At 40.4% G+C, this 287842-nt stretch overlaps 6 protein-coding genes, 1 non-coding gene and 1 pseudogene across 16 annotated transcripts; 3 read left to right on the forward strand and 5 right to left on the reverse strand.

Annotated features, from left to right (window-relative positions):
- Window positions 1-1547: 1547 nt before the first annotated feature.
- DHRS7C (dehydrogenase/reductase 7C) lies at window positions 1548-11465 on the forward strand. The gene is made up of 7 exons (XM_062591849.1): window positions 1548-1685; window positions 2152-2307; window positions 4015-4127; window positions 5728-5938; window positions 7475-7567; window positions 9466-9621; window positions 11201-11465. The coding sequence occupies exons 2-7, from the start codon at window positions 2154-2156 to the stop codon at window positions 11407-11409; spliced, it is 936 nt and encodes a 311-aa protein (XP_062447833.1). The 5' UTR covers window positions 1548-1685; window positions 2152-2153; the 3' UTR covers window positions 11410-11465.
- Window positions 11466-18104: 6639 nt separating this feature from the next.
- On the reverse strand, window positions 18105-31779 carry GSG1L2 (GSG1 like 2). The gene is made up of 5 exons (XM_062591674.1): window positions 31440-31779; window positions 29025-29072; window positions 27367-27519; window positions 22616-22727; window positions 18105-18447 (listed from the first exon to the last, which is right to left on the reverse strand). Exons 1-5 carry the CDS (start codon window positions 31762-31764, stop codon window positions 18192-18194), a joined length of 894 nt encoding a protein of 297 aa, XP_062447658.1. The 5' UTR covers window positions 31765-31779; the 3' UTR covers window positions 18105-18191.
- A 5126-nt stretch (window positions 31780-36905) lies between these two features.
- On the forward strand, window positions 36906-73492 carry GLP2R (glucagon like peptide 2 receptor). Its single transcript, XM_062591761.1, has 13 exons — window positions 36906-37193; window positions 44275-44368; window positions 45478-45582; window positions 47889-48010; window positions 50580-50686; window positions 50929-51085; window positions 52303-52462; window positions 57066-57126; window positions 58643-58712; window positions 60279-60367; window positions 61733-61871; window positions 70175-70216; window positions 72923-73492. Exons 1-13 carry the CDS (start codon window positions 37089-37091, stop codon window positions 73256-73258), a joined length of 1587 nt encoding a protein of 528 aa, XP_062447745.1. The 5' UTR covers window positions 36906-37088; the 3' UTR covers window positions 73259-73492.
- Window positions 73493-88310: 14818 nt separating this feature from the next.
- On the reverse strand, window positions 88311-193017 carry GAS7 (growth arrest specific 7). Of its 5 annotated transcripts, none has more exons than XM_062591469.1 (14): window positions 192802-193017; window positions 154046-154166; window positions 134034-134105; window positions 132620-132705; window positions 129076-129129; window positions 119254-119343; window positions 116993-117108; window positions 109915-109989; window positions 106775-106853; window positions 103111-103239; window positions 100951-101074; window positions 98038-98117; window positions 96046-96144; window positions 88311-95547 (listed from the first exon to the last, which is right to left on the reverse strand). In XM_062591469.1, exons 1-14 carry the CDS (start codon window positions 192982-192984, stop codon window positions 95434-95436), a joined length of 1422 nt encoding a protein of 473 aa, XP_062447453.1. In that variant the 5' UTR covers window positions 192985-193017; the 3' UTR covers window positions 88311-95433. The 5 variants fall into 5 exon arrangements, with proteins under 5 accessions (XP_062447453.1, XP_062447452.1, XP_062447454.1 ...); XM_062591468.1 differs by having other exon boundaries at window positions 154046-154169; XM_062591470.1 differs by lacking the exon at window positions 129076-129129 and having other exon boundaries at window positions 154046-154169.
- On the forward strand, window positions 179841-179912 carry TRNAP-AGG (transfer RNA proline (anticodon AGG)). Its single transcript has one exon. It is a non-coding gene; the product is annotated as a tRNA-Pro (tRNA).
- A 12497-nt stretch (window positions 193018-205514) lies between the features above and the next one.
- On the reverse strand, window positions 205515-208584 carry LOC134149204 (myosin heavy chain, skeletal muscle-like; annotated as a pseudogene).
- Window positions 208585-229882: 21298 nt separating this feature from the next.
- Window positions 229883-250050, reverse strand: LOC134149159 (myosin-1B). Of its 4 annotated transcripts, none has more exons than XM_062592047.1 (38): window positions 249847-250050; window positions 249614-249757; window positions 249368-249524; window positions 248810-248837; window positions 248606-248711; window positions 248417-248509; window positions 248158-248221; window positions 247970-248068; window positions 247762-247865; window positions 247502-247640; window positions 246062-246180; window positions 245815-245964; window positions 245019-245189; window positions 243974-244283; window positions 243181-243254; window positions 242791-242878; window positions 242579-242696; window positions 241540-241663; window positions 241315-241451; window positions 239963-240218; window positions 238508-238750; window positions 238225-238401; window positions 237992-238137; window positions 237815-237905; window positions 237338-237727; window positions 236592-236718; window positions 235393-235511; window positions 234868-235064; window positions 234269-234452; window positions 234017-234182; window positions 233721-233845; window positions 233164-233472; window positions 232859-233062; window positions 231743-231868; window positions 231480-231650; window positions 231291-231395; window positions 230853-230948; window positions 229883-230035 (listed from the first exon to the last, which is right to left on the reverse strand). In XM_062592047.1, exons 1-38 carry the CDS (start codon window positions 250048-250050, stop codon window positions 229883-229885), a joined length of 5814 nt encoding a protein of 1937 aa, XP_062448031.1. The 4 variants fall into 4 exon arrangements, with proteins under 4 accessions (XP_062448031.1, XP_062448030.1, XP_062448029.1 ...); XM_062592046.1 differs by having other exon boundaries at window positions 243989-244283; window positions 248591-248711; XM_062592045.1 differs by having other exon boundaries at window positions 248591-248711.
- Window positions 250051-258494: 8444 nt separating this feature from the next.
- Window positions 258495-274993, reverse strand: LOC134149161 (myosin heavy chain, skeletal muscle, adult-like). 3 transcript variants are annotated; one of them, XM_062592050.1, is made up of 38 exons: window positions 274790-274993; window positions 274551-274694; window positions 274302-274458; window positions 273605-273632; window positions 273413-273518; window positions 273226-273318; window positions 273038-273101; window positions 272857-272955; window positions 272648-272751; window positions 272428-272566; window positions 270826-270944; window positions 270577-270726; window positions 269817-269987; window positions 269232-269538; window positions 268758-268831; window positions 267633-267720; window positions 267420-267537; window positions 266550-266673; window positions 266328-266464; window positions 265970-266225; window positions 264726-264968; window positions 264443-264619; window positions 264210-264355; window positions 264033-264123; window positions 263555-263944; window positions 263316-263442; window positions 262990-263108; window positions 262461-262657; window positions 261915-262098; window positions 261663-261828; window positions 261369-261493; window positions 260789-261097; window positions 260482-260685; window positions 259942-260067; window positions 259678-259848; window positions 259487-259591; window positions 259137-259232; window positions 258495-258644 (listed from the first exon to the last, which is right to left on the reverse strand). In XM_062592050.1, the coding sequence occupies exons 1-38, from the start codon at window positions 274991-274993 to the stop codon at window positions 258495-258497; spliced, it is 5808 nt and encodes a 1935-aa protein (XP_062448034.1). The 3 variants fall into 3 exon arrangements, with proteins under 3 accessions (XP_062448034.1, XP_062448032.1, XP_062448033.1); XM_062592048.1 differs by having other exon boundaries at window positions 273398-273518; XM_062592049.1 differs by having other exon boundaries at window positions 268758-268827; window positions 269228-269538; window positions 273398-273518.
- Window positions 274994-287842: the final 12849 nt, after the last annotated feature.

A 287842-nucleotide genomic window follows, 5' to 3' on the forward strand; every position in this document is an offset into this window, starting at 1 on the left:
AGACATGCTAACATGATATCATTGCAATCTTACACATTCATTAGCTCTATAGTTCTTTCAATTTTCTTCTTCCTATTCTTGCTCTTATACTAGTTATACCTAGTCTCTTGCAATGTTCATTTGGGAAGAAAACAAACAAATAACTTGGTGCTTTTTTCCTTTTGATCATTTGCTTTCAGCATTTCACCTTCACTGAAAAATGTTGCATAGACTGAATAAATTCAGTGAATAACACATCTTGTTCCATAAAAAGAATAAACCAGCTTGCTTACTTAGACGGAAACATATATCTCCTTTTTTAAAGTTGACACTTTGGAAGGAAGTTCGAGATAGACTAGGTTTTGGGTGATGAAAGGCTGAATTGTCTCCATCCATCTGCAGGTAGTTGGAATAACTTCTCAGATTGTATAATTTAATGTCTTTACATTCTTCTGTGGAAACTGATATAACTTTAAGAACACAGTGACCAGTTTGCATTGGAAAACACACTTTATCTGTCACTCACTGTGAAGTCTCTTTAGCTAGAATAGCAGATATGAATGTTTCAGACACAGACATATTAGAAAATTCTCTGGTTTGGAAATATTAAAGTAATGTGTTCTTTGCCAAGCCACTTTAACTTTGGCAGACAGGCCAATGCACCTTGATTCCCAGTGTCTTTAGCTTCTAGAGCAAGGTGAAATTACAAACCAGGTCTAGAAGCCTCCCCTCTTGAATAATTGCCCTTCCTTTCCCACTCTTTGTTCTCTGTTACTACATTTCAATATCAACTACAAGCTATGATTTATAAATATATCTTTCTCTCACTGGAGGTTAAAAAGCAGAAGCAGAGGCTACAATTTAGGTCTGTAGTCATTTACCCCAAATTCAAAACTTACAATTAGGAGACAGCGATACAATTTTCTTAAAAGGCAAAACGAGAATGGTTCATGGTAAATCATTCTTCTCCCTGGGATCCCAAACAGCAAACCATAAATGTGAGTGACAGCTTAGCAGATATTGTCTCTCTGCAGGACTGTAAAGGTCGATCACATAGGTAAAGTTGATAAGATTCTGAAAAGGCTGAGTGGAGGCACGTCTGGTTTCCAAATACTGACAGTGGAAAGCAGCCTGTGGCACCTGGAAGTGCATGCAGCAGCCTGCTCAGCATTCCAGCAAGCTACTGCTCAGCAGCAGTTTTTATCTCCATGGGATACAGCAGGTCCCAAGCCACCTTGCTCGTAGACCTTATCCCAGCACGTACATACATCATTTCATTTGCAGAACGGTGATTGTTTCAAATGCCCAATCCTTGCCATTATTTTTGTGCTTGCTTGTTTTTAAGATTGATTGTTGTTATAGAACTAATACAATGGCAGCAAACTGGGACAGTTCAATGAACCACTGTTACTAAAGGCAAAAAACAAAAATAGATGCTTCTTTGTATAGTTGAACTGGTACTGTACTAAGAGCTTTTACATGACTGTCCAGCCTGCCAGACTAGATAGGTCAGGCATGTGGATCACACTGTAGATACTATATTTACTTCTAAAATATCTTTATCACAGCTGCAGGCTATACATAGCCGTTCTCTTTCAGGGCAAGCAGCCTCAGCAAATGCAATACTCTGAAAATTCTAAAGGACTTCTAATACAAAAATCAGATCAAAAGGATAGTTATCCCTACTTGGAGTCTTCACAGTGATAGTAAGTCGTTCTATTTTTTTTTTGTCTTTTTAAACAGAAAACAATTCTATTAGATGTTTCATCTGAAATTATGAATAAAAAACTTTTTATGTTTTACAATAATAACAATATAATTAAAAGATTAGTGCTATGTTTTAGTCTATGTTTTGCCTCAAGTCAATATTTCTGCAAAAAATCTATTATGTTTTTGCCAACACAGAGTTATTTTGAATAAAGTGAATCAAGATTTGCTTAGAACATACAATAATAAGGAAAACAGTCAAATAAAAATCTTTATAAAAATACAGTAGTATTAAACCATTGATTGGAAGGCAAAATCCACATGCTTTAAGCTATTGAGTGTGCAGTGAAAACTGGCTTTTCTGTATATGGAAACACTGATCTTTCAGAAAAGAAAAATTTCGAAAATGAAGAATGTGTATTATGATTACCATTATTCTGAGATAGTCTTTTTTTCCCCCCACAGAGATGGATATTCTTGCTATATTTGCCCTACCATTACTCCTTCTAGGGATCAGTGGAGTTATTCATATTTACCAATCAGTCATGCGGCTAGTGTCCAAGTCAGTTGTGCAAAACAAGGTGGTGGTCATCACTGATGCCATCTCTGGGCTGGGCAAGGGTGAGTTGTTTCTTTTCTTCACAGTTTCACAGAAAACAAACAGCCTGAGACTGACCCGCGAGGTAATTAAATGTGCATCCACCATCTTGCGTATATCTTGACTGTTTGGCTGAATCAGAGACTAAGAATATAGTCATAAACAAATCTGATGATTTTTAAATGTACATTTTTGGTCTCAGCCACAGGAATTGTTGCTGCACTTTCAGGAACTGCAGACCTTTGTATTCATTTAATTCAACAGAATAGGAAGCCTGAGAAGCAAATCAAGAGAGCTATTTTTAGCACATTGCTAATCTGAGCTCTTATTACATTGACTGTCACTACAAGGTAGCAGCAAATCAGTATAAATAGGTGTCCCATTACTCTTTTGCATGTTTCTCTCTATTCCTTAAAGGCTTCTTCTACCATTCCTGCTCTGTGTATACAACAGCAATCACCCTCCCCATCACACCTCCTTGTTCTTACCTCTAGCTGTCTAGCACTTAGCTCTTCCTCTTCCCTTGATAATCTGCAGTACCACAAACTGGTCTGTGTGTACGAGTAGGATCAATGGAAAGAGGTGAAGGGTATGTGATAATTTATATGTTTATATAAGCTAACTGCCTGAGTGGCCAGCCACCTACCATGTACTTCCTCTTGGCCCAAATTTCCTTCCCACACCATCCCATCAGATCAAAGGTTTTGGGTCATATACAGTTTGTGCACGCTCCAGCTCTAGGTGTTACTTGGTGGGGCGGTAGATACAAGCACATCATAAGGCAAACACAAGTAGTCCATGAAATCTCTATGGTGTATGTTGTTAATTGCCTTCCTCCAGTCAAAGTGACAGGACAGAGAGAGATATATTCTCCCTCAGCTCTAGCAGGAGAAGAAAACATATCAGATGCAAGCTGTCAAGATGCTCCAGCCTAGTATTTTATAATCTGGACTGAGATAATCACAAATCCCCATGATGACCCAAACTAATGAGCTGGTTGCAGTCTTTTAGCCAATGAGAGTTATAATGTGTAATACTCTATGCTAAGTCTTCTTGTTGTAGGAATTTCCACTTTCAGAAAAGGGAAATCATAGTTCATTTGCATAAGAAGCAATGTGATGCAGCAGGTGATGAGTTTATGTATCACTCTTGTCAAAGTTGTATATGAGTTTCAAGTATCCAAAAGTTTCATGAAGATAGCATACAGAGCAGGTTTTGCTCTTTACTGGGGTCTGTTGTTGTCTTTACTTATACTACAGTAGACAACATGAAGGTTTGCAAAAGCCATAGTTGGTACTGTAACAACCTTAAGCATGCATTTTTCTGTATTTTTTTTAATAATAACTGTGTTTGTAGGGGAAGGGTATTAACAAAGAAAGATAATCAAAATTTTTCAATAATTCTTCTAACTCAGACTATCATCCATTAACTGGCATATTGCTCTTTTCCTAATTAAATTTTGATTACATCCTATGACTAAACAGCACCACTGTGAGAATTATTAATACAGCTAAAACATTCATGATTTTTAATTTATTGCTCCCATATACATTATTGTGCCATTTTGGGCTATCTCTTTTCTCATATATATTTTTATTCTTTCAAAAAATAATTAATTTTAAAGGAAAGATTCAACTTCATTAGCAAAAGAACAGCCACTCATTTCAATCAAAATGAGCACAAGTAACTTACTTTTGTTATTATTTATTTTAAACCTATTTCTCTTCTAGAATGTTCTCGGGTGTTTCATGCAAGAGGAGCGAGGCTTGTGTTGTGTGGCAGGACATGGGAGAAGTTAGAAGCCTTGTATGATGCTTTAATTAGTGTGGCTGACCCCAGTGTAGTAAGTATTTCCTTGTTCTGCTTTGAAAATTAACAGGTTGAGTAACCAACTTGCTCAGGTACATAAAGTGCTTTTAAGCCAGTTGACTCTTACCCGACACTGTCCGCAGAGAGAGAGAGGAGTACCTTTGAAGGTTTTCAGAGCATGATGCTGAAAGTCAGAAATCCTGCTTTTTTGAGCTAATTCAAGGCAATTGATGTAAAACTACTGGGTGGCCCTGCATTTTGAACAAGCTACTGCCTCAAGCCACCCAATTGAAAACGCTAAACAGAAAGATTTGATTTAAATCAAGTGTGAGGGATTCAAAGCTCTTCATTGAATCAGAAGCACTATCATTCATTTTCCACGTAATTAGAACCCAAGAAGTAGGAGGTGTGCCTAAAGACGAAATTCAGTTTGAGAGCACAGAGTCCCAACTACCTGGCTATCAGGTCAAGTGAAAAAGAGTATCCTTTTCTCATTACCACTGCATCACCACCCAAATTGTGATGCAAAATGGACAGTCTCAGGAGACCTGGGAGCTGAATAAGTATCCTCAGACCGAGTCTTCCTGCTGCTCTTGCCTCTAAAAGAAGTGAATTGGTAAAAAATGAGGCATATGGGCAGTCCTGAGGTATGCTTAGGTTGTTCAGAGAGCTTAAAAATTCTAATTCTAATTTCTAAAAATTGCTACTACACTTTAAAAGGTCTGTAAAGGCTGACCATGCTTTAAGAAGTAGTTGTTTGGAAGGTGTTTCTTTGATGGACATAGGAAAGCTTTTCTTCTGTGGTCAACAGGCAACTATGACTCATTTCAGGCTGAAGGTGCCCTTGAAGGCATCACAGAAATTCTACAGCCATTGCTGATCAGACCAAAGAAAATTTGCATTTGACCCTTTTTCTGCAGTGAGCTTCATTCATTTGTGTAAATAACTATAAAGTAGTGTGTTCATGTTACTTTGTGTTGATTTAATCAGGAAAAAATGTGTTTAGTATAACTAAGAGATCTGCATTACATTGTCATAGTAATATGGCAAGAGAGGAGCCTCAGAGTTCGTTCCTCTGTCTCATGGCATGTGTTACTGCTGATAAAAACCTATAACCTTTACAGAGACCATTCAAATGTGACCTCCGCTTGGATAATCTACAGCTGAATAAACCATTCCTACCTGGCAATTTCCTCCTCTGAATTCAGTCTCTCTGTATTCATATAAATTTTCTATGAAAGCACTGTATGCTAGGCTCTGCAGTCAGCAAGTTTCTCTAGAGAACTGCTTACAAAAGGACAGTAGCTTGAAGTGCTAAGTCTCACCCTTTGTAGTTGTCTATGTCTCCTGATTACAGACAGAATTGAGAGATGTAAAGCTTGTCAGGGTAGAGTTTGTATAAGTTAATCTTCCAAAGGTGTTCCTACTTTATGCACCTAAATACTTAATGTCCTGGGTACAGAAATACCCACTACTGAGCTATCCTCTTCCTAGAGTGGGTTACAAGAGTAAAGCAAGCTTTTGTGAGAGTGGTAAAAATTCTTTCTTTGTATATCATGGTAAATTAATTAAAAAAAAAGAGTAATACATTTTTATATAACAGGAATCCTTGAAACAACTATTTTCTTTATTAGACATATACACCAAAGCTCGTACTTCTGGATATCTCAGACATAAACTGCATCCAAGATGTAGCTAAAGAGATCCTAAATTGCTATGGCTGTGTGGATATACTGATCAACAATGCAAGTATGAAGGTGAAAGGAGCAGTGCAGAGCATTTCATTGGAACTTGATAAAAAGATAATGGATGCCAACTATTTTGGACCTATCACATTAACCAAAGGTATTTTATTTTTTTCACAATTTGCTGTTACTACATAAAGCTTGAGATCAAAGTCATTGGTATTATTCTGTTTCATTTTCATCTAATTTTGTCTTCTTCACTATAATCAAAAACAATTTTGTGAAAATCAGTGGGCTGAATTCAGCTGAAGATGATCAAAATTAGACTTCCTGAGTTTGAGAACAGGGAATGGCTAAGCAATCAGATAAGCAGTTGTTTGATAGATGAGCGTTCTTTAAAATAGCAACACTTTGCTAAGAATGATTCCTTAGTCACGTGCCTGCTGCCTGTTACAAAGACAAGTATTTTCAAAAGCACACCAGTAGTCTTAATGGTCCTGACCAGCTTCATCTGGGGCCCGTGGGCCCCACATCACGCCCATGGGCTCAGAAGTCCCATTTCAGTTCAGACCTGAACTCTCAGATGCCTGAGATACGTTACAGGTCTTTCTGTCTCTGGGCCTGACTCCCAGATGGACCTTGGACCTATGCTGTAGGTAGATCGTTTCCTGGGGTGAGACAATCAGTTTTAGCTCTCCAAGGGCTTTTGACTGTTCTCTTTCCCTTTTATGTCTTCTTTTACTCCCTGGGGTCTTTTCTAATAAGTGTATAAATAAATCCCTTTGAAAAAGCACTTGTTGTGAAGATCCTCCTCTAGAGCTGTGTAGTGGTAGATTGCTTAAGAATCAGACTGTAAGGAGGTTTTCAAGCTGAAGCGTTAGCACTTCAAATATCTGTTCCTTTTCTAAACTGTAGGCCAGTTTTCCACTGTCTTTCTCCCTCTACTCAACTTACATAACTCTTTAAAAGATGGTAGATGTGCTCTTTTCCTATTCTCCAAGTCCTATCTGAGCCGACTTTTAAGCCATGATCACTGCACACAGTGCCCACGTCTCAGAAAATCACTGCAAGAAAGGATTTTTTTTCACTCTTAAGAGAATAATGGAGCTGTAACTGCAATAAAGTCCAGGAAGGTAAACCTTGGCAGCTAAGTAGTGTCTGTAGTTTTCCGAGGAAGAGAGATTGAGCCATAATATTGTAAATCAAAGAAATGGAAAACTTGAAGTAATGGCAATAGAAAGTAGATGTAAAAATTGTTAAGAGATTTTAAGGCCGGAAAAAAATAGCTTCATCTAATTCCTGGAGATGTTTCTGCTTAAATGGGAACAGGTCAATAAAACCAAAAATATAGAATAAAATAAATAGAAACAAATAACTATGAATAAACCCCCAAAACTAGCCAATTAAATATTTCCAATAACAAAGAATACCTGATTGTCTTCATAATCTGTTTCAGTGTTCAGTTACTGCTACCGTAATGAATACGTGCCTCATGTCTAGTCTGCATTTGACTCATTTCAGGTTCCAGCTACAGGATTTTATGATACTTCTGACTGCAGTATTGAGACAGCCTTCATTAAAGTTTTTGTGCATGTATATGTGCTTAAGAAGACACTTCAGCTTTCACTTCTTTTAGTTAAATAGATTGAGGTCTTTATTTACCTTACCTAGCTCTTCTCTTCTCTTCCCTTTACAGCCCTTCTTCCCAACATGATCTCAAGAAAAACTGGCCAAATTGTTCTAATTAATAGTATCCAAGGAAAAATAGGAGTCCCATTTCGTGCAGCTTGTAAGTTAAACAGGAAAAAAAAAAAGTACATTCCAATGTATGAATTGTAAGTATTCCATGATTCTGATATTAAGCTATTACAGGTACTGATTTGTGGCCTAGTAAACTTGGATATGGTATGGTATTAGGCCGAAATATTTTCAAAGAAGTGAAACTCAGGAAGAAATACTTTAAATACTAACTGTGATGTATTACCTCTGCCTAAAATACTAGAGAACAAAAAACTACCAAATGCAACAGCAAGTTTCTTATAAATTTCTGGCAGGGATTCAGGGAACAACAAACAGACGTCAGTAAGTCTGGTGTCTGCACTGAGCATGTTAGTATAAACTATAATGAAGTTAGTGAAGAGATGTACAAATATAACATATTTGTAGAGACTGGATGCTGCTTTTGTAAAGGGAGGTCATGCCTCATGAGCTTAATAAAGTTTTCTGTAAGTGTTTGAAAGGACATGTAGATGATGTAATCTGCTTTTATTTCCAAGAGTCTTTCAGGAAAGTCCTTCACCCAAAGCTCCTAATAAAACTAAAGCTGCTTTGGGTTATGGTGAAAGGTCTTTGAGTTCATAAAATGCAAAGTTAATAGGCAGGAAATATAGGATAGATGTAAACATACAGTTTTCACTGTGATGTGAGGTCAGAAGTAGATTATGGGCAGAAGTAGATTATGGGCTCTGAACTAAAGGTCTGCAAGACCTCAGGGTTGTGACTGCAGTGGTGGTCATGAAAGCAAAATCAAGTGGGAAAAACGATTGGAAAAGGAGCAGAGAAGAAAAACAAATTCTGTCATTATGCTTTTCTATAAATCTGTGCTGTGCCTATATCTTGAATGTTGTGTGCAGCTCTGGTCCTCCTATCTCAAAAGGCTCAGAAAAAAAGCAACACATTGATGATACACCTGGAGTGCCTCTAGGAAACAGACAACTGCTTCAGGGTACGCTGGATCTGTATAAAATCGTGAGTGGCAGGACAGCTAAGAGAGACAGTTTTTACAGTTGATGTCTATGTTGCCTGACATGAAGCCAGAAGAAGGAATTTCAAAAGAAGTCAAAGGAGAAGGTTCTTCCTGTTCCAGAAGTTGACCTGCAGAGAGGAAGGAAATGATGAAAAAGCAGATAATGTCTGAAAAGTCTTTTTTTTTTCCCTGGAACTTGATGGCAAGTTCCTGCCATTTGAGCAAGTATGTGCTGAGTTTGCAAACTAGCAAAACTGCCTGGGAGCAGCAAGGACTTCAAATGGAGCAGCAAAGAACCTAAGAAGATTGTAACTTGAGGCAGTCAGATAAAAAGGATCCAAAAGACAGAAAGCTCTCTCTTGAACCTAGCTGTGAAATGTAATTTTTTAGATTATATTATGCACAGATAGGTTTCTAGTACAGAGTCAAATATGGAATGGATGTGTGCTTTGCAGCTCTGGTCTTGTTAACACAAAGTTCTGGTTCTTGGCCTAGATTCACATACTATTATCTTTCTTTGATAACATCTCAATAAAAATTCACTGGCTGTAGCTAAAAAATACATGCCATACAGTTAGTTTAAAATTAATAGTAAAAGCATCTCAAATGAGAAATTGCGTCTGCAGAGCAAAGATATAATTTGTTTACAAAACATGAGATGTCCTGCTATTTCTTCAATGAATATGCATTTCATTGCATCTTATTAATGTCTCACAAACTGTGAGATGGGAGAAAGTGGAGACTCATATCAAGGGCAACTGTCCATCTACCAAAGATACTTTTTCACTGTAGAGAAATTTTTCATTTGATAGTTTTGCTAGGTGCCTTCTGTTCTTTGCCTTTTTGCTAGTCATTCCTTGCTCAGTTTTCCAAACATTCATGTTTTATGAACTCCTCTATCATACATCCATGCACCCATGTATTTTCTTTTTTTCTTTTAGATGCTGCTTCTAAGCATGCTGCTGTAGGCTTTTTTGATTGTCTTAGGGCTGAAATGGAAGAATTTGATATTTCTGTGAGCACTGTGTGTCCAACCTTCATCTGTTCATACCATCGTCAAGCAGCACCTGGCAATTGGGAGGCATCAATTTGGAAATGTAAGGTTTGACGCATCAAAAGAGACTGTAGCAGAAGCCCATATAGCAGTATGGAGGCTGTTGCAAGACAGAGGGAAGGAACATTGGGAAAAGAATGGAAATGATAGAAAGCATGATCAGGTTAAGGAAGCACAAAAAAAAAAAAAAAAAAAAAAACAGAGGGAGAGAAATTAGAGAAATCAGATGAGTCTGGTGATAAGAGGAGGAATGTGGAAGGGGACAACATTATGTGAGAAAATAAATACACCAGGCCATGGGAAATGGGGGCAGATCATGACACAAAAGGCGAGAAGAAGGAAGGCCATGAGCAAAGGTCAGTGAGAGACAGGTAGCTGAGTAAGAGAGAACAGAGAAGAAGCAGAGTACATGCTCAGTAAAACTAAAGAATACCGCCTCTATTCTGTTTTACTACAGATACTAAATAGAAAATGCATCAGCCAGAGGATTTGTTCTGCCTCAGGCTGGGGCTGTTGGAGTGGTGGGGAAGAGACTCATTTTCTATATTAGATAGGGTCTTTTGTTTCAGGAACTGAGGCACTGAGATAACACTGAATAATATGATGCTCATAACTGCACCAATAAAATTGTCAGAATTATATGTGCCCTGGCCATTCCCATAAATTTGAATTTATGAATATTCCTTTAACTCAAAACTGAATACTAGAGAAATATTTTACTGAAAATCCAACTTTACTCTTGACTCTTGTATCCCCTCCCTTTAAGAAGCACTGAGGTTGCGGCAGCATGGTATACCGAGAGGTCTCAGATCTATCAGAAATTTCACCTCCTGGTTCACCTCTGTTCTACCTAGTTTTCTGTGGTGAAGTACCGTCACACAAGCATTCTCTTCCCAGTTCTTCTCTAAGTACTGAAAATGTTCTGTGCATATTGGGGGAATTATTAACAGACCGTATTGACTTTCTTGGGGAAGTGCCACTAATTTTTTCTCCTATGAAAAGTAAAAATCTACAGCGACTGCTAATTTGTTGGTTTGTCCAAAATAAGCTAATATGTCAAAATCAATTTTGCCATCTCCAAAGGCTTTTTTATTTTACAGTGCCAAGTCAGCCTTTAGGAATGCAGTAGGATTTCATAGAATCACAGGACAGTTCAATTTGGAAGGCACCTCTGGAAACGTCCAGGAAAATAACCTTCAGAGCTGAGTACAATATGTGCTTCACTGCCCCTCACTCTTGAGTGGGTCAGTTATAACCACCTTTTCATTCACTCCTAAGTGCTCTGCCTTGGTGCTATCATCATACTGAAGCAATCTTGCTTTATCCTTGTATACTCACTGACAGGCTAGAGAAAAGCTGATATGTCCAGAATCTGGAGCCCTCAAACATCTTTCCCAAGTGAGAGTTCAGCTGCACTCAAGTTGCTTCTTCTCTTAGGGATTGTGAGAATTTTACTAGAGAAAACCTCAACTTCACAAAAAGACCTTAGAGGGGATGGTCACGAGAAGAAGGGATGGAAAGGGATAAGGGCTTTGAAGGGGGGTAGGAACTTAACTGCAGGTATATCTTTTCACCAGATGTGTCTGTCTGTATCTTTCATTCCTCTCTGGTTTGATTTATAGTCTTTTTCAGAAAGGTGGCATATGGTGTGCACCCAGTGGAAGTGGCAGAGGAAGTCTTACGCACAGTGAGCAGAAAGAAGCAGGAGGTTCTTATGGCCAATCCTATTCCCAGAGCAGCAGTTTACATTCGGACCTTCTTCCCAGAGCTGTTCTTTGCCATTGTTGCCTCAGGTATTAGGGAAAATCTGAAGACAGAAGAGGAAAACTGATTTTATTCAATTCTTTTCTCTGAAAATGACCTGAATAAAGTTTCAGATGTCAGTGCTTTCTGCTTCCCACTACTTCACGTAGAATAAAACAGGAGGCTGCTTCCATAAAACAGCCAGTGTCTCACTTAACAATTTGCTGCCATTGGCATACATTCTTCTGAGGAACTTCTACTCTTCTGAATTCAGTGAATATGATAAGATATTGTTTGCATTACAATACTATGAGGAAAAACTCTACTAGGAGCTACCCACACCCAGAGAGAGTTGCAATAAGCTAAATAGACATGTACACTGCAACTACGGACCCTGCAACAAATTTTCAGTATAGTATCTTAGTGTTAAGACTGATGGGGATTTATAGGAATAAACGGATGGGGAAGGAGAGGGACATGGGAGACAGAAGAGTAAAAATCAGTCAAACAGTGAGATCAGAGCCCAGAGCTGCCCAGAGCAACGTTTCAGAACATGAGCGTGCGGAGCCCAAACAAGGGCTTATCTAGCCCAATATCTCATCTGCGACAGGACCGAGGATCATATACACTGGAATATAAGAACGGGGCAAACCATATGGAGATACTCCCTCCATTATATTCTCACAGTTTCTGGCAATCTGCTACACAGGGACATTCTGAGAGAGCATCTGTCTCTGCATCTTATCATTTAACTATCCGTGCTGTAAATTCTTCACATTTTTTTGATTTTCTTTTTTGAAATATTGGGAAAGGAACTGCACTTAAAAAATATTTATTTTAAACTTGCTGACAGATAATATACTTTGAAAACTTTTTCTTTTAAAAACTGTGAGAGACGGTAATAATCATTCTCAATCCCTTCTATCCCTGTTATTCATGTTCATCTCATCATATTTCCCCTACAATTACCTGTTTTCAAGGTCAGAGCCCTGATCTCTATTCACTTTCTCTTTGTATGGAAGCCCTGATTATACTTCTTGGTCATCTTTGTCTTTTTTGGCTTACCTCTCTGCTTTTAAGATGAAGGGGACACAGCTGCATGCAGCATTCAAGCTAAACACTTTGATTCACAGAATGGCTTCGAGGCGCTTCCTGGGTTTTTACTCCTGTACTTCTCCATGTCCTAGCTTTGAGACTTTTTCTAACTCCTATTGAGCATTGAGTTCCCTTGTCCACTATGCTGTGTGTTGTATTTATGCAACATGTCCAAAATGAGTGTGGATGTTACTCACATTACTAACATGAAGTTTTCAAGTTTCATCTTTTCCTTTATATGAAGATGTATAATTTTGTGAAGAACCTTTCTGAAAGTCCTTTTTTTTTTTTTTTTTTTTCAGTTGCCTCTGGGTTTTGTTTTTACTTCGAATTTCCAGTAGTCGTGTTTTCTCCGCTGACAATAGAAACCAATTTCTCTCATTCCTAGTCATTCAAAGCTTCTTTGCTATGACATTTTTCAAGCTCATTTTCGAGCTGAGACTTTCCCCATCTTTGTGTCATCTTGTGTGCTGAGCCAGAATACAAACAATGTTAAGGCAGGTGTATCCTGCTCTTCAGCTCCACATATAAAAGCTTCATTTTTCCCCCTTAAGCCCTTCCCTGGACTTCCTCATGTTCTAAACACTCACATAGATCGTGACCACCTGCTCTTCTGTAGAGACTGTCAAAATGCCTTGTGAAGTCTGCTACCTTTACAATCAAAAAGCAGGGCCCCAAACTGCATTTGCCACTACAAGTCTACTCACTCATATAACTGATTCTTGACACCCACTATGCTAACCTATTTCTTACTCTTGGTAACCATATCCAAATATGAAGGGAGATTCTCAGTGCAAGGAAATACATGGTCATCATATGGCAAGGAGGCTAACCTTTTATGTCCAGTTCAGCTGCTCTGTCCTCTAGAAACAGAATATTTTCAAGAGATGCGAGTGCATCTACCACACTGATGAAAGTAGGTGACAGTTAGGTGAGCAGCAACCAGTTCCTGCAATTGCTGCTGGCCCTCTATCTGCTTTCTCTTTGAATGAATACCTTAACTGTGAAGTCAAACATACATTTCATCCAAAGTTTCATGCACTTCAGTCTTAAAAAAACAAAAACAAAAAAAAAAACCCCACAGCTTATGCTGTGGTCTCCATGTCTCTGCGCCTCAGCATCAGCCAATCCTTCCAGTTCTAGGAAAACAAGATATGGAACAATTGCATAATTTCTCCAGAAAAAGATCAGGGAATCATAGGACATCACAGCTAAACATGAATCAGAATTATCCTGCTTTGGCAGTTACTTCTCTGTAAACACAGGTGGATTGCCTGTTGATAATTAGAACAGTCCTTCTGCTCCATTTTGCATTTTTATATCAGCAGAAATTCTTTGATTTTGAACTCTATACTTCAAAAACGTGGAACAGTGTAAGAGACAATAGTGAAAATAATGATAATGAAAAAGGCTATCAACACACCTGTGATCTATCAGGAAATTTTGAAAGAACAAAAATCTTAATCTAGAAAGCAGAAGGAAGTTATATCTAAATAGGTTTCAAATATCTAAAATGCACTACAAAAAGAGGTTAAAAACAACCTGTTCTCCATTTCTGTTGTGGTAGGACAATGCACTAAAATTGTTGCAAAGGAGATTTAGAGTATATCAGGGTAAGAATTTTTTCTTGTAAGGATAGTTAAGCACAAAAGATAAGTTGCCACAGAAATTTTAGAATACTTGTCCCTGGAGGCTTTAAAGAACAGATTAATGAAACATCTGTAAAAAAGAGAAAGCAATGTAGGTTTAGTTTATCCTGCCTTGAAGAAAAGAAGGATTAGATGACCTTTTAAACGGGTCACACTTTTCTATAATCTCATGGCTTTTTTTTTCTGATTTTGAGAACAAGATTTCTCCATCTGTATTTTTTCCAATAATGCTTTCTTGTTTTCTCCAGGGAAATCTATTATTTAATCTAAAATTTTCTTTTCCATTTCTCCATCCTTGCCCCACTGCCTAAGTGTGTGTTGCATATACATAAAAAAAAAATAGGATGGTAAAGAGAAATATGAAGAGATGAGTTTATCAAAAAATTGTTTTCTGTGAGCCTCATTCAGGCATAGTTTAATCTATATAAATTCATTTCTTATATCTTATTCATAGAATAAGACTAACTTTTATAGAGGAAGACAAAAGTGGAACTTAAGATCAGGGCAGGTTTAGCTCAGTTGGTTAGAGACTGGTGCTGCTAATGCCAAGGTGATGGGTTCAATGCCCATAGAGGGGCTATGCTGAGGATTGGACTAGATGAGCTCCAGAGGTCCCTTCCAACATTACCATTCTATGATTCATTAGATGAGATTTAGTTGCAGAAGACATAGGAGAAAGATATTCTATCACATCTTATCTGTCCAAGCGTCTATTATGTCTATGGGCCAGGACACATGACTTTTCACCTCATGTGAGCTGCAGTTGTGCTGTTTTAAATTTACATTGCTCCTATTCATTCATGCCATTAATTCATGCTGTTGAGTAAAAAGACAAAACTTGAACCTTGAAAATTATGGCTGATTAGATATCTGAGGCATATGGAAAGAAGCAGTCAGTATTAAGAACAGAAAGACTGGCTTTTGAAAAAGAGTTTAATTATTTCACATCAGATATGATTTTCTGTGGTGACAGGGGTAGGATCACAGGGTAGTTTGGGTGGAAAGGGACATTAAGAAGTCTCTAGTCCAACCTCCTGCTCAAAGCAGAGTTAGGTCCGAGGTCAGACAGGTTGCTCAGGGTTTTATCCCATCAGACACTGAAAACCTCTAAGGAGGTAGACTGCAGAATGTCTCTGGATAACCCATTCTACTGTTTGACTGTCCTCATGGTGAAAACATTTCTCTTTCTATCCAGTTTTATACCCTCTCTGCTTTCAACCTATGCCACGTTTTAACCTGTGTTGTGTCCTCCCACCACGCACTGGGGTGAATAGTCTGGCTCTATTAATCAATAACTTCCTTGTAGATATTGGAAGGCTGCTATTAAGTCCTCATGAAGCCTTCTCTTCTGCAGGTGGAGCAAGGCTTTTACCTCAGCCTCTCCTCATACCACATGTGCTTCAGTGGCCTGACCATCCTGATGGCCCTCCAACTGAACTCACTCCACTTTGTTCACACCTTTCCTGTACCAAGGAGACCAAAATGGGATGTGAGCTAGTGCGTGTTAAGTAGTGTGGGATAATCACTTCCCTGGATCCACTGAGTATGCTTCTGCTAATACACTACAGGATTTTGTTGGCTTTCTTTGCTGCCAAGCACGTTACTGGCCAACGTTCAGTTTTCTGTCTAAGATGATCTCCGTGTCTCTTGCCCCAGAGCTGATCTCTAGTCATTGTAGCTTCAGTAGTACGAACTGTCCCACTACATCTCAGTTATTCCAGTAATGTTGCAGTTCTTTGACCACATGTGGAACTCTAGTTCCTCCTGCTTGTTTCCCAGGCTGCTTGTATTTGTGTATATACCCCTGGGGCATTTCCCTTCATCATGCTTTATCATTCTTGAAGCATCTCTTTTCTGTCACCTCACACTTTTTGCTTTCCAATCCTGTCTACCACTACCTTATTTGATATAATCTCCCTTCTCCATCATTCCTAGTTTAAGCTCTCCCCAATGTGTTGGCCAGCCTGATCACAGAGATACTTTTGTTCCACTTTGCCAGCTGGACCTTGTCTTTCCCCAGCAGTCCCTGATGCTCAGAGAGGTCCCATGGCTAATCTCATGTTACTACTACCAGCTGTGTGCAAACTTTGACCCACAGGATCCACCAACTCCCTTCAAGCCTTTTTCCTGGACCAGGGGGATCAAGGAGAGTGCCACCCAGGCCTTCATGTCCTTCACCTTTGCCCCCAGAGCCATGTAGTCACTCTTGGTATGTTAAAGGGCTCCCCCAAGTAGTATCACTGATGATCACTTGGATGAGCAGCAGGGAATCAAAGCTTGAGGGCTAGAAAAGTTTCAGCAGTCTCTCTGCAACACTCACAATCCAAGCCCCCATCAATCAGCAGACATCCTTAGACAGCAAGCAATAACACAACCACCAAAGGAGTGTCTCCTTCTATTGTCACTTATGATGCCACCTAGTTGTTGCTGCAGCATGAATCAGGCTCAGCTGGCTCTGATGACTCCAAAGGCAGAGCTTCCAGCCCCTTAGCTCTTACCAGGGAAAGAACTGCTTCTGCAGCTGCAAACCTGCAGGTGGAGAAGGAGTTTTCCTCCTCTTACCAGGAGTCACAAGTGCCATCCTTCACCATTATGGGAGTCCTCAGTTGCCAGTTCAGCAAGTACAGTCTCTGGATGACCCTCCTTCTGCTCAGATGATGGTCCAGGCTCTCATCTTTGCCAAGTCTCTGTGAAGATCCTGTCAATCTCTTTCCTGTTGTCCTTTATCCTATGCAGTCTGTTCACCTCCTCCCACAGCAACTTAGCTTGGGCACTCAACTTCTCAACTGAAACGCACTGTCTGCAAGCAAGGCCACTGCTTTCACCTACCACAGTCTCAGCAGGAGACCCCAGGCATTCCCTGCAGCCCCAGACCTGGAAAACTGCATCCTCTCCTAGAAGCTTGTTTCAGGTCTTTATAGCTTTGTTGCCTCCTTTTATTGTCTCATAATTTTCACCTCTTGCCAGTAATGGCCCAGGGTTTCCTTCTGAGCTAATTGGGTGCAGCTGTGCTACTCTTACTTCTGCAGTCTTATCTGTGGCATCACTGACTGGATATGGATCCTGCTGACATCAAGTTCCTACTGTATTTATGTTATGGTTGATTTGACTGAAAGAAAAATCTAGTGATTTTCTCCTAAGGCTTAGAGCTTGTGGTTGTACTGTGTCAGGCCTTGGAAACAGAATCATGACAGCCCACTCTGTGACTCAGTGTTCACAGGTGAATTTCCTAGGAGGAACTCATTAGGAGCAAAAGTTATACAACAATAACAAAAAAAAATCTGCTATCCGGTAAGGTAGGTGCACATGGCTCAGTTCCATGGGGAAAGCTTTAGCTTGATCCAGGAGTTAAGTACCTAGGCATTCCTGATGCATCAGGATCATGATAATTTCTGCTTTTCCATCCTTAATGTGATTTTAGATTATTCTTTATCTATAATAATTGCAAATAAAATTTTGTCTTTTTCTGGTACTATTGTCATGTTGATACCCAGAGAGTTTCATAGCTGAGTTGTGTGATGTCTAAACCCACATACCTTCCAGTTTTATTTTTGCCTTTCTAGCCATTGTAAAACATGGCTTTATATGCAATTTTTGTATTAAAAAACTCTCCTCCCATTTACCTTTCTGTCGCAGCAAATCCTATCACTATACTTATGGTTAAACTTATCAATCTACCACAGAATATATTGATATTCCTGGAGAGGATGTACTTCTAATAACAAGCATTTTATTCAATCCACATACCACCTATGGGCTATCTTTTTTGCTGCCCTGTTATTTATGGGTTTTGTGCTTCAATTTTTTTTTTTGAAGTCTTTTGAATAAAGAATTAAGGGTGAAAATCCATAATGCTCTGAAATCCTAACAAACTCACATTATCTATATGAACATTAGAGAATACTTAAAATTCAGAGCAATGCAGAATCTGTGTCACTGTCTTTTGCTGAACTGAGGTACCTATATCAGCCTTTTCAATATTAAGACTTCCCTGAAACATCCATGAAAATATTTCTTTATTAAGAAAAATAACTAATGCTACACAAAGATACATTTTTATTAATTAATACTATTTCATTGTGATCTGCCTTATGATCCACAGGATGCGTTGAGGTGTGCTTCAAATTTACAGAATTGAAATATTTGCCAGGTGATGCAAACCTTTTATTGGGAGTGCAGGGTCCTCTGTAGTTTTGTGAAAAGAGTTCACATACACATTGCAAGCTTTCTCTGGAGCTGTAGGATCAGGAAACTTGTATTTAATCTTTAAACTCCTCTCCAGCTTTTTTCTTTTGTGCTTGAATTCCAAAATAGTTTTTGTATATTTGTTAATAGTGGTGACAGCTGCAGCCATACAGCAGGCGAAGGAACCCCATGCGAGGCTATAAACAAAAAGACTAATTAGAAATTAGCAGAACAGATTCATATCCACATACTTCAATTTTATTTTTGAAAATATTACACACTAGTGCTTATATGAGTGTATGTTATGGAAAGGACAACACAGTGGGAGAAGGAGAAATATTCTTGGTTAATCCAAGTATCTGACTTATGTAGTTGATATCTGCATATAGATTGTTACATTCACATTTAGTATCTTTGTTTGAGTGAAACCCTAGACCCACCTCCAGTTCCTCTACTTACTCTACTTAAAGATTAAATTCAGAATCAGGAACTGTATAAAAATTGGGGATGCTCAAAACATTAAAAGATATTGTTGAAGAGATTTAAAAACTTCAAATGCCATTCAGAAAAATTTGTACCACTTATTCAAAAGGATTAAAAAGAAAAGAGAAGACATGTCTAAATAGCTGAGAAAGTACAGGTCATGGCCAAACTGAAGAAAGGATATAAACTCTGAAATGTTAATATAAAATCATAACAAAACAGAAATAAAAAATGATGTTGAGAGACAATTTACTAAAGGTGCAGGACATTTCTGGACTATTGAATAGCCGATGCATGATGGAGATATAAAAGTAGCACGTAAAACTAAGGACACAGTGAAGTGAATTAGAGTTCACAGTGAAGGAAGTTACTCATCCAAACCTTTCTTAACTTGTCAAGGTCAAGATAATCTAATGAAATGTGCTTTTGTTGGAGAAACCACTTAAAGAAACTTCTGCTTAACTTTCCTCTCACTCAGAGCTGTTCATTCCCATATCCGCCCTGCAATTAAAGGAACTGATCTAGGTTTAAAATAACACTTTCTCTTTTGGTGGTGCAGAGGTAAGGGGGGGGGGGGGATGCTTTTAGCCAGGACTGGTTTTCAGGGTAATCATATAACCGGATGTGCTGCCAGAATTTAGGGCAGTCCTGTACAGCACATAAATACACACAGGTTGCTAGGAGCAAGAACAAGAGGGAGCAGCTTAAGCTATCTTTGTTAGACAGACTACACCCTAACTTCCCCCATGTGGGGATCATCAGAGGAGCTCTTACAACAACAAGATAACGTGAATTAGGACAAATCACCAGAAGCAGGTGGATTTATATTGCCATGCTAAAGGAACTCAGAGATGGGACAGCAGACCTGCTGATGGTGGTATGTAACCTATGGTTTAAGTTCTCTACCCATGGTAGAGAAGAATTGAAGGTGGCAGGTTTTAGCCTCTGAGGTGAGATAAAGGAGGCAGGCCTGCAGTAGTCCTGACTAATGTTGTGGGTGTATTGGCTGAATAACTGAAGGATAAGGGCATTAGTAGACAAATTGATAAAAATGATATTCTGGATCACAGTTCTTGTTGAAGGATGTTATTCTTAATCTGTCAAAGCCGTTTGAAGGGCTCAGTAAGTTAAAGACAACAAATTAGCTTCATACAGTCTTTTAAGAAGACCTTTTACCAAAGATTGAAAAAAAAATAATTTCTTATTAGAAGATGATCATACAGATAAATTCTGTATTGAGAGATACAACACCAAGGACAGAAATAAATGATTTATTCTGACAATACAAAGAGAATATCAGTGGAATTCTTTAAGATTTTTGCTTAATTTTCTGCCTTCCCATAAGTGATTTGGAAATGATGTCTGACCCATGAGAACTAAAGAAAGAAGTAAGCAAAGTCTTGTCATTGAGACAGCCAGAGGGTAAAGGGGAGCTTGACTATAGTGGAAATTCAGCTTCAAGAAGGAGTAAGGTCATGGGAACCATACCCAGAGGCGAAGTGAAGAAGGGGAAATCAAATAGGTCAACTGGACAAGGAAGCAAACATAAGTGACAAGTCATTCCTCTGGATAAGAGAAATGTAGGTGGAAGCTTGGCTGGATTGTGAGTCTTACTTTGCTAATTATTGCATAGAAGATTATGATCTTTAGAGACAAAATGCTGCCTCTTGATGTAAGGATTCCTCAGCCTTTGAAAGGCAAGGAGAGTGAGAGATTAATCAATAATGGAAATACATTGTCAACTTCCTGGCAAGCTACTGAAGAGAAAAAAGAAATATGGAGAGGCTTACTGAGGAGACATCCAGAGATGCCACAGAATAAGCCTACTCATTACTAACAATCCCAGCACCATAGAGGAAAAGGAAAGATTATCTTGCCCCCTAGTCAAGGTGAGAAAAAATCTCTGGTTAGGGTAGCTGGATGTGAGGATTTGAGTAGAACTGTGACAGATGGAAGATCCATGGCAAAGGTTCAGGTGTTCTTGCAGGCATGTCTGTTCCACTGGAGCTGGTGGTTGGGATGAAATAACTGCTACCATGGGTCCAATTATTTGTTTTTCCATGCTAGGAAGGTGGTGATAAGTCCCAAAAACAAAGCAGGAAAGAATTTCCTGTGCTGCTGCCTGCCTATGTTCTGTCATCAGCTTGGTGATATTGTTGGCTACAGTGGCTGCTGCAGTAATTAGAAAGAGAGTATCAGTTATAATCATGAATCCCACTCTTCTGGCATCTGTCCTCTTATAAGGCAACGGTAGTGTCAGCATCCTTCATGTTCTCTCACACAATCAATGGGAAAGCGATTGTGAGAGACTGGAAATGATGGTTCATACAACAGGAAGCTGGTGAGGGGTGCAAATATATGCTATCAGAAAGGAGATAATGGTACAGACAGAAGGAGATAAGAGGAAAGAAACCAAGGTCCTTCACACAGCCTCTCCTACCCTTAAGCCTTTCCATAGGCAGGTATCCAGGGATGATAGGAATGTTTCTTTGAGGCATTCAGTGGCCAAAGCTGCACAGAGTTAGAAGGCAGCCATGAAGTCTGACCACGTGGCACATGGCAAAGGTCACAAGTCCTCGTGCCCATGAAGAGAAGGCTGGCTGTAGCTGCAACGGTGGCAGCATCAGTGGTGTACATGGTGGTGTGCACAGCGATGGAGGTGACAGTGGCAGCAGCTAAGCTCTGTTGATAGCAGTAATAGTGGTGGTGATGCTGACAGTTTTTTTCCCTTCCCAGTAGGATGGAAAAGGAAGAATAGGCTCGTCTGTACCAGTCTGCAGTTTTCTCTTCCCACTCACAGAGAAAAGTGGAAGGAAGGAAGGAAGGAAGGAACATTTTTCCTTTTCCTACTGGCCACTCTTGTTACCCAGGTTATAGTGAAAACAAGCGTAAGCCAATTCATCAAAGAAATGGAGAGCTCTCCCAGAAAAGGGATCAGGGCCCAAAATTAGGGAAACCAAATGATTGTTGAGAGAACAAAAACATGAAAGAAGGGAACCATCAGGAGTCAAAGAAGCAAAAAGTATCAAAATATGAAAGGAGACAAAAAGACACTATTGGGGAATCCTGCATAGTGCCCATGATGCCTGTTGAGGGTATCCAAATAGCCACTAGATGTTGTCCAAGATGGCATTTGGATATTTAACATCAGGCTTCTTTTCAAAGCCATTCTTCTAGATAGGAGAGTATGCAAACGCATTCTTTCCTCCTTGAACAAGTAGGGGACATATGGCAGCTGAACCACCTCATGTTCTGGACAAACAGGACAGTGTCAACTGTTTGTCATGCTCTAGATGGTCTGCAACAAAACAGTACTGACCAGGCCTCTGTTTATGTACATTATGTAACAACAGCTTCTAAATGAACTTAGGTTCATGGAAAGAGATCTAACACTAGTCTCAAAAATTTGAACCATTTTGTCTGAAATTTCCCCCAAATAGCAATCTGAAACACATATCTGGTAAGGAAACATTCAGCCTAAATGGTTGAATCTGGAAGAGTTATAAGCAATTTATGCTAGGCAGCCTTCCTTGGAGACAAAGCTACCAACTTTGGGTCTAATAGACCTGGTAGTCTGATGTGTAGGGAAAAGAACCTCTGCCTCATGCAGAGCAGTGGGAGATCTCTGCATGGTTCAGGGAATGGTAAACAGAAAACTCACAAGCTTATATGGTCAGAACTGTGTTCGCAGTTGCTCTGAGCTCCAGCTGTTATGCTCCATACAATAATCTAAGACTAGTGAATTTGGTAGAAAAAAAAATGGAATACTGAATTACATCCCCAGGAGTGAAACCATTTCTCATCAACTAGACATACATTCTTTGACTACAGGATGAAGTGACTGTAATGTAATGGAAGAGCCAAATATAAATCAATAGGTACCAATAGGACCAGCCATAATCCCATGTGTGAGGTCTCCAGTCTTCAGGACCAAGGTTGACAGTCATTTGAAATACAGTAGTGTACATCATGTGAGCAACCATGCCCAGAAGACCTAAAAAGTATAATTTCGTAAGAATATTAGAAAATATATATTGAGGACATTCCTCTTTGTCAAATTATGGCAATTCTCCCTTGAGCTCATGAAGAATATTTTATAAAGAATCTAAATTCTATATATCACAGAAAAAATGGATATTGTAATTTAAGTGTATTTATATGTCATGGATTTTGCCAATACAGTCACTACTACAGCTCCTTGACACTTGGAACCTACTAGACGGACCTAAGGGAACAATGGGACATGCAGTCCATAGACCTTGAAAGGTAAGTAGCTGCTTGGCTCCATCCCTCTGAAAACCTACTCCTCAGTAATTCTCTGAGCAGGGATTAAAAAACCCAAGGTCTCACTTAAATTCATTACACAGGGCATAGTGTCCCCTAGTAAGCCAGCAGAAGCTTGAAATACAGAAGAGAGTGGAAAGATTTTTCAGAAGTAGAAACATTAGTTATATATCATTTCTCAGTGCTGGAAATGAGGCCAGATTTATCATAGTTGTCTTGAATGAATAAAAAAGTGAATAAGCAGCTAATTACTATTAAAAGGCATGAAAGACTAGATTTTGGAAGCAACTTGTTTAACTATTTGCTTAACCATTTCTTTAACCACTGGCTTTATTTAACAATTTAATCTTCCAAATTCCTATTTAGCTGTTATCTAATGGTAAAGGTAACCTTTACCAATTACATGTACAAATCCATAAAAATCCTGGCAACATCAAGTATCTCAATGTCTAAAACACATTCACTTCTCAGAGTAGTGGTCCACGGGCAAATGCTTTTACAAGACCCAATTCACTGGGTGTTCACAAAGCAGGTCTGCTTCTTAACTTCTCACAAAATAAAAGCAGCTGCTAGCACACAGTAGCTTTCCGTCTGGGACAGGCTCTGCACAAGTCAGGGCTGTCTGGGGTTTTTCCATTGTCACCTACACAATAATGTGGCTTCAGTAGATACTGGCAAAATGTCTCCCCTGAAATATTGGTTATTCCTTGAAACACCATCAACCGATAATTAGAACATTCCTTTTATGTAGCATAGAAACAAGCTGCTTGATGCTGTGGAAGACGTTATTTGATCACTAGCTGGCACTTTGATAGCACGTTCCTTAAAATCTATGGAGAGAGTTGTTTTGAGAATATTTTTCTGCCTGTGTGTAAGGATTAAGACAGACAACGAATGTTTCTGCTGAAAGAAAGAAAGAGTGCTACCTGGAAGCACACAAGGATCTTTGAGACCAGTCATGGGATATGCAATATTCTAAAAAAATCATTAAAAATCATTAGGAGAAAATAGGAAGTTGTTGCTGTGGGGATTAGAGGACTGAGGCCAGCTGCCCATCTCTTCCCAGAGAAGTGGCACGTCATAGTCATTTTCGTGTTACACAAATGCCAGTCCTGATTTCTCCACCCTGGCTGCCCTTGCCTGTACCCTGATAGGTAAAATTGGGGTGTGTATATGAACTCCTGTGGTGGGCCTGGAAGTCTCTCCATTTAGCTCTTGTGCAAAGATAAAATTCCAAGTCAGACTGACTCAATACTTCAGCACTGGCATCAGGGCAGTTTGGGGCCAGGAAAATGGTGAAAATTTAACTGAAATGTTGATACAAGCAACAAGAATAGTCAAACATGGGTGTCTGACAATGTTAATTTTCATGAAAAGCCGCTGGCATACATGGGTTACAGGAGAGCAATGCTGATAAAGAATATTCATAGCAATGGAATTAATTAGCAGAATACGTGCTTGGTATTTAAGAGAATACACTCACAAAACAGAACAATATTGTTTGTAGCATTTAAACCTGCATGGGGGCTGTTATAACCACATTCTACATAAACTTGGCCAGAAAAATTGACGTTGTGATTCTTACTGCAAGTCAATACGGTTTGCATAAGTTAGAGCACATACTTGGGGATTTAGGGTACTGAGAAATCAAACACGAGCTTCAGTATGTTTTTTTCCAATTGTTAATTAATATAATAGTTTTTTTAAAAAACTATGTTTTCAATATAGCTAGAATTACACAGCTACACTTCCCAGAAATTGAATTTTCATTTGCATTTGCCTTCTAGAATCAAGATCTTGTTGACATGAGAAATTGTATTATCATTACAGGTTAAGGTGAAGGAAATTTTAAAGCTTTTCTTTAATGAGATGACTAGATTTAGTTTATATTGAAAACAAATGTATATGTAAGTTTTATATCTAAGACATATACTCTTCAACCCTTTTACTATTTCAATAAATGCTTAAAAACAGGGACTAACTGAACCAAAATGTCCAGCAAAAGCTTGCAATGTGAGCCTCTGTACTGTACATGCCAAAACCAAAAGGAATATTAATAATGCTCAATATTTACTATTATTTGGAAAAGGAAAGGTTGCTAGTAATAGGCAAGACTGGCTGAAGATTTGAATAAAATTCCTTATTCTTTCTCTGGAAATAGACACAATGGTGGAACAAAAGTGTTATTAAGATACAGATAGAAATGTAGGCTCATTTAGCCACGTTAACAAAGCAGACTGCTTGGGTGAGCCTATAGCTGAGGTCCAGCATAGAGAAGAACATAGATATGATGAAAATATTTGAGCAATAGTAAGTGGAAAATTTTTTTAAAACTTATCCATGGCATCCGCTCATAAACCATTAGTCAAGAAATGGAAGGAGGATAGGGCTTTTTGTGAACAGTAAGTAGAGTTAGCGTTGATAAAAATTTTTTAACCAGCTGAATAACTTTCTGGAAAGTCTTTCAACAGTAAGGAGATAGTCCAAGTTACGAGAATACATTAACAGCAAAGTTTGGAGACAATTCTCTAGACTATTGGGTACTGAGATAGCAATCCTCAAATATGTAAAAGGGATCATCTGGTCTCTATTTCAGATGGGAATCCTAAAAAGAGGTGGATAAAATTACAGTAGCAGAGGTTTACATTAAATTTGATTAAATTTAGATTGAATGAAACCTTTTGAAAAGCAAGAATTAGCTTATATTTCTTAGGAAGGTCACATCTGTCAGGAAAGATCTAGGTAGAGCTGAGCCTAACTTAGGGTAGAGAGTTGACTAATCCATAAAATTAAGTAAAACTAAAGCATCTCAGAAATGACCATCTGGAATGTAAACTGTGGTCCTTGGAGACTCAGCACTGGCCAGGATTCACTAGAGGACTAGTACCTGCACTTAGTGCTGCTCTCTAGGAAAACTATAAAAACTGAGCTGGACAAAAACAAAAGTAGTAAGAATGATCTGAGTTTGGCAAGTATATGGGAAGTCATGTGAAATGTTTATCAATTCTTTCTTTCAGAGAAGAGAAGGTAAAGGAAAGCCATGACAGATGCTTTCAGAGATGCAAAGGCTTCTGCAGAAAGGAATAAAATGATATATTCCTCATGATCACAGTGGGACTTTTAAGAAACTTGATTTATTTAGCCAACAGTAATGCAAACGGTAGATAAGATAAATATGTGATTATGTTTAAGAGGAAATGATGTACTAAAAAAATCTGTAATTTGCAGAGGAAGGCACAGCAATCGCAAATGCATGAACACTAAATCTATAAACATTAAAATTAGAATCAAAGCCCAAAATTTTGGCAGAGAAAGAGAATGTAGAGATTATTCCGACAAAAGAGATATTGGCTTTGCCATCTGGCAGTGTGTTTAACTCACAATTAGATGCCTCTCTAAAACACATGCTTTCGCCAAATATAAATTACTTTAGACACTATACAGAAATGACAGTATGAAAGCCAGTAGCGTGTATTGCTTCTTGATTTAAAATTAATGCCTCTATGGAAGGTTGTGCATGTCACCAGCAATTACTGCAGCTTTCCTCAGTACCGATTGTATAACACATGTAGAATCATGGAATACTTCAGACCAGGAGGTCTCTGGTCCAACTTCTGGCTCAAAGCAGGGTTAGCACTAAATTCAGACCATATTGCTCAGAGACTGATACAGTAACATTTTCACCATCAGGACAGCTTGTAGAACAGGTTGCCCAGAGAGGTTGTGTTGGTTCCATTCTTGCAACTTTTCAAGACCCGGCTGGGTAAAGCCTTGAGCAACCTGATCTGATTTCACAGCTGACTCTGGCAGGAGGTTGGGGTAGGGACCTCCTGAAGCCCCTTCCAAACTGAATTTTCCCAGGCTCCTATGTTGAATAGCATTGTTTAGCACTGGATTAAGCATAAATATGCAGAAAATGAAGCACATTGTTTAGGATGATCCTCCGTTAACAATTATTTAATCAGATTTATTCCATTTTATAAATACCATTTTATTTCTACCTATTGCTAATTTTATACTCTGCATGTCAAAAATAAAAAGTCAAGCTGTAAGAAGAATCGATCACTTTATCTTTGACAAGCACTCTGACATTCAAATTAAAAATAATAAAATTAGAATAATAAAGTCAAAATAATAAAACTTACAAATATAAAATATAAAAATCTTATTAAGGAATAATTAGTTGACTTGAATATATTCCATAAAATTTTCCTGCATCTATTTTGTTGCCTGTGTCTCATCAGGCATTGTAATAGTTCTTAAACCTGAGCACTGTCACTAATTTTCATTTGAAAGTCTAGCAATGTTACATTTTCTGGAGGTATATAAATTGCAGTCCTGCACGATACCTGCTAGTACGGTGACTACTGCAGAAAAGGCGTTGATCTTTAGCCCATCAATGGCAGTAGTGTAGTAGCACACTTCTATTGACATAAGAATGGCTCCAGTCAGAAGCAAAATGATGTACAGTAGCTCTGCTACAATAGACAGCCATAAAACCCCTGGAAAGTCAAATTAACAGCACTGATATTATAAGCAATCATTTAGTATTTTCACCATTTCTTCATTCTTCATTTTTATCATTTACATCTTTGAACAAAACTTTAAAAACTGTGAGGACACAGTTTTTAGAAGATCTCAGGGTTCATGGAAACCCTAAATTATTAGCTTCTCTACTGATGCAAACATTTAGTGGCAAAGCATTTGCACCTTCCTTCCACCCTGTTGAGAAGCATACAGTGCAAGATAGGGCAATACCTTTGTTATACTCAGTAGTTACACTAAAATTACTTTTGAAAAAGAATTAACATCCATTTACCCATGTCTTGACATCACAGCAGTTGGGCTCATGGAAAAGTGTGCCGAAAGAAGACTATGTTAGCTGACAAACTGTAAGGGCACACACCAGATTTTTATATGCACACCAGCAGAACACACACTCTCCCGTTTGCTGTGCAAGGCGGGAGCCTGTCTTTCCATACAGGATTTCACGGCTCAGGGGTAGCCTCGCAGTGTGACTGTAAGATGCACAGGTGCCTTGACCTGTAGTCATCTCTGGCCTTTGCTGAGCTCCTGTTCACAGAGATTATTTCAGCATTGTGGCCAACAGATGTTTCATCTCCGAGGAGTTCTCAGGGCAGGGCCCAGCATTCACTCCTCCTTTCTGAGGGCTGTGTCTGCATGATTAAGAACAACACTTCACTTACATTTTTTTCCCACACTATAAAAAGCTTGAATTATTTGTGCGCAGTGATTTGGCTGCAATAGAAGGAGAGAGGACTAGCCTTCGGCTACACAGTGACCTGGTAACTCAAGCACTTTCTGGGATATGCAAGGCAAACTCCCTGGGGAAGAAGGCAGAATTGTTTCTGGATTGGCCAGTTCCAAAGCATTGACCTAACCATATAGGTGATAGGATTGATGCTGAAGGGTCTTTAGCAGCATCTGTGGGCACTTTTTGCAGGAACATGAACTGTTCTTTGAAGGAGAGTTGGCAACACCATACCTGCAGGAGAGATCTTTGTGCTACAAATCCTTGATGCATGGAGATGTTTCCGTACAGCTCTGAGGAAAGTACTGAGGAGTGGATTAGCACTGTCATTCAGACTGCTTTGGTCCAGGATGTGTTTCCCCCAGGCCCCCTCAGAGTACTGGCTGGCCTTGGTTACATGGAGCCTGTCTCTCTGCCCTCTCCAGGCAACGTAGCACCAGCCACAAAACTCCTTGACATATGAATTCAGAGGTATAGGGAAAGATTGACAAAAACTAACAAATTTTGATTTTCAGTACTCATATTTACAATTAAAAAAATGTTTGTTTTCAAACGATTGCAGAGTTTTTGAAAGTCATGTATTCATATTTTGACTGATGTGGACTCTGAATTATAAAAAAGAAATAAAGGACAAAAGCCTTTATGGGATTAAAGCAAGTATTCAAATCAAAATATGTATATTGGTAAATTCAGTCTGGAAAGTTTTATTTGTATAAACAAAATATGAATATTTACCTTGATCAGCAGGTGAAGTCAGGCTGATGAAACTTCTACATTTCTCACCTAAGAAAGGCGTATAATTAATTTTAAAATAAAATTCTGGATTATTTTGTATTATGTAATACAGTATTCTGTATTACCTACAAGAACAGACTATTAAAATGAAAAAAATGCAAAATATAGCATAGAGCATAAACTTGATTTTATAGCAGCAAAACAAATATAAAAATTTGATTTAGAGTAAACTATGCATATATAATGATTAAACTAAGCAAGTTAAAATTTTAGGCAGGCAATGTGTAAAAGTCATGACTTTTATGGTGCTATTCTCAATGACTGTCCAAACATTTGGCTACATCACTGATGCATACAGATCCCTCTGACCCCCTGGACATTCAGATTCAAGTATTGTGCAACAGTGTTGAGTCCAGAGATTACGTGAGGAAACAGTGATACACTGAAAGAAATAAGGAGTTGATTTGAATAATTTTAGCCATTTAGATGCTAGCAGTAACAGAAGAACAGCGGACAGGATGGAGTGAGATAAGGTCATTATATTATGAAAGATGGAAGCACAAAGACTTTGTGTTTTCAAAGGCTTGACCATTTTTTCTAAATGTATCAACTGGTTTGATTTTCAGAAAATACCTCTCACAAGTCATGTCTTCCTTGCATCCTTAGGATGAAATCTAAGAAACCTAGTTTTTAGAAACCTAAAAACTTTAAATCTGCAGTGCATCACTTCCATCTACTAACCCAACAAAACATTTGCCAGCAGGATACCTTGAAGCAATTTATTTCATCCTCAGTACTCTGGAATCTGAAGGAGGATCCCTCTAAAACATTTGATTTCGGATCATTGTAAATTGTGTCGGTCAAGGAAAGGAACCAGTGAGAAGACCAAAAAACCCCCACTTCAGGTCTGTGTACATAAAGTGTCCCTGGGAGCTGGACCTACTCCTGGAGCTCAGTTAGAGAATCCACTCTGACTTTTTCAAGATATAGCCAGAGTCAAATGTTTGCGGGAGACCTAGGGAAAGGCTACGAATTGGTTTCCAAAAAGCAGTGGCTGTGAAAGCCAGAATGGGGGAAAGAGTAGTTCCTTTGAAAGATTGGCAGCTTGTCCACCATCCTGCTTATAAAGGAAGACCTGCTCCCTCTACGGCACCAAGGGTGCTGCTCAGATTTCTTCTGCCTTTTTGCTGTAAGCTCTGATTTTCAAGCCCATTTAGCCTCCTGATCCCCACGGATATTCTCTGAACAAAGCTCTTGGAATTAATTCTGCTCTGCTTTGAAAATGCAGAGCTTTCTTTTTTCTTTTCTTTTTTTTTTCAGCTGCTAACTGAACCAAGTAAGAAAATAATAACAGGCATAGGAAATGATACACAGATTCCCTGGCCTGTGGTAGCTATAGCAGTCACCACCTAAGAGATGTCTTAGTTTTTGTTTTCTCTTGAGTGAGTGATGTGTTTTCCTCTGATCCTTGCCATTTACTTCCTTAAATGTCTTAATATAGAACATTTTCCAGTAGAACTGGCATTTCGGAACAGGTGACTGCTAAAATATTTGCATTTGAAAAGACAGATGATAGCTTATTGGATCTCTGATGTTTTGTTCTGATTCTTGTGATCTCTAAACTGATGAGAATAGTAACTGGAAAAAACACTGGAAATCTAGATTTACAACATACACCCTATTTGTTGGACTAGCTAAACAACTTCAATGTTTCAATGTACAAAGATTATTACTGAGAAACTTTCTTTATTAGCGGATTAATTTCATTTTAACAATGTTTACACATTCAGAGTGAAACTCAATTAAATGCCACAACTCATGATTAGTCAGGGTCCAAGTTATGTTTTTTAAAACACGTGAAAGGCTGAAAATGATCTTCTGCTATTGTTTATTGAAGGCAAGGTCTCAGTAAGAAAGTAAAAATACTTATTTGTAATAGGAAATCCATGAAACAACTCTCATATATTTAATTGCTGAAAAAAATCCTCAAGATTTACAAAATAAAATATCACATTTTGCTTTCAAAGCTGTCTAGGTCATCATAAGCAATGATTCAAAAAAAATATATAAAAAGTGCTCATTTTTGGGTCAAATCCTAACATCAGAAAAATAAAACACTTTCCTGTTAAACTCATTTAACTTGCTGCTATGACTAGAATTTTTAAAAATTCTTTATCTGTACTACAACATATTGCTTTAAAATTCTTACTGGAATTTATTGGGATTTTTTTTTTTTTTTAAGAATTGATTAGAAAGTACCCTCTGAGTTCTTCCTTTCCACAGAAGAGGAAATTTCTGAAAAATACTTTTCCCTATGAAATACATACACAGCATTGCAACAAACAAGGAAACGACACTAAATACACAGGGAGAAAATGAATGCTTTCTAAAGTTAATTTATGTGCTTTCACTCACCTTCCCCATTTATAATCTCCTCGCAGGAATACCAGATCCCGGCATGAAACTTTCGGTCAATGAACTTGTCATCTCCCATCTCCCAGATATATTGCACAGCATTGCTGTTGTTGACATCAGGGTTGTTGAAGCGGATGCAGTGCTCCCCTCTGCTTTGTCCTGTACAGAAAGGTTTGGCAACTTTTCTCGTCCCCTCGCACCAATAGCTGCTACTCAGTGCCGTAATAGAGAAGACTAAAGAGAGAAAACTGAGCGAAAATGCAGCTGAGGCTCTCTGCCGCCTGCCTGCAGCTGGAACTGAAGCTGGCATCCTCCAGGACTGCATTGCCAAATATGCTAGAAGCAGCGCTTACAAAGTTGTGTTTCTATCTGCCTGGTGAAGCACCTGCTTGTATTTACCATCCCATTCTACATTCCTCTCAACAAATTGTACCGGCTTTGTAGTTAAGACAGATGGCAGAGATATATGGGCATGAGCAGAAATGATGTGGCAGGAGAGATTAAGGCTATAAGACAGTGTTTGGCAGTAAATCTTGTGAAAGAAATACAAGGAGGAGGGACAATAAATTATACTTTCGCCAGTGAATGACAAGAGTAAAGGTATTTAACACAGAAAGTACTGCAATGTCACTGCATCTTGCAGTTCTAAATGCTCCTGTTACATTGAACACTAATTAAACTGAATAAGTGCTGAATCTTACTTTAAAGAAATACTTAAGGAGATGAGACCAGTTCCTAAATTATAGCATTTTATAGTGTTAGAGCATTTCCCAAGAACACTGGGAAGCTGTCTGTACTAGCTCCAAGTTCCAGCAGTTACAAATTAAAGTCATATGTTTCATGTCCTTGCTATTTATGGGACTCTTGGCACTCTTCAGTCTGCCTCCCTGAATCTGTAGAATAGAATTTGAACTCAAGTTAGAAGAATAGAGCGAAAGCTGAATTGTCTGTGTTCTGTCTGCCTTTCCATTCCCTCTGTGAAACAGCAATTTTTTTGTTCTTCTAAAAAAACATTTTGACATGTTAAAGATGTTGCTTTTTCTGCCTGCCTGATAAGGCACAGGATTCTAATTTTTTTCCTAGGAGATGAGCAAGAAATTTTGTGAAACCTTGTGTGAAACAGTTCCCATGGAATAATAAAGAATCTGTTGTACCCAGCCCCTGCAAGAATAGTCCATGAGCTACACATACAGTAGAAAGTCAAGTCTGTTTGCCTCAGCTCTGTCAGTGTTTGAATCTTTCAATAAAACTAAGTGAGAGAAACAACCAGAAGGAGCAGATATGTTATTAAAATGGCTGTTTTGTTTTACAAGTCTGAGGTCAAAACACTTACCCTAAGGGAGACTGATACTGCAGGACTGACACTGAAGTCACGTGTGTATCCTTTAATGAATCCTGCTCCGCTTTCTAAAGCAAGAGACTGTCAAGAAAAGAAGTTCATAAAACATCTGTGCTTAGTTCTGCTTAGGTTTGCAGGCAGAGCTGAAAGTGTGGCCTCTCCTTACACTTGCTTAATCCTCTTATCATGGGAATTCCACCTTATTGATGGTTGTTGCATGCTCAGGAGAGCACCTTGAGGATCTCCTTAGCTGCTCTGTAGCACCAGCTAAAGCCTAAAGAAATCAGAGGGCACATTTCCACTCCCTCGCTTACAGAATTCCTATTGTCACTGAGGAAATACTAAGTCTGGAGTTGTGGACAAGTTTACTAGCCAGGTAGCATCCTCTCCTGAACAGCAGCAATTTATGATTCGGTATTTAGCTACATTTCCAAATAAAGCTTTCCTTTAGGTAAGTTGTAGAAGTACATCTGGAGTGAGTGCAGGAGCTGGTGTTCTAACACTGTTGTTCCATGTGAAGCTGTTATCATTTCCATTCTCTTCCGTGAAACCGGTTTACAGATTCTTTTACAGTGCTATATCTGAAAGTTTAAACAATTCAGCAGTGCTGCATTCTGGATACCCACTGATAATATTATGGGACAAACAGGTTTTATTGTTGTAGTGCTACTCTCCTTTCCTTGTATTGAACATGTCCTAACATCTCATTATCTGTCATGGAGGAGAGAAGAGGATATTAGAGAAGGTACCAGCAGATTTTATTATAGTCCATAGCTTACACAGGAAGAATACCTGGAAGCCATACAAGCTGAAATCCTCTCCTAAATGATGTGGGTCACTACTATATACAAATGAAAAAGACTTGAGATCAACATAAATAGAGGCAAATATTTCATACTACTGCTGCAGCCATTGGAGAAGACAGCATAACTAGGCTGAATGCCAGAACAGGAAGACAAGTCAAAGACAACTACCAAGAACTTACAGAGTCAGCCTGTAAGCATGTGCGCATGCTATGGCTTACCCTGTGCCCCAAGGAGAACATTCATGAACAGCAAAATCCCACATCATAATGAAAATATTCCGTGTACAAAAGTCAGACAAATTTAGCTGCTGAGGTTGAAAAGGTTAACTTTGAGTTCATTATTTAAAACTTAGGCTAACACTTATCAAAGTTTCACTAAGCATAGTTTTCCCAGTGCAGAGAATTGGCTAAGGGGGAAAAGATGCTGTTTTTTGGTGATCAATTTTTTTAAAACTGGTTCATTAAGCGTGTTTTGCTTTAATGCATGAGCTTGGAGCTAAGACTCATATCACTTCTATCTCCTTCCATGGCAATGAAAACTCACTAGCTGATAATGGATATCTTAGTTAATGTGTTCTCAATAAAAGTTGTTGGAGTTTAGTGTGTAACTTCTCCAACCCTTCCAGCTGCTCCAGCCTTCCTATCCCTAAGGCAAATTTTCTTTACACAACAACTGCATGTGTTTCACTGCAGACATAAGCATTGTGTAAAATTCCTATAGTTATTGATCCTAGCAGCAAGAGGATGTTACAGTGCCAGGTAAAAGGCTCAACGGACAGGCTGGGCAGGAGAGAGGAAGATGCTTGTTCTCCACATTCCAGATGATTCTTTTGCAGTTGGATAGAGCACTCTACAGAGACAGTAACTGATGGTGATAGTCACCAAGTAGGGGTACACAAGATGACACTGCTGAGGAGAGCAGGGCAGACACATAGCTTGACCTCAGCATGACTGCAGGAAAGAGATCCTGCACAGCGATACAGAGATCCAGAGAAGGCTCTCTAAAGTTTATTGCAGGCTACTGAATTGCATGACTGAGAGCAAGAGTGGAAAGGAATTGTTTATGAATATTCGTACTTATTCAATATTCAATGTGTCCTTCTGAGGTGCCACTCTTTTGAAAAGCTACACTAGTTTATGTTCTAGTAAAATGCAAGTGTCATGACTTCATGGGCAGTCCAAGTTAGTTGGCATATCAAGGAATCAGTCATCACCATCCTTCTCGTGCTCAAGGATGAACCTTGCCCTGGCTCCAATGGACAGGGTAATGGGGAAATGGAATAGTGCATAGCAATTTCCTGTGTCTCTTATTTCCTGTGTGCTGTTCTCACCTGAAGAAGTGAAACGTGGAATTGATGAAGGAGCACTCAATATTGTATATCTGAATCTATTGCATGAATGAAGTGAGGTTTTAGCCCCAAGCCCTTATTTAGCCCTTTCATTGTGTTCCATTCACAGTGAATGGAACAAGCACTCACTGCATTCAAAACCGCAAACCAAAATGGAAGGAATAATTGGACACAGATCTCTCTCTCTCTCAATCATGGAAATGTTCTGTTGGTTTAACACACCAAATCAAAAAATTTTGTTCCAAAGTATCTCTTTTTTCTCAATCAAAATTGCCAAGCAGATTGTCTGTCTATTTCTGAAGCTATTTTCTTAAATTTTCCAGATGAAATATTTTTTTGTTTTCAACCTCTCATCCTAATTTTCATGAAGATAAATATGTTAATTTCTAATTGATTTACCTGTTTTTATTGTACAGTAGCAATAGCAGAGTACAGAATAACAGAATTAGATTATTAGAATAACACAAACTCCATCTGCTTATTCAGTTTAATCTCAGCTTCTACTTCATTACCAGAAAGGTCAGACACTTTCCATTTACAATAACAGAGACAACTCAGAGCCTCCTAGTCTGCCCCTACCCAACAATATGCCTCTGTCTTACCCACCTTTACTCCTTTAAGTCTTGGTGTTTGTCAAGGGGGACAGTGAGAGCCTCTAACATTGCTTGTGGTAGCATTATGCCTACCTGTTTAGTCCTGTATTTGTTATTCTGAAAAATCAATTCAGATACAATAGCTAAGCTAGTATGACCATTATGGGACCTGTTATTAATCTTTCTCTTCCAATTTGGTCTCACCTGTAAAGCTGATGAATGTGCTTGTCACCTCCTTTAGATGGTGAACCATAAAGGTGTTAAACAGCATTCCAAAGGAACACATCTACAGACTCGGTCACGTGTAAGCTATCATATACATCCCAGTGCCAGAGAAATGGAAGATATGTAAAGCAATAACTACTTTCTATATAGGAAGTAGTGAAGAGCCACAGAACATCTGATCAGGAGGTCTGGCACCTGCATATGAAGATGAGAGATGAGTATAAAACATGTCCTTCCACCTCTTGGATTCCTCTAGAGGAAAGGTGGGCTATATTAAGTAGGGAGAAAGTCATGGCCTACTTGATGCCAGTCAGGTTGATGGGGTGTGCTTCAAAGTCTATCTGCCTCACAGTCTCTATCTGGCGTGGAAAACTGGGTTATTGCTGGCTCTACAGCCCTAATTGTGTGGCCTCTGCCCCCCACCCCTGCTCAGCTCACCCCAGCAGGTGAGTTTGGTTCACCTGCAAACCCTGAGAAAGACACAAGGCCTTCTTCTGTATGCATAGCGGTAAACTTCATTTCTCTTGCAAACACATGAGGCGACATCTTCCTGACTGTCCAGACTGTCAACTCAGAGCACAAAAATCATAAACTTGGCTCTAAAACTATAATACTATAAATGTGTTTAATTTTCTGTATATCACATAAGGTTGTCAGCTTTTCAGGCTTTTCTCAGCAACTAAAAAAGCTGCAAACAAATTTTGGAAAATTAAAGCTGAAATGCTTGAGAAATTTTTCAATTGATGCAAGAAGAACATGGAAATTTATAACAATTGTGGTAAAACTTTAATCTCTGATAACACCATTTTTTGTGCATGCAGATCGCCAACTCTTCACTGATTGTACATATTTGACAAAGTGTGGTCAGAAGGGATAAAAAAAACGCTATTATTTAGCAAAGTTATTACATAGAGGTTTTCTCTATTCTAGGCATATGTTTTAATAGTTTCATGAAATGTGTATAAATACATGTATGTATTTATGGAGCTGTATTCCACTCTCAGAAAGTCACTGGCAAAATTCCCATGAAGTTCCAAGGGAACAGGATTAGCCCGTTAATGTTTTAATAGTTTTGTGACTTCTCATTGGCTAAAGGACGAGCTACAGAACGCAGTCTTTCGGTGACGTTTAGACTACATTCTCTCTGCCTTTTATCAGAAAAACAAAACGTAGTTGGAGTCTAGCAAACCTAGACATTTTAGCAGATTTCCTGGCTTATTTATAAGAAGATTCTGAAACAGTTGCATCTATAAAAGAAGAGACTTTTAATTTTTTTTCACAGGACAGTTTCTTTGTAGTAGAGTGAGACAGCAGCCTATCAAGAATAAATTTATTAGAATGGGCATGGCCACACTTTTTAGTCTCTGCTCCAGTATGGGGTTCTGGTCCAAAATATCTCCTGGACCTGCCAGCTCTGTCATGATGCTGTTTCTAGTGAAAGAGGTAAGTTAATTCAATAATTACCTATCGACGATACGAAAGAAGATTCCTCTCACATAGCGTTTGAATCTACACAAACAGCAAAGTTTGTTTCACAAATAGTTCTGATGTAAGAATTTCCGCTTGTTGAAAATTAGTCATTAGAAATGTTGACTGAGAAGCTACAGAATTTTATATTACACCTCATTCTAAGTCATTAACAGTTTTCTTCCATTAATGCTGATTAATACAGTGGCTATATACTATTTCCGTTTGTTTTATGCAATCTCTTTTCATAACAATATTGATTAATAATAAATTATTTTTCAATTTACCTGTCAGATAGCAATACAATCATGAATCATGCTTATTTTCTACCATTTTCCCAGTTTTCTTACCTTGTAAAAAGAGCTTTGCTTAATTTATGACACTGTTGTTTAACCTTTTAGACATATGCAAGTGTTAGGCATTCCGTTTTGTGTTTCTGCAAGCTGATATTATTGGTATCGTTTTGCATCTCAGCTTTTTACAGAAGCCTAGCAAAAATATGTACAATTTTTGAATTGTTACCTGTAGAGCTCTAGTAAACAGTCATCTTGTTTTTCTACTATATCTAAACCAAAATTTTAATAATTGCTTCTTCATCTATATAGTCTTAAAATTTGGGACAGCTTTAGGTATGTAATAACAAAATATCTCAGTAAAACTCATTTCTTGGAAATTTTCATATGTGTTTTTAATCACCATGCTTAACTTCAGCTCAGTAAATTTTAAACTGTAGTTTACTTAGGTGTTGTAGTAAATTTTAAATTATCTGAAGAAAACTCATGTATAAATCTAGGATAAATTTCTATGAAATAAGCGGACATGAGAATTAATGTAACTGACAGGTTTGTCTTAACCTGAAAGTAGTAATATTTTATATATATATATATATATATTTTTCTATCCACTGATAATATATTTCTATCCACTTGTCCTCCACTTAGCCAGGAAAGCATGCTTATTGTGCACATTACAGGCTGGGTCGTAATTTTGCTTGTAGCTTTTTTAGGAATAACAATTTATTGGGAGACACATATTCTGAATTTTTTTAGTAGAAGATATTCCAATTGCTTGTGTTTGAGCTTCTCTACCATAAATGAATACAGAAATGAAAGGACTCTTGTGTTTGTAAGCCACATTCAATATATGGCATACCTTGAGCAAAGTGCTGGTGCCATCGAAGTTAAGAGAAAAATTCCCAATAACCTCAGTGAAGTCAAAATTTTGAAAGAATATGAATTTATCCACAGTGAATTACTTTGTTACAGTGACTCCTGGAACTTGTTTACATTAGGTAGTTTAAACCATAGTAAAGAAACCATAGTAAAGAAATAACAATCATAAATCTCTCTATCCACATTTCCTAGACAAACACCAACACAGCTATAAAAATCATCAGTCAGGATACATCAGGATCAGGGCTGAAAGAATCAGTAAATATTTAAAGTCTTATTTTATATAGAAAGTTCTTTTTTATCGTATTCCAAATATGCAGTTACCACTTCCTTTCACCATTAGCTTAATATAACTCAGAAATTAAATGGCAAAATACTGTCTATGGTACAGTCAGTCATGAAGAGAATAGATTTAAACTAGGCTGTTGGCAGCTGTAGAGATTTTTTTTTATAATTCACTTAGGTGAGAGCTTCCAGTAGCAGTATCCGCTGCATCCAGAATACTCTTAAAGAGCAGTGACTAATGTTATCACCCTGATGCAATTTGAGTGCTCTGAGTAACCAAAATGAACCGAAAGATCCTTCCAGGTAACTTTGATTAAATTTTAATGACGCTGAATTTGGTTGTGAATTCACTGCTCAGATTCTCAAGCTGAAGTGGTTTGTATGTTACCGATGAATCTTCAAACACTCTGAAATGAAGAAACTTTCAGTGCAAGGCAAAGGTTACAGGCTTTCTGAATTTTTTTCTTGGATTTTGGATCCTAAATTCTGCTAAATTTCTGTTTAAATGCTAGATTGGCTAAATCTTGATCAAAATCTAAAACTGAGATCAAAACTCATGCTCAGCTGCAATATGACAATATTGCCGTGATTGTGAGATCACGGCAAATTTTCCTGAAAGCTTGTATTTCTACTGCTGAGCATACAGAGCATCCCAGTTATAATAGCACTGGGTAGCTCAGGGCTTAGGTCATAGTAAAACCTCACGGGGATTTGTAAAAATAATCACAGGCCTATTTCACATGCAGGAGTGATTTACAGCAGTTTTCAGAACATACCTAGAGAACAGGACTTTCTCCCAAACATGGCCAAAGGAGAAAAAGCTCCCAAGTTCTCGGTAGTGATTGCTATACTCACCAGGTAAACTACACTTCTTCATTTTCCTGAGAGAACCTGAAGCCTTCTCTGAAGAATACTAACCACACAGATAAAAGATATAGATGCAAGCCTGTCTCATTGACTTCTCTATGAATTCTTTTCATTTGGTTAGACAGATATTGGACATTGATGTGTCCCACCTGCTAAGATCCTCCTTCCCATTTAAGCCTGGCCAGTGAATATCTCTGTAATTTACTTAACACTGAAGAGCTTGGTAGGAAGGACTGAGAACATCCCAGCGCAGAACACATTGCAGTCTTCTCTCTCTATGGCACCTTCCTCAATCTCTGTCAAACTAAGAAGGGAAAGAAAGCTATCTTCCTCATCACAAAGCACTGCCAGCATTCTTCAGCCTTTCTCAAATATACAGATCCTTAAAGATTCGCCTCAGTAGGAGTGGAGACCACTGCCTACCAAAAGATAACATATGAGATGCATGCTTGCTTTTTTTTAGCTTTTTTTTGGTAGGTGCTGTATAAATAGCCTATGAGCAATTCCCAACATGCTATCATTTAAGTCCTTGTGGGCTGCTGTTGAATCTCTGTGTAGCCATCGCTTTGATAAGATAAATCTATGGGGATTTCTTAGCTTTTTATTCTAATGCTTGAGGCCACCAACACTTTCCTAACAAACTGCAAATTTATCACCATCTCTTCTGAAGCATGGCCATCAGAGTTAATCATAATATCCTGACAAAGCAGAAAAATACTGCACAATCTCATAGTTCTTTTCATTATTCCCACTTGCATGCACAAATGCAGGAGTTTCAACAATCTCTTTTACTGCAGCATTGCATACAGAGGATTTCTATCACTTGTTTTAATCCTTCTCAGAATCACTGCAGCCCTCAAATACATCTTCCAGCTGTGGCTTATAGGAGTAAATTTTGCATTATGTCTATTCAGCATATGCTCTTCAAGTGAGTTCATGCTTCTGTGTGATTCAAATGACCCTATTAACTCACCTGTGCCATCATTGGCTGCTCCTCTGCTGATTTCCAACATTTGCTATTTTTCTCATTAACTATTTCAATGATATATTTATTCTTCTAGCTCTGCATTTAATATTAACATTTGAGGTCAGCTGATTCAATGCTTAATTATGTCTAGTGCTGACCTAATTTTATACAAAGTTGATTCTTTTGGTTTTTTTCATCAGAATGTCTTCAGGTGGAAAACTAAACATATCAGATGTTTACATCAATAGTGACCAGGTACTAGATTTCTGATTCTGTTTCTGGCTTTGCAGGGACTGATGAATACACAACAAAGTGAAGTGAACCTGTCCTTTATGCCTAAGCTGCTCATCCCGCTTGTTAAATGAGTTTCTTTTATCAATTCTTCTAAGTTCTATCTCCAGAAATAGAACCAAACAAACAGCCAGGTAGCAGTTATGAGGCTTTCCCTGTACTTCCTTTGCTGTTTAATGTGTTTGTTTATTAGAAACTGAAGGGCTATCCTTTATATCAAGTAATCTTTTCTACAACTGCGTCATCTCCATCTCTCGGCCTCTTCAAATGAGGTTCACTGACCTGGGAGTTTCTCAACAATCTCCCCTGCCTCTCAGCATTTTGGGGCCTGCACCAGGGAAATGTCAAGATATTTTTTATTTTGGAAACATACATTCCTTTCTCATGCCTGTTGTAAATATTCTCTCCTTATCTTGCAAGTCCATCAAATGAAGAATAATTATAGACTTTCTACTCCCTGGAATTTCAAACAGGGTGTCTGGAAATTAGCTAAGAGTCTCAAAGCAGAACTTTGTACAAACAGCATTTTATACAGCAAAAACACATATGAATGAACAATCCCATATAACAGCTAGATAATTTTCACCACTGTTCTTGTTTCAAAAGCAAACAAACACAGACTTTTCTTAATTTTTCCAACAAACTTAGATCCGAAGATAAGACACAGGTGAATTTTGCAGCCATATAGTAATCTGGTTATTTTATCAATAACAACAATAACAAAAAATTAAAAGGAGGGGGGAAATTTAATTCTCTCCTAGGGAAAAGAATGGAAGGAGGAACTGAACTGAGAAATGCTACAGAATATAATGACTTCCTAAGAGATCTTAGGCTTTTTTTGATTTCCAGTTCTGGTTAAAGACCTTTTCTGATGGAAAGAAAGAAAGGGATTGAGCTTAATAGATCTTCTGTATCCATACAAGAATATTGTGCCCAAGCAAGAGTAATGCTGTTAGTCCTTTGACGTGGATGTGTGTTCAGTGATGACTTTCAGCCCTTGGTATCTCATCAAGCTCGTAGAATCTCAGTAAATTGCATGTGTGAAAGGCAGTTTCCAAAAAGATTCTGGTCCAGAAAAGGGGATCTTCCTTAGAAAACTGAAAGCGTACTTTATCATGAGAGTTGTTGTGTTTTGGAAATTCATAGTCTGCTCTCCAAAATGGTCATGACAATCTGTAATGTTTTCAACCAGCATTGAATTATTCATTTTTTGTGACTTATAGTAATGGCAGTTCTATAGTCCAATAGTTCTTGGACTATCTGCCTGTCTCTGGCAACTCAAAGTCCTGGTTTCAGGAGACCAGCTGAGATATTACACAGAGACTGCTTTGGCTGATGATTTTTTCCCTAGATAAATAATGTTCAAGTCATCATGTTGATGTTGATCTGTAAGCAGTATCTAGCACTGTCTTTTCTTTACTGCTTTGCTCTTAGGAGGGCATTTCTTCAACAGCTCAACTCTAATATATCATAAACCAATTTTGTATTTAATTCTTCACTTTTTAGCCATTCCTTTCCTAAACAGTATTTATCAGCTATGGCCCTCTAAAGCCCTCTTCGGTAAGACTGTCATGTGATAAAGATGTGTCAGAAAGGCTGATAATAAGAGAGAGCAAGCCAAAAATGTAAGAATCCCTTTGGGACAATGGTTACAGTTAAACTGATAAGGCATGTACCACAATTGTAGATCTACATCCACGTTCTCACCCTTTCCTGATAAAACCTAAGTCTCTTTCATATCTCCGTATACAGCTTCTGGTCACAAGGGAGCAACACAGAGTCAGCATATCCAACAGAGACCTTCTAAACCTCTCTTCTCACTCTCTTTCCAAACACCATTGACAAACTCCTCAACCTCTGCATCTCTTCTGTGTGTTCCCACGACTGCAGGACACTCCAATTCTTGTAACTGCAGCAATGCAGTCTCATACAACCTGTAGCATGTTTACGGCAGAGTAAGCCCTCCATTTAGGCTCTGATAGACCAGTGTTCTCAGTATTATCTCTATCCAGAAAAGGAGAGACTGTGTGATGGGTCAGACAGGACCCTGTGGATGGAGGGATGTTCTTGCAGCTGATCATGTTGCAAGGGACAGAAGCTTCCAGAGAACAGAATGAGGTGAGCAGGCAAAGAGACAGAAGACAGGAGAGCAATGCGATAGGAGACTGCGATTGAGCAGCAGGTGTGAGAAGCAGCCAGGCTTTTGTAGTGGAGAGGTTGATTTTCTAAGGGCCAGAGGGGACTCTGAGGAATTTGCTGCCATTAAACTGACTGGACACAAAGTTGAACCTGTTTTCAAGGCTACAGAGATAAGGAGGAAAATGTTCTTGCAATTTTTGTACTTCTGTTCTCTCTACTTGGATCACTTCAAAGCAACTATTTCAGATCTTACTCTCCTGAAATCTAGCTTTTCTTTTAACTAAACACTTTCTTGATCTTCTCTGGAGAGATCTATAAGAACAAGGTGTAGGCAGAACAAATCTTGAAAATATCTACAATGAAAAAAAAATCCAAAATATACCTACAAAGGCTTGAACATAAAAAAAAACCCCACTTGTATGGCGTTTTATGTGGAGAAAACCTTGACATGGACAAAAGTAAAAATTTATGCCCTATTTCATTAAGCCAGAAATCTTGAGAACAGTCTCTTTTCCCCTCTGGGCACACGACAACCTCCAACAGTAAGACTGTTCCCTGTCCAGGCCAAAAAGGCAACGTAAAAGGTGCAGGTGGGCAAATAAAACTGAGATGAACAGTTGCACTTTTTTTTTTTTCTTTAATAAGAAAAGAAAGCTGTTGATGGCAAGGTTGCAGCTGTTGGAGGATGAAATGGCATTTGAAGTGCAGAGAAGGGGAGCACAGAATGCACTAGAGGAAAAGTGTTACTAGAAAAATAGTATTGTTTATTCATTACTCATTTATTCAAATTTCTACTGAACTTCTCAACTGAGTACAATTGATTATCTTTAAAAATACTCTAAAATATAAACAGCCCAGAAAATTATCATCAGTTGGATTCATAGATTAATCCAGAAGAAACACAGGAATGATTAGCTGACCTTGGAATAATCTGACTCTAAAAGGCTTGGAAAGGCTGAAAGATTTGCGAAGATCAGCACACATTTTCTGCAGTGTTGGAACGAAATTCCAATGTGTTTGGTGCACTCCCCCAGAACCCAGCAATTAAATATCTATGTAGATTTTAGAAGGGACTCAGGCACATGTTGGAAAAAACTGTGGCAATAGATTTCTTGCTTAGACAAAAACAGCCACTGGTGAAATTTCATTAATAGCTTCCTAGAGAAAAAGGGGGATTTCCTCCTTTTTAACCTCTCCTCTCCTGTCCTCTCCTTCCTCTCCTCTCTTCTGCTCTCTTCTCCTCTCTTCTGCTCATAAATTTGTATAACTGAAGGAAGCCTTTAAAACCCACAAGGCTCTAAATGATTTTCTTTACATCCAGTATTTTCACCCACAGGCCAAAGGATCTCTACTGGAAAAAACCACATCTAGATGGCTCAACTACAAAAAAGAATGCTTGAAAATGCTACAGGAACCAACTGTAGTTACTGGTAAGCAAACAAACAGCACAATAAAGCGGAGTGTTAGAAGTAACATCACTGAATATCCAAATGTTCAAATTCTTTACCTTGATTTGTGGAAGTGTGTATCTATTTTTAAGTTCTAAATGTAGTACGGTCAACTATAACTTGATCCTCAAACAGATGCAATCATGAAGTTGCGGTATCTTTTTGTCCTGAAACATGTTACATGTTACAAACATTTCAATTACATTTCAAAAGAGGTGGAGGGGCATGAACATAGATGGGAGGCAGCCTCCCTATCAACAAGTGATTAGTCAATGAGAACATGTATGCAAGCTGGGCCTATCATATATTTTGCTCATCATACTTGTATTTTCAGCTGCACTGATTTCTTTTGATTTCTTCTTCTCAGCAACTATTGCAAACAAATACCATTTATGGCTTCTTTTCTCTACTTCTGTCCTAGTCTCTTAGCTGACTCGTGTTCATTGACTTCATCCTGCTATATTTCTAAAGGCCAGATGCTGGACAAAGTTTAGAACTGAAACTCTCACTTAACCTGCCTCAGTTTTTGAGCTATATTCAGTCCTATTAGTTGTCCTCTTCTTGCAACCCTGTCCTCCCTTATTTTCTATTTATTTTTTCTCTAGAAGTTTCCCTCCTGCCTATCTTTGTCTGCATTTCATTGGAAGAAACTTCCTCCTAGTCCTCAAAAATCTTAAAGGATCCTACAAACTTCATCTTTGGCTTCCATGATTTCTCCTGTTGCATTTACTTCATGTCATTGCAGCTGGATTTGTCCAAGGTGATATCTCAGGTCAAAAAAAATAAATAATTTTTTTAGAAAAGCAGTACACCTCAAGTTAGAAAGCTGACATGGAAGAGCCTAGACAATGCTGATGCATCCTTTTTGCGCATCCTTTTGAGACCTCTGAAAACAATGAGATCCAATTTCATTGTAAGAATGTCATGTGACATTCTTACACAGCTCTCCATGCGACGGGAGTCATAGCCACTCCACACAGAACGAACCTGTGCAATTGCAGGTTACCTGGAACAGCGCACAGCGGTTTTCATTGTTATCCATTGTTTGAATGTTTTTTTGTAAAACAACATCTATTTGCTTCTCTCCCCAGGAATACACTGTAATGGGACATTTGATCAGTTTGTTTGCTGGCCTTACTCACCACCAGGAAATGTCTCTGTTCCGTGTCCTTCATATTTGCCATGGTTGGAAAATGGTAATGTGAAAGTGGTAACTTTTCCTGGAGTTGCTGGGAATCCAGCTAAGGTGCTGTTCTCTGCTGTCTCAGTGTCCCACTATCCGAAGGTTTTCCTATCTCACAGCTTTCCTGACATGAGGCACAGATCTGCTGTCAATGTTTTGTTGTGATGTAATTTATCCTTTTCTCTCCATCTGTGCTTATTACAACTCCATTATTGTCTGCTACAAATGAGTATTTCCAAGAATGTGTAAATATACTGCCAGGCCTTGAATGGCAGCACCAGATATGGGGTTCAGCTTCTGGGATCTCCACTGAAATCAGAAATGAAGGTTTCAGCCAGAAAAGTTCAATAGTCAAACAAAGGTGTCTGAACAGCCAGCCCTCCAGTAGGTCATACTGCACCACCAGCAAGTGGTGGATTGAACAAATGAGCTTTCCAAACAATGTTTTCTTGAACAGAGTGAAGCAAGAAGGTGTTAAGAAAGGGAAAAAGAATTAAAGGAGTAAAGATATTTAAGAGCAAACAACCTTCCCTTTCTCCAAAATAAAAGGATGGATGTTCCTACCAGCAGTGGGTAGAGATTCTGCTTCCCACTACATAACCTACTTTCTTAGCGACCTTTCTAAAATCACCTGCAAGTACCAGTATACTTAAACACTTAAGTTTATGGGAGACTACTGTGGGCTGCTTATCCTAGCTTTCTCCAGTCCCCCCCCCCCCATATGATTTGTTAAACAGAATGGAACCACAGGAAGTTCCACCTGAACATGAGGGGGAATTTCTTCACTGTGAGAGTGATGGAGCACTGGAACACGTTGCCCAGAGAGGCTGAGGAGTCTCCTTCTCTGGAAATATTCAAAGCCCGCCTGGATGCAACCCTGTCTAACATGCTCTAGGTGACCCTGCTGAGTGGGGAGGTTGGACTAGATGACCTCCAGAGGTCCCTTCCAACATTACCAATTCTATGATTCTACGATCCTCCTCATTGGCCCTTGTGAAATTTACAGTTTATGGTGTGTGACCAGACTTCCCCCTGGTACTGGTGCCTAAGGTCTCCCAAAGTGTTTTTCTTCACTCTACCTCTTTGTATTGGGGATTGGTCAGTTTAACAGCTTTGGAGCTAACCTGGTAATAAAGCAGGACTACAGCAGAGAAGAGCAGTTGCTGAATGACTGTGAGAAACCAACTGTGAAAGTTGGTTCTTGGAAACTAACACAAATCCTAAGTTCCCTCCTAACCTGACCTGATCTGGGCTTCTGGGATTCCTCAGTTATTCATGTTTTGCAATTTCTTTGTTTGGCATTTTGTACAGAACAGATCCTTAAAGGCAGCCTCTACCCCTCTGAGGCATGTGGAAGTGCCAGTAAAAGCATCAAAGTTGATCCCTTCGGCAGCTGGGGTCTATTACAACTCTACTATTTGTCAGACTGGAAGAGGTGCAATAAGCACGGACATGCACTCCCCAAACAAAGCTCCTGCTCCATCGTAACAAACTACACTCCAGAAACAGTTCTCTCAGTTCCAGTTATCCTAAGTGAAATAAGATATTCTCATTGCTCTTGCCATCCTTAAACACTAATTCAAAAATGAATTAAAAATCCTCAAGTTTAATTAGATATAAATGGAAGGCAGCTGTTGAGAACAGCTTTAAGATGAGGTCAAGGAGCTAAAGAAAATCCCATCCTTCATGAAGAAAATAAGGGGGCACTGCTGAAAAACAAACATCAGCCAGCATCTCCATACTGTTCCTCTGCTGTTATAGGCAAATTCTTAATTAGCACAAATGAAAACAGCACAGTTCAAGCCAAGGAAGCTTCACCAGTTCACACCACTTGCTAATCTGGCCCCAAAATACACAAACAAAACACCAGCCACAGGTATTTTGAAGCTCAAGAGAATGACTGTTCCCTGATCAGACTGTCCTCTTCCTCTTACAATTTTAGCTACACAACTTGGGCATGCTTGATGTGCATATGTACGAGCTTAAGGAGAAAAAAGAAATAATATTAAATGTGAGCTTTTCTTCTGGGTGTAATAACCATGTACTTATTGTAAATACTAGGTGCATATGAGAACTGATTTCTGCTAGATTACATTCCTGCTTTCTCCTAAGGAAATATGCAAAAGAAATTTTCAAATATCAAAAAGATATCAAAAATTAAAATATCTTTTGATGATAAAGACAAGACATTCCTGTTCCTTTTTTTGGGTGGGGGAGGGAGGTTCTAATGCTATGAAGAAAGGGAGAAATCTGTAAAGTGTATATGAAAAATGAAATCTTTATTTTGACCTTTCAGACTTAATCTCTGTTTACTTTCAGGAAGTGTAGGAAATGTATACAGAATCTGCTTGGACCAGGGAATTTGGCAAACGAGAGAAAACTCCACAGACATTTGGCGTGATAGTTCAGAGTGTTCTGAGAAAAATCATTTCAAGAAAAATGTAAGTATGATGTTTTATATTATGCTTTTAATATTTAATCATCTTAATCTCTTCTGGAGTAACAGATAAAATGTGTACATTGAATATCTGAAAAGGCTTTTCAGATTTTTCAGATTTCATTTAGATTCCCAAATGGAAACCTACACTTTTATTTAGAAGAGGAGAAAGAGGAAATATTAAGGATGGGGATTCCTGCTTCAGATGCCACAAATTATTTTCTCTTCAGAATCCAATGTTCACGTGTGCTGGCTTCTTCCTAATAAAATTGAAAATACAGCAATTTGGCTATTAAGTAACTAAAATTCAGAGGATCTCACAGTCTATCACAAATAGCCATAGTTTGCCAAAGACTTAATTCCTTTCACTTCCTTCTAGCCTTTAACGAGCCATTAATTGGTCCTTTCAAATGAAAAAGAGAGTGAAGAGCAAACCCTTACCTTCTACCTGTACTGAATTTCACCTTAGAGTTTAGCTAGTAGCAAACAGGAGGACTACCATAGTGTGAGCATCACCCTTCTTCCCTGCCTGACTTAGCGCGCAGCCCAGGTGTTGGGCTTTGGCAGCACAGGGAACAGTTCTACAGAACTTAATAAAGAGCAAAACGAAATTACTCACATTGATAATGCTCCCCTTTTTGCACTGACGATAAAATGAAAGCAATTACTAATTGACTCTGGTTTGCGAAGCTGTATGTCAGTCTCCTGCTTCGTTTGCAAGAAGCCTGACTGCATCCTCTGCATAAGAAATCTGCCACTACGTATGCTCAATTCCAACATTCAGGTTACCTTTTCAGTAAAGAACAAAGCTTCAGGCAGCGAACAAGGGATCTAATCCTGCTGCCGGCTTGTACAACGGAGCAGGGTGAGTTGCAATTTAAACTATAGCATTTCAGATAACAGTAAAGTGTGCAGTTTATTTGGTTTCACGCAGTTCATCCGGTTTCAGGCTTCTTGTGTATTCTATTGCCACAAAGTTCAGCTTAGCTAATGTCAAAATTAAGTTTCTTTGGTTAAATATTATTACTGTTAATTCTTTGTTATTTGCTATTTGTTACTTAGAGTTAATAATACTGTTTATAGTATTGTTTATTATTTTATTGAAAGGAATTAATCTATTGAGTACTTTATTAAACACTATTAGTTCGGCATCCTCATATATTACTATGATCTTAATAAGCTCTTTATATAGTGAACATATGGATTTCCAAAATTGCAGTTATTTATTCAAGTGTGATAAATATTCACGTATGCTGAGGGGTGTTCATGATCTATTGATTATCCTGGATTGTAAACTTCTGGGTGGGAGAGTAACACACAAATTCATCTTATGTGACAGCAGACAGCTTCTCTGAAACCTTTAACGAGCTTTCTTTCCCGTGCTAAGTGTGGTTTTGTACCCGTTCATTATATTCAGTTCAAAAATTCCAAAATGCTTGGCATCCACCCACGTCAAAAGAATCAGCTCGGGTTCATCTGCCTTGGTGTTGCAAAATTGCCACAGACAGGACGATAACTCATGCTTCTTATTATGTTCATTCCTGAATTTTTTGTTTGCGTGAAGCTGAGTGACTAAGGGCTGTACTATGGGGATCTCCTGCACCCACACTGCAGTCCCTATATACTTTCACCCTCTCCAAGAAAGCTTTTATTCGCAAGTACAACTCCTTATTCTCTCCAGATAGTGTTAAATAGCATAAGCTTGTTAGAGACAGATCATTGCAAGGAGAAAGTGCTACAATCCCTGGCAGTGAGCGATAGGATAATTAACTAAGGAAACAATGAAATCACTGAAGAAAAGACACAAATTCCAAGAGAAACTCTGGAGACCAAATATGGATAACAAGCATCATGTATACTGTATTTCTGTGTCTCCTCCGCAGAGAAGCTTTTCTTGAGCTAGAAAAAATAATATGGACATATGGAAAGTAGACATAAAAGTCTAAACAAAGCTTAGCAATAAGAAATGCAAACTGAAGCAAGTTGGAAAGAAAGAATGTGAGTGTGCCCTCTTTTCCTCTGCTGTCTTGTTTATATCATTCAAAGACATTCTAAATATATTCTAATTTAATTCTAACTTTATTTTTTTTCCCTCTGAACTCTTGAAGGAAGTCAGTCTATTTCAATGACTCTATGGACAGAGCAAAATCTCAAAATTGTACATACAAGATTGATGTGCAGGTGTGTCCTCACGATGCACAAGCAGGAATTGCGTGTGTGTGTACAGGTTGAATGAGTTGATCTCTGCAGTTATTAAATGACCAGCATCAATTTGGTGCTTATAATCATGACAATGATTAGCTATAATGAGCAATCAGAATTGCATTTGTGTGGCAGCACTCTGGAAATGAAGCCTTAAATGCCTTCAGATTTTATGAAGAAACTAAGACTCTTCTCTAGGTGCCTCTTTCATACACTGGTTTCAAGAGAAAAAGAGGAGGGAGTGGACATCACAAACCTTCCATAGCTGTGTTGCAACATAAAAGAAATTGGATATAAATTTTCTGATTTAGTGTTCATGCCCTATCTGCCTGCACATATATCTTGATTATTTTTCTTTTTTTTTCTTTTAGGAAGAAGAACATACATTACTTACCACACTACAGTTGTTGTACACCATAGGATATTATTTCTCTCTCATCTCCCTTGTATTAGCTCTCCTTATACTTTCTTTACTGAGGTTAGTACAAATTTACATACATTTTTAAATTACAGGCTGCAACATGTACAGTCTTCTTTTCATGCAATTGAGTTAATTGTTTAACTTCAGACATAAATACATATATTTTAGGAATAATCCTTGCAAAGGCAATTCCTAAGCCAAATCCATTGATGACAGCAATATGAATATAATAGGTTTTTTTTTATTTCTGTGAAATAAATGTATTCTAAAGCATTCATGCATTGTTTTTTCTCCCACAGAAAACTTCACTGCACAAGAAACTACATCCATATGAATTTATTTGCGTCTTTTATCTTGCGTGCCACAGCAGTTCTTATAAAAGACACTATATTCTACAATACTTACTCGAAAAGACCAAACGATGAAACTGGATGGATGTCCTACTTCAGTTCTGAAGTAACTTGTTAGTTCTTTGCTAATAGAGTACTGTTGCTGCTGGTGGCTGTGACAGTTAAAGTTTCAGAACAGTTTGCTATATGGAAGGAAGTTTTCAGATGTTCAGCTGTTAGCTGAACTTTGAGCAGTGACATTTTGCTGATAAACCTTAGGATAATAAAGAAAAACTATCTGATTTGATAAATTATAATGCATGTGTATATACAATTATAATTACAATTATGCATACCTACAATTCTACTACATGCAAACCCAATTATTATACATTGATTTTATACATCTCCTACAAATTCTTATGTTCACTTCAGACAAGTTAAAGCAAAGCTCCACAACTAAAAGTCAACATATTGCTGATCAAGTGTATATATTGCAGGCTGGTCCATTTCCTCCTACTCTTTGCACTATGGTGCCCTGCAGAAAAATTATTCTTTCTTACTTCCTTTAGACAGAAATGAGTAGAAGGCTTGCTCCCTAAATGAGCTATGTAATCTGCTTCATGTAGGCACTGATTTTCCTTCCTTGAAAACACTGGCAAGGTAGATATCTCTCGGTGTTGAGATGTCCTCTATAGTCAAGAAAGAAATATTTGAGATTTCTACTCAAGAAGAGGTGACTCAAATCCTGGAAATGTCTGTTCCTTCACTGGCTGTAAAGAGCACCTAAGCACTAAGCTAACAATGTGTTTTTATACTGTAAAGATAAATTCTCTGATCTTTGTCCTTTCCCAGCTTCAGAACTAGAGGACAATCTTCACTTTTACAGATACATTTCACAAGCACCTTTAAAAGGTTTATTTGCCTACCATGGAAACAACACAACTCTACTAATGCTAAAGCAGGAAAAGGGAATTTCCTTGTGATTCTGTAGAAAAGACAGAGCTGTCAGTTGAACAGAGGCATTAAAATGTAAGCTGAGGCAGACGTTGATAAATTTGTAGATGCTTTCTCTCCTCTGCATGAGTACGAGTTCTTCAAACATTGTGAAGATCAAAGCATCTTTGAATTAGCCAGCCTGATGGCGTTGCAGGTTTACTCCTAGTCTCGAAAGAGCCCAAATCCTTCCAAATAACAGCAACATAGTATGTTGCATGATACATCACTGAGATAATAAATCACAACCATGTGGTAGTTTTAGAAGGGTTGCTAAGGAAACAAAGAGAAAAAATATTGTCAGAGCCTTTATATATAACAATGATTCCTAATCTCTCTTTTCTGCAGATATTAATCATTTGCAGGACTGCCCAGTTTTTCATGCATTACTTCGTTGGGGCAAATTATTTTTGGTTATTAGTAGAAGGAATTTATCTCCATACGTTATTGGTAAATGCTGTACTCTCTGAAAGACGACTGCTGCAGACATATATTGTGATCGGGTGGGGTAAGTGCATAACAATTTCGAAGTTCTTGATATTGTACTGTTTTTAAAGTCAGTGACAAATACTTTATAAGAAGACAGAAAACTCACACTTGTGTTTGCTTATTTAGAAGTCAACTGTTGTCAGTAAAGATATACCTAGAAATTATCCTTTTGTTGCAGTTCAGTTTGACCTGCAGACGCTGGAAATGAGTAAATTGTTTTATATTTAAGCAATATCCTAGTAGACAGAACAGGAATTTGACTGTTGTGCTTCCTGTGTCATCACTGAATATTGCAGCATTATCATCAGCTTCATTTTCTGCCTTCATAATAGAACATCTACATGGTAAAGATGTTTGAACAGTAACATTTTGGTTTTTTATATATTCACCTTCACATCTGTAACACAATTAACAGTTAAGTTTCTGTAATCTCTGTAGTGTGTCTAAAGCTGGAAGACAATCTGAAATGCTACATGATTAAAGTCTTGTTTCAGGCATTTTTCATGAAATAAAAACTATGTAAAGTTAGTTACAAGCATTTGAAATTTCTCGCACAAATAACCATATTTCTTTTCTTTTTAATATCAAAGTAATGTGAAATCTGACGATTATATTTGTAGCTCAGTCAAAGGACATAACTCTGTATCTTGCCTGTACAGAGGGGAAGAGAAAGCCAAGGTTTTCTAATTCCCAGTAATAGAAATCCCAATAGTAGGTCTAAAATCTACTCATACAGTCTATGAGCTCTTGAAGGTTTTATAAGAAGAAAAAAAAAGAAGAAAAAATAAGTCAATATGTGGGTTTGGTGCAAGAATTACTGATTCAAATTCATTGGCCTGAGTTGAGGAAGGTGGGACATATGGCCATAATAAGATCTTCTACTTATATGACCTGTGTCAGTTAATGGGTTTGCAAGCTAGCACAGTAACACCACTCACCCTGTATTTTCAAAGGTAAAAATGTTTATCTACAACTGTAGGACTGTAGCACAGGCCACTCTTAAAGAAAGAAAGATTCTGTACTAAGAAACTGGTTCTTAAAAGGATTTGTGTAGTGGATGGTTACCTAGTTGTAAATAAATTATTCCATATTTGCTCTGCTATACTCTCTGTTAGAATTATTTATTCTGGATAAAGAGGTTATACCAGGCTCTCTGTGTAACCATCACAGAGAATGAAAGTAGTTCACTTTACTTGGACATCTAACTTCTCTTTTGAATTTTTAAAAGGGAATTGGATGACATAAAAAAAAATAGCCTACTAGAGAAATTCCTCGAATTAAGTGAATTTCAGATAAAGCATATTTTCCTGCTTTCATAATGTGACTATATTAACTTATTAGCTAAGAATCAGTGTTAGGAAAAAAAAATAGACACTTAAAGCAAGATCCAAACTAGGACTTAAGCATCTAAAATATTGCATAGGGGAAACCTGAGCAAAAAAGAATCAAAGTGTAATATAAAACTCCATTGAAATACAAAAGGTAACTTAATTTCAGGCAAACCTGTTAAGTCTGAAAAAACAAAGATTCATTAAAACCAATAAATCTTAACTGCCTTTTATAGACATGGCTTGCACTAATACTGACCTGGTTAAAGAATATCTGGTTTTTGTCTTTTGCAGCATTGGACTAGATTTTGAAAGCACGTTAAGAGAACATTCTGTGGTATTCTGTGATTTATTCTAAAGATGTCAGTACCACTGATTACTTCACTTTGTGTATTGTGTAATCATGCTATCCAAAATTATTAAAAAATACTCAGAGTCAGTAATTTTGGCAATGACACACTTTATTCTGAAGTATTAGATCAGATAGTTCCACGATATGAATGCAAAACTCTGAGCTGGCCTTGACTGCAACTGTGGAACCTTTTCAGTTCTTAATAATAAGAACATCCATGTTATTTTCTTCTTGATTTGCAATTTTAAAGCCAAAATAAGATTTTATCTAGCTTCCAATTTCACTAATAGCTATATAGTACCAATAGCGGTACTCCAATATAGTAGTCAGCACCTTGCACCTCTGAGTTCTTTAAGGACCGGATAAAAATTGGCTTATCTCTGGAAATTAGGAAATCCAGGTTATTTTGATCCAGGCTTATGAGATATTGAGGATTTCTGGGGACCTTCTGATAAGTGAAGATCCTTCTCTGTTAACCCACACTACAACAATTTTAAAACACAGTTATTGCTCAACCTACAGAATGATGATTAAACAGAAACATTTATCAATCTATGCACTGTGACCTTAGAAAATTATGTTTCTCACATTTTTTTTTTAAAAAGGTTGATTTGTTGTTTCAGTCAAAGCTATTTCATTGTAAGACATAACTTTACATTTTGACAACAAAAGAGAAAAGTTTTGGAAAGAAAAATATTGTTTTTTAATTAGGGAAGCATGCACAAAGGGGAAAGGCATGTCTTACAGCATAATTAGAAAAAAAAAGGTTTCTTCTCACACTTGAAAGGGAAATACTAACCTTCAGGCTAAGCCGAAGTTTAAATCCACCATGTTAACAGAGTAAACAATTTGACAGAAATAGGTAGCTAATAGCTATGACGAGGAGATAAGGAAATGTTAAATAAACTAAATAAGATCATTTGAAGCACAGTACACCAAAGCCAGTTCTAGATGTTCAAATGCAGTTGACCCAGGTCCCAAGGCAGATATGAAATGCTACATGTGGAACCCTTGTGCACTAAATCCACTCACAGGTTTGAGCGGAGATGAACATGTATATAGATGTATTCTAGTACATTGCAGCTCAGATTTGGTGACTAAGCCCAGGCGTATATTGAGACATCATTATGGATAACCTGTTTTTTTTTTTTTTCAAAAGTTCACAGGACAGAAGCAAAGCAGAAACAGAAACATGCAAATATTATATTTTGGTACCTGGATAGAAATTCTGTCAGAATTGTGTCAGATAATCAGTCTTCTTTCCATAATAAGTCCAGTTTCTTGCAGTAAAGGGTCCTGTTAAAAAGAAGATTAAAAAGTTCATTTTCCCTTCTTCTCTATGTAGTCAAAGTCCCAGGTATCCCAAATGGGCTTCCTTATGTTTCCAGGGAGTACATAGGTATTCATGCCCAGGCTCCGATTGTTATTTACATCTCAGACTGTGAGTTGTTTTACTCAGGTAGTGCTTAAATCTTTTCTGTTTCTACAAAACAAAAGGGAGGGTTCGTTTTATCTGATAGTTACAAGATTAGGATTATGCAGCTAAAACCTAGACTCTCTCTAGAACCAAAGGAAGGAGATAAGTCCCGTCAAAGAATGAACTATCTCAGTGTCCAAGAGAAATAAATGGCTTATTCCCTTAATCCTCCATACATCTCTCATTGTAACTTATTTCCTAAAACATCTTTTTTTTCTTGCCTCATTTGCATCCATGCAGAATGTTCCTGTGAGGATTATTTTTCAGGCTTGCAGTTTTAACCATGAGATCCCATGTTTTCCATCTCTCCTTTTGCTCTTCCACTTCTTTCTCATCAGACATTAAAAGTTTCTGTCAAATAATTCCATCAGTCTTCATTGTCCGTGGTCAGACCTCTGTGCTGTGCTTGACACTTTGGAGGCTCCTTCAATCATCCACAACATGAGTTCCCTATTTCCTCCCACACTGTTCTTTTAATATTTCCTGTGATAGCATGCAGGCTGCTGACACAAGAAGGTCACTGCCTTGCACTGATTAGTACTGTCTCATTGCTTCTTCATGAGTGGCCTCTCAGACCCATTTGTTGCACCAAAGCTATCTTCCACCCAAGTGAGACTCCTTCTATATCTTTGCCCACCTCCCCAACTCAGAGGTCTATCACCTGAGAGTATTTTGCTTCCTGCCCTTTCCTCGCATTGCTGCACACCCAGTTTTCTCCATGAGCATTCCTAGTGCCCCAGTATTCTGAAATGGGCCTTGTCTGACCGCAGGGACCCACATCTTACCTTTCTGCTCCATCCTCTAGAGACTTGTCTCTGTATTACCGGATTAGGAATCAAACTGAACACCTGCCTTTAGTAGCCTGTATGGCCTTGTGCTTGAAGCTTGTGTTTGCACGTTTGTAGGCACTGGAATAATGTAGTAACACTTCAATTCAGCATTTTTTTCAATCTGTGCAAGAGGTAGCAACAATAGGCAGACACGAGCCATGGGTTATTTTAAAGGGGTCCAGGAAATGCAAGTCAGGAAAGCAAGCCTTCTGTCAGTTGTTTTAACTAACCAGGCAGAGCTCTGCTCCTCCGCTGAAAATTGTGCAGTGCTTGACAAATCAAAAATGTTAATAACCACTGTTTTAGGTAGTCTGTGAGGCCTCTAGCACCAATTATTTTGAATTCTCAACGTCAGCAACTTACAAGACTTAGTCTCATCAGCAGTGCATGTGTGTATACATATATCAATAGTGAAGCTTTTTATGTTTGAAAACAAGAGATGCAATTATACTGTGAGATTCATTTTGTCTTTGAGCTACAAAAACTGAAAGATAGGACAAGGTTGATTTTTGTACAACATCTAAATAGCAAACTGAAAAATGTATGTCTTTGCACTGCAGACTACTGTAACATCAGTATTTTGTAGAAACCATTCTGCAAGTGTGGCTCTAATTGACACCTCCTCTTCTTTTCAGTTGTTCCTATTTTGTTTGTGGGCCCTTGGGGGATAAGCAGATCAAAACTGGAAAATACAGGGTAGGTTACAAAGCAAAAACTATCTTAGAATACTGGGTTTGGGTCTATTTATTTTTTTCTAGAACCCTTCTGGAAACCTTACAATAGCCAACAGAAACATTGACTTTATTATATTGATTATATTAATTATCATTATTATGTTAATTATTGATTATATTAAGATTATGCAGCATCCATTAATACTTGGTATACTTTCTAGATTTAATTTAGTCCTTTTGCATTAAACTACTTCCAGGAATTTTCAGGTTTATTCATGCATAAATCAGGAAGTAGAATTGATATTCACAGTTCCTCAAATGAAAACTATTTATCTTTGCATAGTCCTGCAGAAAGTGAAGAGGTATTTACGAGCCTGAACATAGGCACCTAGTACAATTATAGATGTGCAGGCATAACAGAGACAACCACACAGGACTTGCAGGTATGACGCAGAATCTACGAAAGAGAATCTGTGAAAGAAGCACTCTTCTGGAGTGGCAAACAACCTGAACATTCAAATTAATAAACATATTGTGTCTCTCTTATCCTAGCAAGTAAATCAGGACTCTATTATAATTTTCTTGTGATAGGACAGTTCATATAAATCAACATATCGATTGTTCGCTTATATGAAGAAAAAGTGTCAGCACAAACATCTTCACTGAGAAAATCCTGTAAGAAAAGGAGATTAGCGCTTGGAGACGATCTATGTTTTGAACTCAGTTGGCAAGGACTGTCATTTTGGAAAAAAGGATTAATCATGAAGAATAATGACAAAAACTGAATATAGTCAGTAGTCAGTGAATGAACCAGTAAAAGTATCTTACATGAGTAAGCATCAGCTTTCCATTCTGCTGGCCTTCAATGATGCTGTTATTAATGGCGTCACATAGATTACCTATTACCTACGTATAATTTCTTTGTTTTATTTCCATATTTTATTCATGATTGCTCCTCAGGTTTGTTAGAAATAGCAACATAGATATTTGGATTTACGTTGACACGTCAGGATCACAATTATGCTCCCATACAGCTAGATGTTATACAGGCATACCGTAAATGGCAAAGCACAGTCCTACAAGGTTTCAGGCTAATTAGTAAAGCAGAAGAAGTGCTTGAGACAAATTCAAAAGTTGTAGTCAGAGAAAAAGAGACAGCTTCAAGGAGACAGTATGCATTCTATTTAGCCAGTCAAGAACGATGGCCACAATTCAAAGTTTACCCAATTACAGTTTAAAGATTACATGGCCAATCTTACAGTGATGTGGATCCAAAGACTTAAGTTTGGTTCTGAAATTTGCAGTCTAGGACAACCTCTCCCAAGACTTTGAATGCACAATAAACGATCTTAAAAAAGCTACAGCTACAGTTATTGACAAGACTCTCTTCCTAATTTTAGGAAGCTGGCATTTCTCCTGAAAGCCAACTAAGAAAAGTGAAACTGTCGTGTTTCTTTTGAAACATTTATATATTTAATTTAAGCTTTGTAATTTATAAATATGAACATAATGTAACCATACCTTAAATTATTCTTCAGGTGCTGGGGAACAAATGAACACATGGGAATCTGGTGGATCATCCGGGGACCAATGTTGTTTTCCATTGCAGTAAGAATTAAATTATCTGTTCCCAGCATCTTACATAAATGTGATTGCCTCTCTGTTGCCACCTTTTCTCCAAGTGTAATCCAGTTCTTGAACTAGAGCAGCTGAGACAGAAAAGAATGTAAATGAGATTTCTTGTGGACAAACATAACTTCCTATCTTCCTATCTCCAAGTAACAAAGTTTTCAGTGTCAGCCTCTCAAAACACTGATGTTTGTATGTACAGTGAATTCTGCACAAATCTGCGTACATCAGCACAGAACCTTTTGCGTAAAATATTTTAAATCTCATTTTCTTCAATGAGCAGGTTACTTGGGGAGAGTGATATAATACAGTGAGCACCACTAGAAAGTTCCGAATTCTGCACATAGGGAGTTCTTATGAATTAAGGATGCAGGGAAATAAGACCAGAAATACTGATGGTGGTGGGGAGAAATCACTCATCCAAACCTTAAATGTAAGGTTCATATTTACTCTTCCTTGACATTGCTTCTGTGTTCTAAGGAAAATTCCAACATTTCCTTAAAGCATCAAGACTTAAAATATTTCTAGTATATGGCAGTCAGCTTCAATGAAGTATCAATATTTTCTGTGGAAAGCAGAGATTCATTGTGGAAAAAAAAATCTTTAAAATAAACCATATTTTCTGACAAAAATAAGTTTGGATCGAAAATGTTCCCTAGTTCTACTTTTGGAAAACCTTCAGGTGTTGGTTACAATGAATACTTCGTATTTGTAAGCACAAAAATTATACTACAAGGAGAATTCCAATTCTCAAATTTAGAAAAAGCCAGAAGGAAAGTTATCTATTTAAACGTAACTCAGCCCCCTTGTGCATGTGCACAGCTTTGTCTTCTCCAACTTGCCAAAAGAATTGCCCACAGGATAGACTGTTGCTACAGAGTAACACAAGAAAACACTGTCTGCAAGACATATCCCTTAATGAAGGAGATATGGGACTTACAGGAAAGGACTTCATGAAGAAAAAGGATGGTCCTGCCTCAGGAAACTGCTTGCCACTTCTCTCTCTGTCCCCAAGTTCATACGCAATGCTGGGCAAGTCATTAAGCAAAACATCACAACTGGCTACTAAATTCAAGTTTTTGCTTTCCAAATGTCCAGAGAGCCCAGACAAAGGCGAATGCCAAGCACTTGCAGCTGCAGCTAGAGTAACGAGCATGATACTTTAATTCTGTGACATAATTATGCTAAATACTCTGAAAAAAATCAAACCAAAGCACCTTGAATTGGTGAGCTTTTGCACGTCAGGCTTGCACCTATTTATGCTCAAGCCTTCCATTTTTTTAGAGGGAATAGTATCGCCTTATCTCCCTGAGATATTTTAAAGATTTGGCTTTTGTATAAAATAGCATAAGAATGTTCCTGAAAAGTGTGTGACTCTTTACACAGAGTAAGAACTAGATTTTGATCAGTAATATCTCATCAAATCAAATGAAGACAAGAAAAATGGCTCTGAATAAGTGTCCACCCCTCAAACGAAGCACAATTCTGTGTTACAATATAAACATGTAATGGAAGATAAATAACCAGTATGTATTTTCTTTCAAGGTTAATTTTGGGATCTTCTTAAAAATTCTCAGATTGCTGATTTCCAAACTAAAAGCCCAGCAAATGAGCTTTCATGATTACAAATACAGGTATGTAATAAATACGTGCGCTTTGTAGATTCTATGTTTACGTGCCACCAACAAAAGGACAAAGTATGTACAGATGTTCAGAGTAGGACATACGAAAGCCATCTGGGGAACCAGGCTCCATAAGCAGTATTTTCATATTTGACTGGAATAGACAGCCTGTGTCCCGACTGTTGTGGGCGTTTTCTCAAACAGTCTGCAATGCAAGAAGATCCCTGTTCTTGGGAATCCTTGCTGTACACAAACAGCCTCTACTGCCACAACAAAGGGGTCACTGCTCTGGTTTTCTTTGAGTGTGACAAAGTGCTTTCAAAAGAAAGAGAGGTTTAGGAAATCTCTGGGACATTCCTGGATGACATTAGAATATCTGAGCTACCTTTTGCTCATAGATACACAGTCTTGACTGAAGAGTGTCCCTGGTTGCCTTGTAAATGCAAATCATATCATCACCCTTAATCTGCACTCTTGCAAGTCCCTGGTATGACTCTTTTGGCCAGAGTTTCAATGGACCATCATATCTTTGTTGAATATCTAGGGCTGGGTTCTGTACAAATGTTTTCCCACTGTGTGGCAGCGGCAAGGGCAGGCTGGGTGGCAGGGTGGGGAATGGACATTACAGTGTTAATTTCATTATGTGAGCAGGGAGCCTATTTCAATTTTCCTCCTAAATACAAAGCCCTAAAGATCTCAGCTATATTCTCAAGATCACTACAGAAAGATTGTTGAGATGGTAATTATGTGTGGCAGTACAAGTATTTAACATTGCCTGATGTTTTGTATTATATTCTATTTTATATTGCTTAAAACTTTGCTAAACTTTCAAAGAATCAAACTAAAGTTCTTCATGTTGTAAGTCTTTCTCAGAACCCACTCTCTTTAGATACCTCTTCTTTCATTCATGCAAACATGTTCCTCGTTAAAGAAGGTTTGCTTCTGTGAAAATTATTCTGGTTGCATTTTTGAAAAATAGAATATTTCCAACAGAATCACAGACACTTTTTGTGCAGCCACACAGAGGTTCTCCAGTTTTCAGAAGGGATAGAAAGGTCTGAGAACCCTGGCAACAGAACACACATATTTAGCTGTACAAATATTTATGCTGTTACCTAGCAGCAAAATTTTGATACCACTGGCTTCTGTGTCCAATTTCTTCTTCCTATCTTTCTTTTCTAAACCCAAAGTGAAAATGCCCTTCTGTACACTTTTCTGATAGCCCCAAATTTGGAGTTTTGTCTTCAAAATACTAAGGTGAATCATTCCACAGGTGGTTTTGAGGAAATGATTCCAGAAATATTTCCATGTGGCTAAATTTTCTGTATTGCACTAAGGATGTTCAGAAATACCATGATCAATCATTTTATTTTTAAGATTGGCAAGATCTACGCTTGTACTGATTCCACTGTTGGGGATCCATGAATTTGTATTTACCTTCATCACTGATGAACAAGTGGAAGGTCTTTCAAGGCATATAAGACTTTTCATTCAACTGACAATGAGCTCGTTTCATGTGAGTACCATATTGAATATATTTCTTTAAGAACTGATATCCACATATATTTGTTGGACATACTACACAGTGTGTACATATCATAGAGATACACTTTTTTTATTTAATATTATGCTACAATCTATAATGTTTTTAAATATGCTATTGCAATAACAGAATAAAAAAATAACAACATCAAGTATTCAAAACATGGCAGTATCAAGGACCAAAAAAGGAATCTGACATTTTCAGAGTTCTCATGAAATCTGACATTTCACGTATTCTCTGATAATGGGTGACAGTTCTGAAAATAAGACTGAATAGGTCTATTTTAAATAGCATGTCACATAAGACTTTTTCTAAAAGACACTGGACGGAATTTTAATATGACTTTCAGGACCAAAAGATACTGATGGTCTGTTTACTTTGCCATCACAGCGAGGAGAGTTTTGGTTCTGGATTCATCTTTTTTCAGTGCATATTACACATACGTATACACTACAGTGAACTTGTAGTTGTGCCACTGTACAAAAAAAGAAATTGAGAGCCTCTTTGTACCTGGATGTGCAAAGAACAGTCTCACTCCTGCTTGTGCAGGTTTTGTGTGGTTTCAATCTAGAGGACATGCTCTGAGTGCACCTACCAGACTGAGGCACCGAGACAAGAGGGTTGAAAACAGATCTAGCATATGAACCCTGCAGTGGCCCAAGTCATCTGGGTCCTCTGTTGCTCAGCAGTCATGACAAAGGCACTCCTGTGTAAACCTAGAGAAAAATACAAAATTTGGAGAATTTTTGTGTCAAAACATCAGTACCTACATACTTTGTTCCTCTCCATAGTACATATAAATCATCTGAGCTGGAATTCAGAGAACCTTCATTTGGGAATTCTGTCTCTTTTTTAGTATCTAGTCTTTTTGTGTGATTAATTATAAATACTACAACAAAGAACAACAAAGCACTTAAGGTACCAGAAGAAAAACGGAGAAATCCATCATGAATTCACTGGACAGATACCAACAAAGAAGTCCACTTTTCACACCAGACCCCCTGATTAATACTCTCATCTGAGAGGGTGGCTCAGTCTGCTCCAGAAAAGTGCCCCAACAGCATTTATGCAGCACAGTTTCCACCTGCCCAAAGCAATCTGTGTAACCCAGAAACCAAAGATGTGAAATGTATTGAGAGGAGGGGGAATAAAAGAGAACCTGAAGCTTTGGCTTAGCATCTGGCTGGGAAGGGAATGGTTTGAAGCCTCAATAGCTGCCACCGAGTGTTAAAAGTATTTACATTAATTATAGATTTAGAAAGGAAAGAGAAAATGAAAACAATTGAAGGATGAAGAAGCAGAATGTCTCAGCACTTGCATTAATCATCATTTACTTCCACTTGAGTTCACGGCAGTATTGAATATTAACCTGCATTTATTCAAGATGTACCTCTTTATTCAGATGTACTTCTACCCAGCGAGGCTGGCAGCTAGGTTACTATTCGAGGATGTGACTGAACCTGTGGTGAGACACTAGGTATTTCTGGTACTTCTAGGTTATTGGGTAAAAGATGAGTAATATTGCAACAGCCAACTTCTGCTTAATTTGAAGAAAAATATACTGATCCCTCAACTACACCTAAATATTTAAGAGAAGTGCATGCAAGAAACAATTTCAGTCACATTGTCTGCTTCATCATTTCTTTCTTGGCTGGCCTTGCATCCCAGCTTCCAGTTATTGGGCTGTTGTGAGTTCCAGTCTAGGTGCTTAAGTCTCTCTCTTCCAATCTATTCAGTATACACAGAAGTTTGGCACTTAACTTGAAAACGGATGTAAAATTTCACTTGTGAAGGCCTGAGACTTCAATCCTGGGTCACAGCATTTAATTTGCCTCTGAATGTGGTTCCTAATCTATAAATGCCTACATTTGCCACGTTAAAGGACTTTAGGTAAAATGTAAAGCATCTCTCTCAAGAATCCTGAGGTTTAAGTCTGTCATGGTTGACATCTATAAATCTGTGTCTCTTATCTTCTCACATATCTCTATATGAGCTGTTTCTCCTCCTGGCAATCATTTCAGCTTGAATAACAGGAGAACTCTTGAGTTTTGGTTACAAGTAACTGTAAAAGTAAACTCTGTAAAGTTTGAGTCCTCATGGCATGCCATTCGTAACCGCTAACAAAGATCTTATTAGAATGCCTTTTTGATGCAGTTAGCCATATAGCCAGTTCTTTCAGAAGGCACAAAATGTAAAATAGGTAGTGATTTAACTCTTCTGAGCAAATAAATAGTTTTTTTTGCTGTCTCCTGAGAGAACTAGGCAATTCAGGAAGTACCAACAATTTCTTAGATAAAGGAGTAAATCTCTGCCATACTGTGACGCCTGTGCATCAAACCATTTTACTGAAAAAAAAATCATAAATATGAGAATATGTGTGCTCATCCAAAGTGTAGGGTCCACTTCTCTAAAGGATGCATTAATTCAGGCTATCTGTAAAGTGATAACGTGGCCTCTGACATGTACACTCACAAAGTACTATACTTGATGAACTAACTCCTAGAGCTAAGGGAAATTTGTCAGAACACTCATGAGAGTGAAACACATAGATGAACTAGTACGTGGAAGTACCTATAGTATCTATACAGTCAGCAGAGTATTTTAAAGATGTTCATACATTTGATTTCCCCTCAGTCACCTGACCTGTTTCCTCATAAGTTGTTGAGAAAGAGAAGCCTGAAGTCATGAAAGAATGAGAGTGTAGTTCTGGCAGCTCTGCACCCACTTATCTTGAGCTGCAGAAACGAAGATGTGAAGGAGTCATGCTCTATTATGGTTGTCAATGAAAAACAGCCCAAATTCCACCCCCAGCTCACTAGCTGTGGTTGAAATCGTGAACAATGGTTCTTGAATAATCTTTTTCACACCTATACGTATGTTTCTCCTTAGCTATTTATTTCCCAGTTTTCAAAGGTTGAGCAATGGACGTGCTGGACATTTTGCAGTTATGAGGCATTGCTGTCAGCCTTAAAACTGTTTTATACAGAGTTCTCAAGTAATGAGGTTTTTTCATATAGTACTCCCATTTATCTCCTTAGCAGACTTGTCCTTTACCCATGAAAGATGACACATACAGCATTCTGGTTTTGCCGTATCTTTCTGCCTTACCCTTCTTAGTGGTATAGAACAGAAATTATGAGGTCTCCTTTCTTTAATGAGGTGCAGCTCTGGTCATCAGAAGTCCTTATCGCTCACTAATTCAGCACTTGAGCATTCATCTATCCTCTTCTGCAGTCTGAGACATGAGGTCATCAAAACATTATTGCATTTGTCCCACAATTCGTAGAGGTCTTTGCATTTAACCTGTGTGTGTGCGCCAGTGCTGGATATTTGCCATTGTTGCTGAGTCTGCAATCAAAAATTTACACTACAGCATAAGGGAAAAAAGTTCATCTGCCCAGTCAGACAGAAGGGAGTTCATGTGGAGTCATCACTCTAAGGGGAACTGCTGATATGGTGGTGAAATGTGTTCCTCAGTTAGACATTTCCTTACTTGGAAAGGTTGCAGTGACTAGATGTTATTTCTAAGCAACACTAAATCATTTTAAATGAAAATTTTATTTACAGGCTTGTGCAAAGTAATCTGATACAGAAGATAACTTACTCATCCCTAGTAGAAAGCACAAACTTCATTCCATTTAGAGGAACTTACACTATTTCTGCTACAGAGCAAGCTTCAGAAGCAAATCTTATTTTCAAAATACCCAGATATTTTAGACAATGTTTATTGCACGTTCTCTTTTTTAACTACAACATTATTTGTAAGAGGATTAGCAAAAACACATATAAACTGGACCCAATTACATTTGTTTAGTCTGTAGATCTTCTCAGCAGTTTTAAAATATTTGAATTGTTTTGTTAAAGAAAAACTGTTACCTCTGGGATCTCATCTGGAGGTTTTAACTCAAATATTATCAAGGAGCACAAAATTAAATTCTAAACATCAATTCCTGTTTAGCTATGACACTTCTTTGCTTTAGAAGAAGGAGTAATCTAATCATCTTGGTTTACTGATCTGTGTGGACTAATACCTCCAGGAAAATAAATATTGATTTATGATGGATTAAAAACAGTTATTTGATGAGTAACTTGTCATGTTGCCATTCTCACTAGAACTGAAGGACAATGATAAGGACTAAACAAGCATCTGTCCTTTCCTAAAGGATACTAGGCTAATGCACATTTCTTTTGCATTTCTAATCCTTCTTTTTCCCTGACACTGTGATCATTTTAAAAATGTATGCCTTGAAACTCATAGTCATTGTAGAAAGATTTTAAAGTATGAAGTTCTGTACACTGCAAAATTATTAAACGTGAGGAAGCATTAAAGAAAACTGGATATAAAATGAACAGCAAGCATGAATAATCAACCAAATTTGCCACCTTCTGCTGTGATTTCACAGTGTTTCTGCCTGCCACTTACATGTTCTGCTCTCACAGAAGTAGTAGATTAAATTCACGAAGGGACTTAAAAACCTACATTCAACATAAAGGTGCTGGTAGTAGTCTAGCATTCACAAAGCCCTCTCCTAATCCAGTGAGCTGCATTTCTTGCAGCGAGTGTCACCATTCCTGTGACTGGGAAGAACCAAGTAGTTCAGTTCCTGCTTCTGCCTGTGAGTCCAAATTCAGAGCTAATGCTCAGAACACAGAAGAAATAGCAGAGAACAAGATTTTCAGGGACTCTCTACCTAAGGAGAGAACAATCTCCAGAGGTAAAAGTAGTTCTGCATAAAAAGGGTGTCATAGCATTTGGATGAGTTCCTAGAGATACAGAGATGTGTCTTGCAGCTGGAGTAGGGCCTCTCAAGAGTTGTTCCTAAACAAATGGGAAAAAAGCCTAACTTCCAAAGACTTCTTTTTGCCATGAGTGTCTTTGTTTTTTCCAGTGAGGACATAAACTTTTTCAGATTTCTACAATTAAATGTGAATAAAATTGGGAAAACAAAGGAAACAAGAAAACTTTGAAGTTGTGATTTTGTGGAAGTGAGTTTTTTTTTTTTTTTTTTTTTTTTTTTTTTTTGTCAGTTCTGGACAGCCACATCATTAATCTGAACTGAACAGGCTATGTCATGACTTTGAGGTTTATGAAAAGTCTAAGTGTTACTTCTTAATGACATCATCCAAAAGAGAATTGGCTCATTGTCTACTTACTCCATTGAGAATATAAGTTTTTAAAGTATTTTAGAAAGTATTCTATTAGCTTTGCTTGTAGAAACTTGTAAAAGTGAGTTTGATTTTATAATGTTTCTCTAAGTTTTTATGATTATATACTATTTCCAGGTGTTCTTCCTCCTGCCTTTTATGTCAGGTGGAAGGAGTGCCTTGTCTTTAAGGACCATCAATACTGAAATAAAGTAAGCCTGTCAGAAGAAAGCAGAACAATCAAAGTTGTTCACATAGAAGATCTCACATGTCTCCTAGGTGAGACTAACAGTGTAATGAACCAGATGTACTTGAGGTCGCTTAAGATACTTTTTGTATCTTTGCAGCAGAGAAGAGAGCCCTGCAAACACCTTGACCTAAAGTTTTTACCATAGGATTTCAGTGTGGACTTCCATTATTTTCCATCATGTTTTACCACTTTCATCCTTTCCTAGTGAATAAAGCATAGACTAGTCTGAAATCCCTCAACAGAACCAGAATGTTCTCTGTTCTTTGCCATGAAATCCCAGGAAAAGGAAGAAGGTCAACTCTGAGAGAGCCTGGGGACTATGCAGACAAAAACTAGATGCTGAGAAAGTTTGCATTAATTTCAGTGTCTGAACTGCAGAGTCCTGCAGCTCACAAGGCAAATTACGTGGACCTTAAGATTGCAGCTAGAAAACCACAGTGCTCCCAGGCTATGTGAGTACCTGGAAAACCCAGGATAGTAAATACCTATGGGAGACCTCATCTAGGGAGATTATAACTATTAGAGATCAAATTGTTGCTAAAATATTATTATGCTATAAAAGCACTAAATAAGCTATTGCTCATTAACTAAATAGAAACATGTTTATGAGAACATTACTTTCAGTCCAAGCCTGATAAGTCACCTTATCTCACTGACCTGAATGAAAAATACAAAATATTTGTAACTAATGTATCAATAGTTTTCAATCAAACTGCAGTGGTTTCACAGGCCTGCAAATGCTCTTGGGGACTGATCTGTTTCCTTGTTCAGTCTAACCGGTGGGCAATTTCAGATAAAAAAGGGTTTTTATGGTCTGTCCTCTGTCAAAAACTTGAAATTCAGAATCTGTTTTTTTCTTCTTGTTTTTTTCTACTTCTTTCTATGAAAGTAGTACAGTTTCACAGAATCATAAAGCCATTGATAGGAAGGGACCTCTAGAAATCTCTGCCATAACTTCCCACTCAAACAGGACTGTACCTACCACTAGATCAGGTCAGGCATGACTTTATCTACCTTATTCTTGAAAACCTCTGAGAATGGTGAGTTCACAACCTCTCTGCACGACCTATTACAGTTCTGCACTACACTCCGGGTGAAAAAGCTTTTCCTGATATCTGGTAAGCCCTTCTCAGGCCACAGCTTGTGGCTATTGTCCTTTAGCACTGCCACGGAGAGCTGTTGCCATCATTTTGTAGCTGACCTTTAAATAGCTGTAGGATGCTTTAAATTTTTTTCACCCATTTTTAGTCTTCTTTCCATTAGATTAAAGAAGCCCAGCTCCATCAGTGTCTTCTTATAGGGCACGCACTCCAGACCACTGATTATTTTGATAGACTAGACTTCTGCGGGATCCTCGTTAGTCTCAGAATAGTCCTGTCTTTTCCCAGTAATTATTTTGTTAAGGGCAAGAAGCAGCTTCAGAATGGGAGCGTGCCTTCTACATTGCTGTTTTATATTTACCTTCCCTGTATACCTTAGTTCTTCATGGAAAGAGTTATGTAGAAATTGGCAATCCCACTTGCACTTCTTGCTGTAGTATTTAAGTAAGTGGTGCTCTGATTTATGAAGATGTTGCTGCCCAGTAACACAGGAGTCCAACCTAGGGATCAGAACCTGACTCTTCTATTTTCCTAGAAATCCTTCTGAACATTTTAGAAACATCTGATCCAGAAGATTCCCTAACAGTGGAAAACAGTATATTTACCTGTAATACATGAAATATAATAATAAAAAAAAAAAGTAATTGCTATTTCTCCTGTCCCGATTTCCAGTTGTATATAGAGGAACTGTTCTTTTTCATGCTTACTTCACTTCTGCTTAACAAAATAATGGTTCTGACTTTTCCAGAATTACTAAAAAACTAACTCTATGTTCTAAATGCTATAGGTTAACATTAGCTATAATAGAAAAATACTGAAGCTGCTGTCTACCTGAATCTTTTCTCCAAGAAAAACAGGAACAATTCTGGAAAAGTGAGAGTGTGAATACAGCTGAATGATGTCAATGTTATTTCATCCGATTATGATACCCTTTTTCCCTGTGATACAAACATATATCCTTGAGATTGACATTCTACAGTGTTTATTCTCTTCACCAGACTCTGTGTCTTAAATGTGTTTAGATATCCTGAAGGAAATGTATTTCCTGAAGCATCTGCAATTAATTCATGAATCTGTGCCAGACTGTTAGGTTAAGATTTACACATTAAGCTGTTTTGGTTTGAGATCAAACCCAGAAAGGAGAAAAATGGGAAGGGTAATGTTTATGTTCACTTAAAACAAGTTTTATTTCTAGATTTTCAAGGCCTATTTGTTATTATCCTGTCTTTGCTTAAATCAATTTAAAAAGAGAAATTATATATGAAAACAGTCAAAACACCTTTTATAGAGCTGCAAAAATAAATTAACTTTTTTTTTTTTTTTTTTTTTTTGAATTATCAAAATGATATTCCTTTGGGTAGTTGCATTACCAAATTCAAACAAAAGCATGACTAATACCATACACCAAGCTGCATTTTTGGATGTTTTACCAGACCTAGAAATAGCAACATTTGCTGTGCAACAGAAGTTGTTTGAAAAAATATTTATGTAGTAGCAAAATAAAGATCAAGTGGGCTAGAGAGTCTCCATTCTTGAGCATCTGCACCAAAATACCTGCAAATGTTCCCCACATTTGCTAAGAAAACATAAAAAGAACAAGCTAATGGGTATTTCAGTAACCGATGAAGACAGGCGATTAGTTTTCTCCTTGAAAATCAAGGAAGCAATGCTTTTCTTATATTTATGGTTTTAATATTAATGTGATCTTTAAATTAAGACTTCAGAAACTGGTTTTTCCTGTATGAACTGACATTCTTCCTTGTCTTCTCTTTCTCTTACAGGGATTTTTCGTAGCAATTTTATATTGCTTTGCTAACGGAGAGGTAAGAGACTCGATGAAAAAAGTTTTTAGTTAATTAGTGAAATATATTATGACATCAAACATGATGAAAATGCCAACTCGCACTGGTTATTTGAGAGCATACTTGCATTCTTTTAAACTGATGTAATCGTTTTGTACAAAGAGAGCAGCAAGATCTATCTCTTACAGGTCTGGATTCAAATGCAAATTATTTCCACTGCAGCCCAATTGTTGCTTGGCATTGTGGATGCCTTGGATATCCAGAGGTGTATAAACACCCATATATGCTTATACTCAGCTGCCTAAATATCACTTTTCTATCATCAGATGGAATCCCAGACTTCATGTCTGGCTTGGATAAACCTTTTTTTTTTTTTTTTTTTCCCTTAACCCTAAAATCCATGTGAAGCTGTGAAATTTGGGGTACTTCAATATCTTAGAAAGCAACAAGTTGAAAAAATAATTTCATACGTATACTCCTCAGAGCATCCCAAAACTTGATGTGAGGGGGTTTCTTTGCTGGAGGTTGTCTCCTGCTCAGCTTCAAGCATCAAGCAGAGGTTCAGTTTCTCAGCACTTAATCAGATCGTTCATGGTTGCTATGCAAGGAAACAGTGGCAGAGAAATCAAAGAATAATTCAGGAAGGAAGGGACCTCAGGAGGTTCAACCTCCTGCTCAAAGTAGGGCGAAATCTGAATTTAGACACAGTCCAAGGACAGAGATTCCATCACCTCTCCAGTTCCCCGCTCCAGTGCTTCACCATTCTTATAAGGAAACATGTTTTCCATACATCCAGTTAGAACTTTCCATATTTCAATCTATGATCCCTTGTCTCTTGTGTTTCTACCACAAACCTCTGTAGAGAATCTGGCTCTATCTGCTCCATTACCCCCTTGCAGGTAATAGACAGGTGCGTTAGGCTCTCTTTGAAAGTTTGTCTTCTCCAGGCTGAACAAACCCTGTTCTCTCAGCGTCTCCTCAAAGGGCATGTTCTCCAGCCCTGATCTCTGCTGAACTTACTCAAGTTTATCAAAATCATTATTGTAATGGGGGCCCAAAACTAGATGCAGAATTCAGATGTGGTCTAACAATTGCTGACTAAAGGAGAATAACCGTTTTCCTTGATCTGCTGGCTCTGCTCTGTTACTACAGCCAAGTGTACTATTAGCCTTCACCAGTGTCACAGCTGCAGGCAATCTCTGCATTATTGGACTGACTTGCCACAGACCCATCTGAAGAAATGAGTTTGTTGTGTGAGTTTCATCTCATTTAATGTCAAATGTCTAATAGCTTTCTAAGTTAAAGCCTGTTGTCCGTACTTCCCTTATACCCAGCGGGAAGAAAAGGGCACTTCCAGAGGGTGGTACAGGTAGCATTGTGGTTTTAATTACTCTGGTGTAACTTTCTCAGAGTAATTGTTTTGCCTTCAACAATAGTAGATCTGCAATACTCTCCTAGACTAATATCTGAAGGCTAGGAGAGATAACCCAAGCATACCTATATACCAACAGTATATATCTGTATTTATAATTACATCAAGAAATTATTTTCCCAATAGCTTACCATTTCTCCTCTAACAAAGAACATGAGTGAAAAAACATAATAATAATTTTAATGCGTGTTCCATGTAAATGCACTGCTTCCCCGTGAACAGACCTTGTGTTACATACAGAAGCCACCCTGTTTCCTGCGGCAAGGTTCAGCCCCTGTCTGTGCACATTCACAGTGCAGATCTTCACTGCTTGCCATAAGCAGACATGGTACATCAGTACTATTCAACATCCTGGCACAGCCTGTTGACAAGATACACAGTGCACATGTACAGAAATACTTCACTAACAAATACATTAATTTGGACTCTTTCTTGTTAAAGGCATCAGGGAAACAAATGAGATGGGCTCTGTATTAGAGGCAGGGCAGAAGCTCCTACCACTTAACAAAGAAACCTAAGGCAATATTTGAACTACTTAAACAAAACAGAGAACTGGCAACTGCCTGCAGTACGGGAGTAATTCTCTGTCATTTATGAATGACACAGAATTACTAATGTCTTATCAACAGTTAAAAGTTGCTCTTTCAGCCCTTTAGCTCCTTGTTCCAGTGAGCTTTCTCAGGCTGAAGGGAATACTGCTCCTGTTCAAAGCAGGGGCATGTCCTGTTCCTCTGTGCTGGCTCCCAAGCCTGCCCTCCTTCTGCAGTGCTGGCGACATGCACATAGCAGGCTACTCAGTGCTGCAGATTTCAAGCAGGCTGCCAAGTAAAAAGCTTTAACAAAACAAATCAGATATCCAAGCATAACACTCGGGGAAAGTAGAATGGCCCTCACTTCCCCAGTGTGTAGACTTTCCTCCTCCTCACTTCATCAGGCTATAAACATTGAAGTTCATGAAGAACTTGAGCTCTTCCAAAACCTCAACATTATGGTCTCAACATTATGATGAGTATATAAAATTACAGAGATTAAGAGGCTGTAAATGACTTTACTACCTTATAGTGAAGAGGGGAGGGGATTATAAGACCAACTTCAAAGGGCTGACTTGGCAAACAAGCATTCTGTTTCTATCCTACAAGGACCTCAGCAGTTGTGACAAACACCACAAGGACCAGAAAGCTCAGCACCTCCACAATCCTACTCATTTTGTAACTAGCGTTTGGATAAGCAGACTGCAGGGTAGTCAAGCGAGCTGGCTAAGTGATCGTGAACTGACTATTCTTTTGCTCTCACAGGTGAAAGCAGAACTCCAAAAGCAATGGTCCCGCTTCCTGCTAGCAGATCCTTTTGGCTGTAAGTTCTGCTTCCTTGGAGAAAACATCAAATACCTTAGGAAATGCTCACAGAAGCAAAAAACCCAGCACCTTGGCAGCAACACCTTGTGCCGGAAAGAAATTGAGCCCTGGAATGTGCAGCTCCAGCAGGTGATGGTGAAGAACAGGACAGATATCTGCCCAAGGTTAGGATGTACTCTGCCATCTTGTCCACGAGCAAGCATATCAGACAGCAGCGAAGAAGTCACTACTGGAGAGACAACTGAAGAAGTCTTTGAAGAAAGTGAATGTTCCTAACCTGTGAAGGCCAAGGGGAGACAGGTTTGCTGGGTTGAAGAACCCTTTGTGTTGACCGGTCTAGAAGAAAAGTGATGCTGAAGGGATGTACTCAGTGAGGCAGGATGTAATCTGGACATGAATAGGACTCTGGATACGCATATTTTTGTCCCAGTAGCTTCATCCACACATGTCCACCATTCTATTCATGTAATAAAGTTATCTGTTTATTTTGCAGCTTTATTTCGCAAATAAAGATATGAGACTAAAAGACTCTTATTTCTTGTAGGATTTTCTCAATGTTAAGAATTTAATCTATTTAATCCATACAGGGTGGATATTTAAATGAAATATTACTAATTTTGAATAATTGATTCATTTTAGAATGTATCTAAAGTTTTTAAAGGTCTTTTATGAGAATGCATGCATTGCTTACAAAACATTTTACTCCATCACTCCATCATTACTTAGCCCTTCAGCAACACTAGGCACTGTCTGCTGACAGTGTCTTCTCCGATTTAATAAAGACTGAGTTCCTCTAGAGATATTTTTGTCTCTAGAGATATTTTTAAGATAGTAGAAGGCTTTAAGTGCATTTTATTTGACTGCTAGAAATGTGAGAATTGTACTTTTAAAATGTTTTTATATAGTTTACTTTTTAATTGCATGTTAAAATATTTCTAGTGGTAAAGAAAATAGTTTCCAGTTCTGTGAGCAGCAGTCCCTGATGAGCTGTGTTTTCTCCTCTCTATTATGTGTATAATCTTTTGACCTCTTTCAGTTTATAAAAATCAATGTTTTCATATAAGCAGACCCAGGAGGCCTGGTGAAAACAATCATTGCATGGATCCATTCAGAAGACATACCTGTAAGTAGATAAATCACGAACTTACTTTTATTATCAAAATAGAGCATTATTTATTGTATCACTAAATTATAGAAGTTGTTATATCTGGATGACCACACAGATGATGTATCTTTGCAACAGTATTACAAAATCTTCAGAGCTAAATAAAATATAAAACTGTCTAGAAGACAGCAACAGATTCAACAATTCAAATGTGTTAAGAGAGTCAACTATTTTCGTCCTAGGGAGCAGAAGGTGTATAGTTAGGTACTTTCCTGCGATCCACCTGCAGTCCTTTGTGGAGTCCCAGGTCTTCCGGAGGCACATTGCAGCCAGAGGAGCTCCTAAGAGGAGCCGCAGCACAACTCTGGCCCAGGAGACAGAAGCTAGACTGCTTCCAGGGTTTCTACAAGATCATAGATTAGAGACAATAAAAATAGCTGGAAAATACCTTAGAAGAAAGGAAAAGAAATAAGTTCTTGCTCTGATGAAATCAAGTAGTGAAGGAGACAGATTGAGCTATAGTGATGCTCCTTCATGAGCAACATTTTCTGTAAATTACTTACCAATGTACAAACAGATTAATTGTCAGACAACATAATTTTTGTCTATAATGTTCCCATGGATTCTTCTTGTTATCAGTCAGTTGGTTACCATTACTCTACAAATCACCTTATCTCAAAAAGACTGATGTGATCTGAAGGCTTCTTCCCTCTTAGGCATCAGAGACAATGCATGCAAAAGTCTGAGTCACAAAGTTTGAAAGTGCTTTTTCTGAAGGATTTGTTTTCCATTAGAACTTATAAGACTAGAAGTTGAATCTCAAGCTCAAAATAGCTTGTGGGATTCATCTGACCTACCCTATTAGATATATCATGCTGACTGGTCTGATTTATATGAGTAAGGTTTATTTAATCTAAATATTTTGTTGTAAGGCATGTTATCAATTTTTATATTTTCCTACACATAAAACAATCTTCCAGACAGAAAGGTTCCTTTAATGCTCTGAGATGTCAATTATATACTGACTATAGATGTTCTTCATTTCAATATATTTCTTGTATTAAGAAATATATGTGTCTCAAGGGCTCAGACAGTGAATCCTCTAGCTTATCCTGGTAAGGAGAGCCCTCTGTCAGCTGTGCCTGGGAATTGGTAATACTGATTTGTACTTTTTATAATACTGAATAAATTGAGATGTACCCATTGTAGCATGCTTGATGTATTCACTTCCTGAAGCATCAAAAAGAAGTGAAATGAAGAAGTCTTCCAAGTATCGTCTCATTATATCTTATGAAAAATCTAAGATCGGCAGAGTTGAATGCCTAGGAAAAAACCCCAGCACTAGTATTGTGTTTTATTCTAGTACAAACATGAGTTAATATTAAAACTACTTATTTCTAAAGGGAGAAAATACAACTTTAATAAAATAGATAAACAAAGGACCTTAATCATAGCTTCTCCTTAAGCTACAGTTATAACAGTATTAACTAGCCTTCTTTCCTCCAGCACACTGAGGGTGGGATGGGGTAATGAGGTCCACCTCAGCTGCTCACCAAGCTCTGACAGGGTTGCAAAATGGTCTCCCTAGACCTCTAGGCTCAAGCACAGGAGATCACAAACCTTCACCTCTGAGTTCCCAGCCTTTCAAATCACTGTCCCTGAAATCAGAGTTGGAGGGAGTAAAGGCCTACCGGCAAAGTGTGCATTCCTCGGCAGTACTGATTTTTTTAAGTGCTCAGTCCCAGCTGGAAATTTTAAGACAATCCTGGATATGGGGGATAGCTGCAGGACAGAGAAATGTCAAAACAGGACTTACATTCTCTGGAGCTTGTAGGTCACACCCGTCTGGGCATAATCTCCCTCCCCACCCTAGTTGATGTCAGCTCCTTCATCTGCATGGTGAAGGCAGATCAAGCTCCTTTCAGCCTGACTACATCTGCATTTTGCAACCTGCTGTCTCTTGGTCCATTCCTCAGCATTTCCGCAGACACTGCCAAGCAGCAAGTCCTGGGCTGTTTAACACTCTCCCAGTGTCTACTCTCTTCCATTTGGTACTGGAGGTACCCAAGTCCACCTGGAACTCTGATCTTCTCAGTACGCATTTTAAAATCCTGTTTGATTGTTCCGCATGTTTCTGGTGAAATTCTGCATTCTACAGCATATCCTCAGATCTTCAGAGGCTGATTTTATACTGTGTTTGAGAGCTGAGCTTGTTCCAATTCACATTTGCAAGGTCAGGTGATCCCTGAGTCCCTTGCACCTACCATACCTGAAGGCTGGAGTTTGTCAGAGTCAGTTCCTCATAGTGACATGGCCACCATGTACAGAGACCAGCTTAGTGCCAGAAAAATGACACAATTTGCAGGAAGTTTGGATCTGCTTAAGTCTGACTTTACATGGCTTGTACCAATAGCTACAGAAACCACATGTGCCATATTAACAGTAGAGGTGACAAAGGCTGACAAAGTGCTTCTGGCTTCTTGCTTCCTTTTGTTTGCACAGTTCCACTTGTTGCCTCCTCTCATCCTTTGTATTTAAGAACCAGTACAGTCTGCCCTACTGCAGAGCCCTACCTTCAGACAAAAACTGAAGCATAGCGAAGAGGGTGCTGAATATCACATTGCACGACAGAAGAAAGCAAGAAAAAATTGCTCCAGATCTGAGTGTTCAGCTTTTCCCTGTCTCCCTTCTGTACAACCCCACCTCTGACATGCGGACAGTGCTTAAGAGACAGAGGGTGCAAGTGGTATTTCTGCCTAACGCTGACAGTGTATGGTTTAAACTCATTCGTGTTTGAATTTCAGGGACACAATGAGCAGATGATTGGAGTTCAGGATGTTTAGATTTGTGTTTAATGATTTCTAGCTTACTGGGGTAGCTGTGGAAAAGTTAGGTCAGCTCCCTGCCCTTCAGCTTCACTTCTGTTAAACAAAGATGATGCTAATGACTGCCTGTTCAAACACTACAGAAGATCAAGGTTAACAAGTTTATCACTATTATTTGTTGTTTAGTTAAATAATATTAAAGATTCAGACAAGAATTATAAAAGTCTAAAGGCAGCCTAAAACATAACACTTTGATTTTTAAATTTTGTTTTAAATCTTTTGTTTCCAGAGAATCCTCTTCATTGGGGTAGTTGATACATTTGTATTATCATCCTTCTGGGAGCATCCCTAAAGACTGGAAAGGGAAGGTAGGTTGTTAATGAGTCAGGGTTGTCATCTGTGGGGAACAATAAAGCAACAGGAAGGATGGAGATGCAAGTCTTGTTTTTTGCACCTGGAGGTCTTACAAACACTAAACTCTTAAACTTTGGGGATTTGCAAAGGTGTGCAGGCTCTTGTACATTCTGGAATCACAGAATGATTGAGGCTGTAAGGGATCTCGAGATTATCTAGTCCAAAACCCCTACTCAAGCATGGTCATCTAGAACACATTAGACAGGATCGTGTCCAGGTGACTTTTGAATATCTCCATGGATGGAGACTACAACTTCTCTGGGCAACCTATGCAAGTGTTCTGTCACTCTAACAGTAAAGAAAATTTTCCTCATCTTCAAACAGAACTTCCTATGTTTCAGTTTATGCCCATGGTCTCTTGTCCTATCACTGGGCACTACTGAAAAGAGTCTGGCCTCATCCTCTTGACATCCTCCCTTTGGATATTTATATGCATTGACAAGATCCCCCTGTGTCTTCTCTTCTCCACGCTAAACAGGCCCAGCTCTCATAGCCTTTCCTCATATGAGAGATGCTCCAGGCTCTTAATCATCTTAGTACCCCTTTACTGGACTCACTTCAGTAGCTCCACGTCTGTTGTGTATTGGAGAGCCTAGAACTGGACCCAGCACTGCAGGTGAGATACCTCTTCCTCATCAAATGGGCTGTAGTAAATCCACAACAGTGTCACTCACCTTTCCTGTCATCTTTTCCCGTTAGCTCTTGACCTGCTCATTATCCATCCCTAGGCAGAGCTCCATACATTCCAGCTGCTCTGTCGCACAAAGGGTGACTCCCCCCTCCTCACCTGTCCTTCCTAAAGAGCATGTAGCCAGCCAGTGCAGCGTTCCAGTCATGTGAGCTATCCTATCATGTCTCTGCGCATGTAATGACATAACAGCCCTGTAACGGCCCACAGGTCTCTAATGCATCCTGTTTGTTCCCCATGCTGTGTGCATTTGTGTACAAGCACTTCAGAGAAGTAGTATGTGCCTCAAGGAGAGGCCTGATCCTTCACTGGACAGCTCATAGGAACGAGCCACTATTAAAATGCGGAGTTGAATCTGCCTGAGCAGAAGAAATTGTACAAAGAGGGAGAGATGGTGGGAAGAGGAGCCCATGATGGCTGAGAGGAAAATAGGGATGCACTAGACAAGAAAGGCCAAATGCAAGACTATCAGAGACAAAGCCACTAAAAAACAGGAACAGTTGTGACTAAAAGGCAGTCAGCAGCTTCTGGCTAGAAAATAAAACCAGTACAGAGCAAAGATGAAGTCCAAATAAAATCCTTGGAGCAGAGAGAGGTCCAGATATGAGCAGGAGGTAAGAAGATTCTGGTACTGATAAATATTATTATGTTTAATTTGCACCTGGGAGGAAGAAGAGGTTGGATCTCCATCTGGGGAATAATGTACCTTCTTGTGTAAGGCAGATTTTGTTTTGTTTTTTACGTATGTGGCAGGTACGAGGCAGAGGAGTGCATATGGTCCAGGGAGATGAAGCCAAACAGAACAAACAGTTTTGGGGGCAAAGCTGAGGGTCCTAAAGAAAGGGTGAAGAGATGATGATTGCCTATGGTTAGGTGGAGTGATGACTTTGCTGGGTGAACAACACTAGATGCTATTCAGTTATCTGTCTTTTCCTAGGAAGTTTGTCCACCCACACACCTTGTATATTGTTTGCTGGGAGCAGTGGGCTGCATGCTTACAACCAGCTGTGCTGATCTAATATCCGTAGTTATGTGGAGTCGTCAAGGGAAAACAAGAACTTTGGCAAAGGCTGAGCAAAGTACTAAAGTAGGACAGCTATTGTTAACACGTTCGGGGAAGCTAACACTGGGGCAACTCGAATCCTTCAGAGTCCTTGGAAGTGAAGGGTGGGTCTAATGCATACAAAATGTGAAGACCAAAAGTAGGAGAAGGAGCATCAATGTAAGGAAAGAATTTACTTAGACAAGAGCATCCTTGTGCTGGAGCCATTGCCTATAGCCAACACTTTGGTGGTTTCTTCTCCAGTAGCTTCACACATGGCTGGTGGAGAGGATTTCATACCTTACTTCTATACTGCAACCATCATACCTTTACTGCTAGTCTGTGCCAAAACTATTCTCTAGGCCTTCTTTTTTGTAGCATATCCATAGAGGTTATACTTGTCTTATATTTGATAATTGAGCTTTATTCAAATCTCAGTGTAACTGTTTTAGATAATAGCATCTATAATAATTTCAGAATAATTTCTATGAAAGTAAATTCAAGGACATCAAATCAAATTTTCCTATACTTGTTAACTGAAGTTCCTATTAACTCTAGGATAAGGAATTACAGAACACAGGAACAGTCAGGAGAAAAATAACCCCAAAATAGTGTTAGGTGTTATTAGGAAAGAATTAGACACCCGAGATTATGTTGTGATGAGTTGACATTCACCTTAAATATCTTGTGTAGTTTTGGACTTCCTACCTAGAGACAGGCACAGAGGAGAAGGATAAAGAATGGCGTTTGGGACCAGAACTGCTCACACTGAAAAACAAATGAGTGGGGTAGGAGGGAAGGAATATGATAGTAATCTGTCAGATCGTGGGAGGAATAGAGAAGGCAAATAGCTGTCTCTTCTAGCACAAGAGCTAAACAACTCAAGCTGGGTAGGTGCAGTCTAGCAGCAAGTGGGATTTCATATAGCATATCACTATAAGAAAATCACTGTATCAGTTCATCAGCATCATACAGTGCAACTGTTTTCTACAGAATATTACGGCAAGTTTATATGAGCTCAGAAAGGAATTCATGGGAGAAAAAAAAATCTGTCAATGGCTATTAAATACAAGACTGTCATTCCTGGGGAAGAGAGTCCCTGAACACGGGTTACCAGAGTCTCAAAGGATATTCTACAGTGGTATCATGAAGTATCACAATATATAGCTTGCTTTTCACCCTTTCTTTAAGGAACTGATAATTAATGGGTACTGTCCAAGCCAGGATACCGTACTATGTGGACCTTCGGTGTAATCTAAATTTTTACTCTTCATACACTTGAGAGGCAAGTAGTGAGTTTGTTTCAGCAACAGAGAAAACTGAGAAAAAGCATAGAGCAAGAGCAATAAAAGGTGTTGGCTGCACACATTCCTTCAAGATGTGTAAGCACAACAACACCTAGGCAGTTAATTATATTACAAAATATACAACTGGAACACATTTCATGCTTTGTTTGCTAAAATCTGCAGGTATCTTCATGACAATGTGAGCCGACAGGAAAGATTTCTGAGACTTATCAGTAGTGTTAAAAACTTTAGCAGCACTAGACTCTGCTCTCACACTTTTACCTTAACTACAGCACCATCCCACACCCTTTCTCCTTTTTCTGTCCTTTAAATAGACTTGCCATAAAGTGAAAAGACAGTAGGAAGACTTCACGATGACTCCAGAAGCCTGAATCTGTGAGTGGAGAATGATGAATATCACCACATTGGCAAGGTCAGCTTAAATACATATAAGCAGCTGAAATAAAAGGAGATTTCTGGTCTCTTTAAGCAAACAGAGGCAAATCATATAGTGTTAAAGCATTTGCCAAGTGTACAAAAAGTCTAGCTTTGTAAATAAAAAGTCTGTAATTTATGCTGTAGCTGCAGGAGACTAAAAGTGTTTGGTTTTTGCTTTATACAACAGGAAGTGAAAACTAGTTGGAGTTAAAAGTTCTTATCCTCTACCTTCAGGGACTTGTGAAAAAACAGTGCAAACAGAGCACAAGGCATTAGCCCGTGAGGCTGTACTGTTTGTCCCTACAATAAATACTTCACTAGTGAATGTTTGTAATTTTTTTTCATTTGTATAAGGGCAGAGACAGTAATTTGGACAAGCAAGATTCTTCAGACAAGTCAGATTTTTCACATTTCTAAGAAATGTGAAATCAATATTTTTGTGGTTTGACTCAGGATAGAAACTCCTGACTGCCAAAACTTCATTGCATTTTGCGGTCAGATTCAACGGAAGCACGCAAACAGCCTTCCTTTAGCCATCTTGTCTTGACCATCAGTACTGATGAACATAGAAATTGCCACTGTATTCAGTGAAACCATGTAGGCAAAAAGGTAGTTTGCACCAATGTAGCAAACCAGGAAAGATTCATAGAACAAAATTTAAAACGACTGCAGCAATTTTGCACATAGCTTTGCTTTTGAAGACCTCATGGAAGACGTATGTCAAAATAATACTGTGAGATTTCCACAAACATTTTCAGCCCATTTTGCTTTTAGTGTGAGGCAAGGTTTAACTTTTTACATTTGACTCAGAGCAGTAGTAATGACCTCTTCTATTCAACAATCCCATGAGACTCTCTCCACAAACAGTGCAAAACACTTTGAGCATCTCTGCCCTTCTACACCCTGGTGTGTTTCTCCTCCTGTCCTAAATTAAAAGGCAGAATCATTCCTTCTTGTACTTGTACAGTGACCAGCACAGATAGATGGAGACAGGACAAACAGGTCCTTAGGGCCTTGAGGACACTTGCAGACCTTGATTGCCCTGACCAGACTCATGTGGGGCCTCAACCCACATCTTCTGCCAATGGGTGCCAGGAGCTCCATCTTAATTTAGGCCTAGGCTTAGTCCTTGTCAAAGCTATGCTGTAGGTGCTGCTCTCTCCAGTCCTGTCTCCTAGGTGGACCTTGGTCCTGTGTTGTAGCCTTGTCTCCTAGTCCTGTCTGGCCTCATTTCCCACTGCTTCTGACTGAACCCCCGGAAGCATCTTGGACTTGGTTCATGACCTCACCTTATCTGACGGTGTTAATGGAGCCCATTACCAGTGCCCTGCTCTATCCACAACGTTCAGAGCCTGTGGGGTTGTGTCCTGCTCAGGAAGGGCACTGCCTGTGCTGTGGTCATCCTCAGTTCACGGCTTGTTCCCTCTTCAAGGAGTATGCCTTGCATTTGCTATTCCCGGACACCATTATTCTTGATCACACTTTTTATTTTTTTTAATGGAAACATGACTGTTTATGATGGGCAGCGGTGAAACATTAAAAGACATAAGAAGTAACTCCACTAGGGTGATCCTAGGGAGGAAGACTGTGCAGGAGAGGATTGTGCGGTTCCTTTTCCAGCAGCATGCTTCTAAGGTTGTACATCTCAGTGATACAAAGGTTCAGCACTATTTCTGCCCTTAGCTGGAAAATTATGCCCTACCCCTTGCTCAAGAAATCCAGTGCTGCACCACCACTGCTCTGCCCTGTAACTACAATTAATAGCAAAGCCTTTCCCTGAAAAGATACTACCCTGGCAAGGACTGCAGTTCAGGGTTGAGCAGTGTACTGCGGCTGCATGTAATGAAGCTGCAGATGCGATGCTGTCCTTGACTGATTGTATTGACTATCAGGATCATATACAAAAAAAATCGTGCAGTTAGATGTCACACGGACGTGTCCTGTCACAGGAAATTGCCTGTCACCTCCTCTTTCATTTCTCCATTCCAAATCAGGATACGTTGCAGGAGGGTAGACTCTAAAAATGGGTAAGGGTGAGGCAATTCTGGCAATAAAGCAAGATTTTTTTTTAAAAAACTAAGCAACTGTGGGTAAGGTGGTTGTTTTCTATGCTGTTGGCTCTGTGCATGCACAGGATCCACCTCCTATCTTGGTAACATATCTTGCAATTTTCAGTTGACACAGCTGTAGTTTTCTGAAGACAACCAGCCTGAAGCTCTGTAAAGCAAAAAGTGAGGCACACTGACACCTGGTGTAAGAGACTGACATATACACGCCAAAAGCTAAAACCTGCGTTGTGAGAGGCAGAAATGGCTCTGACCTCCGAGGGAGGGTGAAAGGGCACCCAAAAATATTCCTGGGGTTCCTCAAGGGAAGAGAGTTGGTTGTAAAGAAATATACATAGAAAAACTATGCCAGACATAACACCCCCCCTTATATTAAAAAATAAACAACTTAACTCAGTTTCTCCTGTGTTCATGAGAATTTGCAGCTTCATTTTCAGTGATATTTTTAGCAGATATTTTAATTGTTGTAAACAAATGTAGTCACCTGGTAGATAAGATTGCTTACTTCTGTTCTGGTTTTTATGATGAGTCTTTTAACTACTTTTCTGTCAAGCATCTAGGGTGTTTCTTGACTATAGCAAAAACAGGACAGGAACATGGAATGTGTTAGCAAGGATCATGTAATAAATACGTGCTCTTGCAACTAGGCCTTACAGTTTTCATCCTTGAGGCAGACACAGAAGGATTTGAGGGGAGGTGCTGGGCTGTGAGTCCATGAGATAGCTTGTTTTAACCACAAAATCCGAGCAAACTCTAACCTATGAGCCCCCTTGACACACCCTTGAAACCCGGATTTTTTTTGGTGTTCGGCATTCTGTCTCCAGCAGTGGAAAACGATAAACAGCCAAGGAAGAGTGCATTACTGGGCACATGAGTAGTGCTTCTTCCCTCCAATACCTGCCCATATTCCATAAAGCTGCAGTTAAGAACCTTCTGCAACCGGAGGCAACATCTTGGGACTAAGCAGTGTTTGGCAGGTACTTTCTTCAAACAGCCTAATCCATTTCAGAATAATGCAAGCTTCTGACATCTTCAGCATCCTATAGCATAAGGTTCTGCAATTTAACCATGCAGTTTAAGAGCAATTGGTGTCTTTCACCTGTTTTGATATTTTTGTAGAATTTAAAAGTCTCTCACAAGAGAGATTTGTGTTAAGAGCTTTCCTGGCTTGTTTAAACTTTGTGTCGGGGAGAGAGACCCACAACTGCCACACACAAAAGAGAGAGGCAATACTAGCAAATCCTTTTTTGAAACCTAATACAGTGTGAAAAGAGAAATACAGTGCTCTTGAGAAAGGAAGGCTATATGCTCCCAAACTTAAGATGATTAAGAAATGGCCATTTAAAACTAACCCTTAGCTTCTTGCACTTAAGCCCTTGTGCAAAACTCCAAAGTGGAGGCCTAAAAGAGGTATTCATTTGTACAGAACATGCCTTATGAAAAGCTTTTCTCTTACAACTAGGAAACAGTTAATGAAATGTTCTGCGTAGCACTGTTTTATTAAGTTTCACTAACCTATGGACTATTGGGCTTTGAACAAAAATGAAGTCAGACAAACTGTTTGGGAACTATAGAATGGTATGAATAAGAATATGGGACAGTAAAGCAGAAACCCATTTTATAAGGGAGATGTACAAAAATGTTTTATCTTAGGTGACAAAGGTATTGTTTTTTTTGTCAAAAGAATTAGCTGTTAATGGCTCCAAAATCCAGTTTATTCTGCCAGGCCTTCTAGGCTTATTTGTTTGCATTAAACATGCACCTACGATAGCTGCATACAGACCCTGGCTGAAATAAAATGAACTGAAAAGACAAAATTTTCTTTAAATAGATCAATAAGGCTTTTATTGCAGGGAAATCATTGCAAAAAATACATAATCAGATTCTTGAAACATGCTTTGAAATTAATCAGATGTGTCAGAAAAGTTGCATTTTTACAAATTTTATGACTGTTCAAAATTAGTAATGAAAAAATTAGTCTCTCCTCAGAAGTTAACACAGCATCAACAGCATAGGACAAATACGCAATGGTATCTGCAAGCAAACAAGTCATGGCCTAGTCCTGAAATATTCTGTGTAAAGTAATTTTGTCTAAAGTGCATTCAGCATTCACTATGTGCCTGAATAATTTGATTACTAAATTCAGATGCCTTTGCCACAACAGTTATCTAGGGCGTAAATCTTCGGGGAACTCGTCTAAAAACCTTCTCATGCTGCCTAATGTCAGAAAAGAGAAGACCTTTTCATAGAGGCTTCCTTGATATGAGTCTGGGTCAGTACTAGTTGAAACCAGCTCAGTTTGCATTTGCTGCAATTGCAGGACTGTCACGAACAAAACCCATGTTGGTTAAAGCATTTTCCTTTTACTAGCAGGATGTCAACTCATCTTTTCCCCAGCTTCCTGTTAGGTCTTTTTCTTGCCAACAGGACCATCATCTCACAGCTTTTGTTTTAAGTGACATGGAGATGGGGCTATGTCATGTGTCAAACCTGTAACACATAGCCAGAAACACACACTATAGGATCTTTTTAAGTCTATGTCAGACCTGAACCATTCTTCACAGCTGAAGCTTACCCTAAGCATTTTCTGAGCTGCACCTTCTCCAAAATCTGAACTCTCTGAAAGATTCTTTTTGAGCTGGGTTTATCGATTTCCAGTTCCCTTCTTAAAAAAGTCCAACATTTCAAAGTAGTCTAGATGTAAACAATTTTGGGAGATTTAAACACACATTTTAAACAAAAAATTGAACAATGTCTCATACATCCTGATGGCTGGGGAGGCTGCATCCTACTGGGGCTCTGTAATAGTTTCGCCTTGAAAAGCAAAGCAATCATTTACTGCAATGTTCAAACTGTTTGCTTTGGAAAATGCTTACGGTTCTTGGGTAGGTAAATGCAGCTTGCTGAGCACCTCAGTAAGTGGAACGTGGTGTTTCTGCTGCAGTTATTTATCATGTCAGCAGCGTTCTTATTTACCAAGACTCTTGCCATATATGACAAACCATACTACTCATTCTTTCCACACATGAAATCACGAGATAATAAGGATACTGAGAAACAACTGTCCCATGGTGTTCAAAGACCATGTGTACAGTGTCTCTGCAACATGCTTGAGGAAGAAATCCCTGTTCCTCTGAACAACTGACCCTTGTCAGCTTACTATTCAAGGCACCACAGACCTTAACAGAGGTCTTTCAACTAGTTTTTTTTAAGTGGTATTGCACAGAATTGCCCCCAAACAACTCATGCAAACCCACCCAACACATTCCATCTGAAGCTATATGGCCTCCATATAGCCATAAGACATTTTAACAATTTGTTATGTTTTTTTAGGAATTAATATCATTAATGCTCACTGGCAGTCTATTGCTTCTTCTCATTGACAGCATGAAGCTGCAGCCATCTCAGTACACAAGCAACAGGGTGAAAGTGCATGAGGGGCCAAGGCTTGTCACAGCAGACTTGCAGCACTGGTTTGCAGTGTGGGAAAAAGATCTGTTGAGATCCTTTCCATTCTGCATCTCATAGCAGTTCTTGGGATAATTTAACCACTGACTCCCACTCAAATTCTGCCTTCAGAGAGGCTAAAGTTACTCCGCTCCGGCGGGGAATAGCACAAACACTGTATACTTGGCATAAATACAGTGTGGGTAGTGTGAGCAACGGGATCTAGAGCAGAACGGTAGGCAATCCAAAACACCAGTGTGCATGCACCTTGTGATTTTAGCTTATACTTAATATTTACAATAAAGTAGAACTTAAATACACTCCTAACACATTGCCTATATCACCATATAGAAAATCTCTTAAGTATTTATCTGAAGATTTCAGGATCATTTTGCTGATCAGGGAAACATCAGAAGATGCAGACTAGATATTGTCATAATTTTATTCATAATTAACAGGAATATTTGAACCATCAGGTAGCAAGCTTGAGGCACAAAGCATGTCTACTTCTTAACCTCAGAAATCTGAAATCAAAACTCTTCACTGATGCTGTTCCAGATTTATTTCATTACATTAATTTCTGAGGAACCTGAGAGAGCCAAAGGCTCTCTCTGCACTGGGAAATCAAGCCTGATCTTTTATTACTTTAGACACAAACTCTAGCACAGGCTCTCCTGTGTACAGTGGAGTAAAATATCCTGTTGCTAATCTTCTTCCAACTCCATTATAGCTAAATGTCACAGGCTGTGCGGCTTCCAAAGAAACATTTCAGTAGTTCACTCTGGTCATTTCACCATTACATCTTTGTAAGCACTGGCTCCACATTAGTGTGCCAGTAAGTATTGTGGGTGTGAAAGTATCTCCCCATCTTGGGTTTCAAAGTTCTATGGAAGCGCTCTATCACTGAAAATGCTTATTGCTGGTAAGGTGCAGTTAAATATGCCATGGTAAATATGCCACGGTATTTGGAGAATTGCTCGGTATTCATCAAATTGGTCTGTACCATGCATCAGCATCTGAAAAAAAGCATGTGGAGTATTTTTAAACAGATTTAGGCTACTTTAGGCAAAGTGTAAACACTCTGCTCTGAAAACTAAGCTTTCACCTGGAACTTGTTCAAGGTCCTACCTTTCTTTTGCTTCTCTAGAAAGAGTATACACACCTCTCTAATTACTTACCTCATCAATTCGTAAGAAATTTCCTATAGTAACAACTCCTGTATTCCTTTATCTTAAAAACAAAACAAAATGAAAAGCCCTACATGCAAGAGCTGTGGAATGCCATTCTGCAAGCAGTTGCAATAACTAAACTTTTATGAGTTCAAAACTGAATAAATTATTAGAAGAAAACTCCACTAAGGGCTATGAGATATGCAGACGATACCTTTACTTCCAAGATCCCTCAACGGCAATACATGCTTGTTCTCTTTTCTGTTTTTCCAGAAGTATCTCACACTGGCCACTTTCGCAGACAGCTGTTGAACTAGATAGGATTTTGGTAAGGCTGATTTTGACTTCTGCCAAAATCCTTGCTAACATGTCTTTTAGTTCAAATATCCAAAATGGAAAATTAACAGCAATATTTTACAACAGTCTTCAGGGCTCTCTCTGCATCATGGAGCACATGGAACTGCCAGGTAAAGAACGAACTGTAGAAGACTTAGAGATCATTGAAACTATGCCCATTTCACTACAACCGCTTTGCAACTGATCACGATCAGCTTACCTGCTTGTTCAAGAAACAAAATCATTTAAGTACATGTGTTTTTTTCAGTTGATCTGTGATACAAATGACATTAGAGGAACTGTACTCGTCTAAATATCATGCAGAGATCTAAAATAGATAAGAACAAGTAGATTACACCTGAGTGACGCAATTGCACATTCAAACAGCATTACACTGATCTCAATGAAACAGTAAACGTGCATTTGGCACCCTCAGTGTACTTTGATGATGCTGCAGTGAAAAGGTGTGCGGCTTAGGCAGAAGTAAAAACTACTGGGTAAAGACAACACCATTCTCAATATGTCTCTGTACAGTTTATTTTACAGGAGATGAGATGAGCACTGTGGTGCACAGGAATTTGAAGAACAATATAGGAAAATACAGTTTAACCGTATGAAATTGTTTTACACTAAGACAGAAAAATTATTTATAGCCAATGCCTTCAACATTGAAGGACAAGATCCACAGCTGACATAAATTAGCTTCCATGAAACGGCCAGTTTACCCTAGCTGAAGATCTGCCCCCTTAAATCTTCTCTGCATTCAACTTCTTCAGTAAGTGATTCCTTCATGTATCTTTACTGAACAAAGGCCACATCATCATCTAAACACTGATCCAATAGTTACTAGTTACCCAGACAGAGGTTGCAGGATACATGAACTATTTAAGGGGTCTACTCAGCCAAAATTTATGGAAAGATATAAAATTTTGGTTAAACAATTTTATAAAGAAGTCATTAGTACTGGCAAAAGACAACTTTCCTAAAAACTTGGAAAGCATTTAGTATAAGTTACACAAAAAGGACCAAATAGGCAACTTTATTTTAGTAGAAAACTCTTTAGTATATGACTACTGATCAGGCCTGCCTTCGAATCTCTGCTTTTAGAATTGGATTTTTCACTCTGTCTTGGACTGCTGAAAGAATGGATAATATTTAAGGAGGATGAGAAGCCATTTGTCCAGTACTAGTACCTGCTTTTTTTTTCATAATGATAGACGTTGCTGTCCCTAAAGAGTGTTCTTCCTCAGTGGAGTGATAGAATGGTAAATAGACACGAAAATTTCTTAGACTCAGTCATCATCTCAAAAACTGAAGGAACATGAGATTTCAAGCCAAACATTCCCAAATTTGAATGACAAGATTGTCATATCATGCAGATATGAGATCCCCAGAAGCACTGATCAGCTTTACACTTCCAGTACCAGAAAATTTGTTTTAAGCAACCACTTCAAAGAGAAGAGTCAAGGTGCGTTTTTTTTTTTAAAAAAAACAGCCCTACTTACATCCAAGATACCCTTTACCTTTTTTATGTGGATTCCTTGCTTATTCTGCAGAGATCCCTGTATTTAAAGATGTGAAGATTAAGTTAGCAACCGTCCTGTAACGGAGTTGCTTTTAAATCTAATATTCTTAACACTTCCTACTCCATTTTCAGCACTGAGAATTTATGATGTTTGTGCTTGACAGTAAATGATCAGTGAAATAAAGGCAGGTTTACTTGATGTGTGATTACCCTAAAAGACTTCACAGTGCAGAGCAAGGAAGGAGTGCTGAGAATCCTGCAAGATCTGTGCATACTGGCTGCTCCTGAGTTTTGGAAATTTATAGGGTGAATCAATGTCTTTTATATGATTTTATGAGGTACAATTTAAAGAGGCACTTTGGGGGGAACTGCTAGCTGAATTTTAGCAGAGTTGCAGTTCAAGCTGTTATTCAGGTATTTGTGAAATAATGGCCCTGAAAGACTATATTTATTCAAAATTATAGTGTTATCCAGTCACCGAACCTGAATGTAGCAGCTGAACTGCTTTTGTTCCGAAATTCCACTGAGTTTGTCTCTTACGTTATACCTAGAAATAGTTCAACTTAATGTAAGTTGAAGGGATTAAATTGGAATGTTTCAAATTTATGTAAATATTTTTTCCTGCAATTATTACGCTATTGACCTAAAATGTAACTTTTATCAGTCTCTGAATGTTTTTATTAGTGCATGATTGCTAGAATCAGATGCTTAGTAAGACACAAATACTTTCTGCCTGAGGAATGCATGGAATTAGAACTTTAAGTCAAATTGTGCTATGTGTTGGTCCCTTCAGAAAAAAAATCTCCAGGAAGAAAGAATGAACAGCGAATAGCACAAAAAGGAGTCATTGCAATTTCAAACCCAGTGGCTGACAAGAAAAGAATATAAAAAGAAAATAGAAAAAGAAATTCTCTAAAAAAACAAGCACTCATCATGCTCAGAAAATATCCAAAAGCATGAAATTTTGTAAGCAACAGAGATGTTCTACTGAAATTCAAAATTAAGGAAAAGGTCCTGAAAACTGGTGGAGGTCCACGGTGGAGGTGTGGCCACACTAACAATGAATAAAAATCAGAATTGAATGCTGCATATTTATATGAATAAGTTCTACTATAAAACAAAGTGATGAATATTATTTATATAATAGTCCTCCAGAAAAGACAAGGACTTAATGATGTGAAAGAATACATCACCATTATGTAACAGAAAGATTGTGTGCTCTGAACTCTTGGAAAACGCCTGTAAGCCAAGCTTGATACATATCGCTCCCTAACGTAGGGTCAGATCAGTGAAATGCTACAGGACATCACACCAACACCCAGTGCCAAAAAACATTCTTCAGGTATCAACGTGGTGTTGCCTCAGACCAGCTGTCACGACCAGGTGCTAACCAGCAAGCCCTGAATTAAGGAATGGACACAAGGGGTCATTTTGTCACTGATTTTTCATGTTACTGGGATGTGCTAGGGCTCTAAGGAAGGCAAGTATGTTGTCAAGAAGCTCAGACCTGATTGGGACAGTTAAACATTTACTGCCTTATGCGCTTGTTTTCTATTCGAATTTACCTATGAGCATTATCTGCCTAGTTATATTAAATGGGCCCAGCAGGCTCCTATGCAAAGCCTCATATGACTCCACAGTGCAGAGGAGCTGGGACACCGGTCAGCCATTCCCTCTCACTGTATTAGTACAGAAAGAATGCCCATATAGCAAGAATTATTTGTAGCAATGCTTCGGATAACGCTACCTCTGGGACCTTTTCCTTCATTTATTTAAACACATGCTGTGAAGCAAGACACCTGTATACATTCCTGAAAGCTCAGCGATCAGGGAAGCTTATTATCTTGAAAGCTTCTCTTATAATGTTGTCCTTTGAAGAAGCATTCTTATAAAATGAAAATCTGAGTACACACAATATTGCCTCTAAGACAACTCTTACTCTCTTCTCTGGGAACAGACCCAATAGGCTGTGCTAGTGCAAAATACATTTTTTTTTCTTCTGTTCAGAATGGAGCAATAGACTGATCACAGCACGAAGTTATATCAACTCACTCCAGGGGGGCCCTTAAAGGTGCTGGTTTGTATTTCCAAGGTGCTTGATAGACAAAGACCCAGCTGGGTAAGCAGTGCTCTTTTTCTCCCTGTGTGCAACTGAATAAACAGATAGGCAGAGTTACTTTTTCACTTGCCTTGGGATGTGGATTCTGATGGCTGGCATCAGAACCATGAGACCAGCAGGCCCCTGCTATACAACTGCGCTCCTGATGTAGCCTGACACAGTGCCTATCACGGAGCTGCTGGAAATTGTATGTATAGCAGCTAGCTCTTACACATTCAAGTGAGCGAGATTTTTGTTTCTTAAGGTTTATTTTTTACAAATATTTGAAGCCTAAGGAAAAAAAGAAGTCCGTGCCGTCATGTAGCTTGATTTTCAAAGTGTCTTATCACCGATACACTCCCTGTTGACTTCCTCAAAATCTGAATGCTGAGCACTTCTAGAGAGCAGGTCAAAAGAACAGTGTAAGTTCCTACTTAAAAGACTAAGGAGATTAACTTGCAGCAACTATTTAAATAATGCCTTAAATGACAGGGATGAGTTTAAAGATCCTCTGAGAAGGTCTGAGCAATAACAACTGCTAATGAGCATTTACCAGACTCCTGTGAAGGCTTTACAAAAAAATCCTGCTAGGGAAAATCAAACAAACACACAAACAAACAAACAACAAAAAAATGTAGCAGCTCACTGTCAAGAAACAGGAACACAAACCAAACCGGCATTAGTGTGTGGCTGTGAGGTAAATGAAAAGCAGCTAATTCTGCAGCATCAAATTGTACAGATGAATAAAGCACAAAGGGAACTCAAGAGCAAGCTTGCATGCTACCTCTTATGCATGGAAGGAAGAACAATTTCAATGCTTACAGAAACTGTGCAACAGATGGGAGTACAGCTACCCCTCAGCAGCTCAAGCAGGGCTGCAGACAGGGAAAAGTATCCCAGAAAGAGAACAGGGATTTTCATTTATCTTTTCATTGCTGTTTTGACTTTTTTACGTTTTTTTTTTTTTTTTCCTCCAATTTTAAATCAAAGATTAGCATCATCCAAAGGTTGCTTTCTGGTCTCTGATCATAGAGCCATATGAAGATTTAAGGTAGGTATGTCAACCAACAAAGAAAGCCTGATACTAGTAGATGTCTAAAACATTAAAAACCACCACCAGGTATGTGGACAAATAAGGTGATCCCTGAGATCAATATGTATTCAGTCATTTATTTTGTAATTCCTATTAATCATTTACATTAAAACATCATCATGCTTTTTAGATGCTACTGTAACAATATGAAGCTTGATCTTGGTCCAGAAGAAAAGCTATTTAGGATGAATTAACGTATAAGGAAAAACTGGATATGACTGTATTTTTGCAACTCAATGGAAAATGAATGTATGAATGTTAAAATTCTTAGCATCACTTTCTTAAGAATGAATAAAAAGAGTTAGGGGTCCATGCTCCACTTCAAAGATGTCACTATCTACTTTATACTTGCTGTTCATTCAGAAGCACAGGGTCCTGAGCATTCCCTAACTTACAAGACATCATAGTGTTTACAGTACATTAGAGGATCCATTAGAGAAGGGAATAGGCCAAATAACACTGATCCCAAGTAACCGTAGTGTGATATCGCAAGGGGTTTCCCTTTGCCAGAAATAAACTGGAAACCGTATAATAACAACAAAACTTCTAACACTTCCACCAATTACAGATCAAAGTCTTGTAATATAAGAAGTATTTCACCTGTCATACAGTAGTTCCATGGGACAGTTCGCTCTGTCTGGTAAAGATTAGCCATCAGTAAACAAACGTTAGCTACAAGTGATCTCCTTAGATTATTGATATGAAAAAAAGATACAGCTTCCGTCAAGATAATTGTGGTCCTATACAACTCACGCATTCCTGTAACATTTCAAATAGACCAAAAACTAGAAGTAGTTGGAGAAAAACTCTCTGGAAATACGTAGAGAAATTACAAATCATCAGAAACTACAAATGAGAACTGAGAGCAGCTTAAAAACAGTCCTGAGAGATATCTCTGCTAATGGACTATACTTCCAGTTGAAAATAAGTAAAATAACATATATCTATGAAAAAGAGGGAAAAAATGTAATAGATAGCAGATGGTTTAAGATACCTATTAAGCAGAATACTGTATAAAGTGCATAACTGGCTTGGTTCTGCTATCAAGAGTTCAAAAATGTGGTGAGATGTTCTCAAGATTGCTCATTTCAATTACAATACATCTGAGAATACAGGGCTCACATGAGATTTCAGTTCTTAAGAACCCCAGTAGCTTTTTGATGTTGAAGGTTTGGGGGTTTTTTTGGCTGAGGTGAGGTTGGGAAAGAGCGCCTGTCCTCCAAAGTGCAAGGTACAGAGAGCAAAAATACACATCAGTATGCCAAAACATTTATTTCTTGTGTTGAGGACAGACAGTGACTGAATAATAAGATTGAAAAAGGGAGATCAGCACAAAATTTCCCTGTTTGAAAAGCAGAAGAATAATCTAGGAAACTTTTTTAGTCTAACGGAGCTCAAAGACTCAGAGGCAATTAGACAAATCGTATTTTATTTGTACTGCAAATGTCTTTTCAGGAGTCCTGCAGGGGAGATTCAGGTTCTAGTGTGCTGGATGCTTCCCAGATAGAGAATAAAATTATAGTCACAAATTCAAAAATATGTAACTGAAGTGCAATATGGTAGGTATCAGGTCAAAAAAGTCAGGAACACCATGGCATAGTGACACAGTTCTAAACATGCAATTATCATGACACTAAACCAGCCAACGTCTGATAAAGGTTTGCATCACAGCAGAGAAGAAGGCTGAGGAGACATTTGCAGGAAGGGAATGATTTGGAACATTAGAGAGTACCAAGAGCAATGGTAATAATGTGGCAGTGTGTAGTAAGGGTGACAAAGGAAAACTCTGAGGTTAAGAATGTGATTGTGCAAAAGGCACCTGTATCTACATTTGAAGCAATCTAGAATAGCAATCTAGGATACACGACACCTTTGAAAATCAAGCTCTAAAAAGATTAAAACTCATAGTCTAGCTAGACAAGAACCCAGCAGTGACCTTATAATTAAGGGCATCTAAAGGTTGCAATTATTCACCTGAAGGAACCAACAGAGGCCAATTTAAACCCTGATCCCAAACAAGATGCAAAAAAACTGTTTTTAAGGAGATACTGTAGGAAAATATCCTGCATATGCAAGAAAGGTTTTGAACATCTCATTTATTCCATGGTAAATAACCTCTTCCTGCCACTGAGGGCACTCAGACAGCTAATGAGGTAGGTATAGCACAACCAAGTCTTTCCTCATAAATAATGGTGATAACACTTTCAACCTTACTACCTATTGGCCAAGAACAGAAATGAAGAAGCTAATGGGTTTATGTATCCCTGAGAGGGAGTATAAAACTGGAAGGACATGAGTCTTCTCTGCTGCCTTTTGCCTTATTTCCTATTTTGGGAAAAGGGCCATCCTCTCACTGTCTCAGTGGGAAATTCTGTTATATGAAATATATGTATCCTCACAACACTGATGTGAGAAGTGTGTTTATTATAGATGGGGAGCCAGAAAAGTTAATTGATGTGCTGATGGCCATGTAAGCAGTCAGTGACAGACCTGAGATTCATGACTTCCTTGCTTCTTGCATCATGTTCAAATAGTTATCTACTTGCTAGCCAGAGGCTCATTGCATGGTTGTTTTAACATACTATATAAAGAGTGTCATGCAAGGATTGTAGCACAAAGTCACTGAAGAACAGAGCTCTCTGTACCAGAAAGCAGATTTCTTCTAGAAGCTGCGTGCAATTGGGAACCTCTGGTGGGAAGTACACATCTGGTTTCTTAACCCTGGAATGTTTGGTGCTTTAAGGCTTAGCACAATGAGGACCATTTTAATGACTAAGTGTAACAGAGATAGCCTGTGAAGGCATAAATTACAAGGTGTCTGGTAGTGGAAAAAACGTCTCTCTGTGCTCTTCTGACTCTTTTAAAAAAAAATTAGCCTGGTTAATTCAGTGGACCCATCATATATAACTATAGATCAGTCTATATTTCCATGTCCACAGGTCGGATATCTCCAGTTTTGTGTTCTTTTACCCACAGTTCTCTGTCTTTGGCAGGATCCACTTTCCGAAGCAACTGATCCACAAGCTCTACTGTCTAAAACGAACAAAACAAGAATCAAAATGTCAAAGACATTTCAAGCAGAGATGGTCATTCTTCTGAAGTCTTAAGCAGCTATGGTTACACCTACATTGCATCTGCAGATGAACAAGCACTGCATGTATGCAAACGTGGGTGCACAAAACCCAGGTCTGAATGGGAAGCCTAGCAGTGGTAAGCAGGTTTATAACATTAAGCAGAGACAGGGTTCTTATACCAGGCATTGGCCAGTCAGCCTTTGACTCCTGTACTGCAAAATATACCTTACATCAAACCCAACCATGTATTACAGGTCAGCATATATCCTCTGTTTTTAAATATTTGAAAAGTATCCCTTTTTTAAAAAAAGGATTATATTTCTACCCCCAACAGTAAAACTACTTATTTACTATCTTCACTTCCCTTTTGTTACAAAGCCAGACAGATTAGAACATGCACTGTTCTACTCAGCTGAGGTGCAGTACAGTGAGGTATGTAAGTAGAGAACAGACTTACACTTTGGTTGAACATGTCTGTCTCATGCCGCAGCTGTGTATACTGGCAAAGGTGCTGTCGAATCATCTCCACCCTTTCTACTTCTAGTCTCTCAAGTTCCTGAAAAGAAAAAAAAAAATCCACATTTTTCTTGAGAGCTGAGTTTGAAGGCCTAGAGGAAGGCTGACAAAGAAAAATTTGTCCGCTAGTATGATGCTGCCCTAGGGTCACACTTTGCAGTTGAACTCTGCACTTACATATCTCTAATTTGCAGAGAAGAGAGGGCAGCAAACAAGAGAAGTCATTTCAACCTGAGCCAAACGATAGAAAAAAAATGTCTAAAGCTTGCTAAAATTGAGACCGCCAAGGGACAGGGTCTGGTGCCTTAAGGCATATAGCAAGCAAGAGGGAACCCATTTCCCGATGGAAGCTTTATATGTTTCGTTGCCAATTCCAACAGTTGTAGTGGGGAAGGAGAATATAGCATCGTAGTGCACAGCTCAGGCCTGACTACACTAAGTCTAATCAGATACCATAAGAGCAGCTTTAATTGTTCACTAGACGAGAAAATGGGACAAGCCTCCTCCTAGTTCTGCTAGCAGTCAGTGGACCACAGCAATGCTTTAGTTGAAAAGGCAGGTTGCTGGTTGATATAGTGCCTTTCCTGAAAAAGGGATCACTTTGAACTGAGACTGCCTTACGTAGGGCACAAGATCTGTACAACCAGGATACAGAATTCGGTCCTAACACTAATAAATACTCCATAGGAAGAATGTGCATTATATTGGTGATAGAAACTTCCTGGAGATAGATAAGCAAAGGAAATACAAAGCTTTAAATGCTAATTCTCTAAAGTTTGTGTTTCATCTGAACTGACCTGTACCTGAGCTTATCAGATTTAGGCATATTCACTTGTACTGATTTATGTTCCAACGTTTCTCAGCCTGCATCCCATTTCAAACAAATCCACTATACAGTCTGCAGGCCATGATAAATACCTCTTGAGCTATTTACTGTAGCACTTCTGAATCTTACTAAGTCTTCAAGAACAAATATACAGTTAACTTATACCAGTCCATATCTGGACTAATTCCACCTATAAATCAGTGGCACTGATGGTCTCTATCATTTGTGCCAGTGAGAAAACACCAATGCAGGTGACAGGAGAATCAGATTCCTTATGCCTAGGGACAGTCAACTTTTTCTCTCTCATTCTGCTTCTCAAAAGAGATTTATCTCCTGGATTTCCTCACCCATCTGCTTTTATTTAGTTAGGAGGGCTTAACTATTGCACTGATACACACTTCAAAATGCTCAGTGCTGTTCTACTCTGCTTCTTATTTGGAGCAGTTTTCTATTTTGTGTTTGTTCAGTGAAAGAAATGCATGCAAAAGACATTTTTATTCCCCACTTTTGGTAGCAACTGGCTGCCATCCAAAAGGACTCTAAGGAATGACGTGAGGCAGATGCCATGAAATCAAAGTACAGGTACTTCAGAGAATGAGACCACATCAAAGGCAGAAGAGTATGATGGCATCTTGGGTAACTAACCCTGGAGGTACAAGCCCATAAGCAGAATACTGTGAACTGTGCTGTCTTCAGAGACGCAGAAAACTTGGCAATTAAATCATGCCTCTTATGAGCTGGCAATACTAGAGAAGAAATAAAATTATGGGATTAAAAAAATCATTAATATATAAATAGATTCAATGATTAATCATATCTCTTTCCTTGTCTTCCCTGCTCATCACTTAATTCTTCCTGAGGTTAATTCCAGCATTCTGTCTCCTGAGTAGTTCTAAATGACTGCTAGATTTAATACATTCTGCAAAGAAAAGCTTTTCCTTCTTTCCCCAAAAGACATGACTTTTCCTTAGAACTAAAAACAGGAAACACAGTAGGAGATTTATTGTCTAATTTTTCCCATTGCTTTGCGCTGTGACTAGCTAAGAGTTATAAGCTATTACAGCTTCACAATGGTTTAAATGTAAGATGGTAGACAGAGTTACATACCAGAGTGGTGGTCACCATTTCCTCAAACCACTTGGACTGGGCTTGATTGTAAAGATCCACACAGCGCATCAGGTCATCCCCTGAAAAGTTCACAACAGCAACACATTAGTCTTCCATAGCCATATATTATGGAGCTTAGAAAGAAGTTGCAGTTCATCTTTTGTATACAGATCCAGAATTTTTGAAGTTCAGTCCTGGTGGAGCCGAATGCAGTTCTGCTAAGCGGTATTTGTTGGGGGCAACAAAAAAAAATTTCAACAAAATGAATGCACTTGATGTTTGATAAAAGATCAAGTGATTGGGTGGAAAAGGAATGAGAAGGAAAGACAAAGAAACATTTCACAAAACACCTTGAATTCTGAAAAAAAGTTACTTCAGTTAAAATAAAACCTATCATACACAGAAAATTATATCAGAAAAAAGTAATTAAAGCACAGTCAACAGTAATAAATTATGCATCCAAGTCACAGCAACTTTGTAGTTCAGATTGCACAAATCCAGTAGATGGATTTAAAACAGGCTCAAGCTACATGAGATCAAAGGAAGCTTATCTGCAAGCTCAATCCAGCTGTAAATGCATGCAATCTCCAACTTCTGAAGATGCATGGATTCCAGTCTAACTCTCTGGCTTCCTTTCATGCTCAGGACAGTAACACAGTAAGTTTATTCTCAGTTGTAGAACTACACCTTTGACAGACAGGGGAAGAGAGATGGCAAAGCTGGATTGCATTTTTCAGAGATGGCTGCTTACTGGTTAAGAATTTCTCATTCTTCTTTAAATAATGCTTAGTTAACCTTCCCTAATGGCTGTCATACCTAGGTTCAGGGCTCAATTGCATAGTGTTCTTTTACGTACAAAAAGATCTTTACTCATAAACTGGGGAAGAATCAAGCTTAAAAATAGGACTACACCGGCCAATCAAGTGCCAAAGATGCAGACGCATCTGAAAGAGCACCTTTCAACCTCTTGTCACTAATACAGAGCCCTTTTTATGTAGCTTCTTCAAATGGTTGTCTACACACACAGTCACACCGAATGACTTTTTTTCTTCAATGCCCTCAAAACCCACACAGGTTACCTAGGAGAAAGCCTCAGAGTTAAAAATACAGAGGGAAGGACCACTCTGCCAAGGGATGGACCTAAAAAGGAATGAAACGTGGAAGCTTTGGTTACAAGATATTTTTAGCAAAGGTACTAAAAACCTGTATGTATCAGCTTTACAGATCTGAAGAAAGACTGTTTTATATGGACCCTATAGAAGTGATTTGAGCCTCTGCAAAACATATTTAAGTTGCATCAAGTAGTTTCATCTTAACTACAGTGTAATACACACTCGTCAGTGTCCCTTGAACAGAAATCATTTTAATCATTAAGTAACAGAGGAAAAATGGCAAAAATATCATGTTCAAGTAAAAAGACAGTAATGGGTAGCATATGTAATTCTGCTCTGTTTTGAGTGACTATGATTTTGGGAAGAAGAAAGGAAGAGAAATGTTCTCAGCTGAGCAAAACTCAATAACCACTCTTGTCATGAACTTCAGATAGGTCTAGATTTCAAATGCTGCCCCTAAAACACTGTATAAGGAAGACCAGCTGTATTTATTTGGCTAATAATTGTGGCTGATGCAATGGATACCTGATGGACTTCTACAGAGAGGAAAGGTCTATGAACATGATATTAAGGATTGATAAGAACTCTCCCATGAGGGAATTAAGAACCAAATGCCACTAAGAAGCTCCAATTCCTCCAGAAATTGAGCTGCAGGTGAATCAGAAAATGCCGAGAACCTTTCTCTGGGAGAACAGAGGCAGACACTCACAGGCTCAACTCACTTTCAGTAATAACTGGAGGGAACATATACTGGAAGGCACCTGCAGAGAGGAAGATCATAGGGTGCCCCTCTGAGAGCTTCTGGGGCTAAAAGATCTCTGGTAGAATATTTGAGCGTATCTGAAAATGTGAATTTGCAGATCTACCATCACACCAAGAAAAGTCCTGGACTCTGTGGCCATGTGAATACCCTAGCTGCCAGGCTGAGATCTGGCTCCTGGTTGCTTGCTCTTCCTCTAGTCCCATACTTGCCTTCCTGGTTGCACAATAACCTCACTTCAACAGGAGAGATGCAAAGCATTCTTACCTCAGAACAGCCCTTCACTTGCTGATATTTCTATGGGATTGGGGAACTGTTCAAATCCCTCAAGTCAAGAAGGGCCAAAACCATAGATCTGCTACATCCTGGGCAAGTACTAGTCTAGTGTGGTAGAGGTACTAGTCTACTGTGGTAGAGGTAATAGTCTTCAACGGGCAGATTTTTATCTGAATTAAATGCAACCTGAGTAAATTACAAATGTATTTGAGAAAGTGGGATTCCAAAGGCACTTAGAGGCCTCAGACTGGACACAAGCATCTCACTAACTCAGCAAAGACAAGAACAAGGAGCATTACTGATGCTTCTGCCTGAAAACTGCAGCATTTAAGCAGGCTAGGTAAGTTTAATAGAATCAAACCTAAATTTTAACGAAAAATCACTTCAGACTTCTTCAAATCTGCCTCTGAAAGTTTCACAAACATTCTGTTATCTCAGCATGCCTTTACAAAACAAAAGGAGAATTCACTCTCCTTTTAGTATTTTCATCCCAATTGTCAAAATCATTCACTATTTTCTCATGCCTGACTTGGAAAAACTTGAGTTTGTTTCGTCACAGTACTTAACATCAAACATACTAGTAGTCTGGTTCACTTTGATGTTATGTTTGCAATCTTAAATATAGTAATAATAAAAAAAAAGTATAAAAAAATGACCAAGAGAATAGATGGCTGATTATATCTCATCTCGTTCCTGTCTCATCCCTCTTGTTGTCTTATCGGCGCTACATTTACATCCTGCTGGCTCACAGATGCATGTACTCACCTGCCTGGGTAGACTTCCGTCTGGCCTTTTTAATTTCTTCTTCTGTCTTGTTGCTGAGCTTCACCTCTAGTTGCTGAGTTTTCATTTCCAGATCCTTCTGTCTCTCTGTCAAAGCCTTCCGGGCCTTGGAGTAATTAAAAGAAAAGTCATATGTTTTACAGGAAAAAAAGTGTCCAACTGCTTTCAGTCATCTATGATTCTTCCATACAAAATATCTGTCAGTAAGAAGTCAGGGATTTTACATAAAACTGAATCCTATTTCAGAGTGCGGTGATTCAAGCTCCTAGGACACTACATGGTGTTAAAGTGGCCCACCACACCATAAAAATGTTATTGTCGAAAAATTAGGAAAGCATCTGCATTCTTCCTGGATCTCTTAACTATCTACCCTTACAATGGCAGAGTACAAAATGCAACATCAGACATTCATAGCAACTTTCTCCCTTTTTCTTGAACAATCAAGGGGAGCTGAAATTTCTTCCAAATACATAAACTAGTATCAGACCAGATAAAGTCTTTTGCTTGCTTCTTTTCTTAGGATCTGAATTGTTGAAAGAATTTCAAATATCTTACAGCATATCTCTTTAAGTAGCTTCTGGATTTCAGTATAAATTTATCAGGATCTAATAGCATGATGTTTTGGTCTTATTTATGAAAGATTGATTTTGGTTAGACAACAGTAGTTCATATTTTAGAAATCAAGAATCTAAGACCTAGATACAACTGATTATTTAAATTGCTTTCCTTTTAAGTTCTTCAGGCTTTTAAATTCAGATTTGTCTGTATAATTATTGAAATTATACAGGAAAATGAGTGAAGTGTCTGAACAAACAATCTTAATTACCACACACGCTTGTTGTCAACTCACTTGCTGAGGTTGCCTAAAATACATAAATTAAAAATCACTTGTTTTGCACAGGCCATTTCATTTGTTATAAAATAGGTCACATTTTTCTTTCCCCACTTAGCGCATTTAAAGCTAATTTGGATGCTGATATTTTGTTAGCACTTAGCAGTTTTCTACAGCCATACTTGTTTTTAAGTTACAAATTATTTTATGCTTTTCAACCTGCAGTTTTAAGGAACATGGGCTTAGCTTGGCAGGTCACAAGAGGGAGCTGCAGTAAAAGAACCCGGAGAGAAGTTGTATCCTTCATCGGTCATAACTGTAAATACGGCTATTTCTTTTGATTCATTCTTTCCAACATCTGTACTGATGACTGTGTTTCTTTGCAGATATGACTGTCAAGAACTTATTATGTTGGAGAAAAATGCCTTCCCTGCACACACACAGTCCAATTATTTTGTGTACCCTACCACAAACTCTGTCCCTGGGAGAATTTTCTTATGAGTATTCAAATCTTTAATGAAAGCTCCAACAACCTCATGGTTTGCTGGGTGAGATATTTGCATTTGCAGATCATACTGAATGAGGATACAACAGCAAACAGCCAAATCATCTGACATAATTGTATGGGCAGCATCACAGAGGCAGAGGTATTCAGCTTCCTGCCACTTACTAGTAAGAGACTACCTTTCATAGACCTAACACCCTGTAAAGCATGATCTCAGCTGCTTACTAGATGTTTACATTGAAATAGCACCTGATTTTAGGGTGCTGTTACTGTTTAGATTTTTGAAGTAATAAGGTTTGCTATGAGGAATGGAAAACTAGAGTCTGGGAGAATTTTTTGCAAATTCTCATGATACACTTGAGCCGCCTTCCTTGGCTACCTGCTTTTGGCCATCGTAAGAGATATGATACTGAGCTAAATGAACCTTTGGTCTGACCTAGCGTTGCCATTCCAGTGCAGTGTTGAATAAATTTTGAGGGCAATATATGTGACTTCTAAGCTACATGAGCTAGGAATATTTTAATCAAATATATTCAAAACACTTCAACCTGAAGTGGGACATGGGAGATGCAACAGAAAGGCTTTCAGTAATAATGTCTCAGCATTGGCTGTAGCTCCCAGTTTCCCAAAACTCAGCTAAGAAGAAAACCATTTTTGGAGCCTAGATATGCATAAGTTACAGCAGAAAGCCCTCAGAAGAAACCTTCGTGCTTCTTTTTGGTAGAACAGAACCTTTTCAAGAAGCAGCTGTTTTCTGTCCCAGGCAATATCCTATAAAAATCTCAATTTTGTTCTCTGCTCCCACCTTTTCAACTGCTGCGTAGCGGCTAGCCAGATGCTTCCGTAAGTCTGCAATATGATGGTCACACTTTTTCATGTCTTTCTTAAAGTTCTCTCTAAAGTTGAGCAGGGGTTTCTCTACCTCGCTCTGAAGCTGATAATGAAAACAAAAAAGAAGAAATGCTAACAGTGAGGAGCCAGTTAGCACCACTTTGCTCTTCTGAGCTCAGGACAAAGAAGCAACAATACATACACTCAGCCAAGGGACATTGCTATAGAGGCATTTTCTTTCCCCAAAACAACTCTGTGTAAAGTTACCTCAATCCTTACCTCTATAAGATAGCTTAGTAAAGAGAAAATTTACCGAGGGAAGCAGAAAGATAAATCTTATCTTCCTCTCTCCCATTAAGACATTTATCTTTTCTGACACACACTGTAGGCAATGTGCAAAGCACTGATTTACATATTCTGACTTCAGTCTGATGACACTTACCAAAAAAAAAAGAAGTATATAAATAAAAGCACCTGACTCTGACTCCAGTAGGGTCATTTGGCACACTGAGGGTACATGTCAAGATTTAAAGTTAAGTCTAGATTTTTAATGTAGAGAGACTACAAATACATTCCAGGGCCTAGAGCACATGTTCTAGAAAGGTTAATAGAGCTGAGCCTGTTTAGGTAGGTGAAGAGTGAGATACTGGATTTTCCAATAGCAGCCTGAACTATCTGAAGGTCAGCTGCAAAGCTGAAGAATCCAAATTCTTCTTAGTAGGGCCAGGCAATATCATAACAGACAATGGCCATAAATTGAGTGTTGTAAGGTTCAGGGTGAGTATCATTAAAAGAAATAACATAAGCATGGTAGTGGAGCACTGGAACAAGTTGAACAGAGAGGTTATGAAATCTCTGTCCTTAGAGGCATTCAGGACAAGTTGGCTTGACAAAGATGTAGTTGAGTTGATCTGGTACTGGTAACAGTCCTTCTCTGAGTGGGAGGTTGGACTAGAAATCTCTAAACAATATTTCTACGACAGTCTCATGAGGATGGCCCCAGAAAAGATAATAAAGAAAAGATGAGATAAGATAATAAAGGCTTTTCACAACTTTGTGGTCCAACATGGTTAAACAAGCTCTCTCAAGAACAGAGGTACAACCTGCAGCTGTGACAGAAGCAGATTCAGAGATGAAGAACTGGCACAGAGAGAAGTTCAGATGGGTTCAGTGAACTCAAGAGGCAATATATTATAATTGATACAAATCTCTCTGTTGAGCAGAGTTGTAAACAGTCAAATGCGTCGAGTGTCCTTCAGATCCCTCCACCACCAAGGCCGGGTGAATGACCCAACATGAATCAACTGCTCTCACTGGGAGAGATGGCAACCTGACGCATTGGACATAACCAGGCATTGCTGAAAAAAATCATAAAAATCACTAGGGCTAGGAGGAAACAGAACAGGAGGACGTTTCAGTGGTATTTTTACTTGTCCAAAACAAAAGTAAAGTTATTCACTTATTTCACACAGTTTATAATGGGACCAGAAATTCTGAGATTTTCATAAAGGTGGCAAATGCATCACCAGAAGGCTTGAAATACTAACAAGGTAGTTACTTTCTCCAAGTCTCATGTGCTGGGAATCAAGAGGCAGATTTCTCAGTGAAGACAGTCACCTTCCTTCTAGCATCATTATCCTGCTTGAACTTCCATCTTGCAAGACATACCATAAGCTATCAAAATAGACCTTACATACAATTCAAATGCAAATGACTCAGGGCTGCACTGCATTGTAATTGACAGTTTTTATTCTTTTTTTAAAAAAAGATCTTTCAAAAGGACTTTCTAATGCATGCAGTAGGTGGAAACTACTAGGAGACTAGTCTACTACTAGTAGTGGACTAGTAGAAACTAGTAGACTAGTTTCCTAAGATGCTGAGATTTAAAACATGAGTGGATATGAACACTGACACTTACCCATGACTGAGTTTCAACCAGACGTTATAGAGGATTTGAGATCGCAAAAAGTTTGTTAAAATCAGTTATTATCAGGTATATAACAGAGGTCCTGTTTCTCTGTGTATATCTCTACCAGTACAGGAGAGGCTTAGGCAGAAAGATAGAGGCATAGAATTAACCATATTACTAGACACCAGAGAACCTATGCAGCTGAATTATCAGAAACCACTCTTCAAAAATTCTTCTGATCACACAAATACTTATCTTCTTTGCCCTATCAGCATCATTTCCAGAATGGCTGGTAACATTCAGTCCAGTCCAGCCCACCATGACTTCTATTACTATAATGTATGTATATCTTCTCTTCCAGAACAGAATCTCCCTACTGGAGTTAGGCAATGGATGATTAGACGGCTGGAGAAGAGGTTCAGTATGATGATGGCCTCCTTGAAGGATTCTTTGTGTGCACATATCTTGTCCACAACTATCATTCCAGTCTGCACAGGCATCAGTAGCATAGTAACACATTTCCTAATTGTTCTGAGAGTGCTTCTATGATGTCTTCGTAATTCCCCATATAACAGTGCTTTGAAGTTACATGAAAGTTGCTCAGTTATCTTCACAGGTAGCGTTTACTTTGAATATTCTTGGTGTATTCTGTGCTGTACTGCTTGCTTTGTGTACAGAACTTTCTGGTTTCATTTAACTATCAATAAGAAATTCAACTATTACATTTAAGAATAACTTCTCTGAGAATAATGGCAATAACTGATAAATTTAAAGTGTCCTGTTAATAAAATAAACCTGGAACTAGCAGCTGCTTATCTTCCAAAGCAAGTAAAGTAGCAGTGTGGAAGGAAGTCAGAGGATGCTACAGGAGGTTCTTCTACTTGCAAGCTCCACTCCAGGGTGCATTTTTCCCTCTTGGAAATCAATTTGTGAGGCCAACAGGGAGCAAAAAGTATTTTACTAATTAGAACCCTGAAGTAGTACAAGTTTGAAAAAGAACAGTGGGTTACCAAGGCAACTGCTGGCTGCCTTAGTAACCTGTGCATAATCACTCATAAACAGTTCAGAGCTATAATTTTCCCCCAGAACATAACTGTTGTGCTTAGATATCTGGAATTATATTGAACGTGACCACCCACAGAGGTTAACATAATGTAACAGGATGCAAGATTAGGTCATATGTGCTGGAAAAGAACAGATAAATACAATAATTTTTAGATGAAATCTCCTTGGGCATCACTTGACAGAAGTTCCAAAAATAACACCAAGTAAGTTCCCATTGCACTTTTCACAAAGCTTAACAATACTAAGAAGAAAGAGCCCTGGGTTCTCTTCCTTGCAGACAGATTTGGTAGATTCTTTTCAAGAAGCCATTATATTTTTTTGTTGTTTCTTCTTCTACAGAAGTAATCTCTACAAGCTATAGGTAGATTTACCTGAATTTGGACCCCTAGGTAAACAATAGCTAGAACTAGATTCCTTCTTTTATGAAAAAAAAAAAATAAGGCTAGGTATGTTTTAACCTACTTATCAGGTAGATTAAACCAATTATGATGCTGGCAGGAAAAACAGTTTCATTCACCAGTTTCAGAGGCTCATTCACCAACTTCTTCATTCTTCAAAATATGTACCATACACACGAGTATTTTCCCCATTAATAACCACTGAAGGAGTGACTCTCATCAACTGCATGACAAGATCTTTCAAAAAGGAGGAACTAAGTATTTACCTTAGAAGAAAATTTGAGATGAACCTCTGCTTCATCAGCTAGACTCTTCTTTAGTTGAGCCCAAGCCTCTCCCAGTGTTCTAAAAAAACAACGCAACAATGATCAATGACCCTATTCTCTGGGCATCATCTCAGTAAGATTCGTAAGACAGCTCCATATGACATACCAATGCTTTGTACCGTATCATGCAGAGCAGAATCACAGAAAAAAGACAGCAAATAGCTGATAACCCATCTCTCTAAACTAAGGCAGAATTGTAGTTACATTATATGTAACAGACCTTTGACCATGCTGTTCTTCTAAAGGCTTCCAGTTATTGAGATGCTACACTCTCCTTAAGCAGCATCTTATCCTCACTGTTAAAAAGTTAATTTTAATATTTAAAATAAATCTCCACTTAACACATTTTTTTTCCACTGACTCTTCTACTCCACACCTTACGTTTAATAAACAGATTATTCTGTTTCTCCTTGGAGAAGTCCGTCAGTATTTGAAAATTATCAGGTTTTCTCTCCACCTTCTCTAGAGATGTTGTTTTCCAGACTCAGATCAGTTTAGGTACACTCCTCCAGACCCTCTCTAATAGCCTAGATTCTTCTTAAATGTCATAACCAAAACTACACAGTCTTCTAACTGAGGCCTTCCAGTTCTTAAATCGACGAGGATTAAATCGTGCCAGAGACTCCTTCTTCTACATATTTCAGTATGATTGCTTTTTTAAGACACCAGTGTAAAGTTACTGATGAATAAGCTTGTGATTCACTATAACCAGATCCTTCTCCCACAAACTGTTATATAACTATCCCATCCTGTGAAAGTATAAAATCTTGTCCTTTTCCTTACTGAGAGTCATCTTAATTTTTTTCAGTTCATTGCCCTATGGACAAATCTTACGGAATCCCACTCCATAGTTACTTTCTGTTAGTAAATAGTATGCCTTCTCAAATAGTTTTGCACCTCAGTTTTTATTTAGGCCACGTTTATCTTGCCTGCCTACAAGAATCTCCCATTGCCAATGGCTACACTAAATTAAGAGGTATGATGCTGACTCCTTCTTCCACATGGCCTGTTATTCCATCGACATAACTTGTTCTGTATACATCCATAACAATTACTCATCATCTTGTTTTCTGCTAAGTGCTTCTAGAAAGTTTGATTGTTTATTCCACCACTTATTCAGTAGGCTATATAAAGCTCTACAATTTCCTGACTCCTTTCTCCTGCCATCCCACACTTTCAAAGATAGTCACATTTGCCCCTTCCTAGTAGCTGAAACACCTGCGATTTCAAAAAAATAACCTGTAATCTCCAATATTGCTCCAGTAAGAGAAGTCCTCAAGTACAGTGTTCCTTACAGCTACACAACCTGAGAATGATTAGTCTATGTAAATGCTCCCAGCTCCTTTCCTTCCCTAATCCCACCTGAGGTCCTCTCCCACTGTCCATTTCTCACTGGTACTGGTTCTTTTAGTCACATGATTGTAGCTGACCTTTTCAGTGAAAAAGGCATTTCAGCCTCCTAAATATCTTATACATATTTTATTCACTACTACGACTTAAAAAATTATGGATTATATATCATCTTCCATACACATGCAACAGCACCATAACGACAGCAATGTGCCTAGAATCCCAGTATCACAAATCAGCTCCATCTCCTCGCCCTCACATCCCATTTACATACACACTAGTGGGTCCTGTTCACCAGAAGAGGGCAAAGGACTCTAGAGGAAGAGCTCATGCTTTAAGTCAGTTCCACAGCCCATTGGGCAGCAAAGCTGGAAAATCCTCCATGGAGTCTTACCAGCAGTGGCAACTAGTATATTCACAGTGCAAGTCATGGGCCCTGTCACACTTTCTCATTCCAATGCGTACTTCAAATGTGCCAGTCCCACTTCTGGCTTCAAGCTGTCCTGCTGGCTGCCCTTCCCCCCTCACTTTTTTAAAATGGAAACTTTCTTCTTCCTGGGCCTCATCAATTCACAAGACCTTCTCATCAGCCTCTTCCTCATCCTGGATAGGTTGGCCACCACAGCACCAGGAGGACAAGAAATTACAGGGCCTCCAGGACTTCTTTCCATTACCTCATCTTGCCATGTCTCTATGCTGAGCACCACTGTGAAGTGTCCCTGGCTCCTTGGACATCTAAAGACAACCTCTGAGCACTGCTGCAGTACTTTGCTAAGTGTCCCCTTCAGTTCCCTATTTTTAACATTTTTAATGCTTCAGTCCTTACTCCCTCCCTACTTCATCGACGCTTCCCCAGTTTCCTGCCTGTTTGTTTTTTCAGGCTTTCTCTCCTCTTTCTATTAGGGACTGGAGAAAGTCAGAGGAGGACATGGAAGAAAGTGACTTTTAGTTTTGTTAGGAGAAGGCTGATGCCTATACCTAACAGGGAAAGAACAACAAAAGCCATTGTCAAAGAAAATGTCTACAGAACAACATAGGCAACAGTCTGCTTGCCTTCTTGCAATTTAAGTCCCTCATTGCATAGGAAACATCTAAACTGTGGAGTTTCAGTCCACAGTTTCCAGTAGAAATATACTGTGTGAGAATCAGGGTGAAGATAGTCACTTCAAACACTGGCTTTTGTTGCTTAGAGGGTTTACACTGGAACAGCTACAACTAACTATCTGTAATCCTTCTGTATTGGTGTCTTCATTAAACTATTACTGAAGAACTATGAAGATCTAGTCTGAAGCCCTTTGCCTATAATCTTAGTAACTTACAAAGCATTTCTACTTTGGTATGTCCTACAGCCTTTGTTAGTGGAAGAAGCAAAGGAGTCAGAGATGTCCTACTGCTGGGAAGACTAAGAACATCCACTGCGTTCCTCAAGAAAGTCTCTTTCATCCTTTCCTGTTCTGCAGTGAATATGCTGCAAACCATGGACAGCCTGCTGCTTTTCTTGAAGGTCCAGACCCAAGATGAGAAGAGACTGTTGTTTCATCCTTTTGCATATGCTGCTCCAATTCTACTGGCCTGACCTTATGGATCTACTTTCAGCAGTATAGATGTTGAATATATATTTTTCCACATTCAGAGTAGTTCTGAATGGGAGATCTGAGGAAAAATACAAGCAGGAATGTCTTTGGTGTTGAAATGCTTGTGTTCTACAAGATGCATAGAGACAAACTTACCCTTCTTCTTGAGCAGCCAGGGAGTTTTGAGAAAGTTTGGACAGGTTCTTGGCATACTCTTCCTCAATCCTTATTCTACACACACACATACACACACATACAGAAAATAAAAAGAGCAATAAGTAAGCATTAAAGCAGAATCCCCCCCAAACACACAATTTAAAGAAAATTTCTGCATTTTAAGGGATCCTGCCACAGGAATCTTCCTTTCAGTCTTCAGTGCTTGACACTCACTTTAGGATCCATCTCTCACTTCCATATGCTAACAATGCAGTGGCAAGAGCAGGAATACATGCAAGAGAGCACGTGTGATAAAATCAGAAGAAAAAGCTAGAGTTCTGGAGTATAAAAAATGAGGACAAATTCTTTTTAGTGTACAATATGGGTTATCTATAAAACTGCTCTCATTTGAAAACCATGTGTTTCAGTATGCTGCTAAATGTGAGGTCATACATCCTTGAAGCAAAGATGAAGAAATGCAGCGATACAGAAAAAATCTGAATGAAAGTAAGCAATAACACATCATTGTTAATAGAGCTACCATCAGTCACTAAAGTCGCTCACAGAAAGAAAGAGACGGCCCAAGGAAAATGAGGATGACTAAATGTTTAGAAAATAACTCAGCAGGAAGTGAGATAGATCAGCTCCATCTGATTAAGGAAGAGGAAACTGAGTGGAAAAGTGGCAACACCAAAAACTTAAATAGCTACTACATGTTCCCCTTGTTCCCTGTATCTGGGGGTATTAGTCTGCACCTTTCCGAAGGACATTAAATGCTTCCTGCTCCCTTACAGATTGCAGAGTTGGCAAAGACATGGTAGAGGCTGCTGTGACAGATGTGTAGGACTGCAGTCCCTGCATTTTACCTATCCCACCTATAGTAGCAGTAGGACCCCCGTGCTTCTCCTCCATTCATTCAGCAGCACTATGTCCATTCATTCAGCAGCACTATGTCAATAACAGAAGCTGAGGTGCCTTTGGAGGGGGGTGAGGGGAAGAGGAAAGCTGTTGGTACAACAGAAGAGTTGTTGGTACTCTAGGAACGGCTACAGGGAGAAGAATGAGAGTAGCTGTTGAGCAAGGTGACAAGACTAAGTTTTATTGCACAGCAGTGGAAAGAAAAGGTTCAGAGGTTATATGCAGTATTCCTAAAACCTAACAGAATGATTGAGGTTGGAAGGGACCTCTAGAGATCATCTAGTCCAACTCCCCTGCCCACTAGAGTCACCTAGGACACGTTGCCCAGGATCGCGTCCAAATGGCTTTTTTGAGTATTTCTAGAGAAGGAGATTTCACAACCTCTCTGGGCAACCTGTTCCAGTGCTCTGTCACTCTCACAGGAAAGAATTTCTTCCTTATGTTTAGGTGGAACTTCCCGTATTTCAGTTTGTGCCCATTGCCTCTTGTCCTGTCTCACGGCACCACTGAAAAGAGTTTGGCCCCATCCCCTCGGCATTCCCCCTTAAGGTATTTGTACACACTGATAAGATCCCTTTTCAGTCTTCTCTTCTCCAGGCTAAATCAGCCCCCACAGGTTCTTTGCAAAGTCAAACATTTGCGAAGTGTACATGGCAGTTCCTAGAGAGGACTCATCTAGGCTATCTGCAGATTTTCCAACGAGCTTGCTCAGTACAGCATCTTGGAAAAAGAGACGTGATGCAACAGGCTATATCCTGATCTTGTGCTGAGCTATGCACAGGCAGAAGAGGCTGTTTTCAAACCTATTTCCTCTAGCAAGAAGACTAGGGAAATTTTCAGCATACCAGTTTGCTGTAGCTGTATAGACACATGCTGCTAAGTATGGCATATTCAGGACTAAAGAGGTCCCTCCAGCCAGCTAAGACTGGTCTAGCACTCTGGGCTGCAGAAAGCCTAGTGTAGCTGAACAGCATGCCACTCTATGAGATGCAGCTGGTTGAGCCCCATGGCTATACTCAGCTGTCTGCAGAGGTAAGTTGCAGAACTAGAGAACCTTACCCAGCACATGGGATCCTCCTCCCGCTCCTATGAGAACGTAAACAGAAGGCGCAATACTAAATCTACAGCAACACAACTCAAAAATTACCTCTGTTACCCAAAGGCTCCAATTTACAGTCTCTGGCCATGACAAGGAGTTGACTGCCAACACCTTACTCCACATTTGCCACCTCATCACCCTGGTCACAGAACTGGCAGAGTGACCAGGGTCCACCAGCAGCACTATGTCTAACCAGGCTTCCTACCAACATTACTTGTTTTTTAATATCTACACCACTACCTCACAGTACTTTTCTCACAAATTCATCCATTCAGAGCATCTCACAAAAGAAAACATACTGCTGATTTTGACTAATTTCTAATCAAATAGTTCCTCTCTCTAGGAATGACTTTCTCTGTTCCCAAGCCAACTCTCTAGCTGATCCCTGAGGCCATGCCTGGTCTCCAGCTGCCCACATTCACAGCCTGCAGCTCACCTTTGCTCCTCACTCCCAAACCACAAATGCTGCTTCCCATGCCTGCTATAACAAAACCAACACTACAGTTATAATGGGCCAGAGAAAAACAGCAAGAGAGATCAATGGCTTCACCTATATCTAGCTCCCTGCAAAACCAGAGAGTTTCGAGGCAGTATCACCAGAGGAGCTTAGAAAAGGATTATAGGCCATGAGAGAGAGAAGTAAAAGAGTTTAGAAGTCCCATCAATCTAACTTGAATACCTTCTGAACCTCAAGCCTGGAAATTATTTAGCATTGAATATGTGAACAAGAGGCATACTTAACAAGCATCTAAATTACTTAAACTGTAAATTATTCATTCTACTTCCAAGCACAAACAGCAAATCATTTGTACGAAAACAAAAAATCTGATTGTGCGGTCAACTAAATGCAGGACCAAAACCTCAGGGCAGAAACAAATACATAATTTGTCATTTGGCACTACTAAGACTGCAGACCCTTGCTGTGGCAAGGTGTAAGGAACAAGTGGTTGCAGTCAAACTTTCACCAAATAATAATAAAAAGGTAAACTAGTTCCTGTTTCAGAGCTCCAACTTTAAGACACATATGGCCCCTACCCCAGTCTTGTATCTTGTCACATCCTATGGCTAAACCATCTTGAACATATCACTAGAAGCTAAAAAGTGAAATGAAGGTATACTCAAAAGAGGAAAAAAAAATCCCTCCTCACCCTGGCAGATATAACATCCTGCAAACACTGGATTGTAATTACTGTGAAACACCAGATATATAGACTCATAAGCTTAGTGAGTGTACCTCTAGAAATTTCCCTGTTATTCATGCTGTTACCCTGTAAATATATGCAGCTTCACATTAAAAAGACTGTTTCTTGTTTCTACTTACTTGCTTGAAAACATCCAGAATGTCACTCGTGTCGTTAAAAGCATTTCTAGGTGTGTTTTGACCAACACTGTCCATTAGATTTGGTGACACTGTTATCCCTTATTAGTTCTAGCTGCTCTTCAGATGTTTATTCCCTGCTATTTTGGGGGGTTTTGTTTTAATAGAGTACATAGTGTGCCCATACCTAAATCATTCTTTTCAGTCACGCGATCCTACAATGGATTTAGCAAAACTAGAGAGATACAGAAAAGGGAGGTAAAGATGATCTGATGTGACTGTCATGCAAGAAGAAGCTAAATAGATTAAGACAACACGGGGAACATGGAGAAAAGGTGGCAGAGGAGATCTGACAGACATCTACAGTCCTGTCAGTTGTGCCACTACGAAACTTTTTACACTGTTTCTCCAAATCAGAAGGCAACTATGAAATTATCAGACAATGAAAGCAGAAGTACTTCTTTCTATAATGAATAACTGCACTGCAGAAGTCTTTGCTATAAAATGTTGCAGCGGTCAAAAATACAAATAGACTCAAAAGGATTAGACAAACAGTGGAAGATAGGTTTACAAGCACTTGCTGAACATGACAGACTTAATGCAGAGTCTGGCTGTGGAACTCCCCAAACCTCCAACCATTAGAAGCTGGGAGGATAAAGGCTCTCACACTCTTGTCCTCCTACACACTCAGTACTGTCATGGTCAGATAAAAATCACCAGGCTAGACAGATCTTCATCAAACTCAATAAAGCTGTTCTCCAGCTTATGTTTTTATTTCAGATGGCTACATAATCTTCTGCTATATATTTTCAGTTTTCTAAACACAGCCCAGCTCAACTAAAAGGTGTGAATGGCCAGAAGTCCAAGAAAATGTTCCTTTGCAAAAAAAAGATATATATGTAGTTCACTCCTAATATCCTAATAGACTCATGGTATTTGGGGAGGTCTGCAGGTTTTTGAATGTTTGTTTGAATACAAACGTTGGATCATATTTTCACTTTTGACTTAAGTAATTCTTTTTATCTTTTACACTCACACCCTTGAACTTTTCATTTATCCAACTTCCTAATTATTTTCCTCCCTTTTTTGAGGTCTGTCTTATTAAAATTCAAAGCCTTTATTATATCCTATCTTTTTCTACCTTGGAATTCAACAAGAACTGAATGAACACAGAATTGCTCAGTTTAATATTACTATTTACAAGCCACTTCTCTAAAAGCATCTACTCAGGAAACTAATTTTAATTTAGTATTGCCTCTTGTTCCTCGTTTGATAAAGAAATCTGATTATCATGTCTGAGAATACCTAGGTCCTGCCACTACTGTTGGCACTTTTATTCTAATCCAGAAAAAACAAAAAAACAGATTGTCTGTAAGTATAAAGGAAATAGCATGACTATTTTTACCATAGTTTTTTAAAGATTATTGTTCTCTCTCTTACTCAAGTCAGACTTGGAGACTTCTAACAGATCTTCATTACTATGTCTGCAATTATTTTCTTCTTCTCTCCTCTAACCCTTCTTCTATCTTTACCTCTCTCTTTAGTCACTGTAAGTCCAAAATGATTGCTACTCTATCATGCGTCTGCTATAGCTACTTATGTCCAGTTACATGACCTGGTACCAAGAGTTTTAATTCCTTTTTTATCATCCATCCCATTTTATCATCCAGTCACCTTATCTTTGAGTAGAAACACTGTTTTTTATTTACAGTCATATGAAAATTAACAGTTGGAAAAATCAAAATATTGGCCAGATATATCATTTTACTTGCTATCCTCTACTTTTCCTTTTCTGATTGCTGTATCTTTATTTATCTTGTTTCTATCTTTCCTGAATGTGTGTGTCAGGTGGAAAAAAATGCAAGTCACTCAATGTCTTCCAGCTTCCTATATAAAGCCTTTTTTCTTAGCTGTCTGAGCCTTGATTCCAGAAGGCTAATGTATAGATGGAGAGAAGTTTTCTGAACATGAATGATTCCTACAAGTTAAACATTCTTGATAGCAGTATTCCCTGAGCTACTTGATGATCATCATACAAACCTAATTAGCATTGCTTGATTCCCTCTTAGTTAAAAGATGCAAATGCTGCCACTAAAGGCCTGAGTTCTTATTTCCTTAAGCAATCTCTGTAGCCTGATACCATCATCCTTCTTTTACAAACAGAGCATCTGTGAATCATTTGTTCCAACTGGAATAAAAAAAATATTTCTTTTTATAACTCCTATCTAGATCCTCTTCAACCTCAATTCCAAACCTTCTCTATTCCCAACAGACACTGAACTCTTATCTGTCTTTTCTTTCATAACATACTCCTCTAGCAACAACACAGACATGCCTCTTCCTAGTGTCAGAATAGCTTTCTTCTTTCTGTAGCTAGCCTATATGCATGTCACGCCAGCTTTGCCTCCCTCTTGAACGCTCCTTTCTTTAGTTTCTGTCAAATTTCTTTACATAAACCTCTCTTCAGAGCAGCTCTCCCCCTCTTTTCCTGGCCATTCCTATAACACAATTCTGCTTGCTTTCTCCTCATCTTATAGCTTAGCAAGACTACTTCTCATTTCTACTTTTCCTTTGCTAGCTGGACCTTTCTTCTCCCGGTCTTTTCTGGTCACAGGTTTTCATGAATCATACAGGCATCTGTCCTTTGGATCCTCTTATGTCAAAGACATAAGGAACCAAATGTGGATGTTTGGCATTCTGCAGCTCCTGTACCAATCTTTATTGGCTGTGCTATATTTCTCCCCTGTTCCCACATCCATCTTAGTAGAAAAGAGAGTTGAGGAAGGCAGAAAACAAACCACAAAGTACCTACCTATAAGTTCTGCCTGATTAAACTGCCCCATAAATGCCGTGCAGATTCCTGTTTGTTGGCCTGTTCATTGCTCCCACCACTACCGATTTAGATCAACATAGCCAAGTTACGACTGCAGCAGCTGAGCAGGAAAGTAATACAAGCAAGCACCAACAGTGAGGCGGTAGCTGAGGACAGTAGTTTCATCAACTGTTGTAGATACCTCCAGAAGGGAAAATGCAAATTGCTCTGCCACTCTCTTAGGAGTAAACACAGTTTGTTTCCTATGGGTTGTTCTCAAGTTTTGAGAGTCATTCTTAAGATGATTCATACTTGCTTGGACACATGACAAGTCATTTCAAATACTGATGACACTTCTTATGAGTAATGTCATATCATCTCCTCTACATAGGTTCAACTGTGCATCTATAAACTGCTTGTTTAGTGCACAGTACACTTACCATTTCAGCAGAGCAACAGACCATGAATAGCAGTCCAGCTTCACTCTAAATATTGGTATTCACCTTCGTAACCCATGTTAGTACCAGGTGATAGCTTTTTATATCTTCTTCTAGAAACTGCATCTATGCTCCATGTCAGCAAACCACTTCTCTATTTCCCAGATAAAAAGATTCTTTTCTAAATGTCATTTCTACTTTATTTCCCATGCCCATGCTTTTCCCTTGAATCTATAATTCAGAATCTCCTTGGTTACCCCCATATAAAAAGGCTAACTGAGGTTGGGCACAGCAAGAAATAGGAGAGAGAACTGTACTTAGGGAAAACTGGAGAGTTTGGACGGCTATTAAAGAAATATGAAATGTGCTTTAAGAATGGTAGCATATCTTTTACATAATTTAAGCTAAGTGATTAACATACATAAGGAATAACAAAGTCAGAAAAAAATATATATTGTCAAAAATACTTAATTTGATAGCAAAGTGCTAATTACCTTTCTCGAATAAATTCTGCCATTTCTTTCTGCATTTGTTTCCCTTTAAGTTGCTTTTGAAGAAGAATTTCAAATCCTGATACTGTATTGTTCCCTTGTGAATCCTTCTTATCAGCCTGGAAGGAAACGGAAGTTCAACGAAAAGATATGAGGATCAAAAACATACAGAAGCAGTTCTCAAAGCAGTCTGAGCCCTCCACAGAGCAACACACAACAACAGTGTCAAAACAGCATTTTGCAGGAAGCACCTCCTGTGATACAAGCTGCTAACTGCAACATCTCAACCCCTCTCAGAGGAACATATCAACAATTTCTCCTTCCCCCTCCTCTTATTCCCAATTTTTTTTTTAACAAAGTTTTATAGATATCTTAAGCTGGCATAAGACTGTGCTGCAGCCAAAACAGCATTCTTGCCTTCCCTTCTGCCCATGGCCTTTCATACCTGATAACTCCCATGGGCTGAATCCAGCAAGCATGAGCCCTGAAAACTCAACCCTGCAAAAAAAAATGGATCCTGGAGCTAACACAAGGGAACTTATGGGAATACACAGCTGGAGGAGCGGAGAGGACTCTACAGCCCCATCCAGTGGCAGCACAATTTTAAATGAGCGTCAACAAACTGTAAAATTCTACCCTAACTGATCTGCACCCGAAGAAATATAGCCAGATCACACAGCTTTACTGCCAGACTAAAACAGCAACTTATTCAATAGCTTCCTTTATTGCAATTCATTCAGTCTTTCACTATTTGTTCACTACACAGTCCTTTTTATGCCTTGTTTCACCCTTGTTTCACCTGACTTCAGGACTGCTACAAAAAGGAACAATAATAATCTTTCCCTCTGCTCATTCTTTTCTCTCTCTGCTTTTCATTAATTCACAACTCCATTTACCAACCTCTTCTAATGTACAGGTTCAGAGAATGTTTCTCTAAGGAGTACAGTTTTTGCTCCAGTATCTTGAGTGATATATATTATATATTTTATATATATATACACATATATAAAAAGCCACTTTAATCAACACATGACATTTCTAACATGTTTGGCCACATGCAGGCCACATGCTAGATACTGTGCAGCAATACATTACAAGCCTGAGACGACTAGATGAGTTGATCAAGGAAGGAGAGTGAGTCAGAGACAGATCATAGATTATAGGGCTGAAGAGAAGGAAGTCCTGGGAGCAGAGCTATGGAAGGATAAAAGCTTGCAAAGCAAGGCGATTCACTGACAGTAGGACATGACCAAAAACAGTCAAGAAGCCAAGCAGTGTTTTACTTTACATAGAAAGAACCAAGCATAGCAGTGTTTTCTAAAGGACACATATGCAAGAAATAAGCCTACAAATCATTTCTGATTGTATGGCTCACTAGGATAATAAGACTGGCAGCAACTGAAGAAACTATCAACTTTGACATAGTAACATAACCATTTACAATCGTGTTAGTGTATTTTAGTAAGTTACTGCAATTCACCATAATCTCCTGTGCACGCCTAAAACAGAAACATTTAAGTATCCAAGACTGGAAGTGTTGTTGAAGTTATAACAACTGAACAATTTTTTTTTAAAGTGAAACTGACTTTTTAAAAAATTGAAACAGTCATTAACTGAAAACACAAGTGTAATTCATAAAATTTCCATTGTTGAGGCATTATTTCCTCAAAAAAAGTACGTTCTCCAGTGGAGAAATTTTTCTGTCAACTTCACATTTAAGGACAACTGTATCATAACAAACGAAAGGTTAATTCGGGATCCTGCCTCTAGCAGTGGAGCTAAGAATAAGAGGGCACACACAGAATACACAGCTACTGCAGATTCCTTCTGCTGAAGGCTTCATTGAACTTACTGATTTAAGAGCTGACTTACTGAGTTTAATGAGCCTGTCCTTCACAAATTCCCTGTTTGTCATCCACCTCTCTATCCTCCTCTCTCCCCAGTTGCACTGCCTTTTCAGCTGAGATATTGAGATATTTAGGTTTTCCCACATCCTTTTCATTTTGTGACTAAAGCCTCCAGCCGGACAAGCTAAATCTGCCTTTCTGGGCACTCTGTTAATAATTTTCCATATTCTGAGACTGACTAGATGGTTTCTATGTGATCGTCACTGGGCTTCCCTCACTCTCCCTCACACTGCCCTAATCCACTGAAGTTCAGCCCAAATTCTTATGTACCTTTTAGTACAAGTCAAGTTATTTGTTCCACTTTTGCTAAAGCTCAAAAGCTGCAATATGGCATGTAGCATGTGGCTGCCTACTTACCCAGAAATAATCGCAGTAGCTCCATTCTGAAGGTTTCAGCAATTGCTGCTCAGGCATTATGTCAGGGTGGGGGAAGGTCACACAGTTTATCTTTTTTAAAAAAAAAAAAGGAAAAAAAAAGAAACAGAAAAGGACAGTTAGAAAGTAGTTAAAACTATTGTTGAGAAATATGCAAATAAAAGGTTAAATACACACACTTCAACCAGAAAATCTACCGTGCATGCACGTCAGGAAAGACGAATTAGTTGTTGCATGGAAACAGAAGGTAAGCGTTCTCAGAAAGCTCCTCAGAGCAAGCTGTAGAGTCAGCTTCAAGGAAAATAAACTACTGGTTTCACATGAGGAAAACTTGCTTGGTTCTGAAAGATACCATACAAGCTGCTCTCCTAGATCCCTAACAAACCTGTAGTAGAAAAAAAAGGAACATAAGAAATGCAAACTTTTAAAGAAACACCTAATAGTTCCATGAGCAGCAAACAGCACTGAAGCCACTGCTAATGGCAAATCTCATCAGAAAATCTTGATTACTTTAGTTCCCCACAGAATTACAAAAAAGGTATTATTTCTTCAGTGCACAGCCCTTCAATCTATCTCAAAGACTTTTTCAGATGAAGGTGATACCCCTGCAAAAAAGGGACAGAAACTCTTTAAAGTCAGCTAATCTTCAGTTTGCAAAAAAAGCGTAACACCTTGTGAGAATCCATTACGCAGTTATTAAACAAAGGCTTAAAAACATTCAAGTTCTCAGTAAATAGCTCACTACAAAATGTAGCCTGATAAAAGCGGAGGGCAAATGAAGAGTGTTGCAACTACTGCAGAGTAACTCCAGACTTACTTAAGCCCTTCAGGGGAATCATCAGCAAGAATCAGTGTTCAGTAAATAATGTGTCCTAAAGTCCCTGTTGAGCAGGCACATTAAAAGCAGTCCCTCTAATCAAACCAATGGGTTCATTAGGCACAATGGGTACTTGTATATTAATCAAAGGATTAACAGAAGTTAGGCATGGAAGAGACTCACAAATGTATGGTTTTTTTTTCTTAATTAAATGTTCAGGGCAAATCCAAGAACAAAGTTATGGATGGGCTTCCACAGACAGACCTCAGGCAGTACTGCTTACATGCAGTAAATCTGCCTTTAGGCTATTCAGAGAGGATCAAAAAAAACACAGCAATATGCTGCAAAGTGCTGATCCCGTATAAACTAACAATGCCAGATCAATGCACATAAAACCATCAGTTGATACAGCACTGTTCGAACAATCTCGCTTTGGATCCCTATTGTCTGCCCAGGCCAAAGTTTCAGTGGCTGTCCTGTATGTAATGCAAGAGCTTTCTGACCGACTCTTCATTCCCCTTGCCCAGAAAGATCACTGTTTCTAGAGCTTACCAACTCCATTTAACAGCAGGCTCAGGACCCTGTCTTTGTGGTTTCTCTGGCAATCACCCTAGCTAGATTCTTTCTAAGCTTCCCTCCGAACTTCCTTTCCATCTCTCACCTTAGTTTCATCTGACCAGGAGAAGTTTAGAGACTGTGATCCCAACTTCCTAAACACTTTTGCATTCAGCAGTTGTGCAAAAATAAGACAGGGTCTCCTACCCAAAGCCTAGCCTCTAACAGGGCACCCATTGCAAAAAGTTGTTCATTCTGGACACGGAGCACTGGTGAAAACACCTCCCACCTCTTGCATGATCCTGTATCAGAACATATCAGGAATTACAAAACTTCGACACAGTTCAGAGTCAAACATGCGTGAGACAATTGCAGGACAGCAAACTCTTCTGCTAACACTTCCACAGAGCACTTCTTGTCCAGGCATTCAAGGTTTCCTATGGCATGATGGGAAAAGCAGAATCATACTCAGCTGGGCTTGCTTAGACTTTGGTGAAGAGGCACCTCCACTGTCCTAAGCAGACCTGAATCACTATCACAATGTCAAGCACAAAGGCCATTTATGACAGAGGTTTTGCAGGGGCTGCCTTCCATCTCTGCTAACCTTCTTCTCTCCTGCCTCTTCCTTGTCATCCTAATTATCTCAGGATGGCACTGAAAGCCCATCTTTGCCCTGGTTTTCTGGTTAAGTAGGTTAGGTAATCTTCCCTTCCCAATTCAGGGACCACCAGACCTAAAGCCTGCAAACAGAGCCTACTGTCTTCTAGAATAAGCCCACACACAGGAGAAAAGCCAGCAATAGGTGTGTCTAAACAGCTATGAGTGTGTGCCACTTCTTTGTCTAGATGCAGAAAGAATCTTGTGCCAAGCCAAGCCCAGAGATGTACTTAAATGAGAGGACAGCTAAGCTACATTAGCACGAGACATCACTGCAACAACGACAGTGCTCAAAAACTTGACCACATGGTCCCAAAGCCAAAGGAGCAGCATATGGCAAGTACGGATCAGAAATACACTGCAACAGTTGCCATAATGCTCATGCACCTCAAAACATCACCCGATAACAAACAAATGAAAACCACTTTGACAACAACAGGTCCCAGCCAGATGTTCTTTCATTATGTCTTCCGTCCAGTCACACTGTAACCTGCAATACTATGGGACACACACACATACCTGTAAAAGCATTATCGTGTGATTTTGCTATTTTTGGAGTGTCTATTTTTTACGTGAATGGCTACTCAGTGCTTGAGCTGGCTCCTGCCTGTTCTATCTGATAGAGAAGATCCAATAAAAAACACACGCTACTCTGACACCAGTGCTTAGAATGAAAGTAACACAAACTACATTTCAACCGTAAACCCTTAATCAATATCTAAGGAGGAAATTGTGGAAAATACCTTCTCTGCTACATCATCCAGCTGAGAAAGGGTCTCCTGGACACAAGATCTATATGAAGAACATGAAATCTCCAGAAAATGCATTCACAACTCTTTCTGTTTTAGTTTCACTATTTAGTGGATGTATCTGTGTTTATTTATTGCCTGTGATCTAATATCTAGAATCCTAAATTTCTCGTGGAATTTTCTGCTGATACTCATCTCAGCATTATTTCAGGCTTGTGAGCATGAACAAATCTAGTTTCACAGTCTGCCTGTAATTTTAAAAGCACCATCCACAATTCACAATCAGGAAACAGAAGCACCCACTATTCCCTCCCACCTGCCCTCCCTCTAAAAATCTTTACAAGTAAAATTTATCTATGCCCATCCAAATCACATGCATTACAGGTGTTTTGGTGTGGACTAGTACTTGTTAGTTTTATCAAATACACATTTTACATTAGTGATTTCAAAACAAGAAAGAGCAGGGAAAAAAATGTTCAAAAAACCAAGAACAGAATTTTTTCTAGGGACATCTAAAATTTTTGTCAGTGTTTCTCAGTAATTTATCAAGCGACATGTGTTAGTTCAACATCCTGTTGAAAAAAAGCTTAACTCTTTTCCCCCCCTGCAGCGAGTTTTAGAACTGAGTGACTTCAGATGCTTTAAAAATACTAGCTAGAAACTTCACGTCAAATTGCTATTTTCAGGGCACAGACAACCAGACAGCCTCCAACAAGCACTGACTCAGAAGACAGTTGAAACAACACACAACAAAAATATACCTTTTAGATAAAGAACAGGTTGTACTTTATTGCATCAGTTACCAAGACTAAAACAATGGCTGATCTCAAGTCGCTCTTGTTCCTTACTGTGCTTCTTCACTGACATGGTCACATGCTATTTTGCAAATAATACAATATATTGTATTTTTGCCTTTAAAAAAATGGCCTCAGAACCTGCATACAAGTGCTTTGTCATTTAGCATAAAAGCCAACTGCTTAGTGTAAGTGATGAACAATTTAGGCCATTTTCTGACAGCAAAGACAAAGGAAATAAGAGTATGGTTAGCAATAAGTTGTTTTATGTACGACTAGCAGTTGAGCTTTGAGGAGGAGCTTTTTTGGTTTTACCAGGTCAGTCCCACTATTGTTTTGGGTGTTTTTCTTTTTCTTTTTTTTTTTTTTTTTTTTTTTTTTTTTTTTTGACTGATGCCAAAGAGAACCAAAATACTCCTTTCAAAATACTCCTGAAGTCCTGACCTTTATCAGTCACATTTTTATCAGTCACATTATTAAGCAGTTTTATCAATTCTATCAAGAGTGATATCCACTCCCTACTCTACTGACCTCTGATCTCTTTAATTACATACCCGACAGTGGATGAAGTTAAGAGCAAAATCCAAATTCACACAGTAAAAGTGCTGATCTCTTGCAATAATGGTGACTACCCTACCAGGTCTGAATAAAAATCATGCAGGAAGTGATTTTTACAGCTGTGACTGCTAGCAAGAAACCAATCAAATTTAAAAAATGTACCTTGACCTAATGACAGGGCTACAGAACTTTGAGAGAAAACAAAGCACTGTGAGTTGCATTACGTTCAGGCAGATTTCACTTGGACCAGCTCAGATGACAGTCAACCTCATTATGGTATTAAGACCCCACCAACCTGTTCACTAATAAAAATAATTATGTTGTCAGCTTGCAACAACTCAACCTCAGTTCAAAGACAACAGCAAGGAGTACTCCAAGCATAAGCTAAGAAAACTGACAAAAGGAAAGCAACTCGTACCTTCAGCTGCCAACGAACACTAATAATGTGTTTGTTAAAGCCACTGAATTGCAAAGATTAGAAAAATTTACACAGGCAGAGAAGATATGCTGCGAAAAATGTGCTGACAACATAGCTGGGGGTGGGGAGGGAAGGAGATGAGCAACACTATCTGATGCATTTCTCCGTTGTGTACCAAACTCAAGAAATAGATATAAATACTTTTGCCTCTATACCAATAAAGAGAAAAAGCAATTCTTCATTTTGCAGCTACAAAAATATTCCAACTCATACTTCACATGAGTATATTACTGGCAGTGATGGTAAACAAGTAATTTACTTCATAGGTGTCTCTTGCTTATGTTTGAGTTGTAAGAGGGTGATAAAAGAAGAAAAGTCGCATGGACTCGGACGGTTGTACAAGATTTGTACCAAAACAGTATGCTTGGCAACAATAAATGCTGATGTGTTGAACATGCACATGCATTTAATAGATTCAAGTACACTGGAGGCTTTTAAGAATTATCAGCACTCGCCAGTAAACGAGATAATGCTCAGTAACATGAATAAAACCAGGATAATTTGATGAAGGCTTAGATAAGCCTTATGTATTTATTACATAAAGCACTATATAAATAAATTTGCAGAGATCAGGCAAGCTTACTTTGTCATGCTGAAGCAAAGACACTAAAGAGGGGCAACTATTTATTCATTTCTTCAACTTAGAAATGCAAGTTCTTTTTCCTGGCCTCTGTGCAATCTCAGCACCTTCAGCAACCTGGCCAAGCTGTGTTTGATTTACCTCTAGCATTTGCTTTACAACTTCAACCGAGACCTGAAAACAGAAGTACAGCAGCTCATCCCAGTAAGCATGCTCTAAAGTCACCTACCAAAATGGAACCATGCCAGCAAAATAGGCAAATGCAAAGGCTACAGATCTCAGGAACGCTTAAGCATAAACTAAGTCTTGAGCAGTTTTAACTCTATCATGACAGGGAAGGTCAGGCATGCTTATACTGAATCTTGAGTGTCTAGGCAACTTTAATACCAAGATTTTACAAATGGTCTGGGTGTCTGCAAAGTACTACTGCAACTGAGGTAGAACAGAAATGGAAAACAACCAACCAAAGCAAGGAATTTTTGACAGCTTCAGCCATATTATCAGTGCCAGGGTAGAATGGAGAATGGAACTGAATTACTAGGAACCTCATATTTTGGTAATCATAGATGCAGAGCACAGCCACAGAATATACTAAGCTATTACATGTAGGCTACCCTGTCTTCCCATCTGCAGCATGCATTCATTTATGCGTCCAACATAAGAAATATAAATGTTGGCATTTTCCATACCATGCCTTTCCTTGTTAAGACATTAAAGTGTTTTTCAGAAAGAAACCCACACATGAGAAAATTATCATGCAGAAATACAACACTATCAGATACATTTGGAAGGTTTCCTGCTCTTCAGATGAAACACAGTGCCTCACAAATGAGGCATATGAATTATAAATGTGAACTCTGATACCAAAATTACAGCCTGAACCTTGCCCACCACAGAAAAATGTAGTGGTTCACACAAACCTGTGGATGTGCCTCATGCCCACCTTGCAAGGTACCTCTTATTTAACCTACAAGTTATGAATGTTAACAAGGATCCTGATCCACCACCCCTAGCACAGAGGGAGGAAGCCAGAGGGAATGGAGCTTGGGGATGAATAAGTGCCTGATATACTGTGAAAAAAACACAATTTCCCACTCTCCTGCACCCACCTCCTCCTGTGTACAATGCTCAGAGCTCCTCACCACCACCACCATCTCAGTTGCTAGGAAAAGGAGTTCTCCTCCAGCATCAGAGGAAAAACACTTGGAGATTTCTTTGTTTCTAAATGATCATTTACAATTGTTTTCATTTTTATTAGCAAGTTTACCCAAGAAAGCAATTTTGTTTCTTACAGAAAGAAGATCATCTTCACTGTGTTGCTATGAATAACAACAGAAATCACCATGGGAGCCCATTCAATAAATTAAGCTCAGAACTAGAGCAAGAATAATTCCTGAACATCTTTCCTCCTTTCTTAGCCTTAGAGGAATAAGAGGGTACTCTGCAGCATGGTCAGAAACAGCAGATCCTGATATCTCCAGGACAGGGACAGAAAATGAATTCAGTACCTAGGAGCCTATCAGTCAACAAAATCTCTTTGATCTATGGTCCAGGAGTTCCAGCTTGTACAGGTTTCCCAATCAAAATTTGGACTGCATCACAGAGCTGAGAGATGACAGATATCAGACGACAAACGATACAGGTTAAAACTAGCAATGTGCACCTCAAAACTTTGTGAAAAATCAGTGCCGGCAACTCTATTTCCCAAGTGAGCATCAATAATTTGTATAAATGGCAATTTCGTAACGGTTCTATGATCTAATCCCAGTAAGAGAGTTTCTTTCCAAAGGAGGAAGGGAAATGAACAGCTTTGGAAACATCTGTTTACCAAGGTGAAAACACTTTCCTCTTCTTGCAGGGTGCATTCGGACAAAAAATACTCTAGCCTACAACTGCTTTCAGGACTGCCAAAAGTTAGAGTAACCCATGCTCCCAACCTACTCTTCGAACTTATAAAAGGCAACTACATTCCCAGGAAGGTGGTAACAAATTCTTACTCCTCTGCTGAATGCACTGAGACAGAGAGCAGTCGGACTGCAGCTGGTGGTTGTGGTGGCATTAACAGACTTCAGCAGCTTGCACAGCCCAGGACTGCTGTTTGGAAGGAGGTTTGCTGGATTTTGAACCCTCACATCAATCACCTAATTCGCCTTTGCAAGAAGAGCAGCTACTTCCTAACCACTCAAAGACCCCAAAAGCCTAACCACTCAAAAACCACAAGTCAGGGGCATGCTCACCGCTCTGTTAACCAGAATAGCTCAGCATCAGCTTGAGCAGTGCTGAACAAATATAATCTCCTGCTGGAGGTAAAAGTTACACTGCTTTGCCATTTACACTAAGTATCAGAATAACCTCTTCACAATACTTCCTTGATGCAAGCAATGGCTTGGGGCAAATAGCTGTTAAATTTAGCTTGCTTTTGTCTGTCTGATGCACCATATTTTAAAGCGTAGGACTTCTGCTAGAGAAATGCATGTGTGGTGATCCTTACATAACATTCAACACTTCCTTGATTTGCAGACGCTACCAGATGGCACACAGGCCAGCAGATAAAACAGTAGAAAACTACCCTCAGTGAACAACCTGAGTCCTCACCCCTGGAAACAGCGAGTACTGCAGAAATACAAGTGTTTTCACACTTGTAAGGTGCTCTGAAACACAGAATATTCTACCCAGAGGCCATGTCCAGTCCATCAGGACAAGACTTTCAAACTGTGGTCTCCTGCCTCTCAGATCCAGATAGGGAGAAGGCTGTGAACCAGTTAAATGGTTCAGTTTTCCAATCCCAGCCACCACGTCCCTGTAGATCCTGTAACTTACTCCCCAGGACATTTGCAAATCTGTCAAAACCTATTGTGTTAGAATTATTTCATAACCACACCAAACTACCTATACATTAACTTAGTAACAACACATTTTTCATTGCTAATGACACTAAACACTAGCTACATGGCTTACACTCCAGCCCCATCCGAGACATCTATGCATATTCCTTTTGATATCTCACCTGTTGTCATCAAAAGATCAGGGAATTATGCACACTAATGGTTAAAGCAAGAAGTTACACTTGATAATGTAGGTAAGGCAATAATGTCCTTCTTGTAATAACAGTTATGCAATTAAGTAACAATGCATAACATCAAATTATTCCTTCTGTTTCCTTGGATTTTACACCCTTCCAATGCTTACAGGCTGTAAGCATGTTTGTTCTCTTTCCTTTATCACTGTTTGCTCATTTATCTTCTCTATCATTTCCTTTTAAATACATCATTCTATTTCCAGTTATATTTGTTAATCTCTTTTGATTTCCATCCTTTTTTTTAAAAACATCTTTCCTGTACTGAGGAGTCTAGAATTGCAAACTACGTTCCAGATGAGGTCCCTAGTCATACAGAAGATACGTCTTTAAACATGACACTGAGAACACCTTAACACCTTAATTGAATCAGCTATATTTAATTATCAATAAGTAAATGCAAGATTAACTGCATACTGACACCTGAAATCTTTGCCTACACTTTCTATCACAAATCTCTGACTGGACACTTTAGCACAGAAAAATACCTTTTGACACCTCTTTGAAGAAAAGAGAAAAATTCTAGTCTGGAAGAGTAATGATTGGTCTCCTTAACTTTTGTTTCTCCAACATTTCAATACTTCTCCAAGTATTCAGGACATTTTGGGGCAAGGGTGAAAAGAAATTAGATAACAGGCTAGTAGGTGTTCAGGATGCTTCATCCAGAGCCAGCAGCTTTGGAGAATGTACATTCCCAGTTTCAGCTACTTCCTTAATTCCTGTTCATCCCAGAATCATAAGAAAAATGTTGGAATTACACTTTGAAAATCTCTAAGGACAGAAATCCTAGAGCCTCTCTGGGACTCTGACTTAGTGCTTATCCAGAACAAAATTACTCATGGTGAAGAATTTGTTCCTTACATCTAACTGGAACTTCCCTTGTGACAACAGGACCCTCGCTCCTGTCTTCCTACTGTGCGCCTCCGGCAAGAGTCTGGTTCTAGCTTCTCTGTAAGCTCCTTCTACGTGCCAGATGTCTGCAAGGAGACCCTCCTTCAGCCTGTCCCCTGCGGGCTGCACACACCCAGCTCCCTCAGCCTCCCCTCACACATCACTCGCACTCATCCTGGCAGGCCTCCGCCAGCCTCTCTCCTTTGCATCAACGTCTCCTGCGTGCTGGGGAACGTCAGTCGGGATGCAGCCCTCCAGACGCAGCTTTGCACGTGCCAAGTGGAGCGCCACTGCTCCCTCGACGTGCAATCTCTGATCCCGCGCATGCAGCCCAGGGTGCCGTCGGGGCCCATCGCCCACCTCCCCACCCAGCTTGCCGCCCCCCAACCAGCCGCAGCACTCGGTCCCCGGCACAGGGCTGGGTGGTCGTCGCCGGCTCACCGCCCCTCAGCGCCGAGCGCCAGCCAGTTCCGTGCTCTGCCCCCGACAACGGCTACGCTCCTCGCAGAGCCCCCTGCCCGCACTCCCCACGGCCCCGGGGGCCCGGGCGGGGGCAGCGGCGTGCCTCCCCACGCTCCCCCGACGGCACCGCCGCTCGGGCCGACCCCGCCTGTCCCGCCCCATCCCGCCCCGCCCCGTCGGGACTCACCGTCAGGCTGCTCTCCTTGCTCTGCCTCCGCGGCGCGGCCGGGGACCCGGGGCTCTGTGGACACAGGCGGGGCGCATCGTCAAGGGCGCTCTCGGAGCCCAGCATGGCGGGAGCGAGCCGTGGCACCCGCCGCTACGCGGCCCCCATAGCCCGGCGCCGCGGCTCGACGGCGGCTGGAGGCTGCCAGTCCGCGCGGCCAGTGGCGAGCCGAGCCGAGCCGAGCCGAGCCGAGCCGCGCCGCGCCGCGCCGCGGAGCCTGCTGCCAGCGGCGCGGGGCGGCTCGCCGCGCCCCACCGCCCCCCGGCCCAGCCCTCGGGGCGGCGCCGCCGCGGCCGCGCTCCGCCTCTCGCCTCCGCCGCGCCGCGCGGCCCCTGGCCCGGCTTCGCTCGCGGGAGCGAACTCGCGATGCGGCACGGCACGGCACGGCACGCCGGGCCGGGCGCTTACGGGCAGCGGCAGCAGCAGCAGCAGCTGTTCCAGGCCGTGCGTTTGGGTGCGCGGGGTTCCCCCACGGCCACCAACCTGCTCTGACACCGCACGGGCTACTCTGCCCCCCCCACCCCACCCTTGTGCTCATGAGATCAGCATCCACTCTGGGAAGTGTGCAGGGGAACCTGGCCAACACCTGTGGGAGCACGGGGGAATTCACCCCACGCAGGCCTGCACCAAGTCGCAGCTGCAACTGCCGAGATCCAGAATGGCAAGATTTCCTTGCAAGTTACAACCTGAATGTCCAGTTAAAGTCACATCAACTGCAAAGTGACCAGGGTGAAACGTAGTCAGGTTTCACGCTGGCACGTTGCTGGCCTGCTGCCAGCTGGCATGGCTGTGCTGCTGCTCTGTTCGTGGCAGTTGTGACAACTTCAACAAGCAGCATTGAGCTGCTCTCTAGGAAGCAGTAAACAAGGCCTGGCCCTGTGCCCAGCACAGTGCAATTCTGTTTTATTCACAGTTGTGGCTTTTTCCCCCTTGACCTGTTTCCAAGAAATGTGGCTTTGCTTGCCCAAAGTATCTAGCCAGCGTTTGTTTGCTTGATGGCTGCTACCCAGGTCTAAGAATGCATCCTGGAGAGCACCTGGAAGCTATTCTCCAGCAGCAGAAAGTCTGTGCCATGAAGAGATAATAAGGCTGTCAAGGCAAAGCAGCTTGAGATGGCCCATGGCAGAGTTAGGAGAGGGACTGGCAAACTGTAGGAGGCCATACTGAGAACAGCTCCAGCAAACACCAACTTGAAATTAACAGTATATGGTCAAGTGTGTTCTTTCCTAAGGACGCTTCTGCAAAAGCATCCACAGCTCGCAGGAAAAGGAGGCTCCCAAATGGGTGTGAACACAAGTTACTCTTAAAATTAATGGCACCAGCAACTAGTAATAGACCTAGTTATAATTCAAAGCAGGAATGAAGCCAGGACTTTAATTTGGAAAACCCCATATGGAAGGAGTAATGGAAAGTAGTGCAAAGGAGACAGCTAAAGTACCTTGAAAGCGAGAAATTATGAAAGGGATTTTTGTCAGTCTGATGTGGTTGAGTGAACAAACCAGTGCAGGAGATGGACTCCTATTGTATCTCTTATGTGAATTTGACCAAAACTGTAGTTGTAAACTTGAATTAGATTCAATGCCATAAAAAATGGAAAGTGGCAAATGTTGTTACCAAAATAGTTCTGGGGATTCAGTAAATCTGACTGGTATGCCAAGCCAACTGCTAAAACATTATAAAGCAGATACATTAAGAAACAAGCTATTTTGCACAAAGTTTAACACTCCTTTTTTTAAGAAAAGTCACAACTTGTAAATTTATTCAGGTTCTTTAAGGGAGTCAAACATGTAGATAGGGGTGATCTGGTAACGCACTATACTTCAGTTTCTAAAAAGCTTTTTAACCTAGTTCAGCTGCCCACATGTTCTGTCTAAAGAAGACTGTGTAAACTACTCAAAGAAGAACTAGTGCAAAAGATTTAAGTGCCTAATATTTGACAAGGATGCTAAAGGAGGAGGGAGGCTGAAGCAGCAAACTGTATCAGGAGAAATGCTGTGAAGCAACTGGTGAAGTAAAACAAGAAATATTGGCTAAGCTGAAACAGCATACATGGTATGGCAAGGCAATGGTGAAAGCAAGTACGTAGGAGGCAATGGGTGAGAAAGAGGGTCAAAGCAAAGAAAGGAAATTTTGCAGACAACACAGAATGATTTACACCAAGAAGTATGGAATGCCAGGCAACACAGCTCAGCATAGTAACTGCACACAAATCAAATATGTATTTTACGAGTTGCAATGCAGAAGAACTTACCAGTTAATGCACAGAAATAAAATAGAGAACACAGGTCATTTAACACTTGAGTCAAAAAAATAAAGCAAAACAAAATAGTTGGCAGGCAAGGAAACACAACTCAGTGGAAAACTAGCCCCATCAGCTATTCAACTATTGCTGTTTTGACAGGCAGCAGGACAACAAAGCATTTTCAGGGAGGGAGGAAGAGGGCACTGTGTTGCATTCGGAGACCTGCATGGAAGATCTTCTCGGAGACAAGAGGTGGGGCAAGAAAAAGTGCAGGGATATTTACTAAAAAGTTGGGAAAACAGGCTGGAGAAATCAGCTGTCAAATGAAGCAGGAGTCAGTGATTTGAAAGATGGCCAGGGATGATGAAGTGGGTGAGGCACAGACTGTGTAAGGCACAGAGAGAGGCCAGTAAAAGGACACACAGAAATGGATGAAGTAATTGATAAAAAGCTTCAGAAAAGTTCTTTGTGTTGGGAAAGAATGCTGGAAAACATAATGAGATGTTAAGAAAACATAAATAAGATGTAGACATGAGTAGATGTTGAGGTCTAGAGAGAGAACTGACCTGGAGACAGGTCCAGGGGGGCAGGACTGACCAAGAAAGGAGTCACTTCTGCCACTTTCTGCCACTCTGCTTGAGTGGCAGAAAAATTTGCAGGGTTATTCATGGTGGCTAAAGTGGAAGGGGACTGATTTCACAGTTATATACATACTGCATGGTGCCACGGGACCATTCCCCATTTCAAAATACTGAGGCCATGTAGTCTCAGTATTTCTTCTTTCTCTCATCTCTCTTCTCTTCTCTCTCTCTTCTCTAGCTTTCTAGAGAATATTTATTCTCTACATAGATCCTGTGGGTGAAATTCTAGCTGTGTATCATAGGAAATGGTATTGAACATTTGGGAGTTTAGTATATGATTATCTATGATGTTCTGGTACATGGGGTAATTGAATGACTATGAAACAATTGTGAAGCCTCTTCATCTTGGTTTGTTTTTGAGTTTTTTTTTTTTTTTTTTTTTTTTTTTTTTGGCCTAGTAGATTTTTCACAAAAGAGAGAGATGACAAAAATCTCCAAAACATCTTAGAATTTTGTACTAGTTTACCAATTAACTTTTCTGGATGCAAAGAATCTGTTGGATCTGACAGTTTCTAAAACAAAATGCATCCTGATCTCCTGCTCCAAGAAAATTCCTAAACTATTTAAAAGGACAAACATTTCTTCTTGCATACTATCATTTGGATTGTTCCCCAGAACTTACCTGGGGGTCTCCACTGGTTTTTCGGAGGCTCATATGACTGGAATCTAGCTGATGTACTGGGGTCCCAGAGATGTGGTAGCCATTCACTGTAAGAACACATGGAGAGTTAGCAGGCTTACTCTAGGTAGCAAACACAAAAATAGACCTTCTAAAAACTGATCACATAATTGAACAGAAAGGTATAAATCAGGGCACCTTTTCTGCATTCCTGTTGCTTCTAACCTAAGAAATGTATGGATGCTTCTCCCCATCCCAACAGATTTGTAGCTGAATCTCCAAACTGATGTGTTTTAGTGCCAACCTCGAAAGAACCCAGAAATGCTCATTGCTGAAACTTAGCTCACAGGCCCATTCTCTCCTCTGCATCCTGAAGCAGACTGTTTTCAGAAGTTATGGCAGGAATTATACAGCTAGAAGAGCAAACAAAAAGAAGCTCCAAAACTCAAAATAACTCCTATAACCCTATTTGGTAAAACGAAGTGTTTGAAGAACTAATGTCTCTCTCCATATGTATACACATTAAAAAAAAAGCACTAGTTTAATGGAGATTGGCTCTTTTTGTCAAGAAAACTAGCCTTATAAGAAGTTTATGGTTCAGAAAGAGAACCAATCATGTACACAGCTATAAGGTACTTTCTTTTTGGAATCTATTGAGTAAAGCATAATGCCCAAATTTGGGTTAGAAAAAGATACTGTACTATGTTACAAATCTTTCGGTCATATCAAAATGCACAACCTCCAAGCATACTTCCCGCTCAGCTCTGTCAGTATAGACAAGTATCAGTGCTAAAAAATTCTGCAGAAACATTCATCTAGGTTTCATTATTTACAGCAATGGCTTTTAAGTTTAGCACCTGTTATTGCACAGTAATTTCTGCTTTGCTTTGTCTTCCTGTAATACCTGAAAATTTTCAATATGCCTATGCTGCTAATTCTCTGTTACTTGATTCCCAGCAACTTCAGGTCAGGTCAGACGTGAAGTGGCCAGCCCTGTAACTACCACATGTTAAAGCACTTTCTTTTGCATATGTGAGTTAAGTCAGCCCACATTCTTTTGCCCTTGTTGTTTCCCCTGCCCCAGAAGAAAGAAAGATGGGGAAAGACAACCTCATCTTTTCCTCCCTAAGCTGTCTGGCCAGCTGACTCACAGGGCCACAGTCGGCCTACACACTCCCAAAAATCCACTACATCAACTCTTAAGTAGACCAGGCAAGAGACCAGGAGATGTATCAGCAGGGAAACAAGGGGCGAGATGTATCAGGAAGGACAGTCCTACCACATTTGGGTTGCTGCACTCACAGGACTGTACGTTAACTGTAAATCCCACAAAATCAGAGAATTTCCCTTTGCTCTGCTGACTGCATAAAAGAAGATTTACCCAATGAAGTGATCAGACACAGCAAGCAAACAATACCTGCAGGGCTCTTCTGTGTCCCAGGGCTCTTTGGAGTCCCAGGCACGCTGCTTGGCCGCTCCCAAGTTGTCTCTGTTCAAGGGAAACAGCAATTAAGTGTAATCAAGGCCTTGTGCGCACATCAGAGTTACACGCCTGTGCCATTCAAGTTATGATCCTGAACGATCTCTGACTCCAGGTTCTCACCCAGTGAGGCAGGCACCTGCACCTCCTTACATTCCCCATATCCTCCCACATCTTCCTGCCTCTGCTTCCGAGCCATCAGGAGCTAGTCCTTTACCCGCCCTCACTCCCTTCCCAGCCAGCATGGGATCAGTCATCTGTCTCTGCTCTGCCTGAGAATACAATAGATTCAGAGTTGCATCACTAGTTCTTCCAGTTCAGGTCTGCCCCAAGGCTTTGCTTGGCAAAAAAAAAAAAAGAAAAAAAAAAAAAAAGAAAAAAGAAAAAAAAGAAAACAAGAAAACAAGTGGTACAGCTCTATGCAGAAATGACTCTCTGTGAGCTGCTGCCATGATCTGTGCAGACAGCATTTCCAGATGTAGTTAAATTAGCCTCAGCCCAGCAGACCACTGCTCACCAGAAGAAACATCATGCCATACCAGCCACAGCATGGTCAGCCACCGTCCTTACTGCAGGCACAAGGATCGGGGATGTTGGCAGTACTTTTACCCCTGCCCTCCATCCAGACAAATGACCGAGTAATTTAGTGAGTTCTGCAGACTAAGCCCAGTAAATTCCATAAATTCTGAATGTTGAATTTCTGTGAAGTGGGAAATTGGAATGGGACAGCAGAGACTAGCATGGAACAGGGCTTTTCCTAGTTGGTCTTTCTTCTGTCTGGGGGTCATATAAACAGTGTAAAGAGGCTATGCATGGTGAAATTTGGGAGCTTCTCGATACTGCAATGAAATGCAGCTGCAAAGGACTCAAGAACATGGTTTTAGTGACATATACATGGAACATAGCACTTTTTCCCCAAGAAAGGCTATTTCCCTGGCAAATTTCCTCTTTTTTTTCCACAAGGATATGCAAATGTATGTCACACCAGTTTTAACACTAAAAAAACTGCTGCTGGTTCTTTTCCCTTCATTTTTATGTGTAGTTAATCATTCTGCTTATTTTCTCAGCAAATAGTAAGTTATCTTTGACCATATGGTAAACAGAGATTTAACTGCAAAACTTCCTAAAAAATTACAATGGGCAGAAACACTGCAATTAAAACCATAATTTTTGTAAAAGTCCAGCTAGAAAGCCAAGCCAGCATTCCTTTAGATTAAATGTATTAGTAGCAAGCCAAATAAATAATACTGACTAGTTTTCAATATCAAATAAGAAAATAAGCCCATTAGTGTAATAAAATCAAAGGACCACTTCTTTTCAAAACTGTTTCTCAAAATCCTCAACCTGTAGACATCTATCCCTGTCAAAACCTGAAATCCTACATAAGTCTAAATACTCTAGATGAAAGGGGGCTAGTTGTAATGGAGCAGGAGAGATTAACAGAGCCCTCATTAATAATAGTTTAGGGACTGGTAGTAAGAATTCCCACGTGGGACACATGAGGCCTCCCTACCCTGAGTAAGTGATTGTCCGAGTAACAAAAATGATGATGGTAGTATTATTTTTCAAGATCTCTAATAGGGCTATTGGATAAAGATGGAGGTACTGGTTTATCTCTGCATTACATTTGGATACACATGGGTTGCTCTTGGTTTCTCCTTTCAGGAAAGGGCACCGAACTGGGGATCACAAATAGGGTAAGGTGCCATGCCACAACACTGTCATGTCTAAATCCTTGCAGGCAGTTGGGTTTAAGACACGCTCCCTGCTTCTCTCTCCCTCCCCTTGTTCCCAAACTTCAGCACTCTGTTGACTGCAAAGAAAAAGACTTTGTTTGAGCTTTCTTTTTCTTTTTCTTTAAAAAAAAAAGAAAAAAAAGAAAAAAAAGAAAAAAAAGAAAGAAATAAAGGGTAAAGCCCTGGTGGACTAGGAGCTTTGACGAATGATACGGAGACATTTAAATTTTATGGACAGCTTTTTGTGAATTGGGTAGTAAGTTAATAAATTCCATACGTTGTTAATGAAGCGGAATTGGAATGTGTTCTAAATAAACAGAAGAGAAAACAACTGATAAGAGTTGTCTTTTATGAGTCAGCTTGTCTTGGCTTAAAATACATGTGTGCATGATTAAATAAATTCTGATTTAATGATATTGCGATGCAAAGTGAAACAAAAGAATATGCTGTCTAAGTTTACAGTGGCTTTGTTTATAATGTAGGTAGGTGATTAATGAATATGCAAATTAGTTGTCTTTAAGATACATGCTTTAAAGAATGGCTTTTGGAGTTGTTCTATGAGAAGGGGTTGTGATATCCACTTCCACTACACGCAAGTGCAGTCAGTGGGACAACATGCTGTTAGAACTGACTGATACTAGCAGTAAAAACAATTATCTTCATTTTTTTTGTTTGTTTCTTTTCATTACAAGCATAGCTCCCTATAGTGTTTTTGCATTTTTGAAACTGTTCAGAGGGAAGGACCTAACAAAACTAACAAATACATCTGAAATGTAACTGAACAGTTAAAATTCTCAGCTTCTGCCTGTGACTGGTTCTCTACTTTGCCTGCTAGCCCCTGTGGAGCTAGTCTGAAGTGCCTGATTCTTCCCCTCTGACGCACGAAACGTCTAGATATCTAACATGAGCGTAGAAATCTCAGGTACACAAGAGCAGCATCCACTGGTTAGCTTATTTGTGAGTACAGCCCAAAACGCTCTGTGTCTTGACAGACATTCAAAAACACAGAAATGAAGTAACTGTGGAATAATAGATATGCAAAAGGAAAAAGCTACAAAAATACATTAAATGGAAAGAAATAACATCTTTTATTGGCTAGGAAGTGAACAGAACATGACGAATGTTTTAAACTTCATTTGTTTTGCATGCTGAGAGAGAGAAAAAAAAATCACTTTGTCCACAGAGTAATAGACTAATTACTCAGGCAGCCTAATCAAAGATGGAAACTAACCTTAAGCAAGACTGTACAGTTATAAGGCCATCTACTGGAAGCAACTAAATGTAGCAAGAGAATACCGTAACATTACAAATTTTTCTGCAGCTTAGTCATGATTAGGAATGAATGGCTGGGGGAAAAATGATTTTTTTACTGCAACTGTACAAAAAGGTGTGGTGAGAGATAACATCATGTTTGATATAGCCAAGGCAGCCACTCATCTTTGAGTACAAAATGCAGCTTTTGATACTGATGCTTGGAAAATCTTTAAAAGCAGCGATGCTGCTATGATAAAACAATGATCATTGCTATTAGGAACAGATTAAATATCAGAAAAGATTTTATATCTTATCCAATTTTACAAACAAGATGTTAGCTACAAGCTAAAACCTCTTACTCTATCACAAACTGTAATTTAGTACTGGCAGACGAACCCTGACAGAGTTATGTCCTCCTTCACTGGTCATGTATTAATTATTCTATTTAGCAACTAGTGGAAGGAATAATTCCCTGTCATCCTCTGGACTATGAAGGAGAGAGCTGTGAACAGAAAGAACTAGAGCTCTAGGAATCAAGCACGGGAGATGTTTGGAAATTAGTTACTAACCAGCAAGGCAGCAGAAAGGCACTTGTTCAGTTTGAAGCAAAGCAACGAGAGGAAAAATACTCTCAAGAGCCAAGGTATACACGCCAGCAAAACGAAAGGGGGTTTTCACAGTTGTGGTTGAACATTTCCTCCCAAAGGAAAGCGGAAACCTGTGGTGTTTAGAGGCAGAAAGTTCACCGTGCATCTGTTTGGCAGAATAGGAAATGAAATGATGCATCAGGCCTTCACAAAGCCACACTTTCTGGGACTCCATGCTACTCAAGAAAGACAGAGGTCCCAGTGTAGATTATTTTAGCGATCAACATGTAGCACTCGAAGAAGGAATTTTGTGTCACCACTGCATGAATCCAGTAGCACTGTTCTGAGGTTCCAAAACAGCTGCTTTACATTTTGAAAATATAACATCAGCTGAATATCAGGGATTTAAGGTCTAGCATAATCTGAGTACATTTATTTTGCTTTCTCAAAATTAGTTAGTACGTCTGCATAATGCATTGTTTTATTTAGTGTTCTGAGCTACATGCTCCATTATTTCATTGGCCAAACTATGAGAATAGAACTTGCGCTCCAAGTTTGTTTACTGTGCAGAAACCTTCCCCTTTCTCCCAGTCTTAAGGATCTGTTGCAGCTACAAGGTGTCACTCACTTCTAATGCTAGCTCACATTTTTACAAATAGGTTTGGAGTTTCTTTTGTTTTTTACAAAATGTGTCATGCCGAGCAAGTAGCTCCAAATCCAGCTTCTGGATAATAAGAAGCCATGCGGGCTGCACAGGTCACTTTGACATGGATGAAGAACAGCAACTGAAATTCTCTCCTATCCCTTCTGAATGCCACAGGAAGAGATCCTGCAAGGTTCTCCGAACTGCACTTGATAACATATAGAATTAGAAGTGATATTTGCAATAAGGTAGAGTACACGACACAGCACTACCCATCTGTTTTGGATTCACTGTGTTCTTGCCAGTGGCATGCAGGAATTGCTCATATATGCAGACACAATTTGCAAACTTACTACCCTTCTTTTGTTGCTCCATTGCATCTTCCTGGACTTGTAGCAAAGCATGCTGCCTGTCCATGGCTTCCCCAAACAGCAGAGTCCGGTTGGACCTCTGAGTCAAAGGGAGCACAATCAAACCTACTTCTGCTAAAAAAAGATTTTAACAGTACAACAATACACTCCTTATTCCAGACCTCCAAGCTGTTGAAGATGCCACGCTCCAGTCAGCTTCATTTGAACACACCTTATCTAACTTAATGGAAACAAGGCGCTGTCTATTCTCTCTCATCTTCACTCCTGTTTCTTGCTAAGATATGTCCTACATTTGTGACGAACCAGAAAGGACTTCAGGGCACTTCATACCTTGAGACTGTGGGTGGGAGAAAACGGCCCCAAGGAAAGGCAGGAGGAGTGTGTGGGTATGTGTATGTAAGGAGGAGAAGTTACAAGAGAAATCACTTGCAGTGCCCTAAGATTAGATTAAAACATTCAAAGCTGTAGAAACAGAAGTGCGGGAATGAGAGTAAAATAAAAATATTTTCTTCCTATTCTATAGAGAAAATATAACATTGGGAGATCTTATTTAGTTTGAATGAGAAGGTATAACCTATGAGTCAGTTCAGAGAACTGACTCCAGATCAGCAAGAGCCATTCACGCTCTCTGCTTGTGACCTCTTGAAGACAACAGAGTATAAGGAGTTGCCTGACTCAGCACAGCAGCTGTTTTTAATTTGTGCTCCAAGGCATTGGCCTGGTGAGCCTTGCACTGCTAAACTCTACATAGTTCTAGTAACACCAGCCCAAGAAGCCCAGCCTGTGCATGAGCATCTGGAGTGTAAGATTCCAGCTGCAGCACAGTCCTCTACACAGTCTCCTCTCACTGGGCTGTGAGGTAGCTCTCCACCATGGACCTGTCTGATTCATGGCATCTGGCTTCACTGGGTTCCAGTCTGATGTGCACACCTTGGCTCTCAGGAACACTACAAAGTATGTTGGGCAGGAACTCGAAGAACATCCCAGTCTAGCTAAATTACTAGGTCATCTCTTTCAAAGAAATGGTGCACACTGTGCTTTCAGCTTACTTTGAGGATACTTTGTAACCAAAACAAGGATAAATAAGTCTTGTTTATTCTCTCCAAATACAGGATTTAAGATTGATAAAGGTTAGAGATAAAATTACAAAATGACAAACTGTATTAGCAACAGTCTCACTGCTACCCATATTCAGATTCTCTCCAAGCTGTGCTCAGGCCATCAGGATAGATCTAGCATGCATTCCCTTTGGAGAATTGACCACTTTCTGTATTTACCCAGCTCTCTTCCCCTTTCACAACAGCATCAATGAAAATGCAAATACTACTTTGTGACTGCAGGGTGGAAAATTCTACTTAGTCGTCATCCTCCGATTACCCAGTGAAATGTAGAGTTATTAAAACTGCTTTTTGATTAAGGTCTATCTTATGACAATGCAGTAGAGAAATTTTCTTCACACATAGTTCTTGTTAATTTAATATTTTTTAGATACTTACAATACTTTAGTATCTTAGGAAAGAATAGTTCTGCTTGTGATATACTAATGTTATAGTGCTGTCATCTCTGACTTTGTGTAAAAAATAAGCATGACCCATAAATGTAATGAATGATATATTTTAGAATGGAGGAACCCAAAATAAACAAAAGTTCCTTTTAGTTTCCATGGATATTCCCTAACCTGAACGAGTTTCCTTATGACAAAGGATGAAAGGATGGATGACCACAACCACTGTTATTATCTCTTATCTGAGGGTATTATGCCAAAGAATTGTTCATGATGACAACCTATGGAGAGGGTCCAAGAAGACAGAAGATAGTATAGATTCCAGCAGTGGATGCCAGTGGGGCTTAGAAATGTCAGCGCTCAACCATTCAGACTGAGATGTTTTATGCAGATATAGGTCTGGTGCTCTGGGAGCTGACTTGCAAGACAAAGACACCACCATGCTGGATGTACTGGACTTGTTGGAGTACCTGACTTTCAGATTCGAGCATCTGAGGATATAGTCCAGTGATATTTATGCATCATTGCCCAAAATTTAAATCTTGAACACACACACACACACACACACACACACACACACACACACACACACACCTGTTCACTTATGGTGGGATGTTTAAAGTCCTGAAGCAGTAGATGCGTTTATAACATTGACTTTTTATATCATGTTTGGGAACTGACAAGACAAAATCTATCGTGTCTGCTCTTTCTGAGGTGAGCAGGTAGACTACAGATGGCAGTGGTTGCACAGCTGAATCAGAGACTGGCTGGGAATAACGGACTTGAGTGAAAGGAAGGTCAATGGTAAATCAAGATGAACAGGAAAGGGTGCCCAGAAACACAGAGGCAGGAAACTTAGCTGGTGGCACCAGGGTTATACTAAGTAATAAATATTTTTTCAGGCAGATCAAGACAATTTTCTTAAGATTCTTAAGTGCTGGACTTCCAGAAATTCTTTCAAGGAAAGGACACTTCTAACTACATATTTCAGGACTGCCTTAAAGTCCATTCCCCAGATCTTGGTGTTGTAGGTAGCATTTTAGCAATGATGTTTGTAATGATGACAATATATGGACCTTAATTAGGATTAAGACAATGTGAAAGCAGAATTCCTTTTCCAGAGAAAGCTATTTAGTAAATGGGAAAGACATAATGCCACAAACAAGAAAAGCCTGGAAACAAGGACACATCATGCAAGTCTGACCTCAGTCCAGAATACAAGGTGGTAGCAAGCCACGTTCACACTTGTGTCATAAGAATATAAGTCATCTTTTCTGCGATAGACAGGGTAGCTGGAGTGCTGTTGTTTGACTAATACAGGAAGTATCACAGCTGTGGCACATCAAGAAGTCCTTCAGCACTCCAAAATATTTTCCAGTTGAATCTACCACCCACACAATTGTAAACCACTCCCAAAGACACTGAGCAACCACATGATTAACCACATAGTAGCTGTGCATTCTGGGCACAGGGTACATTTGAACTTGATATGGTTGTATAATTCTAGGGCTCCCCATTCATAAAAACACCAAGGCCACCACTGCCATGCAGACAGGAAACTTTTCAACTTTCTCTTACTGTTCATGTTACGTGCAGTGTTATTTTCTGCTCTGATAGTACCATACAGTCACTTGCTTACAACAGCCTCATACGCGAAAGGAAAAATTAATTGATATCAAAGCAGAGGAGCTGCTCTCTCCAGTTTTCTCAGAAGACAGATACATACTGTCTATACAAATAAAGTTTTAAGGGGCTACGTAAAGCACACAATTCCTTACACCTTTCAGAGACTGGATAACATCGCCTTTCCACCCTGACTGCTGTTCACCTTCCCTGCTCATTCATTTATCTGTTTAAGGAAATCATTGCTTCTCGCCTGGACCCCTATCTCCTCTCATTTGCAATCACAACACACAGCTATAGTAAATTTTCATAGCAATGATAGCAAGGAATTACTTCAGAAGTATGTGTTCATTTCAGATGATATTTATGTAGCCCAGAAAAGAGGGAGAACTCAGACCTAGTAAGCTGAGTGGATGTGCCAATAGTCTTGACATTGCCTGAAACAAGGACAAAATTCTGAGCACTGTAAATAAATGCAGCCAGGGGAGAGCAGCGCTTTTTCCTCAGTTTGAGCTCTAACACTGCCAGCTAGAAGGCTGCTGCCAGTTCCTCAGAGAGAGCAGCAGTAAATAAAGCTTGTTATTTCCCAGCAGCTATCAAGTAGGAGATACCCAGGGCATAAATGATTTCATCTTACCTGCACCTGTCTCCAAAAGAGCCACAGGATGCTGAGATGTACCCAGAGTCACAAATGTCAGCACCCTGTCTATCTGCCCTCTGGCCCAGACAGAGGAGTTACTTCTCTATGCACAGTCCTCCCATCAATTCATATACATGAAAGATTTTGAAAGCATCACAACACAGTGATTTTGCAACCCAGACTAGCCTGGGGACATTTATTTCCTGAAATTCCAGCAGAACCACAGAGCTTCTGGTTGACTTAGGAAGAGAACAGATGGGACAGGAGCAATTAGTGAATCTCAGCTAAATAGTAAAATGGATGCAGGCACTGAGGACCCAGCAGGTTCCTATAACACATCAGTTAAATGCCTACTGGGTTTTCTTCAGTAGGACCACACACAACACCTCACCACCTGAGTGACAAACAGAGATCAAACAGTGTGCATAAAGTGCTGGGATCTTTATCAAGCTGTGAGTTGAGTCAGCTTATTTAAAATATGAAGCTCATAAGATAACTGGTAGTTTCTGGAGGCCTTATTTCATGTTTGTCCAAGTAGGTCAACTCTGGAACTCAGCTTTGAGTTCAAGGGAAGTATAAATGGACAGCTGGGCTCCCTGCAACAGAGCTCACCACTGTTTGGTAAAGTTAAACCAATGCAAAGGGCAGCACTTGTGTTTTCCATACTAGTGAGGAAGAAATGACAAACCTGCTTTCCAATTTTTTTTAAAAGCCAATAAGGGAACTGGATGGGGGAAGGCAGTCTGGTTCAAGAAGAGTTTGGGAGCTGTGCAGAAGGGGCTTTTTCTCCTGTCTCCTTGTCTTCTTACTTTTTTTTTCCTCTCCTTGACTGCAAACAGGTCCCCTAAACGCACCCTTCTGGGATGTACAGACTCCCTTCTCCCTCAGCACATCAGGTGCCACCAACCTCTCTCCCAGCTGGCAGCCCCTCCCTCTTGCCTGGAAGCAGTGCCTACAAACCCTAGTACAAACCCTACAAACCCACTGGGAAGGGCTAGACCAGCTACTTTTGAGGGATGTATATACCCTGCCCTCCCTATTCAGTCAGGAGCACCATTGACACAACCCAGACTCTCCCTTCAAGACAGCAGAAACTTCTAGAGACAGGGATGAGATGCTTGGCCTGCTTACACAATTCAAACATCCAATTCCTCTTACCTTGGCATAGGCAAAGTGAGTGTTGGACAACACTGACTGAGCAAGTCACAGAGGGCTTACAGTGAGGGCAAAAGGAGTGAGCTGTCTGTGTGGCTGTGGGTAGTAAGTCTAAGGCTGGAAAAACTGGAGAACCACGAGCATGCGGATAGTCGAGCTCTAGCAAGAAGAAGATTTGAAAGGAAAAAGCTTGATGGGTAAAAACCCAAGGTTGAGTAGCATTCTTCAAGGGCAAAAGGACAGAGAGGTGAGGAACAGTCACTACATTAGATCTGGGAAGGACCTTCTCACCCTTAGAGTGAGTTACTCCTCAGAGTAATTACTGCTTTCTCATTCATTGCTCCTACAGTAGAAGAGAAAACTACCTCTCCTATATCTGCTACTGAATGGGGAAGGTGTTCATTTCCTTGTGATAGCCCTGAACCTGTACTTGTCCAGCCTGCATTTTCTTTCCGCTGCCTTCCATCCAGTCTCTATATGGCCTTCTTCTTAGTACTTACACAATGAAAATACACAGAGAGAGTTCTTTCCTGAACAATTGTTTATACCAACTGGTCACACTTAGCTGCGTTAATCCCCTAAACCTGTCAAGGCTTACTGCCCTCAGATAAATATTTTTTGTTCTGGTCTGATTTGCAGACCTATTTGTCCTTCCAGCTCATAATATTCAATTAACCCCCAGGAATACTGCTGTTTTTCAGTCACTGAGTCTTCCCAAAGTGCTTTCCAACTGAAATGTGAGTGCACATGTAGATGTCTGTGTGTGTGCGTGCATGTAAAAACAAGCTTAAGTATTTACAACAGCTGTAGTATCAAAGTGTAGAAATGGGGTGTAGCATTTTCCGTATGTCCTATGCATCCTATGCACTGTGAGAAAAATATTTTGGGTGTGGAGAAAGGTGTACGTACCACATAACTTGATGGGATGAGACTCCATCAATAGGCAGCCACTCTCTTCCTACTGTTACCTGTGTTCTGCTCAGGAAATGATAAGAGGTAGCAATCCCATGTAGGGAAACTGAGGACATTTTTAAAATTCCTCTTCACTTCCAGGCTCTCAACTCAGCTTTTAGGTGGGATTCTTCATAGCCAACTTCAGATGTCTGCAGAGAAGGTATTGTCATCTAAGCTAATTGTTTGTGGAATCAATGAAGAAAGACTGGCCTTTTAGGGTGCAGCTCATGTTATTTATTTTAAGTATCTATATCAGGAAGAGAATTGTGAGGTGAAAGTAGTTGTTTCTTTCCATTGATAAGTGGGGATACCCGAGCATCTGGTTCAAAAGGAGGTGTCCACACTGCATAAGGTATATTTGGTTAAGCAAATCAAACCTCTGACCTGCTCAGCGGATGGTGAAGCCTATCTAAGACAACAGAAGTGAGCACTCTTTGAGCCCAGTCAATGCTGTGGACTTTGAAGTTCGGCAGCCTGCCAGAAACACATACCTTTGCATATAGTTCTGTTCAGTTTATCATTCTTGCTCACCTGTGTCCTGGTTCTAAATGTAGAGCTGGAATATGGGCCTAACCTTCCAAATCCCAGTAAACTTATCTGGACCATTCTTCCAGAAAGCATAAGACTCCTTGTAGAGTCAATGATGCAAAAGAAAGGCCATCTTTGCCACAGAAAAGGCCTTACAGGAGCTTTAGAGTAGCTAGCCATCTCTCTTCCCCTTCCTTATGTTTCAACATAAGAAACCATGATGTGTCTAGATGTTGTACAAGAGAGATGCAAGTGTCCTGAGTGTAATGTAGTTAGTATAGAATCAACCTTTCTAGAACAGGTCATACTATCCAAAATTTTAGCTATACTGAAATTCTCTTGGGCCTAATTTTCTAGACCTTTTACAGGAGAAAAGTCTTAAATATGGCTACAGGATTAAGCCCAACCACTTTCAAACAATTGTAGATGTGGAGTGTTCATCTGATTTGGTCATCAAGTGGAGATAGACAAGAATGTGCTTTGTTGGCTGGCTTATTTACACGTGCAGATCTGCTTACTTCATACAGTCACCCCAATTCTTTCATATAAATAGAGATTTTTCTAACAGCTTTTTCCAACTATGAACATTGTCTCATAAATTTTATTTATTCCTGGTTAAGCACCATTTCCTTGTGTTTATCATGCAAAGACAAAGAAAATTAGATCCCACAGCAAAATGCACAGTGGAATTACTAATATGGTCTGATAAGACATATAGATAGCACAGGTAGGCACATCACAATCACAGTGTGGGCAGGACACTAAGCATTGGAAACAGCTGCCAGAATAAAACTGATGTCTCACAAGTGGCGGGTTTTGCTGTGTTTTGAAGGCTCAGAAGAATCACACTGTTATTTGCTCCTAAAATCACAGTTTCCCTCCCCATGAATGTGAAAATATACTGAGTTCCCATTTCTGACAAGCTCAAACACCAAGAGCAAAGAGCTCATTTAATCTAAAAAAAGTCTCCATACTGTGAGGAGACAAGCAACTGGTGAACGCTGCTTAGTGCAGCAGATCACTAACAGCAGAAGTGGTGCAGGCATGTTCACAAAGGCAATTTGCCAGACTGGACTGGCCACCAAATACCTTCTCTTTTCAGGTGGAAGAAGAGTTAAGGCTGAAAAGTAGCACTGAATGGCATTAGATGAAAACTTGTGTGGATCTGCTGACCTTCGACGGTCGTGCCCCCTTCATGCTCCTGCCTGTGCACCTGCTTCCAGCATGCATATCTACTGGGTTGTGTGGTGCCTCTTAAGTTGCTTCTGTCCCCCACACTGGAGGGCACTGCTGGCTGATCCTTTTGCTCTCAGCATCCTACCTTCCTCACAGTCTGAGGAAGACAGAGCAGGAAGGCAGGAATGCCCATGAAAGAACAGAATCTGTCACAGCAGGAATGCCCATGAAAGAATACAATCTGTCATAAGTCACTGATTTCTTTCAGGGGGGTTGTTAATGGTATGTGCTTGCCTCAAAATGCATGTGTGTGTACATACATGTGTGTGCATAAGCGAGAATAGTCTACACAGATGCATGTGCACATACGTGAAATGAAGGATGGTAAATGCTCTTCTGAAATCACATTAAGATTACTTCATGTTCTTGTTGACTTAGAGAAGCAGGAAAAGCAAAACAGCAGTTGACTAATGACAGTCTAAAATACTGAATAAAGAACAACTCTCATGTGAGTCCCTGGCATTTGTCATCCCTGGCAATCTATTCCTGCACTTCACTATTTTTATCTTAGAAAGTTAAAAAAGATTAGAATTCTCCTAGGTGCAATTGAAGTATGTATGTTACTGTGTCTTTCGTTCATGGCTGGCATTGCAAACAGTCTTCTCTGCAACAGCATTTTATGTACCTGAAGACTACATCCCTACTCAAGTCTTCTCCTTCTTAGGGCAGACAACCTCAATCTCCTAACCTTTCCCCACAGGCCATGTTGTCCACATCTCCCATAATTCTTGCTCCTCATTTCTGGGCTGCCTCCAACTGGCTCACATCTTTCCTGAAGTACAGAGCCCAAACAAGATAAAATATTCCAGCTGAGGCTTTATAATTTCCTTGTAAAGTTGAAGGATTACTTCATGCCTCACAGACAACACTCCTATTTATACAACGGAAAATGCTGTCTGTTTTTGTAACAGCACAACGCTGCTGGCTTACACTCAGTTTCAAATGCTCTGGAGCCCCTACATCTTTTTTCTGTAAACTGCTCCATTGCCTCTCTTTGTCCCTTAATTATTTCTGACGAAATTTCCAATTTTAAGCACAGCTTTACTGAATAGTATCCTATTTTTTTCAGGATGTTTCTTCAGTTTTTAGATGATTTTGAATTCTAAGCTTGTTTTATGAAGTACATTACGTTCTCTCCCAGTTTCATTTAGAGTTAACATTTAAATAAGTACTCTCAAGTTCAACATGCCATTCATTACTGGAAATACTGAATAGAACCAAGCCTAGGGCAGATCCCTGCAGAATTTCCTTCAGTGTAAACTTCCATTTGACAATGGACCATTGATAACGACTCTGAGTACAATCTCCCAGTAGTTTTGCATCGTCTTTACAGTAATTTAATTATTGCCCTTTTCCCTCCAGTTTGCCTTCCTGCTAGCCAGCTTTCAGGTCACCTTTGCTGCTTTCTGAGGCCTGCTTTCCTGTGAAAGAGCTGGCTTCCTTCACGTGAGGTCTTTGTTCACAGCCCTGGTCTGACTAGAGGCTGCATAAATGTTTAGTCACAATCCTGCCATCTGAGAGGGAGCACACCTCGTCAGACCATTGCTCGTCAATGATGGAAGTGTGAAAACTGCCCTAACCTTCTCCAGGAAGCCAGCTCTCACCAGTGCCCACCTTCAGTGAGCTAGTCTTTCCCTCTACATCCTCCTGTCACAGGAGAGAGGAAGCTTTGTTGGGTTCTCACCCATTCAACAGCTTAGCCACAGTCCAGAGCTTAATGTCCCCATTCTGGGACATTAACATGTACCTCCCACTGACAGACAGGATAGATGGTAGAACACAGTGAGAAACATGTTCTAAGCAAAAAAGACCCTCTGACAGAACCACTGTCATCGCTGTGGAAGCCGTGACAGACAATGGAAACAGCCTCTCAGAAGTAACGAGACCAGATCAGCTCTGTGCCTTTCTCTAGTGTAAGGAGAAAGGCACTGCTAAGAGAGTAATCATTTCATTAGCCTAAAAATTAGGCTTCAAAAGCCTAATTACAGAAGCTTTGCAACACTATGAATGGGAGCTTGAGCGCATGGTTGTCCTGTAGCTAACAGACTAACATGAAGAATATCACACATCAAAGAACTAATGAAAGTCCACATAGGATGGCTGGAATACTGCAAGGGAAGGGCCTGCCACTCAGGGAATGTCCAAATATAGCATTTAAAGGAATAGACAACGAATCCAGTGCCTGAAGCTTGCATATACACCTAGCATACAACTGAAATAAGTAGTTTCTACCTCATGCTTGAGAGAGACACGGTAGAAAGGGACAACTGAAGGGTGAATGCTTGATAGCATGAGATGTGTTACAGGTGTAAAAATGAAGCGATACAATGGATTTGAGGGCTTCAGCCTACAAGAAACCCTGCAGAGCACTGTTCAGCTGAAAATGCAGCATTACATGTGCTACCTAACATCCAGCCCTGAAAAACAAAACAAAACAAACAAACAAACAAACAAACCAAAAAACTGTGTGACATTCCAGCATTTAGCTGAGTTTAATGGCAGGCCAGGGCTGGTACCTCTGGACAAGATGGGATTAGGGACAGCTTTGCAGTAGCCAGCTGTAGCCAGAGGGTTAGCAGCTGCATCCTAGGATGGAAAAAGTGAGATAGGCTCCCTGGAGTCCAAATGGCCAATGGGCAAGGCACACCTAGAAGGAAACAGCTCAAGCTGACACCTGGATAGCTCTGTGTGGAAGCACTTCCTTCCTTCCACTCACTTTCTAGCTGCTTATTCCCCCTAATCACTACCTGTGAAGAAGAACACTACACTGTCTACTGCATAGTAGAATTAGAAATATCAGAACAGCTTTCTGTAATTCTTGTTAGCTTCTCCTCTCAAATTTCTGCACATTTGAATAGAATTAGATAACTTCTTCCCTCTACTTCAGGTGCTTTGCCTGGTTCAGCCTCAGTGGGTAGGAGAGGCACAGAACTAATATTGAAGGGTTTTGATAAGATGAATAATCTATTTAAAGTAAAAAGTTATTTGAAAGAAAAAATGAATAAAAAATAGTCTTGTTAGTAGCCATAGAGAGACCTGCTGTAAGGTAGGAGAATAACCTTCAGTGAAGAATGCTTTGTTGCTATGTAGGTGCCTTAAATTCACCTCCCAGTGCAGCTATGTAAGTGTACAATTCAACTAAAATACTTTACTGACAGCATCCAGTTCCAGCAAAGCAGTTGCAGATGTTTGTAAGATACAGAAGTAGGAAAAAAAAAAAGGCAATTAAACCACTTAGGCCAAAAATAAAACAGAAAGTTCTGTCTAGCTCCCTCCTCACTCTGAAATGCTATTCTCTCCTGGCAAGGTGGTAGTCAGAACTTCTTTCTCTGAACATACCCTATACCTTGTTGCATCTAGTATGGAGAGCTCTCCATGAGAAAGCCTACATCACAAAGCACATCCATTAGAGTTTCCTATAGAAGGCTTCTAGCAAAACATGCACTTCTTGGCTTTTGGAAGCTCTTTGGCTCTCACATGTCTCTTCCCAAGGCCTCTGAAAGGGCTTCAGACAGATTTAATCTTCCACCCTGAATCCCACTGTACTCCTTCCTTGTCCAGGAGGCAGTCTGGCCATTTGTTTTCATTTAAGTAAGGACTGGTTTTGTCCCTTGGAGATGCAAGTGTTTCTTCCTTATATGAGTGGGAACTCCTCTATTTGACTGACTGGTTAATGCTTTGTTGCCTCAAGAAGCTCCTCATTCTTCCCTCCAGTGACTCACTGGCATGTTTAACTATCAAATACATCTTACATAGAGCCTTATATTTTGTAACTGTTTTTACATTAACAAATATACTTGTTGCCCCCATTTTAATTGGATTCATATGCATAAATCACTGCTGGCATTTGGCTGAGATCAGACACAACAGTAATTGGGTGAATAATGTCTTACATTTTTCTCCTGTAGGCACACTTAACACGCAGCTTTTGCTGGGCTGCATGGGTAGAACCCAAAGCTGTTACCTTCCATGTCATACTATATCCTGAAACGGCCTCACATTTCATCTCTCCTACTGAGGGTGTACCTCTGTGCAGCACAGAAAAGAAAAATTACTAGTACTGTTTGTCAGGATGTGCAGCTTACATGCACATTTTATCAAGAGGCGAACTCATGCGCTTCCTGGGAGACATTATTCCCATTATTCCAATCATGCACACCCGAAACAGTATTCTCTGACCCCAACCAGTCTTCTGCTCCATGTGTGGAGGATGTTACAAAGCATCATTTCAGACCCTCTCAGCTCTGAAATTAGAAGGCAAAGACTGGGGAAACCAATCTGCACAATGACAACATTATCTCCTGATTAGATTAGTAATGCTCCTTCTCTTTCAGCTGAGTCCAGGCGTACATTCTAGCAATGGCTGTCCTACTTACTGTGTTTTTACAGCAAGTTCATTTGCAGTCAGCCAGCCACTTTGTGAGTTACTGTTTGTGGAAGCTGCTGAACACCTGGACTTCCCTGTGGTGGAACGGAAAATCTGAGAGAATTTGTGAAGGGTCTGAAAGAGGCTTGAAACACTTTCTGGTCATCCTTTTTAGTACAGAGTTGACTGATTCCTGGGAGATTTGAGAAATGGTTATGACTTTACAAGCCAAGAGTTTTGCATTAACTGCTGTTGATGGATAAAAGTGAGTGAAAGACCTTTAACTACAGGGATCAAACTGAGGGCCAGCCAGGAACATCTCTACTCTCCACTGACCTCTAAGGTTCAGTGCTTATGATCAACACCTGAACACTGATGTCTTTCTCAAACACTTTAGTGCACATTCATGATCTGATGATAACTTGGATAAAAAGAGAGCTTCTTAGTAGTGCACCTGTATGGGAAAGACCTTGACAGAAAAGAGATCTCTGCTCTTGCTACTGAAACATTAGTGCTGAGGAGGCAAAGCAGGAAGGAGGCACATGAAACACTGTGATAGAGATTTATGCTGGTACCTCGTCCTAGTGACAAACACTGTCAGTGCTTATCTCAATACTCTCAGAAGCAGTTGCAGCAATGACAGGACAAATAAGCAGTTAAATCAGCAAGTGCAGTCAGTGAGCTGTCCAGCCTATGAAACATGCTAAACATTACCCATGCCAATACAGCTTTACCATGGAAAGACGAGGATTGCAGATCTATAGCATATTGTTTTTGGCTTCTTATCCTTTGGCTTGGAGGCAAAGAATTCTTGTCAAGTATTGAGGTGAAAGCCCACTATTAAAGCAAGACCCATGTGCCAAATGTGACTTTATGGTGATCGTATGGCCCAGAAGGCCCAACCTTGCAGCACAATCAGGGAGCAAAGTGCATATCCAACAACAGACTGGACAAACTGCCTATGGATAACCCCATACTAGCAGGCTTTTTTTTTTTTTTTTTTTTAGGGACAAAGGTCAGAGTCAATTAGTTAGATTTAATCAAAACAGTGTCCAGATAGCTGCTCACTCCAGGGCTGAATGAGGCTTCAACATACACTTCAACAGAAAGGTCTGGAGGTTGCATACAGCTTCTGCTTTGTCTGAGGTCTAAATGACACCCACAGGTGACACTTCCTTTGCACATAACTCACTTTGAGGAAGCAGAGCCATTTGAGATGTGCCTCTGACGGTATAATACAGGAGCAAAACTCCTAAACAAAATCAGCAAGCCAACAGACTAGCAAAAAAAACCAATAACCGCAGCTGGAAAACTTCCAAGCAGCAGGGTATTCTAACTGATCAGACTGAGAAAATTTGAGCTCTCTGGGAACAAAAGCTAAACTGGAGGCATGGAGGGGCCAGAGTGCCTCTACAGATGCTGTAAGAGAAGCCTGTAGTCACGCAAAAGACTACAGACCTTTTAGGAGGTTTGGCAGGGGGCTCAAAAATGCATGATTCCTGAGTCTAGCACAAGGAACAAGAAAAAGGCTAACTTTAATGCCAGTTGGCCTAGAGATGCCTCCCTCTGGTGAGGAGCTTTAGACTTCAAAGTCATTTATGTCTTTTATCCAATGATCTAAACTTAATAAGAGTAAGTAGTCCCTAGAGCAAGGACCAGAACCCAGAAATTTCCTTTTCACTCCCTCTTATATTATCCATTACTCTGAGAACTACATTCCTTGCTGCACAGCAATCTAGTTGCAGTAGGTGAGATGGTAAACAAGAGGTGGTTTAGGCATTCTCCTGAGAAGGGTTAGTTGGAAATGATTTCTGGGAGTCTCTAATCTAACTGCTTACTCCAAGCAGCATCACTGCTCACAGCAGATCAGGTCAGCCACAGCTTTGTCTAGCTAAGTCCTGAAAACCTTCAAGGATGGAGATCTCACCACCTCTGTGGGAATTTGTTCTAATGCTAGCCTTCCTTCCTAGTAAAAAAATGTTTCCTTGTTGCTGGACCAGAACCTCCTCACCTGCAATATGTGGCTACTGCTCCTTGTCATATTGTCTGCCACTGTTGTGAGGATGGTAGTAAACCGCCTGAGATTATGGAGAAACTATGTCCAGGTCATCTCCCTTTATAGATTAGGACTTCATTAACTAGAGCTTTTGTCACACAAAAATCAGTGTTTGTAACTGCTCTTGAGATGTAAGTAATATATGTAAGTAAAGGCCCATCACCATGCTGGCCCAGGACTGAGTTTAACCACCTCCTCTTCCATCTCTGAATTGCAATGGGGATAAGGTATCTAACTCTTACTGATCTTCTCAGCCAGCACAGCCGATGCTGCCAATGAGCCAGGGTACACTGTGCTTCAAAATAAGGCTGTGTTTAATGACAGTGTGCCTTCTGAAGAGTCCTATGAGACCTCAGTGCATAAAAATCAGGTAAATATTTACTTGGCAGAATTCATGGGGAGAGGTTCTTGGCCAAAGGATCCCAAAGAAAAATACTTCCTGAGTATTCTGTGAGCTCCATAGTTACATTCCATGGCTCTCCTCGCCCTCATAGTGAGTCAGAAAGAGGATTGCTAGTGGTAATTTCTGATAGCTTTGACCACAGTGTGAATACAGTGAGTTCTTGCAGTCCTTTCCTCCCTTTTCCCCATTTCTGTCATTCTTTCTGCTTAAAGAATCTGGTTTTGCCGGTCACAAGTCTGTTTTGCAACATTGTGGTGATCTCATGACCAGAAAAGCAGGTAGACACACTGTCTTAAGTAAGAGGAAAATGATACAAGTTTGGCAGGTTTTGAGCAACTGTAAGACAGAGTTAGGCCTCCTCCTCTGCTAGCAAGACAGTGAATAAAAGACAGAAATATACAGTACCTTTGATGTCCTATTACACATGCTTTTCTTATTTTTTTCCTCCAGGAACAAGCTAACTTTGACTTGTTCAACAAATTTGATCCTTTACAATTATCTGGTTTTGTTTGCCCCTAAAGATGCATTAGTAATACCTGACAGTCTATCAAGCAACTTTACATATATGTACTTATAAGTAACTCCAGCTGAAGGAAAACGAAATAAAGTAATTAAAAATAAATCCTTATAGTGTCTTATACTGGAAATGCTTTGTGGGAAGGGTTGTTTTCTCTTTTTATTCCTTATCTTTTATAAAAGCAACAAATGTCTTTTAATGGTCACGATTAAGAGAGTAGAGAATCTGAAGACTAAATCTTATTACAATTATTTTCTTTTATGTGATGGCAGTATCATCTCCTTTGACTCTTTGGGTACCCTTACCATCAAAATTGAGAGACGATATATTTGGACTGCTAGGAAGGTGCATTTACTGAACCCCCACTCACACTTACCATTCGTGAAGGTGTTCACATAGTACCTGCGGCCCTGGGGAGACATATAGCTCTGCCAGCCAGGGGGAAGATGGCAGTTCAAAGCATCTTCTCCTGGCTGAGGAGTTGCCTTTCTGGGTTTCTGCTGTGAAAAAATAAGAGAGATCTATTAGATCAGTATCCAGATAATGTAAAGTCTAGCAAGACACGTATCTGGAAAAGGACCATGTGGTTTGGCATTCTAGAGGCTGTAACAAACCAATGACTTTCAGTTCATTTCTCCATCTTCCCACTACAATGAGTGTTCTGCCTTCATGCAGCATTTATCTCCTAGCATCCTACCTTGAAGGACTGGGTACACAGAACATCCTCTGGGAGAGAAAAGAAACCCTTCTGTATTTAATGTTCCATGTACACAATTGTCAAGTATATGAGGACCGATATGCATGTGGTACTCATTTACTTTCATGTTGACATACTGAGGAGTCCAACACTGGCCATGGAGGTGCTGCCCTAATTTACTTTATGGGGGCACTATCACCTTCAGACATTGTCAAGAAGAAACACTAAAGAGCCACATTGCTTATAGGAACCATGCTGTATTAAATGTATCAGCACGCTGATTACAGTGTTTGTAACCATCAGTACACACCTTACTGATCCAGATGCAATCTGGATCCATATCATCCAGATTTAGGACAATATCTGTATCTGGATATCATTGACATCATTAGGATCCAAATTATTAGTAATGATCCAAATCATTAGCAATGATTTAGTAGTGCAATGTAGATTAGCATTGTATAATACTGTCAGATATCTACCTTTGATGTATCCTTCTCCAAGTTAGATTCGAAATCTCTGTTCCTTGTGTTCCTTGAATAAATGGATCATTTAATGGTTTTGGAGCCACAACTCTATTTTACATTTTTCTGGTTTCAGAAAACGTTGATCATAGTGACTCTGAAGAGGCAGTGAACTAAAAAATGATCTTGCATTAGTGCCTTATCTGGCATGGTTGCAAAGAGAAGTAACAGGCTATCTGCAAGGCAGCCATGCATACCCAGGGCCAATGGGAGATGAATGCTGCCTCACTAGTGTAGAACAGATAAAGCCTGTTCTGATTCAGATTTTAGCTCCTCTCCTTGCGCAGAGACATAGAGTCTGGGAAACTCAGCTGGCCCAATATGAATTTGACAAGTTAGGGAGAAACTCAAGTACTGTATATGAAATACCACAGGGTGTATGAGTTAAATATGTTTTGCTTGCCGATGGCTAGCAGCGTGGTATGCAGAACTACTCAGTAGGCTCTTCCCAGTCTATTAATTTCCGCTGTGCTTCTGCTCTCTAAGGTTTAATCAGATTGGTTTATAGTCACAGCCACGTGAGACCTCAGAAACTTTCACAGTTTATGTTGCTACTCAACATTTTAATTTTTGCTGATCTTGTGTTAGGATACAAGGGAAAACTTCTCTTACACAGTAGTCTGCCCCAAGGCAAATTTTCCCATCATTGCTACTGCTTAGAAATGTACTAAATCAAATTTTTGTCTTACTGAAGCCGGCACAACCTCACCTATTTTTCTGTGATCACAGGACCAGGATCCTCCTATACATGCCATTAAATCACCTCTCTGTCTAGTGCAACTTTCCCTGAAAGATCTAATTCCTACTAATGAAAATTAAAGTCTCATAGAATATGACAGGGAAATTGAGTTATCACAGTTTTCTCTCTGGATTACTTGAGTTCTTGCCCAACATGATGGTATTTACAGAAGTGTCTTGTTTCATTGTGTAATGCCACTTCTAGCACAGTTACTGACCCCCACTATTGTTCGCAAAAGCATACTGAAGAAAATAAAAATTCCACCATGCAGGGGTATACCAACTCCTAAAGCATTCAGCAGTAGGTTGGGATTTTTAGATCCATTACATACATCTCTGGTCTTGAAAGTAACAAAGTAACTGATAGTTACAGCAGGCCCCATAAAGGGGAATCTGGATTTTCAAATCTTGGGTTCTGTTCCAAAATCTAAAAGTTACAGAATTTCACATACTTACTACACAATCACCTGTTCTGTCTTTAATACCTTCTTTCCTTCCAGAGCATCTATCCCTACTCACCATCATTCTTTATATGGCCCTATAGTGATCCCATGTAGCATGTATATAATGTATTTCAGTCAATACTAAGTTTAGCTGATTTTGGGGACCCATATTACTTCATTTCACACTGTCAGCATCAATACTCTACAGGACAGATATCAACTGGTTTGCTTAAGAGAAGCTCTGCAAATGCTCAAATATCTTTTGAGTCACCTTTTCAGCGTTGCTTCAGGTTTCCCTGATGGACCACAAGAAAAGCAGAGGTCTGTTACAGATAGGTTCTGGAGATGTACACTCATGCAAAGGCTACGCTAATATACGGTAGACATTACTGTGCACACCAGCAAGAGTTGGATGGGAAAAAGCATAAAGGCCAAATTTAAATCAGTATTTAGCTAGGCATTGCATGCTTATGTTTAGCATGCAAGGACTTTATTTTGGAGTTAATATTTCTACTTTTGCTTCTGATTCTGCCAATAATGCAGTGTGGAGAGCACAACAGCTCCCATGAATGATAGTCAAGAGGACTGATCATAAAGAAAACCACACCACTGCCAAATGCAACAATTTTTGTGAACAATGGGACAGAGGTTTGCTTGGATCTCCATGGGCTGTGAACATGTAGATCTCTGTTTTAGAGAGGAATCTGATCCTGAACAGCAGCTCCCTATTGCGCAAGACTTCACCCTACCATGAGGACTGCATAGAAAGATTCTCTGGATGCTGGGACTACTCCTATGGGATATAGACTCTCATTGTTCCCAATGCAATCCATTTCCATGTGCATTTGTACTTCTGCTTTCATAGCAGCTCTGCTCCAGTCTGGCACTCTGTGGGGAGAAAGAGGAACTAGGAATGGCCCAGAGGAGGAATCAAGGAGGAAACAAAGCTTGGCTTCATTCTCTACTCATCTTCCCCACGCAAACTGAAGCGGAGATACCATGAGACTCTGGGGTAGGAGATGATGTGAGCAGTGGCATATGGGACTGGGCTACAACACATCACAGATTAAGTGTCTTATAGTTTTGGAAAATACAGTAGCACATCCTTTCAGAAACGAGACTGCCATGCAGGCCAGGGGGAACACCACATCATCTCTGCCCTGCCAAAACAGGAGATTCTGAAGCATAGCGGTCTGGAGACAGTTTCTTGCTCCGTTTTGCTAGGCAGATACAATCTTGTTCTAGCTAGACACTGCAATCACTTCTTTGCATCAGCCAAGTTAAACTTGAACCGTATCTGGACGCCCATATGGGAAGAATTCAGGCTAACCAGGCATTCAGTGAGAGGCAATCTTGCTCACAGTCCAAAAAGACAAGACAGAAATAGGAGGCCAGGAGACAGCACAAAGATAGGAAGCAACTGGCAGATGGTATGTAAGAGCACAGCTCCAAAGCTGGCACTGCACAGCTCAAACAGGCTTCAAATTCTCTCCCTACACCCAGCCCCTATCAGGATACACCCTGTTCCCCTGCTGCATGTCACAAGAAAAGAGAGGCACTTCTGCTTAAACACATCTTCCTTGGATAGCTTGATAAGACTGCATTATTACTTTGATCTCTTGTTCCTATTTTTAGAAGAATAATTGCCAGAATAGGAAACTAAATCACAACTGAGGATCCTCTACATGGAAAGGAGGTTTCATTATTAGCAGAGAGTCTTACAGACCAGTAGACAAAGACAGAACAGCAGACAATGACTGGAAGCTGAAAATAGAGAGCCTCAGATTGAAAAGAAAGTCTCATCTGTTAATCATGAGGATAATTAATGACTGTAATGGCTTACCAAGGGACTCTTTACTTCTTGGAGTTTCTCCATCAATATTAAGTCCTTCTTCTAAAAGATCTGCTATATTCCAATCAGATAAAAAGATGAGACCCTAAAATTCCTTGACCTGCACTGCCCAGAATCTCAGACTGGGTGGGCTAGTAATCCTTTCTGGTTTTCAAATCTTGAAACACTGGTAGTGCCTTTGAGCTGGGAGAAACATGCCACTCCCCCTACTGTGATTTCTGGGAGTGTCACCAGGCTCTGCAGAATGCTAGGCAGACAAAATGTGGACCTGAAAGGGACATCTGCAACTCACTGTTGAGGAAACAGGAAATTTGAACAATGTAAGCAGAGAAGAAAATGTGAGACCCTTGTGCCTACATCTGTATTTGCTGCCTGGAAAAGGGACAAAAAAATCTCTCTCAAAACTTCCAAAATGAAGAACACTAGCACCTCCTTTCTATGAGATTTCCTGAGATCAAAAGTCCATGTAGCAAGAGTACATAAAGGGATATGCAAGAGCCCACAGCCTTACAGGCCTCATTCTCCATACCAAGCAATGGTTTTACTTTGCTGTCTGTAGAGAGATACAGGCAGGAGTTTCCCCATATATGCACAGCAGAAAGGAACCACAAACAAGCAGCAAAAGTATAAGGAATCTCAAAGAGGAATGGATACTGGAGTTCTTGGACACCCAACCACACAGGAGAAAGCTAGCTATGATGAGAAACAAACAAACAAAACCTCAGCAGTGCTGGTGTCAACCCACCTTGCCCAGGACTCCAGCTCTAACAGAAACAAAAGGATGTGCTGTTTAGGGCAGCATACATGAACCTGACCACTGTTTGTGATCCATTACCCCAGCATCCAGAGTCAGATTAGGGATGTCAGGAACAGGAATCCTTGTCAGGGCAGCTGACAATGACTGCCCAGCATCATAACTTATCCAGAGGCCATGCTCCTGACCAGAGATCAGCCTCTTCTCAGCTGTTATACACAGATTATCTAGAAACATTTCTAAAGAGAATGACAACATGGCCAGACACTCAACTCCATGCAAAAAAGCAGTGGCTTGCATGCCACAGTGCTGGCCACTTTCTGTTAAGTTGAGCCACTTCAGAGTAAGGCATGCATGTCAAGACATTAGCACATTGGCATTGACGCTCTCTCTCACCCTAGCTCTTATGACTTTCTATGTTGTTTTTCTCTCTTTTCTTATTTTGTTTTTCTTTTCTCTTCTTGATCAAGTTAGCAGCAGCCCAGCTCACTCTGTTTCTTTGCAGACTACCTTGCAATTTGATCTCTTCCCAACATGAGAGGAAAAGAAAGCCAAAAGAGGTTTTGTGCAGCAAAGGGCAACAAGAGTGAAGAGCCCGCAGACATCAGTCCATCCCATGCTTGCTGACCCAGTGAGATGAGTTCAGCCTTGCTCAATAGAGGAAAATCACTTCTCATTTCCAAACTGCAGGAAATCCCCCTCCTCCTTCAAAGAGAGATTCTGAGGAGGAAACATCTGCACACTTAAAAGCCTGAGCTCCCTGAAAATGTTAGCTCACATCACACTCTGGCAGTGCGCAGCCCAGGAGCTGTCCCAGATACACAACCCAAGATAAAGCAAAACAATCATCAAACTACAAATACAGGCCATGAGCAACCTGATCTAACCTTGAGCAGGAGTTTGGATCAGAGACCTCCAAAAAACCCTTTCAGTTTAAATTGTTTTATGATTTTGTGAGCCTATTTCAACAAAGCACCCAGCGTGGAGCAAATTAATGGGATGTGTCTAGCTGTGAGGAAGATCTGATTTAAAAACACTTACCTGCTGTTGCCACTTGCTTAGAGTCACATGTGGACTACCACAGCAGACCTAACAGCACAAAGAAAGGCTGCAAAGTCCATCTAAGTGGCCCCCCCTGCAGTATCCTGCCCAGCACAAGAGCATCACCAGTAACAGTGAAAATTAGACAAAAAGAGCAGGGGAAAATCCCTGCAAGAGGCAATGTGAGGACACAGAAGGAAAAAAATGCCGTGAAGTGAACCAGCACTGGAACAACCCTGTCCTGAAGGGAAAAGTCTGCTCTGTACTGACATTAGTGGGTTGAGGTTTTCCCCCTATCTAGAGTTTTCATAAATAAATACATAACTTGGCAAAGGCTACCCAGAGTTTGCGGAACTGGGTATGTGGTTATGCAGGGGTGTGAAACAGAAATAAGACAGAAATGATGCAGTCAGAAAACCAGGGTCTGTGTCTGATTGCAGCAGAGGCAGGAAACTGGATTTGCTAGTGACAGAGGTCTGCAGAAAACCCTAGGAGACAGGGATGTTAGCACTGACTCCTGCATCCATCCTGAGCTCGGCATGAAGATCCCAGCACCGAGCAGCACCCCACACATCCTCCCTGAGCTGAGCACTGGCATCCTAGTATTATCTCATACCCTTATGTACCCTGGAGTCCAGTATCTGGACCGTGGCAAAGGGGAATGCCCAACAGTTTCTGAACCTCTCCAGCAGTCTCTCTCTCTAGTACTTTAAGTCATTCTGTATTTTCTGCTTTTTTTATGCAATCTTTCTTGCTCAACATTTGGTTTCCATGGTGTCACATACACTGTGTGAAACAGATTTATATTTAGAAAGTGGAACGAGTCATATGACCTCTCCCAGTTGTTATGGCAACCAACACAACTCCTGGTTCAGCTGAATGTGATGGCACATGGCTGTTCTGGCTAAGCTGCCCTCCCTGGGTGGCCCTGTGGATACTGGAAACAGTCTTGCACCTGTGCCAAATGTTTGAGCATCTCCAAGTCCTACTTGCCCCAGCCAGCTGGAGCCATGGGCTGAGGTATGCCCAGCACAGCACTTCCTGCTGCTGCTTACAAATCCAAGTAACTCAAGTGCTGCTCCATCCTCTCTCTTCCTTCCCAACATGTCTGGTGCATGAGGCCACATGAGGGGGCCAAATTGATCATGTGGAGGGAGATGCAACAGCAATGCCTGCACCTGATGCCTGTGCTCTGCAGTAGGTCTGAAGGGACCCATGCAACCCGGGAGGACGTGGCTCTGGAGAGGCACCGCAGCCTCTCTCCAGGCAAAGCAGCAGTTCCAGGATGTACTTGGCAGTGGCTATAGATCTTAACTAAGGACAGGGAAGCTGGCAGGTGTGAGAAGTAGGGCAGATAAGAAAGATGGGGTGTTGGGGAGACTGTTTTGGGAAGAGCATGAGAATGGGGCCCCGATTTTGGGAGAATGGTTAGCAGGAGGACAACAGGCTTGTGGCTGATCTGGGGAGCAGCCACTGTGGCAGAAGTGCAAGTGCAGTGCACAAAGAAAGAAGCTTGGCTGCTAGCTTTCTTATTTCTTGATCTGCCTGAGCTCTCAGCATGCTCCCAAGCACATTTATCACTTTCCTATGCTCCCTTTTCAGTTTGCTCACAACCAATCTTCTATCCTGTGACTGTATTTAGCACTGTGTGACAAAGGTGTAGAGTCCTGGCATTGAATTAGCAACTAAGAAAGGGAAAAAAATATCAACCTCATAGCAGGCATCAAAGACCATGATCAGGCAGAAGGGAGTGCTATCTGCTCTGAAGAAAGGTTGTCTAGAATATGGTAGCTATGGCTACGACATATTCCTGTAAGTATGCCAAAAATATCCACGGAAAGCTCAAGAATCACCCCCTAGGAAAATACATGGCCCTTTGTTTTTCCTTCCTGCACTAACAGATAAACTCATTTTATGGCCAAATCTGTCCCCGTTTCTTCTGAACAGCTTAGGAATAAGTCTTCTTCCCTCCAGGCTAGCTAGAGCTGAGCTATGCATGGAAAGATGATGGCCACTTTGGAACGTAAGTATAGAATGGGGAGGATCTTCAGGGTGGTCATACCAGGTAGCAGCAGGGAGCTGGCACTGCTACATGGAACTTCTTGAGTGGGACACAGGGAGGACAAAGGCAGCGCTGTACACACATAGACACCAAGAACGGTCAACACAGGTCAACACAAGCAGATTGGTACTGTTACGTGATAAAAGGCTCCTTTGTTCCGCATACAGAAAGGGGCACAGAAGAACAATGACGACACCACAGAGGAACAAAGGCAGGCGGGAACCCCAATAACCTAATCAGAGAAACAAGGCACCCTGCCCCAGCTCCTCCCAGGGCTGTCTCAGGAGAGCCATCAGTCCCATTGTCTGGGATGGAACTCATCAGGATGAGTCAATGGAAAGGCTCTCTGGATCATCTTACAGACCGAGGGGCCTTACTGCAAACAGGGACTGTGAGAGGGTATACAATTAATTTATTATGAGATACAGGTTACGTAAGGGAGGAAACAAAGGTGGAGGAAGAGAAGGAATCAAAGTGGTTTGGGGAGAAACAGCACAGGAAAATAGACAGATATGGGGATAAAAAGGACCAGTCTCATGTAAATAGGTAGCTAGTCAGCAGGATTGTCTGGTCATGCTCTGTGTCTGATGCAGTCTGTCCTGTTTTCCTATTAAACTCCATTTCTAATGTCCGTGTGTGCACTGGTACGTTCAAGGGGACTGATGTACAATTGGGGTGGGACTGTGGGCCTCAGGCGCTCATATGTCCAGGTGTCAGCAACTAGGGAAACCATGGATCTAGGACCAGTTCCTGGATAAACTGAGCATCTAAAGTCGGTTACTGGAGGGCCCCACTTTGTATGTGGGTCTCTATTTCCTACTAACAGACTTTAAATGTGTTCAGCCAGAAAGTAGAACAGAATGAAGCTGTGGGTGCTGTTTGTCTTTGTGCGAGTACTGAGTGTTTCTGTTTGCACTGATCTGTGTGGTCAGCAGTGTGTTTATATATAGATATATATATGTATATACACATATACATATATATATATATATACACACACACATATTTATATTTTCACTATATATGTGTATTTGTGCATGTGCCTACTGGAGATGCATGCTCAGCCTCACTATCGGCTGGAACTGGTGACATAGAGCTGTAGAAGTCCTGCCTCTATTGAGCTACTGGATTCGGCAATCCCTAATATAGATCACATATGCTTTCCACCCCATAGCATTCATCTTTCCTGCTGCTGTTGTAATGGGCAGTTAGTTGAGGTATAATAATGCCAGTCCAAAACAAAAAAAAAAAAAAAAAAAAAAAAAACAGCTGAGCAATGAAGACAAGAGATAGCTCACATATGTGCCTGCCCGTTATTATATCACCAGGGGAAATGGAAGAGCACGACAACATCAGCCTGTATTCACCCAGTAGTGCCAAAGCTGAGCTCTGAAGCATCATTTTTTAAAAACTCTTTACACTTTATGTTGATCAGCTGAACTGGAGGGCACCAGGTACTGAAGAGAAAGCAGATGGATCTCAGCATCTCCATGCGGCCTTGCAATCATGGGAAGATAGCACACGTATACCATACAGAAGACAAAAGGCACTGTATGGGCAAGCGCAAGGATGCCAGGAAGAAAAAGCTGGTCTATAACTCACTCCTTCCAAGACACAACAGTGTCTAACTTCCTCGCTCAAACACAGAGCAATTCCTCCTAGCAGTCTGTTTTTCCTGTAGTAGTGAAGGAGTTTCTTTGAAATATTTGTATTCCTGTTTCTTTCCTTCCCAAAGAGAAACAAAAAAGCTAAGTCTCCCATTCCTCATGTCTTCCTTTCAGCACTGTTGTTTCTTGCTGTTTAGAAAGTCAGTATTTAGCACCTAATTTGTACACTAGCAGAGCTGATGCAGACTGCAGAGGTCTGTGAACAGTCCATCTGTTGGTATACAGCCAGCTCGGGTCAGCAACAAGCACCACACTGAGTGCACTGCACTGTTACCTTCCTGTTATTAGGAAGTGAAGCCATAGTCTCTTCTCATCGTGCTGTTTCAAAATAACAGGATGTAGCGTGCTGGGACAAAGCTGATTGACCAACAGATTCTGAGCTGACAGTAGCATAGTTTGATGTCTCTGTGCTCAAGCTCTGCACACTACCTCGTACCACTGGCTCACTATGATAGGACAAGGTTTGATATCAGCTAATTGAGATGCAGCCTCATCTCCTCCAGTTAGGGAGAGAGCTAAGACATGCCAGATCTTCAACAGAAGTTTAGACCCTGAGATCTACCATAGCCTTGTCCTTGGACAGTTGTATGTACTGGCTCAGCCAGATCCTAAGACTGCTCTGGGACCTTCTTGGGAAGGAATTATCAGACCACAGCTTGATAGGGTGAAAATGGACAGGAAAACATAAAGCCTGGGGATACGCACTCACTGGACTCACCATCATTTCATGAGCTCAGAGCTGATAGGACCTGGGCTAGGACTGCCTGGGAGGAGACAGGAGCCCAGCATCGCTGGGCTCTCCACCACTTACTCAACTCAAGAAAGATGTTCCAGCTCCATCTCTGACATCATCATGTGGTACAAGGCAGAGCACTACAGCCACAGTTCTCTGAGGGGTTTTGTTGTCCTGAGCAGCCAAGGATAATAGACCTATTGTTGAGCAAACCTTGTACTGTAAGAGTCAGGCCTCATATGCCCAGAGAGTCACAAGGCCTGGTCAGGCCAGCTGCAGAGTTACTGCTTTTCTCTGGTTTCAAATGACATGCTGCCAGGGACAGATCTCCCCTCTGAGTGACATTTGTAGTACCTGGCACACCTGGAAGATACTCAGATGTCAAATAGGCAGCCAGGGAACTGCTCCATACTGCTTGGTCTAAATGCAGGTAAGAATTGAAACTTCCTCCAACCATCTACATTCAAGATCTGTCCCCTCTCCTTGTGCTGTTTAACTCAGTGTGCCAGGATGCAGACAGCTGGGCCACCAGCAGTGACTATCATAGCACTGCAAAGTTCTAGCATCAACAATACTTATAGCTACAGCATGGAAAAGTGGGCAGAGAAATAAATTAATGGGAGGCTGGACAAAAAGCAAAGAGCTGGGCAGCATGACCATTTTCTGTGCTCCTACAACTCTATGAGTACAGCTGGTTTTGAAGAAATGAAACATCTGGGAATAATGCCAAATATTTTTATGCAGGGCCTCCAATCCTTATGTTACAGTAAAGTTCAGCCTGACTAAGAATCTGTATCTTCTATATGCATTAACGTAACACCCTCTTAACAACCCTGTAACAGATGTCAGGCCGGAACTCCCAAGCCTACACATGCTCACCTGAGCACAGGAATGTGCCCCAGTCTGCCCCAGCCAATGCCAAGAAACCCTGACATGCTTCATGGGATTACATGCAGTTTCAGGGTTGGCTATTTCACAAGACTTTGTGGTGAGCTGCAAAATATGGGCACAAAAACTGGAAGGGGACACCAAACCATGCAGGCCTTGATAGAGATATGCCCATACCTTCTCCTTCCAAAGGCCATGCCCAAACAAACCTACAGGGCTTTTGAAAACAGAGGCCAGGTTTTACCTGAACATAAATGAGAAGAAATAACATTTTAAATGTGAGAAAACTTGAACAGAAGAGGTTATAAACAAATCTCTGCCTTAACTCTGTGCTGTTTCTTCAGGTTTGCTCTTAATCTAGCATAGTGACTTTCTGCATAGCACCAAACTTGTACTATCCTATTGGGTTCTTGGGAAAAGTCTCTCTTTTTTCACCAGAGGCCTAACTGGAAGACTTCCCCCTTTCCTTTCAGCAGGCTCCTAGCTAGGTGGCTGGCTGTTTGCTGATCCCTTTCTCTATCAGCTCTGCCACACCAGCAGCCAGGAAGCCCACTTTCCTCAAGTGTGCTCTGCAGCTCCCAAGAATTAGAACAACAACCACCCTTCTTCCAGAGCGCTACCTGACCCAGAGCACTGCAGCCTGGCACACAAAAACAGGTATCAACCTTCACACTAATTCAAGAAAAGAATTTCTCCTAGCAACAAAATATTCACGTTCCAAGTCACACATGCCATTCCGATTACAGTCATCCAGGATTTTATTGGACTTAGAAATTAAAGTGGTGCCACTGAAGGAGCTACTAGTGATAAAGAATCATTTGCTTTCATTGTTTGCACAAAGCTGGGACACTCTACTGTTCCACTCCAGCAATGCACTTGGCAAAGTACTTATGAGTAAAAATAAAATAATAATGATTCAGTCTGAAAAAAGCTACAAATCACTATACAGGAAAATTGTTCTGAAGGGCACAATGTACCTCATAACTATACACCACTTACCAGGGGGCTGCAACAAAGGATTTGCATGCCTTTACCTGCTTAATTTCTCATACATTACTATATTTTTTAACAAACATCACTCTACTGCTGTGCTTTGCAGAGTCCTAACCACAATAAAACTACTTTACAGCTACTATTAATTAGTATCTATTCTTTTAGGAAGGAATGAATTCTCTTTAAAATTTTACATGCATTTCTCTCTCCCATGATGCATACACAGAATGCACACCAAAATACAGGCATTGTATCATCCATTTCTGCTGCAGTCATCTGTCAAAAATGGCTATTTACAAAAATAGTTTCTAGAGTCAGCTCGAGAGCTGGTGTGTTTTCTTTCTCACAAGTAGTTAATGAAAAGATATTTGGAAATCATCCAAAGGATAAAGCGAGTCAATTGCCTATATTTTTCTTGAATTAGTTTTTAAAGACTTTAAATATCCCCTCTCTTTTAGAAAGAATGCTAAGAAGCAGCCCCAGAGAACCATATGTTGATGATTTGCATTTCTAATACGATACTCTTTATTATAAATATTATCTTGAAATCAGTGCAATTAAAATAAAATTGCAATAGTTATTTCAAGTTTTCCATTCCTGGTCCTAAGCCTTAAGCAAGGTTACTAACATTTTGGCCTATTGCAACTACATTTTCCTGCACTTTAAAATGAAATTTGCTTTCCTCTGTTGCTGTGGTAAGTCAGGATTCCCAAGTACAGCCTCCAGCTATCTTTGCAAACAGCCTGGGTAGGGAGGTTTTATTTACAATCATCCTCAACTTTTCCTGAATGGTGCTTTCCTGCAGAGGAAATCTGTTATGCAGCCCTGACCTGATATTCCTCATATTAAATGGCTCTCCATGACCAAAACTTCGGGAACCTCTGATGTAGAGAAAACAATGTAATGGCCAAGATACAAAGTGCTGCCAGATGCACATTCCTACTCACTCCCTCATAATCTCTCTCAGGAACAGGGAATGTAACTGTTGTTGCCTGTAACACTACAAGTAAAGCTCATTCGAACAAAAACATGATATTTAGTTTTTATTTTTGCTGCTATCAAACGGTACAATTCTTAAAAATAAGCAAGCAAACAGCAAATATGAGGAGAAGGCCATTTCCAGAACTTGCCAATGGCAAAGTGAGGCTGCAGCAGCTCTAAACCAGAACACCCTGTTCAAACAGCCGAGGGAGAGAGCTGCGGCTCTCTGTTAACCCCGTGCATGCCACCTGAGAGGCTGCTATAAGGCAGATGGACAGGCAGTAACCACTCAAAAGTGAAAACCTCACCAAAGCTGTGCTATTTTCAGTGGGGAGCTGGTCAGAGATCAGTGTTGGTGTGACAGGCCTTCAAAAGGCTGTGTTATTTCGCAGATACTGCAAATGCAGCCAATAGTCTCCACCTACATCTCTGTCCACAATTTCAACAGTCACAAGCCCCTAAAAGCGCCCATCCCTACCTGGTGTGGGGAAAGCAATGGCAGTAAAGAGAGGACTAGGTGATTCTGGGGTTTTGTAGTGAGGTGGTAAACACCTGATTCTCTCTTGCAGCTGGAACACAGGTATCTGGCCAGAACCTGAGAGGGCAGCTTCCTGCAGGAGACCCTGCTGACATGAGAGCTGCCAGTGTTTGCAGTATTTTTCCAAGAGTCTCTTCTCTAAAAATGGAAAGTTTGAAACTTTCTTTCTATCCAAACAAATGACTTAGATATCATTTAAACAAAGCCCTCCTTCTCTGCCAGACTCTGACAGCTTCAGAGGTCACTCACAGCAAGATGTGCTGAGCACGATCGCACTCTGCTTGGTGCCCTGACACGGCTTCCACAGAGAGATCTAGATAGGCCTCAGTCAGGGCTCAGCTCATTAACGTGTGGTGGGCTCTCAGAGTCACCTGCTGGTACCAAAATATACTTTACTCATTTAAAAGCTTCTTCCCATCACAGTCATGGAAAGAGTAAAAATACAATGTTGAAGTAATGCAGCAACATCAGCCGATTCTGAAGACTGCTTCTTTTGTGCAAAGAGCTACACAGGAATCTTAACAGTCGGACAAGAGCCATGTGGCCTCCCACCCTTTGGAGAGTAGACTCAGCTTTCACTGTTCCCAGGAAAGACTGAGCTGATGCACAGAGATTTTGGCAGCTTGAATTGTTCTCTGTAGCTGGCTTCTCCTTCTCTGCTTCTCATGCACACAGGCTCCACTCATCTCTTTGGCCTTTCTGATTTGGAAAAGGACACTAAAAAGGACACTACGGTCTCTCCTTTACATGTCACCTACTCAGGGCTGTAAAATGAGCCATTACTTCAATAGACTGGGCGGTCCTTAGTAATATGGAAGTTTCTCATCTCTGACATACCGCTACTGACATGAAAGAGTTTGTTCATGTTTACTTTCTAATCAGTGCCCCTTTGAGCATATGAGAAATCTGGAAGCTTTTTGTCCTTAGAGCTACTGCTGCAGGCTCTCTGCTCACTAAAGGGAGCTCAGATCTCGTTTGCAAGTTTATTTCTTTTTAATGAAATTCAGCAGTACAAGCATTTCATCTGAGAAGAACATCCAGGTCACCATACTTGTACTGACAAACTCATTTAGTCCTGATATGGCCCATATACAAGAATAACATTTAACCCAGCACAATGCAAACTGCCTGGAAGACTGCAGATAGAAGGCATGATAAAGGTAGACCTACAGGAAAGTACACAGCAAAGAAGATTCAGAATGGGGAGACCATTCAGTTTGAGGATCATTAATTCCTGCCAGGGCAGACATTCCATGCAGCAAAGTGAAGGAGCAGAAAAATGGACAGGAAACAACAAGGTAAGATTCAGCTTAGAAAAAATGCAAGTATGAGAAAACAGCTCAAAAAAAATAGCTAGTAGGAGGGAAATCATTTGAAATAATCATTGATGAATTTTAATTCAGCCCTACCCTGTAGCTGAGAGCATTCTCAGAACAAAACAATGAGTGTCACTGAATCCACACCAGAGACACCAATGGACAGGAGCACACCCAGAGCAACAGACAAGCTCTGCACCATGGCCCTGCTGAGCTGAGGCAAAGAACAGCAGATATAGAGCACAGTGATAAGCCTGGCCTCACAGCTAAAGCGATCAGACACCATGCGCTCTCCTAAGAGCTCCCACAATCTTGTGCTCAGTGAACCTTGATGGCCTGAGTTGCATTAACAAATTCTGCTTTCTAGACTCCGCTCCTGAGTGGTTATCTGGTGGGTGAAAAAGGAGGAAAGCACAGCTGGCTAGTGATGGAGGGTACTAGCACAAGCCTGTGATTTCTCTTCTCTTTTGAGCTCCATTCAATCCCCCAACACTCCCTGGCACCACAGGCACAAACCTCTTTGCTGTCTTTGGGTGCTCATCGGATCCTACAGACCTGCATTACCATGTTTCTACCTTGGCCCCTGAAGTATAAGGGACTGGCTGCATGCCACCACATTTTAAAACTGACATATTCTCCTTCTAGATTCTCCTTTCTCTTCTATTCTAGATATTACCAGATTTTGATCCTCAAATCTGAAGTCTGTGAGGCTGCATTTTGGCTTGATCTCAAGTTCCTTTATGCAGCAAAAATGATGGAGGAACTTCTTAGAAAAAAAGGCACATATCATTAGAAATTCCCTTTCTTTCTTGAGTCCAGCTATTCTGTTGGTGAACTTGGACTACTAGTCAGTGAGAAGCACCATTGATGAAATATGTGACCACCCCTACTACATGGGGGGATGAGACAGAGCAGTACAGGAGCTTGTGTCTGAACTCACCTCCTAATATGATTCATTCTGTGCAAATAACAGCTTTTGCTATTCCAAGAGAAGTAAGCTTCAGCCCACCATCTTACATGCAGAATAACCAAGCACAGAAATTGTCCATTATTACCACAGTATCAAAGCTTAAATTTATTTTGAGCTTTGTGTTACTCTAACTGTACAGAGAAAGCCCAAGGCACCAAGCCTGTATGACTGACTTGCCGTTATACATAAAGCTCATTGAAGGGCTGAGAACTGAATGTCCTCCTTTGGAGGAAGACTGGCCTCCTACCCTGGGACTATCCTGCAAGAAGGATACATTTCCAGCTGGGCCCAGACACTATGACTTGCTGCTTACACAAGATCCATCACTGAGCCACACTGTCTCTTGCCAAACAGATACAGCAAACTAGCAATTGTGCTACATCCAGCAAGTTAATCTTGTTTAAGGAATTCAGTATTTCAAAACACATCTTCCTCTTTGTTGGGATATAATTGCTTCTTACTACTGCAATGAATTTTAATAATTATTATATGTTAGCATCAGAAGCTACAGAGATTAGGAACTTTTTGTGCCTGGTGCTGTACATATAAGCAGTAGAACCTTTTTCACAGCACTCAAATGAAAAAAAAAAAAAAAAGCCACTAGTTAGCCTTATGACAAGTACAGAAGTGTAGGCGCAAAACTAGATACAATCAGCAAAAAGCATTAACAGTAACAGGAAATATTCTATAAATATATTAGTATTAAGAGGAAGACCAAGTAAAGGAACCATTTACTGCTCAGCAGTTAGGGAGAGTTACCCAGTGCTGATCATGTTCAGTCTCTTCAAGAAAAAGTCATTTGTTAATAAAAAAAGTTATCTGTGATCAAGGGGTTCTCAAAATTAATACTAGCAACAAAGGGGTACCATCTCGGCCTACAACGAGGAAGGAAGGAGTTAGAGAATACTGTGATCGATAAATTCATCCCAAGGCTTTTAAAAAAATGGTTCATAAATCTCAAAGCCATTACTAACTGTTTCTGAGAATTCATGCGAGATCAGAGAGGGAGAGTTCTGGCAAAGCAGGAAAGACAAAACATGGTGGTGTCTAGCTTAGCGAAGTGGCAAAAGGAAGAAATGGAATTACAGAATAGTCAATTTAACTCCAATTCCTGAAAAAAAATAACTGAATAGATCAATTAAAAAAAAAATAAAGCATACAGAAAGAGAAAACAAGGATATAATTGAAAGCCTGCACCATTTTGTCACGGATAAATCTTTTAAATTGGTTATTTTCTGGCTGTGACAGAACACCACCACCAAGGTAGAAGAGAGGTCTTAGAGGTGTCAGCAACAGTAGGCTCTGCTTGAGAGACAAAAACCTTACTGGGAGAGAAAACAATAGAACAGCCTGAGAAACACAGAACTGGTAAAACCTCACTTGGAGCTGTGTGTCAAGTTTTGAGCTTCATGCTTTAAGACAAGAACAAACTGGAGAGTCCAGAAGAGAGTAAGAATCAGAGATCTGGAAAAACTGCATGAAAGGAGAGGCCAAAGACTGTTTAATACAGAGAAGAAAGCAGTGAGAGGGGTGTGTCTTCAGATACATCAAAAGCTACTGAAAAAAGGATGGTTTATTTTCTCAGCCATTATAAGTGGGACAAAAATGTGTTGAAATTGCAGGATAAGTGGTTCCCTCTGGATAGGACAGTGAAGTAATGCCATAGCTTGGGCTTCCTCAAGAAAAGACTAGACAACTGTTTATCAGTGTATTTTTGAGCTTTCCTTGGAGCAGAGGAGATGGCCTACAAGTATAATATGAGCTACTCACATGTACCTTGGGCAGTTCTTTGTAAAGTTCAAACTATGCTGATGTTCCCTGAAGCAGCTTGTAATAGATGGACTTGCTATGAAAGTGGAAATACTCAAAGTATGACATCATTAAAAAGATGCATTAAAAAGAAAGCAAAATCTAATGGAAGAAAATACTACCTGGAAAAGGACAACACTTGGAGCTGAAAGTTAAGAAAAATTAATGTGGGGGGCTATGTAATCTTTTTTTTTTACTATGTGTATAGTGCAATCTTTAATAACATTATCCCAAAATAATTTTCTTCCATAGGCTTCTGATGCTTGAGTTACATGGTTACTAAGAAACTGCTTAACTGTACCACATTTCCATCCTCTGGGTTTTAATTTATTAGGAGGATAATGAACTCAGCTGCAAGAACAGCCATTTAGACTGCCAGGAATTGGGAATAAGGCTCTGGAGACCACAGTACATGGGTTTTACCTCTCCTTGATCCTGATATTTAAGAACAAACATGAATGAATTAACTCACACCAGTCAAGCCAGTAATACCTCCCTGTTAACAATCAAAATAGACAGATGTGGAAGGCCTAGGTTCATGTTTATTAATCAGTCACTTCTGAGATCAGTCATGTTTCACTTGCATTCAGAAAATGCTCCATCCATAAGCCAAACACAGGAGGACTTTTTCAAACTACTTTGAGTCATGAGGCAGAAAAGCTTCTGGAGTGACCAAGGGGACCCTTCCCAGTCCACCTAGGTAAAGGCTTTACAAAATGTCAGTAAAAAATTACTGCACTTAAATGACATAGATACAGAGTCCTTGTTCTCAAAGAGACCTGGTAAAAACTCCGAATGAGATTGATATGGCCCCAGATCCAACCCTGTGCTGTATTAGTCAAAGGATTTTGCAGATCAATGACCTTGGATTTGCAAAAAGTACATTGGGCAGAGTGGTCGCTGCCAAATCCCATAGGCACTGCAGCACACACATGCTTGCAACATCTGAGGGTTTCTGCAAGAGGCTGAAACACAGGGTTGACTGTTTCCTCTTCCAGCTCAACACCCCTGCAAAGGACTCCAACCGTCCAGCCCTGCTCTTTCACGTCACCTTATTCTCCTCTCAGCATACGACCCTATCTCTGTTCTCATATATAATTATCCGGATATCATTACCTCAAAGAGACGCACAGAAATCATTCTAAGACTATACACTCTTTACAGGGTCTTGTTTAGGCCTGAATTTGTGTGTTTTGGGTGAAAAAGATAAAACTTATGTTTTGAATTAAAATCTAGAAGTAATGTAAAATAGAGTGTCAGATGTTTGTTGGAAAGAAGCACCCTATCCTGTGGAAAACAGGATACAGAGGAGTCTTCCAGTACAACTACAGTTAATCCAAGAGTCAAGGAAATACCCTCTTGAAAACATCTGAAAAACAAACTTCTAACAGGAGTTTGCCTCATTCGGCAGATTGCCCTGCTTGAGTACTTTGGTGTCTCTATCACCAAAGTCTTCTCTCCTGAACATTTCCTTTTGTGTTCTCCTGCAACAGCCTTGTATATGGAGAAAGGAATCAGGAACACTAATATAGGCATGCATTTAAAGGCAGGTTCCACTTCTTTCTGGACACCAAGCTCCAATCTTGGCCCCATGCCAAGGAAAGAAGCAGGAAGACACAGAACAGATGCCAAATTCAAACTACAGATGGGTAACAACTCCCCAAGGCTCCTGCTCTCTGTGTTTGCAATAGAAAGAAGAGTTTGGCAAGACACTGAAAACTACACTTTAATGTAGCTGCTAGTGGAGAGAGTTAGAGAACCTCTTTTGAGTGCAGGCACATCAATATTCAGAGCCATTCAAAATCCCTGCCTCAGTTTAGCATTGCAGAGTTCACATGAGTGAACGCAGGTGCTCATAGCTGAGCTAGTCAGGCTGGTGCCCTTCAATCAATAGAGAGAGGCAGAACATTCAGCTCCTTCTAGACTGCATGTCTGGAAAAACATCAGGAGAGTTTGGCCTCAGAAGTACATCTTTTTGACAGTTAGCTATAAAGGCATCTGGGTGACTCTGTTGTATCAGTCTGAAGTAAAGTAAGATGATTTTCTTCTTCACTGTCTTCACTTTGGACTGCAAAGTCTCTGCTCCAAGACTGTGCAGGCATCCAGATCTGATCATTACAGCAGAAGCAATTCTTGAAGCAGATAAGAAATCTGCCTTCCCTCTTGATTTCCCTTGCTTGATCTCCTTGTGGCTCCCCAGCTCCTGCGCTGCTAGCTGCACAGGCCTTTACCCTAAAGGTCAAAAGGCTGCGTTACTCTACAGCCCGGCAGCTAAAATACTGCCCTGGGAACTGAGAAGTGCAAGTTTGAATCTGCTCAGAACAAGAGGAAACTGAAGCCACGTCTCACTTCCTATGTTCTAACTGCTAGTGTTCTGCAGAAGGTGATGATAACAACCATCCTGCAGTTGTTAACAAACAGTGGGGCCTCCTCAGCAGTGAATATTAAATGAAAATAGCTGTCTTTTGAAGCCATGCATCAGGCAGTACAGTTTCAAGGAGTGACACTAGTTCAGACCATCCCAGGACTTGGCATTTCCTGCTGATCAATTTTAGGTAGTTTCCTGCTAAGCACAAATCAATGCTCAATACCCTTTAAAGGAACCAAAGTCTTTTTGTACCCTCTACACAGAAAGGCTAGATGCCTCCTTGGACAATCTAGATTAATCTGCTAGGGCAGCACACCTACATTTCACATGATCAGGTATGAGACTAAAGCAGGTGGTCTGACTCTCGTGCTATCTACAATGTCTTGCAAGTTGTGTGTTCAAATGGATTCATGCCTGAGCATCCCCATTCTAAGGGGGCAATGGAGTTGCTCAGCATCCTTGGAAACCATGCTGCTGCAGTCATAGTTAACACTAAAATGCCAGGGGAGGCCTTGAGCTGTCTCACAGCAGTATCTTGTTATGCTCCCATATCCACTCTCAACATTTACTTTAAACTGCCTTTGGTGCTCAGTGTTTCCATGAGCTAACCCAGTAAAAGAGTATCCCTGGGGAAAAAAAGTGAACCACATTCTGCTGAGAGCGCTGGATTAGTTTGTGCAGGGGGAATCTATCCAGAGCTGTATAAGGAGTCATGCAGAACTGCAAGATCGGAGTTAAAGAAACAGAAAAGGAACAAAGGGAAGGCCAGACTAGGTCACCTCTCCACTTTTGCCATTTGTGAACTAGGAAACCAGGGGTCAACAGGAGACTGAATATCTTAACCTTAACATCCTCAGTATTGGACTGACCCAGATATTCTAGGGCCTGTTGCTGAACTGAAACGGTAAAACCTTATGGACAAGGTTCAGCAGCATCGGTGTTCCTTGGGTACATTTCTATACATGCCACTTTCCTGTGCAGCCCCCATAAATAAGTCTCCATCTCTCCTCACCTTCACCAGTGTTTCAGAGAGTCAAGTAGTGCAGTGGTGCTCTTAGCACGTAGTCATGTGTTATCTGTCCCAAGTTTCTGTAACTGACTGGACTAAGGGAGAAAAGTTAGCCTGATTATAGAAAGGTTTCCCCTGGTGAATCCTGCACAGCTGCAGAATCTCACCGTGCGAAGAAAAACAAAAGATGCATTATATGAGGGCAATCTGGGAGGTTATCCTGTTTTTGGCCTGACTCTAGCAGTTGTCTTGCACACTTAAACATACTGAATCTGTGTCTAATTAATCACACCCTTCTAACACCATAGCAACACACTTAATATTATTGTTCTCCAAAATAATATTGTTTAAAAATACAGAGAACTGCAACTTCCCTGTAACTTGTAATTCTCATTCCTCAAACTGTGCTCCTTAAAGAGGGAATCTCTAGAACTGAAAGCTGATTTCTCAGTATGTTCTGAACAAAAATAATGACTGTGACATTTCATGATCTCCACTGAAAGAGAAAAGTATTTAGACAGGAAACAAGGCTGGGATCAAAATTACTTTTACAAGAGCAGCTCTCAGATCTGGCTTGCTCTTTTCTGGGGTGATATATTTAACTCCTACCATTGAAGGAGTTGCCTTCCTACTGCTGGAGCTAGAGATTAGCAGACAGCAGAGAAAATAAGCAAATGTTCATTACAGAAAAAGGGGACTTGCACATTGATAAATACATTTCTCACCTTAAGACTAAATTGAGGAAGCTGCCTAAGAAGACAAAGTCATAAAAAAAAGGAAAAAGCTTACAGCAGAAGGAAAATTATACTGTAAGGATACTTTGTAGTGACCAGTGATTTAATTCTACTCCTTGCAAAGAACTTGATCAGCACAACAGAGGCAGTAATAAGTTACATGGCATAGAGAGAAAACTGCTGGTTCCAAAGGAGCAGAGTAACACAGCTTGGATATCCAGGCTCTGTCAGAGTCCCCCATTGCTTATGCTGTAATCTTATTTATTAAAATAAAAGGAGATGTTTCAAGAATTTTTGCTGCACAGCATTTCAAGCCATAAGAAGCTGGAAGAAGTCTGCCCTTCAAATTGTATGCCATTTGAACAAAGAGGAGATGACAATGACAAACCATGACCTAAAATACATTGTTTAGGAGCCCCACCTGGCAGGCAGAGCTGCTAAAGGCCATTTTTATCTGTCACATACAAGCCAAACAGTCCTGATGGTACTTACGCTCCACCACTCCATGGAGGGTGCTGTGTACCCCGTGGACATTATCACCAAGGGGAAGAGGGAGCAGCACTACTACAGTAAGCAATGCAAGAACCCCAAAAGGCATCCATCACACAGAACAAGGGAAGGTTACTAGCCAGCATCATCTCTATTTCCCAGAAAAAGACTAATGACTTGAATTGATTTTACAAATGTGATTTGTTGTGGGAATGAAATGCACACATATTCTGAGTACAGGGTGGGATGAAGCTATCCAGACAGAATGTTACCGCTTTGGACAACAGCATGCTATCACAAAAATAAAATTGCGTATTTGCCTCTGCAGAATGAAAGAGAAGAAACCTATTTGGACTGGGAATCTCTCCTGAGTTAAACTTTTTCACCAGTAGCTCTACGTGCCACATAATAAGGTTGTGGTGGTGAATGGCTCCATATTCAATAGGTCTGAGGACAATAGGATGATCACTATCCTATTCAGATAACACACAAGAGATACAATGGTCTGGATTATCAGAGATCTAAAAGGACTAGCGGACAGATGTAGTGCTGCTGCTGGAACATTTACACTGACTCAGGACTTGCAAATTGTTTACTTTTAACATCCAAAAGCAGCAAACAAAAACCCTGCCAGACCATGGCAGGCAGCAAAGCAGATACAGTGTGCGTAACTTTGTGCTGATGTATGGGAATGGGGCAAGATTAGCCCATTTAACTTCCTATGCAGAAATCTGCCCTTGGGATGCAGTGGCCTCAGCTACACACCCTCCACTACTCACTGGCCTCTACCTGACGGAAGACGGTTTTCTGCCAATACCACCTGCACTAGAACTGGCTGGCTCACCTAAATAGCAAAGAAGATGCAGGTTTTGAAAACATTGCAAGACGCAGCAGCATTTTGTAGCTGCTGCGAGTACTAACAAGTGGCTAGGGAAATTGGCTTCAGAGGGCGCACACCAGGAACTACACATAGCCATCTTTGAGGCTGAGGGCTTTAGACTCTGTGAACCACTTCTCCTGAATCTTTTCCAGCTGGAGGATGAAGCTGCATTGAAGGCATGTGGTCTCTAAGAGGAGAAAAAAAATATCAGGAAAAGAAATGAGTCTCACTCCAGTGGTGAGGAGGAAGCCTGTCCCAGTACACAAGACAGGGAAGGACCTGAGCACAGCAATTAAAATCAGCTGCTCCATGCACTTCCCTCCCATGGGGAGGGAAAAGGGGCTTTCAGGCTCCCTCTCCTCTAGTCACAAACATTGTGTCCTGCACCACTGAAAGCAAAACAATTTCTCTACCATGGCAGAGATGCCTGAGCTTTGTTCCCTCCAGGGGCTGACACTTGGGGCTGAAACAGACTGGAATCCCTGGAACTGGTTCTTCAACAGGCTGCCGGGGCACATACCTTGCATCCAGCAGTAACATCAGGGCTGTGGAGCTCAGACACAGCCATGCCCCCAGAAGGCAGCAGAAGGGGGAAGGGAGGAGGAGGCTCAGCCATGTGGCTGGAACAGAATTGCGTAATTCAGGGACACACACACACACACACACACACACACACACACACTGCACTAATCAGTGCTAACACGGGAGACTGCAGGCATTCCTGTTTGCGTATTTCTGATCCGAGAGTCACAAAAGAGCCATTTTCAGAGCTCCGCGTCTTGTCCAGCAAAAAGCCACTTCATTCAGTGCAGCCAGTTTCGTTCCCTGTGTTACAAAAATCATTGCCTTTCAGCTGTAAGAGCAGGGTCCACAGCGCTGCTGCTTCGCACAGGACACAGTGTATGGCACTTAGCTGGCCCCCACTAACCAGCCCTGCTTGTCCGCCCAGGCACCCTCCCCCACCCCTGTCTGAACAATGCTCTTTGAGACCGAGAGCGGGCAAGAACCAGCCTATTCATAGTCAGCTTGGAGGCAGGAATAAGATCCAGTGGCTTCTGAGACTCTGAGCCTAATGCAAAGTCCACTGAGGTCAACCCAGAGAAAGAAAAAGGGTGAAGCTGAAGAGCCTTCCGCAAGATGAGCCCTGTGGAATTCAGTCTGTGGCAGCATCTGTGCTGCTTGCCTTGGCCAGCCCAGCTCAGCACACAGCCCTAGTCTCCAGGCAAACCAGCAGCCTGCCTGCCCAGGAATGCCAGGATGTGGGCAGCTTCCTGTGTGACATCCATGCAAATTATTTGGTGAGGTGATCTGCATATCTGAAATGATCTGCACTTGCTTACAAACTCCCATGCTCTCAGCCCAGATGATATGTGTGGAGCAGTTCTTGTCTTGTAAAAGAGAGACTGGAGAATACTGTGCCAATGGGTCACAATCCCAGGCCATCTCCAGGCTTCCAAAATCAGATTGGAAGGGTCGTACCTTGGACACTCAGAAGGAGGTGTGCACAGGAATGGGCCCATAAGGCCTGTCATATAAAGAACTTGCTGAGTATTCACGAAGTGGATCAAGGTCTCTAGTCTACTAGAGGAAGCAGTGTAGCTGAAGCAGTGTAGCTAAGAGTTGCAGCATTCAATTTGGTACTCATTTTACAAATGTTTTGCTGATCAATAGTGAGGGCAGACTGAAGCTGCCTTTTGGGTCTCAGCTTCTTTTGCTTTCCCCTTTCATGGCCTGCTTGGGTCTGGAGGGTTGTATTCGGCTATAGGTTCCCTGTTCGCTGGGCTCTGATATGGCCAGAAGATTTTCTGTTCTATTTCAGCAGAGATTCCTACTTCTGAGATATGTCAGAAGAAGCCATGTTCTCTCCTACTTCCTACAATAACAAAGCATGCAGCATCCTGCTTGGTGCACACTGGACAGCACAGAGTACAGGCCTCAGTGATCAAAGCAGAAGTGCGAGTGGTAACTTGCACCAGCCCTGCTCCCCTCCACTACTAACACAGCCAGCCAGATGTACTTCAGAAGAACCCAGTTTACCATAACCCCATCCCTGCACAGAATTAGAGTCTATGAACATGCCTGTGGCCAGCACTGAGGGAGGGCTTTGTCCCTCACCATAGATTCACTTTCAGACTTGTTAAACTGTGCTGGCCAAGAGCACAAGAGGCAGCAGAAGTAAGGCAGCCCATCAAAGACCTATAGATAATTTAAACATCACTTCGTTTTGGAAATACCCAAAGTTCCATTCTTCATCCCATAAAACACTGAGGTTGAATTCCAATCTTCACTTGGTGCTAGTTATCACTGCGATAATCAACAGATCACAGTGCAGTGAAACAAGTCATAGGCTGTCCTCTAAATCTTGCTATTTAGAGTGATTACTTGGCCTTGGGTAATGAATTAGTCCTATTATACAGTAGTTGGCACAGGGAAAGCAAATCTGCTTTTCAGGCAGCACATTGCAATGGTGGGGATGTGAGTAGCACACTCAGCCATGTGCTACTTACACAGCCTTCAGCAGGGTTTTTAAACTGAATTCTGGAGACACTACATAGATTTCACTTGGACTGCAAAATACACTACATGTACCAAACCAGTTTGTGGTCATTCCATTCAGAGTTAAACATTTGCTCACTCCCTAGAAATAAAACTCCTCTTCTGTGCAAACTGTACTGCATAGCATGTGGCTCATTGGTCTAGGGGTATGATTCTCGCTTAGGGTGCGAGAGGTCCCGGGTTCAAATCCCGGATGAGCCCTCATTTGACAGCACACTGGTGGAACAGGTTGCCCAGAGAGGCTTTGGAGTCTCCTATCTCTGGAGATATTCAAAACTGGAGATATTCAAAACCTGCCTGGATGCAACGCTGTCTAAAATGTTCTTGGTGACCCTGCTTGAGTAGGGAGGTTGGCCTAGATGCTCTTCAGAGGTCACTTCCAACCTTACCCATTCTGTGATACTTTGCACTTTGAAAAATCACTGTTAAATTCAAATTAGTTTATTCCTTCTTTCTCTACCACCCCTTGCAATCTCTATTACCCTAAATATCCATCTCCACCCCCCCAAAATTCCCCCATTCCTTATCACCCACTACCAGAATCTTGCCAGATTTTGCTGCTGCCTTCTCTATAGCCCAGCCTCACTTCTGTAGAAACTGAAGGAAGTTCACTGTGAAACTGTTCTTGTTATGCACCAGCTTGTCATTGTAGATTATCTAGCTCTGTGGCACATAGCTCAAAGAGGAGCTATCATGGCACACAGAACCTACAGGGTTTTGTTTTGGCAATCTGAATAAAGTGCTGAAAAGGTGAATTATAAAGGATCAGGGAGACAAAGCAGCTCAAACTATCCAATTTGAAAGAACATTCTGAAAATGTCAATATGTTACCAGAAGAGCAGAATAATGGAATACACTCAGTAGTAGTGCAATAGCTCTGATGGGATAAGGATCTAAGTGAGGTACTCTTGGGGGACCTGATATCCTCTGATAGATCAACAGCCACAAGTGTCCTTTTGAGCACATAAACTCCTTTTTGCACAGACTTTCAGAAGAAATGGTCAAGGAGTGAGAAAAGCATTGCAGAATCAAAACTGAGAGCAGAAACAGAAAGAGTTAGCCTTTATCAAATCAAAAGGCTAGCAATGCAACCACAAAAGCCTGATGATGCTATTTTTTGCTGTATGTCCCATTTTTTGGGCTCCGATAGGGCCAAAAGATTTCCTGTCCTGCTTCAGCCGAGATTCCTACCTCTGAGATTGGCCGTTTCCACCTCAGAGCTAGCAAGATGACAGAACAGGAGAGCATAAATCAGAGATATGTCAGAAGAAGCCATGTTCTCTCCTACCTCCTACAGTGACAAAGCATGCAACATCCTGCTTGGTGCACACTGGACAGCACAGAGTACAGGCAGCAGCTCGTTTCTTAAGTAGCTGAAAAGGAGGGTGAGAAATGTTTGTAAATATTTGAGAGTGATATAGGTAACTATTTACATGGGGCAAATCCAGTTAATTTCATGAAGAACTTCAATAAGTCTTCAGTGAACAGGTAACATCACAGCAAATTACACTAGTGATAAATGCAAAGTAGTAAATACTGGGCAGGGGTAAGAAGAAGGGAGGAGGGATAACTGGAATCTTACACGTATCTTTCATGTCCCAGAAAACGTCCATAAGCTCAAATCCTTGCTCTTTCCCTCTCTCTTCCACAAATTCTGGTCTTTTGGCATCAGAGAGAACCCTTAGGTGAGAGGGAAGGCCTCGTTTTGGCCTTTTCCTTGCTTAATATTCAACTACTCTTTTCTCCTCAGGAGCTATAAAGCTGCTTAACTATGTCTCTGAGCCAATCAGTCCCATTTCTTTTCCTTTCTCACTCCTTCCATTTGATATAAATTGGTGTAGAGCATCCTGAAGACTTCTGCTGACTATGGCCGCAGTCAAGAAAACAAAACAAAAAATTCCCCACAATATGGATGAAGCAATGCTGAAATGCCAGGTTCAGTTTACAGATCAGGTAAATCAAATGCACAGGTTCAGTTTACAGATCAGATTTAACTCTAGGCTAACAGATCTGTATCTGAACTGTACTGCATGAAGTTTTACAAGGGTTTCAAATAAAGGATTGAGGAAAAAAATGCGAAGGTAAGAGGAGCTTGAGACTCTTAATTACGTCGTAATGTTCTTTTGATTTCTCCTCACTCTTCATCTATCCTCCCTTTTACCCATTCCTGGACTTGCTGAGTGTGAGAGAACATTTCAAAGACTAAGATGTTGTGCTAATGGGACAGCTTTCCTGACAATTGCATGCTATATATTCAGCCCAAGAGACAGCTTCTGCTTTCTCTCCAGTTAATATCTCAACACTGTCCAGCATTACCCATGTTCAGGCATCACTTTATCAGCAGTGCTGCCCAGCTCTGTAATTGAAGTCACAGCTGCCAAGTGAAGTTGCTTCTAGACTGAAGTCCCTCTTAGGCTATCATGTTCTCCTTGCACTGGGACATTCTGTGGGACAGCTGTTGATAGCCCATGCACCTGTCTTCCTTACATACAATCTTGACTCAATCCATCTTGTGATATAATCAGTCCAGGTCTACACAATACTTTTTAATTACCTCTTACTGAGTATTCCTTCTTTCATCATCCTGGGCAGCCTGCTCTAACCGGCCGTGCTTACACAGGTGAGATGGACCAGATAACCTCCAGAGGTCCCTTCCAACTCCCAACTATTCTGTGATTGTGTGATTGTTTTCCTCCATGGAAAACCACAGGACAGGGCAGAAGAGAGAAGCCCAGAACTGGAGTACACAAAATGATACAAGACAAAACCAGTACATGTTGATTTTTTTTTCTCATTTCTAACATATAACCAGGTCATTTCAACAGCAAATTGCTCTTGCCTTTGCTATTGAAATAAGGTCTTGTAAAGGCCAAGGAACTATGAAAGCCCTGAGAGATCTGTGCAGTAAACAAACTTTTGCTCAGATCAATGCTCAAAAACCAATCTGCTTTTGTTGCCAGCAAATATCTGTGTTTCAAGAATAGTCCACACATTTACTCTTATCAATTATGAAGCTAGGAAGAAGCTCTAGAAAGCTGCTCACACTGTGTCAAAGAAGGATTTTCAACCTTTAGCACTATACCTGACTTGCAGTCCAAAGGTGAGTGACCAACGGTCTGTTAAAGTCACCTGGCAGCCAGTCTAAATTCACTCTAAGGTGGTCCATACTAGCAAGTGGGTCTGTTCACAGAAGTTATGTTAAAATTTACTGGCATATTCCTGTGCTATATATGCTTTTCTACGAGATACAGAGCAGTAGTTCCTGAGTAATCCATGGCATCCTCATTCAAAATGCACATAATTTGCCAGCAAAAAGGCTAACCTCAAATATACTAAATGAGTATAAAAACTATTTTGATAGCTTTCCAAACATAATTTGGAAAACTGGCTTACTAGCACAAGCAAAAACTTTCCCTTCTGTCATCTATACAAAGAATACTTCACCAGGATAGTTACTTCAATATATACAGAGAAAAATTATTTAATGTGGATAGTATCACCAACAAGCCTGCATCCCATGCATGGAGCATAGACTGTCCTGTCCCCCTACTTTTGGCTTTACCAGCCAAAAATGCACTTTTGATGTTACCACTGCAGGTGCGTGAGGGGCTCTTGCTGGGACAGTCCTTCTTTCCTTAACCACCATGTTCTGCCTGCAGTGGCATGCTGCGTATCTGCCTGCACTGCAGATAAAGTGCAAATCTGTACAGCCTGTTAACTAATATCCCAGGTCTCCTGCCACATACCAGCTCTTTACATGAGATCTTCTTAATCAATAATACTTTACATAGTAGCGGGACATAAAAATTCCAGCTGCATTAAATCATACATATATTTTTTCAAGACAAGCACTTGTTGAAGCACTGTGCCCTGAAACAACAGCAACTGAACAGACCATTGGCTCTGATTTTACATTGCTCTGCACTCTAAGTGGATCATACCAATAAAAGGGAGGGTAATATGTAACCAAATATGGCCCAAGACACTTTAAACTGATGTAAGCCAATGACTGTGTGCAGAACAGAGGAGGAGGACCATCAAGTCCATTATGCTACCTTTCAGATTTTCACAACAAATCATCTTTTCCCATCAGTAAATTCTGTTCAGATGTATACTGAGCCTCACACCATTGCTAGAAATGTGCATGGAAGTGAACAGCCACAGCAACAAGGCCCAAGGTTTTGGGAGGCTTTCAGAAAATGTACCATGTGCCACAGTAAATGTGACACATCCCAGAAGTGCTGGATTCTGAAAAAGCTGTACAGAACAAGTGCTTCCTGGAAGCGCTAGAATTTGAGGATAGAAATATCCCTGCCTTATGTCAAATATTCTAAGACACAAATTAGCAATGCTGACTGACTGTCACCCTTAGCAGTCTGGCTCTCTATGCTCCACTGATGGCAGCAAACAGGATGGTCATGTTTAACTTGAGAGTCATCACTCTTGCTGCCTTCAGTTACTATGTGGTCACAGTGAAAACAACTACAACAGGTATTATGTCATGCTGCAGTAACATCTACTTGCTACCACTATTCTGGGACTTCTCTCAAATAAAAAATCACTATATCTTTGTGATTATACTTCGTAACAGTAGTTAGTGAAGTAATGAAAAAGTCCTGAGAGCATACCTAGGCATTTAAGACTCTGGTAACACAGGATCAGGATGCAATAATGGTAATAATGTGCTCCATGAGATAAGCAACCATGGAATATAAAACAAAGATTTAATCTGTTATTTAAAAGCCCAGTTAATTCTACTCGGTCATTTATTATCACACAATTAAATGTGGAACAAGTAGGGGAGGGAAAAAAAAGGCAAAAAAACCCCAACCAAACAAAACAAAACAAACAAACAAACAAAAAAAAAAACACTCACCAAATCTGGAAGACAGAATCTTCCAGTTCTGGGTTCAGGGTCAAATTTTCCAGCTTGGACATCACAATAAAGCAAGTTTTAGAATGCAGAATCTTCTCATCACACTTAATGGTAAAAAAATTACACGTAATACATTCAGTGAATCTTACTTGCAGTGGAACACTGAGATATTGAAAGTGCAATCGCGCCCAAATTAGAAAATGAGAATATTCAGAGTACCTTAGCAACCCTGTGCCTATTACTAAAGAAACTGTGTTTTTCCTGCAGGGTCCGTGCTGCATTCAGAGTCCAGAATAAACTGGGAATTCTTTAAGGAATTAAGCAATCTTTAAATAAGTATCTACATTTTTCGTCTTCACTTCATATCAGCCTGCTTACAGTGCAGATGAATGGCAAATCATTTAATCGTAGCCATCTACAAGGCAGATCCCTGCAGTGAAATAGTTTTCAGACTCCCTTTGTTGTCCACAGGCAGAAAGAGGTCCTTCCAGAATAAGCCTCCTATGACCTGCTTTTATCTCCTAGCTAGACTTTTTTCTTTCTTTTTTTTTTTTTAATCTCCTATGAGATTACAGCAAGGCAACAAATTTGACTATTGTTACCTGCTAACAGGCACAGCATGCATGAATCTCGCTTTTGCAACACCCTAACTTGTGAAAAGGGCAGAAGAGCTTACAAAGAAGCCCTCTCCCATGATGAAGACTTCTCCTTTTATACGCTATTAGATATTTATGGTACTAATTATTTTTAAAATCCTGCATATAACTTCCACAATCGAAGACTATTTTCACTAGATGCATAGTAGACACTCCTGTCAGCAGGAGATCCTGACTCTGCAATGTCACATCTTTTTCACAGGGCTTTAAAATTCCTCAAAAATCTTGATTAAAAAGAATTCTTCTGGGAGAAAAACATTATTTCCTCTCTCTTTTTATATGAGAAAATAGATAATTTAGTTATGTTCACATTTTTCTGATGTCGGTGGTCAGATGGCCAGAAGTTTCAAGTCTGAAAAGTTACAGTTACAGAGAGCAAAAATGACATTTTGAAACTAAACAGCCTGTGCAATCACAGCTGTAGGCATCACTAACTACAGAAACATACTGTCTAAATTGCTGTGCATTTCAGAGGAGTTTGGGTGCTCTATATCTGTCTGTTACAACCGCCCTCTCAAAATTTGAAGTATTCTCACATGATTCTCATTAACACCGCTATCTTACAAATATTTTTAAGACCCTACTTCAGATAAAGTTTTGCTGTTGAGTCACACAAAGAAAACCAGCCTCAACAGCTGAGGGGATATGGATTTTCAAAACCCTCCCACAATGCCTGCAGAAGCCTTGATCTACAACCTTATGAAACTCCTCCTTCCCTTTCTCCCCTCTCAGTCCCCCCTAGAGTCATCCCTTCCTCAGAAGAACAAAAATCATCCTTCTGTGTTCTCAGAATAGGGAAAAGGAATGAGTATGCATATAAGCATGGAAGAAGTATCCGACCATTGCTCAACCAATTAACTGTTAAGTTTTCAGCATCAGAAGCTAAACACTGGTGATCTCCTGAGAGCTGTACCTTGCTCACCTTCTAGCTACTTAATAACCACTGTAAGGCTCAGCACTTACACCCTCATCTTGCTGCAGCACAGATCACTCTTCCTCTATGATTGCACAAGACTGCACATACCGAAGCACCGCGTGTTTCATGGGGTATCCTTAGAAAAAAATAGTGGTAGCAGCCACATTTGTCCAATATAACTGACATTGTCACATAACCCCCCTCTGTCCTTGTCGATTGGCATGACTTTGTAGGCTGACTTGATTTTTGAGTGGGGGGATGGAAGAATGAGAGAGCGTAAAGTAACTAACTCCCAGAATTTAGAAGGACCTGTTAAAAGAGAAAAGCACCACTGCTGCAGGCAGGAGATATGAACATCATACATAATAAAGAGCCAGGCACAGTTGGATACTCAGAGCCAGTCAAGTGCCTTCCATACACAACCTTATTCTTATCTCTACAGTAATCAAGCAAATTCCTTTGCAATAGGTGTCAACATCTCCTTTCTTCTAAATGTAAGACAAAAATTATATAACTTCCATTACAGCAGAGAGCAGCTGTTAAAGCCAGCCTTCACTGTTACAACACATGACAGAGCCTTCATACTGTAGCACTAGCTGCTGTACTGCTCATTTCTAGGACTGGGTGGATATTTTCTGATAAAATGCTTTGGGGGTTTATTGGTCAAAATATGCTCTATTATCAAAGTGAAGAAAGAGAGACAAAGAAATAAAAAGCTTAACCTTTTCTCTCTGAAAATAAACATTTCATCAGAATTCTGTTTCATGGAAATATTTGGAAGTCGTGATTTCTCTTTCAGGGCAAAAATCTTGAATTTTGTTATGAAATAGAATTCTTGCTAATCAGCTTGCAGATTCTAGTTTCTCCTTAAGCACACTGTCTCCTTGGATCATATTAGCTTACGACAAAGATACAGCTTGGCACAGAAATCCTCTGCATATTCTTTGCCTTTATAAAAGAAATTAGAGGTATTACCATTTCTATAAATTCCCTCCATCCTTTTTCTCTATGATCATTTGGATGCAAAGAACAAGCCACTTTCTACCATGCCATTCCTCCTGTACCTGAATGTGCCACAACTTCCAGGCTCTTTTTTTTTTTTTTTTTTTTTTTTTTTTTCCACTTTTCATTGCCTCTGTAGCAGATGTCACAGGTTAGGTGAGATACAAGCTCCTTCCCCTCATCTCCCATAACTACACAGCAACGAAGTGTGATGCTGTGATGCCTGCACAGGCACCATGCAACAGGGAGAAGGCACCTCTCAGTCCTCTACAGTGCTCAGTAAGTCAAAGTCAGTCAAGAGTCAGATTCCAGTGCCACCTCCATCCATGCTGGAAGCACACACTGTACTTCGTACAAAGTCTTGCATCTGTGGGATGACTGAAGCTATAAAAAGTGCTGACAATTTCCAGCAAATCTGCATATGTTGCTGCTGCTGCTGCTTATATAAGTGATTTCTAGCTAACTGCAAATACAAAAAGCAATGCCTGAAATAGATTTTAAAACAAGCTGCTTGCTACTGTACAAATGCGACTGAATGACACATCTTTCCACCTCTCTAGGTGTCTCCAGAAAAGGCACATGCAACAGCCAGTATCTCCCCAAAGGACCATCATGTAAAGCATCTCCTGAAATATATGCCCAAGAGATCTAACATCACCTTCACTTTGCTGTCCTGCCCCAATATAGGCCATGACATTAAGCAGGACATGTTTGAGACTTGTTCTTGTTCAGTTTCAGTTCCAGGGTTGTTCAGAAATTTGTCTAAACACATCATCCCAAACACCTCTGATGTACATGGGATGCAGAGGCAGTCAGCCTCTTAGCAAGAAACATTTTGTTGCCTTCAGCTGTTAAGAAATCACCAGAATCCTCACTCACCATATTACACACCACATTTCAGTGCCTCAAACCTGTGTTCACTGTGACGGTGCAGGCTTAAAGCACTCTCCTGTCTTTGTACATAGCTGCACATATTTCTCTTTCCACCAGGCTAGGAAGCATAATCACTCTGTGACTGCACTGTATAGAGGGATCCAACATAGCTCTGCTCAAATGGTTAAAAGTCAGATAGAAAAAAAGGTATCCATGAAGAGGGAATGGTCAGAAAATGCAGCTGCTAGTCCCTCAACTGTCAGGTCTCATGGCTGACATAGCTATAAGTCACCACAGGAAAGATGAAGATTGAAGCAGATGGTGTAATTTACCCTACTCCACAGGATATGGATCAGGGACAAAATCTCTCCTTCCCAAGCCTCCTGAGTTTGCAGCTGTGAGAAGAAGGGTGTTGCCTGTTCACAGATCAAAGCTCAGTCAAAGCAACTACATATGAATTTGGCAGCACCTTGTCAGGTTCTTCTGGTGTCAATGAATTCTAATTCTCAGGCAATACAGCTGAGCCCTGTTTCTCCATTAACCAGTTATGTCCGAGAGCCTGACAGTACAAGAAATACACGGATACTGGGCTCTCCAGTACAAGAAAGGCATGGATATACTGGAGCACATCTAACAAATGGCCACAAAAATGATTAGGGGTTGGAGCAGTTGACATATGAGGAGAGGAGAGAGCTGAGACAGTTTAGCCTCAAGATAACAAAGCTCAGGGCAGATCTTACCAATGTGTATAAACACCTGTGGACGAGAGTAAAGAAGACAGACTCTTCTCAGTGGTATCCAGTGAAAGGACAAGAAGCAATAGGCACAGACTGAAATGCAGGAAATACCTTTTAAACATAAGAAAGAGCTTTTGCACTGTGAGGATGGTCAAATATGGGAACAGGTTGCTCAGAGAAACTGTGGAGTCTCTATTCTTGGAGCTATTTATAACACAACTGGATATGGTGAGGGAGGTCAGACTAGACCTCTCCAGAGGTCCCTTTCAACTTCAAGGACTCTGTGAACAGAACTGCAGCAGCCTCATGTCCGCTGCTATCCAGCCTGGCCCTATGGGATTTCACCTGAAGTCCCATTATGCAGCTGGTACTTTCCCTTGCTCACTCTACTTGCTTCTTCTGCTAGTCTCGGGTTCTGTGATCCCCTTTGCTCCTGACAACTGTATCCTCTCCAGAACGCACAGAGACATCTTCTTTCCAGGACACCCCCCCCCAACACTTCTTCCACTATCCTCCAGCTCTTTTTAGCCATCACTGTTTCCTTCTAGCCCACCACGTCAGGCTTGCAGCAATCATGGGAGCAGTAACCAAAAAACATCAGACATCTTAACCTCCATGTGTCTCTGTTGCCCCACATTTGATACAGCTTTAGTCCTTTCCTTGATCTGTGATGAATACAATGAAAACACATTTTTAGTCCTTTCCTTGATCTGTGATGAATACAATGAAAACACATTTTTGCTGGCAAGAGAACTCAGGAGGCAAAGGCAACAATCCCTCAGAAACATCCATCTCCAGCATTGAAGTTCATTTTTCCACAGGCCACCTTCATGGTTTTCTCAGAGATGTTAAACTCCATATCTACCATTAAAACTTGCTCTGCCTAACCAACAGCTAAGGATATCTATTTTTCTTTACAATAGTCAAAGCTATCAGCTTGTTCTAGTAAACATATGAGAAAGAAGTGCATACGCTTTCCTCAGATCCTGGCTAAGACAGCCAGAGCTAAGCAGGACCATGCAGACACTCCTGGGGATCTGCAAGGGAGTGGGAGCTGCATTAGCAGCTCCATAACACAGCTGCCCACAAAGAAATGCACGTGTTGCTTGTGCAGCACAGTTCTTCACAGTTAGAGGTAATATCTGAAACAACCATGCTTCTGTCCAGAAGGAACCTGTACACTGTGGACTGGCTGCTGAACTAATCAGTAAAGGGTAGAAAGGACCCCCTCCTCTCAACTGCTGTTCATCATACCTTGCTCACTTTCCTCTTTCACTGCAGGAACAAAACTCAGAGCAGACTTTTGAGCAGCACTATCAGAGAAATTCAGTGTTGGTAAACATGAAGTACTGTAAGTGAGAAATTCCAGCCTGACTGTCTATACAGTCAGATTCAAAATGACAAACGCCTCAGAAGCAGGACCCCTGCTTTTGATAGCACCTAACCACCTGAGGGACTTTGCTGTGAGGAGAAAGGGTGCACGCTGTGCAGGGGAAGCCTTGCCCATGCTGACATGCCTCGGACAATTCCACGGGCCACTTTCACTCACTGCTGTGACAGAAAACGTAGGCTGTTGTCTTCTAGGATGAGTTAGGTGGCTCCACAGACATCTGAAAAGCATGATCACAGGTGACTGTTGGAGCAAACAGCAGGGAACAGGGAAGTAAGGGGAGGAGGGGGAATACGAACTTCCTCTTCCAGTGACGGTGGGTGGTTATGTTCAGCTCTCAACATCTCACTGAACCTTACCTAAAGCTGCAGGGCCAGGGCTACTTTAAACGAAAATGAGTACAGGTTGATTCTGAAAGACAGATTGTGTTCTTGGTCCCATCTGGTTATATATTTTCAACATCTCCTTGATGCCAGCTCCAGTGTCTATGTGGTTGCACAAGGACTCGGATTAGGGAATGGAAAAGGAGTATATTTCTGTCATGGTGTCTTTCAGCTAGAATAGGTCCCTGAGCACACGAACAGCCCTGCTATACCCACAGCACAACGGAGAGATTACCTGCATGCACACAGATCTTTCTCATTCTTTCACATCCGCTCTAGTGCAATGTGTGCTAGCTACCTATGGTCCCATAAATTCACCTAATTAGCTCTTATCTGACATATTTAATGATTTATATGACTTACTTGACATCAGAGAACTACCTCCAAACAAAAAGAAAACACTTCAGGGTGAACACCACTCCATCCTTGCCATCTTTCTCAACCTCCTTAAGGTTCACTCAAGAAACAGGACACTGGGCTGTTTATAGCATTGTCCTGCAGTAATGTTTTCAGTGGCACATGAGCCTGTTTGTTTAGGAGTCAGAAGGGTACATCCACGGGGGCTGCAGTTGCCTCTGTGAGCACAGCACAGGTATGTTCAAACTTAAAAAGGAAGAGAGGAGTTTGCAAGGTGGAAATGATATAAAAACAAAGTTATTGTGTTTGCAGAAGTAGTTTCCCACCGCCGAACAGTTTGTCTCATCTCATGATATATTTTCCCTCAAACAATTCCTAAAGTCCTAGTCAAGCGTATAAATATTTAGCAATGTATAAAACCACAAGCATGCGCATATCTCACTAAGTGATCTTGTAGGTGGCAAAACTGAGAGATACCAGGACTCCCACACTTCTGAACTACAAAAAAATCCCAGGTATTTCAGGGGCATAGAAAAGCCCTGCTGCTTCTACCTTCCTGTTTTTCTGGTAAGAATGAATAGCAGAAAACTCCATGTAAACTCCCCAGAATTTTTTATTCATTGAGATGGGAGAAACCGAAAGCAATGCAGGTCTACAGGCAAAACATTGCCCTTTTGCTCAGTCTTTTGCTCACAACGATCAGCATTTGCTGGGTGAACCTGGTTCTGCTCAGGGTGGCACACAATGCTTCCTGCTACTCTGAATTTCCCAGAGGGTGTGCACTAAAAGCCTGGGGAATAGTGCTTTCCTTGGACGAAAGCAAGGTAGGCTGTCTGATTTCCTGTAGAAACTTGGAGGACAAACAGAAGCTGACCTGATAAGCCTTGTGCTTGCTAACCACTTCAGCGCGGTCACTACAGGGACACTATGTTTTAGGAGATCATTTCCATGCCTACATACAAGATTAAGTTCCAGATGACAACAGCGTATGGTCAGCAAGGGAAGGACCTAGGGGTTCATGACAGATTCTTGCTTTGGTGCAAGAAGTTTCAGGTCTCAGTTTTAGAAATGTAAAGATTGTGAAAGATGCTCTTCATAGACATATATTTCATGGTCTTTTTAGGGTCTTGTTTGCATCAGAGAGAAAGGAATAAACAGGCTCAGGTGCAAGCACTCCTTATGTGGGAATACAACTGTTGCTCTAGCTGCCAGGGCTGTGAAGGCAGCTGAGACTAGCAGAAAGCCTTTCAGCATCCTCGTGGAAAGACCAGCCTTAGAGTCCGGGCCACTGTGGGATACTGCCATACATATGGAGAGCAAGGTATCTCCAGCCAGGTGGGGAAGAGTTGCAGCAAAATAAATGTATCAGATTCACTTCTTCCACACCATAAATCGGAGAGGAGAGGCAGAGGATGATGAGAGGTGTATCACATCAACCACTGTCTTCTGCTGCCATTTAACAATTGTAAACAAACACAAGAGTCCACAGCTCGACATGCAGCCTGAACTCAGCCATTCCGGGGCTGCGGCTCCCAGAGGCTCTCCTGCCAGAGCAGAGCCCCGTGGGCTGCTCCTTCTCCGAGTGCTGCACACCCTCCGCCAGCGCCCAGGCGCGCGTCTCCCTAGCGCGGCGACGCACGAGTCCTGCCCCGGCTACAGCGCTCGCCGATGCGCCCGCGAGCCACGGGCAGCAGCGCGGCCGCCGCGGCGCGCAGCTGCGCAAGCTGGCCCGGCGCAGGGCCGGCGCTCAGCGCGGAGGAGAGCGGAGCTTGGGCTCAGCCCTGCGCTCCGGCTCGCGGAGAGCCCTGAGCAGAGCCAGGGGAGCGGCGGGCGCGGCCGACCCAGCGCCGCCCGCCCGGCCCGGCCCGGCCCGGCCCGGCCCGCGCCGCCCCGCTTCTACCTCCAGCAGCTGCACGTAGCTCGCCGGGAACCAGCCGCGCAGCCCGTCCTCCTTCTGCCCTTCCCACCAGCCGCCGTCCGGCACCTGCAGCACCGTGATCAGCTCCCCCGCGGCGAAGCGCAGCCCCTGGCGGTGCCGCTCCCCGGAGAAGGGGTACAGCGTCTGGCAGCGCGCGCCCGACATGCTGCGGCGGGGCGCGGGGCGCTCTGAGCCGCTCCGCGCCCGCCCGGGGCGCCGCTGCCCGCCCCGCGGCGCGCCGGGCTGCGGGAGGGCCCGCGCTGGCCGCGCCCCGCGCCCGCCCCGCCCCGCCCGCCCGAGCGCGCCGCGCCCGCGCCCGCGCCCTCGCCCGCGCCCGCGCCCGCGCCCGCGCCCGCGCTGCGAGACCCCGCGCGGCGTGAGCCACCCGCGCGTGAGACCGCGCGTGTGTGAGATGTCATATGTGTGCGAGAAGCGCCGTGCGACCCCGTGTGTCATGAGGGACACTCGTGTGCGAGACGTCGTGCGAGACATCTGTGTGTGCATAAACGCTGCGTGTGCATATGAGACACCCAAACGTGCACGTGCAAGCACGCCCCGTCTGTGTACAGACATTTGTGTGTGCAGCTCCTTCCGGGTATGCACACCTGACACACTCGGCAATATGTACGACTGACATGTGTAATATGTATGTGCTTGAACACTTGTGTGGATGTAGGTGTATGAAACCCATGGGTACACATATGTACAACTTGTCCCAGGCTATGTTTTCTGACCCTCTGTGTGTCTGTCTGTATGTGCACACCCGTGTATGGCATGCACCACGTGTGCACGAGATCTCCCACGTGTATTTGTGTGTATCCAAAATTTCAAGGTATGCATGGCTAGTCACTGTACAATATGTCTTGTGTGTGTGTGTTCATGAGACACTAGCATGCATGTGATTGTGTATGAGACTGTCCTGCAACTGTGTACGAAAAACTCAACCTCGTATGAAGGTGTATGTATGTGTGTGTAGGAGACACTTGCATGCAAGAGACTCACTTGTGAGTGCAACTCACGCATTTATGGAAGCATGTATCTCGGGCTAAGCTGTATGTGCATGAGTCTCATCTGTGCATTTGTGTGTATGACTCACTTGTGAGTGTGTGAGACTCATGTATGAGAATGACCTCTGTGTTTGAGGCAACAGTGTGAGTCTCAACTTCGGATGTGTGACTCTGTGTTAGTGTGTGAGTTGCCTCTGTGTGTGTGACAGTACACCTGTGCATGAGAGAGACTCACTCCAGAGTGCCTGTAAGCATCAATGACTGCTGTGACTTACTGCACCACAGGCGTGTAAAAGCATGGGCGAGAAACTCACTCGGATACATGCATGCAAGACTAGCTGCAGAGTGTGCACCTGTGACTCCGTGTGTGTGCACAGTTCAGTGTACGAGGCTGCCTCATCTGTACAACTCCCTGCATTGTCATGTGTGTGTGATATCCAGCTAGCATATGTGGCACGTGGATGAGAAGGAGAGTCTCACTTCTGTATGTGCAAGATTCATTCAAGCATGTATGTATGAAGGTGGGAAGCAAAGAAAAGAATAGGATCTACTTCACAAACTTCACACAGCCATATCTGAGCCTGCTACCCATCATCCTTTTGTAGTTAGTGGAGAGGAGAGAGGAGGGCACAATCCTTCTCCTGTATTGGATGCCAATGAGATGAGATGCTAGGAGTCCTGGAGTCCTTCTCTCCACTCTCCACAATGGGAGCCAGAGGTATCTAGTTCACATCCTTGTCTCGTTAGATGCTCACTCTGTTGTTTGCCTCCCAGGCACTGTGTGCCTGTGTAAGAAGAGCAAAACATGTGACTACTTCCAGAGCATTCGTGAAATTCTTAGGTGTCTGTAAGTATGAGTGTTGAACTCGGTGTGCGCATGTGTGAGAGACTGACTCCAGAATGCACACTCAAGTACAAGTGTAAGACTGTGCTCTCTATGTGTGTATGCGTCATTCATTCCAATGAAATAGCCTACTGTAAATTTAAGATGCATGCATTAACTTTGCTCTAGTGGAATGGACACAGGTGTTTCTGTAAATTATGGTAGGTTTTTCAGAATTTCTGGTAATTTACTGTGGGCTCAGTCCTTTCCACTGATCCCATCTGATCACTAGCTCCTCTATGGCCTGCTTTGTTTCTAAGATTCTAATTCCATTCTTTCCCATCTTTCATTGGCACAGTTGGAAGAGCCTCCTCATTTCTCCTTTTGATCTGGTCTTGCTTTCTAATCAATACATAAGAGTGAGGAGCAACTTCACAACAAACTACTGCCTTGTGTGTGGTCATGTACTGTCATCTGCATGTCCTCTGTTCTGAAGCTGCACTTGCTTTAATTTATGTGACACTTTACAATAGCATTTTTCCATCTTCCCTTTCCTGAAGTTTTAAGATTTGCAATACCTATTCTTTAAAGTGAGTAATCAGATAACTTGACCTTAGCCTTTCTCCTGAACATTGCAGAAGGTGACTTTTTGTGTACCTGTCCTCTGATTTAGAAGGGCTAAGCAGGGATCTGAGCTGAGATCTTCATTTTTTTATTCACATTCTTTCAACCAGTTTGAGACTACTTTCCACAATTCTATTATGGATTCCCTGAATTTGCAATAAATTTCTTAAAATAAGCCCTTTTTTCAGAAAAGCGTATAAGCTTGTAACTATTGAACTGTGATCCATTAGGTGTTATCATTACAGCTGCTGTGTTGTATCTTGCAAAAAGACAAAAAAGACCTGATAGCGTGGCATATATCCATTTACATCTATCAGTGGTATTCTCTAACGATGACATTTCTGGATGACAAGAGCTGAAAACATTGTTCTTCAGCATAAACAAACCAACCGTTGCCCACCTTGGACCACAGATCTAAATAGTTTAGAGCCTTCATGCACATTGGATTTTTCTTTTCATGTTTATTTCTACTTTTCTTTCTCATGTTTAATGCTGCTAGAATACTCAAATTTCTGAGTTGTTTAATTTCTGAGTTTTCTTTTTTCCTTTGCTATTACTGTGCTTCCAGCTTGTTCTGCTTTGTCTCCCTGATATTTTTAGGGGCACTTGTTCATTTCCGAGTAAAAATTCTCAATGAGAAAGCCCCTAATAGGTTTTTAGTCCTAGAAATAACTGTCCATTTCCTGAAACAGTCTCAGATTTCAAATCTTCAGGATTTTATATCCAGTAGCAGACAAGCCCAAATGTAAATGCTAACTTTGCACTTCTCTTACATTTTCTCACTAGCCCTGTTACTACAACTTCAGATAGCACTTTGACTAGTGTACAAAATCTCCAGTTTATAAACAAAAGGGCTCCATTCATGTCAGAAGTCCAATTTCAATCATCGGAGTTACATATCCCTTGAACAGGTCCCAACAGGTCCCATCCCTAAGAATTACCCAAGGTAATTCTCTTATCATTGTGTAGATAATCCTACAGTTATTTTCTCTGTAGATATGTCTGGTTCTTCTCTACAGCTTGCAGCATGGCTTTACTTCTTGCACAGACAGCAGTTCTTGCCATAGGCTTAGGTCTATGTTTGCTTCTGCATCATGTGCTGTCTTTATTAGGGAGGATGTTAAAAGGTGACTTCCTTACCACTGTCTATAAAGGAAATGATTTCTGAACATAGAAAGCATTTTCACCTGGCATAAGTTACCAGAGATTGAGTCACAGGATGGAAGGAGCCAGACCAGAACAGCAAGGATAACAAAGCATTGGAACAAATCAGTTAGCTTTTAATTTCAAGCTTTTTTTTTTAACATTTGGTCCAGTTTAGCTGCCCCTGATGCTCAGATGCTAAAGCGTTTTGCATGGATGGAGGTGTGCTCTGGCCAATGCTCAGCAGCTCTACTAAATGGCCAAACAAATTCTCTGATTGTAAGAGGTCTCTGAATTTCTTTGCTGAACCATCACAACTGTCACACTGTCATCTCATCTGTGAGGATCTCCTATTTAGCACTGAGAAGCCCATTTTAAAATTAGTGTCACATGAAGACATTCTGTATTAGGATGAGATGAATCTCACTCTGGAAGTACCTGTTTCTCCTCACCTACTGTCAGAGAGTCTAGAGCAAACACCTCTGACTTAGATATCTAACTTCATAACAAACCTTGCTATCACTGAATTGGAAGTATCTATGAATGAGGAAGACAGCATTGTGTAACACTGCAGACAGCCTCAGCCATGGCTGTATAGTCAGACAGAACTGAATCATTATTGGGATGACTTTACAGATTTTACCCGAAGAATATAAAATGGAAGGCGAGTTTAAAATGACACCCCTAAAACAAGCTCTGTACCAATGGGCAAATCCTGTGAAGGAGGACCTAAGAAAATCTTGGGTGTAAGGGAAAGAATGTTCACATCTGACAGCTGTAGAAGCAGCATGGTCAGAATTTTGTTTGTTTAAAGCAAAACCTGAAAATCTGTCTAACCCATGGAAAAGAACTAAATTATCCCTGCTGTCCTCACTGAAAACAACTTGCAAAACTCAGAAATGACAAAGGGCTGGCAGAGGAGCCTAGGTCTGTTCATAAAAAGATGCTGATAGTTGTTAAAATGCTTAAATGCTATTGTTTTGGATGAGAAGAGACCATTCCCAATGCCTTGAGTAGCCAAGGCACATGAACAAATACATAAGCTCAGAACAAGAAGCTGTCTAATGTACAGTCTTCTTTCTGAGAGCAAATCATATATAGGTGCATAGTTTGGAGTGAAACAGCAGGACAACATATTGCAGTTCTTGAATATATTTTTTCCCTCAAATACTCTTCTATCAACTACCAAACTGCAGTTTTTGGACTTCCTAAGCCAGATATTCTGGAGTATTACACTCGGAAATTTAGGCATCCAGGAATTCAAACATTCCAAGGAGAGAATTCAGAGTTATGAGTCATGTTCATATGACCAAATATGCAATGTAAACACACAAAAAAATGCATTTAGTGATACAGGATGGCTTTACCTTTGCATTTCTGTCTTCAGCCCCCTTTCTTGTAGTTCTGCTGACTTTGCAGCTCCCCTTGTGCAAGGTCAAATCTGAAAGTAAGATTAGAAGTTGATGGTCCTTCGGTGCCCTACCAGTTTCTGGCCACTGTAAAGCTTAGTGGTGTTCCAGGACAGGTTTAGTCATTTTGACATTGCAGAGTGCAGAGCTGTACCAACTGTGTTAGAGTCAGACATAAACAAACACAGTCAGTGTCTATAAAAGGACAGGGATATTACATGAATTTGATATTACATGAATGAACAGCTTGTGGTGATTCACCTGACACTAAGCTGGACTTGCTTGCCAGCATAATTTACCTGGAGAGCTGACTGTTTCCATTCACTTCCTTTCTTGGAAGCAAGCTGAGAATAACAAATTGTTCCGATAACATCAGCCTGCTTCCAGTCAACATACTGCCTGTGGAGACACAGGGCAGGTCCCACCCTGTTACATGGTAGGCACATATCTGGTCATATGAATGTGACTCATAACTCTGACTCTTTGCCTTAGATATAGATGTCAACAGCAGCCTGTTGTCTCAAAACCCTTCGCTTGAAATGGTGATGTCATGCCTTCTGTCCGGTTCATCTCTCTTTTCCTGGGGCATTGGAAAGCTTAAGTTACAAAAAAAGCACTCTAATCAGCTGGCTATGCAGTTTCAGGAGAGTTTCTATCAGTCTTTCTTCTTACTGCTGTCCCTCTCAGTGCAAACTAAATATGTTTTGGGCAAGATTGTGGTCAAGATACTCACAAAGAAGACAGACCTGAGTCTAGACCACCTCAGGGATTCCTAAGCATTTATATTCATTAAAGCAGATAATATAACCTTGTCTTCCTTTCCTCCATATGAGTTCTGTAACAACCAGATCAAAAAATAAGCATTTATTTATTGAATGTTTAACTAGTTCACATAAAATGGAAAGGCTATAGAAAGGAAGACAGGTATTATTTATAAACCAGACTGCTTCAGTATCACTAACAGGCAAGCTGTGGCCATTTGGGTTTCAGCTTGTGAGCATTATATGAGAACATAGATGAGAAGATCTGGGTCTGATCAAAGGTGAGTTTGACTTAGTATCCTGTTTTCAGCAATGCTTAATAGTAGATATCTAGGAAAGAGTATAAAAACAGAATAGGTGCAGAGAGATATTTTTGCAGAATATTCTCTTGGTTTCCAGCAAATGGCACCTCAGGTCTTCCCCAGTTGGAGGTGGTATCCTGTATTTAATAGCTTCTTTCCATTATTTTAGGCAGTTCTTTTTTGAGCGCATGAAAACTTTTGGCATCCATGAGCTGTGGACATGAGCTGCAGTTACCTACTTTAAGGGTCTAGAGAGACTTGTCCAAGACCACATGGAGAAGTTCTGGAAAAGCAGGGACCCATCCCCAAAAGTCTGTAATCAAAGACAGCATCTAAACTTTCTTTCAACCCTCCTTCTTTCTGGTTTAGTATCAGCCTTAGTTGAGTGATCTGGACTTGCCAGATCACCTACAACTGCTTGCCGGGTCTCAGATCATCTGATCTTTTCTTTTGATCCTACAGAGAACTGGGCTTCTGGCCAGCTAAGAAGAGCAATCCAGCTAGGCAGTCCTCCAGCCAAACTCCCCTGGCTGTGCTAGATCGGACATTCATATTTCACTGACACTAAACGTCCCTTTTCAGCATGAATTGCTCATTACTTGAATTCCATAAGGGATTTCTTATGTCATGAAGGAGCAGAGATTCTGCTTAAACACACTAAGCAGGACTCTCTGTCTGCTTTTTGTGGATGAAGTTGTTGATCTGTGTATATGTGTGTGCCTGTATCTGCAGGACATAGATGTCTCAGTGTTTTCCTCTCAATGGTGTCTCTGTTCTGCAACCATCTGTGTATAAAGCTGCTATTCTCTCACGAACAATGACTCATACAGGAAAGTCTCTAAGAACTAGGCAAAAACTATGTTCATCCTGAGTAATATTGAAGATGAGGCTTCAATCTCATACACTCTTGGAAACTCAGCATTAGTTTTCCCTTGACAACTTTAATCTTTAAAATCTGCTGTTGCTGATACACATTTACAAACAACAGATTGGCAGTAAATTGCCTCTTAAACTGGAAATAAAAAGTAAACTGCAAATTGCCCCTGCAAGTCCACCCTTTACCCTCCTAATGCAGCCTTCTGACAAAGATGCAGTGCAGCACTGCTCACTGGGCCCAACCTTTTCTTCACTCTGTTTGCCAGTGAGGAGCCACCTATTAACTTCTCCACCCCCTTCATTTTTCTCACCACAGTAGTAAGGGGGTGATGAAAAGTAGGGTCCCTGTTCCCTGTAGGCTACATCTGGACCTGGCACTGCCCAGAAGATTGGGAACGTGGTCATACAGACTGTCTGGGGCAGTGATTCATACTGGTATCAATAAAGTACAAGTACAATAAGAACATGTAAGTGTTCATTTCACATATATAGCCAAGTTTGGGGACTTAGGAAATAGCTGAAAGAAAGGAAATATTCAGAAAATTTTCTTAGAAAGTCTCCAGTGCCTAAATGAGTGAGGACAGAAGTTTTTGAAAATTGAGTGAGTTTCTCTGGGCAATTTCTCTGGTGCTTAGTGGCACCTCATCAAACACTGTGATTACAGGTTACAGGGTTGTCATGATCCCCAGATTAAGATGATAAGAAGGTTTAAAACAAATAGTGGCCTTTCTTAATAATGTAATCATGATAGCATTCCAGAAAGGCAGATCATACCTAAGAAACGCACATAGGATAAATTCAAATTTTCAGCTGGACTAGAATTTTAATCTCCAATTTTAAATTTATCCCTAGGGTGATAAGCTTTAAGTGATAAGCAAGGGACAGAGGTGCTAATACATGAAAAGAAGCATGAAGCGATGGGCTTCTTAAGTGCATGGGGTGTTTTTTAAATCAGCTTTTTAATTCTTTCTCCCTTACTTTACAGATAAACAAACAAGTGAGAATTATATTTAGTACATCTTGAGGTATGACACAGCTCCAGTTCTCTTACTACGCGTATCTATTGCTATTCTAAAACAGTCTGTTCTTATTTACTTCCTATCTCCTACTATGTCTGGTTCAACTAAATAACAGTAGTATGTTTCTTGTTCTTAAATGAATAAAGTTTATTTTGAAAATCTAGGGACAATTTTAAAATTCCCTCTAGCTTCCTGGGTTTTGTCCTCGTTATTCCCTCTCCTGTTTTCCAGAAACTGTCTGCATCTATTCAGAATACTAATATAAACCCACATTTATAAATTTAGTGGCAACAGCTAAGTACAGAGACACAGAAATGTAGAAAACTCTAAGCTAGGAATAGCTTAAAGTTGCTCACTGGAATTGCTAGGCACAGATCTACGTTCAAATTCTTGCCAGTCTCTGGGGGCTCAGTGCCTCTGTCTTTTCTCAGTCCTCCTCTGTGTGGAGGTACTTAGCTGAATAGTGAACAACTTTTGAAGAATAGGTGGCTTGTGTGTTTTCTATTTTTTTTTTTTTTTTTTTTGCATTTCTAGCTAAGTTAAAGATGTGACTTAGGTTTTTTTCATCAGTCTAAGAGCATTTCAAGACCTTGCCCTGAGCATTGTCCAAACCATCAGCTTGAACAGTGCACTCTTTGCAGAGGCGACAAGTAGTATAGATTTCGATCGAGTCTTTAACCAACTTCATCTTGTCCCTTCTGCCTCTCTCTGAAAGCTGAGGTGAGCAAGGTGACATATTCAGTGGTTACAAAGGAAATCGGTGAAGTTCTTCTGATTGCTGATGCTAATATATGGCCTAAACACATAACTGGCTATTTTGCTGAAATACTGAGGGCTGCATAGAGACTGCTGAACACACAAAATAATCTACTTATTCTTGGCATGCCAACTGTAAGCAAGCCAGTGCTGGCTCATAGGTAATGCCCATGTCTGATCATTCCATTAAGTCTATTTTCCTGGCATACTGGGAAAAGCAAAGAACTCATGATGCTCTATAGATCTCATGGCAAACTACAGAGTTCATCTAGAAGCTTCTGGGGATGCAAAGAAATTTTCAAATAAACTTTTCTTTCAGCTTTATATGTCTGTAGCCTTCATCCTTGTTAAAGAAAAACTAGTCTTGAAAATCACTCCTGCCAAATAAAACTCCTGTTCAGAGTCTGTTTCTCTTTCTCTGTGTTTCCCTTCCTCTACAAATATGAAGTATGAATAGAGGTTTGTACCTAACAAAAGGACAAACCTTGCTTATCTACTGATTTGTCTGCCAGCATTGTGCTTATCACGGCACTGCTGGCTGGGGCAGACGGTGTTTTAATGCACACAGCTGTGCAATGACAACTGTATCATGTCATGTGTGAGTGTGGGCAGGACCAGTCAGTTTGGGGGGGGGGGTTGGACATGATGACAATCCAAGTCATAGACTGTTGTGTTTGTGACTGGACTGTCTATTTCTCTCTCCAACAATAGAAAATACCACACCAACAAACTTCGAAACTAGAGCCAACGATGGCAGGTAGCCATGGAGCAAGGGAAAGGAAACAATAAGATCATTTTGGTCAGTCTGACAGGCAGTGATCTCAGATGGTCATCTGATGAGGCATTAGTAGACAACACATCAGAGAGTTATGACTGGCACAGAGGATCCTGAAGGCAACTGGAAGAATGACCAGTCAGGAGGTAAATGGGCTACAGCCAACAGTGATGACAGGTATAAAACACAGCAGAAGAATGAAAGAAATCAAAACAATTGCCAATGATGAATACACAAAAGAAAAGACAATGAAAGGAAGAAGCCATAAAGGAGAAGAGAGCAGCAGACTGCTAAGTACTGAACCTAAATAAGAGAAAGCAGGAACCACAACAGTGGAGACCAGCTGATGCATGATGATAGCAACATTTGTTTCTGAAGACCAAAAAGAAACAACCGACAATGATCGGAACCTCTGACACTCACTGAGCCATCACCAGCCAGCTGATCATGACCACCCAGCAAAATCTGGTTCCTATTTAGAGTGAACATGAAGACATTTTAAAATGAGAAAGCCAAAGATGTAAATTGGCTCCTGCACTTTTTTGCTTTTGAGAAATGATGTCTTTTTTTTCACTCAGTCTCTCTATATAGAAAACAATGGGCAGCTCAATAAAGACCTGTGCTGGATAATGCAGGTGCAGAATATCCTGTCCTAACATGTGGATCCTGGTGACTGTAGAGGATAGAGAAACATGGACTATCTGAAAGGTTTTTGAAGGTAAGAGCAGAAAACCCACAGTATAAGGGAAGATGGGATAAACCTAAATTAAAGATAAATGTGAACCTAGCAAAGAAAACCACGGTGATAGAGTCGACAGTTTCAGTGGGTTCTCAGGGACAAGAAGTGATCGGGTTTCCCTGCACTGCTCTGCAACAAAGCTTCTCGCTTAAGTTTTCAAACTCGGACACCAGGGTCGAGGGGCTGCGGCTCTCAAGAGGACACACGTCTCCCACCGACAGAGCAGCTAGAGCTGCTCCACAGCCACAGCGCAGAGCCGACAGAGCCTGTGCGGCTGTCCCTGCCCTCTGCTGCAGGCCTGCTGACCCCGAGCCGCGGGGGCCGCCTCGGGGGCTGCTTCGGGCCGCCCCCAGCCCCCGCCGCGGGCGCCCCCCGGCCGCGCCGCACCAGCTGCCCCGGGCCGCCGCCCGCCCGGCGCGGGGCCCCGCGGCGCGGCGCGACGGCGCCCCCTGCTGCGGCGGCCGCGGCGCTCCGGCCGGCGCCGGCGCAGCTCCGAGCGGCCGCCGGGGTCTCTCCCACGGCCGCCGCGCAGCTCGGGCCGCCGGACTGCGGGGCTGCGCGCCTTCGTCCTCGGCCGCGGTTGCTGCCGGCCTCCTCGGGGAATCCGCCAGCCTTGCTGCTTCCTTCCCCTCGCCGCTCTCCCCGGAGCGGATCCCTTCCCTCCCCGCCCTTACTCGTGCATAGCAGCTTGCCCACCAACAAACGTTTCAGTGCAGATCCCAAAACCCTGGAGAACAAATGAGGCATCTATTACCATTCCTCTGGGAAACCTTTTTTCTTCCTAAGTAGGCATAACCCACACTTAGTGAATTGCTACTATACCCCCCCCTACATCCGTTCACAGACACCCAGATTTATTTTTATTTCTCACAGCTTCTACCTGGGGCTTACTATGACCAAGTCAAAGCGCAAAGTTACATGCATATCTGTTTATTTGAAGCAGGTAATGAATATCTTGCTTAGATGCACAGAGATCTATAGTGTAAGGGTGCCTTCTACTGCTGTTGTCAGAGACCTCATTCTACTGTGTTTTAAATATCAAAATGGAAGATAATGTGGATGTTACTAAGGTAATAGAATTATCTGTGGGATTACTTCAGGTGTGCAGCTATAGCATATGCTATGCAATGACAAGAAAGAGTATCTCCTAATCCTGCTGAAACACACAGAACCTGAGGGGAGATCATATCTGGTATCTCACCCAGGAGGCATCAAAAGGACTTTCAGAAACCACTGATTTTAAATATGCTCCAACTTCTGGCCTTGGTTTATGATGAAATGCAAAAATAGGAAGAATACCACTGTGGCTGCCAGCTGGGTGTTTGAGGTAGTGATTTTTGTGTTACCTGCAGCATAGGAAGGGTTCTTCTCTGGAGATCCCCAACTCACTTGTCCTTCAGTGTCACGACTTCTGGCTCGCAATTTGTTGACCTGGCATTCAGCAACATCAGCTCATTCAGCCTCATCCAGCTCATGCTGGGTCTTGCGGCACTGTGAGATACTAGTATGCACCTGTTCTTCCTGAAAGTCATGCAGTGCCATCAGAGGCAAGCACACAACTCACATACATTGCCATGTTACTGTTAACCAAACACGTATGCAGCACAATAACATCACATACCCATCAGCCACACAACTATAGCCTGCATTGCCAGCACTCAGTGCGTTCCCGTATAGTACAATCAACAACACGAGCACTCTACTGGAGACAGAACAATTAGTCCTGCTCAATTCTAGCTGGGAAAACTAGCTAGTATAGCTCCAAAAGTGTAACAATTCCAGCATAAATACAGCCATAGGTCTTTAAGAGTTGCGGCATTTTGATACAAACTCCACATCTCATTGCTCATGCACAACAATTGCTAGAGCAAGTGAAGACTGGTGAGCAGAGCAACTAAAATTTGGGACTCTGTGTCAGAGTTGATATTGTCAATAAAGATCAGGTGCTTGTTCAGCTTGTCGGAGATATTGCCTCTCAAACAGAGCAGCACCAAGTGCTTCAGGCAAAGAAGCAAGAAATACAGCAAAGAACAGAGTGAGAGTAATCTCTCCAGAGGAAGCTTCCGTGTAAGCTTTTCCTGTAGAATGTGGTGTTTATCTGAAGGTGGAAGACACTTTAAACTCTGTTGTCATATCTAATCCTGGGCATTCCTGTACTCCTATTTTTTCTTTATTTTTTTTCCTCTTTGGTTTCTACTGTATTCTTTGTCTCAGGGATTTCCTGTAGCAGTAAAGTATACATACAGAGCTATTTTCATTTGCTTCCTCTATCTTGTGTTTGAACTTCAGAAAGGATGGCAAGACAAGCTTAAACTGCTTCCTTATTTTGTTTCTAGTGAGCCTTCTGTGTATTATACTCCAAGGCAAAGTTGAAAATTTTCACTATCTTAATTTTTCTTGGAGAACTGTCATTTATTGTTGTAGGTCATTGATTTATTTTAAAATTTTCTGGGCCAACTGATCAATTAAAATAAATCACTTTGTTTTCTTCCTCCAGTTGCCCCATCAGCTCCTCTATCCATTGAATGAAAGCATGTTTGCCTCTTGTCAACTGAGAAATTGAGCACTCCTTTTCCTCCAGCTGCCAATTAAGTTCACCTAATGAGAAAATGCCTTTTTTATTTTTTTTATTTATTTTTTTAAGACAGGGACACTAGACATAACATATGAATGAGAAGAGCAGGCCATATGGGAAGAGATTAAAGGAGTTGGAGTTTAGTGTGGTAAAATGAAGGGAAAGAAACAATTTCATTCCCACCAGGTACAAAAAAAAAAAGAGCTATCAAAGAAAGGCTGTGCTGGCCTCAAAGGAAAGGGGATAAACTGATCATGAACCCACTCATTAGTTTGGTTACCAGTGCTTTCTTCAGTTTGGTTTTTGTGTTTCAGTGGGTAGAATTTCCATAACTGCCATCAGGAGGAAATTCCACAGTCTGAGTTTTGTTCAGATCACCCAGTGATGAATGTATTAGAAAATACACAGGCATTCAGGCAGCACATTTAAGAACTTGGCACAATACAATTAATAACATTTAGTCTAAGGACACACCATTCTGAATCTGTAGATGAATTTTCTGCGTGCTCAAATCATTAATTAGTTGCATATGTTCATCATTTTTCGTTCTGATTTCACTGAACTGGTCTTTGAGAGCTCAGCACATCTTTTCCAGATTGCTCTGTGAAGGCACAGGAGGCATATATTTTAGCTTTTTTTTTTTTTTTTTTTTTTTTTTTTTTTTTTTTTTATGTTCTAAAGAACAACAGTAATCAGAAGTGCTTCCTTCCTTCTACCTTGGCTATGGAGATGGACACCATGTTACTGACCAAGTTGTCAGTCTCCAGCTTCAACTCACTCTTCTCCTTCTCCAGCTTCTGCTTGACGCGCTGAAGGTTGTCTATTTGCTCCCCAAGCTCGGCTGTGCTGTCCGCATGCTTCTTCTGCAGGGCAGCAGCTGTGGCTCCATGCTGCAGAGTGGCCTCCTCCAGGTCCCGACGCATCTTCAGGAATTCTGCCTCACGCTTCTTGTTCATCTCAGTCTGAGCTGCTGTAGCTCCCCCTGCTTCTTCCAGGCACTCACTGATCTCCTCTAGCTCCCTGGAGATGTCAACTTGCTCCTTTTTAGTTTTTGCACAGACTGCACATTCAACTTCAATTTCTTCCTCCAATTCTTCTATATGAGCCTATGAATGTTATTTGGTTAAACAAGGACTTCCAAATAAACAATTTGAAATCAGCATTAAGGAATAGAGAGGAAAATATTCACTTCTGTTTATATTAGCATACAGAATGAAGCACCATGAAAAATTTCACTGAACTGTGTCTTAGGACAGGCAATATTCCGTTTTGGAGCAACAGAAATTTATGATCTGATATTTCATTTTATGTTATGGCTCAGAATTAATGTATTATTTTATGAAGGCTGTAGTATTGCACATTGCTAAAGGCATATGGCACTGGAAAATGTAAGGTAATGTGAATTCCTTAGAAATATGCAAAAAGTCAGGCCAAAATCAAACAGTGTTCTGTCTTCATCAGTAAACAAGGTGGAAGGAACCTTGTAATAAGCAATTATGGAATATTTAGCACTTAAGGGAACTGTCCTATCTCTGCACTTAAAAGATAATATCCACTCTGATCATGACAAATTATGTCACATTCTGTTATTTTCTTAGAAAGGTAATTCTCAGTCTTCACTACTGTTATAACTTAGTATCTGATCCATTTTCAAAGCTTGATATGAGCTTAGTTTAAGAAATCTCTTGTAGAGTAAGCAACCAGCACAGGCCAGAGCCTCTGGAAAAGTACCCTGAGATGGGAATTACACCTAGAGTCCATGTTAATTGTTTCATTCATTGTAACAAAATATTTTTGTAGAACAGTAAATATCCATTAATACCAAGAAATATTTGCCTGTTTCCTAAATTCCAAGAAGTCTTAGACTTTACTTGAAGCTCCTTAATTTTTTTGCAGCTGTGAACTGTAAGCCTGTTCATCCTCAATTCTACTTTGCAACTGACCAATTTCAAAATCATTTCTGATGAAGAACAAGAAAGCAAATTCAATATTTAAGACAAAATCTGAATTTCAGAATTCAGAACATAAAGTCAGTGCTATACTTCTTCAGCCTGTCATCCATCTGTTGCTTATCATTTTCCAAATCCATGAGACATTTTCAGATGCCTCTCCAGGGTTTTTATTTGATCTTTCGAGGTCCATTTGCAGTGTCTTCTATTGTTCCAGAGACTTTAAGCTAAACCACATAAAATACACGTTGAAAGTAATTCTTCTTGATCTTAAAAAAACAAACAACAAAAAAAAAACACTAACTAGATTTGGAAATGTATAAACAGGGAAAATAATCAGAGTGTGTAGGTGCTTCTCAGCCCACTGCACTAACCTCTTGCTGCAGGATCAGAGATGCTATTGTAGTTTGGTTTTGGATATGAAACTGGTCACTGCTTGGCAGTGTGCAGTCAAAGTGCAAGTTTTTGCAATATACAGAAGTTAACATTTTTCAGTGGCTGCAGTTCATAGCATACAGACTGCAAAATGCTGACAAATCCTGAATGTCTCTACCTTCCAAGTGTATATCCACTTTGCAGAGTAAGAGACCATGAATCAGTCTACAGCAGGCTTCAAACTGCCACAGACATACTGCTCCAACTAATTGGTTTGAACTGGGCACCAAAGTTAGCATACCCATTGATGAACAAGCATAGTCATAGTCTGAATAGCCAGGGAAAGATGAAAGATATACTGTATTCCCCAATATGCAGTCAAATGGAAATGATTTATTGGATGAAATTGTTAAGAGCTGGCTTAGCTGCTTTCAGTATTGTTTACACTTCCAATCACAGATTTCTAGTCTCTCCTAATATGTCAGAGCATCCACTTGTGCAACCCCAAAACTTTATCTGACATCATCCACTTGCTGCTCCAGTTTGGTCTTGATTTTGGTGAGCATGGTGACTTTGTCCTCCTCAGCTTGCAGGTCATCGAATATCTGCTGGTGAGCCCCTTGAAGGGCCATTCTCCTTAATGAGTTTAGAAATATTCTCATCCAGAGCTGCCATCTCTTCAGTAAGATTCTTACTATAATAGGCAGCATTCATGCTATGATAAGTGCAGAGAATGGGGTGCTTTGAGAAATGACAAACTGAGAACACAGTGAGTGCACCCATGAAAAATTTTGCACGGGTGTTGCCAAAACACTTTCTCCAGAAGGTCTGTATCGTTCATCATGAGGGTAGCAACTAGTGTCATGTCTGACAGTCATACCTCTTTGGTCCTGCAATAGTAGAAATTCTTGCTTTAGATGTTCTTGACTCCTAACCCTTTCCTGCTGGATGCTGTAGTGGAAAGTGTGCTATATCTGCACCTACCCCTGCAAGCTCTTCCACAGTGGGATTCACTAAAGCCCCCTGAGTTGCTCTTACTCAAAAAAAAATGCATTTTCTGCATGTGATATATTTGCTAGGTACACAGCTGTGAGCTCTGTGCAAGTGAGATTGTTTCAGAAAATATTACCAACTGCCAAACATAGTCGTATCCATGTTAAGGTTTCTGTAAAAGTGGAACGAACATGATAGCATGCCAAAGAAGCCTCTGCCCTTGGAACAGCTAATCACAAATGTAGAGCTCTTAACTGGACTGCAGGACATAGCATCTGTCTTGAGAACTTATTCCTTGTACTTCATGGAGCATTGTACACTAGCAGCCTTATCTCAAACACATCAGGTTCTCTGCATTAGTCTGCCTGACACTTGCTTCCTGCTTGTATTGTTTGGATAGGAATGCCTGAAACTATGAATAAGGGAAGTCCACCCTATTACATGCTTTAGCCATATGACCTTTATAGCTAAAAAGATACTCCCTCATCCTAACACCTAGCACCAAGTAGGTTTCCTGTAAACATTAGTGGAGAAATACCCAACATACCCATGATCACAAACTTAGGGTTCAGTATTTTTCCCAGTGATGGTAATGAAGGGAACTTCAAGAAATAATTACATGTCTTCTAATGCTGTTTCCATGACAGGACTGGACACTGTCATCACAGACCTGGGGTTTTGAATTCTAACACATATATTTGAATTCTGTCTCTTCACATTGATTGTTTAGATATATCTAAAGAAGAGATCTATGCTTTTGCTGGGAGATAAATGAGTTAGTGATCACATGGTTTAGACTCTCCTACCTACACTTAAGAGTGAGCCTGAGAAGTGAGAAAGAACTTCCATCAAATAGTCAAATCAATGGGAGGAGAGGATGTCCATTCTAGTTGAGACCTGGACTTCTTAAATACAAAATAACCGTAAGAAACTGTTTGACAGCTACAAAATCAGTTTTCTTTAATGCAAACGAGGAAGAAAATACACAGCCGTTCTGCACTGAGTAACTCACAACCACACTAGTCCTCCATTATCCACAGGATACACAAATATACTGATTCCTTTTGGCTGCAAATAGTCAAATATGCAAATTCTATCATGCACCTTAACAATCTGTTAACTCTTTTTGAACCATCTGTAACAGGAAATATATTTTTCCTATCAGAAAGCTATAATTTTAACAAAAAAACCAAACAAAAAAAAAAAAAAAAAAAAAAAAACAAAAAACAAAAAAAAAAAACAAAAAAAACCCAGGTAATTAAGCAGCCTCTCCTATGCTTTGGGCACTTCCTTTCAGAGTGCTTAGGAGTCCCAGAACTTTTCACAGAACTGAAAGGTGTCTGGGGAACCCAATCAGAGCAATACTTCTGATTCCTCTGTCGCCTTATTTTCTGCTGCATGTTTCTCCTTTTCCACTGTGGCCAGAGTCAGTTCAAGATCATCAATATCTTTCTTCAGTATAGAGCATCCATCCTCCAGTTTCCTCTTTGCTGTCAGTTCAGCATTCATCTCTTCTTCAAACTCTTTCACTTATTCTTTAATTTTAAAAGTAAAATCCAGCTGGAAACTAATGAGTCTTTCACATCTCTTCAACATCAGCTAGATTTTTACTCTCCTGTCAGAGCATATAGAAGGCATATTATATTTATCAAAAAATGATAAAAGGCAACATATGCTGTTAAAGCATCATCTCCAGGAAATGGATGGCACAACTAAGGGCACAGTTTCTAGGCAAATCATGGTAATGCATGGGAGGTGCTCATGGGAGAACTGCCCTGCTGGGTCATGGTTTAGAAAGTGGGCAATAAGCCCATGCTTCAACTGTTTAGATAGGTTGACTATAATAGTATGCAGTAGAAAAATCAGTGTTAAGTCATAATAAGGAGCCTGCAGAGAATCTGTAAGCTTAATAGTGGGTGGGCAGAGCAACAGACTTCATGGATGCATAAGCTTAGAGGTAGGTTTGTAACACTAATAGCATTTCTAAGTCATCTTTTGGAGTGCTGGATGACTGTGTCTTTAACAAGCTCCCCTAGCTCTGCTGAGACAGGTCAGACTTTCTTCCACTTCATTCACATTGAACTAACCTTGCTCCATCATTTTCTAACCTCTCTCTCAGCCAAGATAGCCTAGTGGCAAAGCATCATTGCACAACCTAGATTTAGCCTGCAACTTCCACTGTAACTAATATTTTGAGCAACGTGATCAACACACAAAAATTTTGCCCAGAGTAACATTACTGTTATGTATTCTAGGCAGAATACCAGAAAAGGTATCTGTTGCCTCCCAGAGGAGTAGTGGCTCAAAGCCATCACTGCAGTAATGTAGGCCCATCTGTTTAATTCTCTCTCAAGTGCTGAATGAAGCCTTTAGAGCTGTGAAAACCATGGTTGATGGGTGTGCATTATCTGAGGAAAACACATAGAAGATAGGAGTAACTCTTCAGCAGAGCGGATAGAAAATTCCATAGCAAAATGTGACTTTTAAGAAAGACAGACAACAGGAAGGACTCTGCCAGCAGTGAAACAGTGAGAAACTGGGGAGTCAGAGAAGAGTCAGTCAACACTTTGAAGGCAGTGATCATCTCAGGAGTTTTTTTATAAATCAAAATCTGAAATTAACAGGTACTGTTAAAAGTATGCTAACCCAGAAGTTAGTTAATTTAGTTAAACCTGATTCTTGGTTTTCTGGCTTACCATCCATGAATGGATTAAAGAAGCCTGAAATAATCCTTGACTAAGTGGGCTCTGGAGAAAAAGACATGAAATACTAGGCTGATGTGCTGACAGAAAAACAGCCCTACTCCTGGCTCCGTATTATAATGGTCAGCAGATGTGAAAACAGCCTATATTTTATCCAAATTCAGAGAGTACAGTTAGGAGCACATTGTATTTACTGTGGCACTTTTGATTGTTCCACTGGTGATTGCTTAACTGTGATGTGGGTTTACAGCGTAGCCCAGGGAGAATTTCCTTTGTTCACACCAGTAGTATTGTTTTATATCTACTTTGTATTTGCTTTGCTTAGGTGTAAATGACAAGACTGGATAGAAAGCAGTGGAGAATCTGACCCCATTACATGTTTGTTCACATGGGAGAGTTGAAAAGAGAAGGGAATGAGCAGCAACAGAATAGGAAGTACAATTTGAAAATGGAGGTTACTCAGAGACGGAATCAGAAGCTGCAGGTCATTTTTGTCTTGCTATGACACTATACAGCTGTTAGTATGTTCCTATATTACCTTCTTTCATTCATCTTTTTAAATTCAATTCTCATGAGATACCCTCTGCACATAGCTTACGTATGAGCATCTCATCTCATCTGTTCTAGGAGTCCTAGAAGACTTGCTTTGAAGAAAACCTGGAACATGAAAGAGGGTTAATTAGTTTGACAGCTAGCCAGATATATAGCCAGTGAAAGCTGATGCAGGGTAGTACAAGGCAGTCATGGAAGTCCCTAGAGAATCAAGATTTAACAGCTGGAGACATTTCAGTTTGCTGTTCATATCCTCAGTTTTCCTTTGATTCAGGCAAGTTGCCACTGCAATGTTGTTTAAGAACTTCTCCAAAGTAGGTTGTGGAAGCTCTGTCTCACCAATAGTTATTAAAACAAATAGCTAACTTTCCATATAATATGATAATCCTACTGTCCCTTTGATGTGCTCTACCGTTCTGTGTCTCAATACTCAGTCTCAGAATTTACTCTGCAAACTGAATTATAGATGACTTGAGAACCATACATGGTGATGTCCGTTATGGTACTGCTTGCTTCTTGGTGCTTGGGCTTTGTGTCCAGAGATATCACTGCCTTGGCTGTGCTAATCAAAGGATCAATATCCCATCAAACATTACTTTTGATGTGGGAGCAAGATGTGTATGTGTCTAAGGGTCTAACTGTCTAAACCTGTCAGAGCATGCCTAACATGAAGTGATGTCAGTGAGTTCACTTTGTGGTGGTGAGAAATGGACAGCACTAGTTCTAGTAGCAGACAGCCACACTGATCATTCTGGTGGTGTAGTGTCCTCAGGACTGACAGACCTACCCCTCACACATACCCCCAACTGCAAAAAATTTTTCTATACTCTTTCTTTGTTTCCTAATCATCATGAAGGCTGATTTCATGTGCAAGAAATACTTTCAGCAAACAGTATTTTTTGCCATTAATTATATCCACTCTTCCAAAAGGTGTATGGCCAAATCTGTACTGGTTGTGGCCAACATCAATGGAGGAAAAAAGCTTCTCCAAAGCCTTTTTGCTGTCAGTGAATTGGCCTTCTGGAATGGCCAAGGCATTAAGAATCTTGTACCTGTGGTAAGACAGGTTGCAAGGCACTAGTTGCAAACAGGGTAGGGGAATGGCAGCCAGCATATTATCATAACACAGTGTTATGGGAAGCTGAGCTGTCCGAAAGCAACTGAATGCCTCCTGAAATACTGTCACGGCCGAACAGAATTTGACGACAAGGGGACATATATACTCTCTAGTGGAATCTGTTGGCTGTGCAATAACTCAGTATATTGTTACACACAAACTTAATATGCATACTTAAGAGTGTTTGCAGGTCCAGGAATTAGGAAGAACATAGTGAGAACATGTCAGCCTTTTCTTCTGATCTAGTTTCACTAACCTGAGTGACCTTCTTCTGATTAAAGTAGAAGAGTAATTAAAACAACCAGCAGAAATCAGCTGTATTCCACCTGCATGCAGAACTCCAAGCCCACAAGTCCTACAGCTGAATCCTTGAGCTAAAGCTAAAAATGGCACAGTATTAATCTGTAACTATTAACAGTAATCTTAGCATTTTGCAAGGTAATATAATGATTAAGTTAATCTAGTTTCATGGACAGAACCATCTAATCCTTCTCAAGGGGGTTCGTTAGATATAGCAATGAGCATGGGTGACTTTTTATATTGAAGCAGTTCTTACTCTCCTTAAACCTACATTGAAAGAATATGTAAAATCTAGGTACTTGTAATGACACAATGAATTTATTCTGTATAATAGATTTCTATTGAAGTTCCTATTGAACTTCAGCACATTTACTTTGAATTGTAAATTATTTCTTGGTTCTGTCGCATGGTCGTTATGGAGATATCCCTTCACCTCTCACATCTAATTACAATAAAACAATTGAGACCAGCTAATGCCTTGCTGAATTAAACATCAAGTGGTGGGAATTTTTCAGGGAGGTCCTGGGTCCAAGAATCTCCTTCCTCAAAGTCTGAGTACTCTTGTCACAAAATGACAGATGTATGTATATATGTCATATTTTGCTAAAATAAAAAGGAATGGATAAAGCAGGTAGGCTATGTTTCCTTGCTGGGGAAGAGCTTTTCATGTCAGGTCAGCGTGGAAGATGCTATTGTTCTGACAGAGCATTTTACAGCAAAGGAGCTCATTAGCCACTTTCATCACCTCCATTTTACAGATAAGGAAAGCAAGGCACAGGATGCAGGCCAGTGTCACAACACTAGCAAAGCCTTGGATTTTGGCATGCTTAGTGCACTGTAAGGTGGCGCTGTTGGAATGTGTATGATTTTCATATCTATACTCTGAAGATTACAAAGAACAATCTATAATGACACTTTATACATTGCATTAGAAGCATTTTGCATCCCTCTGAATCATCATGATTTGACTACCATTTAGAAGTTATACGGGTTTTGATGAAACAGGACCTCTGGTCTGACCCAAAAGGAAAAAGACTGAAGTGAACTAAGATGGTTTTTATGACCTGGTTCCCTCAAACATCACTAAACCAATCTGATTCAGGGGGTGTCTGTCCACCATTTCACCAGAAAAGTCTTAAGTTGTGGCCTGAGACCTTACCTTAAGGTAACAGAAAATAATAATTAAATACTCACTGTTGCTTAAAGTCTGCGTATAGGATTCTACTCGGAAATCCCTTCCTACAAATCCTAATGCCTTCTAGATTCCCATCGAACCACAGCTGATGGATCACCAAGAAATGGTTCATTTCGCCTTAAAAACAAGATATATTCATCATAATTCTCATCGTAACTCACCCCTTTCTTTTTTTGGCCCAATATTCCTCAAATATATTGGCATTCAAGAATCATCTCCTCTTTGCTGAATTTCATCAGCAGTTCTTGATTAAAGATGGAACATTTTGTCTGGAGATGATATAGGAAGTGAAGACAGGACATGTCTTCTACTCAAAGATGTTGCAGAGACCTGCTACAACCAGTTGAGCTTTACCACTCAGAATGCTGGACTAGTAGAACTTGTAAATATCCAGTGTCCAAAGGCAAAGGGCCACATTAACTCAAAAGCAAGTGCTCTAGGAGACAAACTGAAAAATTCTGGACAGTTTCAGTGTCCTTATTGGTTGTAGGCAGAAGAGGCACAATGTAGTGTAGGATATAGTATCTAGACAATTGACTGTTCATGGTATCTAAAATTTTATCTTTGAGTTTATTGGCTAGCCTCAACTTTTATTAGCTTTTGATAGCTAGATAGGTTTTTGACACAGGAGTGGATGAGCGGGATGATGTCTGCTTTAAGCTCTCGTTTTAACTTCATGTAAAAGACTGATGATTAAAATGGAACAATTGTCTTTCTCCTTCTGAAATATCCATGGGATAAAATAACTGTATTTGTAATGTATTGTGAACAAAGTAAAATTGGTAGAATATAATATCCTTGGAATCAATTTATCATGCAGAGATTTCCATCAGCTGCTAGAGATATTAATTTATGCAGAATGGTCCCTATCATTAACTTTACCTTTTCAGCTTATTTAGCAAATGCATACATGAAGGAATTTTTGGAAAAGCTGAACATGAACAGCCTAAAGCCAGCTTAAAAAAAAAGTCCAGGTTCTGTGCCTTCACTTCACAATCCTTAACTTTGCTCACACACTGCTAACTTCACTTTCTGTTAAAAAAGACAAAAGTCAGATTCCTCTGAGTCATCTCTGTCAAAACAGTCAACTGAACGTTAAAATGACAGCGATATCTGGTGAAATCATCCATTCAAATGTCTATTTCAGGAGGTTTCCTTAATTCTTCTCTTACATCTTTTCAATATCAAGAACTCACCGGGATTCCTCTCTTTTCACTTTAGGGATATGCAAAGTGGACATTTCCATCTGAGTTTTATTTACAGCCAGAGTGAAGCACTTTCTTCTAGGATGTGATTCATCTCATCCTAAGAAAGATGTGTAAAAGGGGCCAGATGAGTCATACTTTAAAATGCCTGCTTCTCTCTATTGAATATAAAATGAGTTTAGATGAATAGCTGAGATGTGAATGTGACACATACGTTGTTTAAATCCTGCCTGTGGTCTTCAAGGTTACACAGGGACACAGAAGAGAGAAAGTAAGAAAACATTTTGAAATAGGTCTTTTCTTTCCTCAGCAGATTAAATAAGTGTTAAACTCTAGTTTACTTGTCCTTCTATTACTTTTGTTATACCTTACCATTCTACCAATATCAGACCTTGTAACAGACACCTAAAACCCACACAGACAAATCTCTCCCCAGGTAGTGTAACTTACCAGCCACATGAAAGTCCTCTGAAACTTGACTGTCCTTGGAGACAGAAATCTTCATGAGAGCTTAATGTTTAATTAAATAAAGGAACAAAATTAACTTCATATCAAAATGCCTTTCAGGTTCAAGCAGCACCCAGCAGCTTATAAAAGGAATGTTACAAACAATACAACATCATTTCTGTGACAATCATCCATCTCAGTGAGTCAGAGCCTAACAACAAATACATAGAAATTGTTGAACCCAGCAGTTCTGAATGGCACAGTGGTCCTTAAAATAGGTTCTTATTAGCAATTCACAAGCAGGCTAAAGAGCTTAATGAGATCATTACTCACAACAGATTTTTCAATTACCTCTAAACAGATTTTTCAATCAGCTCTAACCAATAGCATCTTTATCTGCTTCAGCTCTGCACACACACTGCAGGCCTGGGTACGATATGTGAGTGCTGTGAACTCTGTAATGTTCCAAAATTTTACAGCCATGATGAACAGCACAAGAAGGTTCATTAAGTTCACTGTCCCGCAGGCCAAACCCTGGGATTGTCAAAGGGAGCCGTTTTGGAAGAGATTGGTGCAGAAGCTAAACAGCCCATTTCTCGTCCGCCTCCTGTCTCCAGAGTATAATGACAGACTTCCCAGGTGTTTTGGTCGTGTTAACAATCAGACAGTACACAAAGTGAGGATAGGTGCTTCTCAGGTACTAGTCATCAGCTTTTTTAGATTTTCCTGTGATAGAGCAAAACGTGGAGTTTTGAGCTCAGAGTTATACAGCTTTTGTGTTTTCATTCCAGTGTCATGGAAGTGTGGCTAAGTTTTAAGAGGAAACTCACACACCCTGAACACGGCAGAGACTGTCTGGAAAGAACCCCCCTTCTTCTTGGTGCCCTTCTTGTCACCACCACTATCACCTTGGAAGAAGCAAATAAGAGCTGAATAATTAGAGTAAGCGTTATGTTTTGTAGGTCCCACCTTCATTTCTGTGGCCTCAGAGCAACATAAACATTACGTTTTAATGTGAAATAATGACCCACTGCTGCAGAGTTTTATGTAAACTGCAGCTGGTTGGTTGTTGACTACTGTACAGTATATTTTTGTCTCAGATCCATGACTTAAATTGTGTTATAATCTATACAGATTTGGTGGTACAGAACATTGTGGCCTGACATATGTAAGTTTCGTAACAGTGTATTCTGTGCTACTAGACACAATATTTTACACTTAGATATAGCTATAAATCTTTCTGTACTCAGGGTAAAAGGCCACAAGACTGAGGCACAGCAGAGGACACTCCTTTATCAATGAAGCAAAGTGTTCCTTAGAAAAATCTGCTAATCTTGTGTTCCAAATGAAGAATAGGGATCTACTAGAGATTTTAGCATCCCTAAGGCATGAAACAATTTAAAGTCTCTGGCATGCAAACCCAGGATGCTCAATGCCTTCTCAGAATTGCTGCAGTGTTGAAGCCAGTTAAGTCAAGACTTAAATGGAGTCTTTCTGCCCTAAATTTCATTCATTATCCAAAATTTTGTCCCCATAACCTTTTCTCCTTCCTTATGTTGATGAACCTGCAAGAATCACATCTGATTCATTCCTAGAATTTCCTAGGAGCTTATAGAGGCATATTGTTATGTCAGCCAAACTGAACTGTAGGCAAGTCACCATGCAATTCCCTCTTGTGCTTCAAACCCTTTTGTCCATACGTATAATGGCCGAGTTGACTACTGCTGTATACTGGCTCTTCTTTTTGCCTGGTATCCAGGCTTCTAGAATATTGGTTTATTGTAGAAATCTGTGTGGCCATTTTTGGGTAAGATGGGCCCATCGTCTGTCCAACTTATTGGTATTCAGCCGTGAAAAAAGGCAAGAAATTGGAATACCATCTGATGCCCTTGAAGGACATCTGAACTAATTTTTGTCTCGTGTCATCCTCCTCTGCTGCTCAACTGGATATGAAACTGTTGAGTGATCTCCTTGAAGGTGTTGGCTGTGAACCTCTCCATCTCTTAGTGCTTCCAGTTCATCTCAAGAAACAGAGATGTCTCCAAAGACTATAAACTGCTTGCACTTTGCATATATACTTGACACCTGTCTAGAAGACAGGTAAGCATGCACATGATTCACTACACAGTAAGTTAAGAAAGACTCATTCCCTGCCACTTTGTCATGGATTTGCAGTGTTTTGCTTCTCTTTACCACTTGAATGTAGTGCTCTCTGTAGTTATGCACTTTGGCTCCCACCTCAGTTTGGACGACTCACCTCCAATGACACATCTGTGCTTGCAAGAACAGAGTCAGGTTATAGTCTGATAGAAAGCCCCGGGAATGCAACAGAGAGGAAAAACAGAAATAGACTTTAGTTCATCCTTGCCTGATGGATCATCCCTGAAAGGGAAGGAAAGACAGTAACTTCAAGGATGATTTCTGGTACAGTCCCACATGGGTTTAATTCAGGGGGTCCTTGTTCTTCTCAAGCCAACCAGTGATGGTGTAGTCCACTGTGCCAGCACAGTGCACCAGGTAGAAGTGAGCCTCAACCTTGCCTTTGGCAGGCTTGTGCCTCTGGAAGTTGTTGGACTTGCTCAGATGTTGGTCACAGAGCTTGTTCTTGAAAGAGGTGTCAGTTGCTTTAGGGAACATGCACTCCTCTTTCAGGATGGAGAAGATGGCCATAGGCTAGAAGAAAAAAGAATACATGAAGAAAGGAAGTGGTGGGGAGTGAGAAAGTGAATATAATGTCACTGTGCCTGTTTGTGGTTTGTATCAATGACTGTAGTCTGTACTGCGCAGGTTCTTCATAGGTCACCTGTCACTATAGTAATCCAACAGACTTCACTTTAACTTTCACCCTGGTGTAGTATAAAGCTTTGAGCAAAACAGCAGAATTCAGACCCATCAGGTAGCCAGCTTTGTCAGCCACTAGGAAGAGAGACAGCAAATTCCTTCAACAAAGGCAAAAAAAAAAAAAAAAAAAAAAAAAAAAAGGTATTCTAGTCCCCTAGGATGTTTCTATTATGAACAGCCTACTTTAGTCCCTACTCAGATGCACCTGCTGTGAAGGGAAGCTTCTCAGCAATCCCATGGAAAATGTATTCCCCCTCAAGGCAGGTTCAGACTGCACCAAACTCCTGTTCCAGGCCTAGAGGGCAGCAGCAGTAGTGCTTAATGTTTCCCTCACTTTGTTCCCATGGGGAGCATAAATTAAACAGATGACTTTGTCAAGCTTGCAATGAACTTGAAAAAATGTAGTTTCTGGAATGCAAAATCGTTCCCAAGGTATTGGGCCAGGTTCTACACCAGGTTCCTAGCCTGAAGTGAACTCTTAGCTTGTCTCTTGGTCCTGTCCAGCCAGCATACTCAGCTGGCATCATTACCTTCTGTGCTGTCCAGCTCTGCCGGCTCCTCCTGCTGCTTCTGCTTGAGCTTCATGTTCCCATAGCGCATGAGGGGCTCTGTCAGCTTGTACACCCCAACTTCTCACGGGGGCTGAAGCCCAGGATGTCCACAGCACGCTGTAACAGTGAAAGAGACCTCAGGGCAGGTTGTGTAGTGCAAGGTCTGAAACAGTGAGTTATAGCAGGACCGGCGCGTGCGGTGATGGCAAGATGAGGCTCGTTCCCGGCAGACTGCGCCTCTGTCCGAGCGGGTCGCGGCTGGAGCGGTGCCGGCAGCGAGCGGCCGCGGCCGCTGCGGGGCGCCCGAGGCCGCGCGTGGCAGCGCGGCGCGGAGCAGCGCGGGGGCTGCGGGCTGCCGTGCCCCGGCTGAGGGTCGGTTTAAGCAGCAGATCTGCAAGTAGACAGTGCGCTTTTCTAGTGCCGGTGTAGCCACGGGGCACGGCGCAAACAGAAAGCACCCTGCGCTGGTGCCACTGATCAGTGAGCTCAGGCTTCTTTTTGGACATTATCCGGTAAAAAATGTGATAGCTCCTTTCACTGGCTAGCTGAAAGGTCACTCTGGATTTCTACAGAAGGTCTAATGAAAAGAGAAATGGCATTAGTCCTCTGGGGAACCTGAGGTCATTAAAGCACAGAGCACATGCACTGACTTGCATTAAAGCACATGCACTGATTTGCTCCAACTCACGGGTTTCAATGTCCGTGGAAGCCAGTTTATCTGTTGTTCCAAAGTGAATCTGGATGAATTTTCCCTATTAAATAGTACAAGTCAACCCCGGACAGGTTTTATAAAGAAGACTGGGGCGTGGATGAAGTCTCAGAATCAAACCACAAACATGAAAAAAAGCAAAGAGCAGCAACACTTGGAGTTTTTTGGATACATGGCTGCAGAAAGAAAGATAGACATACAAAGTTCCTCAAACCTGTGTTGCATCATCTTTGTTAACTGAAAAAAATATGAGAGGAAAGCAGCTTCCACATTTTTTTTCCTCTGTGCAGTGCAGTCCACGAAGGCTACACAAGGCAGAGTCACAGTGTGCTTTTTTTGGAATGATAAAGTGAACCTTTTTTAAAACCTCCTAGCAAAGTCATGACTGAGCCCTAAGTAGTTAGAACATGAGGATATTGACAGGGATAATTTCTAAGCTAGAGATGGAAAAGAAAGAACAAGAGAAAGATGATCAGTTTTTATCCACATGAAAGGTCAGCAGCAGACTCAAAGTTATTGCATCATTATTCATGCTATTCAGTGTATCCTTTAATATCCTGAAATGGAAAGGGAGAACCATTTCCTACACTGTCTGCAAGTTGTGCAAAAGGTTTAAATTAGTCTAGAGAGGAATGCTGAACTCTATGAAATAAATACTGCATAGTAGGATATGAAGTTCAATATAAAATTTGAAAAAAAAAAACAACCAAGAAACACAGAGTAATGCCCTCTCACCTGTATTTTTCGGTTTTCTAAATGAAATTCCTCATTTAAGAAGAGATGTGTGTATCAGCGCAGCTGATTCCACCAAACTTATTTTCAGTGCACAGGTCAAGCACTGAGGGAAGCACTATGAATGGAGAACAACCTGGAAGATACAGCAGTTTTACACATCTGTTATATCTGGAGTCCTGTCTGCAGGCTGGGTTACCTCATTTAGTAGATGACATAGAAGAAACAAGAACAATTCAAACACCAAGAATAAGTAGTGGTCTAGAAAGACTGATGGGAAGAAAAATGGGAGAGAATCAAACAGAATCTCAACAGATGAAGCAGAGAATACAGATGTATCACCTATGAATTGTGAAGTCCTGAGCCCCAAATTGCTGGAGCCTGGGAAAGTGTTTTGGGTACATACTGTAACACACTTCCTTTATTCCTATATTCTTGTCTGGCATCTCCTTTCAGCCTGTGTCTGAGATAGGATGCTGGGCTAGATAGAACTGTAACCTGAGATGTTTTATGTTGTGCTCTTATAAAAAAAACAAATAACACTACTATAGAGATTGTAAATACTAAAGAATAAGTATTTATTTGTTATAGAATAAATAGAATAAGTATTCTATGAATAAACTCAGAAAAAAATGAAATAGGTTGTTGTTCATCTAAGAGTCTGGTGATTTTCCTTATATCAAACATGGTCAGTACATCTCTCAGCTGTCTCAAAATCTTGCTGACATCAGACCTAGCACAGTGAGCAGCTGGTGAAAGCTGAGCTTGGCAGATTATGAAATGGTGCTGATGGAAAGATAAGGGTGCTTGTGATGAACTTGCCTTCCCCCATAACAACCGATCAATCAAAGACAGCTGCCTCAGAGTGTGAAAAAATCTTCAGCCTTGGAATCTCCTTAGGTTCTGCTGTGCCCTTGGATACTCAAATAACATGCTGACAAAAGTGCCCTCTTTGATTTACATACCTTTTCACAGACTGTGGTGACAGACACTTGTGCAATGAGCATGTTTGTTCTGTGCTGCAGAATGAAGTCCACACCTTGCAAATGCACCAGTGGGTTCAGTTTGCAGCAGCTGGTCCGCTCAGCAGAAAGGGTATCAGGATATGTACTTTCTTCCCTTAAAGAATCCCTTCTGAGATCACTTTTGTTGTCCTCATGCAAGTGGTCCCAGCTGTCCCAAGTCTATCTGTTTTCTTATGCTGCCCCTGAAGGGGGTTATAAGGACCACAGACAAGAGAATAAGTCTGTAGAAATCACTGCCTGATGCAATTAGAATGACTCTAATTTCAGCACAGTTAGCAAGGAACATAACCACTCTAGAGTCCAGAGCCACTGCACTTCCCCTATCAACAGGTGTCAAATTAGGAGTTGTGATACAAGCACGTTCCACTGGGAACTGACCATCTCTTTACACTTAGCAGCCACTCAGATGCTGTGAGGATTGCAGACCTCACAGAATACTAATGAGATAGATAGGCAGGACAGTCGTAACTGAGAAAACTTCTTCTATCTTATATTAATTTCCTCTTTCTGGTAAAAACTTCTCTTACGTAAATAGGAACTGGAGAGAAACTGAGGCTCAGGCCTTCTTTGTATTAAGAAATTGCATCTTAAGTGGAGTTCCACCAATGTTAAGAGAAAAGGAAGCTGAGTAACAGGGGTATTCAAATGTAGGCGTGCATCCTGCCTCCTCAGTCAGCTGTGCTACCCTTTCTGCATTTTGATAGCCTTTGCAATGCAGAAATATAAATTGAAGTTTTCTGCCCAACAAGGATATTCTTGGGCAAATGCTATGAGGGGTTGCCACTGATCTACCTGTGTTTTACCAGGCTGTTGGTCTTTCTTCCTCTCACTAGTAACTGCAATTGTTGTGAAGTGCTGGGTGACTCACTTTGTGTTCAGTTTTCCCTGCATCGGATTCTCTACTGTTGGAATTAAAATGTCAGTTACAAAAAACAAAGAAAATTTTTGCTTCTCTGTCAACTTTGTCACAGATATCCAAATCTAATCATATGATAAGGATTGACTGATTGAAACAATCTGAAAGCAAAACCACATAAAGAACTATTTAAAAGAGATGTGGAGAGCTTTTTTTCCTCAGACTTAACTAACAGACTTTGAGGAAAAGAACTGTATTGAAACTGTATTTATTAATTTTATAACCAGATCAAAGGAAATTGCATTAGTCTGTGAAGAGTTTTGTACACACAGAGGAATAGAGCAGCCCAAAAGTTAACATGCTTCTGTTTTTGCTACCACATTAGGGTAGGTTGGGTCATATAACTTTGGCAATACATTTAAACATAAGCTAGAGTGTTACAAGTAGGGAATCAGAAGAACATGCTTCTACATGTTTCTACTCTTTGCTGAGCTGTGGAAATGTCAGAGTGTGAAGTAAGCAGATGGGACTTACCATGAGATGCTGAGGTAACAAGGAATAAGTTTGCCTTCAGCCCTAGTTCTTTATACATTACCTCCTGTCCACATAGCATTCAAGCCTTCTATTTTTGGTCAATAATAATTTACACTTTAGCTGTAAATGTGTTGAAGCTCTGATCTATCCCTCTGCTAATTACTCAGAGACATGGCTGTTGAAGATTGTACAGTCAGCTGTACTGACCTGGCTTATTTTTTTTGTTTCTCTGATAATGCTCAATCCAGCAATAGTTGGCTCCTGACTGCATGGGCTTGCTTTAACCAGCAGAATTCTTTTTCCTAACTTTCCACAATTTCTTTACAGCCAATCCTGTCTATCTATACACAAACACTAATAGTGGAGGAAGACAAAGTCAGATTGAATCTATCTGCCATTTACAGAATTGTTGTCAAATACATGGATGTTACATCCCATTTTCCCCTTCTCTGTTCCTTTGCTCAGTATATTAGCCATTATCAGCACAAGCACAAAATTAGCCTACACACAAAAGGTGGGACTGAAACCTCTTTTTAAAATCAGCTGCTTCCTTCCTCCCACCTCCCTCTTCTTCAGTGGGAGACTTCAATATAATTCTTTCCTCTGCCTTGAGACATTTCATCCTATAAAATACTTACACAAAAACATAGTTACATCCATCCTTCACCCATCAAACCTCTTCTATTCCCAGTCATGCTAGGGCAGAGATCCAGGGAAGGATGTAAGAATAAGATACGTATGCAGTTCTGCTTACCAAGAGCACATTCCCAACCTCCAAAATTTTGTGGTTCAAGGAATCTCTGATCCTGATTCCTTGCCTTTGCATTTAGTAGTACTTAATGGATTTCTTCTATAAATTTATTCAGTCATTTTTCTACTGTTACTAGCATTTAATATTCACAACATCGTCTGTCAAGGAGCTAATTACATATGTGAAGAGCAACCTCTTTTATTCTGAGCCACCCATCTGAAAAATTAATTGAGGTCTCCTACAGTGAAATGCAGTTAGTAGTTATTTCTCATCTTTTCCCCCCCATACTTTTACACCTTCCCTCAGCTATTTCTTTTTTCCATGCTGAAGAGCTTTATTTAGTAATTCCTAATTCCAAAGCTGTTGCATTCCTTTGTTCATTATTATTGCCTATCTCTAAGCCTTTTCCAATTCAGTCATCTCCCTTGGGGATGCATGTAGCTAAAACTGCATGCAATATTCAAGATGTGGGCGAACCATGTTTTTTTACAGATCCATAACAATACTGTCTTCTTGTGCTCTGTTCCTTTCCTAATAATACTGAACAATTGATTTCCTTTTCTGGACCATTATGAAGAACAGAGCTAATATTTTCAGAGAAATAGTCATTGTGTCTGCAAGATCTCTCCTGAGTGATGATGGTCATCTTAGAGCCCATTTTCATAAGTAAAAATGGGATTATTTTTCTTCAAGTGCATCATTTCACATTTATTAACATTAATTTCATCTACTCAGTTACTATGAGGAAAACATAGATGAACCTCTCATGCCCTTCTTTTGTAGCTGTTCTGCTTTGAAAAAAGATTCAAAGTATTCTGGATGAGAACAAATAAGAGAGCCAGAGCGAGCACAGATCTGCAGGATCACCAGGGAGGAGGCATCTGAGTCCCTTTTCCAAAAGCCATTTATGCTATTTAATCAATGACTTTCTGTAATAAAGTATAAAAATAGGCCTTTGAATGGTTTAGAATGTAGAGCTTCCCACTTCAAATGGGTTTCCTAACCAGGGGATTAGGAAGTCATCCTTACATAATAATGCTTCCCTTGCTGCCACTGCCACTGATGAACTAGGAAAGAGGTTGTTTCTAATGCTTGTGTTGCTAGGAGATATTTTGGATTGGATTGAAAAGGCCAAGCAGTACTACAAATCGAGTATTTTAACCTAATGGGTTGCATTTAAAGATTCGGAAGACATGATGTAACAGGAAGATTTCTTAAAAACACATTTTAAGTCAAATCAAGTAAACATACCAGGTACATTCTCTAAGTACGGTTATGCAGCATTACATAAGCAGTTGCATCACCATGAGGAGGAAGATATTGATGTGATAAATCTATAGTTCATCTTGACCAGTGGGTTGTGGTGCATAGTATTTATGTTCGCATGTGATATATGCTGAGTGGAAGTCATTGGAAGCATCAGTAGGGCGGGAGTCTGTTACAGCGACTTCTCTGTCAAGGAAAGTGCCACACACATTTATTGCACCAGTTCCTGAACTTCTGTTGTACCAGCTTCATCTGCATGGTTTGCTATTTACATGAATTGATCAATCAAGGCATCACCATGCAGATGACATCATTATGAATTCACATAATTCTGTCTTTTTCAAGCAATAAGTAAAATGTAAATGCAAGGCTGTTTTGGTAGCTGACAGGTTAGATACTGTGCAACAGACGGTACCTGTACCATTTGTGAATTTGATTATCTTAGGAATTTTTTGCTCTTTGTAGACAAAAGAGTAATTGTTTGTTTCCTCCTTCTCTGTGCTTCCAGCAGGACTCCTCAGTTCCTTGTAACTAGTGCAGGATTCACCTGTTCATAGCACTAAACAGCTTTGATCATATGAGCCACTCAGTAACTTTTCCATTGAATGCTTATGGAGGTAATTGTCCTACCACAAGTTGCTCTGTGTAGTAAGACTACCTATGCTAAGTCCCAAAACACTGATTAATGGGTGGATATATATCTACAATTGTCTGATACCAATGGGCATTTTGGTCTGACTCAGTGTAGCTATTCTTACCTTTCCTATTCAACTCCCTTTTCTTAGTTTTTTATGCTGATACATATTTACTTCTCATACTAACCACATTTCAGATGTTTCATCAATGCATTGTAACAGATTGTTGTATTGCTGTTATTGCGGTACACCCAAAAGAATGCAAACAGATGAGAGGCAAGTAACTAGTCATTGTCCTCCAACAATTTAAACAGCTTCTGAATATATATTTTTTCCATGACTTTGGCCTTCATGTAGAATTCTTCCATTACATCTTCAGTGATGCAAACTTGCCTGGCCTTTAAAATAATTCATCTGCACTAGTAATAATATAAATATTGATTGTATCAGTAATTATTTATGCAGGGCTCTGAAAGCCACAGAGAAGATACTTCATAATATCCATTATTATTGTTCATTATGGGGTAAACCTTGCCCTGTGTGCTGTAAAGCATGTGTTGCTAAGTTCTGTGTGACTGGTTCTGGGGAAAAGGTGCAAAAGGAACACCATCCCCAGGATGCAGAACCATGATATGCCTCTCACTGTAAGTTTAATGCCATGGTAACCCCACAGTTTCATTTGATAATGTCTTGTTTATTGAAGGCTTTTTCACTCAGTCTCCCAGTCCATTGGCAAAAGAATGAGAATTTCTCTATAGCTCTTCTCAGACTTTTCACATATTAGACAGAATTATGTTTAGGCTCAGATGATCAGTGATGGTGGAATAAATGCAAATTCCTGGAAAGATGTATCTGTAAATTATGGTTTTTTGGAACACATCAAGGATCCCTGCATTTAACAGAAACAAATGTATTGAGCTTTGAAAATGTGTTGCTAACAGTTCGCTTCATCAATCTGACTTTAAATAGAACTCTTTTTTAATGAAATATAAAGTTAATTTATGCAAAGGGAAAAGAAAGTTAATCTAAACCTGTCAAAAATGTATGACAACTCATGCTGAATTTCTGTATTACTGGGCTTGAGTTTGACACTGTATCAAGGCCAAATGGAATTAATGATAATCTTTCAAGGATTCCTTTCTAAAAATATGCCTTCAAGCTTTTTTTGCAGCTGTCTTAACTATACCAAGCCTAGAAGAGCTGCTGTTGGAATAGTGCAGCATAGGAACTAAAGATTTCTTTCAGCTAACGGTTGAGCATTGCAAAATGGTTGATGTATTTTGCACATTTTGGGGAAAATACAATCTCTAATCTAAATTTATCACTCTGCCTTTTTCCAATATAAAGCTGTGATAAAATCATATCTTCAGGTTGTTTAAATGGTCACAAGGTTGACACTGATATTCTATTAAAGTTACTGACAAGAACTATTTACCATCCTGTGGGCGGCGGGGCTGCTTCCCCTAGAACGCCTGGTCTTCTACTTCCCTCATCACCTGGCTGTCATTTGTACCTTGGTGTTATGAAGGTAACAAACTCCTTTAGCCTTTTTCCTGGGCAACTCTGGCAGCAAAAGCAGAAGCAGAAGTAGAAGCAGTTGAAACAAAGAGATCCTTCCTTGGTTATGCTTACAGCTGGCCTCACAATCTCCTTGTATGTGAGCAAATTACATTGCTCACTTGGGATGTTATCTAGCAGCAGCAGACAAACAAAAGGGTGTTGGGACAAACTGGCTTATTTCCAAGCCAGAATTGCTCAGCTAATAAAATTATGATGATTTTAAGTCCGGTTTGTTGCCCAATAGATAAAATGAACAGTAACAAGTGTCCAGAACCAGATGGGATTTACTCAAGATTTCCAAAAGGGTGCAGGGATGAAACAGCTGAAGTACTGATGGTGGAGGTCTTACTAAAACTTCCTTGCTATTGGAGGTCTGGAAGTTGGCCAAGAGAGTGCCAGTTTTTAAAGACTGTTTCATGGAACTGTGAATGAATAAACTTGGTGTCTATACTGGGAAAAACAGGGAAAATCATAATAATGAATATAATTTAAGGACACACAGATAAATATAACATGCTGAAGAAAATCACCTTTGTAAACAGAAGCCATATCCCACTAACATAGCAGAATTCTCTGAATTGTTAAAAAAATATGTGGACGAGGGAGAACCAGCTGGCATTTTCTTCATGGTTCTTGGAAGTGACCCAGGAAGTAGATAGCCGGATTAATCATCACAGCAAATATATGAGTGTCACTAGGAATGATCTCTGAGTGGTTGAACTGGCTTAATCTGAAACAAATCTCAGGAGCAGTTTGGAGGAAAGATCACTCCAGCAGTTTCTGTTTATAGGCTATATGGATGAAATTGCATTTAGGGCCCAGCATAGTCCTCCAGTACTATGTCAACAGACCTTGTGGCTTCACACTCCTCATATACCCTCATACCACTCCCTAGGTCATGCCCTATGCATGCTTGCCATTATTCTCTGTTTTAAAAAAATGCTAGTAGGCTATGAGACATTAGTTTAAGGCAGTTACACAGTGAGGAATGATATCACAGTGTTACAGGGATCTTACCAAGTACTAGGAACTCCACTGCTTCTTGTAAAACATGTTTTATATCTGAGACATCAGCATTGGGCTGTACTGTCTCCCATTCAAAGTAGGCAGCAAAGACAGAATGGAGAAGCGACCTTCTGCAACCCCCACAGAGGATTGCCTCCTCATGCCCACACCTGCCTAAGCTATCTCCTGTAGTCTTGACAGCAGATCGCAAGGCCCAGCCACAGGGCTCTGGTCTTTTGGCAGTTATTCACCACTCCGTGGCCAGTTATCTAGTCCAAAGCTACTCTCCAAGGCTTCCTTTTGGCTCACAGGTTGAATTCAACTACCTCAAATATTGCTTGCTTTCCTTGATATAAAAATAATTGTGAGGATGCTTATAGGAAGCTGCATATTTGACAGTTGTGCAGTATTTCTCTAGATTTTAAAACGGAAAAAACAACCTCTCTATAATCTTTCTTTTCCCGCTATCCGATAGGGAAGATTCTACATCAACTATTTTTAGCTTTCTTCTCCTTATTCCCAGCCAAGGACATTCAAAGAAGTTCAGGAAAACAGAGCACCCTGGGTGCTCTTGTGATAGCAGTTCAGCAAACCTAGTCCACTCAGATGGTGGCTGTAAACAGACTGGGCTTGCATTGGGCAACAGCTTAGCATCTGCCAAACAGAGAAATGGAAGGGCAAACGTTGGCCCAAACATTTTGAAAATATCCGAAGAAAGATTTTTAAGTAATTTAAATAAAGAGGAAAAATTTTAAATGTTAATAAGAATTCAGGATATTGATAAAAATACAGCAGCAACTTCTCATTGTTTCTATGGAAAGATCTCTACAATTTTTATTATTGAGACATTAATTATCTAGAGATTGATGAAGGACTAAATAGTAATTACAAATCAAAGTGATAAAATTTCACATTTTGTGCAATTTCTTATTCACTTTGCATTACTGGAAGCATTTACTCTTCACTTTCTGTCTTCTTGCCCATTTCCCGGCTTTTTGCTCGGAGCTTGTTGACCTGCGACTCTGCAATGTCAGCCCGCTCCTCAGCTTCCTCCAGTTCATGTTGGATCTTGCGAAACTTTGTGAGATTGACATTGGACAGCTCCTCCTGGGGACAGGAAGAGATTCATGAAAACCAAAAAGCTATCAGTTCCTATTTTGCTTAACTTTGTTGATGTACATGAGATTTAATAATAGAACATGAAGATCCAGAATATCACTTATAATGGTCAGTGTACCTGGGAACTAAATGAAGATGATCAAATCCTTAATGGTTTCTACTTTAGAATGTTCATTAAAACTAATTTTAAATAGATTTTTGAGTGTCTTTGAGTAATTTGTTCTTACTGTAACACTACACTGGACATGCTGCTGTGTTTTGTCTTTGCATAGTGAAAAAAATCAAAGAGTACGGGTTAGCAGGTACTCCTCTCCAGTACTTCTAGAGGGAATCGAAACAAATAGCTTAAATAGATGCCAAGTGTTGAGATGTTAACAATACCTGACAAGAATCTTCCCCTGAGTATGAAGTACTAAATCTCTTTAAAAATATTCAGTAATTATATACAATTACAGTTATTTCCATTAAATCTCTTCCCAGTTATTCACTGCCATAAAATTGATTTACAATATTTGAGGACAATATTCTTTCTCTAGGAGTAAAATAGATATGAAACCGAGGAAGTGAAAGAAAGAAAGGAGAGATCTACTCCCACGGATGTTGTTCTGAGCCCTCCCTACTTTTCCCAGTGATTCAGTAATGGTCAGAGAAAATGCATTCTCTACATCACGGAGCTGTTTTGTTAAGCACAGCCAGAAGACAACAAAAAAGTCAAGGGTTCAAACAGAACCGGACAGAGGAAAACACCAACATAGAATTCCACCTCTGCCAGAAGAAGGCTGGCCTGGCTCACAGGGATACCTACAGCTTCCTCAGCTTGTCTTTTGTAGGATTTCACTTTCATTTGCAGCTTGTCCACCAGCTCCTGCAGTCTGAGAACATTCTTCCTGTCTTCCTCAGACTAAAGAGAAGAACAAGCAAGAGAAACACTTCTTAACCTTTCCTCTTTAAATATTTTCTACATGAAATAGAGACAATAACATTCATTGTAGGGTATTACTACCCAGTAGAACAGAGGTAGTAAGTTGGATCCTCCTAACAGGACAAGAAAAGCAATTTCTTCTTATATTCTCTGATACCTCACCGTCAACTTGCTATTTGTGTCTGAGAAGGACAGAAAAAAATCTGTAAACACAGGGCTACATTTTAGCTTTCTGTGTGAAGGGCACCAGTATGATGAGGATTTCCACTTTACCCTGGCCCTACACAGGGGGTGTCAGCACAAAGAGGCCTCCTGCCTTACCTGGTAGGTCAGCTCCTTCACCCTCCTCTCGTATTTGCGCACACCCTTCACGGCTTCAGCGCTGCGCTTCTGCTCAGAATCAACCTCCCCTTCCAGTTCCCGCACCTGTGATGAGAAGCCCAGCCTTAGAGCCTTTCTGCAGCTCCCATGAGACGTGGTCCCTGATGCACAAACAGCAGCCCTACGCACCCTGGCTTCCAGCTTCTGGAGTTGCTTCTTGCCTCCTTTCAGTGCCAGCTGCTCAGCCTCATCCAGACGGTGCTGCAGGTCCTTCACTGTCTGCTCCAAGTTCTTCTTCATCCTCTCCAGGTGGGCGCTGGTGTCCTGCTCCTTCTTCAGCTCTTCTGCCATCATGGCCGCCTGGAGAGCAAAGGAACAGCCGCAGTTTGGGATGCGAGACATATTGAGGCAGAATCCATCACCATCAGCCATGAAAGGAGTCCCCGGCTCACATCTGTGATGGCCTTCTTGGCCTTCTCTTCAGCATTGCGGGCTTCCTGGACTGTCTCCTCCATTTCACTCTGGATTTGGGAAATATCCATTTCCAACTTCTTCTTGGTGTTGATCAAGCTGGTGTTCTGTGTAAAAAGCATCACATATTTGTGTTTGTTAGCTCATAATATCAAATTAAGAATTTGAGTTATTTCAGATATAACTCTGTGAAAAAATGATACTGCATTTTTTTCTGTAAAGTTTATCATCATTGAGGAGCAATGTTTCATTTATCCAACAATACCATTAATGTGAGTGGGAGTACTTTTCCCTTCAGCTGTGACAAATCTCATCAACTGAGACTGGCTAAGTAAAGGAATAAAAATAATGAGGGAAATTAGTTAAATATGTTCTCTTTAGCATAAGAAGGAAACCTGCATTCACTCTTAATAGACTGAAAAAATTTTCTAGTGTAGATGGGATGGATTGCTTCCAGAATATTTTTATTATGTGACACCAGACACTTTCCATATATCTAGCCACTTAACTTTTAGGTGACTGTTATCATGTGTAAAATCTGCACTGCAAATCCAGGAATTCATCCCCACTCTCTTGAGCACATTTTTAAAGAAGCGCATTTTTAAAGGAATATGAGGATTCACTGATGCTACATCTGCAATGAGAAAGGAACAAATGCTCCTGTGCTTTCAGAGTTTTAGTCCCTCAGTGCTCAGACTGCAGACTATTATAGGGATACCACTAATCAATGTGGTCCTTGACTAGGTGTGTTGTCAGTGGAAACTAAGCTAGGATGCAAAGATGATAGAAGTCTGTGTTGTGTTGAGTACAGCCTGGGAACACAGGCAGTGCACACACCCAGACCTGAGAGTTCAAAAGCAGTCCTATGTTTGCTAGTTGGGATGGTCACCAACTTTCGTCATCATCATCCTGCTCAAATTCAGCACAGAATCAGGATACAAACATTTTTCAACAAACATCTCTTTTAGAATTGTAATGGTTATTTCAGAAAAGGTTAATCTTGTCTTCCAAGCTGAGCCTCTTACACTGACTGGAGTAAACCATATAGAATGTTCTTCAACAAATCAGTACTGACATTTCTCACCAAGTCATCTCACCTGGGTATGGAGAAGCTGCACACGCTCACTTGCATCCATTAATTCCTGCTCAGCCACCTTTCTTCCCCTCTCTGTCTGTTCCAGGGCTGCCCGTAGCTCCTCAATTTCAGTCTGCATAATGCTTGCTCTGCGCTCCACCATGGCCACCTGCTCCTTCAGGTCCTCCTGTGTCCTGAGAGCATCATCCAAATGTATCTGGGTATCCTGTAGAGCAAGTGAGAGAAATTATAAGCTATTTCAGAGCCCTTTGGTGATGAAAATGTCAGCTAAGCCATTCCTCCATGTGCATCTTTTGTTCAATGGACCTTCAGCACTGCCTGTGTGTTTCTCAGGTTCTTTTGTGCCTCTGCTGCCTGGCGATTGGCATGGCTCAGCTGGATCTCTATTTCATTCAGATCTCCCTCCATCTTCTTCTTCAGCCGCAGGGCATCATTTCTGCTCCTTATCTCAGCATCCAAGGTGCTTTGCATGGACTCCACAGTTCGGAGATTATTTCTCTTCAGCTGCTCAATTTCCTCATCTTTTTCTGCTATCTTCCTGTCAACTTCAGACTTCACCTGGTTGAGCTCCAGCTGGATGCGAACTATCTTCCCCTCTTCATGTTCCAGGGAGGCCTGAACAAGAATAAATGAGAATTCAGTATTTGTTACATGACAGATGCTGAACCTTAAACTTTAAATATCATAGCAATTGAGACAGTAGTCTTCATTACAGCAAGTAGAGAGTAGTGCCATGTTTCAGATCCTTCCTTTACGCTTGCCTACACTATCTCTTTTCCTCTTGTCTGTGGGAACAATTTCACAGTGTATGTATGAGATACAGGTCTGAGAGTTTTAAGAGATCAATAAATAATGCTATGTACCTCAGTTTCCTCCAGAGCAGCCTGGATTTCAGATTTCTCCTGCTCAATCTGCTTCCTCACTTTCTCCAGCTCGTGAATGGCCTTTCCTCCCTCTGCAATCTGCTCCGTGAGGTCACCAATCTCCTCTGCAGGAACAGAGACAAATGACAGGGTCAGGCATTGGGCAGGAGGGGAAAGACCCTGCCACAGGAAGGTGACAGGCACCCTCACAATCCTGCAGACATGGAGCCATTTGATGTGGTGGACAGAGAAGTTTGTGAGAAAGCCCTGGCAGGAGCAGAGCACCCGGGACTTACGCTGCAAGTTCTTGTTCTCGCGCTTCAGGGTTTCCAGGTGGTCCAAAGACTCCTCGTAGGCATTCTTCATCTTAAACAGCTCTGTGCTGAGAGAGCGAGACTCCTTCTGGGAGGCTTCCAGCTCAGCCTGCGTTTCCTCATACTTCTGCTTCCACTCTGCCAGGATCTGAAGAGCAACAGGGCCGCAGTATGAGTGTGGCAGTCATGAGGAGATGCTCTGTCCCCAGACCACAAGGCTGGAGCCTGGGTTACCTTGTCAAAATTCTTCTGCTTCTTGTCCAGAGCTGCGCAAGCAGCATTTGACCTCTCCACATCTATCATCAGGTCCTCCACTTCATTCTGCAGCCGCTGCTTTGTCTTTTCCAGGGAGGCACATTTCGCATTCACGGCTTCAACGTGCTCCTCTGCTTCCTGCAGGCGCTGTGCCAGCTTCTTCCTGGGAGATGATAAGCACAACTCTCAGTGAGGAAGTGTAGGGGAGCCTGTGGAGCTCAGCTGGTGTGTTTTTCACAGCAGCACGCTCGGCCACTTGGCAATGAGAGATCCCCATTCGCCCACAGCACAGGAGCTCTCTCAGCCAATCATCATATTCCCAGGAGGCTCTAGCAATGCCTCTGCCCTCTGCACACACCTACACAGCCTCCCTCTGCCATGCTCCATCTCATGAGCGTTGTTGCATTTGCCAACCCACATCATCTATAAGATATGTTTTTCCACTTGCTGCCACACCACCCCAAAACACAGCATTGGCCTCTTCCTGGCAATATCTCTGTGGTCTCTTGCAGCTTCCCCGTTAGCCTCTGCTAGATCTTCCCCCATCTGCTAGCCTCTGCTAGCCTTCCCCCACATACTTGGCCTCCTCTAGTTCCTCCGTGCGCTGAATGGCGTCCGTCTCGTATTTGGTTCTCCACTGGGCCACTTCACTGTTGGCCTTGGACAAGGTGCGCTGAAGCTCACCCTTGGCTTCCAGCTCCTCCTCATATTGCTCCCGGAGCAAGTCACAGTCATGGCGTGCAGACTGCAAGGCGTGGGCCAGGGCATTCTTGGCCTGGGAGGACAATGGGATTGAGACAAGGAGTAGCTGTATTGTGGGAAATCCCCCGAGGGAAAAGTTATCAGGCACTGGACTATTCTTCTATGGGCATGGTGACAGTCTACTGGATGAGCAAGGAAGAGCTGGGAACTTTCAAAAGAATGGATAGACTAGAGAGAGCAGGAAGCAAAGCCACCATCAAAAGGCTTGCATGGGATTACTTAAGTGGGGCTTTTCCTCCGTCTCATCATGGTGGTTCTGTAATTCCATATTACAGTGGCTGAGGCATCGCTTAGACAGTAGAAAAAGTACTCCAAAGACAGGTTTTGGAAAGTGCTCTCACCTTTATTTCTTCCTCTAAATGCCTCTTGAGTTCTTCAATTTGTTGGGTGAATGCCTGCTTGCCTCTTGACAGCTGAGAAATCAGAGCATCTTTCTCCTCCACCTGGCGTGAATATTCACCTGAAAAGGTCCAAATAAGTCAGAGAACCTTTTTATGACTGATTTAAAGGTGATAACCTTATTAACTAAATGCATGTGAAAAATATTTTGATATTTTTCTTTTATTGAATCTTTGTCAGTAATACCCATTGAGATCCTCTAAGCACTCTGGAGAATTTCATTAGAGGCAGGGAATTGCAAATATGCCCCCTTCTTTGATACCTCAGCGATCATACTGTGTATTTGCACTAAGTCCAGTATTTTCCTGAAACATCAAACTTGCAGTATGGATACCGCATGGTGCGTGTGCTGAGGTATTGCATTTCATAGACTCACAGGACTATTGAGGTTGAAAGTCACCTCTGGAGATAACCTAGTACAACCTCCTTATTCAAAGCTGGGTCAGGTAGAGGAGGTTGCCCTGGACTGTGTCCAGTTGTGTTTTGAATATCAACAAGGATAGGGACTCTACAACCTCTGTGGGCTACCTGTTCCAGTTTTTGACCGTCTTTACTGTATTTTTCTTTTCTTATTTTTAAGCAGGATTTTCTGTATTTCAGTTTGTGCCCAGTGTCTCTTGTCCTGTTATGGATGCTACTGAGAAGAGTTTGACTCCATATTCTTTACTGCCTCCCATCGTGTGTTTATACACATTGATAAAGTTCCCCTGAGTCTTCTTTTCTCTATGCTAAACAATCCCAGGTCTCTCTGTTGGAACTGGGATAGATGCTCTAACCCCTTGATCATCTTTGTGGCCCTGTGCTGTACTCACTGCAGTAGATCTATACCTCTTTTGTACTGGGGCATTCAGTACTGGACACAGCGCTCCAGGTGTGGTCTCACCAGCAGTGAGTAGAGGGGAAGGATGACCTCTCTCAGCCTCCTGGTAACACTCTTCCTAATGCAGTCTGGGATTCTATTAATTAATTAATTAATTAATTTATTAATTAATTTATTTATTTATTGCTGCAAGGGCACTGCTGGCTCATGTTCAACTTGCATTCTAGGACTCCCAGGTCTTCATGTCATCTTTTTGATCCTAGGGTTTTTTTTGGCCCCCTGTCATTTACATTGTTCTCTTAAAAAACATCAGTATCTCACCAGCCTCTGTTTGTAGCCTTGCTCTCTGAGCACTCATGTCATTAATTGTGCACTGATGCTCCTCCTCCTTTGTCTTAATCTCACTTAGCTGATCTTCCAGAGTGCGACACATCTTCTCTAGATTGGCCTATGTGTGTGAAGAACAGAATGAAAAATACTAAATGACTGTTTGTTCAACACATAGAGTTACTGTGAACGAGAAGAAAAAGCCAATGATTTAGGAGTATGTAAGTCAAAGTCTCAGAAGACTGATATGTTTTACTATAAAATTTCAAACTCAATTTTTAATATTTGCATAATTAATTAATGTGCCTATCTAGCTCTTGAAATAGAGAAAATGAATGCTAGCATGCTGTATCATGGAGATCTTTTTTTAATTTCTATTTGTCACTTACTGATTATGTCATTAAAGTGTTTAAAGGAGGAAAAGAACAATAGGAAGGAAAAAGAAATGGGTAGAACTGAAGTAATTTATACTTTATAAGAAACTAAAAAATTGATAACTTCAGTATCTTTCATTATAGTATAACATTCTGATCCCAGCAATGCATGCCTTAGAGTTCTTTAGGCTAGGTGCTTCAGATATAGCTCTCACCAAAACACATCCACATAGTATTGTACTAATATTGAAATAGGTAAAAATGTTGTAAACTGTAACTTTTTATTTTAAAATGTGGTTAATTTAAATATTTTAAAATATGAATACTTCACTATGTTCAAATTGCTCTGAAGAAACATTGCAGTACCTTGGCTTTGGAGACAGACTCCATGTTACTGGCCATGTCATCAATCTCCATCTTCAGCTCACTCTTCTCCTTCTCCAGCTTCTGCTTGACGCGCTGAAGGTTGTCTATTTGCTCCCCGAACTCCGCTGTGCTGTCCGCATGCTTCTTCCGCAGGGCAGCAGCTGTGGCTTCATGCTGCAGAGTGGCCTCCTCCAGGTCCCGGCGCATCTTCTGAAATTCTGCCTCACGCTTCTTGTTCACCTCAATCTGAGCTGCTGTAGCTCCCCCTGCTTCTTCCAGGCGCTCACTGATCTCCTCCAGCTCCCTGGAGAGGTCCGCTCTCTGTCTTTCTGCTTTGGCCCGAGAAGCACGTTCTGCCTCAATTTCCTCCTCCAGTTCCTCAATTCGGGCCTGGAGAACATTAGGCACCATTCACACCCATGCCCTGCCCTGCCTGACCTCTGATGGTGTGAGAGAAGGCAAGGAACAAAGACTTGCCTGCAGCTCCTTGATCTTCTTCTGTAATTGCATGCCCAGGGCTTGCTCATCCTCAATTTTGCTCTGGATCTGGCTGATTTCAAAGTCTTTCCTTTGCACAAAGCAAACCATGTTAGTGCCCAGCAAAAAACATGTATGCACTTGAACAGTACAAAGGTGCCCCACAGCCACACTTACTTCTTCAGTTTCTCATCCAGCTGCTGCTTATCATTTTCCAAATCCATTGTGGATTCATGGGCCAGCTTCAGGTCTCCCTCGAGTTTCCTCTTGGCTCTCTCAAGGTCCATGCGCAGTTTCTTCTCTTGCTCCAGGGACCCTTCGAGCTAAACAGAACAAGGTCATGAGTGCTCTGCCAGCCAGGTCTACCTAAACAACTGTCCTGTTCTTGCTGAGTGTATATTTGGGCTTACATCGTCCACTTGCTGCTCCAGCTTGGTTTTGGCTTTGGTCAGCGTATTGACTTTGTCCTCTTCTGCCTGCAGGTCATCCAGAGTCTGCTGGTGGGCCTCTTGGAGGGCTTTCTTCTCTTTTGTCAGCTTGGCAATGTTCTCGTCCAGGGCCGCCATCTCCTCAGTGAGGTTTTTGACCTGTGAGAAAAAGGGAGCAGGGGGTAATTAAAGGAAGTAGCTACAAACGTGCTGTACCAGCACAGCACTGATTTCTGGAGCGAGAGTGATGAGTTCTCTGCTATACCTTGTTTTCGGTGGCATGTTTTTCCTTCTCAACTTTGGCCAGCGTTAACTCCAGGTCATCAATATCTTTCTTCAGCTCTGAGCATTCGTCCTCCAGTTTCCTCTTCTTGGCTGTCAGCTCAGCATTCATCTCTTCTTCATCTTCTGCTCTCTCTGTTAGCTCCTTGATTTTAGCTTCCAACTGAATTTTGGTTTTGATCAGCTGGTCACATCTTTCCTCTGCGTCAGCCAAACCATCAGCTTCCTACACAAGATACATTTAATGTAATACTTTACATAATTCTGTTCTTACACTTGCCTCATATATTTTTTTCCTCTTGATTTTCAAAGAAGGAATTATTATTTTCAAGGTATCTTTGCAATGACAATTTTAGTTAAAACTCATTATCGTAGGAGTATCTACATGTCTTGGAATGCCTTTAATCCTTAGGTTAAAGGTATATGTATTTTTAAGTATCACATTGTAAATGCAGACCCTGAGCAGGTTTCTTTTTATGCTCTTTTGCTGTACATGTAACTCAAGAATAAATTTACTTTGAAAATAGTGCCTGAAAATAGACATGGCAGTATCTGCCTTGTATTTTTTCATCTTTTTATTAATGTTGAATTTCACTGGACTGTAGACTGACATAGAAGTTTTTGGAAATCCCTGTAAGCAGATTTTTTACAACCAAAGTCTAAAACCTAAGAGCTAAATATTCCAATATTCTGCTGAGAAATGCTTATTGCAACTATGACAAGATGATTTATTGAGCATGAACTCATCTTTAACGAAGTCTTTAGTTTATACTGCAATGTATTGCCTTAAGATCCTGTTTCAAAGGCAACCGTTGACCAGGCAGTTCTATAGTCTTTGTGGTGAATTAAAAACTGTTTGGAAAAAAGACTGGTGTTTTATCAGTGAAATATCAATTGCCTGAATTTACAAATATCCTAAAATGCAAACTTTGAATTTGGAGAACTAACCATTATACTCCATGTAGTGTTAGTTCTTTTCCTCATGATTTTGGCAAAGAACGTATTTACCATCCCAGACAGAAGACTTTGTATGGACTGAACAGTCAGCTGGTTTCCAATTCATCTTATCGACCTTTAAATATCTACCTGGTCACTATCTACAGCCAAACAGATCACTTTAGGCTGTCTTCATGATCAGTAAAAATGTGTTTTTAAAGTACAGTCCATTTGATTTTTGCCATGTATGATTAAAAATATGATACTGCAAGCTGTACAATTTACTGATTATTCATGCTTGATTTAAAAGCCAAAGGGATTAGCTGTCATTGTAAATTTGTTATTTTCACATTGGCTTTTTGGTGTGATTTTCCTTCATATTTTATAATTTATATTTGTTGTATTTAAATAAATACTCTTTTGGGATCAGATGTTTCTTATTGTGATACTTGGGACTGTTTTACACAGGGGGTTATGAGTCAAAAACATTAGCAACACTTACAGCCTGCACTTGGAGCTGCAGGTCATTTTTCTCCTGCAGGAGGGACACCATTTTCTCCTCCAGCTCCTTCCTCTTTGCCTCAGACTTTGCAAGCTCTTCCTTGGTTTTCTCGAATTCTTCCTTCATGGTGGCCATTTCCTTCTCAGATTCTGCACTCTTCAGCAAGGGTTTGATCTTGAAGAACAGCTTCATCCACGGCCAGTGCTTGACGTTCATGAATGAACGAACATTGTACTGGATGCAGAAGATGGATTCCCTGAAACATTATAACATATGTTTAACTGTATATATGAATATATATATACAGTTTTATATATAATAGTTGTACATAGTTGAACATATCATGTGTATGTGTGTGTGTGTGTAGGCAGTTATGTGATTTTTTTTAAAAAGATAAGTCTAAATGGCAGGTTCTATAAACTTTACCAATTTCCAAACAGAATTTCATTATCTAGGTAGCCCTAGGAGATGAAATAGGCTCACTCATATAATAAATACTAAATAAAAACTAGGAGTTACTGAGTCAACACCTAATCAGTTCTAAGAGGGCTTAAAGCAAGTCAACGTACATTTTCACCCTTCTCAGTATGCAGATCAAACTCCATGCAATTCACTCCTACACTGAATTTTCAGCACTTTTGTACACCGTCGTCAGAAACAGATCCTTTATCAGCCAAGTACAGACGGTACAATGAAGGATCCCTCAAAGAATGTAGGTTAGCTGATAGAGAGCTAATAAATGCACATAGTGGATGTAATAACTCTGCTCTAAAAAGTTGTCCCGCTATTTTAGCAAAGCATGAAGCACCCAAAAGGGGTGACAAGCGCAATACAGCGTAACATTTCAAAACTTATTAAGAAATATCTCAGCCAAACTCCGTAGTATGATGTAAAGATGGTCTCATCTCACTTTTATGGCTAAAGAAAAGGAACACCTCCAGAGGGCAATTTGGTCCATTTCATGACTGTTATCCAAGAGAATAAGGATATACTTCTGTTTTAGAAGTATATATTTCTCCCCTTTGACTATAATGGCAGTTTAACTAAGAGTAGGTATCTGATTTTTGGACATATATGAAAAATTTAGCCATTTACGGAATATAGCAAAAAGTAGCACAAAAGGAGATCTAAATTGAAGATTGCCGTATTTTTTCCTAAAACAGGGTTTTATACTCCTTTTCCTAGTGCCAGTTTATACTCCCAAACACACATATACTGATAAACTAACTGGTAAACTAAATTAATGAGAAATAAATGGAAGTTTCGAGAGAAGTGGCTCAGCTTCATTTTTGTTCATGTCTTTGGTGAGTGATGAGGATTGTCTCAACAGGTCAAATACTGTAAATATCAACCTTCTCTCCATCATCTTCTTGAACTCCGCTCTCATCAGGTACCCCCTACAAATGGCTTGAGTACGAGTGATGAGCTGTGCCAGTTTGTCATCTCTCATCTCCTCCAGGAGTCCCAGTAGCCCAGCTTTGAAGAACACCTTGAGAAAGAGAATATTGCAACACACCACTGTCAGGTGGCATAAAGCACAGCAGATACAGAGTATTTCAGTCAAGGAGTGTTTGTACCTTGGTGTGACCAAATTTATACTGGGTGTGGTCCACATCGATAGAGCCAAGGAGCTTCTCAGAAGCTTTCTTGCTGTCAATGAACTGTCCCTCTGGGATAGCACTTGCATTAAGCACCTTGTACCTATGGGAAGAAGTAGAATATGAACAGATTTCTGAAAGCTCAATCAAACCTGCAACCAGCTGATGCCATTTTTAACATTTTCTGCAGAAGGATCAAGAGCTGAAGAGGTGCATAGCCTGAATTCTCTTCCACTGTTTAGAGATGACATTTTCATGGGTAAACATATTTTTAGGAAAAGCTTTTCACTTTCTTAGTTCAGCAATTCTTGACACAGAATGGAGACTGATCTCCAGGGATAATAGCTGGTATATTTTGCACACCCCATTAGCTAATATCTTATCTTCGAATGAGAGCTCTATGAGCAAGAATAGAAAGTGGGAATGAGAAGCAATTCTTCATCCAAAATAGTGCCAGGGTATAGCACTGGAGCATTTTTCAGGTGATTTTCATAATACAAGATATAAGAATAAACAAATTTTGTGATTTCCACTTTCTAGTCCCTCTCATGATGATAAGTTCTCCATTATGGTCTAGATTCATTCTCCATAACATTGGGACTCCCAGCCTTCCCCAGTAGAGGCTGACTTAGACTTCTTTAATTCCACAGACAGAAGCATCACTGATTGAGTTCTATGATAAGCACAGGGTTATGTCATCCCTGTGGTGATGTCAACTTTTGGATGGCAAAGTTAGATAACTAATTTTAAGCTAGACAAGTGTATTTCAGGATAGTTAATTAAAAGAGGACTTATATCATACTAAATGATGAATCAAGAACAGAAATAATTTATTGCCCTCTGAAAATACCTGTTCTTCTCATTAGCTAGAGGAAGAAGCTGGAAGACTAACTTGAACAACTGGCTTTTGCATACCTAAGGACAGGTACAATAAACCCCTTCCACAGTAATTAAAATCATTAGGAAATGCAAATTATTCAGCAAGGTTATGATGGAGGGTGGAAAAGTGGAATCTGACCTTTGTTTAAAGTCTGCATAGAGGATTCTGCTGGGGAATCCTTTCCTGCAAATTCTGATCCCTTCCAGCACACCATTACATCGCAGCTGGTGCAGCACCAGTTCATGCTCCATGGCCCCTAATGAATGACACCATGAGCTGATACTTCATTGTAGTGCACAGAGAAGAACAGATTCATCACAGTAAGAGATCTCTGAACTTGAACATCTTACCAGGTGTTTTTGTTTCATTGGGAATGAGGCATCGCACAAAATGGGGGTGTGTACTTCGCAGATTGCTCATCAACTTGTTTAAATTTTCCTGTAAGAGCAAGAGCAAAGATTTATGTTTAAAAATATTATGTTTGTGATCTCATTATTAGATGGAGTAAAACCACTGCAATAAGATCATGCAAACTTCTGGCCAGTTCTGAAATTCAGATAAAGTAATACTTTGAATGATTCGATGGGAATTCTTCTTTATTAAGAAGCACAACCCCTTGTCCTTTCTCAAAATAGTGGCTTTGTATACTAAATCAAGCAGAATTGATTGATCTGTACTGAGTTTTCTCTCTTCCCCCCCCCCCCAATTTAGTACAATTTATAAAGATGAATCTACAGTACCCGGAAAAGAGCTGACACAGTCTGGAAAGAAGAACCCTTCTTCTTGCTGCCCTTCTTGCCACTGCCGCCACTCTCTGAGCAATTACAATTTTTTAAAAAGAAATGAAAAAATACAGAGTTAGAATTTGAAGAACTTTGTGTATTCATCTTATAAAAATGTAATGGTAAGATAAAAATTTGTAAATGCCTGCATATTTACTAACAGGAGTAAACGGGAGAGATTTGTTTTTTAAGATAAAATCTTATGATTTTAAGCTGAAGTTGAGAAAATGCAAACAGGAATTAAAATGCAACTTTTTCATACTAAAGATAATTAAGAAATTAAATAACTCACTAAAGAGTGAAGCCAATGCATCAACATCATTGTATTACACATTAGTTTTGTAAATTTAACAGCATGTTGCTGGGTTTGATAGCCTTCCCTTGTGTATTTAGTAGGAAAGCCCCTCATTGTAAAAATCATTTGGTGACACCAGGAAGCCTATGTTAATACTGTATTCCATTTTCAAAACCTACACATCTATAAAGATGTCAAGAGAAAAGTAATATCTTTTATTAGACTGAGAGACTGAGTTTCAAAAAGTAGACATGGTTCTGGGCTCACACACCTTGCATTATGCATATTCAGAAATTTTTGCTGTATAAAAAACATGTTTTCCACATATTTTTAAATCACTGTGGTTAAGTAATACCATGAAAATTATTTTTTGAGAACATACATCTTACAGTTTACAGTATTATTGCAAGAGTTTTTTGCTGTAAATTATAGTAAAACTGATTTCAAATAAATCACCTGTTTCTGCCCCACCAACAGAGGCAAAGAGTAAGGCAAGTGTCTTCAGAGATGATTTCTGGTACAGCCCCACAACAGTTTCATTCAGGGGGTCCTTGTTCTTCTCAAGCCAGCCAGTGATGTTGTAGTCCACTGTGCCAGCATAGTGCACCAGGGAGAAGTGGGCTTCAACCTTGCCTTTGGAAGGCTTGGGCTTCTGGAAGTTGTTGGACTTGCCCAGATGCTGGTCATAGAGCTTGTTCTTGAAAGAGGTGTCAGTTGCCTTGGGGAACATGCACTCCTCTTCCAGGATGGAGAAGATGCCCATGGGCTAGAAGAAATAGCAGCACAGAAATGAAGAGGAAGAAAAAGAGGAAATGAGAGGGAAAGATAATGCATATGTGAGAGATATGGAAGATAAATAAAGATACTACAAAAAACGCTCTTCAAAATGTGTCCTCTCTTCTATTTTTCCAGAAAGGACATTTTGTTAGTGAATATGCCATCAGTTATATGAAACTAAGCTCATGCATCAGTTTCATCATTTTAATATAATAAAGATACAGCATGTAGATATTCACTGCATATAAGCTAGTTGAAGCTGGAAAATAAAGTGAATGAAATCAGTAGCATATAGATATAAAGAAGAAACAGTTCAGAGTTCTGAAATGCTACTTCTTGGAAACAAGATAGAACAATTCTTTAAACAACATTAAATCAGAAGTTTCTCAGTGCATTAGTTCACTCAGCATCCATTAATAAAACCCATGCATTTCAGTATGAACTTTAACACAGATTTATTATTGGGACTAAGACTGAAATTTTTGTCCCCATGAATCAGATGCACTCTTTAGAATGCCATAGGCAGTGATATAGGTCAAAGGGCTGACCTCCTCCTAACAAGAGGCACATGAAAATGTACATGAACTGCCCAGAGGCCCAGAAAAAATCATGCAATGTACTGCATCAGGTGTTAGTGCCACACATTAGAATGGTCAAATTTTGAGCATGGAAAAAAAAATCCTTTTAAAACTAAAGAGTTATTAAGCGTATAGGGCCCAGGAACCTTCTCAATGAGCTCAATACAGGCAGCCAGGTCCATCCCAAAGTCAATGAACTCCCAATCAATTCCTTCCTTCTTGTACTCCTCCTGCTCCAGTACAAACATGTGGTGGTTGAAAAACTGTTGCAGTTTCTCATTGGTGAAGTTGATGCACAGCTGCTCCAGGCTGTTGAACTGCAGAATACAAGGAGATAGACTTACCCGCAAAGTTCTGTTCCATTAACACTTTGCATCTTCTAGTTGGTTTTACTTTCAACTCGTTAAGTGCTCTGGGATTGAGATCCTGAATTTTTAGTCATAGTGCTGTCCAGGAAACTGGGATATTCTGTCCTCTAATATAGCTACACTTTCAGATCAAGACTCTCCAACATATTTTTAAACTTTGAAACAGCTGTAGAACTTAGTCCAAGAGGTTAGTTATGACAGCTGGTCTGTTTGGATTTGTGTGCACTACCAATCTAGTCCCTAACACTCGGATGAAATCTAGCCTCAGCATTAATGAAATCTTCCTTCAAGATGACATTTTTTCATTTCTTCAAAATCAATTTTTTTACACACTAGTTGTTAAACAATCTGTCACCACTTTTTAACAGAATTTTCATTTCTGTGTGCCCCAACAGAAATCTGTAAAATCTGCCATACTTGTGGCTTAATAAATATGAGAATCAAAAGAAGCAGTGCCATTACTACAGAAATGTCAGGATTATTCAGTAAATAATAAGAACCATAATGCTAACAATAAATATTTCAATCTTTTAGTGCCCCTTTGAAGAAACTTGTGTGAAGATCCTGCTCTTACATCAAAGATTTCAAATCCAGCAATGTCCAGAACACCAATGAAGTACTGTCTGGGCTGCTTGGTATCCAGCTGTTGGTTGATACGAATAACCATCCACAAGAACATCTTCTCAAAGACAGATTTTGCCAGGGCACCCACTGAATTGTATACCTAAACCAAAGGGAATAGTTATCATATAGAGCAAAAAAGGAAGTACAAAGGGTTTAATTCAAACTGTGTGCGTTTTCTGTCACCACTTATCTCTTACCTGCTGCACAGTTTGACCTTTGGTCACATATTCGTTCCCGACCTTGACTCGTGGGTAGCACAGGGCCTTGAGCAGGTCAGCTGAGTTCAGACCCATCAGGTAAGCAGCCTTGTCAGCAACTAAGCTCACAAACACACAGCAGGATCAAGTGTTAGCTCCCCAATTGAAATATCTTGCAGTAATTCAGAATGTTGCTCTAGAAGCCACATACGCTTTAAGTTAGATACTAATAAATTTAAGTACTTCTTCTTGATTTACTGATTTTTTTCATTTGATTTGAGATGATTTGTAAACGTAACAGTTCTTCCAAAATGTCTTCAAAATGAGCGTGCAAATTTTGAAAAATAAACAAGTAGTTAAACAGACAAAATAGAACTCTAGTTTGATTTGCCATTTTCATGTCTCTTTGCCAAGTCACAATTTCTGAACAAACAGAAAAGGAAAACTGTTAGTAGCAAAATACACTGTGCTGATTGAAGTCAGTGAAACCATACTGTCATTGGAGTGAAAGGAAGATTATGGCAAAAGTATGAACAAGCTATCTCATATCAGTTTCATACTAGGACCATGTTCTCAGTATGGGTAAAGTTCACAGAAATAGGAGCCATGCACAAGATAGAAATATACTTTATGAAATGTGAAAAAGGGAAGGAGAAGAGGAAGGGAAAGTGAGGTGAGAGAGGGAAGGGGAGAGAGAGGAATAGCTGACAGGGGGATCTCTAGTACTGAGCAAGTACAACTGCTAGACTACTGATTGCACTCTGTCCTCACTTCCCGTTTTGACACCTGTCTCTTCTTACAGCAAAGATACGGAGAGCAGATCATGGAGAGTACTGTTTACAGAGCTCTTTTATGTGAGAAAACCAAATCTCATTAAAAGGTATATATGTGTACATATATATATATATATATATATACACACACACACAGATGCTGATTTTGAGGTGCTGTGTGTCTGTATATATTTATTGCTAGAGAAAACAAGGAATGAAACGAATAGAATTGGAACTTCTACTTTGTTTCACTCGTGTAGAGTTTGCTTATTTATTTGTTTTTTAATAATTAAATTATCCACTAATTCTATTTACTATACTCTTCTCCCAGAATTCTTTCCTTTGGCTGTGTTCATGCAATGATATCGTTCAGAGTATACAAACATGAAAATGCATGGAGAAAATGGATGACTATCTGATTCATTTAAGATGGAGAAGGAGTATGCTCAGGGCTAGGAGAGGAAGGATCAGGGATCAGAGCCCACAGTATTTCATCATTTCTTCACCAGAAGAGTGATCTATAGGATACAACAGCTGTCAATATAATACTGATCACTTTTACCATTACTTTTCTCTAGCCCATAAGCTCCTACTAGGCAGAAGTGAGGATTCAGGCCACAGTTCTTCCTTATACTATAGTGAGTTCAGCTGCATATTCTGCGAGTACCTTCAGTGCCATCCGGCTCTGCCTGCTCCTCTCGTTGTTTCTGCTTAAATTTCAGGTTTCCATAGTGCATGACAGCCCCTGTCAGCTTGTAAATGGCCACCTTTTCATCAGGAGTGAAGCCCAGGATGTCGATGGCACTCTGGCAAAGGAATCCACAAAGTAAAGTCATGTGATAAAATATTGTGGTATGAATATAATGATTTTAACCATTCATCATTTGTGATTTTTACTCTTTCTGTGAATTCCTTCATATTACTTACATCTGTGGCCATCAGCTCCTCCTGGTCATCAATACTGGGAACAGTAATCTCACCTTGACTTACATATGGGAAATCATATGGATTGGTTGTAATCAGAAGCATTTCTGAAAACAAATGAAAGGACATCCATGAGCTCTGTTTAACTGAATATGAAAGGATTCATTCTTATATGCTTCTCAACATTCAGGATTATGAATTTTTTTCCTACCAATCAGCTCTGGCTTCTTGTTGGACATGATTTGATAAAATATGTGGTAACTTCTTTCCGCCTTGAGCTGGAAAGTGACTCTGGACTTCTCCAGCAGATCTTGCAAGGAAGAGAGAATAGTTAGGTACAACAGTGCACCAGGGAAGGAATATGGGAAGGAATATAAGCAGTCAAGAAAGAACTCTTACATGTTTCAATATCAGCAGAAGCCAGTTTTCCTGTGGCACCAAAATGGATTCTGATGAATTTACCCTTTAAGAGGGGGGAAAAAATGATGATGATATCTAGAATTGATTTTGCTGTGTTTTCTGTTTTAGAAACACCTCTGGGCATTTCCAAACAGGTTTTCAAATTCACAGTAGTGTATTTTGTTAACTTCCATTGCAGGAATGCAATTTTGCATCTGTAAAAAAACCACCATATATATTCTTACTAAAAAAAACTCACAAAGCGTGAGGAGTTGTCATTCCTCACAGTCTTGGCATTTCCAAAAGCTTCCAGCAGTGGGTTGGCACTGATGATTTGATCCTCAAGCGTCCCCTAAGATAGAAATCCCATTGTAATGATATAGCTTGTAAATGAAGCTGACAGCTGTTATTGCTGCTGTCCCTAGGAACTCACCTGCATTTTTCCTGCCTGCTGTGGCTGTTCCTCCTTCTTCTTCTCCCCGCTAGCTGCAATTGTTGCAAAGTACTGGATGACACGCTTTGTGTTCACAGTCTTCCCTGCACCGGATTCTCCGCTGTGAAGCCAGACAGAGAAGCAGAGAGCGTATGGTCAGGCAGCAGCTCCCCTGGCACAGAGCAATCCATCAAAAATCTGAGCAGGCAATGTACATACGTGATCAGGACTGACTGATTCTCACGATCTGTGATAGAGACAGAACAAAAGACACTGTTAGCAGTTGTCCTGAGTAACACTGAGCTGACTGAAAATAGTGTTGAGTGTTTTTCAGAAAGTCTTAACACTGACTCCCAGAAAAAGTTACCCAATTCCAGCTGCACCCTTATAGGTCCCAGCAATAATAAACATAAGCTCAAATGGATGCACAGAAGTACAGATGCACATGGTCCTCAGACCAAGTTTGTATCCGGTTGTCCTTCACCCAATTCTCTTCAGAAAATCTAATGGAACTACCTACTCATCTGCAAAATATAGGGTTAAATGGAAATATTAAAGTCCCATCAGTTAATTATGTGACTCAAACACTGTTCCTTCAGTGAAGGAGTGTAGAATTTAGTACAGTAAAGTGTAAATAATGTGCAATACTGAGTCCATGTGTCTTTCAGGTTCATTTTGGCTCATACAACTATGGTGTCCTTAGCTTTGCCACATCCCCCAGTAAGAAGAGTCTGGGCTTTTTTGTTTTGGTTGCAGTGAAGGATACCAAGCACTCACCAGTTAACATGAACTGATAGGCGTTGTCAGAGATGGAGAAGATGTGGGGAGGGGCCTCCTGGCGCTTTTTGCCTCGGTAGGCCAACACCACCTCCGGGTTGTACACTGGCAGCCACTTGTAGGGGTTGACAGTGACACAGAAGAGACCCGAGTAGGTCTGTGAGGGAAGGAAAAGGGACAGAACGTTGGCTTCCACTTGCAGCAGCTCCTCCTAGCTATTGCAGGAAGACTGCTGCTGGTACTTACGTAGATCATCCAGGCTGCATAACGCTCTTTGAGGTTATACAGCACAGCAGGTTCATGGAGGTGGGTCATCATGGCCATGTCCTCAATTTTATCATATTTGGGAGGGTTCATGGAGAAGACCTGATCTTCCTTCACAGTCAGAGTCTGCCAAGGAAAAGGGAGATCCAAAAGTGTCAGCTAAAAGCCCTGAGTAGGATTAAATTATATTGTCAAGTCTTGGTTTTTGTACTCACTTCTCCACCTTCAGTCTTGACAGTGACCTTTCCTCCTTCTTTGCTCTGGATTTTGCTTTTCACATAGGATTCCTTAGCATGTACCACAAAGACTGATGATTTGGCATCAAAAGGTCTGTTCTGGGCCTCAATTCTCTCCTTTTCAGACTTTCGGAGGTAAGGAGCTGCCTCCCCAAAGATGGCCATCTCAGCATCTGTAGACATGGCTGCAATTTAACTGGGAGTAATGCAGCAAGTATCTGTGAAGGTAGAAAATATATTACAGTAGTGCATGATAGAAATATACTCACACAGAACAGTAGATTTCCAGTGTTCTCTGGTATATGTATAAATTGATTGAAGTGATTCTTTCCTTCATTCTTCTGCATACTAATTCAGAGTTCTGTTGTTTAATTTTCATTCTTTTTTTTTCTTTTTAATATATTCAGGTCTCTAGGTGCACTGGACTATTGCATTTTCAGATGAATATTCTCCAAATTTTTTCATTTGTTGAATTAACAGGATAAGCAGATCCTTTCCAAGATTCCAAACACTACTTTCACTAGACTTTCACTAGACATATCTCAGTACATTAGATATGTAGAGACTTAAAACTGTTAGTACTTCTCATTGAAGATATTTTCTCAGGATAAAATTGTCCAAATTGTCAAATTTTTCAATTATTCTATAGACCCATCTGCTAACAAACATTATTGATATTCTCTGCTTTGATTGCTTCATAACATAGACTGGGTAATTTTTCATTCATTCATTCCTTTTTCAAAGCAGAAACTTTGTTTATTATTTCCAGTCTATAAAATCTTAGTTGAAAAGTTTCATGCAGAGGTGAAACCACTATAATTCAGGTATATTGTTCCAAAGTTAACACTGTTTCAAAATTTTTCAAATTTCTATTTTTATCTACATTCATCATCTATCTTTTGGATTTTGAGTTGCATTTCTGAGTATATTAAAAATGCCATTTGCATGAGATATTTGCAACCATGGAGGAAAGTTCGATGAAGTTTAACTATTTTGTTAGTTCTTCCTCGAGAAACTGACTTCTTCACTTTCATTGAGTAGAAGATATTTTTAACTTTGAATAATTCTTTAAGGTCTTTTCTGAACCCATTCCTGTTTATCAACCTCCTTATTGAAGTATGACCAGCCTAACAGAAATACTATTACAGTACCACAATACTTCTGTGGTAATGCTTGTTCCACACTATTTCACCATTTATATGTGAAAAATTTGTTTTGTCCTCTTATCCAGCAAAGTCTGAGTTCATAACAGACTCTTGTGTTATCAGCTCTAGCTCATTTTAAAAGTCACAGGCTTGCTAGATGAAATCTCCTGCTATCAGCATGACTGATGGTTTTGTTTCTATCTATAATATCTTTCACTTAATTATGTTAAAATGTATTAGTCGAATAAGACCATTTTGCAAACTGATTAGATAAGTTTTTAAAATGTAATTAATATTCCTTCAGCAGATTTAGCATTGCCTATGCTCTCACATTCTTTTTGCAAAGTAGATTCCTATAGAAATATACAGAAGTCTTACATTAACAAAGCTATCTGTCAACTTACATTGCCTTTTTCTTAAAAAATAAGTATAAAACCCTGCATTTCACAAAAGGAAACTGATTTGGATTCTTGATATTGCCATTTTAAAGGATTTGATGACTATATTCTGTTAGTAGTTTATGTGATTTTTTTTTCTGAAATCAGTGTCACACTAACTCATATCCACTTCTTCAAAGCATATTATCTTCCTTAAATAAGGTAGCTTGTTGACAATTAATAATTTTGAGAGAAATATTTAATTGCCCAAATATTAGACAAAATTAATATGAACAGATAATAAATATGGACAAGAAAAAATGGATAATTGTTTGGTTCAAGAATAGATTTCATCTATGGACAAGTAATTAGAAATTGAGATTTTCTTCTCAGGACTATTCTTCCTAAGCTTATAACTTAATATCTGGAAATGTAGGAAATACTGGTGGGAGAATCCTGGGGAAAATGTAGAAGTCAGTACTTCTAAGATCAGAATCTTTGAGAATCTTGCCTCTGATGGGCAATCCATTCCAAATATTGTACTACATTTATACAGTGGACATAAATATAAGGGATATAGGAATTGCCAACACACCTGTGTAGCAATCCTACTGTAGAGCATCTCTCTCTGTCCCTATAAAATGAATAAATTGGGATCTTACCTTTTGTGAGACCAGATGAACAGCTTGCAGACTGGAAGCTCTGTACTGTAAGATAGAATTAGGAACTTCCTTATTACTGCTGCACAGAATTCCATAGAAAAAAACATAGACTGAAAACATAGATGCCTTGAAAGCAGACTGAAAATCCCAGCTGGTGCTGGCAGTCCCCCATGGAATGAATGCAGTGGTACTTGTGGAATGCAGGGCCAGTTGCCCTCCATCCCCCACCACCCAGTCTAAAGCCTCTAACACTCTTACCTTAGAGAATTCTGAGGAAGGACAAGGCACACTGATCTCAGGAGATTTTTATAGGATCTGATCTGCATACGTAGCAGTTGCCTCCTCCTTCTTAGGTCAAAACATTTTTGGCCATCTCAGCTCCTAGCAGAATTCCCATTCATATTAGAAGTGAATTGGATATAATTAGACGTAACAGGTTTGTGAATCAATCTCCTATAAATAATTTGACAAGAGAGGATGGGAAGAGAGGAAAACAGGAGGTTGTGCTAAAGGTGATGAAAGGGGCTGCATGGACACTGTAATCTATGGGATGCTGACTTGGGTAGAGAAAGAGAGGATAATCCAGTGTATTGTCACAAGGAATATGTAGGAATAAAGAGGTGAAAGAGGAAGCTACTGTGTGGCTACAAATGCTCTGAATCTGCAATGCAGGAAGGCATTAGGGGTCCCACTGACGAGCAGGTTTGTTATCAGAGGAAGGGAATCCCAATACAGGAGGAAGCATCCAAGCAGAAACAGAAATTACAGTCATGAGAATCAAGGGATGATTTGAATGACTAAGCAGCAGAAAGGATTGAGGACAAATTAAGAGAAGTAAGATGGGTGAGTCTATAGACACTGACAAGATATGATACTAGGATTAAGGAGGAGGAAGTAAATAGGGTTGTGATTCCAAAGGGTAACAGCAGGTCACAATGGACAAGAAGACCAAGAAAAGTGTAAAGTAAGAAAAACGAGTCCAGAGTTGGAGATATAAGCCCTTAAGACTGAAGTCACACAGTTAGATCCTGGAAGAAAGGCTCAGGAAGCCACCCTCGTTGTGTTTGGGGCTGAAGGTTTTTTAAGAACAGCACGAACAGAGCTGTGGAGCTGCTGTACTAAAGTTAGACACACATGCCACTGAATGCAAGAGACGTTCTGTCCTAACGTAACAAAGTGGTTCGGAACTACTTTGTGCAGGACAGGTGTGCTAGATGCTGACATAGGGGAAAGAGTGAATAAGAGGAAAGCAACAGCCTTGTCCTGTTCTGAACTGGAAAAGAGAGGGGCAAGCATTGTAACAAGAAGGTGAACCCCACACTAGTATGTAGAGAAGGCCATTTCTGTTGTGCTGATCCCTAGGATGCCCTACCACAGAGATTATCAAGGGAGTTACTCATAGTTCCTGCAATAGCACAGGTAGGGGAGAGGAGAGGGGGGCAGTGGAGCCCTCTAATTAATTTTGAAACACTTTCACACCTATGCAGACCTTGATTTTGTTTCTTTCCTATGTAGCACACTGTCCGCCTCCGCCCTTCCCCCCCCACCAGCACCATCTGCTGGGCCCCACTCCCTCTTAGTGTCACCTACTCAGAGGTCCGGATAGAAAGTGAGGAAATTCCTTCCTCCTCTTCTCTCAGCTGATTGTGTCTCTGTGATGGCACAATAATCCTGGGGGTGGGAAGGAAATTGCAGAGGTCAGCCTCACATTTGCCGTAAATCTATACTACAGAAAAAAAGACTGAAGCCTATAGTTTAACCCTAACAGCCAAATTCTCAGCTGAGTATAAAACACCACTTCTTCCCTGTCTTTAATGAAATTACACTGCCTGAGAATCAGAATCTGCTGTGAAAGTTCAGATAATTCATTGACTCTGAATGTTGCCTCATTTCCCTGGTGCATGCACTTTTGACCTGGATTAAAACTAGCTACAAACAAAAGAAAAACAAGTTTCAGCACACATGGGTTTCTCACAGCTGCATATGATGAGAATAAAGCTGACAGCTTGTTAAAAGTGTTCATTTGTAATATCTTTTTCAAATAGAAAAAGAAAAATATCTACCTTTTTCAAGCCTCAAAATGACATATGAGGAATACTTTTTCAAGATATTTTTAAAAATTACATTGAAATTGAAAATTTTCACACCTTGCAAAATTCTTTTGTTTTTTTTCCTTGCTTTTGTTTGCATTTCTTTTTGCTAGTCAGTATAGCAGAATGCAAAATGACTGTTGGTTTTCTATCTATATTTTCTCTTGATTCTGCGTTTCCTTTTTTACCAGTCTAAGAGAAGCAAGTTTTCCTAATTTTGGAAAACTGTGTAGTAGCCAAAGAAAGCCTGAAACTATGACTTTCTGGGTTAGAAAACTTTAGAAAAGATCCAGGCAAATGAAAGCTGGAGGTCAAGAAGAAAAAGTATGTGTTTCTATGTGTATATGTTTGCGCTTCTAGGCAATTAAATCTTGTATATGATTAATTTCGTTACCTTTGGTGGTAAAAGGAAAAAAAGGGAAAAGTCAAAATTTAAGAATTTTAATTGTGGCAGTTTTTAAAAAAACATTTTTTTCCTCCTCCAAAATGTCAGGAAATCTTTCACTTTAAACGAAAAACAGTTTCATTTTAACCAGGCAGAACAAAAACAGCTATGACTTTCCAAAGCCTTTCAAAAAAGGCAGTTTGGCATTTTTCTGCGTTTTCCTAGGAATTCTTCTAGAGCCTCCCCATCTCCACCAAATACACTTCAACCTCCTTCCATACTACCTCTAGAGATATAGCCCTCCTAGCATATACATGCACTCCCCATTTTTTCAAATCCTTCATCAAAAGCAGCCCTTCACTCCACAACAAACTGTATGTAGACATGTGCAGCATCTACCGCTGAGCTAGATGCCCAAGATCCCCTTATTGCTGATGGAGCTCCAGGCAATGGAGTTCCAAAAAACATTTCCTTCCTTCTAATAATGCTGTCTGTATTGTGAGTTTAGGCACTCAGCCCACTTCTCTGCATATTCGCTTAGTCATAAAGATGCCTAAATACAGACATTTGAGTCTGGAATTGAATCACTCTCACAAGTCGCAACTCAAAACCTAGTACCATACATCTATCCACCACTGAAATCTCCATTTTTCTGTGGCCAATTCATGCTTATACTGCCACCTCCTTCATTCTGAGAGCATTCACTCTGTCACAGTCACTGGTGCTGGAATTGTTACACTTCTACTTAAGAAAGGGAAGGCAGAAGTTGCCCAAGCACAGCAGCACCTACAAATCCTTCTAGAGAGACAATGGTGAAACGGGAACCCTAAGCAGCCTCTCTCACTAGCTCTCAAACTTGTTGAAAGATGGTGGCTTCTTTCTGAAAAAGAAACTATTTCAGGCCATCATAAAGGACAAATTTTGCTCATTAAGAATAATTGCAGAAACTATGAAAACGTATTTTTTTTCTTCTGATTTATAACTAGTTCAGACTTTATCTTTCTAGCAGGTTTGGCTTGGATTAGCAAGGCTGCTTTTCAAGAAGTCAGCAAAGAAAGATTATAATCCCTGATGAATGTCAGAAGGAGAGCAATTTCAGGCAATCACTGGTGAACATTCACTCAACAAAGTACAGCAAACTGAAAGGGCAAAAAGACTATCTTTGTTGTACATTCCAAGAAATTAATAAATGCATATAAAGAATAAAATACTTTATTTCCCCTTTTAGGCATACTCCAGAAGTTATCTGGATTTCTATTCTAATATTTCTATGCCACTGATGCTTTCATATCTTTTCTTTGCACCACTGTGCAACCTCACCCCTGAGGGGTCTGCACTCTGCAGAGGATTGCAGTAGGCAGCGCCTGGAACTAGGCAAGAGCTGGAGGGAGACTCCAGGTGTGAGATATTGCGGACAGGGCAGAGCACAGAGGTGAAAGGTCCTAAGAAATTACTGAGACAGGAAAAGGCACTATCAGAAGCCCCAAAAGAGCTGAATAGACCAAATAAAGGGAGTTTAAAACCAGTTCATAGCTAGCACTTGCTAGTTTACCTCCTTTCACACTTCCTCTGGCAGGGTCCCCTGTTCTTGAGAGCTACCCAGGGTGATGGTCAGCTCCCAAAAGGAAAAGAGCATGTGGGGCCATCATGTTGCCGCTGAAGGGACCAACATCTTGCCCCTCCTGCTGTGGTCAGCACTCTGGCAGGCTTAGGGGAGGGACCCTTGGCTTCTGGCCTCCCTCTGGCATCTACTGTGACTTTCATAGTATAGGAGATGGAAATAATAGACAGCTACAAGAAGAAACTAAAAATATATACATATATATCAGTTCTGTTATGTAAGGCCAAATGAATAAATTCATTACCAGAAAATCTTCCTCATTTCATTCCCTCCTTTCTGAAGAGTGGCTGATACCAAATGCCGTGTAATGTATTAGCAGGGGTTTGTGATGAACTCGTGGAATAACAGGACACAAATTAGTACACTTACAAATCCCGCTGTGGGAGACACTCCACATTGTGTTTTGGGTTGTGTTTAGCGTTACAGCGTCACAAGGAAAACAAGTGTTACTCACGTACAGATTGCCACAACAACCCAAGGGGTTCAACGAGCCTGGAAAAGAGCTAGAAATGCTAAGGTATGGTTGATCATGAACTATCACTACTTAAATGGTCTGAGAAGTGTCTGTTCCTACCTCCAGTTGTCTTCTGCTCCCAAAATCGTATTTGTATGTTTTTTTTAAGAAGATTTAGCATTTGAAAATGTTTTTTACAGTACTTAGGACTTGGAGGACTAGAAAGATATGCAAAAAGGACACACAAAGGTCAGTTAGGAGCTGACAATTCTAATGGGATGGCCAAAGATGCTTAACACTTGCTTTAAATAAACAGCAAGCTTGAGGTAGCTGTTAAAGCTTGTTGCATATGCCAGAAATACCAGCCAAGCCAATCTCTCACTCTTTCTTTGGGGCTCGGCAAAAACAAATTTATCTACCAGTAACAGGAATCCCCCTACAGAAAACCAGCTTCACTTCTAATTTACCAAAGCCCTGAGACACACTGAATCCCACACCCCAAGCCATCCCATTTCCTTAATAAACTGTGCTCAGCAGTTACCCATCTTAAACAATAAATTGTTATACTTTATCTTACATTTGCATTCAACTTGTAGATATTGAACGTTCAGTTCAGCTCAAAATGAAATATTATCTTAGGGGCTAACAAACTATTCTTAGGAAACTAGAAGAGCCTAGTATATGGAAGATGACATTGATCAGGCAAAAGAATTAGCCTGTGAGTAGAAATGGAAGGGAGAAGGGGGAGAAAGAGGAGAAGGAGAGAATGAATTAAATCAGGAACAAAGGCCTGGATGAAAAGAGTAGAGAGAAGGCAGATTTTCAACAAACTTTAGAAAGGTAAATCGGAGGGAAAGAAGAAAGGAAAGGAAAGGATAGGGAGGAAAGGATGGAAGGAAAGGATATATGGGGTTATATAACTATGACAGGACACACAGTGGATTGATAAGAGGCTTCTACTAGTCACATATTCCCGTTAAAACAAAACCAGTCATAATAGTCAGCATTATGCTGGCTTGCAGCTGCCCTTTCCCTCAGTAAACACTATAGACACTATTAAGAAATAACATTATTTCTTAATATTAAAAGTTGCATCTCTAATGAACAAAACTCCATCACCTTTATCTATGGGGTTGGTTAGTGTAAGTTCAAGTGGAACTTCTGTTGTTCACAGAATTCTTAGTTCTACAGTGTGCTCAGGAGGCTGTAGCCCCCCCCCTTTTTTTTTGGCATGAATAAGCTAGTTTTAGAACTGTGGCTTCTACTCACTCTCCTCCTCTGTGAGTTGGCAATCAGTTTGTGCAATGAAATAAAATAGTTTCAGAGAAAGAGACTATCTGTGACTATCTCATGTGGTTGGTTTGATTGCTTCTTTATGGTTGAAAAGTTGAAGTTCAGTGTCCTGAATCAAAGCAGGAATATGAGCTTCTCAGATCCTTGAGATAGTAACATTTTATCAAAAAAATAATGCATTAATTGAAAAAAATTGATTAGCTGCAGGAATCCTCTCACTTTTTTTTTTTTTTTTTGAGTAAGACCTAGTCAAAATAACTTGAAAGAATATAGTCTTAGTTTATCAAAGACAAGTGTTTTCTTCCTGTAAGTTGAGTAGAAAAGACATTTAATGATTATTGTTCTTGATATGATTTTTTTTCTGAATGTAAAGGTAAAAATGTATTGCTGTTCGCTACACTTGACTGTGAACATGTAGTGTGTACATGTACTCAGCAATAATAAAGTATTAGAACAAATAAGTGAAACATGATAACCACTTGCTTATTCTGCACTGTACTATCTTTATTAACTAGACATAAATAATAATTACAGAAGAAAGGAAAAGAGAGGTTCACATTTTGTGCATCTCTCAAGTCCCGTTTTAGCCTCATGGGATCTTCATTCCTCCTCTATCTTTTTATGAAACTCTCGGCTCTTGGCTCGGAGCTTGTTGACCTGCGACTCTGCAATGTCAGCCCGCTCCTCAGCTTCCTCCAGCTCGTGCTGGATCTTGCGGAATTTGGAGAGGTTGACATTGGACAGCTCCTCCTGTAGGGGAAGAGGGAGTTATAAGAAGCACAATAGTGACAAATGATGCTTAAGATTTATCAAGAAATTTAATAACAGAGATTTGGCCAGAAAAAAATTCAAAATCTACAGCTATGCAAGCAGAGCAGGTTCCAGACAGTGAGGTAGGAAGCTGCTCAGAATATTGAGTGTATCTGAAGAGAAGACAGTACTAGGCTATCAAAAAGGCCATGACAACTTTACATACTTGTCCATGACAGAGACCAGGAAAGGCAGACTATCAGCTGCCTCTGACACCCAGGTTAGGGAAGGAAGGAGGAAAGAGAACGTGAGTGAGGATTTGAGAAGAACAACAAGGCAAATCCCTCTCAAAAGCAGCAGTTCTCATTGTCTCGTAGCCACAAAACAACCAAAGAAAATTCAAGGGTTCAAAAAGCTGAACAGGAGAAAAGGCCAATGGAGAATTTCACCTCCACCACGAGGAAGGCTGACTGTGCACAAAGCAATACTTACAGCCTCCTCAGCTTGCCTCTTGTAGGATTTCACCTTCATCTGCAGTTTATCTACCAGATCCTGGAGTCTGAGAATATTCTTCCGGTCTTCCTCAGACTGGGGAAAAACAAAACAAAACAAAACAAAACAAAACAAAACAAAACAAACACCTCTCTAAACTCTCTGTGAAACAGAGTAACGTTCTTCATAGAACATTGCTGTCCAGTTAGACTAGACGGGGTGATAATTTTGTTAGCTGGATTTTCAAAAGATTGAAAAGAACAGAAAGAAACAACACTAGAAGGCAAAGTGCAAACATTTTGACTTCCTAGGTAAAGGGTAAGGCAGTGCAATAAGGATTCCTGCCTTACCTGGTAGGTCAGCTCCTTCACTCTCCTCTCATATTTGCGCACACCCTTCACGGCTTCAGCGCTGCGCTTCTGCTCAGAATCAACCTCCCCTTCCAGCTCTCTCACCTGCAATGAGAAGCCCAGCCTTGGAGCTCCCCTGGTGGTGCCTCATGGGACGTGGTCCCTGATGCACAAACAGCAGCTCTACACACCCTGGCCTCCAGCTTCTGGATTTGCTTCTTGCCTCCTTTCAGTGCCAGCTGCTCAGCCTCATCCAGACGGTGCTGCAGGTCCTTCACTGTCTGCTCCAAGTTCTTCTTCATCCTCTCCAGGTGGGCGCTGGTGTCCTGCTCCTTCTTCAGCTCTTCTGCCATCATGGCCGCCTGGAGAGCAAAGGAACAGCCGCAGTTTGGGATGCGAGACATACTGGGGCAGAATCCACTCACCACCAGCAAGGGAAGGAACCCCCAGCTCACATCTGTGATGGCCTTCTTGGCCTTCTCTTCAGCATTGCGGGCTTCCTGGACTGTCTCCTCCATTTCACTCTGGATTTGGGCAATGTCCATCTCCAGCTTCTTTTTGGTGTTGATCAAGCTGGTGTTCTGTGCAAACAGCATTACATATTTATATTTATTAGCTCATAATAGCAGATCAAAAACATTGCATACATTCTGTATTTTAGTGTAAAGAATTCCGTCAGGTCACATAGTATTCCCTTCTATAGCAGTTGCCGTTGTAGGTCATTACTATCTCAGCTATGATGCACTTCAATACTTAAAGAACGTCCTACATAACCTTTCCTCCCGTAGTTTGTGAGAAAACAGAGAAGACGTTTAGTCTTATAAAGATGTATAATTTTCAAATAAGGTCAGTAAAAGAATTTAAATGGTACCACGGATCACTTATAATGACCTTGCTAAAGGATATTAATAACAAAACATGAGCCCACTAATACTGTCAATGTTAAATGTAATTATCAACATAAGTTTCAATATTATATATATTTATACACTGACCTGAGTATGAAGTAGTTGCACACGCTCACTTGCATCCAACAACTCCTGCTCGGCCACTTTCCTTGACCGCTCCGTCTGCTCCAGGGCTGCCCGTAGCTCCTCAACTTCAGCCTGCAACAGGTTTGCTCTGCGCTCCACCATGGCCATCTGCTCCTTCAGATCCTCCTGCGTCCTGAGAGCATCGTCCAAGTGTATCTGAGTATCCTGTAAGACAGGCAAGAGAGATTAAAAAGGACTCTTAACAATCCTGAGCATTATAAACATAAGCTAAGCCATTGTTCCATGTGTATCATTTTTTTAAATGGACCTTGAGCACCGCCTGTGTGTTTCTCAGGTTCTTCTGCGCCTCTGCTGCCACACGGTTGGCATGGCTCAGCTGGATCTCCATTTCATTCAGGTCTCCCTCCATCTTCTTCTTCAGCCGCAGGGCTTCATTCCTGCTCCTGATCTCTGCATCCAGTGTGCTCTGCATGGACTCCACAACTCGGAGATGGTTTCTCTTCAGCTGCTCAATTTCCTCATCTTTTTCTGCTATCTTCCTGTCAATCTCAGACTTGATCTGGTTGAGCTCCAGCTGGAGGCGCAGGATCTTCCCCTCCTCATGTTCTAGGGAGGCCTGAAAAGGAACAAAACCACCCCACAAAATTAAATTAACAACATAAATTCTGAGGTCATGTACATTAACTCATCTCTTGAAAAATAATGCATAGCTTCAGGTCTGACACTAGCACAGAAAAAGAAAAGGATTCTTCTGCATTCAAAGGCTTTAATGATTCTTGAAATTCCATGCTTTCTGGGTCTGGAAATTATCCTCCCAGTCATTGTTTCACAAATGATTTCTAAGCTTTCTGGGCAGTAAGGGAAAAAGCAAGAAAGGATGGATGTACCTCAGCTTCCTCCAGAGCAGCCTGGATTTCAGATTTCTCCTGCTCAATCTGCTTCTTCACTTTCTCCAGCTCATGAATGGCCTTTCCTCCCTCTGCAATCTGCTCTGTGAGGTCACCAATCTCCTCTGTAAGGACAGAGACAAATGGCAGGGTCAGGCACTGGGCATGGGGGAAATGTCCTACCACAGGAAGGTGACAGGCACCCTTACAATCTTGTGGGCATGGAGCCATTGATGTGGTGGATAGAGAAGCTTGTGAGAAAGCCCTGGCAGGAGCAGAGCACCCGGGACTTACGCTGCAAGTTCTTGTTCTCGCGCTTCAGGGTTTCCAGGTGGTCCAAAGACTCCTCGTAGGCATTCTTCATCTTAAACAGCTCCGTGCTGAGAGAGCGAGACTCCTTCTGGGAGGCTTCCAGCTCAGCCTGCGTTTCCTCATACTTCTGCTTCCACTCTGCCAGGATCTGAAGAGCAACAGGGCCGCAGTATGAGTGTGGCAGTCATGAGGAGACGCTCTGTCCCCAGACCACAAGGCTGGAGCCTGGGTTACCTTGTCAAAATTCTTCTGCTTCTTGTCCAGAGCTGCGCAAGCAGCATTTGACCTCTCCACATCTATCATCAGGTCCTCCACTTCATTCTGCAGCCGCTGCTTTGTCTTTTCCAGGGAGGCACATTTCGCATTCACGGCTTCAACGTGCTCCTCTGCTTCCTGCAGGCGCTGTGCCAGCTTCTTCCTGGGAGATGATAAGCACAACTCTCAGTGAGGAAGTGTAGGGGAGCCTGTGGAGCTCAGCTGGTGTGTTTTTCACAGCAGCACACTTGGCAATGAGAGATCCCCATTCGCGCACAGCACAGGAGCTCTCTCAGCCAATCATTATATCTGCCCTCTGTGCACACCTACACGGCCTCCCTCTGCCATCCTCCATCTCATGAGCGTTGTTGCATTTGCCAACCCACATCATCTATAAGATATGTTTTTCCACTTGCTGCCACACCACCCCAAAACACAGCATTGGCCTCTTCCTGGCAATATCTCCGTGGTCTCTTGCAGCTTCCCCGTTAGCCTCTGCTAGCCTTCCCCATCTTCCCCACATACTTGGCCTCCTCTAGTTCCTCCGTGCGCTGAATGGCGTCCGTCTCGTATTTGGTTCTCCACTGGGCCACTTCACTGTTGGCCTTGGACAAGGTGCGCTGAAGCTCACCCTTGGCTTCCTGCTCCTCCTCATATTGCTCCCGGAGCAAGTCACAGTCATGGCGTGCAGACTGCAAGGCGTGGGCCAGGGCATTCTTGGCCTGGGAGGACAATGGGATTGAGACAAGGAGTAGCTGTATTGTGGGAAATCCCCCGAGGGAAAAGTTATCAGGCACTGGACTATTCTTCTATGGGCATGGTGACAGTCTACTGGATGAGCAAGGAAGAGCTGGGAACTTTCAAAAGAATTAATGGATAGACTAGAGAGAGCAGGAAGCAAAGCCACCATCAAAAGGCTTGCATGGGATTACTTAAGTGGGGCTTTTCCTCCGTCTCATCATGATGGTTCTGTAATTCCATATTACAGTGGCTGAGGCATCACTTAGACAGTAGGAAAAGTACTCTAAAGACAGGTTTTGGAAAGTGCTCTCACCTTTATTTCTTCCTCTAAATGCCTCTTGAGTTCTTCAATTTGTTGGGTGAATGCCTGCTTGCCTCTTGACAGCTGAGAAATCAGAGCATCTTTCTCCTCCACCTGGCGTGAATATTCACCTGAAAAGTTTGCAGACAGAATTTTTCTGTTGATGACAGTAATATATTCATTTCTAGCTATGTACCTAGATATTCAGTGGAGCTTGCAGAAGCTTATGATCTTATCTCATTGCAGTAGAGAGGAGTGTCCATTTGCCTAGAAGACTTATTTCTTCATTTGTCCTCTGCCATTGTTCTATCTGCACATCAGAGATGTGGATATCTTACCTGCTTCTGTCTGCAAACGAGCTCTTTGAGCATTGACATCATTGATCATGCGCTGATGCTCCTCCTCTTTTGTCTTAACCTCACTCAATTGGTCTTCCAGTGAACGGCACATCTTCTCTAAATTTGCCTATATGTCAACAAACAGAAGGCTAGGACATTTATTACACACTAGCTATAGTGACATGCACAAAAGAGGAAGTGCCATTTGGGGCAACGTGCCTATAAAATGTACTCTATACCTTGGCCTTGGAGACAGACTCCATGTTACTGGCCAAGTCGTCAATCTCCATCTTCAGCTCACTCTTCTCCTTCTCCAGCTTCTGCTTGACGCGCTGAAGGTTGTCTATTTGCTCCCCGAACTCCGCTGTGCTGTCCGCATGCTTCTTCCGCAGGGCAGCAGCTGTGGCTTCATGCTGCAGAGTGGCCTCCTCCAGGTCCCGGCGCATCTTCTGAAATTCTGCCTCACGCTTCTTGTTCACCTCAATCTGAGCTGCTGTAGCTCCCCCTGCTTCTTCCAGGCGCTCACTGATCTCCTCTAGCTCCCTGGAGAGGTCAGCCCGATGCTTCTCTGCTTTGGCCCGAGAGGTCCGCTCGGCCTCAATTTCCTCCTCCAGTTCCTCAATTCGGGCCTGGAGAACATTAGGCACCATTCACACCCATGCCCTGCCCCTGCCTGACCTCTGATGGTGTGAGAGAAGGCAAGGAACAAAGACTTGCCTGCAGCTCCTTGATCTTCTTCTGTAATTGCATGCCCAGGGCTTGCTCATCCTCAATTTTGCTCTGGATCTGGCTGATTTCAAAATCTTTCCTTTGCACAAAGCAAACCATGTTAGTGCCCAGCAAAAAACATGTATGCACTTGAACAGTACAAAGGTGCCCCACAGCCACACTTACTTCTTCAGTTTCTCATCCAGCTGCTGCTTATCATTTTCCAAATCCATTATGGTATCGTGAGCCAGCTTCAGGTCTCCCTCGAGTTTCCTCTTGGCTCTCTCAAGGTCCATGCGCAGTTTCTTCTCTTGCTCCAGGGACCCTTCGAGCTAAACAGAACAAGGTCATGAGTGCTCTGCCAGCCAGGTCTACCTAAACAACTGTCCTGTTCTTGCTGAGTGTATATTTGGGCTTACATCGTCCACTTGCTGCTCCAGCTTGGTTTTGGCTTTGGTCAGCGTATTGACTTTGTCCTCTTCTGCCTGCAGGTCATCCAGAGTCTGCTGGTGGGCCTCTTGGAGGGCTTTCTTCTCTTTTGTCAGCTTGGCAATGTTCTCGTCCAGGGCCGCCATCTCCTCAGTGAGGTTTTTGACCTGTGAGAAAAAGGGAGCAGGGGGTAATTAAAGGAAGTAGCTACAAGCGTGCTGTACCAGCACAGCACTGATTTCTGGAGCGAGAGTGATGGGTTCTCTGCTATACCTTGTTTTCGGTGGCATGTTTTTCCTTCTCAACTTTGGCCAGCGTTAACTCCAGGTCATCAATATCTTTCTTCAGCTCTGAGCATTCGTCCTCCAGTTTCCTCTTCTTGGCTGTCAGCTCAGCATTGATTTCCTCCTCGTCCTCGGCCCTTTCGGTCACCTCCTTAACTTTGGCTTCGAGTTGGATTTTGGTTTTGATCAGCTGGTCACATCTTTCCTCTGCATCAGCTAATGCATCAGCTTCCTGTTGGGTAAACATAATTTTGTTGGGTAACTTCTAGGTTTGGCAGACACTGAATAGAAAATATTATTTAAAGCTGAAAAATAAAAATGGAATTATAATTTATTATTATTTTGCGGACAGTATTACTGTACAGTGTCTTCTAAATCAATTTTTATTCTTTTCAGTTTTTTAGATTCTTCTCATTATCAAATATTGTGTCTAGCTCCATTCATATGTAATATTTCTAGATATGTAAAAATAATTCTTTTACTAAGCATTTTTATTCATTTTCTTGAAAGTGAATAACTGAATATAATGGCACATATATGTATATATATAAAGTCTCCCTAAAAATTCTTCTTGGTAATACTAAATTAGAATTAATCCAGGCATGTCAGTACATAATCTGAATGTAATTGGTAATGTCCATTTTAATCTGGCTGGATTTTAAAACTGTGAAGTGCACACCTAGAAGCACAATAGTATTGCCCTAATGTTGCAGAAACTTTTGAGATTCCAGAGGGCATTGGAGACACACACAGGATTGGCAGTTGTGTTTCATGATGTACAGGGTGTGTCTTCTTGGAGGAGAAGCTGCAGGAGGACAGGTGAGATATGTGTCATAAGAAGTGTCTCTAATGACCTTTATTTAGGCAAATAAACTAAGAGAGAGTGGATAGTCAATTGAGTATCTCTCCATATTCCATTTACTGTATACACTAAATGGCCAATGGTATAATGTGATCTCATGGAATACGTTTACATAGTCTTTGTGCTTACATGTACATTTCTCTAACACTTAGAAGTCATTCTCAAGCTGGAGCCCCACCTTGCAATGGTGACACTGAATGCCCAAAGCAGGTGGTCTGGATTTTACCTTTAGTCACACAAGATTCAGCTTAGAAATTTTGTAAGGAAGGTTAGGGTGCAGTTTGAGACTTTGAGAGACTTTGAGACTAACTCCTCTGTCTTAGATCTTACTTATTTTCACCTGGCAAAAAAAAAATACTAATAATACTCACAGACTGCACTTGGAGCTGCAGATCATTTTTCTCCTGCAGGAGGGACACCATTTTCTCCTCCAGCTCCTTCCTCTTTGCCTCAGACTTTGCAAGCTCTTCCTTGGTTTTCTCAAATTCTTCCTTCATGGTGGCCATTTCCTTCTCAGACTCTGCACTTTTCAGTAATGGTTTGATCTTGAAGAACAACTTCATCCATGACCAATGCTTGACATTCATGAATGAACGAACATTGTACTGGATGCAGAAGATGGATTCCCTGAAGCATAATTAAAATGTACATTGAATATTTTGGGTGCTGATTAGCGTAGACACTTTCTTTGAAGTATGGTGTCTTTAATGAAAGTTGAGAAATGTCTACCTCCTCTCCACCATTCTCTGATACTCCACTCTCATCAGAAAGCCCCTGCATCTGGCCTGTGTACGAGTGATGAGCTGTGCCAGCTTTTCATCTCTCATCTCCTCCAGGAGTCCCAGCAGCCCCGCTTTGAAGAACACCTAGAGAAAGGGAGCATTGCAGCATATCACTGTCAGGTTGTGCAAAGCACAGGCACACACTACATGAGTCAAGGAGTGTTTGTACTTTGGTGTGACCAAATTTGTACTGGGTGTGGTCCACATCAATGGAGCCAAGGAGCTTCTCAGAAGCCTTCTTGCTGTCAATGAACTGTCCCTCTGGGATAGCACTTGCATTAAGCACCTTGTACCTGCAGAATGAAAAGGAATATGAATTAACACAGACTGACTAAATCTGAAGTCATAAGCTTATACTAGCTAGTTAAATTAGCGGCATTCTTCGCAGTAGAATGAAGCTGAGGAACTTAGACTTCCATCCCTTGTCTAAACATGATATTCATAGTGAAATGAATTCTAATGACAAAATTAAGGAAGCTTTCACTGCGTTTAGTGAACAATTGTAGATGGAAAGAAGATACTGATCTCCAGGCATTCCATTCTGATATCCTTTTGTATTAAGCCATGCTTTCATTCTTGAACAGAAAATTGCTAGACAGGAACAATGACATTATATACCTCGCAAGAAATGAACTTCCATTAACACTAGCAGCAGATACCCAACCAGTGCTCCCAAGCTTTAAAAAACAAATTGGGGGGGGGCAACTTGAGAAACCTAAGAACCTACAAAAATTCTCATACAAAAATTACATAGCTAGAATGTTGTGTAGCTCCAGTGTGCTTCCCTAGTTAGAGACACTGGCGAGGTTCAGTTGTTTGGTGAGCAAAAAATCAGTGAGGGCACCTGAGTTATCCCTTCATTTCTCAAAAATGTTTCCTTTGTCAGCCACACATGCTGTCTTTGGTTATACATTCCAGCAATTTGGTCCAAGTTTTAATTACAAAATTAAGGAATTATAAAATAAGCACAAATGTTAAAATAGGTAAGATTTGTAACTCATGTAGTAAAGATAGGATGGAGAGCAGAAAGGGCTCTGACCTCTGTTTAAAATCTGCATAAAGGATTCTACTGGGGAATCCCTTCCTGCAAATTCTAATTCCTTCTAGCACACCATTACAGCGCAGCTGGTGAAGCACCAGTTCATGCTCCATGGCACCTAAAAGAATATGACAATTATTTGATATTTTATAATAAAGCACAAAGAATAATGACTACATCACAATAAGATCTCCCTCTCCTTAGTCTTCTTACCAGGTGTTTTTGTTTCATTGGGGATAATGCAGCGCACAAAATGGGGGTGAGTACTCCGTAGATTGGTCATCAGCTTGTTTAGGTTCTCCTGTGAGAGCACAGGCAAACATTTTTCGTATCAAATGTTACCTCTGTACCAGATGAGCACAGAAAAAACAAAACAAAAACAAACCAGAAAAACTAAAAAAAAAAAAAAAAAAAAAAAAAAAAAAGAAATATGTAATGTGTTCTCATGAGACAGAGAGACCTATACACTTGGACAACACTCATGAAAGAATGGTCACCAGAGGTTTGGGGTACCAAACGACAAAATGCTCATTGGAAGAAGATTCTCTGCAATCACTAGACTCTCTCTAGCTCTGCACAAGATACTTAATTTTGTTGAGAATGCAAACAAAACTGTAGGCAGAACAAAAAGGTGAAGGGGCAAGGATCAAAATTACAGGGAAGGGTGCAACTTGTGAAGATAAATATGACAATGATTGAGCAGAGGAGGATGAGAAATAGCTACTGCTGGGTGAGAAAGGGGGGTCACTGCTCTTAGATAAAAGGCGCAAGTGATAGGCCCTAGAGCACATTCTGTGGGAAATTCAGGAACTGGCACTGACTTTAGCAGTTCTTTTTACTGGGTAGGACCTAACTGCTCTCAGTTTAGCCTTGGTTTGGAGCAGTGGCAGGGCTGTTTAGAGAGGTGGCCCTTCTATGCAATTTAAAACCTGTCTGGAATGCCAGGCAGTAGCTAGATGCTACAGAAATCCAAATAGATGCCTCTCCATTGCCTAAAGCCCCATATACTGGTGGGAAGGTAGATGGCCTTTGCATTTCTATATAAATTTGATATAGAAAGCCAAGCTGATGTGCAGATCCAGACTAGATATTCCCTCAGGCAGGCAGGCAGATCCACCACTGTCCTAGGGGACATGGAAATAGGAAAAGAGCTTCGTCTTACCAATGTATTTGTGAGTAAATGAAACTAGAATCTGACTCAAGTGGTTTTTTCAACATTCAAAGAACAGTTAAGTCAACAAGTATCTTCTCATTGGTCTCAGCTGACTTGGAGTCATCCCTTTTATGAATAGCTGAAAAGATGTTTTTGATACAGAATAGAAAGGGATATTAACTTACCCTGAAAAGAGCTGAAACAGTTTGGAAAGAAGAACCTTTCTTCTTGCCCCCTTTCTTGCCACCACCACCACTCTCTGAAGAATACCAAAAAACAGATGGTATTACAACTTTGAGATGCAATCTTCCTGTCTGTGAGACAGTAAAAAGCTTGCTCATATGTATTAGTCATGCTAAGCAAAGAAACTAAGATGCAGTGGCACACAGAGTCAACAATCATTCTAAAGAAAGAGAAACTTGTTCTCCAGAGACAGAGGTCCAAACGTATGCACTGAACTGGAATTCTAGGGCTCATGGGAAGTCTGAGATACATTTGATCTCATCCTTTTTTAAATAAATTCAAACTATTTGAGACTCTTAACAGTATGCAGTTTCTTAAGAACATGTTGAAAAACCACCTTCTCCAGCTGATATTCATGGCTCTGGAAGAGTCATTAAAAAAAAAAAAGATGAAAATATGAATTTTAGAGAACTGACCTGCCTCTCCTCCAACAGAGGCAAAGAGTAAAGCGAGTGTCTTCAGAGATGATTTCTGGTACAGCCCCACAACAGTTTCATTCAGGGGGTCCTTGTTCTTGTCAAGCCAGCCAGAAATGTTGTAGTCCACTGTGCCAGCATAGTGCACTAGGGAGAAGTGAGCTTCAGCCTTGCCTTTGGCAGGCTTGGGCTTCTGGAAGTTGCTGGACTTGCCCAGATGCTGGTCATAGAGCTTGTTTTTGAAAGACATGTCAGTTGCCTTGGGGAACATGCACTCCTCTTCCAGGATGGAGAAGATGCCCATGGGCTAGAAGAAATAGCAGCACATAGAAGAGAAGAAAGGAGGAAGGACAGGTGAGAAGGTAGAAAAAAATTACAGATAAAGAACAAGCTTTCCGAGTGGGAAAATATAAATGCTCTCTGTCTTTTTCAAAACAGGATTCTTCTAGAGTCAATTTATGACCAGCAAAGCAAATTGTAAAAGAATCTAGAACTATACAGTGTCATATATAAACTTTTGACTTACATTATATATGAAAGTAATGAATTCCTGAAAGTATTAGACATTTTGAATTAGAGTGATACCTTCTCAATGAGCTCAATGCAGGCAGCAAGGTCCATCCCAAAGTCTATGAACTCCCATTCAATTCCTTCCTTCTTGTACTCCTCCTGCTCCAGCACGAACATGTGGTGGTTGAAAAACTGTTGCAGTTTCTCATTGGTGAAGTTGATGCAGAGCTGCTCAAAGCTGTTGAACTGCACAATTACAAACAGAGATTACATGTAATTTCAAGAAAATAAAGAGCAATGTTATCTTTTTTTTTTTTTTTTTTGATTTAGCAAGTTATGGGTGAATCTGTGAGTCCTCTGCCCAGCTAGGAATTTAGAATTTCTATCAGCTCATCTCGACTGGCAAGCTAAGCTTTATCAACATGTTTCTAAGCCCTAGAATTTGAGGCCTTTTAATATTTTGGGATTATCAGTTTTGATATCTACTACAGTGGGCCTCCTATGGGAGGGACCTCAGTCATCAATATATCCAGCATTTCCAAACTCTGATTTCAGTTGTGTCCCAAACCTTCTGAGTACACACTTCCATACTCACAATTTGTATTAGGTACTAAATGTCATCTCAAACTGCCAAAACCCACTTCTTATGCATTTCCATTAGCATATGTGCCGCACTAATCTATTCTCAATGAAAAGTCTGTGGGTATCATGATTCTTTAGGTGTAACCTGAAAGGATTAAACTAATTTCTGCAAAAAATGTGTTATTACTTCTTAAATCTTTCACCACTCCATTAAGTTACTTGTAAAGTTGTGTTAATAGAACTTTGCTCTTACATCAAAGATCTCAAAGCCAGCAATGTCCAGGACACCAATGAAGTACTGTCTGGGCTGTTTGGTGTCCAGCTGTTGGTTGATGCGAATGACCATCCACAAGAACATCTTCTCAAAGACAGCCTTTGCCAGGGCACCTACTGCATTGTATACCTAAATCAAAGATAAAAGGCTTTTAGTAATCATTCAGAGAAAAAGAGGCATTCCAGGTAATTTAGTTTAAGCCACAGGTTGTCAGACATTGATTTTTACCTGCTGGACGGTTTGACCTTTGGTCACATATTCATTCCCAACCTTGACTCGGGGGTAGCACAGGGCCTTGAGCAGGTCAGCTGAATTCAGACCCATCAGGTAAGCAGCCTTGTCAGCAACTGAATGCCAAAATAATTAATTTTTAAGGCACTTACAGGCATTATTGTTCTTTTAAAACAAGTAAAAAAGGCAAATTTGGTCAAGATAAAGAGTTAATATTAAGAAGTAATATATTTGTAGTTCCACATTTTAAATGGAGTATTAGAACAGGTTGCCTGTGTTACTCGATGTCTTCAAAAATAAGTAAAGAAATAGATGGATTGCACAGTAAATGGAGTAGACAGGAAATGGAAAAGATGAACTGTCACAGTCCTTTCTCAGTTTTATGAGCAAACAAAGCTAATAAAATAAAAGATGACTTTGCCACACTGAGAAATTTGTTCACAAAGTAATTCTCAGAAGAGTTCAGTGATTTTTATGTTGACTTGAGTCCCTACAACACAGCTGATTTAAATGGATTCATTATTACATACAATGCTTCAAATGCTTTCAGGCTGTGATCAGCAAAATGGCATGCCTGACATCGCTCAAATAAGTTAATTCATATAATTTGTAGCGTATTCTACTACTACTATTTTTCATTATCAGATTCAATGCTATTATATTCCTTGAATTCATTTTCATTTACACCTTAATATTTCTGAAGAAAGGAAAAAACTCTATGGTACACAGCTTTTTATAATATAAGCAAGTAACTTTGTTTTCATGAAAATATTTCCATGAAGTGTAAAGGAATACACCTTTGAAAAATCCCAGGCAGAACAAACTTGATAAACATTGTATTTTATCTATTTTTGTAATTCATGGAAACGTGAGAGAACTCAACAGAAAACAGGGAATATAGGAAACACAATTGTAGTATTAGCTGAGATTTCTTTTTTACCTCCCATATGAAATAAAATAGCACAGTATAGGCACTATGAGTTTTCTCCATAATAAAGACCTTATAGTAGAACAGTTTCAGGATTCTAGCTTTGTTCATCTGAAAATAATACCCTTGGGAGATGACTACAACTGATTATAACTGATAGCAGCTGTCTGGGCTTAAAATTAATGAGCAGAATGGCTCTGAGTTATCTCTCAGTCTGGTTTAGTGTCCACTGGACCTTATTCTCTACTACTTTATGCTTTTCATAGTTCAAAATATTCTATCATCCATCATTAAAACAAAAATTAACACCTACTCTGCACAAGCATTAAGAATGGGCCACATGTTCAGTGTGGCTGTCAACCTTCTTTCTCACTGTTGACAGAAATGGAAGCAAATTTCCCCTCCCTCCAGCATACTGTCTTTCTATCAGACCATTGACACTGGTGTGAATTAACCCACTGGGTTAAGTAATTTAGATGCTGTAGAAAATTCTTCTCTAACAACCTCTATGCTCTTCTGCCAAGTTGTCATCTTTCAGAAGAGTTATGTAGTTAGAATATGCTTATATTCTACGATACTAGTATTTAGGGAAAAGTCTAGAAAGATCAATGAATCTGGCTTAGAATTATTGTTTATATTAGCGAGTGATCCAGTGTACTGTATGCTAATACCTTCTGTGCCATCTGGTTCTGCCTGCTCCTCACGCTGCTTCTGCTTAAACTTCAAGTTTCCATAGTGCATGACAGCTCCAGTCAGCTTGTAAATGGCTGTTTTTTCATCTGAAGTGAAGCCCAGGATGTCAATGGCACTCTAACAAAAGAGTTGCTGAAGTAAGTACCATGTCTATTAGAGGTTGGAATCTGCCTAATAAAGTTTCTATACATTACTTACATCTGTGGCCATTAGCTCTTCCTGATCATCAATGCTGGGAACACTGATTTCACCTTGACTCACATAATGATAGTCATATGGATTGGTGGTAATCAGTAGCATTTCTGAAAACAAGTACAAAACACATACAGATCAGAAGTAGTTAGTATGTAATGGAATTAAATGTTGCTCAGTGAACTTCCTCCAGATAAGTTAGTGATTCTTCCTACCAATTAGCTCTGGCTTCTTGTTGGACATGATTTGATAAAATATGTGGTAACTTCTTTCTGCCTTGAGCTGGAAAGTGACTCTGGACTTCTCCAGCAGATCTGGCAAGGAAGGTAGAATAGAGTTAGCATAAGAACTGAGGAAGGTAGGAAGGATTGTTGTCAGGCCAGTAGAGTCTCTTACATGTTTCAATGTCAGCAGAAGCAAGTTTCCCTGTAGCACCAAAATGGATTCTGATGAATTTACCCTGAAAGAAGAAAAACAGCCAATCTAGGTATGTTTTACCAATTCTGATTACAAGAACATTCCAGTCATTGCACTGAGTCATTGCTGGTAAGAGAAAAGTTATTTTGTTCAAGACAACAACTTACAAAGCGTGAGGAGTTGTCATTCCTCACAGTCTTGGCATTTCCAAAAGCTTCCAGCAGTGGGTTGGCACTGATGATTTGATCCTCAAGTGTCCCCTAAGATAAAAATCTTACTGTAATGATATAGCTCATAAATAAAGCTGACAGCTGTTGGCTGCTGTCCTTATGAACTCACCTGCATTTTTCCTGCCTGCTGTGGCTGTTCCTCCTTCTTCTTATCCCCACTAGCTGCAATTGTTGCAAAGTACTGGATGACACGCTTTGTGTTCACAGTCTTCCCTGCACCGGATTCTCCACTGTCAAACCAGAGAATATATAATCAGGTATACAGTTCCTTGGCACAGAGCAATCCATTAGGAACCTGAGCAGGCAATGTACGTACGTGATCAGGATTGACTGATTCTCACGATCTGTGAAAGACACAGAAGTGAGGAGACTGTTAGTAGTTCTCCTGAGTAACACTTAACTGCTATTAAACAGCTGAAAGAAATGTCCATATGTCACAATACATTAGATCACTCCCAGCTGAAGGCTTGTCATCTAATCCCAAAGTTTTTTTCAAAGTCTCTGTGGAATAATTGCCATTATTATGGAATAAAATTAATCCTCAGTTTTTGATAGCTTCTGTCACACTATGCAAAAAGCTTATAAAAGATATAGGTGAAATCTTCACAATATAAGGAGTCAAAAGTTTTGGAAAAGTGTTCTTAATGTCCAAGTTTTAAAGAAAGGTAGAATAAGATTTCATAGAGATGCATTGGATTTGATTTTTAACAGTCTTTCTCTAGCTAAAGCAAAGAGGTGCAAAAATGAATAAGAATATGCAATATTTTTCATAAGTTATTATTTCTGACTTGTAAAAAAAAAAGAGGATGTCTATTGAAATATTCTGTCTCTCCTGAGAACTAACTCCATGCATGCTTCAGGTTCAGTTTAGCCGGAAATGAATTGCTATTTAATTTACTCCAGTTTTCTGTGCTACAGCTCTGTGGTGTCCTTAACAACATTGCTATATTCCTCAATAAGTACACTGTGGGGATTTTTGTTCTAATCAATGTGACGGACATAGGGCCACTCACCAGTTAACATGAACTGATAGGCATTGTCAGAGATGGAGAAGATGTGGGGAGGGGCCTCCTGGCGCTTTTTGCCTCGGTAGGCCAACACCACCTCCGGGTTGTACACTGGCAGCCACTTGTAGGGGTTGACAGTGACACAGAAGAGACCCGAGTAAGTCTGTGAGGGAAGGAGAAAGCAAGCTGGCTTCCACTTGGCTTAGCATAGCAGTTCTTCCTATCTATTGCAGGAAGACTGCTGCTGGTACTTACGTAGATCATCCAGGCTGCATAACGCTCTTTGAGGTTATACAGCACAGCAGGTTCATGGAGGTGGGTCATCATGGCCATGTCCTCAATTTTATCATATTTGGGAGGGTTCATGGAAAAGACTTGATCTTCCTTCACAGTCAGAGTCTGCCAAGGAAAAGGGAGATAGATGTGTGTTGGCTAAGAATGTCCATCAAATACTGTCAATCAAATGCTGTTTTTAAGCCTTGTTTTTCACCCACCTCTCCTGCTTCAGTCTTGACCGTGATCTTTCCTCCTTCTTTACTCTGGATTGTGCTTTTCACATAGGATTCCTTAGGATGTACCACAAAGACTGATGTCTTGGCATCAAAAGGCTTGTTCTGGGCCTCAATTCTCTCCTTTTCAGACTTTCGGAGGTAAGGAGCTGCCTCCCCAAAGATGGCCATCTCAGAGTCTGAAGACATGGCTGCAATTTATTGAATGTAGCGCAGTAGGGAGCTGAAAGGGAGAGAAATACTACAGTGCTGAGTGATGGAAGAAATGCTTTTGTTTCACACACCTGACTTTAGAGTTCTGTTCTGTCTGCTCTTAGGGTCTCCCTCTCTATCTGACTGGCTCTTCAGCACAGATATCCTTTAACACATTTAGATGCTAAAGATAGTATAGGGGGTTGATATTTGTTATTTTTATTTCCTTTCCCTTATTTTCTGTTTACATGATTTATCCTTTAGGTCTAGTAGTCCTTTGGCGGGCTACAGAGAAGTGTTGGCTTGATTGTCCCATTAACATTCTGTTTTAAGTAGTAGAGATACCAGAAGAAGTCTGCTTACTAAAATTATGAAAGACCTTTTATATCTTCTTTCTCTGGAATACTTTAGATCATGTAATTTCCATTGACTAAAGAAATGGAGCAACATAAGGCAATAGGTGTGGAGTAAGCAGAAGCACAGCTGTGAATTGCCTATACTCCAGCTCTACGCTCTACTCCCTGAATTAGAAAAAGCAGTTTTAGCTTCTCCCGTTGTTCCATCTCCTCCAGTTCAAGATGATCCTTTAAAATTAAATTGTAGCAAAGTAAGACAACTTCTCAATAAAAAGAACCCAGAGGGATTTGAGAAAATCTTAACTTTACGTATTCAGTTAATTCATCTTCTCTTTCTGGATGTCCATTTACAGGGTTTCCTGTTTATAGTTCTATGTGGCAAGATGTTAACTGTCTCCTAGAAGGTATCAAACGGATCAAGCCCAGTTATGAAGAGAAATTTACTGTTTTGGACAACACAATCCAGGTAGGAATGCACTGCATTAATTTGCGTAGATGTAAATGGACATAGGAAGTGCCTACACAGGTGGGCAAAGCCCCCATGGTGGATTGTCTGTTCCTGAGGAAGGAGTAAATCTGGATCTTACCTCTTGTGATACCAGATGGGTGGCTTGCAGGCTGGAATCTGGTCAATACTGTAAAACACAAATGACAACTTCCTCCTTATTGCTGCTCAGAATTTAAGAGATAAACCACAGTGCAAAAATACGCAAATAGCTTGAAAGCAGAAAGAATATCACTATTTATTCAGACAGTGCTTTGAGAAAAGTAGTTCCACAGGGAGGAGGAATTCAATGGGACTCCACTAGCCCCCAGCCCTTCATATTCTTACCTTGAAGCTTTCTGTGGAGACAGAGCAGACTTGTCCTACCAGCGCTTTTATAGGTTCCGGTTGGCACGTACAACTCCCTCCTCCTCTTTTTTAGGTCAAAACATTTTTGGCAAAGCATTGTTTGGCAAACTTGACTGCGTGATTCCCATTCGTGTTAGTCGTGGATATATTTAGAAATATTTGATGTCTTACTAGCTATGGAATAAATCTCCTATAAATATTTTGACAAGGAATCTGAAAGGAGGAAGTGCTGTCCAGCAAATAGAGCAGGATAGTGGGACTTGAAACTGTTGGCTTCTCTGCTTCTGTCTTGCTGCTTGACTTGTAAGACAGTGTGCCTCAGAACTCAGCAGTAAGATTAAAAGAATTAATATTACAAAGAGATTTGGGGTAATTTTATTTTGTAATATTCTGCAGATAAGGAACAGGAACAATCTGGAATAATCTTATCCCCCAGATTTGGACTACCATATTCTATTTATGTTATTGCACCTATTTCTAATTCCTTTATGTTGACTTTCAGGGATTTTTCTGGCAAGTTTCAGAAAATTAGAGGGAACTGCTTTCCCTCCTTGATCCATAATTACATTTTTTTTTACCTTCTTCTGAAGTATTGGAGGTTGGCTACAATTAGAAATTGGATTTTGAAGGCATTTGCTTGCTGTCTTCCATATCTGGCTGCAGTGGTTTCTTCAGACGTATATCTAGAAGAAGTTTCGGTCACATCAAATTAGCAGTGATTATTGACATTCTGCTTTCCTCATCATTTAGGTTTATTTGGTAGTTTTAACTCACCAGCACCCTGCTATTTTAGAGACCTTGGACAGTGACTATAGTTACCAAGTGCAAGAATGAGGCTTAGATCACAAACACACCTCCTCCAGCCTTTCCAAGAACAAACACAAAATCCACTGAAATACAGAAACCTATTGGGAGGATCAGAGTCTTGACATCTGTAACCTGTAGATATAGACCTTTTTTGTTCCCAGAGCAAATCAATCCAATTCCTAGGTAGTCTAGGTAGATTTATTTTGCTGCATGATTTATTGCCTCATTCAACAAAACTGAGTATATTAAGCATATAGATTTTGATCAAGAAAAAAAAGATTTTTTTCTTAATTGTAAAATGATTTGTCATTTCTAAACAAAGAAGAGTCATTAGTTTGAGCAAAATTCACAAAGTTCTCAGATGCTGTTTACAATACTGAGGAAGTAGACTGCTTCTTTGTGCAGATAGATTGATGGCAAAGCATTGTGTCTGAAGACAGGGAACTTGTTTGTCCTTGTACAAATAATTCTAGTTGTATGGATAGTTAAGCATGATAGTACTCAGTGAAAGTGAACATTAGGTAAGCCTGGGAATAGATGCATTAGAGACTTGCATATAACTTACACTGGTTTTAGGAATTTATGGGACAATGGAGGAGAAGTGGTGTGGCAATTCCCTCAGATGTCATAGATATGCAACAGACAGCATAGAATTTTTATCATACTGTGTTGGAAGAAGGTAGAGGAGAAAGATGTAAGTAGGACAGTCTAGCTCTTCCATGTAATAAAAGTCTGAGACTCAGAAGGTTACTGGGAACACCTTCTGGGTCCTGCAGAGCTGTCTTTTCTTTTTTGAAGAGTTAGGTACCACATGCCGTTCAAAGTTCTTCCACAGAGCAAGAATGAGCTGCTGTGATTCTGTACTATATTCATATTTTTCCTCTTATCTCTGAGCACTATAGGAGGGGTCACAGAGAATGACTAGTCTTCTCAACTCACTGTGTTAAAGAACTTCCAGGTGTTTCCAACATAGGCTGTACACCAGAAACAACATAGTTCAAATATTCTTTTCTGACGAGCTCAGTGTCTTTCTGAACAGATCAAGTGGCAAATGAACAGTGATTGGGCATATTTGTACACAGATTTTAAAGTCTCTGTTCTAAAAAATAATATTAAATTCTTGTAGAAATGTCACTGAAGAAAGTGGAAAGCTCTTATTCTTCCTCTAGTATGAAAAAAGCAGGAAAAAGGGAGAAAAAGGCAAGCTAGAGTTTTCCTCCTTATTCTAATGAACTATTTAGTTGTTTAACAAAAAAAGAGAACTTGATTATTCTTTATATGGCACATTATATTGACTCCAAGTGAGATCTGTAGTTCTTTGATAAACTTGTCTCTCACTTTCATTATAATGGCTTCCAAGTTGTGCAGGAATTGAAAAGCTTAGCGGCGGAAATTCACAGAGCTGTAAGAAACCTCTCATCCTTTTAAGTGTGATTATGGCTTTCTGTGACCCTGGCAATACCCATTTATACAGTCATCACTGTGTTTATAAATCTGGTGTTAGCTGAAAATGATTCTTTACATTTCAGCTTCCTTCTTGGGCATATGTTAACTGAGGAGGATGTCTCAGATTCCAGTACATCGGTTCAAGGATCATACTCACAATATATCATCCACTCTGTCAGTTTGACATCTTGTATTTTATTTCACCTCTTAGGACTAATGGGAATATTCTGGGAAGGCAATGAATTCAAGAGAGAATGACAGATGACTTGTCATTTTTCTGTTCTCTGTGTCTTTAAATGCCCTTGCTGGAAACCTGGTAATAAAGGACAACCTCCCACAATGTGTGGCCTTCATCTATATGGTTCAGGAGATAGCACCTTGCACATGTTCTCCATCCAGTGAGCGTACTGCCAGGTTCCAGGCCCATCCAGCAGCCATGTGGCTCCAGAGCTGTTGTGAAGCACCTTGCCTTTCCATCCAGCCTGGAAAGGTAAGAATGAGAACACCACAACCAGTCTTTTTATCCAACCTTCCCAGTGGAAAGAGGATTCATCCTATTGAAAGTCATTTCAGGAATTTCTTAAGCTCAAACATCTTTCTAGTCTTGATGTTTCATTAATGCTTTTCCCACAGCCAACAACATAAAGGTGTAATAGAAAACTACCAAATGTGATGGCAATAGAAGACAGTATCATAATGGAAATATTCAGAATATCTAAGTCAAAGCTAGACATCTGGAAAGGGCTGAAGTGAGATAACAGAGCTAAATATCAAATCCTCAAGTTTGGGGTTTTATTGCTTGGAGTAATCTCTGTAATCTTCAGTGTTTAGAAAAGAATAAAGAAAAAAGTTATTATTTTTTAAAAAGTGAAAGTTTCATGTATTGTGAATTTTCTGAATCATCTTATATCTTTGTGGCATTGTCATGCTCCCATTAAACTGAAGGCTTTTTCCTGAATTTGTTAAACCAGAACAGTATAATGTTAACCTGTTCTTCCTGCTCTTTCCAAATGTCGGACAAGGTGACATAAAAAGTTTCATCTGAGAATAAAAAGAGATGATAAGTCTACCTCTGTGATTGATTGTAGAGATTGACTTCATGCTACTAGCAAAATTGTTGATCTTAATCTTCAACTCATTCTTCTCCTTTGCCAGTTTCTGCTTTACCCTTGGCAGGTTTTTGATTTGCTCCCCCAATTCAGCTGTCTGCAGCATAAAAAGAAATGACGACTTCGTAGAACCATAGAATTGTTGGTGAGAAAGGACCTCTGGAGGTCCCTAGTCCAGTTTCCCACCTGAGGCTACCAGCACTTCATCAAGCTATGGCTTTGTCTAGTGAAATCTTGTAAACTTCTCACCTCTCTGGATAACCTGTTGCAATGCTGCATTACCCTCTCAGTGAAAAACAAGATTCAATCTGAACCTTCCAAACCACTATTTGTGGCCATTGCTGTTGTTTTATCATCTGATACTAACAAGAAGAGTTTGTCTGTCATCCTTTTAACTGCCCTTCAAGAAGTTGTAGGCTACTATATCACTCCATAGCATCTTTATTCAGACTAAAGCCCAGCCCCCTCAGTCTCTCCTTGTAGGCTGCCCTCCATTACACACCCGCCAGTTTCTCCACATCCTTCTTGAATGGAGGAAGAATAATAACTTCCTTCAATTTGATGGCCACACTCTTCCTAATGTAACTTAGGTTGCATTTTAGGTTACATGACTAGAAAGATGGTTTCTTTCCATCACAATAAAAGTGCCCTACTGGCTTGTATTCAAGCTAGCACCCGCTGCAACCCCCACATTCTTTCCAGCAGAGCTGATGCTAAGAAAGACAGCCTACATGGAGTTATTTTGCCCAAGTAGAACACTTTGTACTTCTTCTCACTGAACTCGATGGGATTTCTGAAATCACAACCTTCGGATTTTTCAAGATTCCCCAAAACTAAAGTTCATTTGCTTTGTCATTGTTATCTGCAAATTTGCCAAGGATGCACTCTATGTCATCATTCCAAGTATTGATGAAAATGTTAAAAAATAGGGGCCACGATGTTGAACCACTCTGCTTACTTTTGATGGCTAACTGGGTATCAAGCTGTTCATCACTACTCCTTGAACCCAGAGATCCAGCCAATTTTCAACCCACCTAATAATCTATTCATCCAGTCCATACTTCCAGATGAGATTTCTGTAGAATACAGTGGCAAAATCCTAGTAAAGTCCACTTCTTCTCCCTCATCCCTAAATCTAGTTATTTCATAGAAAAATCCCCTCCAGCAAAAGTCCTTCCTTCTCTTCTTCCCTTCACTAGGTATCCTATGACTTTTGCAGGATGAGTCAAGTATTTAAATACTACGCAATGGAAAAAAAGAAAAAAGAATATACTTAGAAAAGAATAAAAGACTCTTTCTCCATTCTCTTTCATCATTTCATCTCATCATTTTTCTAATTCACTGTCAGATTTTCTAAAAATCTGATTTAAGTGATTTTCATCTTTCAGAAAAAATGAGTCATAATTGAAATCAGCAAAAAGTCTAGAAGTTATATTTTCTCAGAGTTGCAGCTGCAGGTTATAGTGAAGCAGGAAATAAGTAGTAGTCTGGACTTTGCACTATGTTTCAAGTTTTGCCTCTCTGGGCTACCTATTCCGTTGTTTGACCATTTTTAGGAAAAAAATCTTATGTTTAAATGGGATTTGCTGTCTTTCATTTTGTGCCCATTACCTCTTGTCCAGTCACTGGATACTACTGAGAAGAGTTTGGCAGTTTGGTTCCATCTTCTTTATTTCCTCCCATCATTTATTTATACATGTTGGTAAGATCCTACCAAGCCTTCTTTTTTCCTGGTAAACAATCCCAGCTCTTTCAGTCTCCCCTCAAAGATCAAACATTTCAATCTGTTAATGAACTTTGTGGCCCTGTATTGGACTTGCTCCAGTATGCCCATGTTTTGCTTGTACTGAAGAGCCTAGGACTGCACACAGTGCTCCAGATGTAGGCTCACCAGTGCTCAGTAGTGGGGAAGGATCACCTTATTCAGTCTGCTGGTGATGCTTTTCCTAATGCAGCCCAAGATGTTCTCGGCTGTCTTTGCTGCAAAGTCTCAGTGCTGGCTCTTGTTCAAATTGGTGTCCACCAGAAGCGTCAGGCTCTTTTTTGTAAGCCTACTTTCTAGCTTGTCTGTCCTCTGCCCATGCTGGTACACAGGGTTATTCCTCCACAGGTACAGGATTTTGCACTTCCCTTTGTTGAAATTCTTGTCAGCCCTTTTCTCCATCCTGCCATGGTCCATTTGAAGGGTACTACAGCCATCTGGTGTATCAACCACTCTTCACAGTTTTGTGTCATTTGCAAACTCTCTCTGGGTACACTCTGTCCCATATTCAGATGATTAGTATTGACTCCAGTATCAGTCCCTGGGCACACCACTTGTGACTGACCTCCAGCTGGACTTCATGCTGCTGATCACAATTCTTTAAGCATAGCAGTTCAATGTATAGAATTGGATTGTCCACTTATCTAGTCCACACTTCATCAGTTTATCTATGAGGATGTTATGAGAGGTAGTGTTGAAAGCCTCACTAATGCCAAAGTAAATAACATCCACTTCTCTCTCCCCATCCACTGAACTGTTTTTTTCATGGTAGAAATCTATTAGGGTGATAAGGCATTATTTCTTCTGTTGACTACTCCTAATTAGAAGTAGAACTATCACCTCTTTGTATTCACATCTCTTTTTCCATCCTCAGATAAAACTTTGATATTTGGAAATCATTTCTGGGAGGATTTGCTCCATCACTTTCCTGGGGATCAAGGCGAGACTGACTGGTCTGTACTTTCCCGTATGCTCCTTCTTGCCCTTCTTGAACACAGGAGTCACATTCCAGTCCTCAGGAACTTCCCTGATCATGATGACCTTTCAAAGACAGTTGAGAGTAGCTTTGCAATGACATTGGCCAGCTCCCTCAGCACTCATGGATAGGTCCCATCAAGTCCCAAGGGCTTAGGGACTCAATCCTTCTCTACTGAGAGTAAGACTTGATTGCTCCAGACTTTTCACTAATTTCAGGAGCCTGGGATTCCTGAAGACAAATTCATAAAAATGAACCCAAAAAAGTAATTCTGTACTTCAACCTTTCCTGTATTCACTGTCACCAGGTCCCCTGCCCCATTCAGCAGTAGGCCCACAATTTCACTAGTCTTCCTTTTGCTGTTGATATACCTGTAGAAGCCCTTCTTGTTGCCCTTCATGCCCCTTTGCCAAATTCTACTCAATGAGGGTTTTAGTTTTCCTAACCCTATCCCTGCACACTTAGACTGTGTCTCTGTAATCCTCCTGGGTCACCAGTCCTCTATCTATCTCTTGTATGCTTCCTTTTTTTCTGTTTCATTTTACTCAGACCTGCTGTTACTTTTCCCTGACTTTCTGCATGTTGTGATGGACAGTTCTTGATCTTAGAGGAAGTGATCAACCGGTTCTCTGGAACCCTGTTTACCTCCAGGACCATATGACATGGGATTCTTCCAAGCAGACCTGCAAACAGGCCAAAATCCACTCTCCTGAAGTCTAGGCTAGTGATCCTTCTATTTGCCTTGCTCTTTTGTTTCAAAATCCTGACCTTCACCACCTCACAGTCACTGCAGCCAAGGTTAAATCCTGACCTTCACCACCTCACAGTCACTGCAGCCAAGGTTCCTTCATTTCCTTGACTCTATGACTTTTTATCTACTTCAGGTAAAATATGGTGGCAAGTCACTTAAGTCTAGAAAGTAATAACTGAACAGACAATACACAGAGGGGGATAATGCTGTAAGTTAAAGTACTGCCACACTGCACTTCCAATTATTTTTGTGTATGCCAATTATTTGTGAAAATAGGCAAGGGCAAAGCTTCAGAAGAGGATTCAAGAAGTTCCAAACCAAAGCTGAAAATCTAAATGCAGGTCTAGGTTCCCAAGGGAACCCTGCATATTTAATAACAGGGAATATCTGAGTTCCTTGGAATTTAGACTAATGGATCGCTTGGATGTCAGGTTATGATTTTAATTTGCCTAAGATGAGCCAACTAAATCTTAATAGTTTGCAGGCTAAAGTTGGTCAATACTGTAAAATACAAATGGCAGATCCCTTCTTATCATTGCATAGAATGACACAGAGAAGCCAGAGATCTCTACCATGCTATTCTTGGGAGACTAGCATGGTAGAGAGGTGAAAGAGCATGCAACTGTGTGCTTCTGCTGTCCATGTCTGCAGAACAGCCTCCCAAGTCTATTTATTCTGTCATGCTGGAGAACTGATTTCACAGATGTAGGAACAGCTGTATAGCATCAAGTGCAGTGTTAGAATATGGTGCAGAGAAGTCTGCTTTTTGATGCTGTGTGAAGTAGTAGGGATGTCTCTCCCGCAGTGGTGAGAATGACAGAGGGGAGGCTTGTCTGTAGTGAGGTGGTTGGTAAGCCTTCCTATGGCATTCAGGAAGATAGTACTCTATAAGTTTATTTTTTTCTTTCTTGTTTGTTTTTTTAAGGCCAGCTATTTACTGTGATTACACTCTGTGACTCTATTTTTCCACTATTACAGGCTTGTCAGACTTGAGGCTGTTTTGAGATATTAGTACCTAAATGCCCACAAGACTGATGTCATACATCAGAACATCTACAGAATAACGGGCTGGCAAGTAAATTCACAAAACCAGGTAGCATACAAAAAAAAAAAAAAAAAAAAAACAAATAATGAGCATATGAAGAAAGGTGAAAAATTTTGGTGAGCATTTTATACCTCTGGGTAGATCTAAGGGGAAAGGAATGAGAAACAGAAACAGTGAATATCACAGTCTGGATGGGCCCCTCTGTAGTGCGTGGAGACATGGCCATACTGTGTACTGCTGTATTTCTGCCAAAAGCACTTGAAGCATGTTTCCCCAGAGTCAAACCTTTGTTGGAGCTCCTGACTCCCTAGCTGCCCCTTAGAGCTGGAAGCGCTATGTGTAGGGGAAGGGACTGTGGCCTCTCTGTCTACCACAGAGATTTCCTCTAGCTGTGTGGAAAGGGCAGGACACAGACTTCTGCTTTTCATACTATTACTTGGTTCTTTTTTTTTTGTAGATCCTCAAACTCATATGCCCAGCACTACTAACTGCTTGAGCCAGTCATATTTACTGGGGCCCAGCTATTCTGGGAAAGCAGGAAATTCAGGTGTGTGTTCTCACCCTTCTGTCCACCTCCATCATTAACATTTCTTTATCTCACTGCCTCATAGCCATGCTTATGTATTCTATCAAGAGAAGACCTTGTCCAGCCTTTCTCAGTTTTCAGCACTCTGCAATTGTTTGAGGTCTGTATATACTCTGTCAGGTGACATGTAGTATCTGGAAAAACCTTGGTGCACAGTTACTGTATCTACTGTGTGGGAGGCATTGCTTTTGGGTCTGCTATCGTACCTTTTCTTGTTTTGCTGATGCCTTCTAATGAAGTACCTAGTCTGATCTAAATACAGATGCTTGTAAAGCTTGTAACCTACTGACCTTCTATAAGAAAGGATAACAGGACTTCACTCCAAATAACATGCTCTTCTGTATTCTCTCAATCTTTAGTTAAAAAATTCCTCTGTAAGTTTTTATTTTTGGCACAGTAATTCTTGACTTTGTAGTATTTGGTGGCAGGCAAGAAAACTGGTATGCCCTGACAGTAAGAATTACAGAAAAATATCTTTAGCTGAACTTCCTTTCTCAGCTACAACTCCAGCAATAGCTAAGCACAGAGATAACCTTATCGCCATGACTTGACTGGTGCAAAAAGACAAGACTTGATTTCTAAGAGCTCTTACAAAAAAGAAAAAAATAGAATAATATGCAAAAGATCACATTTAATCACTGATATCTCTTATGAGACTCACTGGCCTGACTGTGTTTCCTGGAGTCAGAGTCCAGCACGTGAATTCCCAGAAGTGTGAGTCATTTGATGGCCAGTGTTTTTCTCTAACTGTCCTTGCCATTCTTTTAACTGCTCCCTGCCACTAATAGTCCTTGCAGCTCCTTCAGTAGTTATTCCTCTTTAAGAGTTCTCCAGCTGCCTCTGATTTCCCTTCTCTGGTAGGACTAAATGTAGTCATTGCAAAGAAACTTCCTAAATATATTCCCATTTTCTACTTCTGTCCAGGATTCCTTCACCTGAGCTTGTAGTTTACTGCATTGTATGAAAGGACTATTCACTCTAGGCATATTTTTCTGAGGTTCTTACAGCAAACTGCAGAGAGTTCATAGCAAATCTGAAAAACCACTGAATAGAAGAGAGAAGAAACCTGCCAGGATATAAAAGTTTAGAGGAGCTTTATTTATAAAATCTTTATGTTTCTGATTTGTCTGTTTCTGAATTTTATGTGTTCTGATGAGCTGTTCTTCATAGTCTCTGTTTAAGTAGGACAAGATTTGAATATATAAAATTCCTATAGCACTGTCGACTTGTTCATCTCAACAAAAAACAAACAAACAAACAAACAAACAAACAAAAAAAAAAAAACAAGCAAAGATTTCTGCAGAACAGCCACAAACCTGTGGTCAGTTCAAGGTTCAGAAAAAAATCAGAATCTCGAAAACAGAACTGAGAGTTTAGCAGCAGTCAAAACATAATTAGAATAGTAAACAGAAAATAGAAATAGGAAACAATATTATATTAGTGTTTAAATTGATGAAGCACTCACATCTTGCCTTGGGAGTCCATATGACTACTCCACTAAAAAAGTTTTATAGTAGAACCAGAAAAAGAAAAAAAAAGAAGATCAGAGTGATCAAGAATCTGGAGTAGCCTGCATGTAAAAGACATATATAGGACAGATTTCTTCCTTTTTTTGGAATTGAAGTTGCTGAGTCAAAATAGGTCTCCAAAAAACCCCCCAAAACAAAAACAAAAACAAACCTTGACGAGCATGCAAAAGTAAACATGAAAAAACAGCTAATGGACACCAAGTGCTATTAAAGTACTTTATCTTACAGTGCATACCTTAGTCTTGCAACTAATTTCCACAGAACACATTCAAGGTCAAAGGTAAATGAGATTAAAAGTTTCTTTCAAAAAATTCATTAAAATTTAAAGTAATTTTTGGAGAATTGTTCCATCAGAAGCAATTAATCTTATTGGTCCAAGTGGAGCATTCTGCTGAAGTCCCTAAACCACTGACTAGCTTTATTGTTCTCTTTGGGCCCTATCCAGTTCTTTTATTTCCTTTTTGAAATGGGGGATCAGAACAGCCATTGTATTCAGATGTCAGTACATCATGTTGACACATGCAAAACATTCCTTCCTCATCATTCTATCCATATGCTCTTCGAGTGAGCTGCAGCTGGGCTGACAAACTACAAAATAATTATGGTGCTTCAGCATCAGAGGAGCATTACACCAAATGCTGGGTGTTATTCAAACTATACATGTACTTGATCCTGTTAGCTCTGCTATCATAGCCAATACTCAAAAATCTTTTTTTTTTAAATAAACCTAAAATGAAGGTTAATTTGGTAAAGCAATTATCACTAATTTTAACAGCTTGTTCACTTTATCACTCTAATAATTATTATTTCCCCTTTGCTAAATAAAGTTTTTAAAGGTAAATTTCCAGGGTATTGCTTAAATTGTTGCTATTGAAAGGTCTTATTGTATAGGATGGTTGTACTGCTATTCAACAGGACCTCAACAGGCTAGAGAAATGGGAAGATGGGAATCCCCTGTAGTTCAACAAAAAGAAATGCAATTAAATGTGCACAAGTTAATATCAGATGGGTAAATCCAAGACAAGTTAAGAGTCCTGGGAGTGGGAAGTGTTGTGCATGTGTATGTGTTTTGACAGAAAAATTCACAAAAAGTATTTCTACAAAAGTGGTGTCAGTTAAGAACAGAAAGACAGAATATAAGGCTTTTGAAATTTACAGCTGGGATGTATTCAGTCTGAGAATTTCTATGCTGTACCAAATCAAGATACAGCTAGACAATGCAGAGAGCCAGTCCTGAAAGAGGCAGCAATGTCTTGATGCAAAAAGAAAAACAAAGAGGATCCTGTCAACTGTTAACTTTCTGCCTATCCTATTTCCATCCCTTCTGGACTCCGCTGCCACTGGAAGCAAAACACAGCACAGTCAAAAAGAAGTGGTGGATTGAAAGCTGTCTCTGGATATAGAATATCTTGCACAGCAATGTTGTCTGAGCAAGGAGTTGGAGTGCTGACATTCCCCTGGAGGAGAGGGGATTCAGGCATGCTGAAAATAGATCCGTCTTGAGACAGAGATCAACCAGCTGCCTCGCTTGCTGCCAGCCCTTAAGATACAACTTCCCCTCCCCCATTCTCTGTGATTGTGAGAAAGGCCAGAAGGGAAAGGCAGGTAATTTCAGCAATTCAGTAC

This window comes from Rhea pennata, chromosome 19, assembly GCF_028389875.1.
Source record: "Rhea pennata isolate bPtePen1 chromosome 19, bPtePen1.pri, whole genome shotgun sequence".
Taxonomy (NCBI): domain Eukaryota; kingdom Metazoa; phylum Chordata; class Aves; order Rheiformes; family Rheidae; genus Rhea; species Rhea pennata.

Bases quoted from the DNA above. Each gene is read 5' to 3' on its own strand.
- LOC134149159 (XM_062592044.1), bottom strand. From the start codon at position 250,050: ATGTCTACAGATGCTGAGATGGCCATCTTTGGGGAGGCAGCTCCTTAC. The intron at 248,069-248,157 runs GTAAGAGTTCTT...CTTCCTTGCAAG, and splicing joins TTCTGCTGATATTGAAACAT to ATCTGCTGGAGAAGTCCAGA. The intron at 247,866-247,969 runs GTAGGAAAAAAA...ATTTGTTTTCAG, and splicing joins CAAGAAGCCAGAGCTGATTG to AAATGCTTCTGATTACAACC.
- GAS7 (XM_062591468.1), bottom strand. From the start codon at position 192,984: ATGTCGGGCGCGCGCTGCCAGACGCTGTACCCCTTCTCCGGGGAGCGG. The intron at 109,990-116,992 runs GTAATTAGCACT...GTGTGTGTGTAG, and splicing joins GCAGAATTTATTCGAGAAAG to AATAAGGATTGAGGAAGAGT. The intron at 106,854-109,914 runs GTAAGTTTGTCT...TTGTTTTTTTAG, and splicing joins CTGGCTGCTCAAGAAGAAGG to AACACTGGGAGAGGCTTGGG.
- DHRS7C (XM_062591849.1), top strand. From the start codon at position 2,154: ATGGATATTCTTGCTATATTTGCCCTACCATTACTCCTTCTAGGGATC. The intron at 5,939-7,474 runs GTATTTTATTTT...TTCCCTTTACAG, and splicing joins ACCTATCACATTAACCAAAG to CCCTTCTTCCCAACATGATC. The intron at 9,622-11,200 runs GTAAGGTTTGAC...TTTGATTTATAG, and splicing joins GGAGGCATCAATTTGGAAAT to TCTTTTTCAGAAAGGTGGCA.
- GLP2R (XM_062591761.1), top strand. From the start codon at position 37,089: ATGGGCATGGCCACACTTTTTAGTCTCTGCTCCAGTATGGGGTTCTGG. The intron at 37,194-44,274 runs GTAAGTTAATTC...TTTCACCCACAG, and splicing joins TGCTGTTTCTAGTGAAAGAG to GCCAAAGGATCTCTACTGGA. The intron at 60,368-61,732 runs GTATGTAATAAA...TTTATTTTTAAG, and splicing joins TTTCATGATTACAAATACAG to ATTGGCAAGATCTACGCTTG.
- LOC134149161 (XM_062592048.1), bottom strand. From the start codon at position 274,993: ATGTCTTCAGACTCTGAGATGGCCATCTTTGGGGAGGCAGCTCCTTAC. The intron at 273,633-274,301 runs GTGAGTGGCCCT...TGTCTTTCACAG, and splicing joins CTATCAGTTCATGTTAACTG to ATCGTGAGAATCAGTCAATC. The intron at 272,752-272,856 runs GTAGGAAGAATC...ACTTGTTTTCAG, and splicing joins CAAGAAGCCAGAGCTAATTG to AAATGCTACTGATTACCACC.
- GSG1L2 (XM_062591674.1), bottom strand. From the start codon at position 31,764: ATGCAGTCCTGGAGGATGCCAGCTTCAGTTCCAGCTGCAGGCAGGCGG. The intron at 22,728-27,366 runs GTATCGTGCAGG...TATACTTTTTAG, and splicing joins AGTAGTCACCGTACTAGCAG to GTCTTCTGGGCATGGTTGCT. The intron at 18,448-22,615 runs GTACCTATTGAT...TTTTGTTTATAG, and splicing joins GATTATGGCTGGTCCTATTG to CCTCGCATGGGGTTCCTTCG.